This window comes from Manis javanica, chromosome 3 (genome assembly GCF_040802235.1).
Source record: "Manis javanica isolate MJ-LG chromosome 3, MJ_LKY, whole genome shotgun sequence".
In the NCBI taxonomy this organism is placed as follows: Eukaryota; Metazoa; Chordata; class Mammalia; order Pholidota; family Manidae; genus Manis; species Manis javanica.
Window position 1 is genome coordinate 48119124 of NC_133158.1, and position 211181 is coordinate 48330304.

The window sequence follows — 211181 nt, forward strand, 5'->3', positions numbered from 1 at the left end:
TCATTCTTTTCAATTTCTTGTTTATTTTGAAGTGAGTTAAAAATTTACCAAACTGCTTCCCAGTCCCATTAACAGAAACTACGGACACGTGGGTGAGGCCCTAAGAGTCTGCTTTATGATAATACAAAGATCCTTTGCCCGAAAGCCTTGTACATCTTGGACGATTTGGGTGCCCCTGACGCCCGAAGTGTGACGTCTTTCCCTAGGGAGCCCGTCTGGATCCCGCAGGACTTACAGGCCCCACAGTGGCTCAGGAGAATCCCCAGCCCACCCTGGCTGGACACCCTCACAGAGGGGTCCCTTCCCAGCACCCACCCTTCCTTACCATTGAAGGCGATGCCCGCGTTATTGACCAGCACGTCGAGGCCCCCGTACTCCTTGAGCAGGAAGTCCCGCAGGGCCCAGATGCTCTGCCGGTTGCAGATGTCCAGCAGGTGGAAGCGCGGGCTCAGGCCCTCGGCCTGCAGCTGCTGCACAGCCGCATGACCCTGTGCTGTGTCCCGCGCTGTGAGCACCACGTCCCCTGAGAACTGCTGGCACAGGCTGCGCACGATGGCCAAGCCAATGCCCCTGTTGGCACCAGTGACCAGCGCCACTCCGCTGTAGGATGTCATGGCTGGGCTGTGTGGGGATGATGTCGTTGAAGGCTGCCGAAGAGGTTGAGGGGACAGTGTTACAGTGGCCTGGCCCCAGTCTAGACAACCTGCTTTATAATGACTCCTGGGAGGCAGTTCTGTCATTCCTGGAGAAAGAAGCCCCGCCTGTGTCCCTCCCTGCCCAGGAGGAGCCAAATATGCCAGGACAATTCCCACTGCCCCCTCTCTTGGTCTCCCTCTCTTTGTGCCAAGAAATGGCCTGGGTGAAGATGTGCGCTTCCCCAAAGCAGCACAGGTTGGCGAGGGCTCAGTAGGAGGGTGAGAGTCAGGGCAGGGGAGGGACACTGCTTTGGGAGGACCCCTGGGGAGCAGGAGCAGAGTGATGGCTGGGTCGGGCTCATCCTCCTGCAGAGTGCGTTTGCTTTCTCTTCCCCAAGAGGCAATGAGGTGACTTGGGCCCGGGAGGACAGTGAGCCCCGGGCTTCCTTAGGAAGAGAGAAACTCAGGAGACAGAGTTAGGGACAGTGGGTCCTGTGATAGGATGGGTGCTGTGGATGGGGCTGGCCCCCAGTGTGAGCCCAGGTGCCCCCAGGTGGCAGGGAATGTGCATGAGCTCTGCCTGGGTACTAAGCGGTTGGTTGGCATGTGTCATTTCATGGTTGCATAATCCCTAGGTTTGGTGAATGTCCAGCCTTTCTGTTTTTTGGCAGGTGCAACTTAATAAGTGTTACATGTAGTTAGGTGGTATTTTTAATGAATTAAGGGGAATAAACCATTTTTGTGGTTTGAGAATATGTTTAGAAGCTAGCAGTTGAGGTGATCAAGTATTGATCTAGACAAAAATGTTCCTTCCATGGCAATTCAGAAAAATAAATTCAGGAGAAGGAACTTCACAGACCTGGGCAGTTGACACTGGGAAGGTAACCTCTCCTTTACAATAAGGCCTTGCCCTTATTTTTGGGGACCATAACTTTTCATTCCCATAAGCCTGACATTCACTGTTGAAGAGTGAAAATAATCCTGAGAGCAGAGGCGTTTTTTAGTCTCTTTTTGGGTGCTTCTGTGAAGGAGGGCAGTGGGGTGCCCTCCCCGAGGCCCAGAGGGGCCGGACTTGGTGGGGGGCAGGGAGCAGCTCCTGTGTGTTAGGGCCACGCCCAGGCTCTCACGTTATCGCTCGCTTTCCCTTCCCGGGTGCTTCCAACGTTTGCATCTGTGTCCCTGCACTTAATCTTCACTGCACTCCTACGACCATCCTGCCCATTTTCTTTTGTCCTTTTTTGTTGAAATATAGTTTGATAAATGAAATGGGTTTTAAAAATACAACATAGTCATTCAACTATAATCCATGTTATTACATACTCACCCAACTTGGGTAGTTACTATCTGACAACATAGAAAGATGTTACAGAACTATTGACTGTATTCTCTGTGCTATATTCTCATTCATTCCCATGACTAACCTAAATATGATTTGAATTTTGTGCCTCTTTATCCCCTTCATGTATTTCACCCACTTACCTCAGTCTCTCCCCTGTGGTAACCACCTGTCACTTCTCAGTGTCTTTAAGTCTTTTCTATTTTTTTCATTTCTTTCATTCTGTTCTTTTCCCCTGTATGTAAAATCATAGGTTATTTGTGTTTCTCAGCAGGCTGATATAACTTAGCACAATACCGTAGGTGCATCCATGTAGTTGCAAATGGCAAGAATTCCTTCTTTTTATTGCTGAGTAATATTCTATTGTGTCTATCCACTACCTCTTCTTTATCCATTACCTGCTGATGGACACTTTGGTTCCTTCCATAACTAAGCTACTGTGAATAATACAGCATGAAATATAGGGGTGCATGTATCTTTTCAAGTCAGGGAATTAGTTTTTTTCTGGTATATTCCTAGAACTGCAATTGCAGTGTCTTTGGTGTTTCTAATTGTACTTTTTGGATAAATCTCTCAACTGCTTTCCATAGAGCTGGACCCATTTACACTCCCAGCAATGTGTAGGAGGGTTCCCTTTTCTCCACATCCTCGCCAACACATGTTATTTCTTGTCTTTTGGATAGCGGCCATTCTGACTCGTGTGAGATGATACTCACTGTTGTTTTGATTTGTATTTCCCTGGTGATTAGTGATATGGAACATATTTTTATGTGCCTGTTGGCTATCTGTATGTATTCTTGTGAAAGTGTCTATTCAGGTTCTCTGCCAATTTTTTGTATTGAGTTGTTTGGTTTTTATGGTGTTGAATCATACCAGTTCATTGTTTATTTTGTATATTAACCCCTTATCAGATATATAATTTGGGCATATAATATTCTCATATACTAGGTTGCCTTTTTGTTTTGTTGATGGTTTCCTTTGCTCTACAGAAGCCATACAGCTTGATGTAGTCCCACTTGTTTAATTTTCCTTTAGTTTCCCTTACCCAGGGAAATGTATCAGAAAATCTTTTCTTCTTCTCATGTTTAAGAGATGCCTGCCTATACTTTATATGAAGAGTGTTCTGGTTTTGTGTCTTATATTTAGGTCTTTAATCCATTTTGAGTTGACTTTCATGTACAGGGTTAGACAGTGGTCCTGTTTCTTTCTCATGCACAGAGTTCTCCAGTTTTTCCCAGATGATTTATTTGAGAGATGGAGTTTTCCCCATTGTATATTCTTGGTTCCATTCTCATATATTAATTGAATATATATGCTTGGGCTGTTCGGTTGATCTGTGTCTGATCTTGTGTCCATATCATACTGTTTTAAGCAATGTAGTTTGTAATATAGCTTGAAATCAGGGACTCTGACAACCCCAGCTTTGTTCTTCTTTCTCAATTTTGCTTTGGCCACTCAGAGCCTTCTGTGTTTCCATATAATTTTTAGGATGATTTACTCTAGTTCATTGAAAACTGCCACTGGTATTCTCATAGGGATTGTACTGAATCTGTAAATCACTTTGGGCAGGATGGCCATTTTGACAATGTTAATTCTTCCTACCCATGAGCAAGGGATAGATTTCCATTTCTTTGTGTCGTTTTCACTTTCTTTCATCAGTGTCTTTATTTTTCAGAGTATAGGTCTTTCACCTCCTCAGTTAGGTTTTTTCCTAGACATTTTAGTCTTTCTGATGTAATTGCAAATGGAATTATTCTCTTTATTTCATTCTGCTAGTTCATAATTAGTACACAGGAATGCAACCCATTTCTCTACATTATTTTGTATCTTGCAGCTTTACTAAATCCAAGTTCTAATAGTGTTTTGTTTAGGGTTTTCCGTAAACAGAATTATGTCATCCACAAATAGTGACAGTTTTGCTTCCTTCTTACCAGTTTGGATGACTTTTATCTCTTCTTCTTGTGTGGTTGCTATGGCTAGGAACTCCAGTACTTTCCTGAATAGAAGTGGTGACTCTGGGCATCCTTGTCTTGATGTTAATCTTAAAAGATACGTTTTCAGTTTTTTGTCATTCATTATGATGTTAGCTGTGAGTTTGTTTTATATGGCCTTTATTATATTGAGGGATGTCCCCTGTATGCCTACTTTGTTGAGTTTTTATCATGAATGGGTGAAGATTCAAATACTTTTTCATCAACTATTGAGATGATCATATGGGTTTTATCCTTCCTTTTGTTGATGTGTTGTATCCCATTGATTGATTTATGAGGCTTGTACCATTCTTGCATCCCTGGAATAAATCCTGCTTGTTTGTAATGGGTAATCATTTGTTGTATTTTTGAAATCAGTTTTGTAATATTTTGTTGAGGATTTTTGCATTCAGGTTTGTCAACAATATTGGTCTGGAATTTTCTGTTTTGGATTGCCATTTTCTGTTTTCTGTAGTCGGGTGATGCACACCTCTTAGAATTAGTTTGGAAGTATTCTCTCCTTTATTTTTTGGAATCCTTTAAAAATGATAAGTGTTATCCCATGTTTAAATATTTGGTGAAATTCACCCATGAAGCCATCTGATCTTCTCTTCGTGGGCACATTTTGTTTACTATTGAATTGTTTACTGGTTATCTGTCTGTTCAGATTTACTATTTCTTCCTCCTTTGGCCTTGGAAGATTGTACATTCTGAGGCGTTCATCCATTTCTTCCATGTTATCCAATTTATTGGCATATGATTTTTCACAGACTTCTCTAATAAATCTTTGCATTTCTGTGGTTTTGGTTGTGACTATTCTTTTTTTGATTCTGATTTTGTTTATTTGTGTTCTCTCTCCTTTCTATAGTTTTTTGATAAGTCTGGCTATGGATTTGTCTATTTTGTAAATAAACTCAAAAAAGCAGCACTTGGTTTCATCGTTTTTTTTCCAATTGTTTTCTTACTCTGTATTTTATTCATTTCTGCGTTCATTGTCATTATGTCCCTCCATCTACTAACCTTGGCCTTTTGTTGTTTTTCTTTTTTCTTGTTCTTTTATTTGTGAGGTAATGTTGTTCATATGGGATTATTCTTTTTTCTATAGGTAGGCCTGTGTAGCTATGTACTTCCCTCTTAGAAACATTTCTTTTGCTTTCCACACATTTTTGGTTTTTCTGTTTTTTTTTGGTCTCTATATGTTGTTGGATTTCCTCTTTGAGCTGTTCATTGACCCATTGGTTTTTTAGAAGTATATTGTTTAATCTCAAGGCTTGTGTTTTTGTGTTTTTTGTTCCAAGTAATTAATTGCAACTTTCATACCGTTGTGGTCTCAAAAGATGCTTGATATAATCTCAATTAAAAAAAAATTAATTGATACTTTTTTTGTGTCGTAATATGTGATCTGTTTGGTGAATGTTTCATATGCACTTGAGGAGAATGTGTATTCTGCTGCTCTGGGATGGAATGTTCCATATATGTGCATTAAGTCTGTCTGGTCTACTGTCATTCAACATCACTGTTTCCATATTTATCTTTGGTCTGGATGATCTATGCAGTGATGTGAGTATTCTGTTAAAAATCTCTAACCTTATTGTGCTGCTGTCTGTTTTCTCTGTTTAGTTCTGTCAGTATCTTTTATATATTTTGGTCTCCTATGTTAGGTGCATAGATATTTACAATTGTTACATCCTCCTGTTTAACTGATCCCTTTATCATTCTGTAATGCCCTTCTTTGTTTATTTACTTTCTTTGTTTTGAATTCTATTTTGCCTAATAAAAGTATTGCTACTCTTGCTCTTTATTTGTTTGAAATCTTTTTCAATCCCTTCCCTTATAGTCTATGTATATCTTTATGTCTGAAATGAATCTCTTGTAGGCAGCATGTACATGGGTCTTGTTTCTTTATCCATCTTCCACAGTATATCTTTTGTTTTGCATGTTTAATGCATTTACGTTTCAAGGAATTGGTGATAGGTATGTACATATTTTCATTTTCTGATCTATTCTGTTTTTTTGTGGTTCTCTTTCCTTTCTTCATCTTTATTCTCTTCTCTTATGAGATTATGATTTTCTTTAATGTTTTGCTGGATTCATTTCTTTTTATTTTTTGTGTATGTATTATAAGGTTCAGGTTTGTGGTCACCATATGGTTCATATGTAGTTTCCTACACATATAAAATTTGATTTAAAGGTGATGGTTGCTCTATATGATATAACATTTGATTTTAAGCTGATGGTTGCTCTATGTGAACACATACTTAAAGTACCACTTTTTTTACTCTTTTTCCTCATTTATCTTTTATGTACATGTTGTAGTAATTGGCTACCTTTGTCTATTCCTTGATGAATATTGTATATAGTTGATAGTTACACTTGTTTTTTGAACTTCATGCTTGCTTTGTAAGTGCTTGGTTTACTACCTTTACTTAAGATTTATTTTCACTGATGAAAAATATTTAGCCTTAAGAACTCCATCTAATGAAGTTCCTTCAACATTTTGTGCCAGTGAATTGTTTGAATGTTCCTTTATCTTGCAAACTTTTGGTCTCTCCTTCAAGTATGAATAATAACCTTACTTGGTAGAGTAGATTTTTCCCTTTGAGTATCTTGAATACTGCATGCTACTCCCATCTGGCCTGTAAAGTTTCTGAGAAGTCTCCTGATAGCCTTGAAGAATTTCCTTTATAGGGAACTGTCTGCCTCTCTCTTGCTGATTTTAAGATTCTCTCTTTATCTTGAGTATTTGCCATTTGAATTACTGTGTGTCTTGGTGTTATTCTCCTGTGGTTCATCCTGTTAGGGGCTCTTTGTGCTTCCAGGACCTGGGTCTCTATTTCCTTGACCCTGTAGGGTCAGCTCCTATGTCTTCAAATGTACTTTCTATCCCTTTGCCCCTCATTCCTACTTCTGGGGCCCCTTCTATGCAAATACTGTTTTATTTGGAGTTGTCATACAGCTCTGTTAGCATTTTCTCATGTTTAAAGATTCTTTTTTCTCTTTGTTCCTCAGCTTGTGTATTTGGCAGTTCTCAATCCTCCTACATGCTGATGAGTACCACTGTCCCCTGCCTACTGCTATTTGTATTTATTATTTGGTTATTCTGTTATTTGTTTTTTTCATTACTACTGTATTATTTTGGTGAATGTGTTCTTCAGCTCTCAATGTCTCTTTTTAACTTTTCTATCTCTTTGTTGAAATTCTCCTTTACTCCTGAGTTGATTTCCACATATTAGTGAGCGTCTTTATGCCTGTTACTTTGGATTCTTTATTAAGAAGACTGCTTATCCCCATTTCCTAAGCCCTTTTCCTGGTGTTCTGTATTGGAACATTCTCCTGTGCCTCCTCATTTTGTCTGAGTCTCTGTGTTTCTTCCGTTGCATTAGATAGAAGGGCTGTGTGCCTCCTGGTCTGGAAAGTAATGGCTTTATGAAGTAGGCATTCTCTAGTGCCCAGAACCTCAAAACCCTGTGCTGCCAGAGCCTGGTTCTGTGCTGCCTCTGAGTAGCGGTTGCTTTCAGTCAGACGTGGGCAGAGCCCATTTGCTGCCTGTCTACCAGTAATGGCTCATCCCATAGCTGGCCTCTGCACGCCTGTGTGCTGTGACGCACTGTGGGATTACTGGGATTCACTGTGGGCATAACTTTCTTCTGCCTTTAGTAGCAATGGTGGCCCTGTTGAGCTGAGCATGCCAGGTGGATCAGGTTTGCAAGGCCACACTGGGTGAGACAGTGAAGCAAGTAGTGATTTCAGAGCTGGCGTGAATGGTCAGAAATGTTCATCTTGGAAAGTGTTGCCTGCCTGCCCTTTGTCCTCTGGTAAGAGCTCCTTCCTAGCCACCCACCCTCACCAGTTTCTGTGTTGTGTGTGGCTACCTTTCTGCTACAACATGATCTGAGTGCAACAAGACCCTGTGGCTTGTAAAGATGAAAACACTGTATGACTCTTTCCATAACGTTCACTTATCTCTGAGTTGTACTTTCCCTTCTCTACCTAGCCTGGCTATAGGTCTACTAGATACCTGAGATGGTGCCTCATAAGCAGTCCTCATAAATGGACATATGTGTAGAACTATTTATTTGTCTCAGATTGTCATTTGTCAGTGTGATGTTTCTCCCTATATCACAGAGTTATCTCAACTCAGTCACAGAGAAGTACCCAGTGGAAGCAGCAGTCCATAGACAGAAACGCATTCCTGGTGTTCTTTATTTTCTGGATGGGGATATTTTGGATAGAGTCAAAATAATGTCATTTGGCCCAAATGCAGATATTGCACACACTTGGGCCAATGAAGGGAAGTCTGATAGGAGTCCTTGCTCTACATTCTTCTCCTTGACATAGTGTCGGTCAGCCTCAGCATCTGAGGGACAAGGGGCAAATACACAGGGGTCCTCACTCCTTCTCCTGTGATCTGACTGCTGTCCATGCCCCCATGCCCATTCTCACCCACCCAGGCAGCAGGCCTTCTGAAGGATGTTGGCCCCTCTCTTCTGTTCACTCAGCCTCCAGGTATGGATTCTTGGTAGGACTGTGAGAACAAGCTTTGTCACTGCACAGATGGTGATGTTCATATAAAGCCAGCCCTCTTTCAAGTGCACTCTGTTCGTTGTATCTTCCACAAACTTGCTCGCAAGCCCTACCAGCTCCTCCTCTGTGATGGTCTCACTCTTACACTACTGCTTCACTTCTGGGCTGCACTGCTGAAGAGCTACCAAGCTCACCACGCCTGAGACATGCACCAGTGTTCCTAAAATTCAACACCTGTTGTTATGCAGAAAGCGTGCATAAGAATGATAAATACCAATGTCATGGAGGGTTTGTCCTTTGGAGAGGCAATAACCAGCTGCTGTGAGCTTTAGTGAAGACTGCCTTGTGCAGGAAGGACATGATACAGTCTTGAAACTTGTGTTACCTATACTGTCTCAGATGATGTCAGAGAAATGCTCTAAAGGAGAAAGTCGTTCCCAGATGTTGCATAAAAAAATGAGCAGCGATTATACAGAAACATACTAAGGGGAATGTAAGGAGCTGCTCACTAGCATGACTTGAGGATCTAATGACATGTCGATAGTGCTCTCTGTACACCTGTGTGATGATCGACCGAAGGATGACTGGTTTACTGGCAGTTCCAATACGAATGCAGTGCATCTTGTTGGAAGGCTGCCAGTCTGCACAAGCAATGGGAAATCAAATCACCTCAAACACTGGATTGCATTCTCTTTTCTCTATGTTTGGGTTTTATCAACTCTAGAGCATTGACTAATGGACTGATTATGTGGTACCAAGAGTGGCAGTGGGAAACGGGTCTAGTAAGGGACACTCTCCAAAGAAATGATGCATTGATCCATGTTACCCCGTGGATGAAGCTTGAGAGCATTTAGGTAAAGTGAGAGTTTGTTTTGTCCCAAATATCAGCTATGGTGAAGGGGAGTTTACATGATCTGGGAGAAGACAGATTATATGACAGAGAGACATACAAAACATGTTAAGGTCTTATACAATCACCGGAAGGACATTTGGGAGGGAGTAAGCATGCCAATGGTAGAGAGAAGGCTCAGGAAGGAAAATACTCAAGAAGGTCATCCCTTAGGAGGTGTTACAATTGTCCCAGGTGAGCATGTGTTGTAGAGAAGGGGTGGAGGAGGAGGCCTGTGGAGAAACTCAGGTGGACATCTCCTGGGACCTGGTTAATGATAATAACAGGTGTGTGTGTGACCTCCAGGGACTTGTGGGTGGATTAAGTCACATGCCAAATGGTTGGGGAAAGGATGAGTGTGTTTTGGAAATGAGTTTCATGGGGTGGGATCCCAGGACGTTTGGCCATCAGGATGAGATTGACTGGCAGTAAAAGACGTATGTGTGTCTGGAGTCTGGGAATGTTCTGAGTAACTGACACATATTGGGGATTCTAATAAAGTGGGGCTGTGATGTCTCCAGTATCCTGAATATGCTCCCCCTGAGAGAGAGAGAAGGAGGAGAGAGGGCAAGAAGGCCCACTGAGAGACCCTGTGTGACAGAGGCAGGGAGGAAGGAAAGGACCTGCTGGGGACCCTTGGCTGATGAGCTGGGAATGAGAAAGAGGCAGTCATGCAGGGGGCACAGTGCTGATGGCCACTGACAAGTGTGTAGTCCTGAGGAGGGGGCGCTGGGCCCTGAGGAGACAGACCCCGGGTGCCAGTGTAGCAGAGCAGGGAGAGGGGTCCTGTGGTGGGGGAGACGTTCCTCACCCAGGCTCCCAGGCCGTCTCCCCTGACTTGGTATGTTTGGGACGCTGGGCGCTCCTCTCAGCAGGATTAGTTGGTAAGTGGTGCAGACATGGGGAACCAGCCCTCAAAAGCGGAGGCTCAGACCCCCATTGCAGTGTCTCATTTCTAATCTGGCTACTCTATTTGTCCTGGGAAGTTCGCAAATGGAAGCTAGTCTTTTTTTGCTCTGAGGCCAGGCCTCAGCATCCCTTGGACAACCAATTTTGCTGGCCCCCTGAGGGAACTTTTAATTTTAGTCTCCTCACTGACTTAACTAATTGTTGCCACCAGAGCAGCGAGTGGAGTGAAATCCCATATGTACAGCCTTTTTGGACTTTGCAATCCCAACCAGACCTTTATGTAACGTGTTTAGTGACTCAAATTCTCCTAGCCCGATCTCCAGTTAAAGATTGTCAGCCTCTTACTCTGCTCAGTCCTTCTTCCCTTTCAGATCTGCCAGAAAACCTCAGTCGCCTGCCTCCCTCAGCTCATAATCTCCTCCCCCTCTCTCCACCACCATCCCTAAGTCCTTTGTCTTCACATGTGTCGCTGCCATCTTAAAGTCCTACATTCTCAACCATGCCATTGTCCTGCTCTCCTCTTTCGGTGGCTGTACCACCCCTCCCCCTCTCCTGCCTTCACTGCCCTCTTCCCCCACCAGAACACGCTCCTCCTGCCCTCTAGTTCCAGAAGTCACAAACAAGAAGCTGAAGAAAAACAAAGCAATTAGATATCAGTAACTTGTCTTTATATCAGTTTGTCTATCTGTGTATATGTTTTTATGTAAAAAGTGGTGCTGACTGTAGTCATTGTGGCTCAGTTTGTATGTTTGTATGTCTAAGTGTGTAGATGAAAAATATTTTCCTACCTCCTGATGGTACTCCTAAGCTAGTAAAGAACTAAATTTCAGCAGAACAACTATTAGTTACATAAGATTAAGTAAACTAAAGAAGATGATTTTGTAGCTTTTTGTTTCAAATGTTGCTGATAAAGTGTTTTAAACTTGTTCTCTTAAGCTGACAACACTTTAGTAAATGACTGCCTTTGTAAGCAGAATTGAAACATTATCTTTCTCTCTGCCTAATCCCTCCAAAATTTAAAAACCCTCAGTAAGTATTTTTTATTTCATGGCAGTATGTTTATTTGCAGAAGTTCAATAAGAATCTGCTTTCCTTGTAAGAGGACCAATTAAAAACACTAGTTATATTACCAAGGCTTTGACTGGAATGTCATACCTGAGAAACACATAAATAAACTCATATATGAACAGCTTTAACAAACTAAAGTTAACTTTATAAAGCCAACAAAGCCCTTTGGAAGAACTAGCCTGATACCTTGCTTACAGGGTTCCCAGCAGCCTTGCCAGGTGAGTAAAGAAGGTCACTTCCTGGCAGGTGCAGGAAACTCAAGATGTCTTGGGAACCTCGAATAGAGAAGAATTCACCCAAATCTACAGGTACTGCAGGCACAACCTGATGGAAGTCTTACTTGGCTTTCTGGCCTCAAGAGGCCTTTAAAAGTTCAATCTAAAATTCCTTACAAGAAGTTCCAGCAAAGCACATATAAAAGAGCCTGTATAATCAATTGCTCTTCTTGCTGCACTTATGCAAGTAATAAAGCCAAATGTTAACTATTTTCTTAATCTAGCTACTTCTAATAAAAATAAGGGTGATTTTAGAGAAAAGTATTGCTTCAATAATGCAGTTTTATCTATACTAAATCCTAATACTAGTCATTGAGATGTAAACTCAATCCAAAATTTTAGTTTCCCCATAATGCCTGGCTATAATTCTCAATTAAACTCTTCATATTTCTAGTTCTCATATTCAGCCATGCATTCTTAATTTCATCAAATTTGTCCTTCCAGAATAAAAGTGCCAACTTTCTGAAGCCCTCTCAACTGACCAGTGATAGAGACTTAGCTGCACCCTTTACTGCGCCCCTTCTCAGCATGAAGCAGCCAGTGTGGTCATTGCCCCTTTTCCCTGGCAGCAGCTAAAGTCTCTATCTATAAAAGAAAAAATGAGACAAAGGCCATGAGCTTGGACAGAGTAGAGTAAGGGCCTCTAGAGAAGGCAAGGCAAAATATTTGCAGTCAGAGCAATATAACTACATGCTACGAACCCCCCACCCCATGATGCCTCTTGTCAGGCAGAAGTAGCCAGATCAAATCGTTGCCCATTATGACCAAAAGGCTGAAATGTAAGGTTGAAGACACTAGGGGGAGGGGTGAGCACGTCACACTGATGATGTGCTGAAGTCCTCAGCTGCTGCCCCCTCCCAACCTGAAAAATGTGCCTTAGGCTAGCCAATCCTTGCGCCGCTGTAAATCTAAGCTCTGCCTCCCCCTACGTTCTTTAAAACCTAGCTGCCTATCCTGCTGAGTGCAACTTCCCTAGCCTGTGTATGTACAGGCTGGTGAACTTTGCCTGGGATTGCATTCAAATAAACTGCTTGGCCCTTTGTTACCTCTCTCCGCCTGCTTATTTCAGCTAGAATTTATCTTACACTAATAATTTTGGAAAATAAACTAGGATTCATGAAGTTGAATTTATATGAACATTTATGGGAATTAGCTTGTAATTTCCATATTCAGATAAATATGTAAAATATTGTAACAGCTTCATGAGAGCTTACCACCAAATAGAGACAAGGGAAACTGGAAACTGTCTGTTTCTGCTGTGCACCAACAGAGAACGGTGATCTCCAGCCCGCTGAAGGAGTTGTGGGGCAAAAACATTAAGTAAAAATGATAATCCATGGCAATATGATCCACAGTAAAACATCTTTAGAGACACTTAAAGTGAAGGAGACAAACTTTTATTTACTGCCAAAAATCTTCTAAGATGAATAATTTAGAACCAGGTTGATATTTTGTGACCTCCCTTTCCCATAGATCATGTAAATTGTAAGACTCAATTGAATCTATGTGTCAAATGTTGTAGAACCCAACACTTAGAGGTCCTAGTAGAATATATGTCATTTTAAAAAATACTACCTAGCCACTCATAAAAAAATAACACATGTGTCTTGACTAAAAATTGCAAAATACTAGAGGGGATGTAGGAAAATAAAGCAGCAGGGAGTTAGCCAGAGCGGGTGACTGGAAGAGGAGAATGCAGCTGCAATCACAGACTCACACCAATTTCCCCCATGCCTTTAGTCTAGGCAGGAGATGGAGAAACTCTAGCAACTCTCTCTGGACTGTTTATACTGTATAGAGTAGGGATGACCTCTTCTCTATTCAGTATCATCCATCCCAGGAGGTCTAAACCAGCTGTGAAAACACTTGTCTGTGTGCACTGGGAAGCCTGAACTGGGAGGCCACAGTGGTAAATTCCTGGGTGTGGGGCTGCATCCAGGTCTCTCTTCCCCCAAGCTTTTGACCCCACTGGTCACACTCCCAAGGGGGACAGGGGAGCCTTCTGGGGGCATCCCCACACAACTGGGTGAGACTGTGGACCCTTGTGGTCTGACACCTCAGGACAGGAAACATACACAGAAGCTGGAAGCACTTGCTGGAGGTTACACAGCAGGAGTTGCATCCAGATATTTTTCTCTCTGGAGTGTGTTCATGGCTGCCACAGGGCATCTCATAGACACTCTACTGGCCTGAGCAGAGCCAATCCTTCATGAAGCTCTACGGGCCATCCAGGCATTATTTTGCTACTATAAGTGTGTGTGTGTGTGTGTGTGTGTGTGTGTGTGTGTGTGTGTGTGCAGTTGCCTTTTAATAGTCACTCTGATGGAGGTAAAAGCGTGACCTTATTTAAGAAGGACCATTTCTCTGGTGGTGCTTATGATTGATGCAGGCCGTCTGTTTTATCGGATCAATATAGTTATTTTAGAGAAGCACATTTTCCTTCGAAAGTGTGAATAAATGGGAACACCGTGGCCCCAAATAGGTTGAGTCCTTCTAGTGACTGACCCTCTGGACTGGCTGGGTGAGGTTTCACTTGACAAATGAGACTCTTGATCGATACAAATTGAGGACCTTGGAATACTTGGAAGAGCAATCAGTTTGGAGACCACACGTCCAAGTCTGTGTCCGGCTGTGCATGTGACCTTGAGATCCCTTGAGACCCCATGTCTTTTTCTGGACAGTACATAAAATGCCAAGCTCACTGTACCAGGATATATCCATGCCCCCATCCTTCTAAACCACAAATTGTCAGAGGTGGAAGAGAGCTTTAGCAATGTGATTTTCATCCCAGCTTCCTCCTGTGTATTTATCGGACCATAGGAAGTTGAGAAGCAGCCTCTCTCAAACTGAGATTGATTACAGATTCCTCAAAGGATTACTTGGTAAGTGTAGCCTTAAAGAGGCCATTTATGTCCTCCTAGTACTCCTTAAGCTAATATCTGATGCACAAGAGTGTCCAGATTTCAATCTAGGTATTACTCGTAGAAAATTTCCTTTCTGTTTTAAAAATAAATGTATAGTATAATTCAAGAAGAAAATGAAGAGCAGCCTAACTCTGTTATTCAAGTTCAGAATGATGGCGAGTTTATGTGAACAGGGAGGATATTGATGGATTCATTAAGGTCTGTCGTGGGTACCTGGACATTGTAGGTTCTTGTATTTTATGTGGTAAATTATTTCAGAATACCTCTTGTTTAAAGAAGGAAATAATAAAAAGAAATCACATGTATTCTTCCTCAGTGATTGTCAAGGTCCCCAGTCTCGACCCATTCCTGCCTTGCCATCAAAGCCCAGATGGAACAGTCTCATTCTGGAAAGTTTCTACTGACCTCAGAGCCTCTGTCAAACCCTCCCAGAGAGCGCTGTGCACCTTTGGTTCTGGAATGTGGGGAGAGGGGCAGTATTTGCTTGTGGTTTCCCAGCCGGGATTTCTCCCAGACTCTCTACTCAAGGTGAGCTAATGAATTCAAGATTTCACAAACCCCTGAAATGATGGGAGAACTCACCTGTTTGAAAAGTTTACAAAACCTTGTTCTAATGCCCAGAATACTGCATGAGTTTCCATATCCACTATCTCCCGCTTTAGAGAGGCACTGTTGATCCTTTCATTTAAGGCTGATTTAACAGGTCAGGAGTGTCATCTGTCCTCCGAACGCGACAAGGACAGTGCCTGCAACAACTCCCACAGGTCAGTTAAATAAAACAAACCAAAAATCTGCCAGAAGTCATTAGTATGCATATTAACAGGAATACACATAGGATATGTGGTTGTGGCACAAGGAATTCGATTCTGCTCTCAGGTGCTGGGGTGAATGTAAGAGTCCGGGTGCCATTCAAAAGAGCTGCACTTTGAGGCCTGACTGAGCCAAATCATGAAGATACAGTAGAACTTTCCCGGAGGACAGTACAGGGAACTGGGCAGAACTCAGAACAGACTGTACATGCATATTGTCAATTCCAAGCCAGAGCTTTAATCTTTCTCAAAGTATCTGCACGTCTTATTTGGTGTATTGAAGTGGGGGGTGTTTCCCCATCCCATCCCACACCTTGGGGTGGGTGGTGCAGGAGGTCACCTCCAAAGTAACATGATAGTCTGTTTTGCTCAGTCTATTAGTCTTGGTGAAAGAGAAGTAACACCGGCCGGGACAAAGGCAGGTCAGATGAGAGAGAGACCTACAAGCCATGCTGAGGGCCTGAACTTTGCTCCTAAAGCACTTTATGGAGGGAGTAAGCATGCAGAGTACAGAGATGCTCAGGAAGGAACAGCATCAATAAGGGGTTCCTTTATTGGGGTTCCAATTGCCTCAAATGACATCCGAGCATCTGTTGTAGAGCTGGGGGAGGAGGCCTGGGGAGAAACTCAGGTGGCTAGTTCTGGGGTCTGGTTAATGATAGTAGGAGGTGGTTATGGTGAGCTCTAGCATCCGAGGGGGCGGATCAAGTCAGAGTCCAAAAGGTTTGGGTAAGGGTGAGTGTACTTCAAAATGTATTATGTAAGGAGGATTCTAGGGGAGGGGTGGACGTCAGGACAATATTGACTGACAGTAACAGATAAGTGAGTGTCACGAGCTCTGGATGTGTTCTAGGCAGCTGACAGGGTTTTGGAAGGCCCAATAAATTGGGGTGGAGAAGGCTCCGTTTGCTGGGATACGATCACACTAGAGACAGGCGGGGAGGGCAGAGGGCAGGAAGCCATGCTCAGGGACCTGCAGGCGTGAGGGGCGGGGAGCAAGTGAAGGGCCCACGGGACAGCTGGACTGAAGAGTTGAAGAAGAGAAAGAGCAGTTGTGCCACGGAGAGAAGCCCCGATGGCCACTGACAAGTGTGTAGTCATGGGAGAGGGGCCGCTGGCCCTGAGGAGACACACCCCAAGGGCCAGTGTAGCAGAGCAGGGAGAGGGCGCAGGGCTGGGGACGAGGTTAGGGGCAGCGGGGCCCGATCCTGCCAGAGATGCTCCATGGGGGCTGCTCATGAGACTCACCTTGGGGTCTCACTAGAGGCAGCAGGTCCGTGCAGACGTCTCGGGTACCAAAAAAGTTAGTTTTCACTGTCATTTGTGCTTGAAAATGTAATCTTGTGGGATCATCTGTTGTTATAGGAGTAAGAGAACAGAGTCACTAAGTAGTAGCCATGTGGGATAATTCTGCAGAATTATAGACTATTTTCCTGCCTGTGAAATGTGGTCTGTTGTACACAAGGTCTGAATTCTGATAACTGTATTGTGTCAAGGTCAATTTCCTGGCTCTTTAAAGCTACAAAGTGTGTAAGTTGGCACCATTAGAGAAGGCAATGAGAAGTGTGCAGAATGGGACCTCTGTGTGTCATTCTTTTCAATTTCTTGTTTATTTTAAAGTAAGTTAAAAACTTACCAAACTCCTTCCCAGTCTCATTAACAGAAACTACAGACACGTGGGGGAGGCCCTAAGTGTTGGCTTCATGATAATACAAAGATCCTTTGCCTGAAAGCCTTGTATATCTTGGATGATTTGGGTGCCCCTGACGCCCAAAGTGTGAGCTCTTTCCCTAGGGAACCCGTCTGGATCCCGCAGGAGGTACAGGCCCCACAGTGGGTCAGGACAATCCCCAGCCAACCCTGGCTGGACACCCTCACAGAGAGGTCCCTTCCCAGCACCCACCCCTTTCTTACCCTTGAAGGTGATGCCCACATTGTTGACCAGTACGTTGAGGCCCCTGTACTCCTTGAGCAGGATGTCCCATAGGGCCCGGATGCTCTGCGGGTTGCAGATGTCCAGCAGGTGGAAGCGCGGGCTCCGGCCCTCTGCCTGCAGCTGCTGCACGGCTGCATGTCCCTGTGCTGTGTCCCATGCCGTGAGCACTACTTCCCCCGAGAACTGCTGGCACAGGCTGCGTGCAATGGCCAAGCCAATGCCCCTGTTGGCACCAGTGACCAGCGCCACTCGGCTGTAGGATGACATGGCTGGGCTGTGTGCAGGTGGTATTGTTGAAGGCAGATGGGCCTGCTAGCCAAGGTCGTGGAGGCTGCAGAAGCCTGGCACAGTCCAGAGAACCTGCTCTGTAAGGGCTTCTGGGAACCAGCGCTGTGATTCCTAGAGAGAGAAGCCCCGCCTGTGTCCCTCCCTCCAGGAGGAGCCAAGTATCCAGGATGGATTCGTCCTGCCCCCTGCCTTGGACGGCCTCTCCAGGTGATCCCACATCAGAGCCAATAACACATTCAGGGTGAAGAGGTGCGCTTCCCCAAAGCAACACAGGTTGGCGAGGTCTCAGTAGGAGAGTGAGAGTCAGGGCAGGGGAGGGACACTGCTTTGGGAGGACCCCTGGGGAGCGGGAGCGGAGTGATGGCTGGGTCGGGCCCATCCCCCTGCAGAGTGGGTTTGCTTGCTCTTCCCCAAGAGGCAATGAGGTGACTTGGGCCCGGGAGGCGGTTCTGAGGGCCCCGGGCTTCCTTAGGAAGAGAGAAACTCAGGAGACAGAGTTAGGGACAGTGGGTCCTGTGATGGGACAGGTGCTGTGGATGGGGCTGGCCCCCAGTGTGAGCCCAGGTGTCCCCAGGTGGCAGGGAATGTGTAAGAGCTCTGCCTGGGTAGTAAGGTTTTGATTGGAATGTGTAATGTCATTTCATGGTTGTATAATTCATAGGTTTGGTGAATATCCAGCCTTTCTGTTTTTTTGCAGGTGCAACTTAATAAGTGTTACGTGTAGTTAGGTGGTATTTTTAATGAATTAAGGGGAATAAACCATTTTTGTGGTTTGAGAATACGTTTGCAAGGTAGCAGTTGAGGTGGTCAGGTATTGATCTAGACAAAAATGTTCCTCCCATAGCAATTCAGAAAAATAAATTTAGGGAAAGGTACTTCACAGACCTGTGCAGGTGGCACTGGGAATATAACCTCTCCTTTACAATAAGGCCTTGCCCTTATTTTTTGGGGACCATCACTTTTTATTCCCATAAGCCTGACATTCACTGGTGAAGAGTGAAAATAATCCTGAGAGCAGAGGCATCTCTTAGTCTTTTTTTGGATGCTTCTGTGAAGGAGGGCAGTGGGGTGCCCTCCCTTAGGCCCAGAGGGGCTGGACTTGGTGGGGGGCAGGGAGCAGCTCCCTGTCACTGCCCTGCTGTGTTAGGGCCACGCCCAGGCTCTCACGTTATCGCTCGCTTTCCCTTCCCGGGTGCTTCCAACATTTGCATCTGTGTCCCTGCACTTAATCTTCACTGCACTCCTAGGACCATCCTGCCCATTTTCCTTTGTCCTTTTATACTGAAATATAGCTTGATAAATGATATGGGTTTCAAAAATACGACATAGTTATTCAGCTATAATCCATGGTATTAAATTCTCACCCAACTAGTGTAGTTACTAACTGACAACATAGAAAGATGTTACAGAGTTAGTGACTGTATTCCCTGTGCTATGTTCTGTTTCATTCCCATGACTAACCTAAATATGATTTGGATTTTGTGCCTCTTTATCCCCTTCATGTATTTCACCCACTTACCTCAGTCTCTCCCCTGTGGTAACCACCTGTCACTTCCCAGTGTCTCTAAGTCTTTTTTTGTTTTTTTTCATTTCTTTCATTTTGTTCATCTTTTCGCATATATGTAAAATTATAGGTTATTTGTGTTTCTCAGCTGGCTGATATAACTTAGCAGAATACCATCTAGGTCCTTCCATTTAATTGCAAATGGCAAGAATTCCTTATTTTTATTGCTGAATAATATTCCATTGAGTCTATGCACCACTTCTTCTTTATCCATTACCTGCTGATGGACACTGGTTCCTTCTGTACCTGAGCTACTGTGAATAATACAGCATGAAATATAGGGGTGCATGTATCTTTTCTAGTCAGGAAGTTAATTTTTTTCTGGTATATTCCTAGAACTGTAATTGCAGGGTGTTTGGTGTTTCTAATTGTAGTTTTTGGATGAACTTCTGAACTGCTTCCCATAGAGCTGGACCCATTTACACTCCCACCAACGTGTAGGACGGTTCCCTTTTCTCCACATTCTCGCCAACACATGTTATTTCTTGTCTTTTGGATAGCCGCCATTGTGACTTATGTGACACGACATCTCACTTTTGTTTTGATTTTTATTTCCCTGAATATTAGTGATATGGAACACATTTTTATGTGCCTGTTGGCTATCTGTATGTATTCTTTGGAAAAGTGTCTATTCAGGTTCTCTGCCAGTTTTTTGTATTGGGTTATTTGGTTTTTATGGGTTTGAATAATATCAGTTCATTATTTATTTTGTATATCAGTCCCTTATCAGATATATAATTTGGACATATATACTCTTATATAGTAGGTTGCCTTTTTTTTTTGTTGATGGTTTCCTTTGCTCTACAGAAGCCATACAGCTTGATGTAGTCCCACTTGTTTAATTTTCCTTTAGTTTCCCTTACCCAGGGAAATGTATCAGAAAATCTTTTCTTCTTCTCATGTTTAAGAGATGCCTGCCTATACTTTATATGAAGAGTGTTCTGGTTTTGTGTCTTATATTTAGGTCTTTAATCCATTTTGAGTTGACTTTCATGTACGGTGTTAGACAGTGGTCCTGTTTCTTTCTCATGCACAGAGTTCTCCAGTTTTTCCCAGACGATTTATTTGAGAGATGGAGTTTTCCCCATTGTATATTCTTGGTTCCATTCTCATATATTAATTGAATATATATGCTTGGGCTGTTCTGTTGATCTATGTGTCTGATCTTGTGTCCATATCATACTGTTTTAAGCAATGTAGTTTGTAATATAGCTTGAAATCAGGGACTCTGACAACCCCAGCTTTGTTCTTCTTTCTCAATTTTGCTTTGGCCACTCAGAGCCTTCTGTGTTTCCATATAATTTTTAGGATGATTTACTCTAGTTCATTGAAAACTGCCACTGGTATTCTCATAGGGATTGTACTGAATCTGTAAATCACTTTGGGCAGGATGGCCATTTTGACAATGTTAATTCTTCCTACCCATGAGCAAGGGATAGATTTCCATTTCTTTGTGTCGTTTTCACTTTCTTTCATCAGTGTCTTTATTTTTCAGAGTATAGGTCTTTCACCTCCTCAGTTAGGTTTTTTCCCTAGACATTTTAGTCTTTCTGATGTAATTGCAAATGGAATTATTCTCTTTATTTCATTCTGCTAGTTCATAATTAGTACACAGGAATGCAACCCATTTCTCTACATTATTTTGTATCTTGCAGCTTTACTAAATCCAAGTTCTAATAGTGTTTTGTTTAGGGTTTTCCATAAACAGAATTATGTCATCCACAAATAGTGACAGTTTTGCTTCCTTCTTACCAGTTTGGATGACTTTTATCTCTTCTTCTTGTGTGGTTGCTATGGCTAGGAACTCCAGTACTTTCCTGAATAGAAGTGGTGACTCTGGGCATCCTTGTCTTGATGTTAATCTTAAAAGATACGTTTTCAGTTTTTTGTCATTCATTATGATGTTAGCTGTGAGTTTGTTTTATATGGCCTTTATTATATTGAGGGATGTCCCCTCTATGCCTACTTTGTTGAGTTTTTATCATGAATGGGTGAAGATTCAAATACTTTTTCATCAACTATTGAGATGATCATATGGGTTTTATCCTTCCTTTTGTTGATGTGTTGTATCCCATTGATTGATTTATGAGGCTTGTACCATTCTTGCATCCCTGGAATAAATCCTGCTTGTTTGTAATGGGTAATCATTTGTTGTATTTTTGAAATCAGTTTTGTAATATTTTGTTGAGGATTTTTGCATTCAGGTTTGTCAACAATATTGGTCTGGAATTTTCTGTTTTGGATTGCCATTTTCTGTTTTCTGTAGTCGGGTGATGCACACCTCTTAGAATTAGTTTGGAAGTATTCTCTCCTTTATTTTTTGGAATCCTTTAAAAATGATAAGTGTTATCGCATGTTTAAATATTTGGTGAAATTCACCCATGAAGCCATCTGATCTTCTCTTCGTGGGCACATTTTGTTTACTATTGAATTGTTTACTGGTTATCTGTCTGTTCAGATTTACTATTTCTTCCTCCTTTGGCCTTGGAAGAATGTACATTTTGAGGCATTTGTCCGTTTCTTCTAAGTTATCCAATTTATTGGCATATGATTTTTCACAGACTTCTCTAATAAATCTTTGCATTTCTGTGGTTTTGGTTGTGACTATTCTTTTTTTGATTCTGATTTTGTTTATTTGTGTCCTCTCTCCTTATTACAGTTTTTTGATAAGTGTGGCTATGAATTTGTCTATTTATTTAATTAACTAAAAAAACCAGTGCTTGGTTTCATTGTTTTTTTTAATTGTTTTCTAATTCTGTATTTTATTCATTTCTTCACTCACTGTCATTATGTCCCTCCGTCTACTAACTTTGGCCTTTTATTGTTTTTCTTTTTACTTCTTCTTTTATTTGTGAGGTAATGTTGTTCATTTGGGATTATTATTTTTTCTAGAGGTAGGCCTGTGTAGCTATGTACTTCCCTTTCATAAACACTTTTTTTTTGAATATTTTGGGTTTTTCTGGTTTTTTGGTCTGCATGTATTGTTGGATTTCCTCTTTGAGCTCTTCACTGATCCATTGGTTTTTTAGAAGTATATTGTTTAACCTCAAGGCTTGTGTTTTTTTGTTTTTTTTCAAGTAATTAATTGCAAGTTTCATACCATTGTGGTCTCAAAAGATGTTTGATATAATCTCAATTTTAAAAGATTAATTGATACTTTTTTGTGTTGTAATATGTGATCTATTTGGAGAATGTTCCATATGCACTTGAGAAGAATGTGTATTCTGCTGCTCTGGGATGGAATGTTCCATATCTATGCATTAAGTCTAGCTGGTCTAATGTTGTTCAACATCACTGTTTCCTTATTTATCTTTGGTCTTCATGATCTATGCAGTGATGTAAGTGTCCTGTTAAAAATCCCTAGAATTATTGTGTTGCTGTCTCTCTGTTTAGTTCTGTTAGTATCTGTTTTATATATTTTGGTCCCCTATGTTAGGGATATAGATATTTACAATTGTTACATCCTCCTGTTTAACTCATCCCTTTATCATTCTGTAATGCCCTTCTTTGTTTATTTACTTTCTTTGTTTTGAATTCTATTTTGCCTGAGTAAAGTATTGCTACTCTTGCTCTATTCTTTTATTTGTTTGAAATCTTTTTCAATCCCTTCCCTTTTAGTCTATGTATGTCTTTATGTCTGAAGTGAACCTCCTGTAGGCAGCATGTAGATAGGTCTTGTTTCTTTATCCATCTTGCCAAGTATAACTTTTGTTTTGCTCATTTAACGCATTTACATTTCAGGCAATTGGTCATAGGAATGTACTTATTGTCATTTATTCTCTTTTTTTGTGGTTCTCTTTCCTTTCTTTGTCTTTACACTCTTGTCTTATGAGATTATGGTTTTCTTTAATGTTTTGCTGGATTCATTTCTTTTTCTTTTCAGTTTATGTATTAGAAGGTTCAGGTTAGTGGTCACCATATGGTTCATATGTAGTTTCCTATACATATAAAATTTTATTTTAAGTTGATGGTTGCTCTATTTGAACACATACTTAAAGTAACACTTTTTACTCTTTTTCCTCATTTACCTTTTATATATATGTTCTAGTAATTAGCTACCTTTGTATATTCTTGGATGAATATTGTATATAGTTCATTTTAGCACCTCTGGTTTTTGAACTTCATGCTTGCTTTGTAAGTGGTTTGTCTGCTACCTTTACTGTAGGTTTATTTTCACTGATGAAAAAGGTTTACCCTTAAGAACTCCATCTAACAAAGTCCCTTTAACATTTTGTGCCAGTGAATTGTTTTAATGTTCACTTATCTTAGAAGCTTTTGGTCTCTCCTTCAAGTATGAATAATAACCTTACTGGGTAGAGCAGATTTTTCTCTTTCAATATTTTGATTACTGCAAGCTACTTCATCTGGCCTGTAAAGTTTCTAAGAAGTCTGCTGATAGCCTTGAGGAATTTCCTTTATAGGGAACTGTCTGCCTCTCTCTTGCTGATTTTAAGATTCTCTCTTTATCTTGAGTATTTGCGATTTGAATTACTGTGTGTCTTGGTGGTGTCCTCCTGTGGTTCATCCTGTTAGGGGCTCTTTGTGCTTCTAGGACCTTGGTCTCTATTTCCTTGCCCTGTAGGGTCAGCTCCTATGTCTTCAAATATACATTCTACCCCTTTGCCCCTCATTCCTACTTCCAAGGCCCCTACTGTGCAAATATTGCTTTTTCTGGTGTTGTCACACAGCTCTGTTAGCATTTTCTCATGTTTAAAAATTCTTTTTTCTCTCTGTTCCTCAGCTTGTGTACTTGGCAGTTCTCAATCCTCCCACACACTGATGAGTACCACTGCCTCCTGCAGCCCTGCTATTAGTATTTATTATTTGGTTATTCTTTTACTTGTTTTTTTCATTACTACTGCATTTGTTATTTTGGTGAATGTGTTCTTCTGCTCTCAGTGTCTCTTTTTAACTTTTATATCTCTTTGTTGAAATTCTCCTTTACTCCTGAGTTGATTTCTACATATTGGTGAGCATCTTTATGCCCATTACTTTGGATTCTTTATGAAGAAGACTGCTTATCCCCATTTCCTAAGCCCTTTTCCTGGTGTTCTGTATTGGAACATACTCCTGTGCCTCCTCATTTTGTCTGAGTCTCTGTGTTTCTTCCTTTGTATTAGATAGAAGGGCTGTGTGCCTCCTGGTCTAGAAAGTAGTGGCTTCAGGAAGTAGGCATTCTCTAGTACCCAGAACATCAAAACCCTGTGCTCCCATAGCCTGGTTCTGTGCTGCCTCTCAGTAGTGGTTGCTTTTAGTCAGATGTGTGCAGAGCCCATGTTACTGCCTATCTGCCAGTAATAGGTCATCCCACAGCTGGCCTCTGCACGCCTGTGTGCTGTGACTCACTGTGGGATTGCTGGGATTCACTGTGGGCATAGCTTTCTTCTGCCTTTAGTAGCAATGGTGGCCCCTGCTGAGCTGAGCATGCCAGGTGGAGCAGGTTTGCAAGGCCACACTGGGTGAGACAGTGAAGCAGGTAGAGAGATTCAGAGCTGGTGTGATAGGTCAGACCGGTTGGTCTTGGAAAGTGTTGCCGGCCTGCCCTTTCTCCTCTGGTAAGAGCTCCTTCCAAGCCACCACCCTCACCAGTTTCTGTGTTGTGTGTGCCTACCTTTCTGCTACAACATGATCTGAGTGCAACAAGACCATGTGGCTTGTAAAGATGAAAACACTCACTGTATGACTCTTTCCATACGTTCACTTATCTCTGAGTTGTACTTTCCCTTCTCTACCTAGCCTGGCTATAGGTCTACTAGATACCTGAGATGGTGCCTCATAAACAGTCCATATAAATGGACATATGTAAAGAACTATTTATTTGTCTCAGATTGTCATTTGTCAGTGTGATGTTTCTCCCTATATCACAGAGTTATCTCAGCTCAGTCACAGAGAAGTACCCAGTGGAAGCAGCAGTCCATAGACAGAAACGCATTCCTGGTGTTCTTTATTTTCTGGATGGGGATATTTTGGATAGAGTCAAAATAATGTCATTTGGCCCAAATGCAGATATTGCACACACTTGGGCCAATGAAGGGAAGTCTGATAGGAGTCCTTGCTCTACATTCTTCTCCTTGACATAGTGTCGGTCAGCCTCAGCATCTGAGGGACAAGGGGCAAATACACAGGGGTCCTCACTCCTTCTCCTGTGATCTGACTGCTGTCCATGCCCCCATGCCCATTCTCACCCACCCAGGCAGCAGGCCTTCTGAAGGATGTTGGCCCCTCTCTTCTGTTCACTCAGCATCCAGGTATGGATTCTTGGTAGGACTGTGAGAACAAGCTTTGTCACTGCACAGATGGTGATGTTCATATAAAGCCAGCCTTCCTTCAAGTGCACTCTGTTCTTTGTATCTTCCACAAACTTGCTCGCAAGCCCTACCAGCTCCTCCTCTGTGATGGTCTCACTCTTAAACTACTGCTTCACTTCTGGGCTGCACTGCTGAAGAGCTACCAAGCTCACCATGCCTGAGACATGCACCAGTGTTCCTAAAATTTAACACCTGTTTTTACATAGAAAGCGTGAAGTAGAATGATAAATACCAATGTCACTGGGGTTTTGTCCTTTGGAGAGGCAATAACCAGCTGCTGTGAGCTTTAGTGAAGACTGCCTTGTGCAGGAAGGACATGATACAGTCCTGAAACTTGTGTTACCTATACTGTCTAAGATAATGTCAGAGAAATGCTCTAAAGGGGAAAGCCGTTCCCAGAAGTTGCATAAGAAAATGAGAAGTGTTTATACAGGAACATACTAAGGGGAATGTACGGAGCTGCTTATTAGCATGGCTTGAGGATCTAATGACATGTAGGCAGTGCTCTCTGTACGTGTGTGTGATGAGCAACCGAGAGATGATTGGTTTACTGGCAGTTCCCAGATGAATGCACAGCATCTGGTTGGAAGGGTACCCGTCTGCTCTAGCAATGGGAAATAAAAACAGCTCAGAACACTGGATTGCATTCTCTTCTCTCTATGTTTGGGTTTTATCAACTTGTGAGCATTGACTAATGGACTGATTATGTTGTACTCGAGAGTGGCAGTGGAAAATGGGCCTAGTAAGGGACACTCTCCAAAGAAATGATGCAGTGATCCATGCTACAATGTGGATGAAGCTTGAAAGCATTTAAGTAAAGTGATTGTATTGTCCCAAGTATCAGCTATGGTGAAGGGGAGTTAACACGACCTGGGGGAAGCCAGGTCCCATGACAGAGAGACATGTAAAACATGCGAAGGTCTTGGACATCCACCAGAAGGAGTTTGGGGAGGGAGTAAACATGCCAATGGTACAGAGAAGGCTCGGGAAGGAAAACACTCATGAAGCTGGTCCCTTATGAGGGTTTATAATTGTCCCAGGTGAGCATGTGTTGTGGAGGTGGGGTGGAGGAGGAGGCCTGTGGAGAAACTCCTGTGTACATCTCCTGGTGAAAGGGTATCTCGCCACAACCCTGCTTACCCCAGAATGACTCAGGAGACACAGGCCCACCGAAGAGATTTTATTGTCTGAAAGAGAAAATGTCTGCCCCCAGAGACAGGGAGCAGCATCTCGTGTGTGAGGAAGCGCGTGTTTAAGGAGTAGGGGTAGGGGGTGTTCTATGTTGGTGATTGGATCTTAAGGGGTGGGCAACCATCTGGTCAGTGGTGACTGGTTCTTAAAGGGTGGGGGGGTTTTAGCGTGCCAGAATTTGCCTTCACCTGTGACCTGGTTAATGATAATAACAGGTGTGCATGTGACCTCCAGGGACTGGTGGGTGGATTAAGTTACATGCCAAATGGTTGGGGAAAGGATGAGTGTGTTTTGGAAATGAATTTCATGGGGTGGGTTCTGGGGATGGTCAGGACGAGACTGACTGGCAGTAAGACTCGTATGTGTGTCTGGAGTCTGGGAATGTTCTGGGCAGTGACACATATTGGGGGATTCTAATTAAGTGGGGCTGTGATGTTTCCACAATCCAGAATATGCTCCCCCTGAGAGAGAGAGAAAGAGAGAGGGCAAGAAGGCCCACTGAGGGACCTCATGTGAGAGAGGCAGGGAGGAAGGAAAGGACCTGCTGGGGACCCTTTACTGAAGAGCTAGGAGTGTGAAAGAGGCTGTTGTGCTGGTGACAGAGCGTTGATGGCCACTGACAAGTGTGTAGTACTGAGGAGGGGGACCCTGGGCCCTGAGGAGACAGGGACCATGGGCTTAGACAGAGTAGGGTGAGGGCCTCAGGAAAAAGCCAGGCAATATACTTACAGTCAAAGCAATGTAACAATGTAATGTCCCTATCGAAACTCTGTGTTCAGCATTATGTAAAGCAAGGCCACACTAATTCTCTGGGGTAAAGATACCAGACTAGGAATATAGACATCTTCAGTGAGATCAGTTAAAGGTCAAAATGCAAGGAATAACTTGGCCTGGAATGTTTGAATGTTCCACAAGTTTTTTCTGCATAACCCGTGACTTTACCGTAAACAGCCCTAGCAAACAGACAACAACCCAGGCCACCTTGAGGGCAGGGCATATTGTACAAGTCCACACCCTAAGCCCTCAGTTCCCAAAAGTCCTCAACTGCTTATAAATCCCCTAGACAATGCACCAGCCTGGGCTCTCTTGTCCCCTCCTGGCTCACGCCAGGAGCTCTGTCTGTCCTCTCACTGTATCTCTCAATAAAAGTCTCCCTGGCTCTCCTCCCTTGGGTGTTTGCTAAGTTCATTCTTTGACTCTGCAAACAAGATCCACGGCATCTTCTTTGGGGGTCATCTGGGATAACTTCAGAGGTGAGTATCGGAATCCAAGCCTGCCTTTTCTTTCATTGTCCTTATAGAAGGAAGTCGTCTATGGCACACAGCATCAGGCATTCATCAGCCACTTAAATGGGACTAGCCCTGCTGCCAATCACAAAGTCTCGAGTGACAGGTTCCCCTGCATCTCCCTCAGTGGATCCCCCATCCCTCTTGGGAGCTGGGAAAGTCTCCTGAGTGGAGGCCAGGATTCCCTTTCAGAGGGATCTCCTTGGATGCCAGGGGCCAAGGAAGGCCATGGTCACCTGTGAGAGTCTAGGCTGAGGCTAAACTTCAGCGGCTTCTCAAAGGCAAAATGTCTGGAATCAGACCCCAACAGCCTGACTGGGCATCCATGAGGAGTGTCTCTCTCTCTCTCTGTGTCTCTGACTTCCAGCCTGGTTCTTCAGGCCATCCTGGCCTCTGAGTGAGACTGGGGGTGTTCCTAACTCTCTCCTAACTTCATTAATTTCACGGAACCCAATGTTCACCACCACAACGTAGGAGACCTACTATTCACTCTTATTCTTGACTTAACGCTGCACTCTTTATCTCATAAAATGTGTGTGGGCACCAATTAGCCACTTAAAAGAGATGTAGCATCAGCTACCAGTCTTAAGTCTCCGGTGAAAGGGTTACCGGTGTCTGCCACTCCTTGATACCCTGCCTCCAGTTGGATGAGAATGTCGGGGAGTGGCTGAGCTGATTTCCTACTTTCCTCTCCTAATGTGCGGACTCTGAGGGCGGTCTGGACTAGTAGACAGCGGTCCTTGGATCTCTGCTCTGGCTGATGGATCCGATGGTGCTGAGTGAACCTCCGGCTAGGCTCCTTCCTATGCAAGAGTCACAGATGACCCCTGACCTCTTGTCTCACAGATCAGATTTCTTACAGTGAGTGACTAGCAGGATAATTTCCAGGCAGTGGCAGAAACTGGTGTTTAAGAGTATAGATTTCCCCCATAAATGTTTGTGGCAGCCTCTGAATTTTATCTCTGTCCTCGGAAAAAGTTCCCGCGCTTCCCACACAAAGCAGTCCTCTTAGGCCTGTGCCACTTTCTCCTGTGTAATGTAAATGGAGTCTGTAAAGTAATCAGGCTGAAACCTTGAGCCCACCATGTAAATGTCTCTATTCCCTTGACCTCCCTTCCTTAGAGGCAGCCATGCTGGGGCTAGGCATTTCCTTTTCTGCAGCCTCAGGGAAGTGAAACAGGCTTGTGGCTCTGACCAAGGCTCTGGCAGCGAGAGGTCACACAGTCCCTGCACTTATCGGACAGGCAGGGGGCTCTCAAGGATTGATCCTGAGTGGACTATGCTAAAGCCCATGCAGAGAAACTAGGGTCTCATTCAGGACTCCCAGAAGGTGTAAAGTAAGAGCATACTAGTGAGGTTCCCACTAGATCCAGGGCTCTGAAGCAACTCTTGCAGAGTGTGAAGGCACGAGGGAAATCAAGGCAAGATATAGGCCACGCTGGGAAGGAGTGGTTAAGTCCAGTAGGCCTGGCAGAGGAGGTGATTGACTGCTGCCACCCAGGCTCCAAGGCGAGGGGATGCCCTCACCGAGAAAGGCCAACCAGGTGTCGCCCATCTGTCTTTCTCTCTCTTCCAGATGGGAGCTTCCTCTTAAAGCCAGACACCCCTCTGGCATGCAATTTGAAGAACTGGGAGCAATTTGATCCCCAGACCCTGAAAAAGAAGTGCTTTATCTTCTGCACACAAGCCTGGCCTCAATACAGACTCTATTCTGATAGAGAGGCTTGGTCCCTCAGAGAAGTATACATTATTATAAGGTTATGCGGCTAAATGTATTTTGCCCCAATGAAGGAAAATGGTCAAAGTCCCATGGACTCCTACAATATGGGACTAATTTTCAATTTTTTTTTGGTGAAAATCTATCCTACTTAATGGGTTTATTATCTTCAAAAATTGGGAGGTTTTTTAAACTAGACTCCCTGAAATTGAATAAATTTATCACATGCCATACACCCTGCCTTTAAATGACTAGTGCTTGAACTGTACTTGTATTTCATTTCCAGCCACCTAGACACACACAGTCCCTATCAATACAGAGCCTTCATCTGCCCTGTTAGTCTAGGGTCATCTAAACCTTAACCCAGTTATGTAAATGGCTCACCTGTTGAGTGTATTCCTGAAAACTGAGATACTTTCAGTCAAATAAGCTAAAAGGAAAGAAGGTAATTGTACAGCACTAACTCAAATCTTTGTATCAGCTTATCTGTCTGTGTATATGTTCTTTTATGAAAAGTGTTGCTAACAGTAGTCATTTCGTCTCAGTCTGTATGTTTGTGTGTGTAAGAGTGTAAATGAAAAATATTTTTCTACCTCCAGATGGTATTAATAAAAATGATTTAAAGACAAGTGCTTGTGAAAATTGGGCATTCTAAAACTTCCAGAAAATTCTAATAGAAGATATTAAGCATTAATGCTAATTTAAGTTGTACTGAAATAGACATGTTCTTATGGTTATCAGCTGCCTAAGTTTACCTAAAGTCATTTAAGTTAATGTTATCTGTTAAATCTTTCAAGAACAAATTCTTAGATGCTTGACTTTGTCTAATGTTCAGTAAGGGTTTTGGAAGTAATCTAGCATAGTTGTTAGAAATGAGTAAACTAAGTGTAACAAGTAGACACTTTAATAATCATATGTTACAGTGTGTATACCTACAAACAGACTGAGAATCTTCGTAGTTACCTAAAACTTTAAAGTTTTGTTAAGTTAAGTAAATATACTTTGTGCTTACTGAGAGATTGTGCTGTAAAGCTCATGGTTACAGAAATTATAAAATGTGTTCATAAATCTGTCAATCTAAGGAATGCTAGTGTACCAGTTTACAATAGCCTACTTCTCAGTGTTCAGTGAAAATTAAGGTACCTATGGCTTTAAGCTCTAATTAAAACTACTCAAAGTAATAAAGAAAAACATTTCTGCATGCTAAAGAACGTTTCTTTTGAGAAAAGAAAGTAACTTTTTTCTAAAGTACAGCTGTTTATTTAAAGAGGGAGAACTCTGAATGTAAAAGGAAGTTGTAGAAAGTTTGAGGAAGAATTGATATGGCCATGCTGTGTAAAATTAAAGCGAATGAGTCTCGATATCAAGTACACAGCCAATTAGAATTTTGTTTCAAATCAAAAGACAGAGTTTTCTTAAACTGTTTATCTGCTCCTAATGTTGAAAGATTGCAAAGGGTTCTCTATTTGTTTTATCAAAGCACTTTCACATGCTTAAAGTCTCAATGAGTTGTCTGAGTATTTAAGAAAATGAGATCTTAATACTAAAAGGACTAAAAGCTAAACTTTGCTATCACCTTCTGTATTTGCCTTTGAGGTATTTTGTTGTCATTCTGGTTAAATGGATAAGTATTACTTCATGGCAACCTGTAATCCTATTTAAGCAAGTGCCAAAGAAACTTTCTTCTGACTTCCCAAAATCAAATCAAAAAGGTGCCTTTACCTCCAGTTAACTCTGATATGTTCCAGAGGTCCCTGGAACATGTCAGAGGAATTTTTTTCTCATTGGAGAAAGTATTTGGCTAATTTGGCTTATTTATCTGATACATAATTACCTGCTTAATTACCTGGAAAGCACCGTCAAAGGGAATGATGCTAAACTGAATGTTTGCTATGGCAATGATGCTATTACTGAATGTTTTGTGGTACAGAAATATCCAAATTTCCTTATGTCAACTGTCTTATAGAAAGCTCTCATCAGATCTTTAGGCATTGTCATTTGTAAGTCTTTTGTCATTTATACTCACTGGCTTATTACTCCTAAACTAGTAAAGAACTAGATTTCAGCAGAACAGGTATTAGATACATAAGATTAAGGAAACAAAGGAAGATAATTTTGTGGCTCTTTATTTCAAATGTTGCTGATAAAGTGTTTTAAGATTTTTCTCTTAAGCCGACAACAGTTTAGTAAATGACAGTACCTTTATAAGCAGAATTGAAACATTTATCTTTCTCTCTACTTGATACCTCCAGAATTAAAAAACCCTCAGTGACTGTTTTTTAATATTTCATGGCAGTATGTTTATTTGCATAAGTTCAATAAGAATCTGCTTTCCTTGTAAGAGGACCAGTTAAAAACACTGGTTATATTACCAAGGCTTTGACTGGAGTGTTATACCTGAGAGACATGTGTGTAAACCCAGATATGAACAGACAGCTTTAAGGAACTAGGGTTGTCTTTATAAAGCCAACTAAGCCCCTTGGAAGAACTGGCCTGGTACCTTGCTTACAGGGTTCCCAGCAGCCTTACGTAAGGAAGGTCACTTTCTGGCAGGTGCAGGAACCTCAGAATGTCTTAGGGACCTCGAGAAGAGAGGAATTCACCCAAATGTACAGGTACTGCAGGCAAAACCTGGAGGCAAGTCTGGCTTGGCTTTCTGGCCTTGAGAGGCCTTTAAAAGTCCCATCTGAAATTCCTTATAAAAAGTTCCAGCAAAGCACATTTAAAAGAGCCTATATAACCATTTGCTCTTCTTGCTGCACTTATGCAAATAATAAAGCAAAGTGTTAATTATTTTCTTAATCTGGTGACTTCTAATAAAAATAAGGGTGGTTTTAGAGAAAAGTATTGTTTCAATAATGCAGCCTTATCTATAGTAAATCCTAATACTAGTCATTGGGACATAAACTAGATCCAGAATTCTAGTTTCTTCAAAATATCTGGCTATGATTCTCCAGATGTGTTAGTTTTCTCCCATCATTTCAATTAAAGTTTTGAGAACTATTTCTAGTTCTCGCATTCAAACATGCATTCTTAATCTCATCAAGGTTGTCCTTCCAGAATGGAAAATCCAACTCCAGATGTTGCTCCTTAACCTAATAACACAATTTGTTCTATCTTGCCTAGAAGCCACAAAACTACAAATAGTAAAAGAAATGGAACCTGGAATAGACGTGCCCATCTTCTGAGGCCCTCCCAACTGACCACTGATGGAGACCTAACTGCACCCTTTACTGCGCCCCTTCACAGCATGGAGCAGCCAGAGCGGTCATCGTCCCTTTCTGTAGCAGCAGCTAGGGTCTCTATCTGTAGAGGGGGGAATGAGACAGGGACCGTGGGCTTAGACAGAGTAGAGTGAGGGCCTTTGGAAAAAGCAAGGAAAGATATTTAAAGCCAAAGCAATGTAACAATGTAAAGTCCCTATTGAAACTCTGTGTTCAGCATTATGCAAAGTCAAGGCCACACTAATTCTCTAGGTTAAAGATATCAGACTAGGAATATAGACATCTTCAGTGATATCAGTTAAAGGTCGAAAGGCCAGGAGCAACTTGGGCTGGAATGTTTGAGTGTTGCACAAGGGTATCTTAGCATAACCCATGACTTCACTGTAAACAGCACTGGCAAACAGACAACAACCCAGCCCACCTTGAGGGCAAGGCAGGTGGTACAAGTCCACATCCTAAGCGCTCAGTTCCCCCAAATCCTCAACTGCCTATAAATCCCCTAGACAATGCACCAGCCTGGGCTCTCTTTTCCCCTCCTGGATCACACCAGGAGGTCTGTCCTCTCACTGCATCTCTCAATAAAAGTCTCCGTGGCTCTCCTCCCTTGGGTGTTTGCTAAGTTCATTCTTTGACTCTGCAAACAAGAACCCCAGCATCACTGAGGAGACAAACCACGGGGGCCAGTGTAGCAGAGCAGGGAGAGGGGGCTGACCTGGGATGAGGTCAGAGGCAAGGGGCCAGACCATGCCAGAGACACTCCATGGGGACTGCCAGCCAGACTCGCCTTGAGGTCTCTCTATTCGCAGCAGCTGTGTATAGACATCTCTGGTGTCAAAAAAAATTCATTTCAATTGTCATATCTGCAATTAAAGGTGAGTCAGTGTGGGTAAAATTCCATATGTAGGTGGATGAGAACAGTAGTCTAGGGGAGAGAGAAAGCAGAGTTAGTAATCAGTGTGCATGTGGGAAACTTTCAATGATATGATTTTTTTCCTATAAACTCTGGTGACTTGTAGAAAATGCCTGGGTCCAGTTAACCATATTGTGTTACTCTCAATTTCCTAGCTCCTTAAAGCTGTGTAGTGTGTAAGATGGCCTCACTGAGGAAGGCTAAGAGAAAGGCACATTGCGGCATCAGTGTGTATCACTCTTTGCAATTTCCTGTTTATTTCATAAATGGCTACAAATTCAGCAAACTATGCTAAAGTCCAAACAAACAGGACAGAAATCTGGATGAGTTTCGTGGTTCTGATCCATGATAAAGCAAAGGTTATCTGGCTGCATAAGTTTATAAATCCTGGGGGATTTTGTTGTACCTTATGCCTGGCGTGTGCCCTCCTTCCCCACGAAGCCCCTTGTAGATTCCACAGGAGTTAATGGCCACACGGCAGTGGTTCAGGATGAGCCCCAGTCCACCGTGGCTGGCCTGCCTCCAGGGGCTGCTGGCCATCCCGTAAACCAGCTCGTTACTCTGGAAGGTGACAGGCATTTTGTTACACAACCCCAGGAGCCAATGTAATACAGGTGTCTGATGCAAAGGCTGGGAGGGGTTTGTGGCCCCTGGCGTGGAGATTATGCAGGACTCTGGCCACAACAGCTGTGGGGAACTCTGGTTTTGGAGGTCAAGCCAGTCTGAGGAGTTCCACAAAAATGGGTTCTGGTAAACAGCATAGAAACTAAAGGCTGAGGCCTCCCGTTTCTTCTTTCCTTCAAGGTGAGCCAGTGTGGGTAAAACTGCACCATTTCCAGAATCTGTTGCCTGGCCTTAGTGCATCTCCGTGTCAGTGGGTAATTACACGGGGAACAAGACATTTAGGAATTAGAGAGGATGGGGGGAGGGCCCCTTTGTGCAGCCGGGTCATGACAGACCTGGGCAAGTAGAAGTGGACGACTGCTTGTGAGCAATAAACGGGTTTCTCCCACTTTTTTCTCCCTTTGACTGATTTCAGTTTCAATCGTATTTTGTCCTGCCCTGGGAAAATATTCCCCCCACCTACCCCCGGAGTTACATCTGATGGTAATTGGCAGGACCTCTGAATGTGAAGTCTGTCTTCATGGGTGCGACCCTTGGATAGGCGGTCCCTAGAGGTCGTGGGGAAATACCCTGAACCCTCCCTGTGGATGGTGGGAAGACCCCAGTGTCTGCATTGGTGTAGGGTGCAGCTTTCCCCGGGATCACCGGATCTGTGGGGCTTCCAGTTGGGGAGCACCTAGTGGGGAATTGGTCTGGGGTAAAGCACCTCCTAGGGCAGTGGGGCCTCCCCAGTTTGGGGGACGTGTGGAGACACTGGAGGTTGTCTAACTAGCCCTCTGCGAGATTGGAGACTGCTTTGAGGCCCTGAGTGACTGTGTAGCAGCCGGGGTTTTGGGATGTCTGTTTTTCGAGATAGTGGGAAGGGTTATTGAGGGGAGAGAGAGACTTTAGCAGAAGGGAGACACACTGCAGCACTGCCTGGAGGAGCTGGGCAGTGACCTACCAGATGCCTTCATGAGACACAGACAGCTGTTGAGAAGAGAGTGACTCCCCTGGAAGATTGCTGAGCAGCAGCGAGGGAGGAGGCAGCAGGGAATCTGCGTTGCAGGAGGCTGTGGTGGAGGGTGTGGGATGTGGGGGAGGGGGGAGCAGTGTCCTCAGCCCCAGAGATGGTAGAGCAGAAGTCGGGAGAGGATAAGGGGGTGGGTCCCAGGGCCAAACTGTCAGCAAAAACTTTGGGCACCTCAGGGGAGGAGCCGCCCACTCCCCATATTGTGGAGGACTCCATGGTCTGTGCCTTTATGCAGGATGAGCTGGTGGACATGGGCATCTGGTTTCAGTTTAAGCCTTTGGAATCTCTTCCTATATGGCTTTGTTTCTCTGGAATATGGGGGTGGAGAACATTGTTATGTTGGGTTCTGAAATGCGTAGACTGGCTTTATTGATGATTCTCCCTTCCCGCTGGTAGCAATTGCAAGATGTACATCACACCTCAGGGAATCGGGCGCTGGTGGATTGGCTTACAGCAGCCATCAGCGCAGTTTCGCCTAATCAGGGTGATTTATCATACTTACCTACTAGCTGGAAAATGTATGTAGAGCTCCGGCAGGTGTCACGGGAGTAGGGCATGAATAACATCATCTATAGTATGGACCTCCATGGCCCAAGAGAGGAGCTGTGCACCACAGGAATGAGAAATCTGGTGTTCCATGCAGCTCCCCCATCTCTCCTTGTGTCCCTAGTGACTATTCTTGCCCCCCACATAGTACAGCCTATGAGTGAGGCTACTCATGGTTTAGCAGATCTGGGGGCTGTTGAAACAATAAGAGCATGGAAGGAAGTACAGGCTACGACTAAAGGAGAGGTGCAAAGGGCCCCGTAAAGCTCTTGAGGACCCAGACGTGGGTTGATTTGATAAAGGTCGGGGTAGTGAAAGAAAAAGTTGATGGGCAGCCCAATAGCATCTCATAGGAACTGTGGCATCATTTAAAGCCAGAGTAGCAGTTCCAGGCACTCAGGTCCAGGACACGGAAACCGGATCCCAAGCCACATGTCGAGCCTGAGTCCCTGCCAGACTTCCTGGGGAGAGTGATCAGGATCCGTGTAGGTCCTTAGCCCCACAGGAGGATGATTGGGTGTTGCAATTCGACTTGGGGTTGGGTCAAGGCCCCCACCTTGGGGCACATGGTGGGGACTGGAGGCCCCATGTAGAATTAGCAAGTTATTGGTCACCTTTGAATGAACAAGGTGTCTTGGTGCTGGTGGAAAGAGGAGCTGAAAGTTCTGTGATTTCTGGCAACCCTGAGCATTTTCTTGGGACCCCTGCTGTGACATCTGGCTTTGGGTGTAAGGCATTTAGAGTAAGGAAAGCCCCAAACCCATTGGGGATAGAGTATTTATGCCAAAAGTAGTATCCTGTGTACATTCCTCACAATGCTGAATCTATTTTGGTCGTTGACATGCTGCAGGGCCTGTGGTTACAGAACACTGCAGGTGAGTTCAGATTGAGGGTATTTGTGGTAAAGAAAGTTCTGAGGGGACATGATCAGCCCCCACCTGTAGATCTGCCTGTACCTCAGTGGGTGACAAATACTGAGCAGTGTAAATTTCCTTGGGGACACAAGGAAATTGGAGATACTCCATAGGAGTTGGAGATGGTGGGCATCATAAAGCCCACTCATAGTCCTTTCAATTCCCCAGTGTGGCCAGTGAAAATGCCAGATGGCTGTTAGCACATTACTGTGGTTTACAAGGAACTTAATTAGGTCACACCTCCTTTGCAAGCTGCTCTTCCCTCTATAGCAGCCCTTATGGACACCCTCAGTCATAAAGTAGGGACATATCATCATGTTGTGGGTCTTGCTAATGCTGTCTTCTCTTGACATAGGTCAGGAAAGTCAAGAACAGTTTGCCTTCATGTGGGGAGCCTGGCAGTGCACATTCACAGTCTTATAGTTAGAATGGGCAGCTCCTAGACTTCTGCAACATCTACAGGAGAAAGGATGGGCTGTGAACAGCACCAAGGTTCAGGGACCTGGTTTGTCTATGTAGTTCTTGGAGTTGTCTGGTTGGGCAAAATGAAAGTTATGCCAGAAGCATAGACAATTCCAGGCTTTCCCTACCCCTGCCACTGTGGCAGGATTACAACAGATTTGGGGTCTGTTTGGTACTGGAGAGTGTTCATCCTGCACCTCGCAGAAATTCTGGAGCCCTTATACCTGTTGGTACAAAAGAGCATCAGCTGGGACTGTGGTGGACCATGTGCAGCTGCTTAGTGCAGGTGAGCCAGTAGTCAAGGCCGTACAGGACTTAAGTGTAATGGACTCACCAAGGCCCTCTGTACTAGATATTCATGTAACCAAAGACTGTTAATGATGGGGTCTTTGGCAGTGACTTGAATGGACATGCCAACCTACTGGATTCTGGTCACAACTAGGGAAGGGAGCAGAGGTCCAGTGCACCTTGAAAGAGAAGCAACTGGCTCCTGTGTACTGTGCCTTGCTGACAATGGAGCCCATCACCGGAACAGCTCGGACCATGGTAATAACCATCTATCCCATTGTGGGGTGGGTGCGAGGGTGAACCCAAAGGCCATGGATTGGTGTGGCACAGACACCTACACTGGCCAATTGGGGTGCATATTTAAAGTTCTGTAGTGCCCTCTCTACTATCCCCTTATGTGGAGAACTCTAACGCTAATTAAGGCCAATGACAAACACCAGTGGAAAGCTGTGAAAAGTAGTTTTTGAGCTATTGGTAGCCAAGAGTCTTTATAAGGAGGGAAAATCCCATATACCTGAACATGCTTGGTAAACAGACGGCTCCAGTCGTGGGCAGCCCCAAAGTGAAGGGCTGTGGCTTTTCATCCTAAGACTGAGACAATATGTTAGGAGGACAGAGAGGGGAAGGGTAGTCAATGGGCTGACTTGCCAGAAGAATGGACCCTGACCACCCAGGAGCCCCCTCCCCTGTAGTTGTCTGCACTGACTGCTGCTCCATCTATTAAGGCTTCCCCTGTTCCTACTGACATGATAACATGCCAACTGGATGGGTCACTGGTCCCTTTGGTGGCAAGAGTTGTGGCAAGATCTATGGGCCTATGGTCAGACTAAAACAGTTACTGTATGTCATGTGACTGGCCATTTGCCTTTAGCATCCCCAGGAAATGATGAACCAGACATACTGGCCCAGGTGCTTTTGCTAGAAGGAAAGCCTGCCTCTGATGTGGCCTAGTGGTTATATCAGCATTTGTTCCCCATGGGTCAAAAGACAATGTGGGCTGTAGCCTGTCACTGGGGCTTGTGGTTGCCCTTTGAAGGAGTCAGCAGAGCCCGGAAGGAGTGCCTTGTGTGCTCCAAGAGGGACTTACACTGAGTCTTGTGTCCACATGCAACAATAGTATAGGGGCTGATACCCCTTGTCAGGTGAAAAATAGACTGTATTGGGCCACTGCCTGTGTCAGACAGGTACCAATATGCCATAACTTCTGCGCCCACAGCAACTGGACTGTTGGTGGCTTTTCCTGCTCTTCGTAGAGATCAGCAAATGAGCAAAAGGGGCCTAGAGGTTCTCTGTGCTGCCTGTGGCCAGCCTTGATTGATGGAGAGAGATCCAGGCACCCACTTTACTGGACATGTATGATGAGAATGGGTGCAGCAAGTAGGAATAAAGTGGAAGTTTCATTTGTCATACAATCCTGCTGTACCAGTCGTTACAGAGAGGAACCATGGTTTTTTGAAATCTGTTCTGAAGTCAGACACCAATAGTTTATGGGACTGGTCTGTTTGTCTATGGACAGTGCTTTGAAATTTGCATGAGAAACCACAAAAAGGAGCCTTGACCCCTGTGGACATTCTAAGACATATTGGTGCCTCTCCTGAAGAACTGTATGTAGCAACCAAAGAATAGTTATTGAAGCCACGATATTGTCAGCAGAGAAAAATCCTGCTGCTGGCCCCAAGTTCATTAAACGCTGAAGACGGTGTTTAGTGGACAGTGCACTGGACTTTTCAACACATGGACCAACAATGGCTGTCCCTTTTGCACGTTGGGGAAAAGGCCTGGAAGCTGGCATACCACACGTTCCTGGAGTAACAGTAGTGTGGCCCCCAAAGATCATGGTAGTGACACCATCTTACAGGGACACACCTACCATTGCCCTATATATTACTCATCTGTAACTTCCACAGGGAGAGGGGTGAAAGTCAGGTGTACAAGACGAGGATGAGATCCCATTCCTGCCTCTGTCCTATCACAGGACCCCTCTCCTACATGCATCCCACCTGATAGAGATTTGCCTATGCTGGTGTCATTAAGGCATGTATCTCATCTCCCTTAAGGTTATTTGCTTCTAAATTCCCTGTTTCCTGTACATGCCCCCTGGCTGCAGCTGCTGGGTGATGATTGTTTTGAACTCCTGACCCATTCAGCTACTAACTGCCTGTGGAATGGGTGAGTTATGGAATTATCAGCGTAGGACTTTGAACTAGGTGAATTCTCCAGCTTGAGGAATATTGTGATTGTATTGCTGTTGTTATTGTATGTTATCAGTCTGTTACAGTGCTACAGTTTTTCACACAGTGCTCATTGTGGAAGATGAGGAGTGAGTATATTGTGATGTGAGATTTCTGGATGGGTGGGCTATCGGTAAAATTGCAACATTTCCAGAATCTCTAGCCTGGCCTTAGTGCATCTCCATATCAACAGGTGTTTCCAAAGGGTGCAGAGAAGTAGTCCATCTCCAAACAATGCGTAGTTACAAGGGGAGCGAGGGCATATCTGGACTGGAGAGGTTGTGTGGCAACCCTTTTTGCAGCCGGGTCATGAAAGACATGGGTGAGTAGAAGTGGATGGCTGCTTGTAAGGAATATATGAGTTTCTCCCACTTTATTTCTACCTTTGACTGATTTTGGTTTCAAAGGTTTTTTGCCCTAGACTAGGAAAATATCTTCCCCTGAGAGTTGGAGTCAGATTGTTCCAGAAGGTTCCTAATGGAAAAACTCTTGGATGACTTGTACACAGTTAGGCACCTTGGACAAACCTGGGCACAGCACTCGTATGATCTGGGTGGAGAGGTGGACAGGCATGCTACCCCAAACCAACACATGGTAGTAATGGCTCAGTGTGTGGTGGAGATCCTAGGCAGTTCAGCTGAAAGTGTTTTGGGAGGGGATCAGAGGAGAAAGAGGAACCCCGAGTCATTGGCTTGGCTGTGGGCCCATCTTGCTGCAGAATGGATTTGATTTCCCTAAGATGCAATGATATTACTTGAATAGGTTAACTGTTTCTGGGGACAAAAATGATCGTTGTGCTTACTTAAGAGAAAACCAAGAAGGAGAGTTAGAGAAAATAGGTCCTGTGATTAGACTTTCACTGTGGACAGGGTTCATCCCCTGGTGTAAGTCCAGGTGTGGTCCAGGTGGGAGGGGTATGTATGAGCTCTAACTCTGTGCCAGACCGATGATTGCTTGTTTCATTTCATGATTCTATAACCCCTAAATCTGCAAAATGTTAAATTTACTGGTTCTGTTCCAGGTCAAAGTTAAGAAATGGTATATATAGTAAGCTGTTATATTTAAGCTCGAGAGAAAAAAGAGATTTTTTTTGTGATACCAAAATACATGTATAGACCAGCAGCTCAGATTCAAAGGTCCTAACATAGAAATTGATTTTACTGCAATGTCAGTTTACACAAACAAGTTAGGGGAAGGAAATTCACAGCCTTGTTGAGGGTGAAACTTGCAAGGTCAACGTCCCTTTCAAAAATCAGGGCCCAACCCTTGCTTCAGGGTCCATCACTTTCCTTTCTAATAAGTTTGCATATGTCTAATGAAAAATAATAATGAAAGTTGGACCCAATCCATGCTCACTTCCCCCAAATTATCTCAGATTCTGTCATGGATGTATATTTCTTACAAAGGCCCCCTCAGAATTTACACTTTGCTATGGTTTTTGCGTCAAACAGTTTGGTGTTAAAGAAACCACACCTATGCATTCTGTCCTTGGTTTCCTGTAGGTAATAATACACGAGGCTGGTAAAGTAGGCAGCAGGCCTGTTTCATGTAGCCTGCAAAGCTGAACGTCATTTCTATCTGGCTCATTCTATACTGTTTGCCGACCCCTGAGTTATCCTGTCCCTTTCGTTGGCCTAACCTTTAGGTCATTAGCTCCCTGAGCTGGTTGGCATGTAAACAATCAGCACAAACAGACATTTGTGAAGAACCATTTATTCATCTAAGATGTTCATTCATTATTATCATCTTCCCACTTTTTGACCCCTTTTATCACAGACGAAATTGCTAAAGTATTAACAGAATTGGTATCCCACTCACAGTAAGTGGGATCCATCAATCTTACTGTTTGTTGAGCTGGGATATTTTTGACAGTATTCAGGTCCTTTTGGTCAATCACAGCACACCACATAATTGCAGCCATGCAGGCAGCTCTACACCAGGTTCCCACTGTACAACATTCTTGTCCAAAACAAACTCTCCGTGAGGGCCTTCAACTTTTGATGGCAAAAGGGCCAAGTACACAGGGGTCTCTGCCCCTTCCTCTGGGCTTTTCAAGGCCTCCGGTCCCCCCATGTCGGTTCTGACCCATCCGGGACAGCAGGAATTCAGAAGTATCTTGTCCCCTGTCCTCTGATCACTCAGTTTCCAGGCCAGGATTCTGGACAGGACTGTGAGGCCGACCTTTGACACTGAATAGGGAACAAATTTCATAGAAGGCCAGCCCTCCTTCAAGTGCACTCCATTCTTTGTATCTTCCACGAACTTGTTCATGAGCCCCACCAGCTCCTCCTCTGTGATGGTGTCACTTGTAAACTTCTGCTGCAGTTCCGGGCTGCAAAATTTAAGAGCTACCAAGCTCAGTGTGCTAGAGAGATTCACCACTCTGCCTGAAATTCAACACATATGAGTAACTGGAAAGGCGGGCACAAGAATGATAAATACCAAATATGTCTGGGTGTTGTCCTTTGCGAGATCATTACTAGCTGCTGTGAGTATTAATGAGGACAGCCTGTGTGAGTAAAGGACATGATGCCATCTTGAAACCTGCCATAAGTGTCACTTTAAGATGTCAGGAAGTGTTCTCATGGGAGGGCAGTGCCCACAAGGTCCAGAAGAAAATGAAAATGTGTATAATGAACATGCTAAGGGTTGAAAGGAGGTGCTCTTTGCATTCATGAGAAGACAGCTTTGTTCCCCCTGAGGCAGCTTGGGTCCACCTGTGCACCTTACAGTCACAGGGTCCGTGCTCTGTGAACAGGTGTCTCCTGACCAAGAAAGAGCCGATGGGTTTAGTGATGGCGGTTCCAAGGTGAATGCACAGCACCTGGTTTGGAAGGAGGCTGCTCTGCTCCAGCCGGGGTAAAGAACACAGCTCAGTGGGCTGAGTGGCATGCTTTTCTGTCTAGTTTTATGAACTCGTGAGTTGTGACTAGGGGCCCGATAATATAGTCCTGGTGTGGGGCAGCGGAAACATGGACATTTAAAGGGATTCTTGAAAAAGGAATGGCCTGCTGCCCCATGCTGCCACATTATGAGGCTTGAGCACATTGTGCCAAATTACAGAGGCCTGTCACAAAAATGTATTATATGATTCTACTTACATGGGATGTCCAGACCAAGAATATCTTGAGACAGAATACATAATAGTGCCTCCTTAGGGAATGTGGGAAAAGATGGTGAATGGCTAAAGGGCCCAGGATTTCTTTTTAGCACATTGCAGTGCTGTAATCTTGAATGTGGTGATGTTTCCACAACTGAGCATGAATATTAAACATCAGTGAGTTGTGGAGTTAAGTGGGTGAAGTGCATGGTATGAGAATTATATTTCAAAAAGGTGTTAAAAGTGTAAAGCAATTACACATTTCTCACTAATAATTTTGGAAAATATACTAGCTATTCATAAAGATGAATTTATATTAACATTTATGTAAATTGGTCTGTAATTTTCATATTTAGAAAAATATGTAAAATATTATAACAGCGTCATGAGAGCACACCACCAAATAGAGACAAGGGAGCCTGGAAAGCTGTCTATCTGCTGTGCACACTCAGGGAAGGCTGTCATCAACAGAGAATGGGGATCCCCATCCCACTAAAGGAGTTGTGGGGCAAAAAAATTAAGTGAAAATGATAATTCATGGCAGTATGATTCACATTGAGTAATTTGTAGAGCCACTTAAAGTGAATGACATAAAGTTTTATTTACTGTCAAAAATCTACTAAGATGGATAACTTAGAACTGCATCCATATTTGTGTCTTCCCTTTCCCGTAGATCATGTAAATTGTAAGAATCAATTGAATCTATGTGTCAAATGTTGTAGAACCCACCACTTAGAGGTCCTACTAGGATATATGTCATTTTCTAAAATACTGCATAGCTACTCATAAAAAAATAATACATGTGTCTTGACTAAAAATTGCAAAATACTAGAGGGGATGTAGGAAAATAAAGCAGCAGGGAGTCAGCCAGAGCTGGTGACTGGAAGAGGAGAATGCAGCTGCAATCACACAGTCACACCAATTTCCCCCATGCCTTTAGTCTAGGCAGGAGATGGAGAAACTCTAGCAACTCTCTCTGGGCTGTTTATACTGTATGAAGTAGGGATGACCTCTTCTCTATTCGGTATCATCCATCCCAGGAGGTCTAAACCAGCTGTGAAAACACTTGTCTGTGGACACTGGGAAGCCTGAACTCAGAGGCCACAGGGATTTGTGGGTAAATTCCTGGGTGTGGGGCTGCATCCAGGTCTCTCTTCCCCCCAGTTTTTCACCCCACTGGTCATGCTCTGAAGGGGAACAGGGGAGCCTTCTGGGGGTGTCCCCGTACAACTGGGTGAGACTGTGGACCCTTGTGGTCTGACACCTCAGGCCAGGAAACACACACAGGAAGCTGGAAGCACTTGCTGGAGGTTACACAGCAGGAGTTGGATGCAGATATTTATTTCTCTGCAGTGTGCTCATGGCTGCCACAGGGCATTTCATGGACTCTCTACTGGCCTGAGCAGAGCCAATCATCCACCAAGTACTATGGGCCGTCCAGGCATTATTTTGCTACTGAGTGAGTGAGTGAGTGAGTGAGTGAGTGAGTGAGTGAGTGAGTGTGTGTGTGTGTGTGTGTGTGTGTGTGTGTGTGTGTGTGTGTGTGAAACAGTTGCCTTTTAATAGTCACTCTGATGGAGGAAAAAGCATGACACCAATTTAAAAAGAACTACTTCTCTGGTGGTGCTAATACGTGATGCGCGCCATCCATTTTATCAGATCAATAAAGTTACTTTAGGAAAGCCATGTTTTCCGTCGAAAGGGTAAGTAAATGGAAACACCCTGGTCCCAAATAAATTGAGGCCTTCCCCGGATTGACTGTCTCGCCTGGCTGGGTGAGGTTTCACTTGACAAATGAGACTCTTGGCATAAGAGATTTGAGGACCTTGGAATACTTGGAAGAGCAATCAGGTTGGAGACCAAATGTCCACGTCTGCATCGGGCTGTGTACGTGATCTTTAGACTCCTTTAGACCCCATGTCTTTTCCTGGACAGTATATAAAATGCCCAGCCTGCTGCATCAGGATATATCCACCCACCCATCCTTCTAAACCCCAAATTATCAGAAGGGGAAGAGAGCTTTAGCAATGTGATTTTCACACCAGCTTCCTCCTGGGAATTTTTCAGACCACAGGAAGTTGAGAAGCAGCCCTTCTCAAACCGAATTTGATTACAGTTTCCTCCAAGGATTACTTGGTAACTGTAGCCCTAAGAAGACCACTTATGTCCTCCTAGACGTCTTTAAGCTAATATCTGATGCACAAGAGTGTCAGGATTTCAATATAGGTATTATTCAGACATATTATCCCTTATGTTTTCAAAATAAATGCATAATATAATTCAAGGAGAATAGGACAAACTTCCTGACATTGTTCCTCAAATTCAGAATGATGGCGAGTTTATGTGAACAGGGAGGATATTGCTGGACTGTTTAAACTCTGTCAGGGGTACCTGGGCATTGCAGATTCTTTTATTTTATGAGGTGAGTTATTTCAGAGTACCTCTTGTTTAAAAAAAGAAATAATAAAAAGAAATCCACATGTATTATTCCTCAGTGATCGTCAAGGTCACCAATCTCTACCTCTTCCTCTTTTGTCAACAAAACCCAAATGGAACGGTCCTCTTCTGGAAAGTTTCTACTGACCTCAGAGATTCTGTGGAAACCCTTCAAGGACTTTGCACCCTTTTATCTGGTGTGTGGGGGAGGGGCATTATTTGCTTTTGGTTTCCCAGCTGGGATTTCTCCCAGACTCTTTCGTGAAAGTGAGCTAATAAAGTCATGATTCCATAAACCCCTGAAATGATGGCCGAACTCCCCTATTTGAAGTTTACAAAACCTTGCTCTAATGCCCAGAGTACTGAATGAATTTCCATTTCCACTATCTCCCGCTTTAGAGAGGCACTGTTGATCCTTTCATTTAAGGCTGATTTGGCAGGTCAGGAGTGCCATCTGTCCATCTGGGACCAGGACAGTGCCTGCAACAACTCCCACAGGTCAGTTAATAAAACACAAAGAATCGGCCAGAGCTCATTAGTATGCATTTTAACAGGAATACAGATAGGATGTGTGGTTGTGGCGTAAGGAATGCCATCCTGCTCCCAGGTGCTGGGGTAAATGACAGAGTCAGGGTACCATTCAAAAGAGCTGCACTTTGAGGCCTGACTGAGCCAAATCATGAAGATACAGTGGAACTTTCCAGGAGGACAGTACAGGGAACTGGGCAGAACTCAGAATAGACTGTACACGCATTTTGTCAATTCCAAGCCAGAGCTTTAATCTTTCTCAACGTATCTGCGCATCTTATTTGGTGTATTGAAGGGGGTGGGGGTGTTTCCCCATCCCATCCCACACCTTGGGGTAAGTGGTGCAGGACGTCATCTCCAAAGTAACATGATAGTCTATTTTGCTCAGTCTATTAGTCCTGGTGAAAGAGAAGTAACACCGGCCGGGACAAAGGCAGGTCAGATGAGAGAGAGACCTACAAGCCATGCTGAGGGCCTGGACTTTGCTCCTAAAGCACTTTATGGAGGGAGTAAGCATGCAGAGTACAGAGATGCTCAGGAAGGAACAGCATCAATAAGGGGTTCCTTTATTGGGGTTCCAATTCCTCAAATGACATCCGAGCATCTGTTGTGGAGCTGGGGGAGGAGGCCTGGGGCGAAACTCAGCTGGCTAATTCTGGGATCTGGTTAACGATAGTAGGAGGTGGTTATGGTGAGCTCTAGCATCCGAGGGGGCGGATTAAGTCAGAGTCCAAAAGGTTTGGGGAAGGGTGAGTGTACTTCAAAATGTATTATGTAAGGAGGATTCTAGGGGAGGGGTGGACGTCAGGACAATATTGACTGACAGTGACATATAATTGAGTGTCACGAGCTCTGGATGTGTTCTAGGCAGCTGACAGGTTTTTGGAAGGCCTAATAAATTGGGGTGGAATAGGCTCTGTTTGCTGGAAAAAGATCATACTAGAGACAGGTGGGGAGGGCAGAGGGCAGGAAGCCATGCTCAGGGACCTGCAGGCGTGAGGGGCGGGGAGCAAGTGAAGGGCCTGTCGGGACAGCTGGACTGAAGAGTTGAAGAAGAGGAAGAGGCGGTTGTGCCACAGAGAGAAGCACCGAAGGCCACTGACCAGTGTGTAGTCCTGGGAGAGGGGTCCCTGGCCCTGAGAAGACACACCCCGGGGGCCAGTGTAGCAGAGCAAGGAGAGGGGGCAGGGCTGGGAACAAGGTCAGGGGCAGCAGAGCCTGATTCTGCCAGGGATACTCCGTGGAGCTGCTCACCGGACTCACCTTGGGGTCTCACTAGAGGCAGCAGCTCCCTGCAGACATCTTGGGTTCCAAAAAAGTTAGTTTTCATTGTCATTTGTGCTTGAAAATGTAATCTTGTGGGATCATCTGTTGTTATAGGAGTAAGAGAACAGAGTTACTAAATAGTAGCCATGTGGGATAATTCTGCAGAAACTTAGACTATTTTCCTGCCTGTGAAATGTGGTCAATTGTACATGAGGTATGAATTCTCATAACAGTATTGTGTCAAGTTCAATTTCCTGGCTCTTTTAAAGCTACGAAGTGTGTTAGTTGGCACCATTAAAGAAGGCAATGTGAAGTGTGCAGAATGGGATCTGTGTGTGTTATTCTTTTCAATGTCTTGTTTATTTTAAAGTAAGTTAAAAATTTACCAAACTGCTCCCCAGTCCCATTAACAGAAACTACAGATACGTGGGGGAGGCCCTAAGAGTCTGCTTTATGATAATACAAAGATCCTTTGCCTAAAAGCCTTGTATATCTTGGACGATTCGGGTGCCCCTAACGCCCAAAGTGTGACGTCTTTCCCCAGGGAGCCCATCTGGATCCCGCAGGAGGTACAGGCCCCACAGTGGCTCAGGAGAATCTCCAGCCCACCCTGGCTGGACACCCTCACAGAGAGGTCCCTTCCCAGCACCCACCCCTTCCTTACCATTGAAGGTGATGCCCGCATTGTTGATCAGCACGTCGAGGCCCCCGTACTCCTTGAGCAGGAAGTCCCGTAGGGCCCGGATGCTCTGCGGGTTGCAGATGTCCAGCAGGTGGAATCGCGGGCCCAGACCCTCCGCCTGCAGCTGCTGCACGGCCGCATGTCCCTGTGCTGTGTCCCGCGCCGTTAGCACCACTTCCCCCGAGAACTGCTGGCACAGGCTGCGTGCAATGGCCAAGCCAATGCCCCTGTTGGCACCAGTGACCAGCGCCACTCGGCTGTAGGATGACATGGCTGGGCTGTGTGCAGGTGGTGGTGTTGAAGGCAGATGGGCCTGCTAGCCAAGGACGTGGAGGCTGCAGAAGCCTGGCACAGTCCAGAGAACCTGCTCTATAAGGGCTTCTGGGAACCAGCGCTGTGATTCCTAGAGAGAGAAGCCCCGCCTGTGTCCCTCCCTCCAGGAGGAGCCAAGTATCCCAGAAGGATTCGTCCTGCCCCCTCCCTTGGTCGGCCTCTCCAGGTGAGGCTCCCTGGGCCCAGCAGGACACAGCACTCACGTGATCCCACTTCAGAGCCAGTAACACATTCTGGGTGAAGAGGTGCGCTTCCCCAAAGCAGCACAGGTTGGCGAGGGCTCAGTAGGAGGGTGAGAGTCAGGGCAGGGGAGGGACCCTGCTTTGGGAGGACCCTTGGGGAGCAGGAGCAGAGTGATGGCTGGGTCGGGCCCATCCCCCTGCAGAGTGGGTTTGCTTGCTCTTCCCCAAGACGCAATGAGGTGACTTGGGCCCGGGAAGCAGTTCTGAGGACAGTGAGCCCCCGGCTTCCTTAGGAAGAGAGAAACTCAGGAGACAGAATTAGGGACACTGGGTCCTGTGATGGGACGTGCGCTGTGGGCGGGGCTGGAACCCCATTGTTAGCAGAGGTGCCCCCAGGTGGCAGGGAATGTGTATCAACTCTGCTTGTGTACTAAGCGGTTGGTTGGCATGTGTCATTTCATGGTTGCATCATCCCTAGGTTTGGTGAATGTGCAGCCTTTCTGTTTTTTTGCAGGCTCAACTTAATAAGTGTTATGTGTAGTTAGGTGGTATTTTTAATGAATTAAGGGGAATAAACCATTTTTGTGGTTTGAGAATATGTTTGCAAGCTAGCAGTTGAGATGATCAGGTATTGATCTAGACAAAAATGTTCTTCCCATGGCAATTCAGAAAAATAAATTCAGGAAAAGCGACTTCACAGACCTGTGCAGGTGGCACTGGTAAAGTAACCTCTCCTTTACAATAAGGCCTTGCCCTTATTTTTGGGGGACCATCACTTTTCATTCCCATAAGCCTGACATTCACTAGTGAAGAGTGAAAATAATCCTGAGAGCAGAGGCAATCTTTTAGTCTCTTTTTGGGTGCTTCTGTGAAGGAGGGCAGTGGGGTGCCCTCTCTGAGGCCCAGAGGGGCTGGACTTGGTGGGGGGCAGGGAGCAGCTCCCTGTCACTGCCCTGCTGTGTTAGGGCCATGCCCAGGCTCTCACATTATCACACACTTTCCCTTCCCATGTGCTTCCTATGTTTGCATCTGTGTCCCTGCATTTAATCTTCACTGCACTCCTACGACCATCCTGCCCATTTTCCTGTGTCCTTTTTTGTTGAAATATAGCTTGATAATCGACATGGGCTTAAAAAATACAACATAGTCATTCAACTATAATCCATGTTATTACATACTCACCCAACTAGTGTAGTTACTATCTGACAACATAGAAAGATGTTACAGAGTTAGTGACTGTATTCCCTGTGCTATATTGTCTTTCATTCCCATGACTAACCTAGATATGATTTGGATTTTGTGCCTCTTTATCCCCTTCATCCATTTCACCCACTTATCTCAGTCTTTCCCCCATGGTAACCACCTTTGACTTCCTAGTGTCTTCAAGTCTTTTTCTGTTTTTTTTCCATTTCTTTCATTTTATTCATCTTTTCCCATGTATGTAAAATCATAGGTTATTTTTATTTCTCAGCTGGCTGATATAACTTAGCTCAATACCATCCAGGTCCATCCATGTAGTTGCAAATGGCAAGAATTCCTTCTTTTTATTGCTGAGTAATATTCCATTGTGTCTATGCACCACTTCTTCTTTATCCATTACCTGCTGATGGACACCTTGGTTCCTTCCATAACTAGGCTACTGTGAATAATACAGCATGAAATATAGGGGTGCATATATATTTTCAAGTCAGGGAGTTAGATTTTTTTGGTATATTCCTAGAACTGTAATTGCAAGGTGTTTGGTGTTTGTAATTGTAGTTTTTGGATGAACCTCTGAACTGCTTTCCATAGAGCTGGATCCATTTACACTCCCACCAATGTGTAGGAATGTTCCCTTTTCTCCACATTCTTGCCAACGCTCGTTATTTCTTGTCTTTTGGATAGCGCCATTGTGACTCGTGTGAGATGACATCTCACTGTTGTTTTGATTTCTATTTGCCTGGTGATTAGTGATACAGACTATATATATATATATTTTTTTACTGTTCACTTTTCATCGTATACAAGGAGTGTGCACTGTGTCCTTTACACTTTTTGGACATTAACACAAGCTGATGTTTTTCTTACCCAAGGGACAGTAAGTACCTCCTCCTTGTAAAAGCATAAAGCCTGACAGACAATATTTGAAGTGCCCTTTGCCCATAGCCTCCAGTCCCACCCATGCCTGCTTCTTCCTCAACAAGCATCCACCTTGACAAACACTTTTAAACTGCATAAAATTAGGACCTTTTGTTAAAGGCCATTTGGTAGTAAGGTGAACACACACAGGGCCTTGTCACATCTCTGGATTGAGAACAGATCTGTGACTTCAAAGGTCTCTTCAGCACAACTCCGGCACTCTTGTCGGGGGATGGCAGCAAAGGTGTAGAGGCAGGCAAACCGTCAGTCACAGCATTTAGAAGATGCTCAGACCCCACGGACGTAGGTCTGGGTGAGTTAATAAGAGACAAGGTTGTGGAGCAGGGATTCACCTCTGTTTTTCTTGGAGTGGATCCTAGGGTCATTTTAAGACTTGGGAGTACTTTGGCAGCTAAGTTTTTCTTTCCTTTTGAATTTTGGGGCTTTGTGTCATGAGCAGGGAGTTTTGGTGGTGGAAAGCTCCATGAGATTCTGCTTCTACAAACTTAACGCAAAGTTGTGAAAAAGAACTCTGATATGTAGGTTGCTGACTTGGCCCCAGGAGTGTGTTGGGGACACACCCAGCAATCTGACAGGCAATGCTGCTGTACTCTTCACTGAATAACTGTTTCATTTCTTCCCTTTCCATACCCAGATTGGTTCCCGTGAAGCATAACACTTCATGTCGTTCGTGTTTTGGTGTTTGAAAATATCTCAGGAAGAGGTTTCTCATGAGGATTTTGTCTACTTTCCCTTCTGAATGAATAAGTAGATCGTCAGGTTCCTTTGTACGTTGTCCAGCACTTCTTGCTAGACCTCATTGTGTTTCTTCATCTCTTCGACTTGCTTGTCTGTGAGCTTCATTCAAAAGTCCTTGTAATGACCTCAGTTTTCCTTCGAGACAGTCTGCCTTTCCCATTCACTTGGCCAGTACCACCTTCGAGTCGGCTAGGGCTTGAGCATACTGCTTTCCTTGTTCTTGTGAGGCGGCAAGCTGTGACATGGTTTCCTCTTTCTGCTTGGTGACAGCATCCAACTGGTCCTTCAATGACTCTACCTGCAAAGCAGCTTTCTGGCTGGCGTTTTCCATCGCCCTAGCCGACGACAGTAACTTTTCTTCCAATGCTGTCACTTTTTTTTTTTTTTGAGAGGGCACCTCGCATATTTATTGATCAAATGGTTGTTAACAACAATAAAATTCTGTATAGGGGACTTAATGCACAATCATTAATCAACCCCAAGCCTAACTCTCAACAGTCTCCGATCTTCTGAAGTATAAGGAACAAGTTCTTACATGGTGAACAAATTCTTACATAGTGAACAAGTTCTTACATGGTGAACAGTGCAAGGGCAGTCATATCACAGAAACTTTTGGTTTTTATCACGCATCATGAACTATAAACAATCAAGTCAGATATGATTATTCATTTGATTTTTATACTTGATTTATATGTGAATCCCACATTTTGCCCTTATTATTATTATTTTTAAATAAAATGCTGAAGTTGTAGGTAGATGCAAGATAAAGATAGAAAGCATAATTTAGTGCTGTAAGAAGGCAAGTGTAGATGATCAGGTCTGTGCCTATAAGTTAAGTATTAATCCAAGCAAGACAAGGGCAACAAAACATCCATGGATGCAGATTTCTCTCAAGACAGGGGTGGTGAGGTTCTAAGCCCCACCTCTGTTGATCCCCAATTTCTCTCCTGATGGCCCCCCTGCGACTGTGCCTGTTTTAGGTTGTTCCTCCCTTGAGGAATCTTACCCGTCTCTGGCTAACCAGCCATCTTCTGGGGCCATACAGGGAAATGTAAAGTTGGTAAGTGAGAGAGAAGCAATATTTGAAAAGGTTAGCTTTTTACTTCTTTGCAGATTTATGCCCTGTGGCTTCTATGCTCAGCACTTGTCTTGAGGTATCTTTACCACTTGGAAGAATTATGATACTCAGTAATTTTCAATATGAGGCACGAATTCTACTAAAAGGCTGTAATTAGGAAGGAAGAAGAAAAGCTATAGAAGTAGCAGACGGAAGAGAACATGAGAAGATTATTTCTTTGACATAACTTCTTGTGGAGTAACATAAGCATGTATAGGTTTTAACAAACTACTAATTAAATTGCATACACACATTAACAGAATAGGAATATGGATACATAGTAAAAGCAGACCTACAATTACCAGCCATATCCAGTGAAACCAAGAAAATCAGTTAGGCACCGTAGGCATTTGTGAAAACTTATCAATGATATGATGGATATTGTCTAACTGAATTTGAATAGTTTGAGAAAAATCAGACAAATTAAAACAACACATTCCTGGGAACTGTTCACATCCCATATGTTCTTTTAACAATAGATAGTCTAGAGTAGTACGATTTTGAAGCACTGCCAACTCGCACTTCTCCTAATTCTTGGTTGAGTTCTGACAATATAGAACCAGTCAAATTTGTTGTTTTACTGTATGCACAGGCCAGCTTAGATATCTCCTTCTGCAATCCAACAGCAAGTCCAGGAACTGGCGGGATGAATGCAGCTACAACTGCAACGCTGCCAGGATCTTTGTTGAAGTTTTTTTTAAATTTTTTTTTATTTTTTAATTTCTAAGAGACTGTTTTTTTTTTTTTTTTTGAGAGGGCATCTCTCATATTTATTGATCAAATGGTTGTTAACAACAATAAAATTCAGTATAGGGGGGTCAACACTCAATGTACAATCATTAATCCATCTCAAGCCTAATTCTCATCAGTCTCCAATCTTCTGAAGCATAACGAACAAGTTCTTACATGGTGAACGAATTCTTACATAGTGAATAAATTCTTACATGGTGAACAGTACAAGGGCATTCATCACAGAGACTTTCGGTTTTGATCACGCAATATGACCTATAAACAATCAGGTCAAATATGAATATTCGTTTGATTTTTGTACTTGATTTATATGTTGGTCCCACATTTCTCCTATTATTATTATTATTTTTATTTTTAATAAAATGCTGAAGTGGTAGGTAGATGCAAGATAAAGGTAGAAAACATAGTTTAGTGCTGTAAGAAGGCAAATGTAGATGATCAGAAGATCAGGTGTGTGCCTATGGACTAAGTATTAATCCAGGCTAGACAAGGGCAGCAAAACATCCACGGATGCAGAAGATTTCTCTCAAAGCAGGGGGGGGTGAGGTTCTGAGCCTCACCTCTGTTGATCCCCAAATTCTCACCTGATGGCCCCCGTGCGACTGTGCCTGTCTTAGGTTGTTCCTCCCTTGAGGAATCTTACCCGTCTCTGGCTAACCAGTCATCTTCCGGGGCCATACAGGGAAATGTAAAGTTGGTAAGTGAGAGAGAAGCCATATTGTTTGCAAAGGTTAGCTTTTTACTTCTTTGCAGATTTATGCCCTGTGGCTTCTATGCCCAGCACTTGTCTCGAGGTATCTTTACCACCTGGAGGAATTATGATACTCGGTAAATTCGATATGAATTCTATTTAAGGGTTGTAATTAGGAAGGAAGAAGAAAAGCTATAGATGTAGCATATGAAGGAAACATGGGAGGATTGATTATTTCTTTGACATATCTTCTTGTATAGTACCTTAAGTATGTATAGGTTTTAAACTACTAACTAATTTGCACACACATATTAACATAATAGGAATATGGTGACATAAACAAAGCAAATCTATAATTACCATCCATCTCCAGTGAAGCCAAGAAAACCATTTAGGCACCCTAGGCATTTGTGAAAATTTATCTATGATATGATGGATATTGTCCAACTGTACTTGAACCATCAGACAAATTAAAGCAGCCCATTTCTGGGATCTGTTCACATCCCATATGTTCTTTTAACCATAGATAGTCTATAGTCATGAGATTTTGGAGTGCTACACCTTGCACCCCTCCCAACTCCTGGTTGAGTTCCAACAGTACAGATCCGGTCAAATTCGTTGTCTCACTGTATGCACATGCCAGCCTAGACATCTCCCTCCTCATTCCTATGGCAAGTCCAGGAGACGGTGGGCTGGATGCAGCCACAACCGCAGCATCGTCCGGATCCCTGTGGAGGCTTTTTGATGATCATCCCCGGCACAAGTCCTCCAGAGAGTGCTGATGCCGGAAGCTCCTCCTAATATCGTATCTTAGTTCATTTTCTGGGTATCCAAGCTAGGCCTTGATCTTCTGCGTAGAAACAAACAGACCCTTTGCCCACACTTTGATATGCCCTCTATACCACTGTGCAGAACTCATTGGAGGTCAGCACACAGTAACCGCTTTTTTTTTTTTTTTTTAATTAAGAGAAAGGAATATTATCAGAAAAGAGTACCTCCATAGCTGATCATCTGACACCCTTTAAGTGATCAACATTAAGGATATTTAAAGCATGCGTTGATCTTTGATTTACCAATAGTTTTATCCTGTTAAGGAGTAATCCCCCTTTTCTTTCTTTCTTTTTTTTTTTTTTAATTTTTAATCTACACTTACATGAAGAATACTATGTTTACTATGCTCTCCCCTATATCAGGTCCTCCCTAACAACCACATTATGGTTACTGTCCATCAGCTTAGCAAAATGTTGTAGAGTCACTACTTGTCCTGTCTGTGTTGTGCAGCCCACCCTCCCCTTTCTCCCTCCCCCCATGCATGCTAATCTTAATACCCCCCTTTTTCTCCCCCCCCCTTATTCAAGAAGAGGTCACTCATGTTTATGTCTAAGAGGTTTTTGCCTATGTTTTTTTCCAAGACTTTAATGGTTTCATGACTTACATTCAGGTCTTTGATCCATTTTGAGTTTACCTTTGTATATAGGGTGAGACAATGGTCCTGTTTCATTCTCCTACATGTAGCTGTCCAGTTTTGCCAGCACCATCTGTTGAAGAGACTGTCATTTTGCCATTGTATGTCCATGGCTCCTTTATCAAATATTAATTGACCATATATGTTTGGGTTAATTTCTGGAGTCTCTAATCTGTTCCACTGGTCTGTGGCTCTGTTCTTGTGCCAGTACCAAATTGTCTTGATTACTATGGCTTTGTAGTAGAGCTTGAAGTTGGGGAGTGAGATCCCCCCTACTTTATTCTTCTTTTTCAGGATTGCTTTGGCTATTTGGGGTCTTTGGTGTTTCCATATGAATTTTTGAATTATTTGTTCCAATTCATTGAAGAATGTTGCTGGTAATTTGAGAGGGATTGCATCAAATCTGTATATTGCTTTGGGCAGGATGGCCATTTTGACGATATTAATTCTTCCTAGCCATGAGCATGGGATGAGTTTCCATTTATTAGTGTCCCCTTTAATTTCTCTTAAGAGTGACTTGTAGTTTTCAGAGTATAAGTCTTTCACTTCTTTGGTTAGGTTTATTCCTAGGTATTTTATTCTTTTTGATGCAATGTTGAATGAAATTGTTTTCCTGATTTCTCTTTCTATTGATTCGTTGTTAGTGTATAGGAAAGCTACAGATTTCTGTGTGTTAATTTTGTATCCTGCAACTTTGCTGTATTCCGATATCAGTTCTAGTAGTTTTGGAGTGGAGTCTTTAGGGTTTTTTATGTACAGTATCATATCATCTGCAAATAGTGACAGTTTAACTTCTTCTTTACCAATCTGGATTCCTTGTATTTCTTTGTTTTGTCTGATTGCTGTGGCTAGGACCTCCAGTACTATGTTAAATAACAGTGGGGAGAGTGGGCATCCCTGTCTGGTTCCCGATCTCAGTGGAAATTCTTTCAGCTTCTCGCTGTTCAGAATAATGCTGGCTGTGGGTTTATCATATATGGCCTTTATTATGTTGAGGTACTTGCCCTCTATTCCCATTTTGCTGAGAGTTTTTATCATGAATGGATGTTGAATTTTGTCAAATGCTTTTTCAGCATCTATGGAGATGATCATGTGGTTTTTGTCTTTCTTTTTGTTGATGTGGTGGATGATGTTGATGGATTTTCGAATGTTGTACCATCCTTGCATCCCTGGGATGAACCCCACTTGGTCATGGTGTATGATCCTTTTGATATACTGTTGAATTCTGTTTGCTAATATTTTATTGAGTATTTTTGCATCTACATTCATCAGGGATATTGGTCTGTAGTTTTCTTTTTTGTTGGGGTCTTTGCCTGGTTTTGGTATTAGGGTGATGTTGGCCTCATAGAATGAGTTTGGGAGTATTCCCTCTTCTTCTATTTTGTGGAACACTTTAAGGAGAATGGGTATTATGTCTTCTCTGTGTGTCTGATAAAATTCCGAGGTAAATCCGTCCGGCCCCGGGGTTTTGTTCTTGGGTAGTTTTTTGATTACTGTTTCAATTTCTATGCTTGTAATTGGTTTGTTTAACTTTTGTGTTTCTTCCTTGGTCAGTCTTGGGAGGTTGTATTTTTCTAGGAAGTTGTCCATTTCTTCTAGGTTTTCCAGCTTGTTGGCATATAGGTTTTCATAGTAGTCTTTAATAATTCTTTGTATTTCTGTGGAGTCTGTCGTGATTTTTCCATTCTCATTTCTGATTATGTTGATTTGTGTTGACTCTCTTTTTCTCTTAATAAGTTGGGCTAGAGGCTTATCTATTTTGTTTATTTTCTCAAAGAACCAGCTCTTGGTTTTGTTGATTTTTGCTATTGTTTTATTCTTCTCAATTTTGTTTATTTCTTCTCTGATCTTTATTATGTCCCTCCTTCTGCTGACTTTAGGCCTCCTTTGTTCTTCTTTTTCCAGTTTTAGTAATTGTGATGTTAGACTATTCATTTGGGATTGTTCTTCCTTCTTCAAGTGTGCCTGGATTGCTATATACTTTCCTCTTAAGACTGCTTTGGCTGCATCCCACAGAAGTTTTGGCTTAGTGTTGTTGTTGTCATTTGTTTCTATATATTCCTTGATCTCTATTTTGATTTGTTCATTGATCCATTGATTATTTAGTAGCATGTTGTTAAGCCTCCATGTGTTTGTGAGCCTTTTTGTTTTCTTTGTAGAATTTATTTCTACTTTCATACCTTTGTGGTCTGAAAAATTGGTTGGTAGAATTTCAATATTTTGGAATTTACTGAGGCTCTTTTTGTGAGCTAGTATGTGGTCTATTCTGGAGAATGTTCCATGTGCACTTGAGAAGAATGTATATCCTGTTGCTTTTGGATGTAGAGTTCTATAGATGTCTATTAGGTCCATCTGTTCTAGTGTGTTGTTCAGTGCCTGTGTGTCTTTACTTATTTTCTGCCCGGTGGATCTATCCTTTGGGGTGAGTGGTGTGTTGAAGTCTCTTACAATGAATGCATTGCAGTCTATTTCCCTCTTTAGTTCTGTTAGTATTTGCTTCACATATGCTGGTGCTCCTGTATTGGGTGCATATATATTTAGAATGGTTATATCCTCTTGTTGGACTGAGCCCTTTATCATTATGTAGTGGCCTTCTTTATCTCTTGTTACTTTCTTTGTTTTGAAGTCTATTTTGTCTGATATTAGTACTGCAACCCCTGCTTTCTTCTCACTGTTGTTTGCCTGAAATATGTTTTTCCATCCCTTGATTTTTAGTCTATGCTTATCTTTGGGTTTAAGGTGAGTTTCTTGTAAGCAGCATATAGATGGGTCTTGCTTTTTTATCCATTCTATTACTCTATGTCTTTTGATTGGTGCATTAAGTCCATTTACATTTAGGGTGACTATTGAGAGATATGTACTTATTGCCATTGCAGGCTTTAGATTCGTGGTTACCAAAGGTTCAAGGTTAGCTTCTTTAGTATCTTACTGCCTAACTTAGCTCGCTTATTGAGCTGTTATATACACTGTCTGGAGATTCTTTTCTTCTCTCCCTTCTTATTCCTCCTCCTCCATTCTTCATATGTTGTGTGTTTTGTTCTATGCTCTTTTTAGGGGTGCTCCCATCTAGAGCAGTCCCTGTAGGATGCCCTGTAGAGATGGCTTGTGGGAAGCAAATTCCCTCAGCTTTTGCTTGTCTGGGAATTGTTTAATCCCACCATCATATTTAAATGATAGTCGTGCTGGATACAGTATCCTTGGTTCAAGGCCCTTCTGTTTCATTGCATTAAGTATATCATGCCATTCTTTTCTGGCCTGTAGGGTTTCTGTCGAGAAATCTGATGTTAGCCTGATTGGTTTTCCTTTATAGGTGACCTTTTTCTCTCTAGCTGCCTTTAAAACTCTTTCCTTGTCCTTGATCCTTGCCATTTTAATTACTATGTGTCTTGGTGTTGTCCTCCTTGGATCCTTTCTGTTTGGGTTTCTGTGTAATTCCATGGTCTGTTTGATTATTTCCTCCCCCAGTTTGGGGAAGTTTGCAGCAATTATTTCTTCAAAGACACTTTCTATCCCTTTTCCTCTTTCTTCTTCTTCTGGTACCCCTATAATACGAATATTATTCCTTTTGTATTGGTCACATATTTCTCTTAGTGTTGTTTCATTCCTGGAGATCCTTTTATCTCTCTCTATGTCAGCTTCTATACGTTCCTGTTCTCTGGCTTCTATTCCTTCAATGGCCTCTTGCATCTTATCCATTCTGCTTATAAATCCTTCCAGGGATTGTTTCACTTCTGTGATCTCTTTCCTGACATCTGTGATCTCCTTCCGGACTTCATCCCACTGGTCTTGCATTTTTCTCAGCATCTCATCCCACTGGTCTTGCATTTTTCTCTGCATCTCATCCCATTGCTCTTGCATTTTTCTCTCCATCTCTGTCAGCATGTTCATGATTTTTATTTTGAATTCTTTTTCAGGAGGACTAGTTAGGTCTGTCTCCTTCTCAGGTGTTGTCTCTGTGATCTTTGTCTGCCTGTAGTTTTGCCTTTTCATGGTGATAGAGATAGTTTGCAGAGCTGGTACAAGTGACCGCTGGAAGAGCTTCCCTTCTTGTTGGTTTGTAGCCTTTTCCTGGGAGAATGGCGACCTCTAGTGGCTTGTGCTGGGCAGGTGTGCGCAGACAGGGCTTCTGCTTCCTGCCCAGTTGCTTTGGGGTTTATGTCCGCTGTTGCTGTGGGCTTGGCCTGGCTGGGGCTGTTCCTCCAAAATGGTGGAGCCCCGTTGGAGGGGGAGCGGCCGGGAGGCTATTTATCTCCGTAAGGGGCCTCTGTGCTCCCTGCTGCCCAGGGGGTTAGAGTGCCCAGAGATCCCCAGATTCCCTGCCTCTGGTCTAAGTGACCTGTCCTTCCCCTTTAAGACTTCCAAAAAGCACTCTCCAAACCAAAACAACAACAGGAACAATGAGAGAGGGAACAGAAAGAAAAAAAGAAAAGGAAAAAACACGCGATTTTTTTTTTTTTTTTTTTTTGTCCTCAGGTGCCTGTCCCAGGCACCCGCTCACTGGTCCTGCTGCCCTGTCTCCCTAGCACCAGGGTCCCTGTCCTTTCAAGGCTTCCAAAAAGCACCCACCCACTGGTCCCGCAGGGAAGGAACGCTCAATATTCTTTGTCCTCAGGCACTGGTCCCAGGCACCCGCTCACCAGTCCCGCCGCCCTGCCTCCCTAGCACCGGGGTCCCTGTCCCTTTAAGGCTTCCAAAAAGCACTCGCCAAAAAGAGAGAAAAAAAGGGGAAAAACGCGCGATTTCCTCCGTCCTCAGGTGCCGGTCTCAGGCACCCACCCACCGGTCCCACAGGGAAAAACGTGGGATATTCTTTGTCCTCAGGTGCCGGTCCCAGGCACCCGCTCACCAGTCCCGCTGCCCTGCCTCCCTAGCACCGGGGTCCCTGTCCCTTTAAGGCTTCCAAAAAGCACTCGCCAAAAAGAGAGAAAAAAAGGGGAAAAACGCGCGATTTCCTCCGTCCTCAGGTGCCGGTCTCAGGCACCCACCCACCGGTCCCACAGGGAAAAACGCGGGATATTCTTTGTCCTCAGGTGCCGGTCCCAGGCACCCGCTCACCAGTCCCGCTGCCCTGCCTCCCTAGCACCGGGGTCCCTGTCCCTTTTAGGCTTCCAAAAAGCACTTGCAGAAAAGAGAAAAAAAAAAAGGGGAAAAACGCACGATTTCCTCTGTCCTCAAGTGCCAGTCTGAGGCACTCGCCCACCGGTCCCGCAGGGAAAAACGTGGGATATTCTTTGTCCTCAGGCGCCGGTCCCAGGCACCCGCTCACCAGTCCCGCCACCCTGCCTCCCTAGCACCGGGGTCCCTGTCCCTTTAAGGCTTCCAAAAAGCGCTCGCCAAAAAGAGAAAAAAAAAGGGGAAAAACACGCGATTTCCTCCGTCCTCAGGCGCCGGTCTCAGGCACCCGCCCGCCGGTCCCGCAGGGAGAAATGCGGGATATTCTTTGTCCTCAGGCGCTGGTCCCAGGCACCTGCTCACCGGTCCCGCCACCCTGCCTCCCTAGCAATGGGGGCCCATCCCTTTAAGGCTTCCAAAAAGCACTCGCCAAAAAAAAAAAAAACCGCTCCGGTTTCTTTCCACCCGCCGGGAGCCGGGGGGAGGGGCGCTCGGGTCCCGCCGGGCCGGGGCTTGTATCTTACCCCCTTCGCAAGGTGCTGGGTTCTTGCAGGTGTGGATGTGGTCTGGATGTTGTCCTGTGTCCTGTGGTCTCTATTTTAGGAAGATTTTTCTTTGTTATATTTTCATAGCTCTATGTGTTTTTGGGAGGAGATTTCCACTGCTCTACTCACGCCGCCATCCTGGCTCCGCCCCCTCTGTTGAAGTTGTTTGATGGTCATCTTCTGGAATGACTCTTCCAGAGGATGTTGATGTTGGAAGTTCTTCTTCATATTGTATCTTAATTCGTTTTCTGGGTAGCAAATTAGGCTTTGATCCTCTGTAAAAACACAAACAAACCCTTTGCCCACACTTTGATATGACCTTTATACCACTGTGAGGAACCTATTCGAGACCACCACACAGGAACTGCTTTTTTTTTAAGAGAAATAAATATTATCAGTAAAATGCACTTCCATAGCTGATCATCTGACACCCTTTAAAAGATCAGAGTTAAGGATATGTAAAGCATGCATTAATCATTGATTTGCAGTTAATTTTATCCTATCAGGGAGTAAACCCCCTCTTATTTTTGTTTCTTTTTTGTTATCATTAATCTACAGTTACATGAAGAACATTATGTATACTAGGCTCACCCCTACCCCAAGTACCCCCCACAAACCCCATTACAGTCACTGTCCATCAGCATAGTAAGATGTTATAGAATCATTACCTGTCTTCTCTGTGTTGCACAGCCATCCCTTTTCCCCCACCCCCACATTATACATGCTAATCATAATACCCCCTTTCTTCTTCCCCACCCTTATCCCTCCCTACCCTCCCATTCTCCACAGTCCCTTTCCCTTTGGTAACTGTTAGTCTATTCATGGGTTCTGTGATTCTGCTGCTGTTTTGTTCCTTCAGTTTTTGCTTTGTTCTTATACTCCACAGATGAGTGAAACCATTTGGTATTTGTCTTTCTCCACTTGGCTTATTTCACTGAGCATAATACCCTCTAGCTCCATCCATGTTGTTGCAAATGGTAGGATCTGTTTTTTTCTTATGGCTGAGTAATATTCCATTGTGTATATGTACCACATCTTCTTTATCCATTCATCTACTGATGGACATTTAGGCTTCTTCCATATCTTGGCTATTGTAAATAGTGTGGTGATAAACATAGGGGTGTATCTGTGTTTTTCAAACTGGAGTGCTGCATTCTTAGGGTAAATTCCTAGAAGTGGAATTCCTGGGTCAAATGGTATTTCTATTTTGAGCATTTTTAGGAACCTCCATACTGTTTTCCACAATGGTTGAACCCAATATACATTCCCACTAGCAGTGTAGGAGGTTTCCCCTTTCTCCACAACCTCGCCAACATTTGTTGTTGTTTGTCTTTTCAATGATGGCGATCCTTACTGGTGTGAGGTGATATCTCATTGTGGTTTTAATTTGCATTTCTCTTATGACAAGCGATGTGGAGCATTTTTTCATGTGTCTGTTGGCCATCTGAATTTCTTCTTTAGAGAACTGTCTATTCAGCTCCTCTGTCCATTTTTTAATTGGATTATTTGCTTTTTGTTTGTTGAGGTGTCTGAGCTCTTTATATATTTTGGATGTCAACCCTTTATTGGATCTGTCATTTATGAATATATTCTCCCACACTGTAGGATACCTTTTTGTTCTATTGATGATGTCCTTTGCTGTACAGAAGCTTTTCAGCTTGATATATTCCCACTTGTTCATTTTTGCTTTTCTTTCCCTTGCCCAGGGAGATATGTGCATGAAGAAGTCACTCATGTTTATGTCCATGAGATTTTTGCCTATTTTTTTTCTAAGAGTTTTATGGTTTCATGACTTACATTCAGGTCTTTCATCCATGCCGAGTTTACTTTTGTGTATGGGGTTAGACAGTGATACAGTTTCTTTCTCTTACACGTAGCTGTCCAGTTTTGCCAGCACCATTTGTTGAAGAGACTGTCATTTCCCATTGTATATCCATGGCTCCTTTATCATATATTAATTGGCCATATATGTTTGGGTTAATGTTTGGAGTCTCTATTCTTTTCCACTGGTTTGTTACTATGTTCTTGTGCCAATACCAAATTGTCTTGATTATTGTGGCTTTGTAGTAGAGCTTGAAGTTAGGGTGAGAGATCCCCCCCCCCCCCACTTTATTCTTCTCAGGATTGCTTGGGCTCTTCGGGGTCTTTGGTGTTTCCGTATGAATTTTTGAACTATTTGTTCCAGTTCATTGAAGAATGCTGTTGGTAATTTGATAGGGATTGCATCGAATCAGTATATTGCTTTGGGCAGGATGGCCATATTGATGATAGTAATTCTTCCTAGCCAGGAGCATGGGATGAGTTTCCATTTGTTTGTGACCTCTTTAATTTCTCTTAAGAGTGTCTTGTAGTTTTCAGGATATAGGTCTTCCACTTCCTTGGTTAGGTTTATTCCTAGGTATTTTATTATTTTCGATGCTATTGTGAATGGAATTGTTTTCCTAATTTCTCTTTCTATTAGTTCCTTGTTAGTGTATAGGAAAGCCACAGATTTCTGTGTGTTAATTTTGTATTCTGTAACTTTGCTGAATTCTGATACTAGTTCTAGTAGTTTTGGAGTAGAGTCTTTAGGGTTTTTTATGTACAATATCATGTCATCTGCAAATAGTGACAGTTTGACTTCTTTTTTACTAATCTGGATTCCTTGTATTTCTTTGTTTTGTCTAATTGCCATGGCTAGGACCTCCAGTACTATGTTGAATAACAGTGGGGAGAGTGGGCATCCTTGTCTTGTTTCCGATCTCAGAGGAAAAGCTTTCAGCCTCTCACTGTTCAGTATGATGTTAGCTGTGGTTTATCACATATGGCCTTTATTATGTTGAGGTACTTGCCCTCTATGCCCAAGTTGTGGAAAGTTTTTATCAAGAATGAATGTTGAATTTTGTCGAATGCCTTTTCAGCATCTATGGAGATGATCATGTGGTTTTTGTCCTTCTTTTTGTTGATGTGGTGTATGATGTTGATGGATTTTCGAATGTTGTACCATCCTTGCATCCCTTGGATGAATCCCACTTGGTCATGGTGTATGATCCTCTTGATGTATTTTTGAATTCAGTTTGATAATATTTTGTTGAGTATTTTTGCATCTACGTTCATCAGGGATATTGGTCTGTAATTTTCTTTTTTGGGGGGTCTTTGCCTCGTTTGGGTATTAGGGTGATGCTGGCTTCATAGAATGAGTTTGGGAGTATTCCCTCCTCTTCTATGTTTTGGAAAACTTTAAGGGGAATGGGTACTATGTCTTCTCTGTATGTCTGATAAAATTCCGAGGTAAATCCATCTGGCCCGGGGGTTTTGTTCTTGGGTAGTTTTTTGATTACTGCTTCAATTTCGTTGCTGGTAATCGGTCTTTTTAGATTTTGTGATTCTTCCTTGGTCAGTCTTGGAAGGTTGTATTTTTCTAGGAAGTTGTCCATTTCTCATAGGTTTTCCAGCTTGTTAGCATATAGGTTTTTCTAGTATTCTCTAATAATTCTTTGTATTTCTGTGGGGTCTGTCATGATTTTTCCTTTCTTGTTTCTGATTCTGTTGATGTGTGTTGACTCTCTTTTTCTCTTAAGTCTGGCTAGAGGCTTATCTATTTTGCTTATTTTCTTGAAGAACCAGCTCTTGGTTTCATTGATTTTTTCTATTGTTTTATGCTTCTCAATTTTATTTATTTCTTCTCTGATCTTTATTATGTCCCTCCGTCTGCTGACCTTAGGCCTCATTTGTTCTTCTTTTTCCAATTTCAATAATTGCGACATTAGACTATTCATTTGGGATTGTTCTTCCTTCTTCAAATATGCCTGGATTGCTTTATACTTTTCTCTTAAGACTGCTTTTGCTGCGTCCCAAAGAAGTTGGGGCTTTGTGTTGTTGTCATTTGTTTGCATATATTGCTGGATCTCTATTTTAATTTGGTCTTTGATCCATTGATTATTTAGGAGCATATTGTTAAGCCTCCATGTGTTTGTGAGCCTTTTTGCTTTCTTTGTACAGTTTATTTCTGGTTTTATACCTTTGTGGTCTGAGAAGTTGGTTGGTAACATTTCAATCTTTTGGAATTTACTGAGGCTCTTTTTGTGACCTAGTATGTGGTCTATTCCGGAGAATGTTCCATGTGCACTTGAGAAGAATGTATATCCTGTTGCTTTTGGATGTAGAGTTCTATATGTGTCTATTAGGTCCATCTGTTCTAGTGTGTTATTCAGTGCCTTTGTGTCCTTACTTATATTCTGTCTGGGGGATCTGTCCTTTGGAGTGAGTAGTGTGTTGAAGTCTCCCAAAATGAAAGCATTGCATTCTATTTCCTCCTTTAGTTCTGTTAGTATTTGTTTCAGATATATTGGTGCTCCTGTATTGGGTGCATATATGTTTATAATGATTATGTCCTCTTGTTGGACTGAGGCCTTTATTATTATGTAATGTCCTTATTTATCTCTTGTTACTTTCTTTGTTTTGAAGTCTATTTTGTCTGGTAGTAGTATTGCAACACCTGCTTTTTTCTCCCTATTGTTTGCATGAAATATCTTTTTCCATCCCTTGACTTTTAATCTATGCATGTCTTTGGGTTTAGGTGAGTCTCTTGCAAGCAGCATATAGATGGGTCTTGCTTTTTTATCCATTCTATTACTCTGTGTCTTTTCATTGGTGCATTCAGTCCATTTACATTTAGGGTGATTATTGAAAGATATGTACTTATTGCCATTGTAGGATTTAGATTCATGGTTACCAAAGGTTCAAGGTTAGCTTCTTTACTACCTTACTGTCTAACTTAACTCACTAATTGAGCTATTATAAATGCAGCCTGGTAATTATTTCTCTCCCTTTTTATTCTTCCTCCTCCAATCTTCATATGTTGGGTGTTTTGTTCTGGGCTCTTTTTAGGAGTGCTCCCATCTAGAGCAGTCCCTCTAAAATACCCTGTAGAGGTGGTTTGTGGGAGGCAAATTCCCTCAACTTTTGCTTGTCTGGGAATTGTTTGATCCCTCCTTCATATTTAAATAATAATCTTTGTGCATACAGTATCCTTGGTTCAAGGCCCTTGTGTTTCATTGCATTAAATATATCATGACATGCTCTTCTGGCCTGTAAGGTTTCTGTTGAGAAGTCTGATGATAGCCTGATGGGTTTTCCTTTCTAGGTGACCTTTTTTCTCTCTCTCGCTGCCTTTAATACTCTGTCCTTGTCCTTGATCTTTGCCATTTTAATTATTATGTGTCTTGGTGTTGTCCTCTTTGGGTCCCGTCTCTAAGGAGTTCTGTGTGCCTCTGTAGTCTGAGCAACTATTTCCTCCCCCAGTTTGGGGAAATTCTCAGCAATTATTTCTTCAAAGACACTTTCTATCCCTTTTTCTCTCTCTTCTTCCTCTGGTACTGCTATAATGTGGATTGTTCCTTTTGGATTGGTCACACAGTTCTTTTAATATTGCTTCATTCCTGGAGATCCTTTTATCTCTCTCTGCATCAGCTTCTATGCATTCCTGTTCTCTGGTTTCTATTCCATCAATGTCCTCTTGCATCTTACCCATTCTGATTCTAAATGCTTCCAGGGATTCTTTCACTTCTGTAATCTCCCTCCGGATGTCATCCCTTAGCTCTTGTATATTTCTCTGCAGCTCCATCAGCATGTTTATGATTTTTATTTTGAATTCTTTTACATGAAGATTGGTTAGGTGTATCTCCTTCTCAGTGGTTGTGATTTTGGTCTCTATCAAATTCTTCTGCTTTTTCATGTCAATAGAGACAGTTTGTGAAGCTGGCGCAAGTGATGGCTGGGAGAACATCCCTTCCTGTTGGTTTGTGGCCTTCCTCTCCTGGGAGAACAGTGCCCTCTAGCAGCTTTTGCTGGGCAGCTGTGTGCAGATGGGGCTTCTGATTGTTGCCCAGCCACTCTGGAGTTAAGCTCTGCAGTTGCTGTGGGCATAGCCTGCCTCGTGCTACTGCTCCAATATGGCGTGGCCGTGTCGGAGAGGAAACGGGGTTCTTGCAGGTGTGGATGTAGTCTGGCTGTTGTCCTGTGTATTCTGGTCTCTCTTTTAGGAAGAGTTGAATTTGTTGTCTTTTCAAAAATATTGTGGTTTTGGGAGTAGATTTCCACTGCTCTACTCATGCCGCCATCTTGGCTCCTTCCTGGAACATATTTTTATGTGCCTGTGGCTATTTGTATGTATTCTTTGGAAAGTGTCTATTCAGGTTCTCTGCTAATTTTTTGGTACTGGGTTATTTGGTTTCCATGGTGTTGAATCATATCAGTTCATTGTTTATTTTGTATATCAACCCCTTATCAGATATACAATTTGGGAATATATACTCTCATATAGTAGGTAGACTTTTTGTTCTGTTGATGGTTTCCTTTGCTGTACAGCAGCCGTACAGCTTGATGTAGTCCCACTTGTTTAATTTTCCTTTAGTTTCCATCACGCAGGAAAATATATCAGAAGAACTTTCTCCTCCTCATGCTTAAGAGATGCCTACCTATGCTTTATATTAAGATTGTTCTGGTTTTGTGTCTTATATTTAGGTCTTTAATCCATTTTGAGTTGACTTACATGTACGGTGTTAGACAGTGGTCCAGTTTCTTTCTCATGCACAGAGTTCTCCAGTTATTCCCAGACAATTTATTGTAGAGATGGAGTTTCCTCATTGTATATTCTTGGTTCCGTTCTCATATATTAATTGAATATATATGGTTGGGCTCACTATTCTGTTCTGTTGATCTATGTGTCTGTTCTTTGTGTTCATGTCATACTGTTTTAAGTGATTTAGCTTTGTAATATAACTTGAAATCAGGGACTCTGACAACCCAAGCTTTGTTATTCTTTCTCAATTTTGCTTTGGCCACTCAGAGCCTTCTGTGTTTCCATATAATTTTTAGGATGATTTACTCTAGTTCATTGAAAACTGCCACTGGTATTTTCATAGGGATTGTACTGAATCTGTAAATCACTTTGGGCAGGATGGCCATTTTGACAATGTTAATTCTTCCTATCCATGAGTAAGGGATAGCTTTCCATTTCTTTGTGTCATTTTCACTTTCTTTCATCAGTGTCTTTATTTTTCAGAGGATAGGTCTTTCACCTCCTCAGTTAGGTTTTTTTCCTTGACATTTTAGTCTTTTTGATGCAATTGCAAATGGAATTGTTCTCTTGATTTCATTCCACTAGTTCATAATTAATATACAGGAATGCAGTCCAGTTCTCTATATTATTTTGTATCTTGCAGCTTTACTAAATCCAAGTTCTAATAGTGTTTTGTTTAGGGTTTTCCATAAACAGGATCATGTCATCCACAAATAGTGACAGTTTTGCTTCCTTCTTACCAGTTTGCATGACTTTCATCTATTTTTCTTGTGTGGTTGCTATGGCTAGGAACTCCAGTACTTTCCTGAATAGAAGTGGTGACTGTGAGCATCCTTGTTTTGATGCTGATCTTAGAGGAAAAGTTTTCAGTTTTTTGTCATTCATTATGATGTTAGCTGTGGGTTTGTTTTATATGGCCTTTATTATATAGAGGGATGTCCTCTCTATACCTACTTTGTTGAGTTTTTATCATGAATGGGTGAAGATTCACATGCTTTTTCATCAACTATTGAGATGATCATATGGATTTTATCCTTCCTTTTGTTGATGTGTTGTATCCCACTGATTGATTTATGAGGCTTGTACCATTCTTACATCCCTGCAATAAATCCTGCTTGTTTGTAATGGGTAATCATTTGATGTATATTTGAAATCAGTTTTGTAATATTTTGTTGAGGATTTTGCATTCAGGTTTGTCAACAATATTGGTATGGAATTTTCTGTTTTGGATTGCCATTTTCTATTTTCTGTAGTTGGGTGATGCACACCTCTTAGAATTAGTTTGGAAGTATTTTCTCCTTTATTTTTGGAATCCTTTAAAAATGACAAGTGTTAGCCCATGTTTAAATATTTGGTGAAATTCACCCAGGAAGCCATCTATCTTTTCTTTGTGGGCACATTTTGATTACTATTGAATTCATTACTGGTTATCTGTCTGTTCAGATTTACTATTTCTTCCTCCTTTGTTCTTGGAATATTGTACATTTTGAGGCATTTGTCCATTTCTTCTAAGTTATCCAATTTATTGGCATCTAATTTTTCATAGACATTTCTAATAATTCTTTACATTTCTATGGTTTTGCTTGTGATTGTTCTTCTTTTGATTCTGATTTTGTTTATTTTTGTCCTCTCTCCTTTTTATAGTTTTTTGATAAGTCTTTCTATGGATTTGTCTATTTATTTAATTAACTAAAAAAAACAGTGGTTGGTTTCATTGTTTTTTTTTTTTCAATTGTTTTCTTATTCTGTATTTTATTCATTTCTGCACTCCATCTACTTACTTTGGCCTTTTATTGTTTTTCTTTTTCTTGGTCTTTTAATTGTGAGATAATGTTGTTCATTTGGGACTATTCTTTTTTCTAGAGATAGAACTTTGTAGCTATGTAGTTCCCTCTCAGAAACACTTTTTTTTGCATATTTTTGGTTTTTCTGGTTTTTTGGTCTCTATATATTGTTGGATTTCCTCTTTGAACTCTTCATTGATCCAGTGGTTTTTTAAAAGTATATTGATTTACCTCAATGCTTGTTTTTTTTTCAAGTAATTAATTGCAAGTTTCATACCATTGTGGTCTCAAAAGATGTTTGATATAATCGAAATTTTTAAAAATTAATTGATACTTTTTTTGTGTTGTAGTATGTGATCTGTTTGGAGAATGTTCCATATGCACTTGAGAAGAATGTGTATTCTGCTGCTCTGGGATGGAATGTTCCATATCTATGCATTAAGTCTAGCTGGTCTAATGTTGTCCAACATGACTGTTTCCTCATTTATCTTTGGTCTGGATGATCTATGCAGTGATGTAAGTGTCCTGTTAAAATTCCCTAGCATTATTGTGCTGCTGTCTGTTTCTCTGTTTAGTTCTGTTAGTATCTGTTTTATATATTTTGCTCTCCTATGTTAGGGATATAGATATTTACAATTGTTACATCCTCCTGTCTAACTGATCCCTTTATAATTCTGTAATGCCCTTCTTTGTTTATTTACTTTCTTTGTTTTGAATTCTATTTTGCCTGAGGAAAGTATTGCTACTCTTGCTCTATTCTTTTATTTGTTTGAAATCTTTTTCAATCCCTTCCCTTTTAGTCTATGTATGTTTTTATGTCTGAAATGAATCTCCTGTAGGCAGCATGTAGATGGGTCTTGTTTCTTAATCCATCTTGCTGCAGTATATCTTTTGTTTTGCACGTTTAATGCATTTATATTTCAAGCAATTGGTGATAGGTATGTACTTATTGTCATTTTCTGATCTATTCTCTTTTTTTGAGGTTCTCTTTCCTTTCTTCATCTTTATACTCTTCTCTTATGAGATTATGGTTTTCTTTAATGTTTTGCTTGATTCATTTCTTTTTCTTTTGTGCCAGTGAATTGTTTTAATGTTCACTTATCTTGGAAACTTTTGGTCTCTTCTTCAAGTAAGAATAATAACCTTACTGGGTAGAGCAGATTTTTCTCTTTCAATATTTTGAATATTGCAAGCTACTCCATCCAGACTATAAAGTTCCTGAGAAGTCTGCTGATAGCCTTGAGTAATTTTCTTTATAGGGAACTGTCTGCCTCTCTCTTGCTGATTTTAAGATTCTCTTTTTATCTTGAGTATTTGCCATTTGAATTACTGTGTGTCTTGGTGGTGTCCTCCTGTGGTTCATCCTGTTAGGGGCTCTTTGTGCTTCCAGGACCTGGGTCTCTATTTCCTTGACCCTGTAGGATCTGCTTCTATGTCTTCAAATGTACTTTCGTCCCCTTTGCCCTTTATTCCTCCTTCTGGGGCCCCTTCTGTGAAAATACTGTTTTTTCTGTTGTTATGACACAGCTCTGTTAGCATTTTCTCATGTTTAAAAATACTTTTTCTCTCTGTTCCTCAGCTTGTTTACTTGGCAGTTCTCAATCCTCCTACACGCTGGTGAGCACCACTGCCTTCTGCAGCCTGCTATTTGTATTGATTATTTGGTTATTCTGTTATTTGTTTTTTTCATTACTACTGTATTTGTTATTTTGGTGAATGTGTTCTTCTGCTCTCAGTGTCTCTTTTTAATTTTTCTGTCTCTTGTTGAAATTCTCCTTTACTCCCAATTTGATTTTCACATATTAGTGAGCGTCTTTATGCCTGTTACTTTGGATTCTTTATGACGAAGACTGCTTATCCCCATTTCCTAAGCCCTTTTCCTGGTGTTCTGTATTGGAACATACTCCTCTGCCTCCTCATGTTGTCTGAGTCTCTGTGTTTCTTCCTTTGCATTAGATAGAAGGGCTGTGTGCCTCCTGGTTTAGAAAGCAATGCCTTTATGAAGTAGGCATTCTCTAGTGCCTAGAACCTCAAAACGCTGTGCTCCCAAGAGCCTGGTTCTGTGCTGCCTCTGAGTCGTGGTTGCTTTTAATCAGATGTGGGCATAGTCCATCTTACTGCCTGTGTGCAAGTAATGGGTCATCCCACAGCTGGCCTCTGCATGCCTGTGTGATGTGACTCACTGTGGGAATGCTGGGATTCACTGTGGGCATAGCTTTTTTCTGCCTTTAATCAGCAATGGTGGCCCCTGTTGAGCTGAGCATGCAAGGTAGAGCAGGTTTGCAAGGCCGCTCTGGGTGAGCCAGAGAAGCAGGTAGAGAGATTCAGAGCTGGTGTGATAGGTCAGACCGGTTGTTCTTGGAAAGTGTTGCCTGTCTGCCCTTTCTCCTCTGGTAAGAGCTCCTTCCAAGCCAACCACCCTCACCGATTTCTGTGTTGTCTGTGGCTATCATTCTGCTCCAACATGATCTGAGTGCCACCAGACCCTGTGGCTTATAAAGGTGAAAACACTTACTACATGACTCTTTCCATAACGTTTACTTATCTCTGAGTTGTACTTTCCCTTCTCTACCTAGCCTGGCTATAGGTCTACTAGATACCTGACAGTTGGTTCATAAACAGTCCATATAAATGGACATATGTAAAGAACTATTTATTTGTCTCAGATTGTCATTTGTCAGTGTGATGTTTCTCCCTATATCACAGAGTTATCTCAACTCAGTCACAGAGAAGTACCCAGTGGAAGCAGTAGTCCATGGGCAGAAACGCATTCCTGGTGTTCTTTATTTTCTGGATGGGGATATTTTGGATAGAGTCAAAATAATGTCATTTGGCCCAAATGCAGATATTGCACACACTTGGGCCAATGAAGGGAAGTCTGATAGGAGTCCTTGCTCTACATTCTTTTCCTTGACATAGTGTCAGTCAGCCTCAGCATCTGAGGGACAAGGGGCAAATACACAGGGGTCCTCACTCCTTCTCCTGTCCTCTGAGTGCTCTCCACGCCCCCATGTCCATTCTCACCCACTCAGGCAGCAGGCCTTCTGAAGGATCTTGCCCTCTATCTTCTATTCACTCAGCATTTCTGGTATGGATTCTTGGTAGGACTCTGAGAACAAGCTTTGTCACTGCACAGATGGTTGTGTTCATATAAAGCCAGCCCTCCTTCAAGTGTACTTTGTTCTTTGTATCTTCCACAAACTTGCTGGCAAGCCCTACCAGCTCCTCCTCTGTGATGGTCTCACTCTTACACTACTGCTTCACTTCTGGGCTGCACTGCTGAAGAGCTACCAAGTTCACCATGGCAGAGACATGCACCATTCTTCCAAAAATTCAACACCTGTTATTACATAGAAAGTGTGTACAAGAATGATAAATACAAATGTCACTGGGGTTTTGTCCTTTGGAGAGGCAATAACCAGCTGCTGTGAGCTTTAGTGAAGACTGCCTTGTGCAGAAAGGACATGATACAGTCCTGAAACTTGTGTTACCTATACTGTCTCAGATGATGTCAGAGAAATGCTCTAAAGGGGAAAGTCATTCCCAGAAGTTGCATAAGAAAATGAGAAGCAATTATACAGAAACATACTAATATGAATGTAAGGAGCTGCTCACTAGGATGACTTCAGGATCTAAGTACATGTAGACAGCGCTCTCTGTATATGTGTGTGGTGACCATCCGAAGGATGACTGGTTTACTGGCAGTTAAATGATGAATGCAGCACATCTCGTTGGAAGGCTGACAGTCTGCACAAGCCTCAGAACACTGGATTGCATTCAATTTTCTCTATGTTTGGGTTTTATCAACTTTAGAGTATTGACTAATGGAGTGATTATGTGGTACTTGAGAGTGGCAGTGGAAAAAGGGTCTAGTAAGGGACAGTGTCCAAAGAAATGATGCATTGATCCATGCTACACCGTGGATGAAGCCTGAGAGCATTTAGGTAAAGTGAGAGTTTGTTTTGTTCCATATATCATCTGTGGTTAGTGGGAGTTAACACGACCTGGGAGAAGGCAGATTTTATGACAGAGAGACAGACAAAACATGCTAAGGTCTTATACAACCACCCGAAGGACGTTTGGGAGGGAGTAAGCATGTGGATGGTAGAGAGAAGGCTCAGGAAGGAAAATACTCAAGAAGGTCGCCCCTTAGGAGGTGTTACAATTGTCCCAGGTGGTCATGTGTTGTAGAGGTGGGGTGGAGGAGGAGGCCTGTGGAGAAACTCAGGTGGACATCTCCTGGGACCTGGTTAATGATTATAACAGATGTGCATGTGACCTCCAGGGACTGGTGGGTGGATTAAGTCACATGCCAAATGGTTGGGGAAAGGATGAGTGTGTTCTGGAAATGAATTTCATGGGGTGGGTCCTGGGGATGGATGGCCCTCAGGACGAGATTGACTGGCAATGAGACACGTATGTGAGTCTGGAGTCTGGGAATGTTGTGGGCAGTGACACATATTGGGGGATTCTAATAAAGTGGGGCTGTGATGTTTCCACTCTCCTGAATATGCTCCCCCTGAGAGAGAGAGAAGGAGGAGAGAGGGCAAGAAGGCCCACTGAGGGACCCCATGTGAGAGAGGCAGGGAGGAAGGAAAGGACCTGCTGGGTTCCCTTGACTGAAGAGATGGGGATGCGAAAGAGGCAGTTGTGCAGGGAACAGAGCGCTGATGGCCACTGACAAGTGTGTAGTCCTGAGGAGGGGGCACTGGGCCCTGAGGGGACACACCCTGGGGTCCAGTGTAGCAGAGCAGGGAGAGGGAGCCGGGCCTCAGGTGAGGTCAGGGGCAAGGGGCCAGGACCTGCCAGAGACGCCTCATGGGAACTGCCAGCCCAACTCACCTTGAGGTCTCTATTGGCAGCAGCTCTGTGTAGTCCTCTCTGGTGTTGAAAACCCTGGTTTTAATTGTCACATCTGGCTACATATGTAGGTGAAGGGTACAGTAGTCTAGGGGAGAGAGAAAGCAGAGTTAGTAATCAGTGTCCATGTGGGAAACTTTCAAAGACAGAATTGTTTTTCTTATAAAGTCTGATGACTCCTAGAAAATGTCTGGTCTCAGGTAACTGTACTGTGTCACTTTTAATATCCTGGCTCCTCAATGCTGCATAGTGGGTAAGATGGCTCCACTGAGGAAAGCTAAGGGAAAGATGCATAGTGGCATCTCTGTGTATCATTCCTTGCAATTTCCTGTTTATTTCATAAATGGTTACAAATTCACCAAACTATTCCAAAGTCCAAACAAACAGAAGGGAAATCTGGATGAGTTTCATGGTTCTGATCCATGATAAAGCAAAGGTTATCTGGCTGCATAGGTTTATAAATTCTGGGGGATTTTGTTGACCTTATGCCTGGCGTGTGCCCTCCTTCCCCACGGAGCCCCTTGCAGATTCCACAGGAGCTAATGGCCACAGGGCAGTGGTTCAGGATGAGCCCCAGCCCACCGTGGCTGGACTCCCTCCAGGGGCTGCCGGCCCTCCCAGAAACCAGCTCGTAACTCTGGAAGGTGACAGGCATTTTGTTACACAACCCCAGGAGCCAATGTAATACAGGTGTCTGATGCAAAGGCTGGGTGGGGTTTGTGTCCCCTGGCGTGGAGAGTGTGCAGGACTCTGGCCACAGCAGCTGTGGGGGACTCTGATTTTGGAGGTCAGGCCACACTTTCAGAAGCTTCACAAGAATGGTTTCTGGTGAGCATCATAGCAGCTAAAATCTGGGGCCTCTCGATTCTTCTTTCCTTCAAGGTGAGTCAGTGTGGGTAAAACTGTCCCATTTCCAGAATCTGTCACCTGGCCTTAGTGCATCTCCGTATCAGTGGGTAATTATACGGGGAACAAGGCATATAAGAATCAGAGAGGTTGGGCGGGGCCCCTTCGTGCAGCCGGGTCATGACAGACCTGGGCAAGTAGAAGTGGATGACTGCTTGTGAGCAATAAACGGGTTTCTCCCACTTTTTTTCTCCCTTTGACTGATTTCAGTTTCAACTGTATTTTGTCCGGTCTGGGGAAAATACTCCCCCCACGTAGCCCTGGAGTTACATCTGATGGTAATCGGCAGGATCTCTGAACGTGAAGTCTGTCTTCATGGGTGTGACCCTTGGATGGGCGGCCCCAAGAGGTGGTGGGGAGATACCCTCAACCCTCCCTGTGGATGGTGGGGAGGCCCCAGTGTCTGCATTGGTGTAGGGTGCAGCTTTCCCTGGGATCGCGGGATCTGTGGGGCTTCCAGTTGGGGAGCCCCTAGTGGGGAATGGGTCTGGGGTAAAGCACCTCCTAGGGCAGTGGGGCCTCCCCAGTTTGGGGGACGTGTGGAGACACTGGAGTTTGTCTAACTAGCCCTCTGTGTGGTAGGACACTGCTTCGAGGCCCTGAGTGGCTGTGTATCAGCCGGGGTTTTGGGATGTCTGTTTTTCGAGATAGTGGGAAGGGTTATTGAGGGGAGAGAGAGACTTTAGCAGGAGGGAGACACACTGAAGCACTGCCTGGAGGAGCTGGGCAGTGACCTACAGGATGCCCTCATGAGACACAGACAACTGTTGAGAAGAGAGTGACGCCCCTGGAAGATTCCTGAGCAGCAGCAGAGTGAGGAGGCAGCAGGAGAATCTGCGTTGCAGGAGCCTTGGGGGATGGGGTGGGGAGTGGGGTAGGGAGGGGTGGTGTCCTCAGCCCCGGAGGTGGTAGAGCAGATGTCAAGAGATTAGGTTGTGGGGCCCAGGGCCAAAGTGTCGCTGAGGCCAACTCCAAGGCACCAGACACTCCCTCGTTAAAGGCTACCTGGTTGTAATTAAGGAAATAAAGAAGCAACAATTTTGGGCACCTCAGGGGTGGAGCTGCGCCCTCTCCAGGTTGTGGAGCACTACATGCCTGTGCCTTTATGCATGATGAGCTGGTGGACATGGGCAACCGGTCTCAGTTCAAGCTGTCAGAATCTCTGCCTACATGGCTTTTGTGTCTCTGGGTTATAGGAATGGAAAACATTGTTATGTTGGGATCTGTAATGGATAGACTGGCTTCCCTGATGATTTTCTCTTCCCTCCAGCAGCAGTTGCAAGATGCCCATCGACACCTCAGGGAATCAGGCACTTGTGGATTGGCTGACAGTAGCCATCAGCACAGTTTGGCCTAATCAGGGTGATTTACCACTTACCCACTAGCTGGAAAACATGTGCAGAGCTCCAGGAGGTGTTACAGGAATTGGACATGAATAATATCATCTGTAGTTTGGACCTCCATGGCCCCAGTGAGGAGCTGTGCACCACAGGAATGAGAAATCTGCTGTTCCATGCAGCTCCCCCATCTCTCCTTGTGTCCCTCGTGACTATTCTTGCCACCCACACAGTGCAGCCTAAGAGTGAGGCTACTCATAGTATAGCAGATCTAGGGGAGGTTGAAACAATAAGAGCACAGGAGGAAGTACAGGCTATGACTGAAAGGAGAGCTGCAAAGGGTCTGTGTAGGTCTTGAGGACCCAGATGTGGGTTGGTTTGATAAAAGGATGGGGTAGTGAAAGAAAAAGTTGATCGGCAGCCCAATAGGATCTTGTTAGGATTGTGGCATGAATTAAAGCCAGAGTAGCACTTCCAGCTGCTCAGGTCCAGGACACGGAAGCCAGAACCAAAGCCACATGTCCAGCCTGTGTCCCTGCAAGACTTCCTGGGGACAGGGATTGATTGGTTGTTGTGGCTTGACTGAGGGTTGGGTCAAGGCCCAGACCTTGGGAAATGGAGTGGGAACTGGAGGCCCCGTGTAGAATTCACAAGTTATTGGTCATCTGTGAATGAGCAATGTGTCTTGGTACTGGTTGACTGAAGATCTGAATGTTCTGTGATTTCTGGCAACCCTGAGCATTTCCTTGGGACCCTTGCTGTGAAAGATGGCTGCAGATGAGTTCAGACTGAGGGTATGTGTGGGAAAGTGAGTTCTGAGGTGACATAATCAGCACCTACCTGTAGAGCTACCTGAACCCTCAGTGGGTGAGAAATAATGAGCACTATAAATTTCCCTGGGGACACAAGGAAATTGGAGATACTCTATAGGAGTTGGAGAAGGTGGACATCATAAAGCCCACTCATAGTCCTTTAAGTTCCCCAGTGTGGCCAGTGAAGAAGCCGGACAGCTGTTAGCGCATGACCATGGATTATAAGTATCTGAATAAAGTCACACCTCCTTTGGGTGCTGCTCTCCCCTCTATAGCTTCCCTTATAGGCACACTCAGTCATGAAGTAGGGATATACCATCATGTTGTGGACCTTGCTAATGCTGTCTTCTCTATTAACATAGCGTAGGAAAGTCAAGAACAGTTTGCCTTCACGAGGGGAGCCTGGCAGTGCACATTCAGTCTTAGATTTAGAATGGGCAGTTCCTAGGCTGCTGCAACATCTACAGGAGAAAGGATGGGCTGTGAACAGCACCAAAGTTCAGGGATCTGGTTTGTCTATGTAGTTCTTGCAGTTGTCTGGTTTCGTAAAATGAAGGTTGTCCCAGAGGCAGTCACAGACATTTCCAGGCTTTCCCTACCCCTGCCACTGTGGCAGGATTACAACAGATTTGGGGTCCTTTGGGGTACTGGAAAGTGTTCATCCCACACCTGGTGCAAACTCTGAAGCCCTTATACCGGTTGGTGCTAAGGAGCATAAGGTGGGTATCGGGTGAAACATGTGCAGCTGCTTTTAGTGCAGGTGAGCAAGCAGTCATGGCCGTACAGGCCTTGTGTGTAATGGACTCACCGTGGCCCTGTGTACTGGATATTCATGTAACTGAAGACTGTTAAGGATGGGGCCTTTGGTAGTGGCTTGAATGGACATGACAACCTCCTGGATTCTTGTCACAAGTAGGGAAAGGAGCAGAGGTCCAGTGCACCTTGAAAGAGAAGCAGCTGGGTCTTGTGTACCTTGCCTTTCTGGCAATGGAGTCCATCACTGGAACAGCTCTGACCATGATAATAACCATCTATCCCATCGTGGTGTGCATGCAAGATTGGATCCAAAGCCCACGGAGTGGCGTTGCACAGATGCATACACGGGACATTTGGGGTGCATATTTAATGCAGTGTAGTGCCCTCTCTTCTCACCCCTTATGTGGAGAACTCTAACGCTTATTGTGGCCAGTGACATATACCAGTGGAAAACAGGAAGAACTTGTTATTGAGCTATTGGTAGCCAAGATGCTTTATGAGGACAGAAAAGCCCCTGTAACTGAAGTTGCTTTGTATAGAGACGGCTATGGTCGTGGGCAGCCCCAAAGAGGAGGGGTATGGCTTTTCATCCGAGGACTGCGACCATGTGGATAAGGACAGATTGGAGAAGAGCAGTGAAGGGGCTGACCTGTGGGCAGTATGGCTCCTGACCACCCAGGAGCCCCTACCTATAGTTGTCTGCACTGACCGCTGGGCCCTCTATCGGGGCTTCACCCTGTTCCTGTTGACATGATAACATGCCAATTGGATAGTTGGTCACTGGCCCCTTCAGGGGCAAGTGTTATGGCAACATTTATGGGCCTGTGGTCAGACTGAAACAGTTACTGTATGTCATGTGACTAGCCATTTGCCTTTGGCATCTCCAGGGAACGATGAAGCAGACACATTGGTGCAGGTGCTTTTGCTAGAAGGAAAGCCTGCCTCCGATGTGGCCCAGTGGTTGTATCAGCATTTGTTCCCCATGGGTCAAAAGACAATGTGGGCTGTACCCCTTTGAGGGGGCTTGCCGTTGCCCTTTGAAGGTGTCAGCAGAGCCTGGAAGGAGTGCTTTGTGCACTCCAAGAGGGACTTACACTGAGTCGTGCAGCAACATGTGACAACATTATAGCGGCTGATACCCCTTGTCAGGTGACAAATGGAGTATATTGGGCTTCTCCTGTGTCAGAAGGGTACCAATATGCCATAGGTTGTGTGAACACAGCTATTGGACTGTTTGCTTTTCCTGCATTTTGTGCAGATCAGCAACAAAAGGGACCTAGAGGGTTTCTTTGCTACCTGTGGCCAGCCTTGGTTGATGGAGAGAGATCCAGGCACCCACTTTACTGGACTGCATGATGAGAATGGGTGCAGCAATTAGGAAAAAAGTGCAAGTTTCATGTGCCATACAATCCTACCACAGCAGGTGTGATAGAGAGGTTCACTGGTTTGTTGAAGCCTGGTCTGAAGTCAGACAGAAATGGTCTACAGGGCTGGTCAGTTCGCTTATGGACAGTGCTATGGCATTAGAATGAGAATCCCCAAAAGGAGCCTTAAACTCTGTGGACATGTTGAGACACATTGCTGCCTCTCCTGTACAACTGTATGTGCCAAACAAAGAGTAGATATTGAAGCCAGGATATGGCTGGAAGAGCAACATCCTACTGGTGGCCCCAAGTGCATTAAATGCTGCAGACTGTGTTGAGTGGACATGGCTCTGGATATTTTGACAAATGTAACAACAGTGGCTGGCGCTTCTGTCACCTTGGGGAAAAGGCCTGGAAGCTGGCCTTCTACACGTTCTTGGAGTAACAGTCGTGTTCCACCCAAAGATCATGGTGTTAAGTGCATCTTACGGGGTAGTTTTATTTTATCTTTATGGTCAGTGCACATACCACCCATAACCCTATGTATTACTCATCTGTAACTCCCACAGGGAGGGGGGTGAAAGTCTGGTATAGTAGATGAAATCAAGATCCATTCCTGCCACTGTCCTTTAACAGGACCACTCTCCTACATGCATCCCACCTGATGGAAAATTTTACCTATGCTGGTGTCACTAAATATGGATCTTTTCTCCCTTAAGGGTATTTTCTTATAAAATCCATGTGTTGTGTACCTGTCCCCCAGCTGCAGCTGCTGGGTGATGATTGCTCTGACCTCCCAACCCATTCAGCTACTGACTGCCTGTGGAATGGGTGAGCTAGGGACTAAATCTGCATAGGACTTTGAACTAGGTGAATTCTCCAGCTTGAGGATTATCATGATTTTATTGCCGTTGATATTGTATGTTATTAGTCTGGTTACAGTGCTCCAGTTTTCTCACACAGGGGCCATTGCGGAAGATGGTGAGTGAGTTGATTGTGAGGAGAGATGTCTGGGCAGGTGGGCTGTGGGTAACATTACAACATTTCTGTAATATGCATCCAGGCCTCAGGGCATCTCCATATCAACAGATGTTTCCATGGGGTGGAGAGAAGTAGTCCATTGCCGTACAGTGGGTAGTTACAGGGGAACTAGGGCATATCTGGACTTGAGAGGTTGTGTGGCACCACTTTTTGCAGTTGGGTCATGAGAGACATGGGCAAGTACACGTGGACAGCTGCTTGTATGCAATAAAAGGGTTTCCCCCACTTTATTTCTCCCTTTGACTGATTTTTGTTTCAAAGGTATTTAGCCCCAGACTAGGAAAATATCTCTTCCTGGGACTTACAGTCAGATTGTTCCAGAAAGCTCATAATGGAAAAACTCTTGGCTGACTTCTACATAGATACCTTGTGCAGACCTGGGCACAGCACTCATATAATCTGGGTGGAGAGGTGGACAGGCATGCTTCCCCAAACCAAGACATGCTAGCGATGCACAGTGTATGGTGGAGATCCTAGGCAGTTCAGCTGAAAGTCTTTTGTGTGGGGATCAGAGGAGAAAGACGAGTCCAGATTCATTGGCTTGGCTGTGGGCCCATCTCCCTGCAGAATGAATTTGGTTTCCCTAAAATGGATTGATATTACTTGAATAGGTTAAGTGTTTCTGGGGACGAAAATGATTGCTGTGCTTCCTTAAGAGAAAACCAAGAAGGAGAGTTAGAGAAAATAGGTCCTGTGATTAGACTTTCACTGTGGGCAGGGTTCATGCCCTGGTGGGAGTCCAGGTGTGCTCCAGGTGGGAGGGGTATGTATGAGCTCTAACTCTGTGCCAGACCGATGATTGGTGGTTTCATTTCGTGATTCTATAATCCCTAAATCTGCAAAATGTCAAGTTTATTGGTTTTGTTCCACTTCAGAGTTAAGAATGATACTTATAATAAGCTATTATATTTAAGTTCTGGAGAAAAAAGAGATTTTTTGTGATACCAGAACACATTTACAGACCAGCATCTGAGATTCAAAGGTCCTAACATAGAAATTGATTTTACTGCAATGTCAGTTTAGACAAACAAGTTAGGGGAAGGAAATTCACAGCTCTGTTGAGGGTGAAACTTGCAAGGTCAACCTTCCTTTTAAATATCAGGGCCCTACCCTTGCTTGAGGGGACATCACTTTCCTTTCTAATAAGTTTGCATATGTCTAATGGAAAATAATTATGAAAGTTAGACCCAGTCCATGCTCATACTCCCCCAAATTATCTCAGATTCCTTCATGGATGTATATTTCTTACAAAGACCAACTCAGAATTTACACTTTGCTACAGTTTTTGCCTCAAACAGTTTGGTGTTAAAGAAAGCACACCTATGCATTCTCTCCTTGGTTTCCTGCAGGTAATAATACGCGAGGCTGGGCAAGTAGGCAGCAGTTCTGTTCCATGTAGCCTGCAAAGCTGAATGTCATTTCTATCTGGCTCGTTCTATACTGTTTGCCGACCCCTGAATTATCCTGTCCCTTGCATTGGCCTAACCTTTAGGTCATTAGCTCCCTGAGCTGGTTGGCATGTAAACAATCAGCACAAACAGACATTTGTGAAGAATCATTTATTCATCTAAGCTGTTCATTCATTATTGTCATCTACTTTTTGACTCCTTTTATTGCAGACGAAATTACTAAAAACTTCACAGAATTGGTATCCCACTCACAGTGAGTACTCCATGATTCATTTTGTTTGTTTGTGCTGGGACATTTTTGAAAGTATTTCTTTCCTTTTGATCAATCACAGCACACCACATACTTCCAGCCATGGAGGTAGCTCTACACCAGGTTCCCATTGTACAACATTCTTCTCCAAAACAAACTCTCCGTGTGGGCCTTCAGCATTTGATGGCAAAAGGGCCAAGTACACGGGGGTCTCTGCTCCTTCCTCTGGGCCTTTCAAGGCCTTCGGTCCCCCCATGTCGGTTCTGACCCATCCGGGAGAGCAGGAATTCAGGAGTATCTTGTCCCCTGTCCTCTGCTCACTCAGTTTCCGGGCCTGGATTCTGGACAGGACTGTGAGGCCGACCTTTGACACTGAATAGGGAACCAATTTCCCAAGAGGCCAGCCCTCCTTCAAGTGCACTCCATTCTTTGTATCTTCCACGAACTTGTTCATGAGCCCCACCAGCTCCTCCTCTGTGATGGTCTCACTTGTAAACTTCTGCTGCAGTTCTGGGCTGCAGCGTTTAAGAGCTACCAAGCTCATTGCGCTAGAGAGATTCACCACTCTGCCTGAAATTCAACACATATGAGTTAAGTGGGAAGGCATGCATAAGAATGATAAATAACAAATACGTCTGGGCTTTGTCCTTTGAGAGATCATTACTGGCTGCTATATTAGTGAGGACTGCCTGTGTTTGTAAAGGAAACGATTCCATCTTGAAACCTTCCACAAGTATCACTTTAAGATGTCAGGAAGTGTTCTCATGGGAGGGCAGTGCCCACAAGGTCCAGAAGAAAATGAAAATGTGTATAATGAACATGCTATGGGTTGTAAGGAGGTGTTCTTTGCATTCATGAGAAGACAGCTTTGTTCCCCCTGAGGCAGCTTGGGTCCACCTGTGCACCTTACAGTCACAGGGTCCGTGCTCTGTGAACAGGTGTCTCCTGACCAAGAAAGAGCCGATGGGTTTAGTGATGGCGGTTCCAAGGTGAATGCACAGCACCTGGTTTGGAAGGAGGCTGCTCTGCTCCAACCAGGGTAAACAACACAGCTCAGTGGGCTGAGTGGCATGCTTTTCTGTCTAGTTTTATGAACTCGTGAGTTGTGACTAGGGGCCTGATAATATAGTCCTGGTATGTGGCAGTGGAAACGTGAACATTTAAAGGGATGCTTGAAAAAGGAATGGCCTGCTGCCCCATGCTGCCACATGATGAGGCTTGAGCACATCGTGCCAAATTACAGAGGCCTGTCACAAGAATGTATTATATGATTCTACTTACATGGGATGTCCAGACCAAGAATATCTTGAGACAGAATTCAGAATAGTGCCTCCTTAGGGAATGTGGGAAAAGATGGTGAATGGCTAAAGGGCCCAGGATTTCTTTTTGGGGCACTGCAGTGCTCTAATCTTGAATGTGGTGATGTTTCCACAACTGAGCATGAATATTAAACATCACTCAGTTGTAGAGTTAAGTGAGTGCAGTGTAAGTATGAAAATTATATTTCATAAAGCTGTTAAAAGTGTAAAGCAAATAAACATTTCTCAGTAATAATTTTGGAACATAAACTAGGATTCATAAAGTTGAATTTATATTAACATTTATGGAAAGTGGTTTGTAATTTCCATATTCAGATAAATATGTAAAATATTGTAACAGCAGCATAAGAGCACACCACCAAATAGAGACAAGGGAAATTGGAAACTGTCTGTTTCTGCTGTGCACACTCAGGGAAGGCTGTCACCAATAGAGAACGGTGATCTCCAGCTCTCTAAAGGAGTTGTGGGGCCAAAATTTAAGTAAAAATGATAATCCATGGCAATATGATCCACATTAAAAAATCTTAAGAGATAATTAAAGTGAATGATGTAAACCTTTATTTACTGCCAAAAATCTTCTAAGATTAATAATTTAGAATCAGGTTGATATTTTGTGTCCTCCCTTTTCCGTAGATCATGTAAATTGTAAGAATCAATTGAATCTGTGTGTCAAATGTTGTAGAACCCAACACTTAGAGATCCTAGTAGAATATATGTGATTTTTTAAAATTCTGCTTAGCCACTCATAAAAAAATAACATATGTGTCTTGACTAAAAATTGCAAAATACTTGAAGGAATGTAGGGAAATAAAGCAGCAGGAGAGTCAGCCGGAGCGGGTGACTGGAAGAGGAGAATGCAGCTGCAATCACAGACTCACACCAATTTCCCCCATGCCTTTAGTCTAGGCAGGAGATGGAGAAACTCTAGCAACTCTCTCTGGGCTGTTTATACTGTATAAAGTAGGGATGACCTCTTCTCTATTCGGTATTATCCATCCCAGGAGGTCTAAACCAGCTGTGAAAACACTTGTCTGTGTGCACTGGGGAAGCCTGAACTGGGAGGCCACAGGGCTTTGTGGGTAAATTCCTGGATGTGGGGCTGCATCAAGGTCTCTCTTCCCCCAAACTTTTCACCCCACTGGACACACTCCCAAGGGGGACAGAGGAGCCTTCTGGGGGTGTCCCCACACAGCTGGGTGAGTCTGTGGTCCCTTGTGGTCTGACACCTCAGGACAGGAAACAAACACAGAAGCTGGAAGCACTTGCTGGAGGTTACACAGCAGGAGTTGCATCCAGATATTTTTCTCTCTGGAGTGTGTTCATGGCTGCCACAGGGCATTTCATAGACACTGTACTGGCCTGAGCAGAGCCAAACCTCCACGAAGTGCTATGGGCCGTCCAGGCATTATTTTGCTAATATGTTTGTGTGTATGTGTATGTGTGTGTGTGTGTGTGTGTGTGTGTGTGTGTGCGCGCGCGCAAAGCAGTTGCCTTTTAATAGTCACTCTAATGGAGGCAAAAGCGAGACAGTATTTAAAAAGGACCATTTCTCTGGTGGTGCTTATGGTTGATGCAGGGTATCCATTTTATCAGTCAGTAAGGTTACTTTAGGGAAGCCACGTTTTCCATCAAAAGGGTAAGTAAATGGAAACACCATGGCCCCAAATAGGTTGAGGTCTTCCATGGACTGACCCTCTGGACTGGCTGGGTGAGGCTTTACCTGACAAATGAGACTCTTGGCATAAGAGATTTGAGTCCCTTGGAATACTTGGAAGAGCAATCAGGTTGGAGACCACACGTCCAAGTCTGCGTCCAGCTGTGCATGTGACCTTGAGATCCCTTGAGACCCCATCTCTTTTTCTGGGCAGTATATAACATAGCCAGCCTGCTGCATCAGCATATATCCCTCCACCTATCCTTCTAAACCACAAATTGTCAAAGGGGGAAGGAGCTTTAGCAATGTGATTCTTTTTGTTTTTTGTTTTTTTGCTTTTTGGTATCATTAATCTTCAATTACTTGAAGAAAATTATGTTTAGTAGGCTCTCCTCTTTACCAAGTCCCCCCCAGATACCCCTTCACAGTCACTGTCCATCTGCATAGTAAGATGCTGTAAAATCACTACTTGTCTTCTCTGTGTTGCACAGCCCTCCCCATGCCCCCCACGCACTATACATGCTAATCGTAATGCCCCCTTCCTTTTTCCCTGCCCTTATCCCTCCCTTCCCACCCATCCTCCCCAGTCCCTTTCCCTTTGGTAACTGTTAGTCCATTATTGGGTTCTGTGATTCTGCTGCTGTTTTGTTCCTTCAGTTTTCCTTTGTTCTTATACTCCACATATGAGTGAAATCATTTAGTACTTGTCTTTCTCCGCCTGGCTCATTTCACTGAGCTTAATACCCTCTAGCTCCATCCATGTTGTTGCGAATGGTAGGATCTGTTTTTTTTATGGCTGAGTAATATTCCATTGTGTATATGTTCCACATCTTCTTTATCCATTCATCTACTGATGGACATTTAGGTTGCTTCCATATCTTGGCTATTGTAAACAGTGCAGCGATAAACATAGGGGTGCATCTGTCTTTTTCAAACTGGAGTGCTGCATTCTTAGGGTAAATTCCTAGAAGTAGAGTTCCTGGGTCAAATGGTATTTCTATTTTGATTATTCTGAGGAACCTCCATACTGCTTTCCACAATGGTTGAACTAATTTACATTCCCACCAGCAGTGTAGGAGGGTTCCCCTTTCTCCACAGCCTTGCCAACATTTGTTGTTGTTTGTCTTTTCGAAGATGGCGATCCTTACTGGTGTGAGGTTATATCTCATTGTGGTTTTAATTTGCATTTCTCTGATGATTAGCGATGTGGAGCATCTTTTCATGTGCCTGTTGGCCATCTGGATTTCTTCTTTAGAGAACTGTCTATTCAGCTCCTATGCCCATTTTTTAATTGGATTATTTGCTTTTTGTTTGTTGAGGTGTAGGAGCTCTTTATATATTTTGGATGTCAATCCTTTATCGGATCTGTCATTATGAATATATTCTCCCATACTGTAAGATATCTTTTTGTTCTATTGATGGTGTGCTTTGCTGTACAGAAGCTTTTTAGCTTGATATAGTCCCACTTGCTCATTTTTGCTTTTGTTTCCCTTGCCTGGGGAGATATGTTCATGAAGAAGTCACTCATGTTTATGTCCATGAGATTTTTGCCTATGTTTTTATCTAAGAATTTTATGGTTTCATGACTTACATTCAAGTCATTGATCCATTTCGATGTTGTACCATCCTTCCATCCCTGGGATGAATCCCACTTGGTCATGGTGTATGATCCTCTTGATGTATTTTTGAATTTGGTTTGCTAATATTTTGTTGAGTATTTTTGCATCTACATTCATCAGGGATATTGGTCTGTAATTTTCTTTTTTGGTGGGGTCTTTGCCTGGTTTTGTTATTAGGGTGATGTTGGCTTCATAGAATGAGTTTGGGACTATTACTTCCTCTTCTATTTTTTGGAAAACTTTAAGGGGAATGGGTCTTATGTCTTCTCTGTAGGTCTGATAAAATTCCAAAGTAAATCCATCTGGCCCGAGGGTAGTTTTTTGATTACTGATTCAATTTTGTTGCTGGTAATTGGTCTGTTTAGATTTTTTGTTTCTTTCTGGGTCAGTCTTGGAAGGTTGTATTTTTCTATGGAGCTGTCCATTTCTCCGACGTTTTCCAGCTTGTTAGCATATAGGTTTTCATAGTATTCTCTAATAATTCTTTGTATTTCTGTGGGGTTCGTCATGATTTTTCCTTTCTCATTTCTGTTTCTGTTGATGTGTGTTGACTCTCTTTTTCTCTTAGTAAGTCTGGCTAGAGGCTTATCTATTTTGTTTATTTTCTTGAAGAACCAGCTCTTGGTTTCATTTATTTTTTCTATTGTTTTATGCTTCTCAATTTTATTTATTTCTTCTCTGATCTTTATTATGTCCCTCTGTCTGCTTACATAAGGCCTCATTTGTTCTTCTTTTTCCAATTTCAATAATTGCAACATTAGACTATTCATTTGGGATTGTTCTTCCTTCTTTAAATATGCCTGGACTGCTATATACTTTCCTCTTAAGACTGCTTTCTCTGCATCCCACCGAAGTTGGGGCTTTGTGTTGTTGTTGTCATTTGTTTCCATATATTGCTGGATTTCCATTTTAATTTGGTCGTTGATCCATTGATTATTTAGGAGCATGTTGTTAAGCCTCCATGTGTTTGTGAGCCTTTTTGCTTTCTTCGTACCATTAATTTCTAGTTTTATATCTTTGTTGTCTGAGAAGTTGGTTGGTAGGATTTCAATGTTTTGGAATTTACTGAGGCTCTTTTTGTGACCTGGTATGCGGTCTATTCTGGAGAATGTTCCATATGCACTTGAGAAGAATGTGTATTCTGTTGCTTTTGGATGTAGAGTTCTATAGATGTCTATTAGGTCCATCTGTTCTAGTGTGTTGTTCAGTGCCTCTGTGTCCTTACTTATTTTCTGTCTGGTATATCTGTCCTTTGGATTGAATGGTGTGTTAAAATCTCCCAAAATGAATGCATTGCACTCTGCTTCCTCCTTTAATTCTGTTAGTATTTGTTTCACATATATTAGTGCTCCTGTATTAGGTGCATATATGTTTATAATGGTTATATCCTCTTGTTGGTCTGAGCCCTTTATCATTATGTAATGTCCTTCTTTATCTCTTGTTACTTTCTTTATTTTGAGTCTATTTTGTCTGATGCTAGTATTGCAACACCTGCTTTTTTCTCCCTGTTGTTTGCATGAAATATCTTTTTCCATACCTTGACTTTTAATCTGTGCATGTCTTTGGGTTTGAGGTGTGTCTCTTGTAAGCAGCATATAGATGGGTCTTTCTTTTTTATCCATTCTATTACTCTGTGTCTTTTTATTGGTGCATTCAGTCCATTTACATTTAGCGTGATTATTGAAAGATATATACTTATTGCCATTGCAGGCTTTAGATTCATGGTTGCCAAAGGTTCAAGTTTAGCTTCTTTACTGCCTTACTGTCTAATTTAACTCACTTATTGAGCTATTGTAAACACAGTCTGGTGATTCTTTATTTCTCTCCCTTCTTATTCATACTCCTCCATTCTTCATATGTTGGGTATTTTGTTCTGTGCTCTTTTTAGGTGTGCTCCCATCTAGAGCATTCCCTTTAAGATACCCTGTAGAGGTGGTTTGTGGGAGGCAAATTCCCTCAACTTTTGCTTGTCTGTGAATTGTTTAATCCCTCCTTCATATTTAAAATAATCTTTGTGGATACAGTATCCTTGGTTCGAAGCCCTTCTGTTTCATTGCATTAAATATATCATGCCATTCTCTTCTGGCCTGTAAGGTTTCTGTTGAAAAGTCTGATGATAGCCTGATGGGTTTTCCTTTGTAGGTGGCCTTTTTTCTCTCTCTGGCTGCCTTTAATACTCTGTCCTTGTCCTTGATCTTTGATATTTTAATTATTATGTGTTTTGGTGTTGTCCTCTTTGTGTCCCGTCTCTCAGGAGTTCTGTGTGCCTCTGTAGTCTGAGCAACTATTTCCTCCCCCAGTTTGGGGAAGTTCTGAGCAATTATTTCTTCAAAGACACTTTATATCCCTTTTTCTCTCTCTTCTTCTTCTGGTACCCCTATAATGTGGATATTGTTCTTTTTGGATTGGTCATGCAGTTCTCTTAATATGGTTTCAGTCCTGGAGATCCTTTTATCTCTCTCTGCATCAGCTTCTATGCATTCCTGTTCTCTGGTTTCTGTTCCATCAATTGCGTCTTGCATCTTATCCATTCTGCTTATAAATCCTTGCAGAGTTTGTTTCACTTCTGTAATCTCCCTCTGGACATCTGTAATCTCCCTCCAGACTTCATCCCTTAGCTCTTGCATATTTTTCTGCAGCTCTGTCAGCATGTTTATGATTTTTATTTTGAATTCTTTTTCAGGGAGACTTGTTAGGTCTGTCTCTGCAGCTCCTCTCTCAGGTGTTGTCTGAACTATCTTGGACTGGACTAAATTTTTTTGCCTCTTCATGATGATAGCGGTGGGTGTAGGCTGGTTGCGGGTGTGTCAGCTGGGAGATGAAAGTCCTTTCCTGCTTGCTGGATCCCTTGCCCTTCTCTGCTGCCTGTGTCGGTTACCTACACTTCTGGAGCAGCCACCGTGTTAGTCCCCTAAGCTGCTGTGGGCGGGGTCTCTGTCAGAGCAGCACAGAGCCCTGCAGGGAGTGGAAGGCACACCAGGCGTGCTCCTCCATGTTAGTTGCACTGCTTCCAGGCAGCTGTGTGCCAGCAGCGGCCTTTGGGTCTGGTCCGGGCAGCTGTGCATTGGGCTGGGATTCCGGTCGGCTGCTGGAAGCTCAGCAGCTCCCTCTGGCTCTGCTGCAGGTGCACATGGGGCTCTCCCACACAGGCCTCTCCCAGGCTCCTCTTGCTCCACTGCCACCAGAGCTCATGAGCAGCACCCGGGCTATTCGGTTGACACCGCTGCGGGCTCACACAAGCCTCTCCTGGTACCCTCTGGTGCCATTGGTGGAAGCGATCTGCTCCCGGTCCCTTACAGTGCCACTGCCCCCGGCACATGCTGTCACTCTCCAGCTACTAGGCCGGTGTGTCGTGGTCCACACCGGTTGGCAGAATGACTGGCAGGGTGCTTAGTGCCATGTTGGGCTTCAGAGCTGTGCTGTATCCCTGGGATTTAGGGTGCCTAAGGTTCTCAGGGATTTCCAGCTGCTGGCTAAGTGTGCCAAGATGACTTCATCCAGCCAAGGGGTCCATGTCTCTTTAAGACTTGCAGAAAGCACTCACTTTTCTTTTGTCCCAGGGGCGCGGGTTGCGGGTACTTGCCCTCAGGTTTTGCTTTTCTGTTTCTCTAATATTCAGCCTCTGGTGCACCTTGGATCTGTGCTGTGGGTGTGGATTTCTAGAGCTGGTTGTTTAGCAGTCCTGGTCTTTCACTCCCTCCCCGTTCTGACTCCCTTCTTCCCGCCGGTTTCTGGGGTGGGAGAGCGTTCGTGTCCCACCTGGATGCGGTTTATATCTTACCCCCTTCATGGGATGTTGAGTTCTTACAGATGTAGATGTATCCTGGCTGTTGTACTGCATTCACTGGTCTCTCTTTTAGGAATAGTTGTATTTATTGTATTTTCATAAATATATATGTTTTGGGGAGGAGATTTCCTCTGAACTACTCATGCCACCATCTTCCCGTGATCCAGCAATGTGATTTTCATCCCAGCTTGGTCCTGTGAATTTTTAGGACCATAGGAAGTTGAGAAGCAGCCTCTCTCAAACTGAGATTGATTACAGATTCCTCAAAGGATTACTTGGTAAGTGTAGCCTTAAGGAGGCCATTTATGTCCTCCTAGTACTCCTTAAGCTAATATCTGATGCACAAGAGTGTCCAGATTTCAATGTGGGTATTACTCATAGACAATTTCCCTTATGTTTTAGAAATAAATATGTAGTATAATTCAAGGAGAAAATGAAGAGCAGCCTAACACTGTTATTCAAGTTCAGAATGATGGCGAGTTTATGTGAACCGGGAGGATATTGATGGATTCATTAAGGTCTGTCATCGGTACCTGGACATTGTAGGTTCTTGTATTTTATGTGGTAAATTATTTCAGAATACCTCTTGTTTAAAGAAGGAAATAATAAAAAGAAATCCACATGTATTCTTCCTCAGTGATGATCAAGGTCCCCGATCTCGACCCATTCCTGCCTTGCCATCAAAGCACAGATGGAACAGTCTCATTATGGAAAGTTTCTACTGACCTCAGAGCCTCTGTCAAACCCTCCCAGAGAGCGCTGTGCACCTTTGGTTCTGGAATGTGGGGAGAGGGGCAGTATTTTCTTGTGGTTTCCCAGATGGGATTTCTCCCAGACTCTCTACTCAAGGTTAGCTAATGAATTCATGAATCCATGAACCCCTGAAATGATGGAAGAACTCTCCTTCTTCAAAAGTTTACAAAACCTTGCTCTAATGTACAGAGTATTTCATGAGTTCCCATTTCCACTATTTCCTGCTTTAGAGCAGCACTGTTGATCCTTTCATTTAAGGCTGATTTGGCAGGTCAGGAGTGTCATCTATCCTCCAAATGCGACAAGGACAGAGCCTGCAACAACTCCCACAGGTCAGTTAAATAAAACAAACAAAAAATCAGCCAGAAGTCCTTAGTATGCATTTTACCAGGAATACAGATAGGATGTGTGGTTGTGGCACAAGGAATTCCATCCTGCTCTCAGGTGTTGGGGTGAATGAAAGAGTTAGGGTGACATTCAAAAGAGCTGTACTTTGAGGGCTGACTGAGCCAAATCATGAAGATACAGTAGAACTTTCCCGGAGGACAGTACAGGGAACTGGGCAGAACTCAGAACAGACTGTACATGCATATTGTTAATTCCAAGCCAGAGCTTTAATCTTTCTCAAAGTATCTGCGCATATTATTTGGTATATTTAAGGGGTGGTGTTTCCCCATCCCATCCCACACCTTGGGGTGGGTGGTGCAGGAGGTCACCTCCAAAGTAACATGATAGTCTGTTTTGCTCAGTCTATTAGTCCTGGGGAAAGAGAAGTAACACCGGCCGGGACAAAGGCAAGTTAGATGAGAGAGAGACCTACAAGCCATGCTGAGGGCCTGGACTTTGCTCCTAAAGCACTTTATGGAGGGAGTAGGCATACAGAGTACAGAGAATGCTCAGGAAGGAATGGCCTCAATACGGGGGTCCCTTATAAGGGTTCCAATTACCTCAAATGACATCTGAGGATCTGTTGTAGAGCTGGGGGAGGAGGCTTGGGGAGAACCTCAGGTGGCTAATTCTGGGGTCTGGTTAATGATAATAGGAGGTGGTTATGGTGAGCTCTAGCATCCAAGGGGGCGGATCAAGTTAGAGTCCAAAAGGTTTGGGTAAGGGTGAGTGTACTTCGAAATGTATTATGTAAGGAGAATTCTAGGGGAGGGGTGGATGTCAGGACAATATTGACTGACAGTAACAGATAATTGAGTGTCACGAGCTCTGGATGTGTTCTAGGCAGCTGACAGGGTTTTGGAAGGCCTAATAAATTGGGGTGGAGAAGGCTCCGTTTGCTGGGATAAGATCACACTAGAGACAGGCGGGGAGGGCAGAGGGCAGGAAGCCATGCTCAGGTACCTGCAGGCGTGAGGGGCGGGGAGCAAGTGAAGGGCCCACGGGACAGCTGGACTGAAGAGTTGAAGAAGAGGAAGAGGCGGTTGTGCCACGGAGAGAATCACCGATGGTCACTGACGAGTGTGTAGTCCTGGGAGAGGGGCCCCTGGCCCTGAGGAGACACACCCCGGGGGTCAGTGTAGCAGAGCAGGGAGAGGGGGCAGGGCTGGGGACGCGGTCAGGGGCAATGGGGCCAGATCCTGCCAGAGACACTCTGTGGGGGCTGCTCACCAGTCTCACCTTGGGGTCTCACGAGAGGCAGCAGCTCCGTGCAGACATCTCGGGTACCAGAAAAATTGGTTTTCATTGTCATTTCTGCTTGAAAATGTAAGCTTGTGGGATCATCTGTTGTTATAGGAGTAATAGAACAGAGTTACTAAATAGTAGCCATGTGGGATGATTCTACAGAAAGATAGACTATTTTCCTGCCTGTGAAATGTGGTCTCTTTTATGTCAGGTCTGAGTTCAGATAGTGGTATTGTGTCAGGGTCAATTTCCTGGCTCTTTAAAGCTACAAAGTGTTTAAGTTGGCACCTTTAGAGAAGGCAATGAGAAGTGTGCAGAATTGGATCTCTGTGTGTCATTCTTTTCAATTTCTTGTTTATTTTAAAAAAGTTAGAAATTTACCAAACTGCTCCACAGTCTCATTAACAGAAACTGCAGACATATGGAGGAGGCCCTAAGCGTCCAGTTCATGAAAATATAAACATCCTTTGTTCAAAAGTCTTGCAAATCTGGGAGGATTCATGTGCCTCTGACCCCAAAGTGTGACGTCTTTCCCTAGGGAGCCCATCTGGATCCCGCAGGACTTACAGGCCCCACAGTGGCTTAGGAGAATCCCCAGCCCACTCTGGCTGGACAGCCTCACAGAGGGGTCCCTTCCCAGCACCCACCCCTTCCTTACCCTTGAAGGCGATGCCCGCGTTGTTGACCAGCACGTCGAGGCCCCCGTACTCCTTGAGCAGGAAGTCCCGCAGGGCCCGGATGCTCTGCCGGTTGCAGATGTCCAGCAGGTGGAAGCGCGGGCTCAGGCCCTCCTCCTGCAGCTGCTGCACAGCCGCATGACCCTGTGCTGCATCCCGCGCCGTGAGCACCACGTCCCCCGAGAACTGCTGGCACAGGCTGCGCACGATGGCCAAGCCAATGCCCCTGTTGGCCCCAGTGACCAGAGCCACTCGGCTATAGGATGTCATGGCTGGGCTGTGTGGGACTGATGGCGTTGAAGGCAGCCAAAGAGGTTGAGGGGACAGTGTTACAGTGGCCTGGTCCCAGTGTAGACATCCTGCTTTTTATTGACTCCTGGGAGGCAGTTCTGTCATTCGCAGAGAAAGAAGCCCCGCCTGAGTCCCTCCCTGTCCAGGAGGAGCCAAATGCACCAGGACAATTCCCACTGCCCCCTCTCTTGGTCTCCCTCTCTTTGTGCCAAGAACTGGTCCTGGGTTAAGAGGTGTGCTTCTCCAAAGCAACACAGGCTGTCGAGGGCTCAGTAGGAGGGTGAGAGTCAGGGCAGGGGAGGGACACTGCTTTGGGAGGACCCCTGGGAAGCAGGAGCAGAGTGATGGCTGGGTCGGGCCCATCTGCCTGCAGACTGCGTTTGCTTGCTCTTCCCCAAGAGGCAATGAGGTGACTTGCGCCCGGGAAGTGGTTCTGAGGACAGTGAGCCCCAGGCTTCCTTAGGCAGAGAGAAACTCAGGAGACAGAGTTAGGGACAGTGGGTCCTGTGATGGGACGTGTGCTGTGGGCGGGGCTGGTCCCCCAGTGTGAGCCCAGGTGCCCCCAGGTGGCAGGGAATGTGTATGAGCTCTCCCTGGGTACTAAATGGTTGATTGGAATGTGTCATTTCATGGTTTCATGATCCCTACGTTTGGTACACGTCCAGCCTTCCCGTTTTGTTGCACGTCCAACTTAATAAGTGTTATGTGTAGTTAGGTGGTATTTTTAGTGAATTAAGGGGTAAAGTCATTTTTGTGGGACCTGAATACATGAGCAAGGTAGCCCTTGTTGTGATCGGGTGTTGATCTAGACACACACATTCTTCCCATGACAATGCACAACAATAAATTAAGAGGAAGGAACTAAATTCTGTGGAGGTGACACTTGGTAAAGTAACTTCCCTTTTAAAATAAGGGCCTTGCCTTATTATGAGGACCATCATTTTTTATTTCCATGCATCTGAAAATCACTGTTGAAGAGTGAAAATCATGAGAGCAGAGGCATCTTTTCGTCTTTTTCTGGGGTGCTTCTGTGAAGGAGGGCAGTGGGGTGCCCTCCCCGAGACCCAGAGGGGCCGGACTTGGTGGGGGGCAGGAAGCAGCTCCCTGTCACTGCCCTGCTGTCTTAGGGCCACTTCCAGGCTCTCACGTTATCGCTCGCTTTTCCTTCCCGTGTGCTTCGAACGCTTGCATCTGTGTCCCTGCACTTAATCTTCACTGCACTCCTACGACCATCCTGCTCATTTTCCTGTGTCCTTTTATATTGACATATAGTTTGATAAACAATATTGGTTTCAAAAATACAGCATAGCCATTCAACTATAATCCATGTTATTACATACTCACCCAACTCGTGTAGTTACTATTTGACAAGTTAGAAAGCTGTTACAGAGCTACTGACTGTGTTCCCTGTGCTATATTCTCTTTCATTCCCTTGACTAACCTAAATATGATTAGGATTTTGTGCCTCTTTATCCCCTTCATGTATCTCACCCACTTACCTCAGTCTCTCCCCCGTGGTAACCACCTGTCACTTCCCAGTGTCTTAAAGACTTTTTCTGTTTTCTTCATCTGTCTTGTTTGTATTTCATGTGTAAGTAAAGTCATACTGTATTTGTTTCCTCTGCCTGGCTCATTTCACTTAACATTATACCCTCTAGGTCAATCCATGTAGTTGCAAATGGCAAGAATTCCTTCTTTTTATGGCTGAATAATACTCCACTGTGTCTATGCACCACCTCTTCTCTATCCATTACCTGCTGATGGATACTTTGGTTCCTTCCATATCTTAGCTACTGTGAATAATACAGCATTAAGTATAGGGGTGCAAATATCTTTTCAAGTCAGGGAGTTAGTTATTTTCCTGGTAAATTCCTAGAACTGTAGTTGCAGGGTCTTTGGTGTTTCTAACTGTAGGTTTTGGATGAGCCTCCAGACTGGTTTCCAAAGAAGCTGGACCTGTTTATTCTCCCACCAATGTGTAGGAGCGTTCCCTTTTCTCCACATTCTTGCCAACACTTGATATTTCTTGTCTTTTGGATAGCGGCCATTCTGACTCATGTGAGATGGTATCTCTCTATGGTTTTGATTTGTATTTGCCTGATGATTAGTGATATGGAACATTTTTTTATGTGCCTTTGGTTATCTGTATGTGTTCTTTGAAAAAATGTCTATTCAGGTTCTCTGCCAATTTTTTCTATTGGGTTTTTTGGTTTTTATTGTTTTGAGTCATATGAGTTCTTTTTTTAGTTTTGGTGTTATTAATGTACAATTACATGAACAACTTTATAGTTACTAGACTCCCTGCATTATCAAGTCCCCACCACATAACCCATTACAGTCACTGTCCATCAGCGTAGTAAGGTGCTATAGAATCACTACTTGTCTTCTCTGTGTTGTACTGCCTTCCCCATGAAACCCCTGCATATGTGTTCTAATTGTAATGCCCCGTTTTCCCCCTTACCCCTCCCTTCCCACCCACCCTCCCCAGTCCCTTTCCGTCTGGTAACTGTTAGTCCTTTCTTGGGTTCTGTGAGTCTGCTGCTGTTTTCTTCCTTCAGGTTTTTCTTTGTCCTTATACTCCATAGATGAGTGAAATCATTTGAAAGTTGTCTTTCTCTGCCTGGCTTTTTTCACTGAGCATAATACCCTCAAGCTCCATCCATGTTGTTGCAAATGGTAGGATTTGTTTTCTTCTTATGACTGAATAATATTCCATTGTGTATATGTACCACCTCTTCTTTATCCATTCATCTACTGATGGACACTTAGGTTGCTTCCATTTCTTGGCTATTGTAAATAGTGCTCCAATAAACATAGGGGTACATATGTCTTTTTTTTTTGTATCATTAATCTACAATTATATGAAGAACATCATATTTACTAGGCTACCCCCTTCACTATTCCCCCCCACATACCCCTTCACAGTCACTGTCCATCACTACTTGTCTTCCCTGTGTTGTAGATCCTGCCCTGTACTCCCCCCCACACACACATTGTACATGCTAAATGCAATGCCCCCTTTCCTTTTCCTGGCGTTATCCCTCCCTTCCCCCCATCCTCCCCAGTCCATTTCCCTTTGGTAACAGTGAGTCCATTCGTGAGTTCTGTGATTCTGCTGCTGTTTTGTTCCTTCAGTTTTCCTTTGTTCTTATACTCCACATATGAGTGAAATCATTTGATGCTTGTCTTTCTCTGCCTGGCTTATTTTACTGAGCATAATACCCTCTAGCTTCATCCATGTTGCTGCAAATGGTAGGATCTGTTTTTTTCTTATGGCTGAGTAATATTCCATTGTGTATATGTACCACATCTTCTTTATCCATTCGTCTACTGATGGGCATTTAGGTTGCTTCCATATCTTGGCTATTGTAAATTGTGCAGCAATAAACATAGGGGTGCATCTGTCTTTTTCAAACTGGAGTGCTGCATTCTTAGGGTAAATTCATAGATGTGGAATTCCTGGGTCAAATGGTATTTCTATTTTGAGCATATTGAGGAACCTCCATACTGTTTTCCACAATGGTTGAACTAATGTACATTCCCACCAGCAGTGTAGGAGGGTTCTCCTTTCTCCACAACCTTGCCAACATTTGTTGTTGATGGTCTTTTCAATGATGGTGATCCTTACTGGTCTGATGTGATATCTCACTGTGGTTTTTATTTGCATTTCTCTTATGACAACCGATGTGGAGCATCTTTTCATGTGTCTGTTGGCCATCTGAATATCTTCTTTAGATAACTGTCTTTTCAGATCCTCTGCCCATTTTTTAATTGGATTATTTGCTTTTTGTTTGTTGAGGTGTCTGAGCTCTTTATATATTTTGGATGGCAAGCCTTTATCGGATCTGTCATTATGAATATATTCTCCCATACTGCAGGATACCTTTTTGTTCTATTGATGGTGTCACATGCTGTACAGAAGCTTTTTAGCTTGATATAGTCCCACTTGTTCATTTTTGCTTTTGTTTCCCTTGCCCGGGGAGATATTTTCATGAAGAAGTCACTCATGTTTATGTTCATGAGATTTTTGCCTATGTTTTTATCTAAGAATTTTATGGTTTCATGACTTACATTCAGGTCTTTGATTCATTTCGAATTTACTTTCGTGTATTGGGTTATACAGTGATTCAGTTTCATTCTCTTACATGTAGCTGTCCAGTTCTGCCAGCACCATCTGTTGCAGAGACTGTCATTTCCCCATTGTATGTCCATGGCTCGTTTATTGTGTATTAATTGGCCACATATGTTTGGGTTAATATTTGGAGTCTCTATTCTGTTCCACTGGTCTGTGGCACTGTTCTTGTGCCAGTACCAGATTGTCTTGATTAGTGGCTTTGTAGTAGAGCTTGAAGTTGGGGAGCAAGACCCCCCCCTGCTTTATTCTTCCTTCTCAGAATTGCTTTGGCTCTTTGGGGTCTTTAGTGGTTCCATATGAATTTTTGAACTATTTGTGCTAGTTCATTGAAGAATGCTGTTGGCAATTTGATAGGGATTGCATCAAATCTGTATATTGCTTTAGGCAGGATGGCCATTTTGACGATACTAATTCTTCCTAGCCAGGAGCATGGGATGAGTTTCCATTTGTTAGCGTCCCCTTTAATTTCTCTTAAAAGTGTCTTATAGTTTTCAGGGTATAGGTCTTTCACTTCCTTGGTTAGGTTCACTCCTAGGTATTTTATTCTTTTTAATGCTATTGAGAATGGAATTGTTTTCCTGATTTCTCTTTCTATTGGTTCATTGTTGGTGTATAGGAGAGCCACAGATTTCTGTGTGTTAATTTTGTATCCTGCAACTTTGCTGAATTCCGATATTAGTTCTAGTCATTATTGAGTGGAGTCCTTAGGGCTTTTTATGAACAATATCATGTCATCTACAAATAGTGACTTCTTCTTTACCAATCTGGATTCCTTGTATTTCTTTTTTTTGTCTAATTGCCATGGCTTGGACCTCCAGTACTATGTTGAATAACAGTGGAGAGAGTGGGCATCCCTGTCTTTTTCCTGATCTCAGAGGAAAAGCTTTCAGCCTCTCACTGTTCAGTATGATGTTGGCTGTGGGTCTATCATATATGGCCTTTATTATGTTGAGGTACTTGCCCTGTATGCCCATTTTGTTGAGAGTTTTTATCAAGAATGGATGTTGAATTTTGTTGAATGCCTTTTCAGCATCTATGGAGATGATCATGTGGTTTTTGTCCTTCTTTTTGTTGATGTGGTGTATGATGTTGATGGATTTTCGAATGTTGTACCATCCTTGCATCCCTTGGATGAATCCCACTTGGTCATGGTGTATGATCCTCTTGATGTATTTTTGAATTCAGTTTGATAATATTTTGTTGAGTATTTTTGCATCTACGTTCATCAGGGATATTGGTCTGTAGTTTTCTTTTTTGGTGGGGTCTTTGCCTGGTTTTGTTATTAGGGTGATGTTGACTTCATAGAATGAGTTTGGGAGTATTCCCTCCTCTTCTATGTTTTGGAAAACTTTAAGGAGAATGGGTACTATGTCTTCTCTGTATGTCTGATAAAATTCTGATGGAAATTCATCTGGACCGAGGGTTTTGCTCTTGGGTAGTTTTTTGATTACCGCTTCAATTTCGTTGCTGGTAATCGGTCTTTTTAGATTTTGTGATTCTTCCTTGGTCAGTCTTGGAAGGTTGTATTTTTCTAGGAAGTTGTCCATTTCTCCTATGTTTTCCAGCTTGTTAGCTTGTAGGTTTTCATAGTATTCTCTAATAATTCTTTGTATTTCTGTGGGGTCCGTCGTGATTTTTCCTTTCTTGTTTCTGATTCTGTTGATGTGTGTTGATTCTCTTTTTCTCTTAATAAGTCTTGCTAGAGGCTTTTCTATTTTGTTTATTTTCTTGAAGAACCAGTTCTTGGTTTCATTGATTTTTTTCTATTGTTTCATTCTCAATTTTATTTATTTCTTCTATGATCTATATCATGTCCCTCCTTCTGCTGACATTAGGCCTCATTTGTTCTTCTTTTTCCAATTTCGATAATTGTGACATTAGATTATTCATTTGGGTTTGTTCTTCCTTCTTTTAATATGCCTGGAGTGCTATATACTTTCCTCTTCAGACTGCTTTCTCTGCATCCCACCGAAGTTAGGGCTTTGTGTTGTTGTTGTCATTTGTTTCCATATATTGCTGCATTTCCATTTTAATTTGGTCGTTGATCCATTGATTACTTAGGAGCATGTTGTTAAGCCTCCATGTGTTTGTGAGCCTTTTTGCTTTCTTTGTACCATTAATTTCTAGTTTTATACCTTTGTTGTCTGAGAAGTTGGTTGGTAGGATTTCAATCTTTTGGAATTTACTGAGGCTCTTTTTGTGACCTAGTATGTGTTCTATTCTGGATAATGTTCCATGTGCACTTGAGAAGAATGTGTATCCTGTTGCTTTTGGATGTAGAGTTCTATAGATGTCTATTAGGTTCATCTGTTCTAATGTTTTGCTCAGTGCCTCTGTGTCCTTACTTATTTTCTGTCTGGTATATCTGTCCTTTGGATTGAATGGTGTGTTAAAGTCTCCCAAAATGAATGCATTGCACTCTATTTCCTCCTTTAATTCTGTTAGTATTTGTTTCACACATGCTGGTGCTCCTGTATTGGGTGCATATATGTTTATAATGGTTATATCCTCTTGTTTGACTGAGTCTTTTATCATTATGTAATGTCCTTCTTTATCTCTTGTTACTTTCTTTGTTTTGAAGTCTATTTTGTCTGATACTAGTACTGTAACACCTGCTTTTTCTCCTTGTTGTTTGCATGAAATATCTTTTTCCATACCTTGACTTTTAGTCTGTGCATATCTTTGGGTTTGAGGTGAGTCTCTTGTAAGCAGCATATAGATGGGTCTTGCTTTTTTATCCATTCTATTACTCTGTGTCTTTTTATTGGTGCATTCAGTCCATTTACATTTAGCGTGATTATTGAAAGATATGTACTTTTTGCCATTGCAGGCTTTAAATTTGTGGTTACCAAGGGTTCAAGGTTAGCTTCTTTACTGCCGTACTGTCTAACTTAACTCACTTATTGAGCTATTGTAAACACAGTCTGGTCATTCTTTATTTCTGTCCCTTCTTTTTCATCCTCCTCCATTCTTCATATGTTTGGTATTTTGTTCTGTGCTCTTTTTAGGAGTGCTCCCATCTAGAGCATTCCCTTTAAGATACTCTGTAGAGGTGGTTTGTGGGAGGCAAATTCCCTCAACTTTTGCTTGTCTAGGAATTGCTTAATCCCTCCTTCATATTTAAATGATAATCATTCTGGATACATTATCCTTGTTCAAGGTCCTTCTGTTTCATTGCATTAAATATATCATGCCATTCTCTTCTGGCCTGTAAGGTTTCTGTTGAGAAGTCTGATGATAGCCTGATGGGTTTTCCTTTGTAGGTGACCTTTTTTCTCTCTCTGGCTGCCTTTAATACTCTGTCCTTGTCCTTGATCTTTGCCATTTTAATTATTATGTGTTTTGGTGTTGTCCTCTTTGGGTCCCGTCTCTCGGGAGTTCTGTGTGCCTCTGTAGTCTGAGCAACTATTTCCTCCCCCAGTTTGGGGAAGTTCTGAGCAATTATTTCTTCAAAGACACTTTCTATCCCTTTTTCTCTCTCTTCTTCTGGTACCCCTATAATGCAGATATTGTTCCTTTTGGATTGGTCACACTGTTCTCTTAATATTGTTTCATTCCTGGACATCCTTTTATCTCTCTCTGCATCAGCTTCTATGCGTTCCTGTTCTCTGGTTTCTAGTCTTTTAATGGCCTCTTGCATCCCATCCATTCTGCTTTTAAGCCCTTCCAGAGATTGTTTTATTTCTGTAGTCTCCCTCTGTACTTGATCCTTTAGCTCTTGCAGATCCATCAGCATGCTTATGATTTTTATTTCAAATTCTTTTTCAGGAAGACTTGTTAGGTCTGTCTCTGCAGATCCTCTCTCAGTTGTTGTCTGGACTATTTTCAACTGGACTAAGTTTTTATGGCTTTTCATGGTGATATCGGTGGCAGTAGGCAGGTCGCATGCGTGTTAGTGGGGAGAAGTCCTTTCCTGCTTGCTGGAATCCTTGCCCTTCTCTGCTGCCTGTGTCAGTTACCCGCACTCCTGGAGCAGCCACTGGGTTAATCCCCTAAGCTGCTGTGGGTGGTGTCTCTGTCAGAGCAGTGCAGCAACCTGCAGGGAGTGGCAGGCACACAGGGTGTGCTCCTCCATGATAGTGGCACCCCTGCCGGGCAGCTGTGTGCCAGCAGTGGCCTTTGGGTCTGGCCCGATTGGCTGTGTATTGGGCTGGGATTCCAGTAGGCTGCTGGGAGTGCGGCTGCTCCTGGGCTGCTCCTCTGCCACCACTGCCAGCTCCCGCGGGCTGCTCCCATGCCCCTCTGGTGCCACCTACACTGGCACACACGGGCCGCACTTGGGCCCCTTGGGCACCACTGCAGGTGAGTGCGGGCCTCTCCCGTGCCCCTCTGGTGCCACCACCGCCTGTACGCATGGGCTTCTCCTGGGTCCCTCTGCCACTGCTGTCACCAGTGTGTGCGGGCCGCTCCCAGGCTGCTTGGTTCCAGGCGGGTTTGCACGGGCCAGTCCTGGTCCCCTCTGATGCTGCCGCCCACGGTGAGTGCTGCTGCTTTCCCACTACTGGGCTGGTGTGTCTGGGTCCGCGCCAGTTGGGGGAATGACTGGCAGGCTGTTTAGTGCCATGAATGGCTTCAGAGCTGTGCTGCCATCCAGGGGCTTAGGGTGCCTAAAATTCCCTGGGATTCCCAGCTGCCGGCTAAGTGTGCCGGGACGACCTCATCCAACTGTGGAGTCCCTGTCTCTTTAAGACTTGCAAAAAGCACTCGCTTTTCTTTTGTCTCAGGGATGCCCATTGTGGAGACCTGCCCACAGGTTTTGCTTTTCCCTTTCTCTAATATCCAGCACCCTGTGCACTGTGTGTATGTGCTCTGGGTGCAGATTTCTAGAGCTGGTTGCTTAGCAGTCCTGGGTTTTCACTCGCTCCCTGTTCTGACTTCTTTCTTCCCACCCAGTTCTTGGGTGGGGGGTTGTTTGGATCCCACTGCGCCACAGCTTATATCTTACCCTCTTCATGTGATGTTGAGTTCTCTCAGATGTAGATGTATCCTGGCTATTGTACTGTATCCACTGGTGTCTCTTTTAGGAAAAGTTGTATTTATTGTATTTTCATAAATATATATGTTTTTGGGAGGAGATTTCCACTAAACTACTCATGCCACCATCTTGGTTCTGCATCCTTGCATATGTCTTTATGAAACTAGGCTGTTGTATTCTTATGTTAAATTCCTAGAGTGGAATTCCTGAGTCAAATGGTATTTCTATATTTTGGTTTTTTTAGAACCTCCATGCTGCTTTCCACTATGGTTGAACTAATTTACATTCCCACCAGCAGTGTAGGAGGTTTCTCCTTGCTCCACATCCTCACCAATGTTTGTTGTTGTTTGTCTTTTGGATGTTGGCCATCCTAACTGGTGTGAGGTGATATCGCATTGTGGTTTTAATTTGCATTTCTCTGATGGTTTTAATTTGCAAGCGATGTGGAGCATCTTTTCATGTGCCTGTTGGCCATCTGAATTTCTCCTTTGGAGAACTGTCAGTTCAGATCCTGTGCCCAGTTTTTAATTGGATTATTTGCTTTTTGTTTGTTGATGTGTGTGACCTCTTTACATATTTTGGATGTCAATCCTTTATCAGATCTGTCATTTATGAATATATTCTCCTATACTGTAGGATGCCTTTTTGTTCTATTGGTGGTGTCCTTTGCTGTACAGAACGTTTCAGCTTTATATAGTCTGAGTTGTTTATTTTCGATTTTCTTTCCCTTGCCCAGGGAGAAATGTTCATGAAGAAGTTGCTCATGTTTATGTCCAAGAGATTTTTGCCTATATTTTATCCCAAGGGTTTTATGGTTTCATGACTTACATTCAGGTCTTTGATCCATGCCGAGTTTACTTTTGTGTATGGGGTTAGACAGTGATCCAGTTTCTTTCTCTTACATGTAGCTGTCCAGTTTTGCCAATACCAGCTGTTGAAGAGACTGTCATTTCCCCATTGTATATCCATTGCTCCTTTGTCGTATATTAATTGACCACATATGTTTGGGTTAATATCTGGACTGTCTATACTTTTCCAGTGGTCTTGTGCTGGTACCAAATTGTTTTGATTATTGGGGCTTTGTAATAGAGCTTGAAGATGGGAAGCGAGATCCCCTCTGCTTTATTCTTCCTTCTCAGGATTGCTTTAGCTATTTGGGGTCTTTTGTGTTTTTGTATGAATTTTAGAACTATTGGTTCCAGTTTGTTGAAGAATACTGTCTGTATTTTGATAGGGATTGCATTGAAGCTGTAGATTGCTTTAGGCAGGATGGCCATTTTGACAATATTAATTCTCCCTACCCAAGAGCATGGGGTGAATTTCCATTTGTTAGTGTCCTCTTTAATTTTTCTTAAGAGTGTCTTGTGGTTTTCAGGGTATAGGTAGTTCACCTCTTTGGTTAGGTTTATTCCTAGGTATTTTATTATTTCTGATGCAGTCGTGAATGTAATTGTTTTCCTGATTTCTCTTTCTGCTAGTTCATTGTTAGTGCATAGAAATGCAACAGATTTCTGTGTATTAATCTTGTATCCACAAATTTGCTCACAAGGACTACCAGCTCCTCCTCTGTGATGGTCTCACTCTTAAACTACTTCTTCACTTCTGCGCTGCACTGCTGAAGAGCTACCAAGCTCACCATGGCAGAGATATTCACCAGTCTTCCTAAAATTCAACACCTGTTGTTACGTAGAGAGCATGCACAAGAATGATAAATACCAATGTCATTGGGGTTTCGACCTTTGGAGAGGCAATAACCAGCTGCTGTGAGCTTTAGTGAAGACTGCCTTGTGCAGGAAGAACATGATACAGTCTTGAAACTTGTGTTACCCATACTGTCTCAGATGATGTCATAGAAATGCTCTAAAGGGGAAAGTCATTCCCCAAAGTTGCATAAGAAAATGAGAAGCATTTATACAGAAACATACTAAGGGGAATGTAAGAACCTTCTCATTAGCATGACTTGAGTTCTGTACATGTGTGTGATGACCAAGCAAGAGATGATTGGTTTGCTGGCAGTTCCAAGATGAATGCAGCGCATCTCGTTGGAAGGCTGCCAGCCTGAACAAGCAAAGGGAAATCAAAGCAGCTCAGAGCACTGGATTGCATTCTCTTTTCTCTGTGTTTGGATTTTAACAACTTATGAGCATTGACTAATGGAGTGATTATGTGGTACTTGAGAGTGGCAGTGGAAAATGGTCTTAGTAAGTGACACTCTCCGAAGAAACAATGCAGTGATCCATGCTACAATGTGAATGAAGCTAGAAAGCATTTAGGTGAAGTGACTGTTTTGTCCCAAATATCAACTATGGTGAAGGGGAGTTAACACGACCCGGGGAAGCCAGGTCACTTGACAGAGAGACATACAATCCATGCTAAGGTCTTGGACATCCAGAAGAAGGACTTTTGGGGAGGGAGTAAGCATGCAGATGGTACAGAGAAGGCTCAGGAAGGAAAATACTCAAGAAGCTGGTCCCTTACGAGGGTTAGAATTGTCCCAGGTGAGCATGTGTTGTAGAGCAGGGGTGGAGGGGGAGGCCTGTGGGGAAGCTCAGGTGGACAGCTCCTGGGACCTGGTTAATGATAATACCAGGTGTGCATGTGACCTCCAGGGACTTGTGGGTGGATTAAGTCACATGCCAAATGGTTGGGGAAAAGATGAGTGTGTTCTGGAAATGAATTTCATGGGGTGTGTTCTGAGGATGGATGGCCTTGAGGTTGAGACTGACTGGCAGTAAGACACATATGTGTGTCTGGAGTCTGGGAATGTTCTGGGCAGGTGACACATATTGGGGATTGTAATAAATTGGGGCTGTGAAGGTTCCACTCTCCTGAATATGCTCCCCCTGAGAGAGAGAGAAGGAGGAGAGAGGGCAATAAGGCCCACTGAGGGACACCATGTGAGAGAGGCAGGGAGGAAGGAAAGGACCTGCTGGGGACCCTTGACTGAAGAGCAGGGAGTGGGAAAGAGGCAGTCATGCTGGAGACAGAGCACTGATGGCCACGTGTGTAGTCCTGAGGTGGGGGTCCTGGGACCTGAGGAGACACACCCCGGGGGCCAGTGTAGCAGAGCAGGGAGAGGGGGCTGGGCCTGGGATGACATCAGAGGCATGGGGCCAGATCCTGCCAGAGATGCCCCATGGGGACTGCCAACCCGACTCGCCCTGAAGTCTCTATTGTCAGCAGCTCTGTGTAGTCCTCTCTGGTTTCAAAAATATTGGATTTAATTGTCACATCTGCCTCCGTATGTAGGTGATGGGAACAGTAGTCTAAGGAGAGAGAAAGCAGAGTTAGTAATCAGTCTCCATGTGAGAAAATTTCAAAGACAGAATTGTTATTCCTATAAACTGTGATGACTCCTTGAAAATATCTGTCCCAGTTAGCTATATTGTGTCACTTTCAATATCCTGGCTCCTTAATGCTGCATACTGTGTAAGATGGCTCCACTGAGGAAAGCTAAGAGAAAGGCACATAGTGGCATCTCTGTGTATCATTCCTTGCAATTTCCTGTTTATTTCATGAATGGTTACAAATTCACCAAACTATTCCAAAGTCCAAATAAAGAGAAGGAAAATCTGGATGAGTGTCCTGGTTCTGATCCATGATAAAGCAAAGGTTATCTGGCTGCATAGGTTTATAAATCCTGGGGGATTTTGTTGTACCTTATGCCTGGCGTGTGCCCTCCTTCCCCACGGAGCCCCTTGCAGATTCCACAGGAGCTAATGGCCACAGGGCAGTGGTTCAGAATGAGCCCCAGCCCACCGTGGCTGGACTCCCTCCAGGGGCTGCCAGCCCTCCCAGAAACCAGCTCCTTACTCCGGGAGGTGACAGGCATTTTGTTACACAACCCCAGGAACCAATGTAATACAGGTGTCTGATGCAAAGGCTGGGTGGGGTTTGTGGCCCCTGGCATGAAGAGTGGATAGGACTATGGCCACAGCAGCTGTGGGGGACTCTGATTTTGGAGGTCAGGCCACATTTTGAGAAGCTTCACAAAAATAGGTTCTGGTGACCATCATAGCAACTATAGCCTGAGGCCTTCCATTTTTTCTTTCCTTCAAGGTGAGTCAGTGTGGGTAAAACTGCACCATTGCCAGAATCTGTTGCCTGGTCTTAGTGCATCTCTGTGTCAGTGGGTAATTACACGGGGAACAAGGGCATATCCGAATCAGAGAGGATGGGGGGAGGGCCCCTTCGTGCAGCTGGGTCATGACAGACCTGGGCAAGTAGAAGTGGACGACTGCTTGTGAGCAATAAACGGGTTTCTCCCACTTTTTTTCTCCCTTTGATTTCAGTTTCAATCGTATTTTGTCCCGTCTGGGGTAAATACTCCCCCCACATAGCCCTGGAGTTACATCTGATGGTAACCGGCAGGACCTCTGAACGTCAAGTCTGTCTTCATGGGTGTGCCTCTTGGATTGGTGGCCCCTAGAGGTGGTGGGGAGATACCCCGACCCCTCCCTGTGGATGGTGGGGAGGCCCCAGTGTCTGCATTGGTGTAGGATGCAGCTTTCCCCGGGACCGCTGGATCTGTGGGGCTTCCAGTTGGGGAGCCCCTAGTGGGGAATGGGTCTGGGGTAAAGCACCTCCTAGGGCAGTGGGGCCTCCCCAGTTTGGGGGACATGTGGAGACACTGGAGTTTGTCTAACTAGCCCTTTGTGAGATAGGAGACTGCTCTGACGCCCTGAGTGGCTGTGTAGCAGCCGGGGTTTTGGGATGTCTGTTTTTCGAGATAGTGGGAAGGGTTATTGAGGGGAGAGAGAGACTTTAGCAGGAGGGAGACACACTGAAGTACTGCCTGGAGGAGCTGGGCAGTGACCTACAGGATGCCCTCATGAGACACAGACAGCTGTTGAGAAGAGAGTGACGCCCCTGGAAGATTGCTGAGCAGCAGCGAGGGAGGAGGCAGCAGGAAAATCTGCGTTGCAAGGCCGTGGGTGAGGGAGTTGGGGGTGGGGGTGGGGGTAGGAGCGGTGTCCGCAGCCCTGGAGATGGTAGAGCAGATGTCGGGAGAGGATAAGGGCGTGGGGCCCAGGGCCAAACTGCCGCTGAGGCCAACTCCAAGGCACCAGACACTCCCTCATTAAAGGCTACGTGGTTGTAATTAAGGAAATAAAAAAGCTACATCTTTGGGCACCTCAGGGGAGGAGCTGCCCCTCCTCAGGTTGTGGAGCACTCCATGCTCTGTGCCTTTTATGCAGGGTGAGCTGATGGACATGGGCATCCGGTTTCAGTTCAAGCCGTCGGAATCTCTTCCTACATGGCTTTTGTGTCTCTGGGATATGGAGGTGGAGAACATTGTTATGCTGGGTTCTGAATCAGGTAGACTGGCTTCACTGATGATTCTCCTTTCTCTCCAGTCACAGTTGCAAGATGCCCATCATTCCTAAAGTAATCAGGCACTTGTGGATTGGCTGACAGCAGCCACCAGGACTGTTTCGCCTAATCAGGGTGATTTACCATACTTACCCACTAGCTGGAAAACGTATGCAGAGCTCCAGGAGGTGTCACAGGACTTAGACATGAATTATATCATCTATAGTATGGACTTCCATGGCCCCGGTGAGGTGCTGTGTACCACAGGAATGAGAAATCTAGTTTTCCATGCAGCTTCCATGTCTCCTTAGGTATCTAGTGACTGTTCTTGTCACCCACATAGTGCAGCACAAGAGTGAGGCTACTCATAGTACAAGAGAGCTACGGGTGGTTGAAACAATAAGAGCAGAGAAGGAACTACAGGCTAAGACTGAAAGGAGAGGTGCTAAGAGCCCCATGAAAGTCTCGAGGACCCAGATGTGGGTTGATTTGCTAAAGTCCAGGGTCGTGAAAGAAAAACTTGATGGGCAGCCCAATAGGATCTTGTTAGAACTGTGGCATGAATTAAAGCCAGAGTAGCACTTCCAGCTGCTCAGGTCCAGGACACGGAATCCAGAACCAAAGCCACATGTCCAACCTGTGTCCCTGCAAGACTTCCTGGGGACAGGGATTAGGATCCGTCTGGATCCTCAGCCCCACAGGAGGATGACTGGTTGTTGTGGTTTGACTGAGCATTGGGTCAAGGTCCCAGCCTTGGGGGATGAGGTGGGGACTGCAGGCCCCATGTAGAATTAGCAAGTTACTGGTCACCTGTGAATGAGCAATGTGTCTTGGTGCTGTTGGACTGAGGAGCTGAATGTTCTGTGATTTCTGGGAACTCTGAGCATTTCCTTGGGACCCTTGCTGTGAAAGATGGCTATGGGGGTAAGGCAATTAGAGTGAAGAAAGCCCCAAACCCATAGGGGATAGAGTGTTTATGCCCAAAGTAGTATACTGTGTACATCTCTCCCATTCCTGAATCTATTTGGGGGATTGATATCCTGCAGGCTCTGTGGTTACAGAACACTGCAGGTGAGTTCAGACTGAGGGTATGTGTGGTAAGGAGAGTTCTGAGGGGACATGATCAGCACCCACCTGTAGATCTGCCTGTATCTCAGTGGGTGTCAAATACTGAGCACTATAAATTACCTGGGGGACACAAAGAAATTGGAGATACTCTATAGGAGTTGGAGAAGGTGGGCATCATAAAGCCCACTCATAGTCCTTTCAATTCCCCAGTGTGGCCAGTGAAAAAGCCGGACAGCTGTTAGCGCATGAGTGTGGTTTACGGGGAACTGATTAAAGTCACTCCTCCTTTGCAAGCTGCTCTCCTCTCCGTAGTAGCCCTTATGGACACCCTCAGTCATGAAGTAGGGGCATTTCATTATTTTGTGGACCTTATTAATGCTTTCTTCTCTATTGACATAGCACAGGAAAGTCAGGAACAGTTTGCCTTCATGTGGGGAGCCTGGCAGTGCACATTCACAGTCTTAGAGTTCGAATGGGCAGTTCCTAGGCTGCTGCAACATCTACAGGAGAAAGGATGGGCTGTGAACAGCACCAAGGTACAGGGATCTGGTTTGTCTATGTAGACCTTGCAGTTGTCTCATTGGGTAAAATGAAGGTTGTCCCAGAAGCAGTCACAGACATTTCCTGGCTTTCCCTACCACTACCACTGTGGCAGGATTACAACAGATTTTGGGTCTGTTGGGCACTGGAGAGTGTTCGTCCTGCACCTGGCACAAATTCTGGAGCCCTTATACTGGTTGGTGCAAAAGAGCATCAGGTGGGTCTGGGGTAAAACATGTGCAGCTGCTTTTAGTGCAGGTGAGCCAGCAGTCAGGCCGTACAGGCCTTGAGTTTAATGGACTCACCAAGGCCCTGTGTACTAGATATTCATGCAACCGAAGACTGTTAAGGATGGGGCCTTTGGCAGTGGCTTGAATGGACATGACAACCTACTGAATTCTGGTCACAACTAGGGAAAGGAGCAGAGGTCCAGTGCACCTTGAAAGAGAAGCAACAGGGTCTTGTGTACTGTGCCTTGCTGACAATTGAACCCATCACTGGAACAGCTCTGACCATGGTAATAACCATCTATCCCATTGTGGGGTAGGTGTGAGATTGGATCCAAAGGCCACGGAGTGGCATTGCACAGATGCATACACTGGCCAATTGGGGTGCATATTTAATGCAGTGTAGTGCCCTCTCTTCTAGCCCCTGATGTAGAGAACTCCAGCACTTATTTTGGCCAGTGACATATTCCAGTGAAAAACAGGAAGAACTTGGTATTGAGCTATTGGTAGCCAAGAGTCTTTTGAGGATGGAAAAGCCCCTGTCCCTGAAGTTGCTTTATATAGAGACAGCTATGGTTGTGGGCAGCTCCAAAGTGGAGGGCTGTGGCTTTTCATCTGAAGATTGAGACCATGCGGATGGAGGACGGATTGGGGAAGAGCAGTTACAGGGCTGACCTGCTGGCAGTATGGCTCCTGATCACCCAGGAGCCCGTTCCTATAGTTGTCTGCACTAACCACTGGGCCATCTATCGGGGCTTCACCCTGTTCCTGCTGACATGATAACATGCCGACTGGATGGTTGGTCACTGGCCCCTTCAGGGGCAAGTGTTATGGCAACATTTATGGGCATGTGGTCAGACTGAAAGAGTTACTGTATGTCATGTGACTAGCCATTTGCCTTTGGCATCCCCAGGGAACGATGAAGCAGACACATTGGCCCAGGTGCTTTTGCTAGAAGGAAAGCCTGCCTCCGATGTGACCCAGTGGTTATATCAGCATTTGTTCCCTATGGGTCAAAAGACAATGTGGGCTGTACCCCTTTGGGGGGGCTTGCCGTTGTCCTTTGAAGGAGTCAGCAGAGCTTGAAAGGAGTGCCTTGTGTGCTCCAAGAGGACTTACACTGAGTTGTGCAGCAACATGTGAGAAAATTATAGGGGCTGATACCCCTTGTCAGGTGACAAATGGAGTATATTGGGCTTCTCCTGTGTCAGAAGGGCACCAATATGCCATAGGTTGTGTGGACACAGCTATTGGACTGTTTGCTTTTCCTGCATGTTGTACAGACCAGCACCAAAAGGGTCCTAGAGGGTCTCTTTGCATCCTGTGGCCAGCCTCGTTTGATGGAGAGAGATCCACGCATCCACTTTCCTGGACATGGATAATGAGATCAAGATCCCATTCCAGCCTCTGTCCAATCACAGGAACACTCTCCTACATGCATCCCACCTCATAGACAAAAATTGCCTATGCTGGTGTCATTAAACATGTATCTTTTTGCCCTTAAGGGTATTTTCTTATAAAATCCATGTGTGTGTACCTGCCTCTGGCTACAGCTGCTGTGTGGTGATTGCTCTGAACTCCTGACGCATTCAGCTACTGACTGCCTGTGGAATTGGTGAGCTATGGACTAAGTGTGCATAGGACTTTGAACTTGGTGAATTCTACAGCTTGAGGAATATCATGATTTTATTCCCATTGATATTGTATGTTTTTAGTCTGGTTACAGTGCTCCAGTTTTCTCACACAGAGCCATTGTGGAAGATGGTGAGTGAGTTGATTGTGCGGCGAGATTTCTGGGTGGGTGGGCTGTGGGTAAAATTACAATATTTCTGTAATCTCCAGCCAGGACTTAGGGCATCTCCATATCAACAGGTATTTCCAAGGGGTGGAGAGAAGTTGTCCATCTCCATACAATGGGTAGTTACAGGGGATATCTGGACTTGAGAGGTTGTGTGGCACCCCTTTTTGCAGCTGGGTCATGAGAGACATGGGCAAGTACATGTGGACAGCTGCTTGTATGCAATACAAGGGTTTCCCCCACTTTATTTCTCCCTTTGACTGATTTTTGTTTCAAAGGTATTTTTTCCAAGACTAGGAAAATATCTCCTCCTGGGAGTTACAGTCAGATTGTTCCAGAAAGCTCATAATGAGAAAACTCTTGGCTGACTTCTACACAGTTAGGCACCTTGGACAAACCTGGGCACAGCACTCTATGATCTGGGTCGGGAGGTGGACAGGCACGCTTTCCCAAACCAACACCTGCTAGCAGTGGCTCAGTGTATGGTGTAGATCCTAGGCAGTTCATCTGAAAGTGTTTTGGGATTGGATCAGAGGAGAAAGAGGAGTCCAGAGTCATTGGCTTGGCTGTGGGCCCATCTCCCTGTGGAATGGATTTGACTTCCCTAAGATGCAATGATATTACTTGAATAGGTTAACTGTTCTTGTGGACAAAAATGATCCCTGTGCTTCCTTAAGAGAAAACCAAGAAGGAGAGTTTAAGAAAATAGGTCCTGTGATTAGACTTTCACTGTGGGCAGGGTTCATGCCCTGGTGGGAGTCCAGGTGTGCCCCAGGTGGGAGGGGTATGTATGAGCTCTAACTCTGTGCCAGACTGATGATTGGTGGTTTCATTTCATGATTCAATAATCCCTAATTCTGCAAAATGTCAAGTTTATTGCTTCTGTTTCAGGTCATAGTTAAGAAATGGTATATATAATAAGCTATTATATTTAAACTCTAGAGGAAAAAGTGATTTTTTTTGATACTGGAACACATTTAATGACCAGCAGCTGAGATTCAGGGGTCCTAACAAAGAAATTGATTTTACAGTGATATCTGTTTAGACAAACAAGCTAGGGGAAGGAAATTCACAGCTCTATTGAGGCTGAAACTTGCAAGGTCAACATCCCTTTTAAAAATCAGGGCCCTACCCTTGCTTCAGGGGCCATCACTTTCCTTTCTAATAGGTTTGCATATGTCTAATGAAAAATAAGTATGAAAGTTGGACCCAGTTCATGCTCATATTCCCCCAAATTATCTCAGATTCCTTCATGGATGTATATTTCTTACAAAGGCTGTCTGAGAATTCACACTTTGCTACAGTTTTTGTCTCAAACAGTTTGGTGTTAAAGAAAGCACAGCTGTGCATTCCCTCCTTCCTGCAGGTAATAATACGCAAGGCTGGTCAAGTAGGCAGCAGGCCTGTTCCAGGTAGCCTGCAAAGCTGAATGTCATTTCTATCTGGCTCATTCTATACTGTTTGCTGACCCCTGAGTTATCTGGTCCCTTGCCTTGGACTAACCTTTATATCATTAGCTCCCTGAGCTGGTTGGTATGTAAACAATCAGCACAAATAGACATTTGTAAAGAACCATTTACTCATATATGATGTTCATTCTTTAGTATCATCTTGCCACTTTTTGACCCCTTCTATCCTAGATGAAATTACAAAAGTCTTCACAGAATTCATATCCCACTCATAGTAAGTACTCCATCATTCTTATTGTTTGTTGAACTGGAATATATTTGACAGTATTCAAGTCCTTTTCGTCAATCACAGCACACCACATAATTGCAGCCATGCAGGCAGCTCTACACCAGGTTCCCATTGTACAACATTCTTCTCCAAAACAAACTCTCCATGAGGGCCTTCAGCTTTTGATGGCGAAAGAGCCAAGTGCATGGGGGTCTCTGCTCCTTCCTCTGGGCTTTTCAAGGCCTCGGGTCCCCTATGTCAGTTCTGACCCATCCGGGACAGCAGGAATTGAAGAGTATCTTGTCCCCTGTCCTCTGCTCACTCAGTTTCCAGGCCTGGATTCTGGACAGGTCTGTGAGGCCGACCTTTGACAATGCATAGGGAACCAATTTCATAGAAGGCCAGCCCTCCTTCAAGTGCACTCCATTCTTTGTATCTTCCACAAACTTGTTCATGAGCCCCACCAGCTCCTCCTCTGTGATGGTCTCACTTGTAAACTGCTGCAGTTCTGGGCTGCAGCGTTTAAGAGCTACCAAGCTCAGTGTGCTAGAGAGATTCACCACTCTGCCTAAAATTCAGCACATATGAGTAAGTGGAAAGGCATGCATAAGAATGATAAATACCAAATATGTCTGAGCTTTGTTCTTTGAGAGATCATTACTAGCTGCTGTGAGTATTAATGAGGACAGCCTGTGTGAGTAAAGGACATGATGCCATCTTGAAACCTGCCACAAGTGTCACTTTAAGATGTCAGGAAGTGTTCTCATGGGAAGGCAGTGACCACAACTTCCAGAAGAAAATGAGAATGTGTATAATGAACATGCTAAGGGTTGTAAGGAGGTGATCTTTGCATTCATGAGAAGACAGCTTTGTTCCCCCTAAGGCAGCTTGGGTCCACCTGTGCACCTTATAGTCACAGGGTTAGTGCTGTATGAACAGGTGTCTACTGACCAAGAAAGAGCCGGTGGGTTTAGTGATGGTGGTTCCAAGGTGAATGCACAGCACCTGGTTTGGAAGGAGGCTGCTCTGCTCCAGCCGGGGTAAAGAACACAGCTCAGTGGACTGAGTGGCATGCTTTTCTGTCTAGTTTTATGAACTCGTGAGTTGTGACTAGGGGCCCAATAATATGGTCATCGTATGGGGCAGTGGAAATGAGGACATTTAAAGGGATGCTTGAAAAAGGAATGGCCTGCTGCCCCATGCTGCCACAGCAATGAGGCTTGAGCACATTGTGCCTGTCGCAAAGAATGTATTATATGATTCTTCTTACATGGGATGCCCAGACCAGGAATATCTGGACACAGAATGCAGAATAGTGCCTGCTTAGGGAATGTGGGAAAAGATCGTGAATGGCTAAAGGGCGCAGGATTTATTTTTGGGGCACTGCAGTGCTGTAATCTTGAATGTGGTGTTATTTCCGCAACTGGGCATGAATATTAAATGTCAGTGAACTGTAGAATTAAGTGGGTGAAGTGCATGGTATGAGAATTATATTTCAAAAAGATGTTAAAAGTGTAAAGAAATTACACATTTCTCATTAATAATTTTGGAAAATATACTGGGTATTCATAAAAATGAATTTATGTTAACATTAATGATAATTGTTTTAAAATGTTCATATTCAAATCAAAATGTAAAATATAAGAACATCATGAGAGCATACTACCAAATAGAAACAAGGGAAATTGGAAACTATGTCTTTCTGCTGTGCACATTCAGGGAAGGCTGTCACCAGCTGAGAACGTTCATCTCCAATTCCACTAAAGGAGTGGTGGTGCGAAAAAATTAAGTAAAAAAGATAATCCATGGTAATATGATCCACACTGTATGACCTGTTGAGACACTTAAAGTGAATGACATAAACTTCTATTTATTGTCAAAAATCTTCTAAGATGAATAATTTAGAACCAGGTCAATATTTTTTTCCTTGAATTCCTGTGGATCATGTAAACTGTAAGAATCAATTGAATCTATGTGTCAAATAGTGTAGAACCCACCACTTAGTGGTCCTACTAGAACATATATGGCTAAAATACTGCTTAGCCACGTGTAAAAATATAATACATGTGTCTTGACTTAAAATTGCAAAATACTAGAAGGGATGTAGGAAAATAAAGCAGCAGGAAGATTAAAGATGGCAGCATGAGAGGAGAGACAGAGGCTTCCTCCTAAAACTGGATACAATTAGAAAATTTAATTGGTGCAACTAATCGTGAGAGAGCAATAGGAAAGAGGACTGCATCAGACTGCATACTCCTGAGAAAAGAGCAGACCACACTGAACAGGGTAACGTACCAGAGCTGTCACTCCCTGGGACCCAAGACCCTCCCCCACCCCAGCTCACTGGCGGGAGGAAGAGAAATGGAGCAGGGAGGGAGTGGAAGGCTTGGAACTGCTGAATACCTAGTTCAGGAGGTCTGCTCTGGGTGCACAAACCTACATTTCATGGTGCTTTCACGAGACTCACATGACTACTGGGTTGGAAATTTAATAAAAGCAGAGTTACTGGGGAGACTGGGATTCTGGCCACTTGTGGAAAGAAGGGATCCATATCCAGTGGCTCTGAGACAAAAACTTGTACCTGTGTGACTGGCCCACTGGCTCAGGCAGTGGAGACAGGTACAGCAGCCAGGAGGTGGGGAACAGCTCTTTCCTACTCCCCAGGCACCAGTACCACTCCCCTGCGACCCCTGACATTGCTTCAGGGGCTGAGCAGCACCACAATAGAGCTTCTGGACACTAGAGGGCTCCATATACAAACATGAAACACCAAAGAAGCCTTGTCCAGAGTAAAATTGTTAATACAACTCCTGAGAAAGATTTAAATGATATGGACCTTGTGACTCATCCTGAAAGGGAGTTCAAAATAAAAATCATCAACATCCTAATGGAGGTACAGAAAGACATCCAAGAACTCAGGAATGAATTCAGATCAGAGATCCAATTGTTGAAGAACATGATGCAGGGTATTAAAAGCAAGTTGGATATGGTGGAGGAGACAATAAATGAAATAGAAACTAGAGAAGAGGAATACAAAGAAGCTGAGGCACAGAGAGAAATGAGGATATCTAAAAATGAAAAAATATTGAGAGAGCTGTGTGACCAATTCAAATGGAACAATATTCACATTATAGGGATACCAGAAAAAGAAGAGAGAGAGAAAGGGATAGAAAGTGTCTTTGAGGAGGTGGTTGCTGAAAACTTCCCCAATCTGGGGAACAAGATAGTCTCTCAGGCCATGGAGATCCACAGATCTCACAACACAAGGGACCCAAGGAAGACAACACTGAGACACATAGTAATTAAAAAGGGAAAGATCAAGGATAAGGACAGACTGTTAAAAGCAGCCAGAGGCAGAGATAAGATCACATACAAAGGAAAGCCCATCAGCTATCATCAGACTTCTCAGCAGACACCTTACAGGCCAGAAGGGAGTGGCATGATGTATTTAATGCCATGAAGCAGAAGGGCCTGGAACCAAGATTACTTTATCTGGCAAGATTACCATTTAAATTTGAAGGAGGGATTAAACAATTTTCAGATAATCAAAAGCTGAGAGAGTTTACCTCCTAAAAACCATCTCTGCAGTCTATTTCGGAGGGACTGCTATAGATGGAAGCGTTCCAAGGGTTGGATAGCTGTCACCAGAGGTAGTACAACAACAGTAGGGAGGGTGGAGAGGCTGACTGTGAGGCAAATAGAAAACTAAATTGACTATCCCCAAAGTCAATCAAGGGATAGACAAGAAGTACAGAATTTGATACCTAATATATAAAAAATGAAGGAGGAAGAAAAAGGAGGAGAAATAGAAAAGAACCTTTAGATTGTGTTTGTAACAGCATACTGAATTAAGATAGATACTTAGATCATAAGGAAAGTAATCTGGAACCTTTGGTAACCATGAATCTAAAGCCTGAAAGGGCAATAAGTACGTACCTATCAATAATCACCCTAAATATAAATGGACTGAATGCACCAATCAAAAGACATAGAGTCACTGAATGGATAAAAAAACAAGACCCATCTATATGCTGCTTACAAGAGACTCACCTCAAACCCAAAGACATGCACAGCCTAAAAGTCAAGGGATGGGAAAAGATATTTCATGCAAATAATAGGGAGAAAAAAGTAGGTGCTGCAGTACTAGTATCACACAAAATAGACTTCAAAACAAAGAAAGTAACAAGAGATAAAGAAGGACTTTACATAATGATAAAGGGCTCAGTCCAACAAGAGGGTATAACCATTATAAATATATATGCACCCAACACAGGAGCACCAGCATGTGTGAAACAAATACTAACAGAACTAAAGGAGGAAATAGACTGCAATGCGTGCATTTTAGGAGATGTCAACACACCATTCACTCCAAAGGACAGATCCCCCATACAGAAAATAAGTAAGGACAAAGAGGCACTGAACAACACACTAGAACACATGGACCTAAAAGACACCTATAGAACTCTACACCCAAAAGCAACAGGATAAACATTGTTCTCAAGTGCACATGGAACATTCTCCAGAATAGACCACATACTGGGCCACAAAAAGAGCCTCAGTAAATTCAAAAAGATTGAAATCCTACCAACCAACTTTTCAGACCACAAAGGTATAAAACCAGAAATAAGTTGTACCAAGAAAGCAAAAAGGCTCACAAACACATGGAGGCTTAACAACACGTTTCCAAATAGTCAATGGATCAACGACCAAATTAAAATGGAGATCCAGCAATATATGGAAATAAATGACAACAACAACACAAAGCCCCAACTTCTGTGGGACGCAGTGAAAGCAGTCTTAAGAGGAAAGTATATAGCAGTCCAGGCATATTTAAAGAAGGAAGAACAAACCCAAATGAATAGTCTAATGTCACAATTATCAAAATTGGAAAAAGAATAACAAATGAGGTCTAAAGTCAGCAGAAGGAGGGACATAATAAAGATGAGAGAAGAAATAAACAAAATTGAGAAGAATGAAACAATAGAAAAAATCAATGAAACCAAGAGCTGGTTCTTTGAGAAAATAAACAAAATAGATAAGCCTCTAGCCAGACTTATTAAGAGAAAAAGAGAATCAACACACATAAACAGAATCAGAAATGAGAAAGGAAACATAATGACAGACCCAACAGAAATACAAAGAATTCTTAGAGACTACTATGAAAACCTATATGCTAAGAAGCTGGAAAACCTAGAAGAAACGGACAACTTCCTAGAAAAATACAACCTTCCAAGACTGACCGAGGAAGAAACACAAAATCTAAACGAACCAATTTCCAGCAAAGATATTGAAGTGGTAATAAAAAAACTACCCAAAAACAAAACCTCTGGGCCAGATGGATTTACCTTGGAAATTTATCAGACATATGGAGAAGATATAATACCCATTCTCCTTAAAGTTTTCCAAAAAATAGGAGAGGAGGAAATGCTCCCAAACTCATTCTATGTAACCAACATCACCCTAATACCAAAACCAGGCAAAGATCCCACCAAAAAAGAAAATTACAGACTGACATCCCTGATGAATATAGATGCAAAAATACTCAATAAAATATTAGCAAATAGAATTCAAAAATATATCAAAAGAATAATATACCATGACCAAGTGGGATTCATCCCAGGGATGCAAGGATGGTACAACATTCGAAAATCCATCAACATCATCCACCACATAAAAAAAAAAAGACAGACAAAAAACACATGATCATCTCCATAGATGCTGAAAAAGCATTCGACAAAATTCAACATCTATTCATGATAAAAACTCTCAGCAAAATGGGCATAGAGGGCAAGTACCTCAACATAATAAAGGCCATATATGATAAACCCACAACCAATATCATACTGAACAGCAAGAAGCTGAAAGCTTTCCTGTGAGATCGGGAACAAGACAGGGATGCCCACTCTCCCCAGTGTTATTCAACATAGTACTGGAGGTCCAAGCCAAGGCAATTAGACAAAACAAAGAAATACAAGGAATCCAGATTGGTAAAGAAGTTAAACTGTCACTATTTGCAGATGACATGATATTGTACATAAAAACCCTAAAGACTCCACTCCAAAACTACTAGAACTGATATCAGAATACAGCAATGTTGAAGGATACAAAATTAACACACAGAAATCTGTGGCTTTCCTATACACTAACAATGAGCCGATAGAAGGAGAAATCAGGAAAACAATTCCATTCACAACTGCATCAAAAAGAATAAAATACCTAGGAATAAACCTAACCAAAGAAGTGGAAGACCTATATCCTGAAAACTATAAGACACTCTTAAGAGAAATTAAAGAGGACACTAACAAATGGAAACTCATCCCAAGCTCTTGGCTAGGATGAATTAATATCATCAAAATGGCCATCCTGCCCAAAGCAATATACAGATTTGATGCAATCTCTATCAAATTACCAACAACATTCTTCAATGAACTGGAACAAATAGTTCAAAAATTCATATGGAAACACCAAAGACCCCAAATAGCCAAAGTAATCCTGAGAAAGAAGAATAAAGTGGAGGGGATCTCACTCACCTACTTCAAGCTCTACTACAAAGCCACAGTAATCAAGACAATTTGGTACTGGCACAAGAACAGAGCCACAGACCAGTGGAACAGAATAGAGATGCCAGACATTAACCCAAACATATATGGTCAATTAATATTCAATAAAGGAGCCATGGACATACAATAGGGAAATGACAGTCTCTTCCACAGATGTTGCTGGCAAAACTGGACAGCTACATGTAAGAGAATGAAACTGGATCACTGCCTAACCCCATACACTAAAGTAAATTCAAAATGGATCAAGGATCTGAATGTAAGTCATGAAACCATAAAACTCTTAGAAAAAAAACAGGCAAAAATCTCTTGGATATAAACATTAGTGACTTCTTCATGAACATATCTATCTCCACGGGCAAGGGAAACAAAAGCAAAAATGAACAAGTGGGACTATATCAAGCTGAAAAGCTTCTGTACAGCAAAGGACACCATCAATAGAACAAAAAGGTACCCTACAATATTGGGGAATATATTCATAAATGACAGATCCGATAAAGGCTTGCCATGCAAAATGTATAAAGAGCTCACCCACCTCAACAAACAAAAAGCAAATAATCCAATTAAAACATGGGCAGAGGAGGTGAATAGACAGTTCTCCAAAGAAGAAATTCAGGTGCCCAACAGACACATGAAAAGTTGCTCAACATCACTAGTTATCAGAGAAATGCAAATTAAAACCACAATGAGATATCACCTCACACCAGTAAGGATGGCTACCATCCTAAAGACAAACAACAACAAATGTTGGCGAGGTTGTGGAGAAAGGGGAACCCTACTACACTGTTGGTGGGAATGTAAATTAGTTCAACCATTCTGGAAAGCAATATGGAGGTTATTCAAAATGCTCAAATAGACTCACCATTTGACCCAGGAATTCCACTTTTACGGATTTACCCTAAGGATGCAGCACTCCACTTTGAAAAAGACAGATGCATCCCTATGTTTATCGCAGCACTATTTACAATAGCGAAGAAATGGAAGCAACCTAAATGTCCATCAGTAGATGAATGGATAAAGAATATGTGGTACATATACACAATGGAATATTATTCAGCCATAAGAGGAAAACAAATCCTACAATTTGCAACAACATGGATGGAGCTAGAGGGTATTATGCTCAGTGAAATAAGCCAAGTGGAGAAAGACAAATACCAAATGGTTTCACTCATCTGTGGAGTATAAGAACAAAGCAAAAACTGAAGGAACAAGAGTGTCAGGATTTCAATATAGATATTACTCAGACATATTTTCCCTTATGTTTTCAAAATAAATATATAATATAATTCAAGGAGAATAGGAGAAACTGCCTAACATTGTTCTTCAAATTCAGAATGGCGGCAAGTTTATGTGAACAGGGAGGATATTGCTGGATTGGTTAAGCTCTGTCATGGGTGCCTGGACGTTGTAGACTCTTATATTTTATGAGGTGAGTTATTTCAGAATACCTCTTGTTTAAAAAAAGAAATAATAAAAAGAAATTCACGTGTGTTCTTCCTCAGTGATCTTGAAGGTCACCAATCTCATCCCTTTCCTCTTTTGCCAACAAAACCCAGATGGAACAGTCCTCTTCTGGAAAGTTTCTACTGCCTTCAGAGATTCTGTGGAAACCCTTCAGGAATTTGCTTTGTACTGTTTACCTGGTGTGATGGAAGAGAGGCAGGATTTGCTTTTGGTTTCCCAGCTGGGATTTCTCCCAGACTCTTTACTGAAAGCGAGCTAATGAAGTCATGATTCCATGAACCCCTGAAATGATGGCAGAACTCTCCTATTTCAAGTTTACAAAAACCTGCTCTAATTCACAGAATATTGCACTAGTTTTCTTTTCCACTATCTTCTGCTTTAGAGAGGCACTGTTGATCCTTTCATTTAAGGCTGGTTTGGCAGGTCAGGAGTGTCATCTGTCCTCCAGATGGGACAAGGACAGAGCCTGCATCAACTCCCACAGGTCATTTAAGTAAAACAAACAAAAAGTCCTTAGTATGCATTTTAACAGGAATACACATAGGATGTGTGGTTGTGGGACAAGGAATTCCATCCTGCTCTCAGGTGTTGGGGTGAATGAAACAGTCAGGGTGACATTCAAAAGAGCTGCACTTTGAGGCCTGACTGAGTCAAATCATGAAGATACAGTAGAACTTTCCAGGAGGACAGTACAGGGAACTGGGTAGAACTCAGAACAGACTGTACATGCATATTGTCAATTCCAAGCCAGAGCTTTAATCTTTCTCAAAGTATCTGTGTGTCTTTCTTTTAATTCATTTTATTATCATTAATCTACAATTACATGAAGAACATTATGGTTACGAGACTCCCCCCTTCACCAATACCCCCCCCACAAACCACATTACCGTCACTGTCTGTCAGCATAGTAAGATGCTGTAGACTCACTACTTGTCTTCTCTGTGGTGCACATTCCTCCCTATGCCCCCCACCCCACATTATACATGCTAATCGTAAGGCCCCCTGCCTTTTCCCCTGCCTTTATCACTCCCTTCCCACCCATCCTGCCCATTCCCTTTCCCTTTGCTAACCGTTAGTCCATTCTTGGGTTCTGTGATTCTGCTGCTGTTTTGTTCCTTCAGTTTTCCTTTGTTCTTATACTCCTCATATGAGTGAAATCATTTGGTATTTGTCTTTCTCTGCCTTGCTTATGTCACTGAGCATAATACCCTCTAGGTCCATCCATGTTGTTGCAATTGGTAGGATCTGTTTTTTTCTTATGGCTGTGTAATATTCCATTGTGTATATGTGCCACATATTCTTTATCCATTCATCTACTGATGGACACTTAGGTTGGTTCCATATCTCGGCTATTGTAAATAGTGCAGCGATAAGCATAGGGGTGCATCTGTCTTTTTCAAACTGGAGTGCTGCATTCTTAGGGTGAATTCCTAGAAGTGGAATTCCTGGGTCAAATGGCATGTCTATTTTGAGCTTTTTGCGGAACCTCCATACTGCTTTCCAGAATGGTTGAACTAATTTACATTCCCACTAGCAGTGTAGGAGGGTTCCCCTTTCTCCACAACCTCACCAACATTTGTTGTTGTTGGTCTTTTCAATGATGGCGATCCTAACGGGTGTGAGGTGATATCTCATTGTGGTTTTAATTTGCATTTCTCTGATGACAAGTGATGTGGAGCATCTTTCATGTGTCTCTTGACCATCTGAATTTCTTCGTTGGTGAACTGTCTGTTCAGCTCCTCTGCCCATTTTTTAATTGGATTATTTGCTTTTTGTTTGTTGAGGTAGGTGAGTTCTTTATATTTTTTGGATGTCAACCCTTTATTGGATCTGTCATTTATGAATATATTCTCCCATACTGTAGGGTACCTTTATGTTCTATTGATGGTGTCCTTTGCTGTACAGAAGCTTTTCAGCTTGATATAGCCCCACTTGTTCATTTTTTTATTTGTTTTCCTTGCCCGGGGAGATATGTTCATGAAGAAGTTGCTCATGTTTATGTCCAAGAGATTTTTGCCTATGTTTTTTTCTAAGAGTTTTATGGTTTCATGACTTACATTCAGGTCTTTGATCCATTTTGAATTTACTTTTGTTTATGGGGTTGGACAGTGATCCAGTTTCTTTCTCTTACATGTAGGTGTCCAGTTTTGCCAGTATCATCTGTTGAAGAGACTGTCATTTCCCCATTGTATGTTCACGGCTCTGTTATCGAATATTAATTGACCACATATGTTTGCGTTAATATCTGGGCTCTCTATTCTGTTCCACTGGTCTCTGGCTCTGTTATTGTGCCAGTACCAAACTGTCTTGATTACTGTGGCTTTGTAGTAGAGCTTAGAGTTGGGGAGCAAGATCCTCCCCACTTTATTCTTCCTTCTTAGGATTACTTTGGCTATTCAGGGTCTTTGGTATTTTCATATGAATTTTTGAACTATTTGTCCTAGTTCTTTGAAGAATGTTGGTGATTTGATAGGGATTGCATCAAATCTGTATATTGCTTTGGGCAGGATGGCCATTTTGATGATATTAATTCTTCCTAGCCAAGAGCATGGGATGAGTTTCCATTTGTTAGTGTCCTCTTTAATTTCTCTTAAGAGTGTCTTATAGTTTTCAGGATATAGGTCTTCCACTTCTTTGGTTAGGTTTATTCCTAGGTATTTTATTCTTTTTGATGCAATTGTGAATGGAATTGTTTTCCTGATTTCTCTTTCTATTAGTTCATTGATAGTGTATACGAAAACCACAGGACTTCTGTGTTAATTTTGTAGCCTGCAACTTTCCTGTATTCTGATATCAGTTCTAGTAGTTTTGGAGTGCAGTGCTTAGGGTTTTTATGTACAATATCATGTCATCTGCAAAGAGTGAAAGTTTAACTTCTTTACGAATCCAGATCCCTGTATTTCTTTGTTTTGTCTAATTGCCTTGGCTAGGACCTCCAGTACTATGTTGAATAACAGTGGGGAGAGTGGGCATCCCTGTCTTGTTCCCGATCTCAGAGGAAAAGCTTTCAGCTTTTCACTGTTCAGTATGATGTTGGCTGTGGGTTTATCATATATGGACTTTATTATGTTGAGGTATCTGCCCTCTATACCCATTTTGCTGAGAGTTTTTATCATGAATGGATGTTGAATTTTGTTGAATGCTTTTTCAGCATGTATGGAGATGATCATGTGGTTTTTGTCCATCTTTTTGTTTATGTGGTGGATGATGTTAATGGATTTTCAGATGTTGTACTATCCTTCCGTCCCTGGGACGAATTCCACTTGGTCATTGTGTATGATCCCTTTGATGTATTTTTGAATTGGGTTTGCTAACATTTTATTGAGTAATTTTGCATCTACGTTCATCAGGGATATCGGTCTGCAATTTTCTTTTTTGGTGGGGTCTTTGCCTAGTTTTTTTTATTTGGGTGATGTTGGCTTCATGGAATGAGTTTGGGAGCTTTTCCTCCTCTTCTATTTTTTGGAAAACTTTAAGGAGAATGGGTATTATATCTTCTCTGTATGTCTGATAAAATTCCGAGGTAAATCCATCTGGCCCAGGGGTTTTGTTTTTGGGTAGTTTTAAAATTACCACTTCAATGTCTTTGCTGGAAATTGGTTCGTTTAGATTTTGTGTTTCTTCCTCAGTCAGTCTTGGAAGGTTGTATTTTTCTAGGAAGTTGTCCATTTCTTCTAGGTTTTCCAGCTTCTTAGCATATAGGTTTTCATAGTAGTCTCTAAGAATTCTTTTTATTTCTGTTGGGTCTGTCGTTATGTTTCCTTTCTCATTTCTGATTCTGTTTATGTGTGTTGATTCTCTTTTTCTCTTAATAAGTCTGGCTAGAGGCTTATCTATTTTGTTTATTTTCTCAAAGAACCAGCTCTTGGTTTCATTGATTTTTTCTATTGTTTCATTCTTCTCAATTTTGTTTATTTCTTCTCTCATCTTTATTATGTCCCTCCTTCTGCTGACTTTAGGCCTCATTTGTTATTCTTTTTCCAATTTTGATAATTGTGACATTAGACTATTCATTTGGGTTTGTTCTTTATTCTTTAAATATGCCTGGATTGCTATATACTTTCCTCTTAAGACTGCTTTCGCTGCATCCCACAGAAGTTGGGGCTTTGTGTTGTTGTTCTCATTTGTTTCCACATATTGCTGGATCTCCATTTTAATTTTTTTGTTGATCCATTGACTATTTAGAAGTGTGTTGTTAAGCCTCCATGTGTTCATGAGCCTTTTTGCTTTCTTGGTACAACTTATTTCTGGTTTTATACCTTTGTGGTCTGAAAAGTTGGTTGGTAGGATTTCAATCTTTTTGAATTTACTGAGGTTCTTTATGTGGCCTAGTATGTGATCTATTCTCGAGAATGTTCCATGTGCACTTGAGAAGAATTTGTATCCTGTTGCTTTTGGGTGTAGAGTTCTATAGGTGTCTTTTAGGTCCATCTGTTCTAGTGCATTGTTTATTGTCTCTGTGTCCTTACTTATTTTCTGTATGGTGGATCTGTCCTTTGGAGTGAATGGTGTGTTGAAGTCTCCTAAAATGAATGCACTGTAGTCTATTTCCTCCTTTAGTTTTGTTAGTATTTGTTTCACATATGCTGGTGCTCCTGTGTTGGGTGCATATATATTTATAATTTTTATAAACTCTTGTTGCACTGAGCCCTTTATCATTATGTAATGCCCTACTTTATCTCTTGTTACTTTGTTTGTCTTGAAGTCTATTTTGTCTGATACTAGTACTGCAACACCTGCTTTTTTCTCCCTGTTGTTTGCATGAAATATCTTTTTCCATCCCTTGTCTTTTAGTCTGTGCATGTCTTTGGGTTTGAGGTGAGTCTCTTGTAAGCAGCATATAGATAGGTCTTGTTTTTTCATCCAATCAGTGACTCTATGTCTTTTGATTGGTGCATTAAGTTCATTTACATTTATGATTTTATCAATAGGTATGTACTTATTGCCATTTCAGGCTTTAGATTCGTGGTTACCAAAGGTTCCAGGTTACTTTCCTTACTATCTAAGAGTCTATCTTAACTCACTTAGTATGCTGTTACAAACCCAATCTAAAGGTTCTTTTCTATTTGTCCTCCTTTTTTTGCTACTTCATTCTTTATATATTAGGTATCAAATTCTGTACTTTTTTCTCTCCTTTGATTGACTTTGGGGATAGTTAATTTACTTTTGCATTTGCTTCATTATTAGCCATTCTACTTTCTTTACTGTGGTTTTATTACCTGTGGTGACAGCTATTCAACCTTAGGAACACTTCCATCTATAGCAGTCCCTCCAAAATAGACTGCAGAGATGGATTTTGGGAGGTAAAGTCTGTCAACTTTTGCTTACCTGGAAATTGTTTAATCCCTCCTTCAAATTTAAATGATAATGTCACCAGATAAAGTAATCTTGGTTCCAGGCCCTTCTGCTTCATGGCATTAAATACATCATGCCACTCCCTTCAGGCCTGTAAAGTTTCTCCTGAGAAGTATGATGTTATCCTGATGGGCTTTCCTTTGTATGTGATCTTATCTCTGCGTCTGGCTGCTTTTAACAGTCTGTCCTTATTCTTGGTCTTTCCCATTTTAAATACTATGTGTCTTGGTGTTGTCTTCCTTGGGTCCCTTGTGTTGGGAGATCTGTGGATCTCCATGGCCTGAGAGACTATCTCCTTCCCCAGTTTGGGGAAGTTTTCAGCAACTACTTCCTCAAAGACACTTTCTATCCCTTTCTCTCTCTTCTTCTTCTTCTGGTATCCCTATAATGTGAATACTTTTCCGCTTGGATTGGTCACACATTTCTCTCAATATTCTTTCATTCTTAGAGATCCTCTTTTTTCTCTGTGCCTCAGCTTCTTTGTATTCCTCTTCTGTAGTTTCTATTTCATTTATTGTCTCCTCCACAGTATGCAACCTGCTTTTTTAAATTTGTTTTGTTATCAATAATTTACAATTACATGAAGAACATTATGTTTACTAGGCTCTCCCCTACCCCAAGTCCCCCCCACAAACCTAATTACAGTCACTGCTCATCAGCATAGTAAGATGTTGTAGAATCACTACTTGTCTTCTCTGTGTTGCACAGCCCTCCCCTTTCCCCCACCCACCACATTATACATGCTAATCATAATATCCCCTTTCTTCTTCCATGCCCTTATCTCTCCCTACCCTCCCATTCTCCCCTGTCTCTTCCCTTTGGTAACTGTTAGTCCATTCCTGGGTTCCGTGATTCTGCTGTTGTTTTGTTCCTTCAGTTTTTCTTTTGTTCTTATACTCCACAGATGAGTGAAATCATTTGGTACTTGTCTTTCTCCACTTGGCTTATTTTACTGAGCATAATACCCTCTAGGTCCATCCATGCTGTTGCAAATTGTAGGATATGTTTCCCTCTTATGGCTGAATAATATTCCATTGTGTATATGTACCACATATTCTTTATCCATTCATCTACTGATGGACACTTAGGTTGCTTCCATTTCTTGGCTATTGTAAATAGTGCTACAATAAACATAGGGGTGCATCTGTCTTACTCAAACTTGATTGCTGCGTTCTTAGGGTAAATTCCTAGGAGTGGAATTCCTGGGTCAAATGGTAGGTCTATTTTGAGCTTTTTGCGGAACCTGCATACTGCTTTCCAGAATGGTTGAACTAATTTACATTCCCACCAGCAGTGTAGGAGGGTTCCCCTTTCTCCACAACCTTGCCAACATTTGTTGTTGTTGGTCTTTTCAATGATGGCGATCCTAACGGGTGTGAGGTGATATCTCATCATGGTTTTAATTTGCATTTCTCTGATAACTAGTGATGTGGAGCATCTTTCATGTGTCAGTTGGCCATCTGAATTTCTTCATTGGTGAACTGTCTGTTCAGCTCCTCTGCCCATTTTTTTAATTGGATTATTTGCTTTTTGTTTGTTGAGGTACATGAGCTCTTTATATATTTTGGATGTCAACCCTTTATCAGATCTGTCATTTATGAATATATTCTCCCATACTGTAGGGTACCTTTCTGTTCTATTGATGGTGTCCTTTGCTGTACAGAAGCTTTTCAGCTTGATATAGTCCCACTTGTTCAGTTTTGCTTTTGCTTTCCATGACTGGGGAGATATGTTCATGAAGAAGTCGCTAATGTTTATGTCCAAGAGATTTTTGCCTATGTTTTTTTCTAAGAGCTTTATGGTTTCATAACTTACATTCAGATCCTTGATCCATTTTTGTCGCGTGCCCTGTCCTCGCCGGCAAGAACAGCATGCAACAACAGCAGGATTCTTCTGCAGAAAGCTTTATTCTTCAGCTCTTTGTGAAACAAATGAGTTGGGCAGGACCCAGAGGGGAAGGAGAGGCTTGCTTATATAGTTCTCATGCTCTGACCTGGTTGGTGCGGCTCCATATGCCTTATTAGCATAACCATTTGGTGGGTCTCATTGGTCCTTATGCCAAGGCGCAATTAGCATGTAGTTTAGTGGTGTGGGATGATTTGTCATTAGGAAGTTCGGGGCCTTCCGGCTGCCCTGCATGGGGCGCTATTTTCTGAGCACGGCTGCCAACATCTCCCCCTTTTTTGTCTAACAGAAGCTCAAGGCGGAACTTGCCAGCAGAGGCGGAGACAGAGGCCTGACCTCCATCATACTTCCTGATGCCCCCTTTTTGGAGAGGGGTTCTGGGCTTCTACCCCTATGCAGTCAGGCATGCCTCTCAGAGGGGTCCAAGACCTCTTGCAGTGCTTTGCCTCGCATCCTCTGGCTGGCGTTGGGACCGCTTGGTACAAAGGGTTTGGACCCTTTTTCTCAACCCTCTTGCACCATGAGCTTCTTAAAGAAAGCTGTGATTAAGCATTGAGGTACTCGGGCCTGGTGCAGTGCCACATGGGCTCAGGGTGCAAGAGCTACCTCAAGCTAAAGCCGAGCTTCCTTCTTAAGCATGTTGAGCCACACTTGGGGAGAGGCGCCAACGTCTATCGCCATTAGGGCTTGAGCAAGGATCACCTTGTCCTGCTTATGTTGGTTGCGGAGTCTGCATAACAACCAGAGTAAGAGCATGAGACCTCCAAGCAGGAACACGCCCATCCCAGCCATGCCCGCCCACTCCTTGACGTGGGAGAGAGCTCTGAGGAACCAGGAAGAGAGTCCTTCCGCTACGGAGATATCTAGACGGGTGGAGTTGATGTGGATAATTTCTCGCCGCAGCTCTTCTAGTGTCCCATCGAAGTCTTGGGACCAGTTTCCTGAAAGATACTGGGACAGGTCTCGTGACAGATTAGCTGCCCGTGTAAAATTTTTATATTGAATGCTAGTGATGCAGAGGGCATGATATTTCCGCTCACATCCCAATTGGGCCATTTGCCAGAGCACCTCCATTTGTTCCTCCACGAGATCTATGCGTTGATTGAGGATCATTATTCCTCCTTTCAGTTTGCCATCAAGTGTGGACTGTTGGTCCAGGGCAGAAGCTACTGAGGCTGCAAGGTTATTGAGCTCTGTAGCCGATTTGATGGAGGTGTCTAAAGCTATACCAGCGGCGGTGGCTGCGACCGCGGTCGCGGAGATCAGGAGCACTATGGCGGCTGTAACACCGAAATCGCGCCTTTCTCGAAACAGAGTCATGGTGTTAGGGGCGTCTACGGGAACAAGGACCCAACGGGGGATGCGGACTACCAAAGCATTGGTAAAGTTACGCGCATCCCAACACTGAGACAGAAAGCAGGTTTCATTGGAGCAGGAGTCAAAGCTACTATTGGATAAGATAAACAGAAATGGGGGGTATACGCATACTGGAGAAGGTGGAAAAAGGGAATTAGGTGACTCTGGACCTGATTTTGCTGAACACGTGTAGTTCTCGTTGTTATGGGTCATGATCATGTTCCAGTGTGCGCGCATGTGGTTATTCTCGCACCAAAAGGTGATATTTTTTACACCGATTCCCCCACCCTGGAGGGCGGAAAAGGGGGAGAGGTCGGTACACGAGCCATTGACTCCACACAGCATCCATTTATGGAAGGGGTTCATGCTCAGCTGCTGACGAAACTCGCCTTCGAGCACCTTTACTGGCCACCAAGCCTCATTGGCTGGCCGTCCCTCCATATCTGGGGAGATGGTAAACTCCTGCCTCTCAGTTGCCCACGTTACTACAGTTGACTGACAGTCAGTCCAGGGCCACAGCTCTCCCTCATAGTCGCCCACACAATGGGAGGCATATTTGGGTTGACGAGGCCTGTCGGTGGAATTGTTCCTGGGAGAGTGTACAAATGTGCCATTGATCCAGAGAACCATCTGGTGGATAGTCATGTTCTTATAGGACGGGCTCCCTTCCTTATTAGGCCCTTCAAATTTAGCTGACATAACGGGGAGGCTACTGGCCTCTAGAATTATGTCACTGAACCATCCGTATTTCCTCCGTTTCAGGGAGATACAGCCAGCTAGATTCTGAGTGGTGAAGCATAATGACCCATTAGTTACGAAGGATTGGTTTTCTCCCAGGGGAGCTACTAGGGTGTCTTTAACTAAGTAGGGCAAGTTCATACTAGTATTGGTAGTGAAAAAGCGCGGAAAAACGGCTGCATTGAAACGGACAGGCATAGGCTTAGGAAAGGCAGACAGGATTCCCCATCTCAATACTCCCTGAGTCGGGGTCTCCAGTGTCAGGAGCAGGGTCAGGAGGTACAGCGAAGTCATCTCCTTTGTTTAGGACTTTCCTCGTTAGGCGCTCCGGGATCCAGAAGGGATTTTCTTCACCCTGGGGGAAAACACACACAGCTCCCCTGGATCTGATTATGATTGGATCCGGGCCCTTCCATTGGTTAGATAACACGTCCTTCCATTTTACTAGTTCTTGTGGGTCTTTTGGCCACTGATTATGGCGATCCGCTGCTGTATGGCTTTGAGCATCCAGATTCAAAAAATTTATAGTGAAAAGTGCTAGGGCTATGGCAGTTTTTGGTGTGGGGGGTATATCTTCAATTCCCCCTTTTTGTTTAAGTAAATAGGATTTGAGCGTGCGGTTCGCGCGTTCCACAATCCCTTGACCCTGTGGGTTGTAGGGAAGGCCAGTGATATGTTTTATCCCCATGTGATGACAAAATTGAGCAAATTTTGTAGAGGTATAGGCTGGGCCATTGTCTGTTTTCAGAATCTGTGGTAACCCCCATGCGCTCCAAGCTTCAAGGCAGTGCTGGATGACATGGGAAGCTTTCTCTCCTGACAATGGGGAGGCAAAGATGACTCCTGAACAAGTATCCACGGATACATGTACATATTTCAGTTTCCCAAAAGACGAAATATGCGTCACATCCATTTGCCAAACTTGTAAAGGCCTAATACCTCTGGGGTTGATCCCAACATGAGGTGTGGGAAGGAAGCTGCAGCAATGTTGGCAGCTAAGGACAATGTTCCTAGCTTCGGCCCTGGTTATGCTAAACCGCTTGCGCAGTGTTTCGGCAGTGACATGAAATTGTGTATGGAATTTTGAAGCTGTGGTGATAGGGTCTAGCAGGGGAAAAGCTATATTTCTGGTTGCGAGGTCTGCCAGGTGGTTGCCTTGGGTCATAGGCCCGGGAAGGCCTGAATGTGCTCTGATATGAGTTATATACAAAGGAGATTGCCTATGAAGTAGTGCTGATTGTATCTGTTTGAACAAAGTGGCTACTGGGCTGGACGCTTTGATTAGCCCGGCCACTTCTAGAGATTTGACTGCATTAACTACATAACAGGAGTCAGACACAATATTTAAAGGTTCAGGAAAGATTTGTAGGACCTCTAAGACTATGCAACATTCCACTATTTGTGGAGTGTCAGGCGTGTAGCCTTTTGTCACAACTTTGCCATCATGGACATAGGCACCTGTGCCTGTCTTAGACCCGTCCGTGTAAACTGTTTTTCCATGAGGCAGCGGGGTTAGGCTAGTGACCCGAGGAAATACTAGGAGATGATTTTTGGCGAAGTTGATGAGGGGATGTTTAGGGAAATGATTATCAAAGGTTCCTGAGAAACTGTAAGCAAGTATGGCCCAATCATCGTTCATAGCACATAATACTTGTATCTGTTCTACGCTGTAAGGGGTTATAATTTTAGCTGGAGCCTCTCCGAAATGTGTCATGGAGGTTTTTACTCCTCTCAAAGCAAGTTTGGCCACGGCTGCTGGATAGTACTCTATTGTCCTAGCCTGAGAGGCTTGGGGATGAATCCAGATCAGTGGGCCGTGCTGCCATAAGACTGCTGTTGGCAGCTCTGGGGTGGGAAGGACACACAACTCAAAGGGTTCATTCGATTGCGCTCTATTTAATTGTGCTGTCATCAAAGCCTGTTCTACTTTGCGAATGGCTTGTAATGCCTCAGGTGTGAGGGAGCGCGGTGACGTTAGTTGTGGGTCTCCTTCTAGGGTTTTAAATAGTGGAGTCAATTCAGTGGTGGGTATCTTTAAGTATGGGCGCAACCAATTAATATCCCCTAGGAGTTTTTGGAAGTCATTCAAATTTCGCAATTGATTATGTCTTATCTCAAGCTTTTGGGGGCAAATTACATCTGTGTAAATGGTTGCTCCTAGGAATTTGCTAACACTAGATTTTTGGACCTTCTCGCTTGCTATATTCAGTCTCCAATTTTCTAGGGATCTAGTGAGATCTATATATGCTTCTTCTATTTACGCTGGTTGTGGGGAGCAAAGAAGGATGTCATCCATGTAATGGATGATCTTTAGCGTGGGATAGGTCTTACGAATTGGGTCTAGCGCTCGCTGAACGTACAGTTGACATATGGTGGGGCTATTTGCCATTCCTTGAGGGAGGACCTTCCACTGAAATCTGGCATCGGGTTGTTCATGGTTAATAGCTGGCAAAGTAAAAGCAAATCTTTCCCTGTCCTTGGAGCTTAGAGGTATAGAAAAGAAACAATCTTTAATATCTATTATGAGCACTTTCCATTCTTTGGGTAAGGCAGAGAGGAGTGGCAGTCCCCGTTGTACGGGTCCAAGCATTCTCATTTGAGCATTTACTGCTCTCAGATCATGAAGCAACCTCCATGATCCTGACTTTTTCCTGATTACAAATATGGGTGTGTTCCATGGGGACACAGAGGGTTCTAGGTGTCCCACTTGGAGCTGCTCTTGCACTAAGCAATGAGCTGCTTCTAATTTTTCAGAGGATAGGGGCCACTGAGGAACCCATACGGCCTCCTCTGTGAGCCAAGGTATGGGCATGGCATCTTCAATGGCCCCTATGAAAAACCCAGGCCGTGACGGTCATTCTTTACTTTGGGCAGGATGGGCTCTATGTGTCCCTGTTGGTGTTTCCCCAGCCCCTTGCCAGGGATGTATCCCATGTCCATCATCATGCCTTGGGCGGGGGTGGAGTATTCATTAATGAGTTTGAGGCCTAAGTCTCTCATGACATCCCTCCCCCATAAATTGACCGGTAGAGGGAGTACATAAGGGGTGACTGTACCCTCTTGTCCTTCAGGGGCTCGCCATTTCAATGGTTTGGCACTAATTGAAGGGCTTGACTCATATCCTAAACCTTGTAATGAATGTGAGGATTGGGTCACAGGCCACTTGGAGGGCCACCAGGTTGCAGAGATAATACTTTTATCTGCTCCAGTGTCTAGGATTCCCTCAAAGCTCTTTCCCTCTATTTGAAGAGTTAATTTTGGTCTGTCTGCTAAATCTAATACTATGAAGGCTGAATCCCAGTCAGAGGAGCCGAAGCCCCTTTCTCCCCTCTCCGTGTTGGTAGCAGGATAATTGGCGTGGAGACTAGGTAAAACTAAGAGCTGGGCTATGCGGTCTCCCGGGGATATAGGATAGATTCCTCTGGGAGCCGAACACATGATTTTTACCTGTCCTTCATAATCTTGATCTATGACTCCGGGATGAACTACCAGGCCTTTCAATGCAGCAGAAGAGCGCCCTAGGAGTAACCCAATGGTATTTGGTGGTAGGGGGCCTTTAAAGTCTGAAGGGATAGGCTGAACTCCCATCTGTGGAGTCAACACTATTCTGGTGGTGGCACGGATGTCCAATCCCGCGGAACCTGAAGTGGCTCTCCTTGGGGGGCCTGGTTGTTCCCGAATGACACTTGCGTGCTGGTTGCCCCATATATTTGCGGGCCCTGGTGACGGGGGCCCCTCTGGGCGTTTTTTGGCAACTCTAAGGGTTTCCCTTCTATATCTTTAATAGACCGGCACTCATTAGCCCAATGCCTGCCTTTCTTACACTTAGGGCACAACTCAGGGGTCTTTTGGGTTGTTTGTTCTGAAGCTGGGCTCCTACACTCTCTCTTTATATGTCCTAATTTCCCGCATTGAAAGCATTTGATACTTCTGTTAGTGATCCTGGCTTGTTTGTGGCTCTGTAATATGGCCGCGGCTAGGCCCGCATTGGTGAGTGGCCCTCCTATTTCTCTACAGGCTTTCAACCAGGCATGTATCCCTTTTTGTTTCCAGGGTGTTATCGCCTGTCTGCATTCCTTGGTACATTGTTCAAACACTAATTGCTCCACTAGGGGCATTGCTTGTTCCTGATCTCCAAATATTCTGCCTGCGGCCTCCATCATACGAGCGACAAAGTCAGAAAATGGCTCGCTCAGCCCCTGAATAATTTTTGTCAAATTGCCTGATACTTCTCCTTTGTTGGTGAGGGCTTTCCATGCCTTGGCGGCGCACGTGTTTATTTGTGCATATACCTGTAAGGGGAAGGCGGTCTGGTCGGCTACCCACTGTCCTTGGCCCGTCAGCATATCATATGACCATGCAGGCTGTCCTTCGGCCGCGTTTGCGCGTGCCTGGGTCATGCTGATATCATGCCACAATGCCTTCCATTCTATGTATTGCCCCATACTAGAAAGGCATGCCTTAGTTACATATTGCCAGTCTGCGGGTGTCATGGCTGTCTCTGTTAATCTCTCAACTTGTGCTATGGTATAGTTAGCACTGACTCCATAAGCCCGAACGGATTCTGCTAACTCCTTAACTTGTTTATGGCTCAGGGGCTGGTGAGAGCGTACACCGTTATCCTCAAATACAGGAAACATTTGTCTAATTGCCTGAAGAGTATCTGGGTGGCAAAAGGAGAGTGCGCCACTCACGTAAGGTGGCGGGGCAACGGGCGTCGGGGGACACCCTGCTTTCATTTTTTCCTTGGTCCGCTTTTCAACTTTGCTGGTTCCCTTACTTCTGCACTCTGCGGTTTTATTCTCTTCCCCTTCCTCTGCGGACGTTAATTCCTCCTCAGATTCCCTATTGGAGAGTTGGAGGTCCCTCAACTCTTTCCAGGGGTATTTACTATTTTCTCCGAGGCGATTGTCACTCGCTTCTCGGGGCTCTTTCGCTTTTGCCCTAGGCGGGCTTTCTCCCTCACTCTGAGGTTTCTTTACCTTCGTTTTTGTGGCCTTTTTTCGGCCGCGCGCGCTCTCTGTTTCCCGTTCCGTTTCTGACATGCTCTCTTGGATATCTGTCAATGCTCTCTGACCTTCTTTTATTACCTTTTCACATCTCTCATCTTGCAGACAAGCTCTAATCAGTTTCCAGAGGGGCCTGGTGCCTCCCCTCAGGCTACCCTCCTCCTCCTCTCTATCAAGATCTTTCCCCAGTTTGTCCCAGCTCGGGATTGAGAGGGACCCTGAACAAATGAACCAGGGGGCCACACGGTCTATCTCCTTCACAAAAGATCCTAAGACTTTGCTGGAGACCTTCAAGTTTCGCTCTTTGAGAGCTGTCTGCAGCGCCGTGACTAATGACGGTGCATTCCCCATGGTGCCTCCTTATTTACAGAGAACCATCAACCATCATCCTAAAAAGCAGGGGCCTCTCGGAACTTACCCCTCCGGGCTTTCTTCTGACCTGCAGTTCTGAATCCTCTCCAGATGTCTGAAGGGTCCTCCCTGTGCCGGTGATGTTCTGGTTCCCGGGATTCAGCACCACTTGTCGCGTGCCCTGTCCTCGCCGGCAAGAACAGCATGCAACAACAGCAGGATTCTTCTGCAGAAAGCTTTATTCTTCAGCTCTTTGTGAAACAAATGAGTTGGGCAGGACCCAGAGGGGAAGGAGAGGCTTGCTTATATAGTTCTCATGCTCTGACCTGGTTGGTGCGGCTCCATATGCCTTATTAGCATAACCATTTGGTGGGTCTCATTGGTCCTTATGCCAAGGCGCAATTAGCATGTAGTTTAGTGGTGTGGGATGATTTGTCATTAGGAAGTTCGGGGCCTTCCGGCTGCCCTGCATGGGGCGCTATTTTCTGAGCGCGGCTGCCAACACATTTTGAAATTACTTTAGTGTATGGGGTTGGACAGTGATCCAGTTTCATTCTCTTACATGTAGGTGTCCAGTTTTGCCAGCATCATCTGTTGAAGAGACTGTCATTTCCCTATTGTATGTCCATGGCTCCTGTATCGAATATTAATTGACCATATATGTTTGGGTTAATGTCTGGCATCTCTATTCTGTTCCACTGGTCTGTGGCTCTGTTCTTGTGCCAGTACCAAATTGTCTTGATTACTGTGGCTTTGTAGTAGAGCCTGAAGTAGGTGAGTGACATCCCCCCTACTTTATTCTTCTTTCTCAGGATTGCTTTGGCTATTTGGGGTCTTTGGTGTTTCCATATGAATTTCTGAACTATTTGTTCCAGTTCGTTGAAGAATGTTGTTGGTAATTTGATAGGGATTGCATCAAATCTGTATATTGCTTTGGGCAGGATGGCCATTTTGATGATATTAATTCATCCTAGCCAAGAGCATGGGATGAGTTTCCATTTGTTAGTGTCCTCTTTAATTTCTCTTAAGAGTGTCTTATAGTTTTCAGGGTATAGGTCTTCCACTTCTTTGGTTAGGTTTATTCCTAGGTATTTTATTCTTTTTGATGCAATTGTGAATGGAATTGTTTTCCTGATTTCTCCTTCTATTGGCTCATTGTTAGTGTATAGGAAAGCCACAGATTTCTCTGTGTTAATTTTGTATCCTTCAACATTGCTGTATTCTGATATCAGCTCTAGTAGTTTTGGAGTGGAGTCTTTAGGGTTTTGTATGTACAATATCATGTCATCTGCAACTAGCAACAGTTTAACTTCTTCTTTACCAATCTGGATTCCTTGTATTTCTTTGTTTTGTCTAATTGCCATGGCTATGACCTCCAGTACTATATTTGATAATAGTGGAGAGAGTGGGCATCCCTGTCTTGTTCCCAATCTCAGAGGAAAAGCTTTCAGCTTCTCGCTGTTCAGTATGATCTTGGCTGTGGGTTTATCATATATGGCCTTTATTATGTTGAGGTACTATGCCCATTTTTCTGAGAGTTTTTATCATGAATGGATGTTGAATTTTGTCAAATGCTTTTTCAGCATCTATGGAGATGATCATGTGTTTTTTGTCTGTCTTTTTTTTTTATGTGGTGGATGATGTTGATGGATTTTCGAATGTTGTACCATCCTTGCATCCCTGGGATGAATCCCACTTGGTCATGGTGTATGATCCTATTGATGTATTTTTGAATTCGGTTTGCTAATGTTTTGTTGAGTATTTTTGCATCTACGTTCATCAGGGATATTGGTCTGTAGTTTTCTTTTTTGGTGGGGTCTGTGGCTGGTTTTGGTATTAGGGTGATGTTGGCTTCATAGAATGAGTTTGGGAGTATTCCTTCCTCTTTTATTTTTTGGAAAATTTTAAGGAGAATGGGTATTATATCTTCTCTGTATGTCTGATAAAATTCTGAGGTAAATCCATCTGGCCCAGGGGTTTTGTTTCTGGGTAGTTTTTTTTATTACCACTTCAATGTCTTTGCTGTAAATTGTTTCATTTAGATTTTGTGTTTCTTCCTCATTCAGTCTTGGAAGGTTGTATTTTTCTAGGAAGTTGTCCATTTCTTCTAGGTTTTCCACCTTCTTAGCATATAGGGTTTCATAGTAGTCTCTAGGAATTCTTTGTATTTCTGTTGGGCCTGTCGTTATGTTTATGTGTGTTGATTCTCTTTATCTCTTAATAAGTCTGACTAGAGGCTTATCTATTTTGTTTATTTTCTCAAAGAACCAGCTCTTGGTTTCATTGATTTTTTCTATTGTTTCATTCTTCTCAATTTTGTTTACTTCTTCTCTCATCTTTATTATGTCCCTCCTCCTGCTGACTTTAGGCCTCATTTGTTCTTCTTTTTCCAATTTTGATAATTGTGACATTAGACTATTCATTTGGGTTTGTTCTTCCTTCTTTAAATATGCCTGGACTGCTATATACTTTCCTCTTAAGACTGCTATCGCTGTGTCTGATAGAAGTTGGGGCTTTGTGTTGTTCTCCTTTATTTCCACATATTGCTGGATCTCCATTTTAAGTTGGTCATTGATCCATTGACTATTTAGAAGTGTGTTGTTAAGCCTCCATGTGTTTGTGAGCCTATTTGCTTTCTTTGTACAATTTATTTCTAGTTTTATACCTTTGTGGTCTGAAACGTTGGTTGGTAGAATTTCAATCTTTTTGAATTTACTGAGGCTCTTTATGTGGCCTAGTATGTGGTCTACTCTAGAGAATGTTCCATGTGCACTTGAGAAGAATGTGTATCCTGTTGCTTTTGGGAGTACAGTTCAATAGATGTCTATTAGGTCCATGTGTTCTAGTGTGTTGTTCAGTGTCTCTGTGTCCTTACCTATTTTCTGTCTGGTTGATCTGTCCTTTGGAGTGAATGGTGTGTTGAAGACTCCTAGAATGAAGGCATTGCATTCTATTTCCTCCTTTAGTTCTGTTAGTATTTGTTTCACATATGCTGGTGCTCCTGTGTTGGGTGCATATATATTTATAATGGTCATATCCTCTTGTTGTACTGAGCCCTTTATCATTATGTAATGCCCTTCTTTACCTCTTGTTACTTTCTTTGTTTTGAAGTCTATTTTGTCTGATACTAGTACTGCATCACCTGCTTCATTCTCCCTGTTGTTTGCATGAAATATCTTTTCCCATCCCTTGACTTTCAGTCTGTGCATGTCTTTGGGTTTGAGGTAAGTCTCTTGTAAGCAGCATATAGATGTGTCTTGTTTTTTTATCCATTCAGTGACTCTATGTTTTTTGATTTTTGCATTCAATCCATTTACATTTAGGGTGATTATCGATAGGTGTGTACTTATTGCCATTTCAGGCTTTAGATTCATGGTTTCCAAAGGTTCCAGGTTACTTTTCTTACTATCTATAAGTCTAACTTAACTCACTTAGTGTGCTGTTACAAACAGAATCTAAGGGTTCTCTTCTATTTCTCCTCCTCTTTCTTCCTCCTTCATTCTTTATATATTAGGTATCAAATTCTGTACTTTTTGTCTATCCCTTGATTGACTTTGGGGATACGTCAATATAGTTTTTCATTTGCCTCACAATCAGCTGCTCCCCCCTCCCTACCATGGTTTTACTACCTCTGGTGAGAGCTATCCAACCCTAGGAACACTTCCATGTATAGCAGCCCCTCCGAAGTAGAGTGCAGAGATGGTTTTTGGGAGGTAAAGTCTCTCAGCTTTTGCTTATGTGGAAATTGTTTAATCCCTCCTTCAAATTTAAATGGTAATCTTGCCAGATAAAGTAATCTTGGTTCCATGCCCTTCTGCTTCATGGTATTAAATACATCATGGCACTCCCTTCAGGCCTATAAAGTTTCTCCTGAGAAGTATGATGTTATCTTGATGGGCTTTCCTTTGTATGTGATCTTATCTCTGCCTCTGGCTGCTTTTAACAGTCTGTCCTCATCCTTGATCTTTCCCATTTTAAATACTATGTGTCTCGGTGTTGTCTTCCTTGGGTCCCTTGTGTTGGGAGATCTGTGGATCTCCATGTCCTGAGAGACTATCTCCTTCCCCATTTTGGGGATGTTTTCAGCAAGTACTTCCTCAAAGACCCTTTCTACCCCTTTCTCTCTCTTCTTCTTCTTCTGGTATCCCTATAATGCGAATACTTTTCCGCGTGGATTGGTCACACAATTCTCTCAGTATTCTTTCATTTTAAGGGATCCTTTTTTCTCTCTGTGCCTCAGCTTCTTTGTATTCTTCTTCTCTTGTTTCTATTGCATTTATTGTCTCCTCCACCATATCCAACATGCTTTTAATACCCTCCATTGTGTTCTTCAACAATTGGATCTCTGACCTGAATTCATTCCTGAGTTCTTGGATGTCTTTCCATACCTCCATTAGAATGTTGATTATTTTTATTTTGAACTCTCTTTCAGGATGAGTCACAAGGTCCATATCATTTAAATCTTTCTCAGGAGTTGTATTAACAATTTTACTCTGGGCAAGTATCGTTTGGCATTTCATGTTTGTATATCATGCCTCTAGTGTCAAGAAGCTCTATTCTGGAGCTGCTCAGCCTCTGAAGTAATGTCCGGGATCACAGGGGAGTGGTACTGGTGCCTGGGGGTAGGAAAGTGCTGTTCCCTGCCTCCTGGCTGCTGTGCCTGTCTCCACTGCCTGAGCCAGTGGGCTGGTCACACTGGTATGCTTCTGTCCCAGAGCAGCCAAATATGGATCCCTGCTGTCTACAAGCAGCCAGAATGCCAGTCTCCCTAGGAACCCTGCCTGTATTAACTTTCCAACCCAGTAGTCATGTGAGTCTCATGAAAGCACCATGAAGTGTAGGTTTGTACTCCCAGTTCAGATCTCTGGAGCTAGGTATTCAGCAGTCCCCTGCCTTCCACTCCCTCCCTGCTCCATTTCTCTTCCTCCCGCTGGTGAGCTGGGGTGGGGGAGGGGCTCAGGTTCCCGCAGAGCCACAGCTCTGGTACATTACCCCGATCGCTGAGGTGTGTGCAGTCTGAAGCCGTCCTCTTTCCTGTTGCTCTCTCAGGATTAGTTGCACCAGTTAAATTTTCTTATTGTATCCAGTTTTAGGAGGAAGCCTCTGTCTCTCCTCTCACACTGCCATCTTTAATCCAATCCCAACCTGCTTTTAATACCCTGCATCATTCTCTTCAATGATTGGATCTCCAACCTGAATTCACTCCTGAGTTCTTGGATGTCTTTCTTTACCTCCATTAGAATGTTGATAATTTTTATTTTGAACTCCCTTTCAGGAAGAGTCACAAGGTACATATCATTTAAATCTTTCTCGGGAGTTGTATTAATAATTTTACTCTGGACAAGGTTCCTTTGGTGTTTCCTGTTTTTATATGGTGCCCTCTAGTATCCAGAAGCTCTATTTTGGAGCTGCTCAGCCCCTGAAGCAATGTCGGGGGTTGCAGGGGAGCGGTACAGGTGCCTGGGGGTTGGAAAGAGCTCTTCCCTACCTCCCTGCTGCTGTGCCTGTCTCCACTGCCTGAGCCCGTGGGCCAGTCACACAGGTATAAGTTTTTGTCTCAGAGCAGCCAGATATGGATCCCTTCTTTCCACAAGTGGCCGGAATCCCAGTCTCCCTAGGAACTCTGCCTGTATTAACTTTCCAACTTGGTACTCATGCGAGTCTCATGAAAGCACCATGAAATGTAGGTTTGTGTTCCCAGAGCTGATCTCCGGTGCTAGGTATTCAGCAGTCCCAGGCTTCCACCCCCTCCCTGCTCAGTTTTTCTTCCTCCCACCAGTGTGCTGAGGTGGGGGAAGGACTCGGGTCCTGCTGGGCCACAGCTTTGGTACGTTACCCCATTCGGTGAGGTCTGCTCTTTTCTCCAGGTGTTTGCAGTCTGGCGCCATCCCCTTTCCTGTTGCTGTCTCAGGATTAGTTGCACCAACTATATTTTCTAATTGTATCCAGTTTTAGAAGGAAGCCTGTGTCTCTCCTCTCATGCTGCCATCTTTCTGCATGTCTTATTTGGCGTATTGAAGGGGTGGTGTTTCCCCATCCCATCCCACACCTTGGGGTAGGAAGTGGAAGAGTCACTTCCAAAGTAACATGATAGTTTGTTTTGTGTGGAATATTATTCCTGGTAAAGGAGAAGAAACACAGACCAGGAAAAAGGCAGGTCAGATGAGAGAGAGATCTACAAGCCATGCGAAGGGCCTGGACTTTGCTCCTAAAGCACTTTATGGAGAGAGTAAGAATGCAGAGTACAGAGAATGCTCAGGAATGAATGGCCTCAATAAGGGGTTCCCTTATTGGGGTTCCAGTTGCCTCAAATGACATCTGAACATCTGTTGTAGGTCTGGGGGAGGAGGCTTGGTAAGAAACTCAGGTGGATAATTCCTGGGGTCTGGTTAATGAAAGTAGGAGGTGGTTATGGTGACCTCTAGCATCTGAGGGGGTGGATCAAGTCAGAGTCCAAAAGGTTTGGGTAAGGGTGAGTGTACTTTGCGATGTATTATGCAAGGAAGATTCTAGGGGAGGGGTGGACATCAGGACAATATTGACTGACAGTAACAGATAATTGAGTGTCACGAGCTCTGGATGTATCTAGGCAGCTGACAGGGTTTTGGAAGGCCTAATAAATTGGGGTGGAGAAGGCTCTGTTTGCTGGAATAAGATCACACTAGAGACAGGCGGGGAGGGCAGAGGGTGGGAAGCTATGCTCAGGGACCTGCAGGCGTGAGGGGAGGGGAGCAAGTGAAGGGCCCGTGGGACAGCTGCACTGAAGAGTCGAAGAAGAGGAAGAGGTGGTTGTGCTACGGAGAGAAGCACGGAAGGCCACTGAGGAGTGTGTAGTCCTGGGAGAGGGGCCCCTGGCCCTGAGGAGACACACCCTGGGGGCCAGTGTAGCAGAGCAGGGAGAGGGGGCCAGGCTGGGGACGAGGTCAGGAGCAGTGGGGCCCGATCCTGCCAGGGACACTCCGGGGGGCTGCTCACCAGTCTCACCTTGGGGTCTCACGATAGGCAGCAGCTCCTGGCAGACATCTTGGGTACCAAAAAAGTTGGTTTTCATTGTCATTTCTGCTTGAAAATGTAAGCTTGTGCGATCATCTGTTCTTCCAGGAACAAGAGAACAGAGTTACTAAGTAGTAGCCATGTGGGATATTTCTGCAGAAAGATAGACTATTTTTGTGCATGTGAAATGTGGACAATTGTACACAAGGTCTTAATTCTGATTAACAGTGTTGTGTCAAGATCAATTTCCTGGCTCTTTAAAGCTACACAGTGTGTAAGTTGGCACCTTTAGAGAAGGCTATGAGAAGTGTGCAGGATGGGATCTGTGTGTGTCATTCTTTTCAATTTCTTGTTTATTTTAAATAAGTGAAAAATTTACCAAACTGCTCCCTAGTCCCATTAACACAAACTACAGACAATTGGAGGAAGCCCTAAGAGTCCACTTCATGATCATACAAAGACCCTGTTTCAGAAAGCCTTGGAAATCTTGTAGGATTCGAATTTCCCTGACGTCCGAAGGGTGACGTCTTTCCCTAGGGAGCCTGTCTGGATCCTGCAGGATGTACAGGCCCCACTGCAGTGGCTCAGGAGAATCCCTAGCCCACCCTGGCTGGACACCCTCACCAAGGGGTCCCTTCCCAGCACCCAGCACCTTCCTTACCCTTGAAGGTGATGCTCACGTTGTTGACCAGCACGTCGAGGCACCCGTACTCCTTGAGCGGGAAGTCCCCCAGGGCCTGGATGCTCTGCCGGTTGCAGATGTCCAGCAGGTGGAAGCGCGGGCTCAGGCCCTCCACCTGCAGCTGCTGCACAGCCGCATAACCCTGTGCTGTGTCCCATACCGTGAGCACCACGTCCCCAGAAAACTCCAAACTCCTGGCACAGGCTGCACACGGTGTCCAAGCCAATGACCCTGTTGGCCCCAGTGACCAGCGCCACTCGGCTGTAGGATGTCATGGCTGGGCGGTGTGGGGGTGATGGCGTTTAAGGCAGACGGGCCTGCTAGCCGAGGACGTGGAGGCTGCAGAGGCCTGGCACAGTCCAGAGAACCTGCTCTATAAGAGCTTCTGGGAACCAGCGCTGTGTTTTCTAGAGAGGGAAGCCCCGCCTGTGACCCTCCCTCCAGGAGGAGCCAAGTATCCCGGAAGGATTCGTCCTGCCCCCTCCCTCGGTCGGCCTCTCCAGGTGAGGCCCCCTGGGCCCAGCAGGACACAGCACTCACGTGATCCCACTTCAGAGCCAGTAACACATTCTGGGTGAAGAGGTGCGCTTCCCCAAAGCAGCACAGGTTGGCGAGGGCTCAGTAGGAGGTGAGAGTCAGGGCAGGGGAGGGACACTGCTTTGGGAGGACCCCTGGGGAGCGGGAGCAGAGTGATGGCTGGGTCGGGCCCATCTGCCTGCAGAGTGGGTTTGCTTGCTCTTCCCCAAGAGGCAATGAGGTGACTTGGGCCCGGGAAGCGGTTCTGAGGACAGTGAGCCCCGGGCTTCCTTAGGCAGAGAGAAACTCAGGAGACAGAGTTAGGGACAGTGGGTCCTGTGATGGGACGTGTGCTGTAGGCGGGCTGGTCCCCAGTTTGAGCCCAGGTGCCCCCAGGTGGCAGGGAATGTGTATGCGCTCTCCCTGGGTACCCAGCGGTTGATTGGAATGTGTCATTTCATGGTTACATAATCCGTAGGTTTGGTAAATATCCAGCCTTTCCGTTTTGTTGCAGGTGCAATTTAATAAGTGTTACGTGTAGTTAGGTGGTAGTTTTAATGAATTAAGGGGAATAAACCATTTTTGTGGTTTGAGAATACGCTTGCAAGCTAGCAGTTGAGGTGATCAGGTATTGATCTAGACAAAAATATTCCTCCCATGGCAATTAAGAAAAATAAATTCAGGGTAAATAACTTCACCAACCTGTGCAGGTAGCACTGGTAATGTACCCTCTCCTTTACAATAAGGCCTTGCTCTTATTTTTTGGGGACCATCACTTTTCATTCCCATAAGCCTGACATTCACTGGTGAAGAGTGAAAATAATCCTGAGAGCAGAGGCGTCTTTTAGTCTTTTTTTGGGTGCTTCTGTGGAGGGCAGTGGGGTGCCCTCCACGAGGCCCAGAGGGGCCGGATTTGGTGGGGAGCAGGGAGCAGCTCCCTGTCACTGCCCTGCTGTGTTAGGGCCACGCCCAGGCTCTCACGTGATTGCACGCTTTCCCTTCCCGTGTACTTCCAACGTTTGTATCTGTGTCCCTGCACTTAATCTTCACTGCACTCCTACGACCATCCTGCCCATTTTCCTGTGTCCTTTTTTGTTGAAATATAGTTTGATAAATGATATTGGTTTCAAAAGTACAACATAGTTATCCAACTATAATCCATGTTACTAAATGCTCAACCAACTAGTGTAGTTACTATCTGAGAACATAGAAGGATGTTACAGAACTATTGACTGTATTCTCTGTGCTATGTTTTCTTTCATTCTCATGACTAACCTAAATATGATTTGGATTTTTTACCTCTTTATCCCCTTCATCTATTTCACCCACTTACCTCAGTCTCTCCCAAATGGTAACCACCTGTCACTTCTCAGTGTCTCTAAGTCTTTTTTCTGTTTTTTTCATTTGTTTCATTCTGTTCATCTTTTCCCATGTATGTAAAATCATAGGTTATTTATGTTTCTCAGAAGGCTTATATAACTTAGCACAATACTGTCTAGGTCCACCCATGTAGTTTCAGATGGCAAGAATTCCTTCTTTTTATTGCTGAGTAATATTCCATTGTGTCTGTGCACCACCACTTCTTTATCCATTACCTGCTGCTGGGCACTTTGGTTCCTTCCGTATCTGAGCTACTGTGAATAATACAGCATGAAATATAGGGGTGCACACATCTTTTCAAGTCAGGGAGTTAGTTTTTTCCTGGTATATTCCTAGAACTGCAATTGCAGGGTCTTTGGTGTTTCTAATTGTAGTTTTTGGATGAACCTCTGAACTGCTTCCTATAGAGCTGGACCCATTTACACTCCCACCAACGTGTAGGGGGGTTCCCTTATCTCCACATCCTCGCCAACACATGTTATTTCTTGGCTTTTGGATAGCGGCCATTCTGACTCATGTGAGATGATACTCACTGTGGTTTTGATTTGTATTTCCCTGGTGATTAGTGATATGGAACACATTTTTATGTGCCTGTTGGCTATCTGTATGTATTCTTTGGAAAAGTGTCTATTCAGGTTCTCTGCCAATTTTCTGTATTGGGTTATTTGGTTTTTATGGTGTTGAATCATATCAGTTCATTATTTATTTTGTATATTAGTCCCTTATCAGATATATAATTTGAGCATTTATACTCTCATATAGTAGGTGCCTTTTTGTTTTGTTCATGGTTTCCTTTGCTCCACAGAAGCCATACAGCTTGATGTAGTCCCAGTTGTTTAATTTTCCTTTAGTTTCCCTTACCCAGGGAAATGTATCAGAAAATCTTTTCTCCTTCTCATGTTTAAGAGGTGTCTGCCTGTGGTTTATAGTAAGAGTGTTCTGATTTTGCATCTTATATTTAGGTCTTTAATCCATTTTGAGTTGACTTTCATGTATGGTGTTAGACAGTGGTCCAGTTTCTTTCTCATGCGTAGAGTTCTCCAGTTTTCCCAGACAATTTATTGAAGAGATGGAGTTTTCCCCATTGTATATTTTTGGTTCCATTCTCATATATTAATTGAATATATATTCTTGGGCTCTCTATTCTGTTCTGTTGATCTATGTGTCTGTTCTTGTGTCCATATCATACTGTTTTAAGCAATGTAGCTTTGTAATATAGCTTGAAATCAGGGACTCTGACAACCCCAGCTTTGTTCTTCTTTCTCAATTTTGCTTTGACCGTTCAGAGCCTTCTGTGTTTCCATATAATTTTTAGGATGATTTACTCTAGTTCATTGAAAACTGCCACTGGTATTTTCGTAGGAATTGTACTGAATCTGTCAATCGCTTTGGGCAGGATGGCCATTTTGACAATATTAATTCTTCCTATCCGTGAGCAAGGGATAGCTTTCCATTTATCTGTGTTGTTTTCACTTTCTTTCATCAGTGTCTTTATTTTTCAGAGTATAGGTCTTTCACCTCCACAGTTAAGTTTTTTCCTAGATATTTTAGTCTTTTTGATGCAATTGCAAATGGAATTGTTCTCTTGATTTCATTCCGCTAGTTCATAATGAATATACAGGAATGAAACCCATTTCTCTATATTATTTTGTATCTTGCAGCTTTACTAAATCCAAGTTCTAATAGTGTTTTGTTTAGAGTTTTCCAGAAACAGAATCATGTCATCCCGATATAGTGACAGTTTTGCTTCCTTCTTACCAGTTTGGATGACTTTTATCTCTTTTTCTTGTGTGGTTGCTATGGCTAGGAACTCCAGTACTTTCCTGAATAGAAGTGGTGACTGTGAGCATCCTTGTTTTGATGCTGATCTTAGAGGAAAAGTTTTCAGTTTTTTGTCATTCAGTATGATGTTAGCTGTGGGTTTGTTTTATGTGGCCTTTAATATATGGACGGATGTCCCCTCTATACCTACTTTGTTGAGTTTTTATCATGAATGGGTGAGGATTCAAATGCTTTTTCATCAACTATTGAGATGATCATATGGGTTTTATCCTTCCTTTTGTTGATGTGTTGTATCCCATTGATTGGTTTATGAGGCTTATACCATTCTTGCATCCCTGGAATAAATCCTGCTTGGTTGTAATGTTTAATCATTTGATGTATTTTTGAAATCAGTTTGGTAAAATTTTGTTGAGGATTTTTGTATTCAGGTTTGTCAACAATATTGGTCTGGAATTTTCTGTTTTGGATTGCCATTTTCTGTAGTCGGGTGATGCACACCTCTTAGAATTAGGTTGGAAGTATTCTCTCCTTTATTTTTTGGAATCCTTTAAAAATGATAAGTGTTATCCCATGTTTAAATATTTGGTGAAATTCACCCATGAAGCCAGCTGATCTTTTTTTCTTGTCCATATTTTGATTACTATTGAATTTATTGCTGGTTATCTGTTCAGATTTACTATTTCTTCCTCCTTTGGTCTTGGAAGACTGTACATTTTGAGGCATTTGTCCATTTCTTCTAAGTTATCCAATTTATTGACATATAATTTTTCATAGAATTCTCTAATGATTCTTTGCATTTCTATGGTTTTGGTTGTGACTATTCTTTTTTTGATTCTGATTTTGTTTATTTGTGTCCTCTCTCCTTTTTATAGCTTTTTGATAAGTCTTTCTATGGATTTGTCTATTTTTTTAGTTAACTTAAAAACCAGTGCTTGGTTTCATTGTTTTTTTCCAATTGTTTTCTTATTCTGTATTTCATTCATTTCTGCACTCATTGTCATTATGTCCCTCCATCTACTAACTTTGGCCTTTTATTGATTTTCTTTTTTCTTGGTCTTTTAATTGTTAGGTAATGTTGTTCATATGGGATTATTCTTTTTTCTAGATGTAGGCCTGTGTAGCTATGTACGTCCCTCTTAGAAACACTTTTTTTGCATTCCACACATTTTTGGTTTTCCTGGGTTTTTGGTCTCCATATATTGTTGGATTTCCTTTTTGAGCTGTTCATTGATCCATTGGGTTTTTAGAATTATATTGTTTAGTCCCAAGGCTTGTGTTTTTCTGTTTTTTTGTTCCAAGTAATTAATTGCACGTTTCATACCATTGTGGTCTCAAAGGATGCTTGATATAATCTCAATTAAAAAACATTAATTGATACTTTCTTGTGTCCTAATATGTAATCTATTTGGAGAATGTTCCATAGGCACTTGAGAAGAATGTGTATTGTGCTGCTCTGGGATGGAATGTTCCTTATATATGTATTAAGTGTATCTGGGCTAATGTTGTTCAACATCACTGTGTTGAACTTACTTATCTTCTGTCTGGATGATCTATGCAGTGATGTAAGTGTCCTGTTAAAATTCCCTAGCATTATTGTGTTGCTGTCTGTTTCTCTGTTAAGTTCTGTTAGTATCTGTTTTATATATTTTGGTCTCCTATGTTAGGTGCATAGATATTTAAAATTGTTACATCCTCCTGTTTAACTGATCCCTTTATCATTCTGTAATGCCTTTCTTTATTTACGTTCTTTATTTTGAATTCTATTTTGCTTGATAAAAGTACTGCTACTCTTGCTCGATTCTTTTATTTGTTTGAAATCTTTTTCAGTCTCTTCCCTTTTAGTCTGTGTATGTCTTTATGTCTGAAAAGAATCTCCTGTAGGCAGCATGTAGATGGGTCTTGTTTCTTTATCCATCTTGTCACCGTATATCTTTTGATTTGCACGTTTAATGCATTTACATTAAAAGCAATTGGTGGTAGGTATGTACTTTACATTTTATGATGTATTCTCTTATTTTTGTGTTTGGTTCTTCTCTTTCCTTTCTTCATTTTTATACTCTTTTCTTATGAGATTATGGTTTTCTTTAAGGTTTTAATATATTAATTTCTTTATCTTTTTTGTGTATCTATTATAAGGTTCAGGTTTCTGGTTACCATATGGTTCATATGTAGTTTCCTACACAGATAACATTTGATTTTAAGCTGATGGTTGCTCTATGTGAACACATTCTTAAGGGCCACTTTTACTGCTCTGTTTCCTCATTTACCTTTTATGTACATGTTATAGTAATTGGCTATGTTTGTATATTCCTTGATGAATGTTTTTTGAACTTCATGCTTGCTTTGTAAGTGGTTGGTTTACTACCTTTACTTTAGATTTATTTTCACTGATGAAAAATATTTAGCCCTAAGAACTCCATCTAATGAAGTCCCTTTAACATTTTCTGCCAGTGAATTGTTTTAATGTTCATTTATCTTGGAAACTTTTGGTCTCTCCTTCAAGAATGAATAATAACCTTACTGGGTAGAGTAGACTTTTCCCTTTTAATATTTTGAATATTGTATTCTACTCCCATCTGGCCTGTAAAGTTTCTGAGAAGTCTGCTGATAGCCTTGAGGAATTTCCTTTATAGGGAACTGTCTGCCTCTCTGTTGCTGATTTTAAGATTCTCTTTTTATCTTGAGTATTTGCCATTTGAATTACTGTGTGTCTTGGTGTTGTTGTCTTGTAGTTCATCCTGTTAGGGGCTCTTTGTGCTTCTAGGACCTGGGTCACTATTTCCTTGACCCTGTAGGATAAGCTCCTATGTCCTCAAATGTACTTTCTACCCCTTTGCCCCTCATTCCTCCTTCCGGGGCCCCTACTAGGCAAATATTGTTTTATTTGGAGTTGTCATACAGCTCTGTTAGCATTTTATCATGTTTAAAAATTCTTCTTTCTCTCTGTTCCTCAGCTTGTTTACTTGGCAGTTCTTAATCCTCCTACACGCTGCTGAGTCCCACTGCCTCCTGCAGCCTGCTATTTGTATTTCTTATTTGGTTATTCTGTTATTTGTTTTTTTCATTACTACTGTATTTGTTATTTTGGTGAATGTGTTCTTCAGATCTCAATGTGTCTTTTTAATTTTTCTATCTCTTTGTTGAAATTCTCCTTTACTCACAAGTTGATTTTCACATACTAGTGAGTGTCTTTATGCCTGTTACTTTGGATTCTTTATGACAAAGACTGCTTATCCCCATTTCCTAAGCCCTTTTCCTGGTGTTCTGTATTGGAACATTCTCCTGTGCCTCCTCATGTTGTCTGAGTCTCTGTGTTTATTCGTTTGCATTAGATAGAAGGGCTGTGTGCCTCCTGGTCTAGAAAGCAATGCCTTTATGAAGTAGGCATTCTCTAGTACCCAGAACCACAAAACCCTGTGCTCCCAGAGCCTGGTTCTGTGCTGCCTCTGAGTAGCGGTGGCTTTTAGTCAGATGTGGGCAGAGCCCATCTTACTGCCTGTGTGCAAGTAATGGGTCATCCCACAGCTGGCTTCTGCATGCCTGTGTGCTGTGACTCACTGTGGGATTGCTGGGATTCACTGTGGGCGTAGCTTTCTTCTGCCTTTAATCAGCAATGGTGGCCCCTGTTGTGCTGAGCATGCCAGGTGGAACAGGTTTGCAAGGCCACACTGGGTGAGCCAGTGAAGGATGTAGTGATTTCAGAGCTGGCATGATAGGTCAGACCGGTTGGTCTTGGAAAGTGTTCCTTCCCGCCTGCCCTTTCTCCTTTGGTAAGAGCTCCTTCCAAGCCAACCACCGTCATCGGTTTCTATGTTGTCTGTGGCTACCTTTCTGCTACAACATGATCTGAGTGCAACAAGACCATGTGGCCTATAAAGGTGAAAACACTTACTTCATGACCCTTCCCATAACGTTCACTTATCTCTGAGTTGTATTTTCCCTTCTCTTTCTAGCCTGGCTATAGGTCTACTAGATACCTGACAGTTGGCTCATGAACAGTCTATATAAATGGAAATTTGTAAAGAACTATTTATTTGTCTCAGATTGTCATTCGTCGGTGGGATGTTTCTCCCTATATCACAGAGTTATCTCAATTCAGTCACAGATAAGTACCCAGTGGAAGCAGTAGTCCATGGACAGAAACGCATTCCTGGTGTTCTTTATTTTCTGGATGGGGATATTTTGAATAGAGTCAAAATAATGTCATTTGGCTCAAATCCAGAGATTGCACACACTTGGGCCAATGAAGGGAAGTCTAAGAGGAGTCCTTGCCCTACATTCTTCTCCTTGACATACTGCTGGTAGCGTCAGCATCTGAGGGAAAAGGGGCCAAATACACAGGGGTCCTCACTCCTTCTACTGTGCTCCAACTGCTGTCCACGCCCCCATGTCCATTCTCACCCACCCAGACTGCAGGCCATCTGAAGGATCTTGGCCCCTCTCTTCTATTCACTCAGCGTCCTGGTATGGATTCTTGGTAGGACTGTGAGAACAAGCTTTGTCACTGCACAGATGGTGATGTTCATATAAAGCCAGCCCTCCTTCAAGTGCACTCTGTTCTTTGTATCTTCCACAAACTTGCTGGCAAGCCCTACCAGCTCCTCCTCTGTGATGGTCTCACTCTTACACTACTGCTTCACTTCTGGGCTGCACTGCTGAAGAGCTACCAAGTTCACCATGGCAGAGACATGCACCATTCTTCCAAAAATTCAACACCTGTTGTTACATAGAAAGTGTGTACAAGAATGATAAATACCAATGTCACTGGGGTTTTGTCCTTTGGAGAGGCAATAACCAGCTGCTGTGAGCTTTAGTGAAGACTGCCTTGTGCAGGAAGGACATGATACAGTCTTGAAACTTGTGTTGCCTATACTGTCTCAGATAACGTCAGAGAAATGCTCAAATGGGGAAAGCCGTTCCCAGAAATTGCATAAGAAAATGAGTAGCGATTATACAGAAACATACTAAGGGAAATGTAAGGAGCTGCTCACTAGCATGACTTGAGGATCTGATGACATGTAGGCAGTGCTCTCTGTACATGTGTGTGATGACCAACCAAAGGATGACTGGTTTACTGGCAGTTCCAAGATGAATGCAGTGTATCTCGTTGGAAGACTGCCAGCCTGAACAAGCAATGGGAAATCAAATCACCTCAGAACAATGGATTGCATTCTCTTTTCTCTATTTTGGGGTTTTATCAACTTTAGAGCATTGACTAATGGAGTGATTATGTGGTACTCGAGAGTGGCAGTGGAAAACAGGTCTAGTAAGGGACAGTCTCCAAAGAAATGATGCATGGATCCTTGCTACATCGTGGATGAAGCTTGAGAGCATTTAGGTAAAGTGAGACTTTGCTTTGTCCCAAATATCAGGTATAGTGAATGGGAGTTAACATTACCTGGGAGAAGGCAGATTATATGACAGAGAGACATACAAAACATGCTAAGGTCTTATATAACCACGAGAAGGACTTTTGGGAGGGAGTAAGCATGCTGATGGTAGAGAGAAGGCTCAGGAAGGAAAATACTCAAGAAGGTCATCCCTTAGGAGGTGTTACAATTGTCCCAGGTGGTCATGTGTTGTACAGGTGGGGTGGAGGAGGAGGCCTGTGGAGAAACTCAGGTGGACAACTCCTGGGACCTGGTTAATGATAATAACAGGTGTGTGTGTGACCTCCAGGGACTTGTGGGTGGATTAAGTCGCATGCCAAATGGTTGGGGAAAGGATGAGTGTGTTTTGGAAATGAATTTCATGGGGTGGCTTCCTGGGTTGTATGGCCATCAGGATGAGATTGACTGGCAGTAACATACATATGTGTGTCTGGAGTCTGGGAATGTTCCTGGCAGGTGACACATATTGGGGATTCTAATAAATTGGGGTTGTGATGTTTCCACTCTCCTGAATATGCTCCCCCTGAGAGAGAGGGAAGGAGGAGAGAGGGCAAGAAGGCCCACTGAGAGACCCCATGTGAGAGAGGCAGGGAGGAAGGAAAGGACCTGCTGGGGACCCTTGACTGAAGAGCGGGGAGTGGGAAAGAGGCACTTGTGCCGGGGACAGAGCACTGATGGGTTGCTGGGCCCTGAGGGGACACACCCCGGGGGCCAGTGTAGCTGAGCAGAGAGAGGGGGCTGGGCCTGAGGTGAGGTCAGGGGCCAGGACCTGCCAGAGACGCCCCATGTGGACTGCCAGCCAGACTCGCCCTGAGGTCTCTCTATTCTCAGCAGCTCTGTGTAGACATCTCTGGTGTTGAAAACATTGGTTTTAATTGTCACATCTGCCTCTGTATGTAGGTGATGGGAACAGTAGTCTAGGGGAGAGAGAAAGCAGAGTTCGTAATCAGTGTCCATGTGGGAAGATTTCAAAGACGGAATTGTTTTTCTTATAAACTGTGATGACTCCTAGAAAATGTCTGGTCCCAGATAACTGTATTGTGTCACTTTCAATATCCTGGCTTCTCAATGCTGCATACTGTGTAAGATGGCTCCACAGAGGAAGGCTAAGAGAAAGGCACACAGTGGCATCTCTGTGTATCATTCCTTGCAATTTCCTGTTTAGTTCGTAAATATTTAGAAATTCACCAAACTATTCCAAAGTCCAAATAAACAGAAGGAAAATCTGGATGAGTGTCCTGGTTCTGATCCATGATAAAGCAAAGGTTATCTGGCTGCATAGGTTTATAAATCCTGGGGGATTTTGTTGTACCTTATGCCTGGCATGTGCCCTTCTTCTCCATGGAGCCCATTGCAGATTCCACAGGAGCTAATGGCCACAGGGCAGTGGTTCAGGATGAGCCCCAGCCACCGTGGCTGGACTCCCTCCAGGGGCTGCCGGCCCTCCCGGAAACCAGCTCGTTGCTCTGGAAGGTGACAGGCATTTTGTTACACAACCCCAGGAGCCAATGTAATACAGGTGTCTGATGCAAAGGCTGGGTGGGGTTTGTGGCCCCTGGTGTGGGGAGTAGATAGGACTCTGGCCACAGCAGCTGTGGGGGACTCTGATTTTGGAGATCTGGCCACACTTTGAGAAGCTTCACAAAAATGGGTTCTGGTGAGCATCATAGCAACTAAAGCCTGAGGCTTCCTGTTTCTTCTTTCCTTCAAGGTGAGTCAGTGTGGGTAAAACTGCACCATTTCCAGAATCTGTCGCCTGGCCTTAGTGCATCTCCGTGTTTGTGGGCAATAGACAGTTTTCTCCCACTTATTTTGTCCCTTTGACTGATTTCAGTTTCAAAGGTACTTTGTCCTGTCTGGGGAAAATATTCCCCCCACCCACCCCCGGAGTTACATCTGATGGTAATCGGCAGGACCTCTAAACATGGACTCTGTCTTCATGGGTGCGAACCTTGGATGGGCAGCCCTTAGAGGTGGTGGGGAGATACCCCGACCCCTCCCTGTGGATGGTGGGGAGGCCCCAGTGTCTGCACTGGTGTAGGCTGCAGCTTTCCCCAGGATTGCCGGATCTGTGGGGCTTCCAGTTGGGGAGCCCCTAGTGGGGAATGGGTCTGGGATAAAGCACCTCCTAGGGCAGTGGGGCCTCCCCAGTTTTGGTGAAGTGTGGAGACACTGGAGGTTGTCTAGCTAGCCCTCTGTGAGATGGGAGACTGCTTCGAGGCCCTGAGTGGCTGTGCAGCAGCCGGGGTTTTGGGATGTTTGTTTTTCAAGATAGTGGGAAGGGTTATTGAGGGGAGAGAGAGACTTTAGCAGGAGGGAGACACACTGCAACACTGCCTGAAGGAGCTGGGCAGTGACCTACAGGATGCCCTCATGAAAAATAGACAGCTATTGAGAAGAGAGTGACACCCCTGGAAGATTTCTGAGCAGCAGCGAGGGAGGAGGCAGCAGGAGAATCTGCATTGCAGGAGGCCGTGGGGTAGGGGTGTCGGGGAGGGAAGAGCGGCATCCTCAGCTCCGGAGGTGGTAGAGCAGATGTCCCGAGAGGATGATGGGGTGGGGCCCAGGGCCAAACTGTCGCTGAGGCCAACTCCAAGGCACCAGACACTCCCTCATTAAAGGCTACCTTGTTGTAATTAAGGAAATAAAAAGCTACAACTTTGAGCACCTCAGGTGAGGAGTTGCACCCTCCCAAGGTTGTGGAGCACTTCATGCCTGTGCCTTTATGCAGGATGAGCTGGTGGACACGCGCATCCGGTTTCAGTTCAAGCTGTTGGAATCTCTGCCTACATGGCTTTTGTGTCTCTGGAATATGGGGGTGGAGAACATTGTTATGTTGGATTCTGAAATGGGTAGGCTGGCTTCCCTGATGATTCTCCCTTCCCTCCAACAGTAGTTGGAAGATGCCTGTCATACCTCAGGTTTTCAGTCACTTGCGGATTGGCTGACAGCAGTCACTGGGACAGTTTGGCCTGATCAGGGTGATTTACCATACTTACCCACTAGCTGGAAATTGTATGCAGAGCTCCAGGGGGTGTCACAGGGTTTGGGCATGAATAATATCATCTGTAGTATGGACCTCCATGGCCCTGATGAGGAGCTGTGCACCACAGGAATGAGAAATCTGGTTTTCCATGCAGCTCCCCCATCTTTCCTTGGGTCCCTAGTGAGTATTCTTGCCAACCACGCAGTGCAGCCTAAGAGTGAGGCTACTCATAGTATAGCAGATCTAGGGGAGGTTGAAACAATAAGAGCACAGAAGGAAGTACAGGCTACGACTGAAAGGAGAGGTGCAAAGGGTGCGTGTAGGTCTTGAGGACCCTGATTTGGGTTGGTTTGATAAAGGATGGGGTAGTGAAAGAAAAACTTGAAGGTCAACCCAATAGGATCTTGTTAGAACTGTGGCATGAATTAAAGTCAGAGTAGTACTTCCGGCTGCTCAGGTCCAGGACATGGAAGGTGGAACCAAAACCACATGTCCAGCCTGTGTCCCTGCAAGACTTCCTGGGGACAGGGCACAGGATTCATCTGGATCCTCAGCCCCACAGGAGGATGATTGGTTGTTGTGGCTTGACTGAGGGTTGGGTCAAGGCCCAGACCTTGGGGAATGGAGTGGGAACTAGAGGCCCCGTGTAGAATTAGCAAGTTATTGGTCAACTAGGAATGAACAATGTTTCTTGGTACTGGTAGACTGAGAGGTGAATGTTCTGTGATTTCTGGCAACCCTGAGCATTTCCTTGGGACTCTTGTTGTGAAAAATGACTGCAGGTGAGTTCAGACTGAGGGTATGTGTGGTAAAGTGAGTTCTGAGGAGACATGATCAGCACTTACATTAGACCTGCCTGAGCCTCAGTGGGTGAGAAATACTGAGCACTATAAATTTCCCTGGGGACACAAGGAAATTGGAGATACTCTATAGGAGTTGGAGAAGGTGGGCATCATAAAGCCCACTCATAGTCCTTTCAATTCTCTAGTGTGACCAGTGAAAAAGCCGGTCTGCTGTTAGTGCATGACTGTGGATTATGAGGATCTGAATAAAGTCACACCTCCTTTGCGTGCTGCTCTCCCCTCTATAGCTTCCCTTAAGGACACCCTCAGTCATGAAGTAGGGATATACCATCATGTTGTGGACCTTGCTAATGCTGTCTTCTGTATTGACATAGTGCAGGAAAGTCAAGAACAGTTTACCTTCACGTGGGGAGCCCGGCAGTGCACATTCACAGTCTTAGATTTAGAATGGGCAGTTCCTAGGCTGCTGCAACATCTACAGGAGAAAGGACGGGCTGTGAACTGCACCAAGGTTCAGGGATCTGGTTTGTCTATATAGTTCTTGCAGTTGTCTGGTTGGGTAAAATGAAGGTTGTCCCAGAAGAAGTCATAGACATTTCCAGGCTTTCCCTACCACTACCACTGTGGCAGGACTACAACACATTTTGGGTCTGTTGGACACTGGAGTGTGTTCATCCCACACCTGGAACAAACTCTGAAGCCCTTATATAGGTTGGTGTGAAAGAGCATCTGGTGGGTCTGGGGTGAAACATTTGCAGCTGCTTTTAGTGCGGGTGAGCGAGCAGTCATGGCTGTACAGGCCTTGAGTGTAATGGACTCACCAAGGCCCTGTGTTCCCGGATATTCATGCAACCGAAGACTGTTAAGGATGGGGCCTTTGGCAGTGGGTTGAATGGACATGCCAACCTCCTGGATTCTGGTCACAACTAGGGAAAGGAGCAGAGGTCCAGTGCACCTTGAAAGACAAGCAACTGGGTCTTTGTACCTTGCCTTTCTGGCAATGGAGTCCATCACCAGAACAGCTGTGACCATGGTAATAACCATCTATGCCATCGTGGTGTGCGTGTGAGATCGGAACCAAAGCCCATGGAGTGGCATTGCACAGATGCGTACAAGGGCCATTTGGGGTGCATATTTAATGCAGTGTAGAGCCCTCTCTTCTTGCCCCTTATGTGGCAAACTCTGACACTTATTGTGGCCAGTGACATATAACAGTGGAAAACAGGAAGAACTTGTTATTGAGCTAACGGTAGCCAAGAGTCTTTCTGAGGACAGAAAAGCAACCTGAAGTTGCTTTGTATAGAGACGGTTATGTTCATGGGCAGCCCCAAAGTGGAGGGCTGTGTCTTCACATTATGAAGACTGAGACCATGTGGATGGAGGACGGATTGGGGAAGAGCAGTCGTGGCAGTATGGCTCCTGATCACCCAGGAGCCCCTCCCTATAGTTGCCTGCACTCACTGCTGGGCCATCTATCGGGGCTTCACCCTGTTCCTGCTGACATGATAACATGCCAACTGGATGGTTGGTTACTGGCCCCTTCAGGGGCAAGTGTTACGGCAGTATTTATGGGCATGTGGTCAGACTGAAACAGTCACTGTATTTCATGTGACTGACCATTTGCTTTTGGCATCCCCAGGGAGCGTTGAAGCAGACACATTGGCCCAGGTGCTATTGCTAGAAGGAAAGCCTGCCTCCGATGTGGCCCAGTGGTTATATCAGCATTTGTTCCCCATGGGTCAAAAGACAATGTGGGCTGCAGCCCATCAGGAGGGGCTTGCCATTGCCCTTAGAAGGAGTCAGCAGAGTCCAAAAGGAGTGCTTTATGCACTCCAAGAGGGACTTACACTGAGTTGTGCAGCAACATGTGAGAAAAGTATAGGGGCTGATACCCCTTGTCAGGTGACAAATGGAGTATATTGGGCTTCTCCTGTGTTAGAAGGGTACCAATATGCCATAGGTTGTGTGGACACAGCTATTGGACTGTTTGCTTTTCCTGCATTTTGTGCAGATCAGCAACAAAAGGGGCCTAGAGGGTCTCTTTGCTGCCTGTGGCCTGCCTTGGTTGATGGAGAGATATACAGGCACCCACTTTACTGGACTGCATGACGAGAATGGGTGCAGCAATTAGGAAAAAAGTGCAAGTTTCATGTACCTTACAATACTACCACAGCAGGTGTGATAGAGAGGTTCACTGGTTTGTTGAAGCCTGGTCTGAAGTCAGACAGAAATGGTCTACAGGGCTGGTCAGTTCGCTTATGGACAGTGCTATGGCATTTGAATGAGAATCCCCAAAAGGAGCCTTAAGCTCTGTGGACATGCTAAGACACATTGCTGCCTCTCCTGTACAACTGTATGTTCCAAACAAAGAGTAGATATTAAAGCCAGGATATGGCCCGAAGAGCAACATCCTGCTGCTGGCCCCAAGTGCATTAAATGCTGGAGACTGTGTTGAGTGGACATGGCTCTGGATATTTTGACAAATGTAACAACAGTGGTTGGCCCTTCTGTCACCTTGGGGAAAAGGCCTGGGAGCTGGCCTACTACACGTTCTTGGAGGAACAGTTGTGTGGCCCCCAAAGATCAGGGAGGTAAGCACATCTTATGCGGTAGTTTTATTTTATCTTTATGGCCAGTGCACATACCACCCATAACCCTATGTATTGCTCATCTGTAACTCCCATAGGGAGGGGGGTGAAAGTCTGGTATTGTAGATGAAACTAAGATACCATTCCTGCCACTGTCCTTTCACAGGACCACTCTCCTACATGCATCCCACCTGGTGGAAAATTTTACCTATGCTGGTGTCATTAAACATGTATTTTTTCTCCCTTAAGGGTATTTCCTTGTAAACTCCATGTGTTGTGTACCTGCCCCCTGGCTGCAGCTGCTGTGTGGTGATTGCTCTGAACTCCCAACCCATTCAGCTATTGACCACCTGTGGAATGGGTGAGCTAGGGACTAAATCTGTATAGGACTTTGAAATTAGTGAATTCTCCAGCTTGAGGAATATCATGATTTTATTGCCGTTGATATTGTATGTTATTAGTCTGGTTACAGTGCTCCAGTTTTCTCACACAGGGGCCATTGCGGAAGATGGTGAGTGAGTTGATTGTGAGGTGAGATTTCTGGACGGGTGGGCTGTGGGGAAAACTACAACATTTCTGTAGTCTCCGGCCCAGCCTCAGGGCATCACCATATCAACAGGTGTTTCCAAGGGGTGGAGAGAAGTTGTCCATCTCCATACAATGGGTAGTTACAGGGGAACTAGGGCATATCTGGACTGGAGAGGTTGTGTGGCACCCCTTTTTGCAGCTGGGTCATGAGAGACATGGGCGAGTACACGTGGACAGCTGCTTGTATGCAATAAAAGGGTTTCTCCCACTTTATTTATCCCTTTGACTGATTTTTGTTTCAAAGGTATTTAGCCCCAGACTAGGAAAATATCTTCCCCTGGGAGTTACAGTCAGATTGTTCCAGAAAGCTCATAATGAGAAAACTCTTGGCTGACTTCTACACAGGTAGGCACCTTGGACAAACCTGGGCACAGCACTCATATGATCTGGGTGGAGAGTTGGACAGGCATGCTTCCCCAAACCAACACATGGGTACCGATGGCGCAGTGTACGGTGGAGTACCTAGGCAGTTCAGCTGAAAGTGTTTTGAAAGGGGATCAGAGAAGAGGAGTCCAGAATCATTGGCTAGGCTGTGGGCCCATCTTGCTGCAGAATGGATTTGGTTTCCCTAAGATGCAATGATATTACTTGAATAGGTTAAGTGTTTCTGGGAACGAAAATGATCGTTGTGCTTCCTTAAGAGAAACCCAAGAAGGAGAGTTAGAGAACATAGGCCCTGTGATTAGACTTTCACTGTGGGCAGGGTTCATGCCCTGGTGGGAGTCCAGGTGTGCTCCAGGTGGGAGGGGTATGTATGAGCTCTAACTCTGTGCCAGACCAGTGATTGGTTGCTTCATTTCATGATTCTATAATCCCTAAATCTGCAAAATGTCAAGTTTATTGGTTTTGTTCCACGTCAGAGTTAAGAAATGGTACATATAATAAGCTACTATATTTAAGCTCTGGAGAAAAAAGAGACCAGCAGCAGAGATTCAAAGGTCCTAACAGAAATTTATTTTTATTGCAATGTCAGTTTAGACAAACAAATTAGGGGAAAGAAACTCACAGCTCTGTTGAGCCTGAAACTTGCAAGGTCAACGTCCCTTTTAAAATAAGGACCCTATCCTTGCTTCAGGGGCCATCACTTTCCTTTCTAATAAGTTTACATATGTCTAATGAAAAATAATTATGAAAGTTGGACCCAGTCCATGCTCATACTTCCCCAAATTACCTCAGATTCCTTCATGGATGTATATTTCTTACAAAGGCCCCCTCAGAATTTACACTTTGCTACAGTTTTTGCCTCAAACAGTTTGGTGTTAAAGAAAGCACACCTATGCATTCTCTCCCTGGTTTCCTGCAGGTTATAATACGTGAGGCTGGTGACCTAGGCATCAGGCCTGTTCCATGTAGCCTACAAAGCTGAATGTCATTTCTATCTGGCTCATTCTATACTGTTTGCTGACCCCTGAGTTATTCTGTCCCTTGTGCTGGCCTAACCTTTAGGTCATTAGCTCCCTGAGCTGGTTGGCATGTAAACAATCAGCACAAACAGACATTTGTGAAGAACCGTTTATTCATCTAAGTTGTTCATTCATTATTATAATCTCCCCACTTTTTGACCCCTTTTATTGCAGATGAAATAACGAAAGACTTCACAGAATTGGTATCCCACTCACAGTGAGTATTCCATGATTCATTTTGTTTGTGCTGGGATATTTTTGACAGTATTCCTTTCCTTTTGATCAATCACAGCACACCATACACTTCCAGCCATGCAGGTAGTTCTAGGCCAGGTTCCCATTGTACAACATTCTTCTCCAAAACAAACTCTCCGTGTGGGCCTTCAGCATTTGATGGCAATAGGGCCAAGTACACGGGGGTCTCTGCTCCTTCCTCTGGGCTTTTCAAGGCATTGGGTCCCCCCATGTCAGTTCTGACCCATCCGGGACAGCAGGAATTCAGGAGTATTTTGTCCCCTGTCCTCTGCTCACTCAGTTTCCGGGCCTGGATTCTAGACAGGACTGTGAGGCCGACCTTTGACACTGCATAGGGAACCAATTTCACAGAAGGCCAGCCCTTCTTCAAGTGCACTCCATTCTTTGTATCTTCCACAAACTTGTTCATGAGCCCCACCAGCTCCTCCTCTGTGATGGTCTCACTTGTAAACTTCTGCTGCAGTTCTGGGCTGCAGCGTTTAAGAGCTACCAAGCACAGTGTGCTAGAGAGAGTCACCACTCTGCCTAAAATTCAACAGATATGAGTAAGTGGAAAGGCAGGCATAAGATTGAGAAATACAATGCATGTGTGGGTTTTGTCCTTTGAGAGATCATTACAAGCTGCTGTGAGTATTAATGAGGATGGCCTGTGTTTGCAAAAGACATGATGCCATCTTGAAACCTGCTGTAAGTATCACTTTAAGATGTCAGGAAGTGTTCTCATGGGAGGGCAGTGCCCACAAGTTCCAGAAGAAAATGAAAATGTGTATAATGAACATGCTAAGGGTTGAATGGAGGTGCTTTTTGCATTCATGAGAAGACAGCTTTGTTCCCCCTAAGGCAGCTTGAGTCCACTTGTGCACCTTATAGCCACAGTGTCAGTGCTCCGTGAACATGTGTCTCCTGATCAGGAAAGAGCCGATGGGTTTAGTGATGGTGGTTCCAAGGTGAATGCACAGCACCTGGTTTGGAAGGAGGCTGCTCTGCTCCAGCCGGGGTAAAGAACACAGCTCAGTGGACTGAGTGGCATGCTTTTCTGTCTAGTTTTATGAACTCGTGAGTTGTGACTAGGGGCCCGATAATATGGTCGTGGTATGGGGGAGTGGAAACGTGGACATTTCAAGGGATGCTTGAAAAAGGAATGGCCTGCTGCCCCATGCTACCACATTATGAGGCTTGAGCACATCGTGCCAAATTACAGAGCCCAGTCGCAAGAATGTATTATATGATTCTACTTACATGGGATGTCCAGACCAAGAATATCTTGAGACAGAATTCAGAATAGTGCCTGCTTAGGGAATGTGGGAAAAGATCGTGGATGGCTAAAGGGCCCAGGATTTCTTTTTAGCGCATTGCAGTGCTGTAATCTTGAATGTGGTGATGTTTCTACAACTGAGCATGAATATTAAACGTCAGTGAGTTGTAGAATTAAGTAGGTGGAGTTTAAGTAGGAAAATTATATTTCATAAAGCTGTTAAAAGTGTAAAGCAAATCAACATTTCTCACTAACAATTTTGGAAAATAAACTAGGATTCATAAAGTTGAATTTATATTAACATTTATGGGAATTAGCTTTTAATTTCCATATTCAGATAAATATGTAAAATATTATAACAGCGTCATGATAGCACACCACCAAATAGAGACAAGGGAGCCTGGAAAGCTGTCTCTCTGCTGTGCACACTCAGGGAAGGCTGTCACCAACAGAGAACGGTGATCTCCAGCTCGCTAAAAGAGTTGTGGGGCAAAAAAATTAAGTAAAAATGATAATCCATGGCAATATGATCCACAGTAGAACATCTTTAGAGATACTTAAAGTGAAGGAAATAAACTTTTACTTACTGCCAAAAATCTACCAAAATGAATGATTTAGAACCGGGTCGATATTTTGTGACCTCCCTTTCCCGTAGATCATGTAAATTGGAAAAATCAATTGAATCTGTGTCAAATGTTGTAGAACGAAACACTTAGAGGTCCTACTAGAATGTATGTCATTTTCTAAAATTTTGCTTAGCCACTCATAAAAAAATAACATATGAGTCTTGACTAAAAATTGAAAAATACTTGAAGGGATGTAGGGAAATAAAGCAGCAGGAGAGTCAGCCGGAGCAGGTGACTGGAAGAGGAGAATGCAGCTGCAATCACAGACTCACACCAATTTCCCCCATGCGTTAGGTCTAGGCAGGAGATGAAGAAACTCTAGCAACTCTCTCTGGGCTGTTTATACTGTATGAAGTAGGGATGACCTCTTCTCTATTCGGTATCATCCATCCCAGGAGGTCTAAACCAGCTGTGAAAACACTTGTCTGTGTGCACTGGGAAGCCTGAACTGGGAGGCCACAGGGCTTTGTGGTAAATTCCTGGATGTGGGGCTGCATCCAGGTCTCTCTTCCCCCAAGCTTTTCACCCCACTGGTCACACTCCCAGTGGGGACAGAGGAGCCTTCTGGGGGTGTCCCCACACAGCTGGGTGAGACTGTGGTCCCTTGTGGTGTGACACCTCAGGACAGGAAACACACACAGAAGCTGGAAGCACTTGCTGGAGGTTCCACAGCAGGAGTTGCATCCAGATATTTTTCTCTCTGGAATGTGTTCATGGCTGCCACAGGGCATTTCATAGACACTCTACTGGCCTGAGCAGAGCCAATCCTCCATGAAGCACTATGGGCCATCCAGGCATTATTTTGCTTATGTTTGTGTGTGTGTGTGTGTGTGTGTGTGTGTGTGTGTGTGTGTGTGTGTGTGTGTGCAAAGCAGTTGCCTTTTAATAGTCACTCTGATGGAGGCAAAAGCAAGACACCATTTAAAAAGGACCAATTCTCTGGTGGTGCTTATGGTTGATGCAGTCTATCCATTTTATCAGATCAATAAAGTTACTTTAGGGAAGCCATGTTTTCTGTCGAAAGGGTAAGTAAATGGAAACATCGTGGCCCCAAATAGGTTGAGGCCTTCCATGGACTGACCCTCTGGACTGGCTGGGTGAGGTTTCACTTGACAAATGAGACTCTTGGCATAAGAGATTTGAGGACCTTGGAATCCTTGGAAAAGCAATCAGTTTGGAGACCACACGTCCAAGTCTGCATCCGGCTGTGCACTTGACCTTGAGACCCCTTGACACCCCATGTCTTTTTCTGGACAGTGTATAAAATACCCAGCCTGCTGCATCAGGATATATCCACCCACCCATCCTTCTAAACCACAAATTGTCATAAGTGGAAGAGACCTTTAGCAATGTGGTTTTCATCCCAGCTTCCTCCTGTGGATTTTTCGGACCATAGGAAGTTGAGAAGCAGCCCTTCTCAAACTGAGATTGATTACAGATTCCACAAAGGATTACTTGGTAAGTATAGCCTTAAAGAGGCCATTTATGTCCTCCTAGTACTCCTTAAGCTAATATCTGATGTATAAGAGTGTCCAAATTTCAATGTAGGAATTGCTCATAGACAATTTCCCTTATGTACTAAAAATAAATGTATAGTATAATTGAAGGAGAAAATGAAGAGCAGCCTAACACTGTTATTCAAGTTCAGAATGATGGCGAGTTTATGTGAACCGGGAGGATACTGATGGATTCATTAAGGTCTGTCATGGGTACCTGGACATTGTAGGTTCTTGTATTTTATGTGGTAAATTATTTCAGAATACCTCTTGTTTAAAGAAGGAAATAATAAAAAGAAATCCACATGTATTCTTCCTCAGTGATTGTCAAGGTCCCCGATCTCGACCCATTCCTGCCTTGCCATCAAAGCCCAGATGGAACAGTCTCATTCTGGAAAGTTTCTACTGACCTCAGAGCCTCTGTCAAACCCTCCCAGAGTGCGCTGTGCACCTTTGGTTCTGGAATGTGGGGAGAGGGGCAGTATTTGCTTGTGGTTTCCCAGCTGGGATTTCTCCCAGACTCTCTACTCAAGGTGAACTAATGAATTCATGAATCCATGAACCCCTGAAATGATGGCAGAACTCTCCTTCTTCAAAAGTTTACAAAACCTTGCTCTAATGCACAGAGTATTTCATGAGTTCCCATTTCCACTATCTCCCGCTTTAGAGAGGCACTGTTGATCCTTTCATTTAAGGCTGATTTGGCAGGTCAGGAGTGTCATCTGTCCTCCAAATGCGACAAGGACAGAGCCTGCAACAACTCCCGCAGGTCAGTTAAATAAAACAAACAAAAAATCATCAGAAGTCCTTAGTATGCATTTTAAAAGGAATACACACAGGATGTGTGGTTGCGGCACAAGGAATTCCATCCTGCTCTCAGGTGTTGGGGTGAATGAAAGAGTCAGGGTGACATTCAAAAGAGCTGCACTTTGAGGGCTGACTGAGCCAAATCATGAAGATACAGTAGAACTTTCCAGGAGGACAGTACAGGGAACTAGGAAGAACTCAGAACAGACTGTACATGCATATTGTCAATTCCAAGCCAGAGCTTTAATCTTTCTCAAAGTATTTGCACATCTTATTTGGTGTATTTAAGGGGTGGTGTTTCCCCATCACATGCCACACCTTGGGGTGGGTGTTGCAGGAGGTCACCTCCAAAGTAACATGATAGTCTGTTTTGCTCAGTCTATTAGTCCTGGGGAAAGAGAAGTAACACCGGCCGGGACAAAGGCAAGTTAGATGAGAGAGAGACCTACAAGCCATGCTGAGGGCCTGGACTTTGCTCCTAAAGCACTTTATGGAGGGAGTAAGCATGCAGAGTATGGAGAATGCTCAGGAATGAATAGCCTCAATAGAAGCGTCCCTTATTAGGGTTCCAATTGCCTCAAATGACATCCAAGCATCTGTTGTAGAGCTGGAGGAGGAGGCCTTGGGAGAAACTCAGGTGGCTAATTCTGGGGTCTGGTTAATGATAATAGGAGGTGGTTATGGTGAGCGCTAGCATCCGAGGGGGCGGATCAAGTCAGAGTCCAAAAGGTTTGGGTATGGATGAGTGTACTTCAAAATGTATTATGTAAGGAGGATTCTAGGGGTGTGGTGTGCGTCAGGACAATATTGACTGACAGTAACAGATAATTGAGTGTCACAAGATCTGGATAAGTTCTAGGCAGCTGACAGGGTTTTGGAAGGCCTAATAAATTGGGGTGGAGAAGGCTCTGTTTGCTGGAATAAGATCACACTAGACACAGGCGGGGAGGGCAGAGGGCAGGAAGCCATGCTCAGGGACCTGCAGGCGTGAGGGGCGGGGAGCAAGTGAAGGGCCCGTCGGGACAGCTGGACTGAAGAGTCGAAGAAGAGAAAGAGGCGGTTGTGCCACAGAGAGAATCACCAAAGGGCACTGATGAGTGTGTAGTCCTGGGAGAGGCGCCCCTGGCCCTGAGGAGACACACCCCAGGGGCCAGTGTAGCAGAGCAGGGAGAGGGCGCAGGGCTGGGGATGAGGTCAGGGGCAGCGGGGCCTGATCCTGCCAGAGACGCTCCGTGGGGGCTGCTCACCAGACTCACCTTGAGGTTTCACGAGAGGCAGCAGCTCCGTGCAGACATCTCGGGTACCAAAAAAGTTGGTTTTCATTGTCATTTCTGCTTGAAAATGTAAGCTTGTGCGATCATCTGTTGTTATAGGAGTATGAGAACAGATTTACTAAGTAGTAGCCATGTGGGATAATTCTACAGAAAGATAGTCTATTTTCCTGCCTGTGAAATGTGGTCTATTTTATGTCAGGTCTGAGTTCAGACAGTAGTATTGTGTCAAGGTCAATTTCATGGCTTTTTAAAGCTAGAAATTGTGTAAGTTGGCACCATTAGAGAAGGCAATGAGAAGTGTGCAGGATGGGATCTCTGTGTGTTATTCTTTTCAATTTCTTGTTTATTTTAAATAAGTTACCAATTTACCAAACTGCTCCACAGTCCCTTTAACAGAAACTGCAGACATATGGAGGAGGTCCTAAGTGTCCACTTCATGTAAATATAAACACCTTTGGTCCAAAAGCCTTGCAATTCTTGGAGGATTCGAGTACCTCTGACCCCAAAGTGTGACGTCTTTCCCTAGGTAGCCCGTCTGGATCCCGCAGGACTTACAGGCCCCACTGCAGTGGCTCAAGAGAATCCCCAGCCCACTCTGGCTGGACAGCCTCACAGAGGGGTCCCTTCCCAGCACCCAACCCTTCCTTACCCTTGAAGGCAATGCCTGCATTGTTGACCAGCACGTCAAGGCCCCTGTACTCCTTGAGCAGGAAGTCCCGCAGGGCCCGGATGCTCTGCAGGTTGCAGATGTCCAGCAGGTGGAAGCGTGGGCTCAGGCCCTCCGCCTGCAGCTGCTGCACAGCCGCATGACCCTGTGCTGCATCCCGCGCCGTGAGCACCACGTCCCCTGAGAACTGCTGGCACAGGCTGCGCAGGATGGTCAAGCCAATGCCCCTGTTGGCCCCAGTGACCAGCGCCACTCGGCTATAGGATGTCATGGCTGGGCTGTGTGGGACTGATGGCGTTGAAGGCAGCCAAAGAGGTTGAGGGGACAGTGTTACAGTGGCCTGGTCCCAGTGTAGACAACCTGCTTTATATTGACTCCTGGGAGGCAGTTCTGTCATTCACAGAGAAAGAAGCCCCGCCTGAGTCCCTCCCTGCCCAGGAGGAGCCAAATATGCCAGGACAATTCCCACTGCCCCCTCTCTTGGTCTCCCTCTCTTTGTGCCAAGAACTGTTCCTGGGTGAAGAGGTGTGTTTCCCCAAAGCAATACAGGTTGTCGAGGGCTCAGTAGGAGGGTGAGAGTCAGGGCAGGGGAGGGACACTGCTTTGGGAGGACCCCTGGGGAGCGGGAGCGGAGTGATGGCTGGGTCGGGCCCATCCCCCTGCAGAGTGGGTTTGCTTGCTCTTCCCCAAGAGGCAGTGAGGTGACTTGGGCCCGCGAAGCGGTTCTGAGGACAGTGAGCCCTGGGCTTCCTTAGGAAGAGAGAAACTCAGGAGACAGAGTTAGGGACAGTGGGTCCTGTGATGGGACGTGTGCTGTGGGCGGGGCTGGTCCCCAGTGTGAGCCTAGGTGCCCCAGGTGGCAGGAAATGTGTATGAGCTCTGCCTGGGTACTAAGTGGTTGATTGGAATGTGTCATTTCATGGTTGCATAATCCCTATGTTTGGTAAACGTCCAGACTTCCCGTTGTGTTGTAGGTCCTACTTAATAAGTGTTATGTGTCGTTAGGTGTTGTTTTTAGTGAATTAAGGGATAAAGTCATTTTTGTGGGACCTGAATACATGAGCAAGGTAGCCCTTGTTGTGATCAGGTGTTGATCTAGACACAGACTTTCTTTCCATGACAATGCACAACAATAAATTAAGAGGAAGGAACTTAATTCTGTGGAGGTGACACTTGGTAAGGTAACTTCCCTTTTAAAATAAGGGCCTTGCCTTATTATGAGGACCATCATTTTTTATTTCCATGCATCTGAAAATCACTGTTGAAGAGTGAAAATAATCCTGAGAGCAGAGGTGTCTTTTAGTCTTTTTTTGTTTGCTTCTGTGAAGGAGGGAAGTGGGGTTCCCTCCCCGAGGCCCAGAGGGGCCGGACTTGGTGGGAGGCAGGGAGCAGCTCCCTGTCACTGCCCTGCTGTGTTAGGGCCACTTCCAGGCTCTCAAGTTATCGCACGCTTTACTTTCCTGTGTGCTTCCAACATTTGCATCTGTGTCCCTGCACTTAATCTTCACTGCACTCCTACGACCATCCTGCCCATTTTCCTTTGTCCTTTTTTGTTGAAATATAGTTTGATAAACGATATGGGTTTCAAAAATACAACATAGTTATTCAACTATATTCCATGTTATTACTTACTCACCCAACTAGTGTAGTTACTATCTGACAACATAGAAAGATGTTACAGAGCTACTGACTGTGTTCCCTGTGCTATGTTCTCTTTCATTCCCATGACTAACCTAAATATGATTGTGATTTTGTGCCTCTTTATCCCCTTCATGTATCTCACCCACTTACCTCAGTCTCTCCCCCGTGGTAACCACCTGTCACTTCCCAGTGTCTTTAAGACTTTTTCTGTTTTCTTCATCTGTCTTGTTTGTATTTCATGTGTAAGTAAAGTCATACTGTATTTGTTTCCTCTGCCTGGCTCATTTCACTTAACATTGTACCGTCTAGGTCAATCCATGTAGTTGCAAATGGCAAGAATTCCTTCTTTTTATGGCTGAATAATACTCCACTGTGTCTATGCACCGCCTCTTCTTTATCCATTACCTACTGATGGATACTTTGGTTCCTTCCATATCTTAGCTACTGTGAATAATACAGCATTAAGTATAGGGGTGCAAATATCTTTTCAAGTCAGGGAGTTAGTTATTTTCCTGGTAAATTCCTAGAACTGTAGTGGCAGGGTCTTTGGTGTTTCTAACTGTAGGTTTTGGATGAGCCTCCAGACTGGTTTCCAAAGAAGCTGGACCTGTTTATTCTCCCACCAATGTGTAGGAGCGTTCCCTTTTCTCCACATTCTTGCCAACACTTGATATTTCTTGTCTTTTGGATAGCGGCCATTCTGACTCATGTGAGATGGTATCTCTCTATGGTTTTGATTTGTATTTGCCTGATGATTAGTGATATGGAACATTTTTTTATGTGCCTTTGGTTATCTGTATGTGTTCTTTGAAAAAATGTCTATTCAGGTTCTCTGCCAATTTTTTCTATTGGGTTTTTTGGTTTTTATTGTTTTGAGCCATATGAGTTCTTTTTTTAATTTTTGTGTTATTAATGTACAATTACATGAGCAACATTATAGTTACTAGACTTCCTGTATTATCAAGTCCCCACCACACACCCCATTACAGTCACTGTCCGTCAGTGTAGTAAGGTGCTATAGAATCACTACTTGTCTTCTCTGTGTTGTACTGCCTTCCCCATGAGCCCCCCCCCTACATTATGTGTGCTAATCATAATGCCCCATTTCCCCCCTTGTCCCTCCCTTCCCACCCATCCTCCCCAGGCCCTTTCCCTCTGGTAACTGTTAGTCCATTCTTGGGTTCTGTGAGTCTGCTGCTGTTTTGTTCCTTCAGTTTTTTCTTGGTTCTTATATTCCATAGATGAGTGAAATCATTTGAAAGTTGTCCTTCTCTGCCTGACTTTTTTCACTGAGTATAATACCCTCAAGCTCCATCCATGTTGTTGCAAATGGTAGGATTTGTTTTCTTCTTATGACTGAATAATATTCCATTGTGTATATGTACCACCTCTTCTTTATCCATTCATCTACTGATGGACACTTAGTTTGTTTGCATTTCTTGGCTATTGTAAATAGTGCTGCGATAAACATAGGGGTGCGTATGTATTTTTGAACTGGGATGCTGTATTCTTAGAGTAAATTCCTAGGAGTGGAATTCCTGAGTCAAATGGTATTTCTATTTTTTGTTTTTTCTGGAACCTTCATATTTCTTTCCACTATTGTTGAACTAATTTACATTCCCACCAGCAGTGTAGGAGGGTTCTCCATTCTCCACATCCTCACCAACATTTGTTGTTGTTTGTCTTTTGGATGTTGGCCATCCTAACTGGTGTGAGGTGATACCGCATTGTGGTTTTAATTTGCATTTCTCTGATGACTAGCGACGTGGAGCATCTTTTCATGGGTCTGTTGGCCATCTGAATTTCTTCTCTGGAGAACTTTGTATTCAGCTCCTCTGCCCATTTTTAATTGGATTATTTGCTTTATGTTTGTTGTGGTGAGTGAGCTCTTTATATATTTTGGATGTCAACCCTTTGTTGGATCTGGCATTTATGAATATATTCTCCCATACTGTAGGGTACCTTTTTGTTCTATTGATGGTATCCTTTGCTGTACAGAAGCTTTTCAGCTTGGTATACTCTGACTTGTTCATCTTTGCTTTTGTTTCCCTTGCCTGGGGAGACATGTTCATGAAGAAGTCGCTAATGTTTATGTCCAAGACATTTTTGCCTATATTTTATCCCAAGAGTTTTATGGTTTAATGACTTACATTCAGGTCTTTGTTCCATGCCAAGTTTACTTTTGTGTATGGGGTTAGACAATGATCCAGTTTATTTCTCTTACATGTAGCTGTCCAGTTTTGCCAACACCAGCTGTTGAAGAGGCTGTTGTTTCCCCATTGTATATCCTTGGCTCCTTTATCGTATATTAATTGACCATATATGTTTGGGTTAATATCTGGACTCTCTATTCTTTTCCAGTGGTCTTGTGCCAGTACCAAATTGTCTTGATTACTGGGGCTTTGTAATAGAGCTTGAAGATGGGAAGCGAGATCCCCTCTGCTTTATTCTTCTTTCTCAGGATTGCTTTGGCTATTTGGGGTCTTTTGTGATTCTGTATGAATTTTAGAACTATTTGTTCCAGTTTGTTGAAGAGTACTGTCAGTATTTTGATAGGGATTGCACTGAAGCTGTAGATTGCTTTAGGCAGGATGGCCATTTTGACAATATTAATTCTTCCTACCCAAGAGCATGGGGTGAATTTCCATTTGTTAGTGTCCTCTTTAATTTCTCTTATGAGTGTCTTGTGGTTTTCAGGGTATAGGTATTTCACTTCTTTGGTTAGATTTATTCCTACGTATTTTATTCTTTCTGATACAATCGTGAATGGAATTGTTTTCCTGATTTCCCTTTCTGCTAGTTCATCATTAGTGCATAGGAATGCAACAGATTTCTTTGTATTAATTTTGTATCCACAGATTTGCTCACAAGCACTACCAGCTCCTCCTCTGTGATGGTCCCAGTCTTAAATTACTGCTTCACTTCTGGGCTGCACTGCTGAAGAGCTACCAAGCTCACCATGGCAGAGACATTCACCAGTCTTCCTAAAATTCAACAGCTGTTGTTACGTAGAAAGAGTGCACACAAATGATAAATACCAATGTCACTGGGGTTTTGTCCTTTGGTGAGGCAATAACCAGCTGCTGTGAGCTTTAGTGAAGACTGCCTTGTGCAGGAAAGACATGATACAGTCTTGAAACTTGTGTTACCCATACTGTCTCAGATAATGTCAGAGAAATGCTTGAATGGGGAAATCCATTCCCAGAAGTTGCATAAGAAAATGAGGCGTTTATACAGAAACATACTAAGGGGAATGTAAGGACCTGCTCATTAGCATGACTTGAGTTCTGAACATGTGTGTGATGACCAAGCAAGAGGTGATTGGTTTGCTGGCAGCTCCAAGATGAATGCAGTGCATCTTGTTGGAAGGCTGCCAGCCCTCTCAAGCAAAGGGAAATCAAAGCAGCTCAGAGCACTGGATTGCGTTCTCTTTTCTCTGTGTTTGGATTTTAACAACTTATGAGCATTGACTAATGGAGTGATTATGTGGTACTTGAGAGTGGCAGTGGAAAATGGGCCTAGTAAGCGCCACTCTCTAAAGAAATGATGCAGTGATCCATGCTACAATGTGGATGAAGCTAGAAAGTATTTAGGTGAACTGACTGTTTTGTCCCAAATATCAGCTACAGTGAAGGGGAGTTAACACGACCTGGGGAAGCCAGGTCACATGACAGAGAGACATACAAACCATGCTAAGGTCTTGGACATCCACTAGAAGGACTTTGGGAGGGAGTAAGCCTGCAGATGGTACAGAGAAGGCTCAGGAAGGAAAACACTCAAGAAGCTGGTGCCTTACGAGCGTTTACAATTGTCCCAGGTGAGCATGTGTTGTAGAGCTGGGGTGGAGGGGGAGGCCTGTGGGACCTGGCTAATGATAATAACAGGTGTGCGTGTGACCTCCATGGACTTGCAGGTAGATTAAGTCACATGCCAAATGGTTGGGGAAAGGATGAGTGTGTTTTGGAAATGAATTTCATGGGGTGGGTTCTGGGGATGGTCAGGACGAGACTGACTGGCAGTAAGACACGTATGTGTGTCTGGAGTCTGGGAATGTTCTGGGCAGGTAACACATATTGGGGATTGTAATAAATTGGGGCTGTGAAGGTTCCACTCTCCTGAATATGCTCCCATGAGAGAGAGAGAAGGAGGAGAGACGACAAGAAGGCCCACTGAGAGACCCCGTGTGAGAGAGGCAGGGAGGAAGGAAGGACCTGCTGGGGACCCTTGACTGAAGACCTGGGGATGCGAAAGAGGCAGTTGTGCAGGGGACAGAGCACTGATGGCCACTGACAAGTGTGTTGTCCTGAGGAGGGGGTGCTGGGCCCTGAGGAGACAGACACTGGGGGCCAGTGTTGCAGAACAGAGAGAAGTGGCTGGGCCATGAGATGACGTCAGAGGCAAGGGGCCAGATCCTGCCAGAGATGCCCCATGGGGACTGCCAGCCTGACTCGCCTTGAGGTCTCTATTGGCAGCAGCTCTGTGTAGACATCTCTGGTGTTGAAAACATTGGTTTTAATTGTCACATCTGCCTCTGTATGTAGGTGATGGGAACAGTAGACTAGGGGAGAGAGAAAGCAGAGTTAGTAATCAGTGTGCATGTGGGAAACTTTCAAAGACAGAATTGTTTTTCTTATAAGGTCTGATGACTCCTAGAAAATGTCTGGTCCCAGGTAACTGCATTGTGTCACTTTTAATATCCTGCCTCCTCAATGCTGCATACTGTGTAAGATGGCTCCACAGAGGAAGGCTAAGAGAAAGGCGCATAGTGGCATCTCTGTGTATCATTCCTTGCAATTTCCTGTTTATTTCATAAATGGTTACAAATTCACCAAACTATTCCAAAGTCCAAACTAACAGAAGGAAAATGTGGATGAGTTTCATGGTTCTGATCCATGATAAAGCAAAGGTTATCTGGCTGCATAGGTTTATAAATCCTGGGGGATTTTGTTGTACCTTATGCCTGGCATGTGCCCTCCTCCCCACAGAGCCCCTTGCAGATTCCACAGGAGCTAATGGCCACAGGGCAGTGGTTCAGGATGAGCCCCAGCCCACCGTGGCTGGCCTGCTCCAGGGGCTGCTGGCCCTCCCGGAAACCAGCTCGTTGCTCTGGAAGGTGACAGGCATTTTGTTACAGAACCCCAGGAGCCAATGTAATACAGGTGTCTGATGCAAAGGCTGGGTGGGGTTTGTGGCCCCTGGTGTGGAGAGTGTGCAGGACTCTGGCCACAGCAGCTGTGGGGGACTCTGATTTTGGAGGTCAGGCCGCACTTTGAGAAGCTTCACAAAAATGGGTTCTGGTGAGCATCATAGCAGCTAAAGGCTGAGGCCTCCTGTTTCTTCTTTCCTTCAAGGTGAGTCAGTGTGGGTAAAACTGCCCCATTTCCAGAATCTGTCACCTGGCCTTAGTGCATCTACGTGTCAGTGGGTAATTACACAGGGGAACAAGGGCATATCCGAATCAGAGAGGATGGGGGGAGGGCCCCTTCGTGCAGCCGGGTCATGACAGACCTGGGCAAGTAGAAGTGGATGACTGCTTGTGGGCAATAAACGGGTTTCTCCCACTTTTTTTCTCCCTTTGACTGATTTCAGTTTCAAAGGTATTTTGTCCCGTCTGGGGAAAATATTCCCCCCATCCACCCCCGGAGTTACACCTGATGGTAATTGGCAGGACCTCTGAATGTGAAGTCTGTCTTCATGGGTGTGACCCTTGGGTGGGTGGCCCGTAGAGGTGGTGGGGAGATACCCCGACCCCTCCCTGTGGATGGTGGGGAGGCCCCAGTGTCTGCATTGGTGTAGGGTGCAGCTTTCCCTGGGATCGCCGGATCTGTGGGGCTTCCAGTTGGGGAGCCCCTAGTGGGGAATGGGTCTGGGGTAAAGCACCTCCTAGGGCAGTGGGGCCCCCCCCAGTTTGGGGGACGTGTGGAGACACTGGAGTTTGTCTAACTAGCCCTCTGTGAGGTAGGAGACTGCTTCGAGGCCCTGAGTGGCTGTGTAGCATCCGGGGTTTGGGATGTCTGTTTTTCGAGGTAGTGGGAAGGGTTATTGAGGGGAGAGAGAGACTTTAGCAGGAGGGAGACACACTGAAGCACTGCCTGGAGGAGCTGGGCAATGGCCTACAGGATGCCGTCATGAGACACAGACAGCTGTTGAGAAGAGAGTGACGCCCCTGGAAGATTCCTGAGCAGCAGCGAGGGAGGAGGCAGCAGGAGAATCTGCATTGCAGGAGGTCCTGTGGGAGGGGAGGGGGTGTGGGGGAGGGGGGAGCAGTGTCCTCAGCCCCGGAGATGGTAGAGCAGATGTTGGGAGAGGGTAAGGGGGTGGGGCCCAGGGCCACACTGTCGCTGAGGCCAACTCCAAGGCACCAGACACTCCCTCATTAAAGGCTGCCTGGTTGTAATTAAGGAAATAAAGAAGCAACAACTTTGGGCACCTCAGGGGTAGGAACCGCACTGTCCCCATGTTGTGGAGGATTCAATGCCTGTGCCTTTTTGCAGGATGAGCTGGTGGACACGGGCATCCGGTTTCAGTTCAAGCTGTTGGAATCTCTGCCTACATGGCTTTTGTGTCTCTGGGATATAGGAATGGAGAACATTGTTATGTTGGGTTCTGTAATGGGTTGACTGGCTTCCCTGATGATTCTCCCTTCCCTCCAGCAGCAGTTGCAAGATGCCCATCGACACCTCAGGGAATCAGGCACTTGTGGATTGGTTTACAGCAGCCATCGGGGCAGTTTGGCATGATCAGGGTGATTTACCATACTTACCCACTAGCTGGAAAACATGTGCAGAGCTCCAGGAGGTGTCACGGGAACTGGGCATGAATAATATCATCTATAGTATGACCTCCATGGCCCCAGTGAGGAGTTGTTGACCATAGGCATGAGAAATCTCACGCTCCGTACAGCTCCCCCATCTCTCCTTGGGTCCCTAGTGACTGTCTTGCCACACACATAGTGGAGACTCATTGTGAGGCTACTCATAGTATAGCAAATCTGGAAGCTGTTGAAACAATAAGAGCACGAAAGGAAGTACAGGTTACGACTGAAAGGAGAGGTGCAAAGGGCCTGTGTAGGTCTTGAGGACCCAGATTTTGGTTGGTTTGATAAAGGATGGGGTAGTGAAAGAAAAACTTGATGGGTAGCCCATAGGATCTTGTTAGAACTGTGGCATGAATTAAAGCCAGAGTAGCGCTTCCAGCTGCTCAGGTCCAGGACATGGAAGCCGGAACCAAAGCCACATTTCCTGCCTGTGTCCCCTGCAAGACTTCGTGGGGACAGTACTCAGGATCTGTCTGGTCCTCAGCCCCACAGGGGGACGAATGGGTGTTGCGGCTAGCCTGAGGGTTGGGATGAACACCTTGGGGGATCGGGTGGGAACTGGAGGTCCCATGTAGAATTAACAAGTTATTGTTCACCTATGAATGAGCAATGTGTCTTGGTGTTGTTGGACTGAGGAGCTGAATGTTCTGTGATTTCTGGCAACCCTAAGCATTTGCTTGGGACCCTGCTGTGATAGATGGCTATGGGCATAAGGCAATTAGAATAAAGAAAGCCCCAAACCCATTGGGGATAGAGTCTTTATGCCAAAAGTAGTATCCTGTGTACATCTCTTCCATTCCTGAATCTGTTTGGGGATTGATTTCCTGCAGGGCCTGTGGTTACAGAACACTGCAGGTGAGTTCAGACTGAGGTTATGTGTAGTAAACTGAGTTCTGAGGGGACATGATCAGCACCCACCAGTAGATCTGCCTGTACCTCAGTGGGTGACAAATGCTAAGCTGCATAAATTACCTGGGGACACAAGGAAATTGGAGGTACTCTATAGGAGTTGGAGAAGGTGGGCATCATAAAGCCCACTCATAGTCCTTTCAGTTCCCCAGTGTGGCCAGTGAAGAAGCCGGACAGCTGTTAGCGCATGAGTGTGGGTTACAGGGAACTGAATAAAGTCACACCTCCTTTGCAACCTGCTCTCCCCTCTCTAGCAGCCCTTATGGACACCCTCAGTAATGAAGTAGGGACATATCATCATATTGTGGACCTTGCTAATGCTGTCTTCTCTATTGACATAGTGCAGGAAAGTCAAGAACAGTTTGCCTTCATGTGGGGAGCCTCGCAGGGGTCATTCACAGTCTTTCCAAAGGGATAGGATCTGATTCTCTTGCAGATTTAGAATGGGCAGTTCCTAGGCTGCTGCAACATCTACAGGAGAAAGCACAGGCTGTGAACTGCACCAAGGTTCAGGGACCTGGTTTGTCTATGTAGGTCTTGCAGTTTGTCTATGTAGACCTTGCAGTTGTCTCATTGGGTAAAATGAAGGTTGTCCCAGAAGCAGTCATAGATATTTCCAGGCTTTCTCTACCACTACCACTGTGGCAGGATTACAACAGATTTTGGGGTCTGTTGGGCACTGGAGAGTATTCATTCTACAAATTCTGGAGCCTTTATTCCTGTTGGTGGTAAAGAGCATCAGTTGGGTCCAGGGTGAAACATGTGCAGCTGCTTTTAGTGCTGGTGAGCGAGTAGTCAAGGCCATAGAGGCCTTGAGTGTAATGGAGTCACCAAAGCCCTGTGTACTAGATATTCATGTAACTGAAGACTGTTAAGGATGGGGCCTTTGTAGTAGCTTGAATGGACATGCCAACCTCCTGGATTCTGGTCACAACTAGGAAAAGGAGCAGAGGTCCCGCACACCTTGAAGGAGAAGCAACTGGGTCTTGTGTACCTTGCCTTTCTGGCAGTGGAGCCCATCACTGGAACAGCTCTGACCATGGTAATAACCATCTATCCCATCGTGGTGTGCATGCAAGATTGGACCCAAAGCACACGGAGTGGCATTGCACAGATGCATACATGGGCCATTTGGGCATCATATTTAATGCAGTGTAGTGCCCTGTCTTATCGCCCCTTGTATGGAGAACTCTAACGCTTATTGTGGCCAGTGACATATACCAGTTGAAAACAGGAAGAACTTGTTATTGAGCTATTGGTAGCCAAGAGTTTTTCTGAGAATGGAAAAGCCCCTGTACCTGAAGTTGCTTTGTATAGAGACGGCTATGGTCATGGTCAGCCCCAAAGTGGAGGGCTGTGGCTTCTCATCCAAAGACTGAGACCATGTGGATGGAGGACATATTGGGGAAAAGCAGTCATGCGGCTGACCTGGTGGCAGTATGGCTCCTGACCACCCAGGAGTCCCCCTCTATAGTTTTCTGCGCTGACCACTGAGCCGTCTATTGGGTCTTCCCCCTGTTTCTACTGACATGATAACATGCTGACTGGATGCTTGGTCACTGACCCCTTCAGGGGCAAGTGTTATGGCAACATTTATGGGTGTGTGGTCAGGCTGAAGCAGTTACTGTATGTCATGTGACTGGCCATTTGCCTTTCGCATCCCTGGAAATGATGAACCAGACACATTGGCCCAGGTGCCTTTGCTAGAAGGAAAGCCTGCCTCCGATGTGGCCCAGTGGGTATATCAGCATTTGTTCCCTGTGGGTCAAAAGACAATGTGGGCTGTAGGCCATCGGGGGGCTTGGCATTGCCCTTTGAAGAAGTCAGCAGAGCCTGGAAGGAGTGCCTTGTGCACTCCAAGAGGGACTTACACTGAGTTATGCAGCAACGTGTGACAACTTTATAAGGGCCGATACCCCTTGTCAGGTGACAAATGGACTATATTGGGCCACTGCCTGTGTCAAAAACACCCCAATATGCCATAGGTTGTGTGGACACAGCTATTGGACTGTTTGCTTTTCCTGCATATTGTGCAGATCAGCACTGAAAAGGTCCTAGAGGGTCTCTGTGCAGCCTGTGGTCACCCTTGGTTGATGGAGAGAGATCCAGGCACCCACTTTACTGGACTGCATGACGAGAATGGGTGCAGCAATTAGAAAAAAGTGCAAGTTTCATGTGCCATACAATCCTACCACAGCAGGTGTGATAGAGAGGTTCACTGGTTTGTTGAAGTCTGGTCTGAAGTCAGACAGAAATAGTCTACAGGGCTGGTCAGTTCGCTTATGGACAGTGCTATGGCATTTGAATGAGAAGCTCCAAAAGGAGCCTTAAGCTCTGTGGCATGCTGAGACACATTGCTGCCTCTCCTGCACAACTGTATGTGCCAAACAAAGAGTAGATATTAAAGCCAGGATATGGCCGGAAGAGCAACATCCTGCTGCTGGCCCCAAGTGCATTAACCATTAAATGCTGGAGACTGTGTTGAGTGGACATGGCTTTGAATATTTTGACAAATGTAACAACAGTGGTTGGCCCTTCTGTCACCTTGGGGAAAAGGCCTGGAAGCTGGCCTACTATGTGTTCTTGGAGTAACAGTCTTGCGGCCCCCAAAGATCACTGTGGTAAGAGCATCTTACAGGGTAGTTTTATTTCATCTTTATGGGCAGTGGACATACCACCCATATCCCTATGTATTACTCATCTGTAACTCCCACAGGGAGGTGGGTGAAAGTCTGTTATAGTAGATGAGGTCAGGATCCCATTTCTGCCACTGTCCTATCACAGGACCACTCTCCTTCATACATTGCACCTGATGGACAAAATTTACCTATGCTGGTGTCATTAAACATGTACCTTCTCTCCCTTAAGGGTATTTTCTTGTAAACTCCCTGTGTTGTGTACCTGCCCCCTGGCTGCAGCTGCTGTGTGGTGATTGCTCTGAACTCCCTACGCATTCAGCTACTGCCTGCCTGTGGAATGGGTGAGCTAGGGACTAAATCTGCATAGGACTTTGAACTAGGTGAATTCTCTAGCTTGAGGAATATCATGATTTTATTGCTGTTGATGTTGTATGTTATTAGTCTGGTTACAGTGCTCCAGTTTTCTCACACAGGGGCCATTGCGGAAGATGGGAATTAGTTGATTGTGAGGCAAGATTTCTGGATGGGTATGCTGTGGGTAAAATTACAACATTTCTGTAGTCTCCAGCCCGGCCTCAGGGCATCTCCACATCAACAGGTGTTTCCAAGAGGTGGAGAGAAGTAGTCCATCTCCATACAATGGGTAGTTACAGGAGAACTAGGGCATATCTGGACTGGAGAGGTTGTGTGGCACCCCTTTTTGCAGCTGGGTCATGAGAGACATGGGTGAGTAGAAGTGGAAGGCTGCTTGTAAGCAATAGAAGGGTTTCTCCCACTTTATTTCTCCCTTTGACTGCTTTTGGTTTCAAAGGTGAATTGCCCCAGACTAGGAAAATATCTCCTCCTGGGAGTTATAGTCAGAATGTTCCAGAAGGTTCCTAATGGAAAAACTCTTGACTGACTTCTACATAGGCACCTTGGACAAACCTGGGCACAGCACTCATATGATCTGGGTATAGAGGTGGACAGGCATGCTACCCCAAACCAGCACATGCTAGCGATGGCTCGGTGTACAGTGGAGATCCTAGGCAGTTCAGCTGAAAGTGTTTTGGGAGGGGATCAGAGGAGAAAGAGGAACCGCGAGTCATTGGCTTGGCTGTGGGCCCATCTCCCTGCAGAATGGATTTGGTTTCCCTAAGATGCAGTGACTTGAATAGGTTAACTGTTTCTGGGGACGAAAATGATCTTTGTGCTTCCTTAAGAGAAACCCAAGAAGGAGAGTTAGAGAAAATAGGCCCTGTGATTAGACTTTCACTGTGGGCAGGGTTCATGCCCTGGTGGGAGTCCAGGTGTGCTCCAGGTGGGAGGGGTATGTATGAGCTCTAACTGTGCCAGACCGATGATTGGTGGTTTCATTTCGTGATTCTATAATCCCTAAATCTGCAAAATATCAAATTTATTGGTTCTGTTCCATGTCAAAGTCAAGAAATGCTACATGTAATAAGCTATCATATTTAAGCTATGGAGAAAAAATAGATTTTTTATGATAACAGAACACATTTACAGACCAGAGGCGGGGATGCAAAGGTCCTAACATAGAAATTTATTTTACTCCAATATCAGTTTAGACAAACAAGTTAGGGAAAGGAAATTCACAGCCCTGTTGAGGCTGAAACTTGCAAGGTCAACATCCCTTTTAAAAATCAGGGCCCTACCCTTGCTTCAAGGGCCATCACTTTCCTTTCTAATAAGTTTGCATACGTCTAATGAAAAATAATTATGAAAGTTGGACCCAGTCCATGCTCATACTCCCCCAAATTATCTCAGATTCCTTCATGGATATATATTTCTTACAAAGGCGCACTCAGAATTTACACTTTGCTACAGTTTTTGCCTCAAACAGTTTGGTGTTAAAGAAAGCACACCTATGCATTCTCTCCTTGGTTTCCTGCAGGTTATAATACGCAAGGTTGGTGACCTAGGCATCAGGCCTGTTCCATGTAGCCTGCAAAGCTGAATGTCATTTCTGTCTGGCTCATTCTACACTGTTTGCTGACCCCTGAGTAATCCTGTCCCTTATGTTGGCCTAACCTTTAGGTCATTAGCTCCCTGAGCTGGTTGGCATGTGAATAATCAGCACAAACAGACATTTGTGAAGAACCATTTATTCATGTGAGATGTTCATTAATTAGTATCATCTTTCTACTTTTTGATCCCTTTTATCACAGATGAATTACTAAAGACTTCACAGAATTGATATCCCACTTACAGTGTGTACTCCATCATTCTTATTGTGTTTTGAGCTGGGATATTTTTGACAGTATTCATGTCCTTTTCGTCAATCACAGCGTACCACATACTTCCAGCCATGCAGGCAGCTCTACACAAGGTTCCCATTGTACAACATTATTCTCCAAAATAAACTCTCCATGAGGGCCTTCAACATTTGATGGCAAAAGGGCCAAGTACACGGGGGTCTCTGCTCCTTCCTCTGGGCTTTTCAAGGCCTTGGGTCCCCCCATGTCAGTTCTGACCCAACCGGGACAGCAGGAATTCAGGAGTATCTTGTCCCCTGTCCTCTGCTCACTCAGTTTCCGGGCCTGGATTCTGGACAGGACTGTGAGGCCGACCTTTGACACTGCATAGGGAAAAATTTCACAGGAGGCCAGCCCTTCTTCAAGTGCACTCCATTCTTTGTAACTTCCACGAACTTCTTCATGAGCCCCACCAGCTCCTCCTCTGTGATGGTCTCACTTGTAAACTTCTGCTGCAGTTCTGGGCTATAGTTTTTAAAGGCAACCAAGCTCAGTGTGCTAGAGAGATTCACCACTCTGCCTAAAATTCAACACATATGAGTAAGTGGAAAGTCGTGCATAAGAATGATAAATACCAAATATGTCTGGGTTTTGTCCTTTGCAAGATCATTACTAGCTGCTGTGAGTATTAATGAGGACTGTCTGATTAAGGACATGATGCCATCTTGAAACCTGCCACAATTGTCACTTTGAGATGTCAGAAGTGTTCTCATGGGAGGGCAGTGCTATGATAATGTGTATAATGAACATGCTAAGGGTTGAAAGGAGGTGCTCTTTGCATTCATGAGAAGACAGCTTTGTTCCCCCTGAGGCAGCTTGGGTCCACCTGTGCACCTTACAGTCACAGGGTCCGTGCTCTGTGAACAGGTGTCTCCTGACCAAGAAAGAGCCGATGGGTTTAGTGATGGCGGTTCCAAGGTAAATGCACAGCACCTGGTTTGGAAGGAGGCTGCTCTGCTCCAGCCGGGGTAAAGAACACAGCTCAGTGGGCTGAGTGGCATGCTTTTCTGTCTAGTTTTATGAACTCGTGAGTTGTGACTAGGGGCCCGATAATATGGTCGTGGTATGGGGGAGTGGAAACGTGGACATTTCAAGGGATGCTTGAAAAAGGAATGGCCTGCTGCCCCATGCTGCCACATGATGAGGCTTGAGCACATCGTGCCAAATTACAGAAGCCGTCACAAGAATGTATAATATGATTCTACTTACATGGGATGTCCAGACCAAGAATATCTTGACACAGAATGCAGAATAGTGCCTGCTTAGGGAATGTGGGAAAAGATCGTGGATGGCTAAAGGGCCCAGGATTTATTTTTGCGGCACTGCAGTGCTGTAATCTTGAATGTGTTGATGTTTCCACAACTGAGCATGAATATTAAGCATCAGTGAGTTGTAGTTAAGTGGGTGAAGTGCAAGGTATGAAAATTATATTTCAAAAAGGTGTTAAAAGTGTAAAGCAATTGTTTCTCACTAATAATTTTGGAAAATATACTAGGTATTCATAAAAATGAATTTATATGAACAGTTATAAAAATTAGTTTATAATTTTCATATTCAAATAAATTTGTAACATATTATAACAAAGTCATGAGAACATACCACCAAATAGAGACAGGGAAGGCTGTCACCAACAGAGAATGTTGATCTCCAATCCCACTAAAGGAGTTGTGGGGCAAAAAAATTAAGTAAAAATGATAATTCATGGCAATATGACCCACATTAAATAGTCTGTAGAGACACTTAAAGTGAATGACATAAACCTTTAATTATTTTCAAAAATCTTCTAAGATGAATAATTTAGAACCAGGTTGATATTTGTGTCCTTCCATTCCCGTAGATCATGTAAATTGTAAGAATCAATTGAATCTATGTGTCAAATGTTGTAGAACCCACCACTTAGAGGTCCTACTAGAATATACGTCATTTTCTAAAATACTGCTTAGCCACTCATAAAAATATAATACATGTGTCTTGACTTCAAATTGCAAAATACTAGAGGGGATGTAGGAAAATAAAGCAGCAGGAGAGTCAGCCGGAGCGGGTGACTGGAAGAGGAGAATGCAGCTGCAATCACAGACTCACACCAATTTCCCCCATGCCTTTAGTCTAGGCAGGAGATGGAGAAACTCTAGCAACTCTCTCTGGGCTGTTTATACTGTATGAAGTAGGGATGACCTCTTCTCTATTCAGTATCATCCATCCCAGGAGGTCTAAACCAGCTGTGAAAACACTTGTCTGTGTGCACTGGGGAAGCCTGAACTGGGAGGCCACAGGGCTTTGTGGTAAATTCCTGGATGTGGGGCTGCATCCAGGTCTCTCTTCCCCCAAGCTTTTCACCCCACTGGTCACACTCCCAAGGGGGACAGGGGAGCCTTCTGGGGGTGTCCCCACACAGCTGGGTGAGACTGTGGTCCCTTGTGGTCTGACACCTCAGGACAGGAAACACACACAGAAGCTGGAAGCACTTGCTGGAGGTTCCACAGCAGGAGTTGCATCCAGATATTTCTTTGGAGTATGCTCATGGCTGCCACAGGGCATTTCATAGACACTCTACTAGCCTGAGCAGAGCCAATCCTCCACAAAGCGCTATGGGCCATCCAGGCATCATTTTGATACTATATGTGTTTGCTTGTGTCTGTGTGTGTGAGAGAGAGAGAGAGAGTGTGTGTATGTGTATGTGTGTGTGTGTGTGTGTGTGTGTGAATGTGTGTATGAGGCACTTGCCTTTTAACAGTCACTCTAATGGTGGCAAAAGCATGACACCAATTTTAAAAGAATCACTTCTCTGGTGGTGCTAATACTTAATGCATGCCATCCATTTTACAAGATCAATAAAATTATTCTAGGGAAGCCACGTTTTCCATTGAAAGGGTAAGTAAATGGAAACACCGTGGTCCCAAATAAATTGAGGCCTTCAATGGACTGACCCTCTGGCCTGGCTGGGTAAGGCTTCACCTGACAAATGAGACTCTTGGCATAAGAGATTTGAGGACCTTGGAATACTTGGAAGAGCAATCAGGTTGGAGACCACACGTCCAAGTCTGCATCCGGCTGTGCATGTGACCTTGAAATCCCTTGAGACCCCATGTCTTTTTCTGGACAGTATATAAAATACCCAGCCCTCTGCATCAGGACATATCCACCCACCCATCCTTCTAAACCACAAATTGTCAGAAGTGGAAGAGACCTTTAGCAATGTGATTTTCACCCCAGCTTCCTCCTGTGGATTTTTCACACCACAGGAAGTTGAGAAGCAGCCCTTCTCAAACCAAATTTGATTACAGATTCCTTCCTCAAAGGATTACTTGGTAACTGTAGCCTTAAGAAGACCATTTATGTCCTCCTAGACATCTTTAAGCTAATATTTGATGCACCAGAGTGTCAGGATTTCAATGTAGGTATTACTGAGACATATTTTCCCTTCTGTTTTCAAAATAAATGTATAATATAATTTAAGAAAAATAGGACAAACTGCCTAACATTGTTCTTCAAATTCAAAATGGCGGCAAGTTTATGCGAACAGGGAGGATATTGCTGTATTGGTTAAGCTCTGTCATGGGTACCTGGACATTGTAGATTCTTATATTTTATGAGGTGAGTTATTTCAGAATACCTCTTGTTTAAAAAAAGAAATCCACATGCATTCTTCCTCAGTGATCATCAAGGTCACCAATCTCACCCCCTTCCTCTTTTGCCAACAAAACCCAGATGGAACGGTCCTCTTCTGGAAAGTCTCTACTGCCCTCAGAGATTCTGTTGAAAAACTTCAGGACTTTGCTTCACACCCTTTTATCTGGTGTGGGGGGGAGAGGCAGTATTTGCTTTTGGTTTCCTAGCCGGGATTTCTCCCAGACTCTTTACTGAAAGTGAGGTAATAAAGTCAGGATTCCATTAACAATGTGGTGGCCTTTCCCCTGAAATGATGGCAGAACTCTCCTACTTCAAAAGTTTACAAAACCTTGCTCTAATGCACAGAGTATTTCATGAGTTCCCATTTCCACTATCTCCCGCTTTAGAGAGGCACTGTTGATCCTTTCATTTAAGGCTGATTTGGCAGGTCAGGAGTGTCATCTGTCCTCCAAATGTGACAAGGACAGAGCCTGCAACAACTCCTGCAGGTCAGTTAAATAAAACAAGCAAAAAATCAGCCAGAAGTCCTTAGTATGCATATTAACAGGAATACACACAGGATGTGTGGTTGTGGCACAAGGAATTCCATCCTGCTCCCAGGTGCTGGGGTGAATAACAGAGTCAGAGTGCCATTCAAAAGAGCTGCACTTTGAGGCCTGACTGAGCCAAATCATGAAGGTACAGTAGAACTTTCCCGGAGGACAGTACGGGGAACTGGGCAGAACCCAGAACAGACTGTACATGCATATTGTCAATTCCAAGCCAGAGCTTTAATCTTTCTCAAAGTATCTGCTTGTCTTATTTGGTGTGTTGAGTGGGTGGTGTTTCCCCATCCCTTCCCACACCTTGAGGTAGGAAGTGGAAGAGTTCACCTCCTAAGTAACATGATAGTTTGTTTTGTGTGGAATATTAGTCCTGGTAAAGGAGAATTAACACAGGCCGGGACAAAGGCAGGTCAGATGAGAGAGAGACCTGCAAGCCATGCTGAGGGCCTGGACTTTGCTCCTAAAGCACTTTATGGAGGGAGTAAGCATGCAGAGTACAGAGATGCTCAGGAAGGAGTGGCCTCAATAGGAGTTCCAATTATTAGGATTCCTTATTAGGGTTCCAAGTGCCTCAAATGACATCCGAGCATCTGTTGTAGAGCTGGGGGAGGTGGCCTGGGGACAAACTCAGGTGGCTAATCCTGGGGTCTGGTTAATGATAGTAGGAGGTGGTTATGGTGAGCGCTAGCATCCGAGGGGGCGGATCGAGTCAGAGTCCAAAAGGTTTGGGTAAGGGTGAGTGTACTTCAAAATGTATTATGTAAGGAGGACTCTAGGGGAGGGATGTGCGTCAGGACAATATTGACTGACAGTAACAGATAATTGAGTGTCAGGAGCTCTGGATAAGTTCTAGGCAGCTGACAGGGTTTTGGAAGGCCTAATAAATTGGGGTGGAGAAGGCTCTGTTTGCTGGAATAAGATTACAGTAGAGACAGCTGGGGAGGGCAGAGGGCAGGAAGCCATGCTCAGGGACCTGCAGGCGTGAGGGGCAGGGAGCAAGTGAAGGGCCCACGGGACAGCTGGACTGAAGAGTTGAAGAAGAGAAAGAGCAGTTGTGCCACGGAGAGAATCACCGATGGCCACTGACCAGTGTGTAGTCCTGGGAGAGGGGCCCCTGGCCCTGAGGAGACACACCCCGAGGACCAGTGTAGCAGAGCGGGGAGAGGGCGCAGGGCTGGGGACGAGGTCAGGGGCAGTGGGGCCCGATCCTGCCAGAGACGCTCCTTGGGGTCTGCTCACCAGACTCACTAGAGGGGTCTCACTAGAGGCAGCAGCTCTGTGCAGACATCTTGGGTACCAAAAAGTTGGTTTTCATTGTCATTTCTGCTTGAAAATGTAAGCTTGTCCGATCATCTGTTCTTCCAGGAGCAAGAGAAAGGAGTTACTAAATAGTAGCCATGTGGGATAATTCTGCAGAAAGATGGACTATTTTCTTGCCTGTGAAATGTGGTCAGTTGTACATAAGGTCTGAATTCTGATAATAGTATTGTGTGAAGGTCAATTTCATGGCTCTTTAAAGCTACAAAGTGTGTCAGTTGGTACCATTAGAGAAGGCTATGAGAAGTGTGCAGGATGGGATCTCTGTGTGTCATTCTTTTAAATTTCTTGTTTATTTTAAATAAGTGAAAAATGTACCAAACTGCTCCCCAGTCCCATTAACAGAAACTACAGACACGTGGAGGAGGCCCTAAGAGTCAGCTTCATGATAATACAAAGATCCTTTGCCTGAAAGCCTTGTATATCTTGGAGGAGTTGAATGTCCCTGACACCTGAAGGGTGACGTCTTTCCCTAGGGAGCCCGTCTGGATCCCGCAGGATGTACTGGTCCCACTGCAGTGGCTCAGGAGAATCCCCAGCCCACCTTGGCTGGACACCCTTACCAAGGTGTCCCTTCCCAGCACCCAGCCCGTTCCGTACCCTTAATGGCGATTACCGCATTGTTGACCAGGACGTCGAGTCCCCCATACTCCTTGAGTAGGAAGTCCGGCAGGGCCCGGATGCTCTGCGGGTTGCAGATGTCCAGCAGGTGGAAGCGCGGGCTCAGGCCCTCCGTCTGCAGCTGCTGCACGGCCGCATGACCCTGTGCTGCGTCCAGCGCCGTGAGCACCACGTCCCCTGAGAACTCCTGGCACAGGCTGCGCACGATGGCCAAGCCAATGCCCCCGTTGGCCCCAGTGACCAGCGCCACTCGGCTGGAGGATGATATGGCTGGGCTGTGTGGGGGTGATGGCGTTTAAGGCAGACGGGCCTGCTAGCCTAGGACGTGGAGGCTGCAGAGGCCTGGCACAGTCCAGAGAACATGCTTTATAAGGGCTTCTGGGAAACAGCGCTGTGATTCCTAGAGAGAGAAGCCCCGCTTGCGACCCTCCCTCCAGGAGGAGCCAAGTGTCCCGGAAGGATTTGTCCTGCCCCCTCCCTTGGTCGGCCTCTCCAGGTGAGGCTCCCTGGGCCCAGCAGGACACAGCACTCACGTGATCCCACTTCAGAGCCAGTAACACATTCTGGGTGAAGAGGTGCGCTTCCCCAAAGCAGCACAGGTTGGCGAGGGCTCAGTAGGAGGGTGAGAGTCAGGGCAGGGGAGGGACACTGCTTTGGGAGGACCCCTGGGGTGTGGGAGCAGAGTGATGGCTGGGTCGGGCCCATCCCCCTGCAGAGTGGGTTTGCTTGCTCTTCCCCAAGAGGCAGTGAGGTGACTTGGGCCCGGGAAGCGGTTCTGAGGACAGTGAGCCCCGGGCTTCCTTAGGAAGAGAGAAAGTCAGCAGACAGAGTTAGGGACAGTGGGTCCTGTGATGGGACGTGTGCTGTAGGCGGGGCTTGTCCCGCAATGTGAGTCCAGGTGCCCCCAGGTGGCAGGGAATGTGTATGAGCTCTGCCTGGGTACTAAGCCTTTGACTGGAATGTGTCATTTCATGGTTGCATGATCCCTAGGTTTGGTACATGCCTAGCTTTTCCGTTTTGTTGCAGGTGCAACTTAGTAAGTGTTACGTGTAGTTAGGTGGTATTTTTAGTGAATTAAGGGGAAAAAAACCATGTTTGTGGGACCTGAATACATTTGCAAGCTAGCAGTTGAGGTGATCAGATATTGATCTAGACAAAAATGTTCCTCCTATGGTAATTCAAAAAAATATATTCAGGGAAGGAACTTCACAGTCCTGTGCAGGTGGCACTGGGATGGTAAACTGTCCTTTACAATAAAGCCTTGCCCTTATTTTTTGGGGACCATCACTTTTCATTCCCATAAGCCTGACATTCACTGGTGAAGAGTGAAAATAATCCTGAGAGCAGAGGCATCTTTTAGTCTTTTTTTGGGTCCCTCTGTGAAGGAGAGCAGTGGGGTGCCCTCTCCGAGGCCCAGAGGGGCCGGACTTGGTGGGTGGCAGGGAGCAGCTCCCTATCACTGCCCTGCTGTGTTAGGGCCACGCCCAGGCTCTCACGTTATCGCTCGCTTTCCCTTCCCGTGTGCTTCCAACGTTTGCATCTGTGTCCCTGCACTTAATCTTCACTGCACTCCTATGACCATCCTGCCCATTTTCCTTTGTCCTTTTATACTGAAATATAGCTTGATAAACGATATGGGTTTCAAAAATAAAACATAGTTATTCAGTTATAAACCATGTTATTAAATGCTCACCCAACTAATGTAGTTACTATCTGTCAACATAGAAAGATGTTACACAACTACTGACTATATTCTCTGTGTTGTACTTTCATTCCCATGGTTAATTTATATATGATTGTGATTTTGTGCCTCTTTATCTCCTTCTTCCATTTCACCCACCTACCTCAGTCTTCCCTGCCATGGTACCCACCAATTACTTCTCCATGTCTGTAAGTCTCTTTCTGTTTTCTTCGTTTGTTTTTATTCATTTATATTTTCCTATGTAAGTAAAATCATAGGTTATTTGTGTTTTTCTGCCTGGCTGATCTAACTTAGCATAAAACCCTCTAGGTCCATCCATGTAGTTGCAAATGGCAAGAATTCCTTCTTTTAATGGCTCAGTAATATTCCACTGTGTATATGTACCACTTCTTAATCCATTATCTACTGGTGGACATTTTGGTTGCATCCCTGTCTTGGCCACTGATAACGTGGCAATAGACATAGGGGCGCATGTATCTTTTCAAATTAGGGATTTGGTTTTCTTCAGGTAAATCCCTAGAAGTGGAATTACTGTGTCTTTAGGCATTTCTAATTTTAGATTTTGGAGGAACTTCCAAACTGCTTTCTGTAGCAATTGGACCCATTTACATTCCCACCAACAAACGGAAGGTTCTCTTTTCTCCACATCCTAGCCAACAGTCTTTATTTCTTATCTATTGGACAGTGACTATTCTGACTGATGTGAGATAATGTCTCACTGTGGGTTTTATTCGTATTTCCCTAATGGTTAGCGATGTGGAGCATGTTTTCATGTGCCTGTTGGCCTTCCATATGTGTACTTTACAAAATTGTCTATGCAGGTTCTCTGCCCATTTGTTTATTGGGTTATTTGGTTGTTTTGATGTTCATTCATATAAGTTCATTAAGTTATTTGTATATTAGCCTCTTAACAGATATGTCATCTGGATATATACTCCCATACAGTAGGTTGCTTTTTTATTCTGATGGTTTCCTTTGCTGTACAGAAGCATTTTGATATAGTGCCACTTATTTAATTTTCCTTTAGTTTCGTTTGCTAGGGGAAACATCAGAAAAACATTTCTCATTCTGATGTTCAGGAGATTCCTGCCTGTGTTTTCTACTAAGAGTTTTCTGGTTTCATGTCTTATATTTGGGTCTTTAAAATAAGCCGTTTTGTTTTTTCTTTTACGTATAGTTTAGACAGTGATCCAGTTTCATTCTCTTGCATAGAGTTCTCCACTTTTTGGATATTCTGTTCCTTTGTTATGCATTAATTGAATATATATGCTTGGTTTCTCTGTTCATTCCATTGATCTATATGTCTGTTCTTGTTGCCATACCACACTGCTTTTATCAAGGTAGCTTTGTAGTATTGCTTGAAATCAGGGACTGACAACCCCAGCTTTGTTCTTTCTCAAGATTGCTTTGGCTTTTCAGGGTCTTCTAAGATTCTTCCATGTAAGTTATATGATTATTTGCTCTAGTTTATTGAAAAAATGCTATTGGTATTTTGATAGGGATTGCACTGAATCTGTAAATCGCTTTGGGCAGGATGGCTATCTTGACAATATTAATTCTTCCTGTCCATGAGCAAGGGATAGCTTTCCATTTATTTGTGTCTTCTTCAATTGGTTCCTTTAGTTTTCAGAGTACAGGTCTTCTGCCTCCTCAGTTAGGTTTTATCCTTGGCATTTTATTATTTTTGATTCAATTGCAAATGGTTTTGTTTTCTTGATTTCTTTCTGACAGATCATTATTAGTATAAAGGAATGCAATCCATTTCTTTATATTGATTTTGTATCCTGCAACTTTACTAAATCCATGTATTTAACAGTGTTTTGGTGGAATCTTTAGGGTTTTCCATATATAGTATCATGTCATGTGCATGTAAGGACAGTTTTATTCTTCATTGCCAATTTGGATGCCTTTTATCTCTTCTTCTTGTGTGATTGCCATAGCTAGGTCCTCCAGTACTATGTTGAAGTAAGTGTTGAGTGTGGGCATCCTTGACTTGTTCCTGGTCTTAGAGGGAAAGCTTTCAGTTATTTTGCCACTGAGTATGATGTTAGCTGTGGATTTGTTGTATATTGTCTTTATTACGTTGAGGTACTTTCCCTCTACATCCACTTTATTTTTATCATCAATGAATGTTGTATCCTGTCAAAGGCTCTTTCAGCATCTATTGAGATGATCACATGGCTTTCAGCCTTCCTTTTGTTGATGTGTCATATCACATTGATTGACTTGCGAGTATCGTACTATCCTTGCATGCCTAGAATAAATCCCACTTGGTTGTGATAGATAATCATGTGATGTGTTTCTGAATTTGGTTTGCTGATATTTGTTGAGGAGTTTTGCATTTAAATTCTTCAGGGATATTGGCCTGGAATTCTCTTTTTTGGATTCTTATTTTTTGTTTTCCAGTAATCTGTCTGTTCAGATTTTCTGTTTCTTCCTGGGTCAGTCTTAGAAGATTGTACATCTCTAGCGATTTGTCCATTTCTTCTAGGTTGTCCAATTTATTGGCATATAGTTTTTCACAGAATTCTCTGCTAATTCTTTGTATTTATTCACTGTCATTTGTGACTATTTCTTTTTGTTTCTGATTTTGCTTATTTGTGTCCTCTCTTATTTTCTTGATAAGTCTGGCATGGAGTTTGTCTAGTTTCTTTATCTTCTCAAAGAACCAGATCTTTATTTCATTGATTTTTTTCTATTGTTTTCTTATTCTCTATTTCATTTATTTCTGCTCTGATCTTTATTATGTCCCTCCTTCTACAAACTTTTGGGTTTTGTTTGTTCTTCTTTTTTTTCTAGTTCTTTTAGTTGTGAGGTTAGATAATTTATTTGGGATTGTTCTTGTGTCCTGAGATAGGCCTGTGTTGCTATGTACTTCCTCTTAGAACTACTTCTGCTGCATGGTACATATTTTGCAACATTCTGTTTCTGTTGTTGTTGTTGTTTTTGTCTCCATATGTTGGATTTCCTCTTTGCTCTGTTCATTGATACATTGATTATTTAAAAGTATGTTGTCTGGCCTCAATGTTTGTGTTTTTTCTGTTTTTCATCATGTAATAAATTGCAAGTTTCATACCATTATAGTTTCAAAAGATGCTTGATACAACTTCAATCTGCTTAAATTTGCTGAGACTTTTTGTCTCCTACCATGTGATTTACTTTGGCATATGTTCCACATGCATTTGAGAAAAGTGTGTATTCTGCTGCTCTGGGGTGGAACATTCTATATATATGTCTTAAGTCCATCTTGTCTAATGTGGTTCAACATCACTGTTATTTATTTTCTGTCTGGATGATCAATGCAGTGATATAAGTGGTGAGTTAAATCTCATACTATTATTATGTTACTGTCTATTTCTCACTTTAGGTCTGTTAGTATTTGCCTCATATGTTTAGGTCTCTTATGTTAGATGCATATATATTTACAATTGTTATATCCTCTTGTACCAATCCCTTTATAATTATGTAATGCCTTTCTTTGTCTGTTTAGTTTCATTCTTTGTTTTGATGGCTATTTGTCTGATAAAAATATTTCTACTCCCTGCTTTTTTCTTCTCTTTTATCTGTGTGAAATCTTTTTCCATCTCTTCACTTGCAGTCTATGTATGTCTTTCGGTCTGAAATGAGTCTCTTGTAGGCAGCATGTAGATAGGTCTTGTTTCTTTATCCATCCTGCCACCGTATATCTTTTGATTGGCAAATTTACTCCATTTACAATTAAAGCAATTATAAATAGGTATGTATTGATGTCATTTTATCAACTGTTGTTTCATTCTTTTTATAGTTCTTCTATTTTCCTTTCTTCATCTCTTTTACTTCTATCTTATTATATTATTGTTTTTTTAGTGATATGCTTGGATTCCTGTATTTTTATTTTTTGTATATCTATTACAGATTTTAGGTTTGTGGTTACCATAAGGTTTATATATTGTTTCCTATACATGTAATAGTTGATGTTAGGATGTTGTAGCTCAGTTTTGAACACATTCTGAAAGTACCTCTTTTTTGTTCTTTTTCCTTGTCCACATTTTTTGTATATGATGTAGTAATTGACTTCCTTTGTGTATTGCTTAACTAATTTTGTGTATGGTTGATTTTACTACTTTTGTTTTCTGAACTTCATACTTGCTTTGTAAGTGGTTAAGCTGCTACCTTTACATTAATTTTATTATCATTGATGAAAAATACTTAACTTTAGGAACACTTACACCTAATGAAGTTCCTTTAACATGTCCTGTACGACAGGTTTAGTGTTCATGAATTGTTTTAACATTCATTTACCTGGGAAACTTTTGATTTCTCCTTCAATTATGAATGATAACCTTACTGGGTAGAGTAGATTTTTCCCTTTCAATATTTTGAATATTGCAGGCCACTCCCTTCTGGCCTCTAAAGTTCCTGAAAAATCTGCTGAAAGCCTTATGGAATTTCCTTTACCAGGAACTGTCTGCCTTTCTCTTACTGCTTTTAAGATTTTCTCTTTATCTTTTGTCTTTGCTATATGGATTACTATGTGTCTTGGAACTTCCTGTGGTTCATCTTCTTTGGGGCTTTCTGTGTTTTCCTTCCCCATATAGGCAAAGTTGTCAGTTACTATTTCTTCAAATAGACTTTCTACCCCTTTGCCTCTCACTCCTACTCCTGGGGCCCCTATTATATAAATATTGTTCCATTTGGAGTTGTCATACAGGTCTTAGCATCCTTCTGTGTTTATAAATTCTTTCTTATCTCTGTTCCTCAGCTTGTGAACTCTGCAGTTCTCTATCTTCCATCATGCTGATTGTTCCACTGCCTCCTGTAGCCTGCTATTCATACCCACTACTGTATCTATCTTTTTGGTTATTGTGTTCCTCAGCTCTGAATGGCTCTTTTTAATTTTTCTATCTCTGTTGAAATTCTCTTTGACTCCTGAGTTGATTTCCATATTTCAGTGGGCATCTTTATGACTATTATGTTGAATTCTTTATGGGAAAGATTGTTTATCTCCATTTCACTAAGCACATTTCCCAGTGTTCTATCTTGGAGAATATTCCTCTGCCTCTGCACTCTGTCTGAGTCTCTGTGTTTCTTCCTTTGTATTAGATAGAAGGGCTGTGTGCCTTCTGGTCTAGAAAGTAATGGCTTTAGGAAGTAGGTATCCTGCAGTGCCCAGGAACTCAAAACCCTGTGCTCCCAGAGCCTGGTTCTGTGCTGCATCTGAGCAACAGTTGCTTTTGGTGGAGTGTTGGCAGAGCCCATCTTGCTGCCTGTCTGCCAGTAATGGCTCATCACCACAGCTGGCCTCTGCACGCCTTTCATGTGATGTGAAATGCTTCTGCTGGGATTCATTTTGGGCATGGCTGTCCTCTGCCTTCAGTCAGCAGTGGTGGCCTCTGCTTGGCTGAGCATGCCAGGAGCAACCAGTTTGCAGGGCAACTCTTGGGTGAGCTGGTGAGACAGGTGGAGAGTTTCAGAGTTGGCTTCTGAAAGTGTCTGGCCAGTTGGGTAGGAAAGTATTACCTGCCTTCCCTTTTAACTCTGGAAAGAGCTCTCTCTAACCCCCATGCCTGGGACACTTCCCTTAGCTACAAAATCTTTCAAACTTCCACCTCTCTTTTGTGTTCTCACAGGACCTAGAGAGTGTCCCAGTCCTCCACAGGCAACAGGAGTCTCAGCCCCCACAGCCCTTAACTCTCCCTGCTCTCCATCCCAATTAATTATCAAACACTAATGCAATGTGGAATCCCAGAGGACATCTCTAGGGACTGGTGTTACAGATACGCTAGTTTTCATGCCCTCCCCACTCCATTCCTCTTACTCATGCTTATGGTCTGGGATGGGGGAAGCACTTGTGTCCAGTACAATCACAGCTCTTCCCATTTATCCTTCTCAGTGTTGTCTTCTCTTTTTTGCCAAGTGTAGATGCTTTGTTCTGCAGTCCTCAGGTTATATTTGAGGTAGTTATATTTGATGAAGTTGCTTTCTCCGTGTGTATGTGGGAGGAGGTGTCTGCCATGCCCTCATACACCACCATCTCCTCTGCTCCCTCCAATTTTCCTATGTTAAGGAAACAGAGGTACAGTAAGATGCAGTACTGAATTAATGTGGCACAGCATGGAATTTTTGTTTCTGGGTGTTTCTGAAAGTTTTCAAGCAGAGAAGTTGAAAGAATAGTATAGTACACACATACATATTCATCACCTAGGTTCAACATCTATGAACATTTCACTGTGGTTCTGTGGTCATCTGCTTTATATATTTTGCTGACTGCTGAGAATGTTGGAGACATTATGACACTCACCCCTGTATAACTAATATATTCACATTGAATGACTTGAAATGATTCTTTCATACCCACTAATACCCAATCCATATTCAGTTTTCCCCATTGTCTCCAATTTCCTTGTATCTTTCATCCAAGGACCCACTCACATTTTCACACATTGCCATCATTTTCTTCCCAGTGGGTTTGGTGTTTAAATAAACCACAACTGATAGCATCCATTCCTGGTGTTATTCATTTAGTACTAGTGGCTGCTAAAATAGAGCAGCTGGGCTTACCCAACAACCCTCATTTGTTTTTATGTTTTCTGTAGGTTCTCTTTTGCTACCACAGATGATCTGAGTGCAATAAGATCATGTGGCCTATAAAGGTGAAAATACTGTCTCTCTCTCCATAATGTTTACCTCTCTCTGAATTATTCTGTCCTTTCTCTACCTAACTTATTTTCGGTCTACTAGATAACTGAGCTGTTGGCATGTAAACAGTCACATAAGTGGACATTTGTAAAGAACCCTTTATTCATATCAGGTTGTCATCCATCATGTCAAGTTTCCCCTTAGTTTCCTCCTATATCACAGTTATCACAACTCAATAACATAGAAGTACCCAAGTCAAAACAGTACTCCATATGCAGAAATGCACTCCTGGTCTTCCTTATTTTTTGAATGGGGATATTTTGGACCAGGTCAAAGTAAGTGTCTTTGTTCAAATCAGGACATTGCACATATTTGGGTCCATGAAGGGAACTCTGATAGGAGTGTCCCCATCGTTCAACTTTCTTCTCCATGACAAACAGTACATGAGCCCCAGCATCTGATGGCAAAAGGGCCAAATACACAGGGGTCTCCACTCCTTCTCCTGGGCTTTTGATGACCTTCTATCCTCCCATGTTCATTCTCCCCGACCCAGGGCAGGAGCCTTCAGAAGGATCTTGTCCCTTTTATTCACTCAGTTTCCTGGCATGGATTCTGTACTGGACCATGATGCTGAGCTTTGTCACTGCATAGGTGGTGGTGTTCGTAAGAGGCCAGCCCTCCTTCAAGTGCACTCCATTCTTTGGGTCTTTTATAAAATTGTTCATGAGGCCCAGCTCATCCTCTGAGATGGTCTCACTTGTAAACTTCAGCTGTTGTTCTGGGCTGCAGTTTTTAAGAACTACCAAGCTCAATATGCCAGAGTCATTCACCACTCTGCCTAAAATTCAGCACATGTCGTTATGTGGAAAGTCTGCACAAGAATGATAAATACCAAGATATTGGGGTTTTGTCCTTTGGAGATGCAATTACCAGCTGCTATGAGCATTAATGAAGACTGCCTTGTGAATGAAGGACAGGATACAGTCTTGAAACTTGTGTTATCCGTAGTGTCTTAGATGATGTCAGAGAAATGCCCTCAAGAGGAAAGCAGCGCCCAGAAGTTGCATAAGTAAATGAGGAGAGTTTACACAGAAACATACTAAGGAGATATAAGGAGAGGTCATTGCATTCAGGAAGAGATAGCCTTTTCTCCACGAGCTTTTAGCTTTTAGCATGACTTGAGGATCTAATGGCACATGGCACAGTGCTCTCTGAACATGTGTGTGATTACCAACAGACAGATGATTGGTTCATTGTCAGTTCCAAGATGAATGCACCGCATCTGGTTGGAAGGCTGCCAGGGTGCTCTAGCAAAGGGAAACCAAATCAGCTCAGAGGGCTGGATTGCATGTTATTTTCTCTATGTTTGGTTTTTATCAAATTGTGACCATTGACTAATGACCCTACAGTATGGTCCTGTAGAGTAGCAATGAAAAGGTGGCCTAGTAAGGGATACTCTAAAAAGAAATGATGTGCTGATCCACTCTACAACATGGATGAAGCTTGAAAACATTTTGGTAAAGTGGTCAGTCGCAAAAGACCACATGCTATATGTTTCTATTTATATGGGATGTCCAGAACAAGAACTGTAGATACAGAATGCAGATAGTGGTTGCTTATGGTTTGGGATTATAGGGGTAGAGAGGATTGAATGTTAATGATGTAAGGTTTCTTTATGGGGTGATAAAAATGCTCTAATCTTGAATGTGTTGATGGGTGCACAACTTGTGTGCATTTAACAAACACCACTGAGCTATGTAGTTTATATGAATGGAGTACATGGTGTGGGAATTATATCTCAAGAAAGCAGCTAAAAATGTAAAGCCATGACACATTTGTTAGTGATTTATTTTGCAAAATATAGTTAGTATTCATAAAAATCTTTTCATATTTACATGTTTAAATTAGTTTAGTATTTTCTACTTAAAGAATATTTCAAACATTATAATAAAGTCATAAGACCATTTCACAAATAGGAGAGAGGGGAAATTAGGAAATTCTCCCTTTTTAAGGTAAATATCCAGGAAAGGTTGTCCTTATTAGTTAATTTTGAGCTCAATCCCACTATAGAAGTGATAATGTAAAAAGAAAAATTTCAATGCAAAAGGTAATTTGTTGTATTATGATTTTCATTACATGATCTTCTGAGATAAAGTGAGTTATAGTGTCTTATTAATCTTCCAACAGTCTTCCAGGATGAACACTTGTTAGAAACACACTGCTATTTCTAATACTTCCTTTCATTGATAACATCTAATGGTACAGTAAGTTGAACCTGTTTTCAAATATTTTCCTAAGCACCACACAAAGGTTAAACTCATAACTGTAGAATTAATTTATTTTCAAAAGATTATCAGCTTCTCTCATCATAGGGATAATGCATATTTCTGGACTCAAAAAATGCAAATGTGGAGGTGTGTGACAAATAAATTAAAAAATGGATAGTAGGAGAGGAAGCCAGAGTGGGTAACTGGTATACCACAAAGCAGCTACAATTTCTCATAGGTTCTTGAAATCATTTTCTCATGCTCATTTAGTATGGATAGAAGATGGAAAAACTCTACTAACTTTCTCTAGGCTGCTTATAGTCTGTAACAATGTGATGACCTGTTCTCTATTCTTTATCATCTCTCTCAGGACGTCTAGATCAGCTTTGAAAATACTTATATGTATATACTTTAGAAGCCTGAAAAGGGAGGCCAAATATCTTTGTAGGTAAATTCCTATATGTGGGTGCTGCATCCCAGCCACTCATCTCAGAGCCAGTCCCTCACTGACGACAAACTCAAGGGGCCAGGGAGTCTCTTGGGCTCCTCCCCACACTGCTGGGCAAAACTATAGCCCTTTCTGGTCTGACAACTGGGAACAGGGCACACATGCACAGGAAGCAGGAAGCATTTGTTGGAGGTTACACAGAAAACCTTGGATACAATTGTTTTGGTCACTAGCGAGCAGACACGGCTCTCAAAAGGCACTTCAAAGACACTGCATTGGAATAGCACAGCTAACGCTTTAAGAAATGTTGTGGGCCATCCTGCCTTATTGGGCTAGAAATGTGTGTGTGTGTGTGTGTGTGTGTGTGTGTGTGTGTGTGTGTGTGTATACGCATGTGCATGTATGAAGCAGTGGCTCTTCAGCAGTCCCTCCACTAGAAGAGAAAAGTATGACACCCATCTTGGAAAGGACCCTTTCCCTGCTGGGGCTTACAGTTGATCCAAGCCATATATCCATGACCAGATAGTTATTTTAAGGAAGCCATGTTTTCCTTTAAAAGTGTAAATAAATGGAAACACATAGGCCATGAATCAGGGTTTAACCCTCAGACCTGCCTGGGAACCTTGTGAGGATGACTGTCCCCTGAGGGTTCTGCCTCTGGCTCTCTTCGTCTCTCCCCAGATCTGTTGCTCACAGCCAGAGCCGAAGCAATCTGGACAAACAAGGGGTATTGTAGACCTCACCCCGCCTCTAGCATCGAACACCAAAGCTTCACTCAATCCCCACAATCCATTCAGGGGTGATAGGTCTCTAGACTTCTTCTCCTTCCACATTCATCTAGTTCTCCCTAAGTCCATCTTTTCTAATTCTACAGGTACCTGTATTTAAGTCTCTGGACTGATGAAGGGTTTTGAAGAAATACTTCAGCATGAAAATTGCTTCCTGCAGCCCTTGGGGCTTCCCTGAGGCACCTGGGACCCTGTGCTGAGGAGACTCTGGCTCCTGTCAGGCTGAGCCCTTTTGCTGCCCATCACTGCAGTGTGCCTGGACAAGGCTTCACTTACGGATCAAGATCTTGGCATTAAATACTGGAGGACCATTGTGTAGTTGGAAGAACAATTTGGTTGGATGCCACATATTTATATTTGAATCCAGTCTTATACATCAATGTGTGATGTGTTGTGCCTCCATGCCATTAATTGGGACAGTATAGAAAATGCCAGCATTGCATCAAGAAAATGTCCATATAACCACCCATCTAGAACCACAAAATATGAGAGCTGGAAGATGCCTTTACTACTGTGATTTTCACTCCAACTGTGTCTACTGGTTTTACAGACATAGGAAGGTGAAAGTGGTACCTTCTCAAACAATGTTGAAAACATTTTCTTTATAAAGATTATATGGTATGTGTAGCCTTAAGACCTTTTATTTGTACCTAGTACTTTCTAAGCTGTGATGACAAGAGTGTCCAGGTTTCAGATGTTTACTTGATTCCCCAGAGATAGTTTTCCCTTAATATCTTTTCAAAGTAAGTGTACTGTATAATTTCAAGACAAGTAAGAGCCTACCAGCATTCTTCAAACTCAGCATAAATGTGATTTTCATGGAATGAAAATGAAATGTGATGGCAAACGGCAAAGGGATTTGAGAGGCCTTGATATTGATTGATGGTTAAATTCTGGGGCGGCACCTGAACAGTGTGGATCTTACCTTTTGTGTGGTTGGAGTGTTCCAGAACAACTTTTTAAAAAAATGAATAAAAAAGTAATCCACATCTATAACACCTCAGCTCTCTTACCATTTCATTTTACTCTTACCATTGCGCCTTCCATTCCAAAAAACAAACGAACATTTCCCATTTGGGTGTTTTCTGCTACTCACGTAGATTCTGTGGAAACCACTCTAGATTGTTCCTGTGTCCTTGTTCTGGGATACATGCAGGGAGGGACAGTGTTTGCTTTTGGTTACCTTAGCTAGGACTGCTCCCAGATTTTCTCCCCAAAGAGGGCAGAGGAAAGTCAAGATCACAGGAACTGCTGTGGCTGCCCTTCTCCCTAAATAATGGGAGAACTCTTCTATTTTAAAGGTTTGAAAGCCTTGCTCTTATACCTATAATTTGCATGTATTTACATTTCCCTTAACTCCAGCTTTCTCTTTTTTTTTTGAGAGGGCATCTCTCATTTTTATTGATCAAATGGTTGTTAACAACAATAAAATTCTGTATAGGGGACTCAATGCACAATCATTAATCAACCCCAAGCTTAATTCTCAACAGTCTCCAATCTTCTGAAGCATAACGAACAAGTTCTTACATGGTGAACAAGTTCTTACATGGTGAACAGTGCAAGGGCAGTCATATCACAGAAACTTTTGGTTTTGATCATGCATCATGAACTATAAACAATCAAGTCAGATATGATTATTCGTTTGATTTTTTTTTTGAGAGGGCATCTCTCATATTTATTGATCAAATGGTTGTTAACAACAATAAAATTCAGTATGGGGGGGTCAATGCTCAATGTACAATCATTAATCCATCTCAAGCCTAATTCTCATCAGTCTCCAATCTTCTGAAGCATAACGAACAAGTTCTTACATGGTGAACGAATTCTTACATAGTGAATAAATTCTTACATGGTGAACAGTACAAGGGCATTCATCACAGAAACTTTCGGTTTTGATCACGCATTATGACCTATAAACAATCAGGTCAAATATGAATATTCGTTTGATTTTTGTACTTGATTTATATGTTGATCCCACATTTCTCCCTTCATTATTATTATTATTTTTATTTTTCATAAAATGCTGAAGTGGTAGGTAGATGCAAGATAAAGGTAGAAAACATAGTTTAGTGCTGTAAGAGGGCAAATGTAGATGATCAGATGATCAGGTGTGTGCCTATGCACTAAGTATTAATCCAGGCTAGACAAGGGCAGCAAAACATCCACGGATGCAGAAGATTTCTCTCAAAGCAGGGGGGGTGAGGTTCTGAGCCTCACCTCTGTTGATCCCCAAATTCTCACCTGATGGCCCCCCTGCGACTGTGCCTGTCTTAGGTTGTTCCTCCCTTGAGGAATCTTACCCGTCTCTGGCTAACCAGTCATCTTCCGGGGCCATACAGGGAAATGTAAAGTTGGTAAGTGAGAGAGAAGCCATACTGTTTGCAAAGGTTAGCTTTTTACTTCTTTGCAGATTTATGCCCTGTGGCTTCTATGCCCAGCACTTGTCTCGAGGTATCTTTACCACCTGGAGGAATTATGATACTCGGTAAATTCGATATGAGGCACGAATTCTATTTAAGGGTTGTAATTAGGAAGGAAGAAGAAAAGCTATAGATGTAGCATACGAAGGAAACTTGGGAGGATTGATTATTTCTTTGACATATCTTCTTGTATAGTACCTTAAGTATGTATAAGTTTTAAACTACTAACTAATTTGCACACACATATTAACATAATAGGAATACGGTGACAGAAACAAAGCAAATCTATAATTACCATCCATCTCCAGTGAAGCCAAGAAAACCATTTAGGCACCCTAGGCATTTGTGAAAATTTGTCTATGATATGATGGATATTATCCAACTGTACTTGAACAGTCTGAGAGAAATCAGACAAATTAAAGCAGCCCATTTCTGGGATCTGCTCACATCCCATATGTTCTTTTAACCATAGATAGTCTATAGTCATGAGATTTTGGAGTGCTACAACTTGCACCCCTCCCAACTCCTGGTTGAGTTCCAACAGTATAGATCCGGTCAAATTCATTGTCTCACTGTATGCACAGCCTAGACATCTCCCTCCTCATTCCAATTGCAAGTCCAGGAAACGGTGGGGTGGACGCAGCCACAACCACAGCATCTCCCGGATCCCTGTGGAGGCTTTTTGATGATCATCCCCCGGCACAAGTCTTCCAGAGAGTGCTGATGCCGGAAGCTCCTCCTCATATCATATCTTAGTTCATTTTCTGGGTATCCAAGCTAGGCCTTGATCTTCTGCATAGAAACAAACAGACCCTTTGCCCACACTTTGACATGCCCTCTATACCACTGTGCAGAACTCATTGGAGGTCAGCACACAGTCACTGCTTTTTTTTTTTTTATTAAGACAAAGGAATATTATCAGAAAAGAGTACCTCCATAGCTGATCATCTGACACCCTTTAAGTGATCAACATTAAGGATATTTAAAGCATGCATTGATCTTTGATTTACCAATAGTTTTATCCTATCAAGGAGTAATCCCTCTTTTCTTTCTTTCTTTCTTTCTTTCTTTCTTTCTTTCTTTCTTTCTTTCTTTCTTTCTTTCTTTCTTTCTTTCTTTCTTTCTTTCTTTCTTTCTTTCTTTCTTTCTTTCTTTCTTTCTTTCTTTCTTTCTTTCTTTCTTTCTTTCTTTCTTTCTTTCTTTCTTTTCTTTCTTTCCTTCTTTCTTACTTCTTCTCTCTCTCTCTCTCTCTCTCTCTCTCTCTCTCTCTCTCCCTCCCTCCCTCCCTCCCTCCCCCTCCTTCCTTCCTTCCCTTCCTTCCTTCCTTCCTTCCTTCCTTCCTTCCTTCCCTTCCTTCTTCTTTCTTTCTTTCTTTCTTTCTTTCTTTCCTTCTTTCTTTTCTCTCTCTCTCTCTCTCTCTCTCCCTCCCTCCTTCCTTCCTTCCTTCCTTTCTTCCTTCCTTCCTTCCTTCCTTCCTTCCTTCCTTTCCTTTCTTTCTTTCTTTCTTTCTTTCTTTCTTCTTTCTTCTTTCTTTCTTTCTTTCTTTCTTTCTTTCTTTCTTTCTTTCTTTCTTTCTTTCTTTTTTTTAATTTTTAATCTACACTTACATGAAGAATACTATGTTTACTATGCTCTCCCCTATATCAGGTCCCCCCTAACAAACACATTACGGTTACTGTCCATCAGCTTACCAAAATGTTGTAGAGTCACTACTTGTCCTCTCTGTGTTGTGCAGCCCACCCTCCCCTTGCTCCCTCCCCCCATGCATGCTAATCTTAATACCCCCCTTTTCTTCCCCCACCCCCTTATCCCTCCCTGCCCACCCATCCTCCCCAGTTCCTTTCCCTTTGGTACCTGTTAGTCCATTTTTGGTTTCTGTAATTCTGCTGCTGTTTTGTTCCTTCAGTTTTTCCTTTGTTCTTATACTCCTCAGATGAGGGAAATCATTTGGTATTTCTCTTTCTCCGCTTGGCTTATTTCACTGAGCATAATACTCTCCAGCTCCATCCATGTTGCTGCAAATGGTTGGATTTTTCCACTTCTTATGGCTGAGTAGTATTCCATTGTGTATATGTACCACATCTTCTTTAGCCATTCATCTACCGATGGACATTTAGGTTGCTTCCAATTCTTGGCTATTGTAAATAGTGCTGCGATAAACATAGGGGTGCATCTGTCTTTCTCAAACTTGATTGCTGCGTTCTTAGGGTAAATTCCTAGGAGTGGAATTCCTGGGTCAAATGGTAGGTCTGTTTTGAGCATTTTGATGAACCTCCATACTGCTTTCCACAATGGTTGAACTAATTTACATTCCCACCAGCAGTGTAGGAGGGTTCCCCTTTCTCCACAGCCTCTCCAACATTTGTTGTTGTTTGTCTTTTGGATGGCAGCTATCCTTACTGGTGTGAGGTGATACCTCATTGTAGTCTTAATTTGCATTTCTCTGATAATTAGCGATGTGGAGCATCTTTTCATGTGTCTCTTGGCCATCTGTATTTCTTTTTTAGAGAACTGTCTGTTCAGTTCCTCTGCCCATTTTTTAATTGGGTTATTTGTTTTTTGTTTGTTGAGGTGTGTGAGCTCTTTATATATTCTAGACGTCAAGCCTTTATCGGATCTGTCATTTTCAAATATATTCTCCCATACTGTAGGGTTCCTTTTTGTTCTATTGATGGTGTCTTTCACTGTACAGAAGCTATTCAGCTTAATGTAGTCCCAATTGCTCATTTTTGCTGTTGTTTTCCTTGCCCGGGGAGATATGTTCAAGAAGAGGTCACTCATGTTTATGCCTAAGAGGTTTTTGCCTATGTTTTTTTCCATGAGTTTAATGGTTTCATGACTTACATTCAGGTCTTTGATCCATTTTGCGTTTACCTTTGTATATGGGGTGAGATAATGGTCCAGTTTCATTCTCCTACATGTAGTTGTCCAGTTTTGCCAGCACCATCTGTTGAAGAGACTGTCATTTTGCCATTGTACGTCCATGGCTCCTTTATCGAATATTAATTGACCATATATTTTTGGGTTAATTTCTGGAGTCTCTAATCTGTTCCACTGGTCTGTGGCTCTGTTCTTGTGCCAGTACCAAATTGTCTTGATTACTATGGCTTTGTAGTAGAGCTTGAAGTTGGGGAGTGAGATCCCCCCTACTTTATTCTTCTTTTTCAGGATTGCTTTGGCTATTCGGGGTCTTTGGTGTTTCCATATGAATTTTTGAATTATTTGTTCCAATTCATTGAAGAATGTTGCTGGTAATTTGAGAGGGATTGCATCAAATCTGTATATTGCTTTGGGCAGGATGGCCATTTTTATGATATTAATTCTTCCTAGCCATGAGCATGGGATGAGTTTCCATTTATTAGTGTCCCCTTTAATTTCTCTTAAGAGTGACTTGTAGTTTTCAGAGTATACGTATTTCACTTCTTTGGTTAGGTTTATTCCTAGGTATTTTATTCTTTTTGATGCAATGGTGAATGGAATTGTTTTCCTGATTTCTCTTTCTATTGATTCATTGTTAGTGTATAGGAAAGCTACAGATTTCTGTGTGTTAATTTTGTATCCTGCAACTTTGCTGTATTCCGTTATCAGTTCTAGTAATTTTGTAGTGCAGTCTTTAGGGTTTTTTATGTACAGTATTATATCATCTGCAAATAGTGACAGTTTAACTTCTTCTTTACCAATCTGGATTCCTTGTATTTCTTTGTCTGATTGCCGTGGGTAGGACCTCCAGTACTATGTTAAATAACAGTTGGGAGAGTGGGCATCCCTGTCTGGTTCTCGATCTCAGAGGAAATGCTTTCAGCTTCTCGGTGTTCAGTATAATGCTGGCTGTGGGTTTATCATATATGACCTTTATTATGTTGAGGTACTTGCCCTCTATTCCCATTTTGCTTAGAGTTTTTATCATGAATGGATGTTGAATTTTGTCAAATGCTTTTTCAGCATCTATGGAGATGATCATGTGGTTTTTGTCTTTCTTTTTGTTGATGTGGTGGATGATGGTGATGGATTTTCGAATGTTGTATCATCCTTGCATCCCTGGGATGAATCCCACTTGGTCATGGTGTATGATCCTTTTGATATACTGTTGAATTCTGTTTGCTAATATTTTATTGAGTATTTTTGCATCTATATTCATCAGGGATATTGGTCTGTAATTTTCTTTTTTGGTGGTATCTTTGCCTGGTTTTGGTATTAGGGTGATGTTGGCTTCATAGAATGAGTTTGGGAGTATTCCCTCTTCTTCTATTTTTTGGAACACTTTAAGGAGAATGGGTGTTATGTCTTCTCTGTGTGTCTGATAAAATTCCGAGGTAAATCCGTCCAGACCCGGGGTTTTGTTCTTGGGTAGTTTTTTGATTACCATTTCAATTTCTTTGCTCGTAATTGGTTTGTTTAACTTTTGTGTTTCTTCCTTGGTCAGTCTTGGGAGGTTGTATTTTTCTAGGAAGTTGTCCATTTCTTCTAGGTTTTCCAGCTTGTTGGCATATAGGTTTTCATAGTAGTCTTTAATAATTCTTTGTATTTCTGTGGAGTCTGTTGTGATTTTTCCATTCTCATTTCTGATTATGTTGATTTGTGTTGATTCTCTTTTTCTCTTAATAAGTTGGGCTAGAGACTACTCTATTTTGTTTATTTTCTCGAAGAACCAGCTCTTGGTTTCGTTGATTTTTGCTATTGTTTTATTCTTCTCAATTTTGTTTATTTCTTCTCTGATCTTTATTATGTCCCTCCTTCTGCTGACTTTAGGCCTCCTTTGTTCTTCTTTTTCCAGTTTTAATAATTGTGATGTTAGACTATTCATTTGGGATTGTTCTTCCTTCTTCAAGTGTGCCTGGATTGCTATATACTTTCCTCTAAAGACTGCTTTCGCTGCGTCCCACAGAAGTTGGGGCTTAGTGTTGTTGTTGTCATTTGTTTCTATATATTCCTTGATCTCTATTTTGATTTGTTCATTGATCCATTGATTATTTAGGAGCATGTTGTTAAGCCTCCATGTGTTTGTGAGCCTTTTTGTTTTCTTTGTAGAATTTATTTCTACTTTTATACCTTTGTGGTCTGAAAAATTGGTTGGTAGAATTTCAATATTTTGGCATTTACTGAGGCTCTTTTTGTGAGCTAGTATGTGGTCTATTCTGGAGAATGTTCCATGTGCACTTGAGAAGAATGTATATCCTGTTGCTTTTGGATGTAGCGTTCTATAGATGTCTATTAGGTCCATCTGTTCTAGTGTGTTGTTCAGTGCCTCTGTGTCCTTACTTATTTTCTGCCCAGTGGTTCTATCCTTTGGGGTGAGTGGTGTGTTGAAGTCTCCTAAAATGTATGCATTGCAGTCTATTTCCCTCTTTAATTCTGTTAGTATTTGCTTCACATATGCTGGTGCACCTGTGTTGCGTGCATATATATTTAGAATGGTTATATCCTCTTGTTGGACTGAGCCCTTTATCATTATGTAGTATCCTTCTTTATCTCTTGTTACTTTCTTTGTTTTGAAGTCTATTTTGTCTGAAATTAGTACTGCAACCCCTGCTTTCTTCTCACTGCTGTTTGCCTGTAATATGTTTTTCCATCCCATGACTTTTAGTCTGTGCATGTCTTTGGGTTTGAGGTGAGTTTCTTGTAAGCAGCATATAGATGGGTCTTGCTTTTTTATCCATTCTATTACTCTGTGTCTTTTGATTGGTGCATTAAGTCCATTTATATTTAGGGTGACTATTGAGTGATATGTACTTATTGCCCTTGCAGGCTTTAGATTCGTGGTTACCAAAGGTTCAAGGTTAGCTTCTTTAGTATCTTATTGCCTAACTTAGCTCGCTTATTGAGCTGTTATATACACTGTCTGGAGATTCTTTTCTTCTCTCCCTTCTTATTCCTCCTCCTCCATTCTTCATATGTTGTGTGTTTTGTTCTGTGCTCTTTTTAGGAGTGCTCCCATCTAGAGCAGTCTCTGTAGGATGCCCTGTAGAGGTGGTTTGTGGGAAACAAATTCCCTCAGCTTTTGCTTGTCTGGGAATTGTTTAATCGTGCCATCATATTTAAATGATAGTCATGCTGGATACAGTATCCTTTGTTCAAGGCCCTTGTGTTTCATTGCATTAAGTATATCATGCCATTCTCTTCTGGCCTGTAGGGTTTCTGTCGAGAAGTCTGATGTTAGCCTGATGGGTTTTCCTTTATAGGTGACCTTTTTCTCTCTAGCTGCCTTTAAAACTCTTTCCTTGTCCTTGATCCTTGCCATTTTAATTACTATGTGTCTTGGTGTTGTCCTCCTTGGATCCTTTCTGTTGGGGGTTCTGTGTAATTCCATGGTCTGTTCGATTATTTCCTCCCCAAGTTTGGGGAAGTTTTCTGCAATTATTTCTTCAAAGAGACTTTCTATCCCTTTTCCTCTTTCTTCTTCTTCTGGTATCCCTATAATACGAATATTATTCCTTTTGGCTTGGTCACATAGTTCTCTTAGTGTTTGTTTCATTCCTGGAGATCCTTTTATCTCTCTCTATGTCAGCTTCTATACGTTCCTGTTCTTTGGCTTCTATTCCTTCAATGGCCTCTTGCATCTTATCCATTCTGCTTATAAATCCTTCCAGGGATTATTTCACTTCTGTGATCTCCTTCCTGACATCTGTGATCTCCCTCCATACTTCATCCCATTGCTCTTGCATTTTTCCCTGCATCTCATCCCATTGCTCTTGCATTTTTCTCTGCATCTCTGTCAGCATGTTCATGATTTTTATTTTGAATTCTTTTTCAGGAGGACTGGTTAGGTCTGTCTCCCTCTCAGGTGTTGTCTCTGTGATCTTTGTCTGCCTGTAGTTTTGTCTTTTCATGGTGATAGAGATAGTGTGCAGAGCTGGTACAAGTTACCGCTGGAAGAGCTTCCCTTCTTGCTGGTTTGTGGCCTTCCTCCCCTGGGAGAATAGCGACCTCTACTGGCTTGTGCTAGGCAGCTGTGCGCAGACAGGGCTTCTGCTTCCTGCCCGGTTGCTATGGGGTTTATCTCCGCTGTTGCTGTGGGTGTGGCCTGGCTGGGGCTGCTCCTCCAAAATGGTGGAGCCTCGTTGGAGGGGGAGTGGCTGGGAGGCTATTTATCTCTGTAAGGGGCCTCTGTGCTCCCTGCTGCCCAGGGGGTTAGAGTGCCCAGAGATCCCCAGATTCCCTGCCTCTGGTCTAAGTGACCTGTCCTGCCCCTTTAAGACTTCCAAAAAGCACTCTCCAAACCAAAACAACAACAGCAACAATGAGAGAGGGAACAGAAAAAAAAAAAAAAAAGGAAAAAACACGCGATTTTTTTTTTTGTCCTCAGGTGCCAGTCCCAGTTACCCGATCACTGGTCCTACTGCCCTGCCTCCCTAGCAGCAGGGTCCCTGTCCCTTCAAGACTTCCAAAAAGCACTCGCCCGCCGGTCCCACAGGGAAAAACGCGCGATATTCTTTGTCCTCAGGCACCAGTCCCAGGAACCCGCTCACCGGTCCTGCTGCTCTGCCTCCCTAGCACCATGGTCCCTGTCCCTTTAAGGCTTCCAAAAAGCACTCGCCAAAAAGAGAAAAAAAAAAAAAGGGGGAAAAACGCGTGATTTCCTCCGTCCTCAGGTGCCAGTCTCAGGCACCCGCCCACCGGTCCTGTAGGGAAAAATGCGGGATATTCTTTGTCCTCAGGTGCCGGTCCCAGGCACCCGCTCACCGGTTCCACCACCCTGCCTCCCTAGCAACGGGGTCCCTGTCCCTTTAAGGCTTCCAAAAAGCACTCGCCAAAAAAAACCTCTCCGGTTTCTTTCCACCCGCTAGGAGCCAGGGGGAGGGGCGCTCGGGTCCCGCCGGGCTGGGGCTTGTATCTTATCCCCTTCGCAAGGCGCTGGGTTCTTGCAGGTGTGGATGTGGTCTGGATGTTGTCCTGTGTCCTGTGGTCTCTATTTTAGGAAGATTTTTCTTTGTTATATTTTCATAGCTCTATGTGTTTTGGGGAGGAGATTTCCACTGCTCTACTCATGCCGCCATCCTGGCTCCACCCCTCTCATTTGAGTTTTATACTTGATTTATATGTGAATCCCACATTTCTCCCTTATTATTATTATTATTATTATTATTTTTAAATAAAATGCTGAAGTGGTAGGTAGATGCAAGATAAATGTAGAAAACATAATTTAGTGCTGTAAGAGGGCAAATGTAGATGATCAGGTCTGTGCCTATAGAATAAGTATTAATCCAAGCTAGACAAGGGCAACAAAACATCCATGGATGCAGAAGATTTCTCTCAAAACAGGGGGGGTGAGGTTCTAAGCCTCACCTCTGTTGATCCCCAATTTCTCACCTGATGGCCCCCCTGCGACTGTGCCTGTCTTAGGTTGTTCCTCCCTTGAGGAATCTTACCCATCTCTGGCTAACCAGTCACCTTCCGGGGCCATACAGGGAATTGTAAAGTTGGTAAGTGAGAGAGAAGCAATATTCTTTGGAAAGGTTAGCTTTTTACTTCTTTGCAGATTTATGCCCTGTGGCTTCTATGCCCAGCATTTGTCTTGAGGTATCTTTACCAGTTGGAAGAATTATGATGCTCAGTAATTTTTCGATATGAGGCATGAATTCTACTAAAGGGTTGTAATTAGGAAGGAAGAAGAGAAGCTATAGAAGTAGCAGACGGAAGAAAACATGGGAAGATTGAGTATTTCTTTGACATATCTTCTTGTAGAGTAACATAAGCATGTATAGGTTTTTAAACTACTAATTAAATTGCATACACACATTAACATAATAGGAATACAGCTACATAACAAAAGGAGACCTACAATTACCAGCCATATCCAGTGAAACCAAGAAAACCAGTTAGGTACCCTAGGCATTTGTGAAAACTTAATGATATGATGGATATTGTCTA

General features: G+C 43.6%; 5 protein-coding genes, 1 long non-coding RNA gene and 2 pseudogenes across 12 annotated transcripts in view; 1 reads left to right on the forward strand and 7 right to left on the reverse strand.

The window, feature by feature from the left end:
- LOC108386803 (carbonyl reductase [NADPH] 1-like) overlaps window positions 1–17289 on the reverse strand; it is a 23098-nt gene extending 5809 nt beyond the window's left edge. The window contains exons 1-3 of one of the 3 annotated variants that reach the window (XM_073231383.1): window positions 17254–17289; window positions 16588–16692; window positions 326–647 (exon numbers count right to left, since the gene is read on the reverse strand). In XM_073231383.1, the coding sequence (XP_073087484.1) occupies window positions 326–614 (289 nt within the window). In that variant the 5' untranslated portion in view covers window positions 615–647; window positions 16588–16692; window positions 17254–17289. Of the gene's footprint in view, window positions 1–325; window positions 971–16587; window positions 16693–17253 lie in introns of those variants that run through there. The other 2 variants (XM_073231384.1, XM_037014658.2) reach the window with 2 other exon arrangements.
- Window positions 4117–17542, reverse strand: LOC140848373 (carbonyl reductase [NADPH] 1-like; annotated as a pseudogene).
- Window positions 17543–41523: 23981 nt separating this feature from the next.
- On the reverse strand, window positions 41524–48248 carry LOC108405882 (carbonyl reductase [NADPH] 1-like). 2 transcript variants are annotated; one of them, XM_037014661.2, is made up of 3 exons: window positions 47835–48246; window positions 47168–47272; window positions 41526–42227 (listed from the first exon to the last, which is right to left on the reverse strand). In XM_037014661.2, exons 1-3 carry the CDS (start codon window positions 48121–48123, stop codon window positions 41734–41736), a joined length of 888 nt encoding a protein of 295 aa, XP_036870556.2. In that variant the 5' UTR covers window positions 48124–48246; the 3' UTR covers window positions 41526–41733. The 2 variants fall into 2 exon arrangements, with proteins under 2 accessions (XP_036870557.2, XP_036870556.2); XM_037014662.2 differs by lacking the exon at window positions 47168–47272 and having other exon boundaries at window positions 41524–42227; window positions 47835–48248.
- Window positions 48249–73601: 25353 nt separating this feature from the next.
- LOC140848375 (uncharacterized) lies at window positions 73602–200896 on the forward strand. Of its 3 annotated transcripts, XR_012129144.1 has the most exons (7): window positions 73602–75012; window positions 81966–82008; window positions 159575–159686; window positions 159787–160258; window positions 161491–161533; window positions 164710–164910; window positions 199980–200896. It is a non-coding gene; the product is annotated as an uncharacterized lncRNA (long non-coding RNA). The 3 variants fall into 3 exon arrangements; XR_012129143.1 differs by lacking the exon at window positions 164710–164910; XR_012129145.1 differs by lacking the exons at window positions 81966–82008; window positions 159575–159686; window positions 159787–160258; window positions 164710–164910 and having other exon boundaries at window positions 73633–75012.
- Window positions 81887–93806, reverse strand: LOC118971736 (carbonyl reductase [NADPH] 1-like). 2 transcript variants are annotated; one of them, XM_037014664.2, is made up of 3 exons: window positions 93428–93806; window positions 92764–92868; window positions 81887–82575 (listed from the first exon to the last, which is right to left on the reverse strand). In XM_037014664.2, the coding sequence occupies exons 1-3, from the start codon at window positions 93714–93716 to the stop codon at window positions 82082–82084; spliced, it is 888 nt and encodes a 295-aa protein (XP_036870559.2). In that variant the 5' UTR covers window positions 93717–93806; the 3' UTR covers window positions 81887–82081. The 2 variants fall into 2 exon arrangements, with proteins under 2 accessions (XP_036870559.2, XP_036870560.2); XM_037014665.2 differs by lacking the exon at window positions 92764–92868.
- On the reverse strand, window positions 111852–144496 carry LOC108408249 (carbonyl reductase [NADPH] 1-like; annotated as a pseudogene).
- Window positions 160314–168050, reverse strand: LOC140848374 (carbonyl reductase [NADPH] 1-like). The gene is made up of 3 exons (XM_073231389.1): window positions 167679–168050; window positions 167012–167116; window positions 160314–162096 (listed from the first exon to the last, which is right to left on the reverse strand). Exons 1-3 carry the CDS (start codon window positions 167965–167967, stop codon window positions 161603–161605), a joined length of 888 nt encoding a protein of 295 aa, XP_073087490.1. The 5' UTR covers window positions 167968–168050; the 3' UTR covers window positions 160314–161602.
- On the reverse strand, window positions 180110–188365 carry LOC108389208 (carbonyl reductase [NADPH] 1-like; the record flags this gene model as incomplete). Its single annotated transcript, XM_037014649.2, has 2 exons — window positions 180110–182477; window positions 188050–188365. Coding segments are annotated over 2 exons (564 nt in total), but the record flags the coding sequence as incomplete, so codon positions are not given.
- Window positions 200897–211181: the final 10285 nt, after the last annotated feature.

What these genes read in the sequence shown, in the direction of transcription:
- LOC108405882 (XM_037014661.2), bottom strand. Translation starts at nt 48,123, where the DNA reads ATGTCATCCTACAGCCGAGTGGCGCTGGTCACTGGTGCCAACAGGGGC. An exon ending in TGCGGGCATCACCTTCAATG is followed by an intron (nt 47,273 to 47,834) that starts GTAAGGAAGGGG and finishes CTATAACAACAG; the next exon opens with ATGATCCCACAAGATTACAT. An exon ending in GCCTCTAGTGAGACCCCAAG is followed by an intron (nt 42,228 to 47,167) that starts GTGAGTCCGGTG and finishes GTTGAATTTCAG; the next exon opens with GCAGAGTGGTGAATCTCTCT.
- LOC118971736 (XM_037014664.2), bottom strand. Translation starts at nt 93,716, where the DNA reads ATGACATCCTATAGCCGAGTGGCTCTGGTCACTGGGGCCAACAGGGGC. An exon ending in CGCGGGCATCGCCTTCAAGG is followed by an intron (nt 92,869 to 93,427) that starts GTAAGGAAGGGG and finishes CTATAACAACAG; the next exon opens with ATGATCCCACAAGCTTACAT. An exon ending in GCCTCTCGTGAGACCCCAAG is followed by an intron (nt 82,576 to 92,763) that starts GTGAGACTGGTG and finishes GTTGAATTTCAG; the next exon opens with GCAGAGTGGTGAATCTCTCT.
- LOC140848374 (XM_073231389.1), bottom strand. Translation starts at nt 167,967, where the DNA reads ATGACATCCTATAGCCGAGTGGCGCTGGTCACTGGGGCCAACAGGGGC. An exon ending in TGCAGGCATTGCCTTCAAGG is followed by an intron (nt 167,117 to 167,678) that starts GTAAGGAAGGGT and finishes CTATAACAACAG; the next exon opens with ATGATCGCACAAGCTTACAT. An exon ending in GCCTCTCGTGAAACCTCAAG is followed by an intron (nt 162,097 to 167,011) that starts GTGAGTCTGGTG and finishes GTTGAATTTTAG; the next exon opens with GCAGAGTGGTGACTCTCTCT.